Here is a 278,930-nt window from a genome sequence, read left to right as displayed (position 1 = left end):
CTCTTCTGTCAGACGGAAACACGCCCCGCACAGCTTCAAAACAGATGCGAGATATACATTTTTATTCGATACGATTCCTTGTGCAGCCATTAGCCATTAGCATTAGATACATAAGTAGCACTTTTTAATTTATATAAGTGCCTTAATTATGAACACAAACACAAATCCTAATCTGTAACTGGAAAAGAAAAACACTTAGCCATCCGACCAAGGGCAGTCGGGCAATTAATCATGCATGCAGATTTTCACTTAATTTAGTAATGCTACAATATAAATAAAAAGTCCAAAGTTCAAAGGATAGGGTTAAACTTTTATTGTGTTGAGAAAACGCTGGAAGCAACTATTGCAATCATTCCCTCTAAAAGCCACACAAAGAGGGATCAATTTGGAGCTTACAGAAAGTCAATAGCCACGCAGTCCTGACATAACCAGTCACTGTGCAAGTCTGGGCTTGTGCCTGTTTTCACCTATGTTCTCGTTTTCCTCACTTTAAATTCATTACCAGTTTCTTTAATTTGAAGTATATTACCCACTGCCCTACTTTTCACACTTTTCACACGACAAAGCACTACAAAGCAGGGTAGTAAAATATTGACTTTCTAGTACAACCAGTCTGGCAAGGTAGTGTTTCAGCTGACTTGAACAAAGAAATAAGGAGAGAGAGAGAGGGAGAGAGAGAGAGAGAGAGAGAGAGAGAGAGAATGAAAAATATGCATTATGCATATGCCTTCCATAAAGCCTTAAAGGACTATTGCTGATAGCTATTATTATGTGTGGGTGCTGTATGTGTTTATGTGTGGCAGTGAGTATAAGAACAAACCATTCAATACCACACATGAATTCAATACATTCTACAGTTTATTAAACCATGAGGCGTTACAAGTGGCATAGAATAACTTCACAATCTCATGTTTATCAATATCTGTATTGGTTCCCATATGGTCATAAAGAATATGATTTTATAGCAGTGAGCAAGCAGGATGTTCAACCAGGATAGAAAAAAACGTGATCACGCAAAAGCACATTTAGAGCTTTCCGATATGAGAGGATGCTCCAGGGTGAGCAGCGGGAATCTCCATTTCGCATTTCGCAGATACAGAAAGCACTGGTGAGCTGTTACTGTGGGGAAATAAAGCTAGGCTGGGCCCTCAAAAATCCTACAGCAGCTTTTCTATTGGCCAACAAAGCTGGGCAAATCTTGGCAGAAAGAGAGGAGAAGGGTCTACTGCTTGCAAGGGGGAGCAGTGGGAGGGTTTGCACTAAGGTACTTGGAGAGCAGGGCGGGGTAATCAGTCATGACTCCGGTGGCCCCCAGAGCAAATGCTCCCTCCATGTCTCTCTCCTCGTTACAAACAAAGAGGTGCACCTGGAGGAAACGGAGGAAAGAGCGTGAGGGAGGGACCGGGAGGTGCAGCATACATACACAGAACGGGCCAGGTGACTGACCGGAGTAGATTTGACATGCAGTTCCATCCTCCAACACCAAGGGGGCGATAGAGGACCTTATGAAACCACTAATTAAGCAAACAGTACACTGCGGTATCTTAAACACAGCGCAAGCTTTCGTTCTGACACATCACTACAACGCCAGATTTAACTAATCACAGGCCGTGTCTGAATCAGCGCATTCGCCTACTATTGAGTATGCAAGTTGCATACAAGTTGTACACTCAATAGCTGGCAAGTGTGGTGATTCGGACATGGCCCTGGTCTTCAAAGTCACAAACTGTGATTGGTTGAATCAGGCCTTTTAGTGCACCCACACCGGCCCATTTCAGATAACAGCTCTGATGAAACAAATCAAGCACTGCAGTAGCTGCAGACAGCATTTCAGTAATGAAAATGTGGGTAAGGCTGAAGTTAAACCAGGGATATACCTGGATGAAGGGGAATAGACTTCACTCACCCCTGTCCACTGTACATGGGAACACGCACAGCAGCCTCTAAATATGACTGTTTCATTGGTAAAGAAGTGAAATAAGTACAGACGTTTTCAGCAGTCATCATCTTAAGCACATAACAGGCGTTTCGCACATTTGTTTGGCCAGGCCCCTATGAAACATCTGCACTTATCAGGGCTTTTACACCAATAAAGCAGTCAGTTTAAATAATACAGAGAGCTCTGCCAGTTTATCTGACCATTTAATTGCATTTTTGGTGGAAAGCGGCATCCAGTCTCCTTCTGATCACTTGATTCTGATCAGACAAGTGTCAATAAAGTCAGTCTACATCACACACACAAACTGACTGCAGTACATTAGTGGGAGCCATTTTATATGTCTTTGTATAATTGAGTTGAGTTTAGCCACAAGAAGGCATTGCACATTTTTTTGCCATGATTTTTGGGCAATGTACAGTACCAGATATAAGGTAAAGGGTGATAGGTGATGTGTAAGGACATAGGTGGCAGGAGCACACAGTTTTTACCCTAATTAGGTTTATCACAAAATATAAAATAAATTGTATTTCTTTATAATCAACTGTACTTCACCTAATTACAATGGCTAATTGCTTTTTCATTGTAAATATCCTACATATTAAGCAGCAATAAACGAGAACTTCACCCAAAAAGGATTCATCAATCCGACCGGACAATAAATAATTTGGATATGCGTCAAGAATACTCATTCCACCTATCACTGTGTAATCCAGAACATTTGGTTTAAGTTTGAAAGTGACTATATATTAACACTGAAAGGCTGAAAAATAATAGTGTGTACCATGATGATATTTCGGAACACTCATACCAAAACCCGCAAAATTATTATAGCGATTATTATGATGAAAATTATCATTACCTGAATGCCTCGGTCAGTCAAGTGTTTAAACAGACCTTTCCTCATAGTTACTCTGAAACAAGAAAAGATGATTTACATTTGTTTAATTGTAGGTTTCACTACAATGAAATAAAAATTTTCTACAGAACGTTTAATTAAAAACAAATGTTACATTTTATACTGTAAACAACAAGAAGACATATGAAATACTACTCACTTATCAAGGATAAAAAGAATCATCTTGTTCCTCAGTAGAGTAGATGGGGGTATAAACGTTCTAAAAAACATGGTGACAGGGGTTACATAAATACAAAGATTTCTGATGCATTTAATAACCGAACAGGCACATCGTTATTGGAGCACATCTTATTGCACATACTGCATGCATACAAGCAAACCAAATCACAAATCACCCTGATAATGAAACAGAGCTGTCTGAGCTTTACTAAATATATCTCCGTCCGCTCACCTGTGTGAATCGGACATGATGTTTCTTCTATGCCAAACGCTGCAGTCCTGCATGCATGCTGTCTGTCTCATGCATGCACAGACACTCTGCAGTCTCACGCCTGCACAGACGTGCTGCAGTCTCATGCATGCACAGACGCTCTGCAGTCTCATGCATGCACAGATGCTCTGCAGTCTCACGCATGCACAGACACGCTCCCTGTCTCACGCATGCACAGACACGCTCCCTGTCTCACGCATGCACAGACGTGCTGCAGTCTCACGCATGCACAGACACTCTGCAGTCTCATGCATGCACAGACGCTCTGCAGTCTCACGCATGCACAGACACGCTCCCTGTCTCACGCATGCACAGACGTGCTGCAGTCTCACGCATGCACAGACACTCTGCAGTCTCACGCATGGATGCTCTCACCCATGCACACATGTGCAGATGTGCTGGAAGCAGGCTTGGCCTACCGGTTGATGATGGGGATGTAGTAAAACTGGAGGAAGCTCTCTCTGAGGGGCACGAAAGGCAGCAGGCCAGTATAGTAGAGCAGGAGCAGCTGCAGGCCCCGGGACTTTGAGAACATGTAGGGCATGGAAGGGTTCTGAAGGACAGAGAGACAGATGGACGGACAAAGTGTTGGATGGACAGGATGCAGAGCCCCGGTAAAGAGCAGAGTACAAGGAGGTGCTGGACACAATTTTACACACACACACATGCACGCACGTACGCACACGCACACGAGCGCAAGCGCGCGCGCGCACGCACGCACACACCTCACACACACATGCACGCACGCACGCGCGCACGCACTCACACACACACCTCACACACGAACGCACGCACGCACGCGCGCACGCACACACTCTCACACACACTCACGCACGCACGCACGCACGTGCACACACGCATGCACACACACACACGCACACACGCATGCACACACACGCACACATACACACATGCACAGAAATGCACACACACACGCACACACGCATACGCACACACTCTCACACGCACACACACACACCTCTCTCCGGCATTTCTTCATGATGTCAGACTGGACGCTGGCCCAAACAGTGATGTCATCTCTGCCGTACTGCTTCACAAGTGCAGACACCTGTGGGTGAGACAGGCAGCGGGTCAACAGCCGTGCGCCAGAGCTTCAGAAGCCCCGCCTACTTCAGAAGCCCCGCCTATTTACCCCAGCACCTCAGGCTTTACCTTTTTGATGAGCGGGCAGTTGTCCTCTTTGATCTCGATGTTGATCGGCACCCTGGGGAACTTCTTGAAAACGTCCTCCAGCAAGGCGAACTTCCGGTCCTGTCCGGTGCTGTAGTGGCCTGGATGGGAGGAAGAGGAGGGCTCATCAACACAGTGAAGGGCCACGTTTTACCCCAAAACAGGAAGAAAGGCCTGCACACTCCAACCTCACATCTCCTATAAACATATATATACACATCTTTAGTCATTTAAGAGCTTTTGACCAATGTTGAGTCAGGTAAAGGTGTGACAACCGTAGCGAACCCATATATAACACAACCCCTTCGGCCATTTTATCACCACTTGGCCCCAGAAGGGTACGGACACACGTTTCACCTTCCCTGTATCCCCTGTATAGGGTGATGGAGACCGTTACATACCTTCATAGAATGTGACCTCCAGTCTTTCTTTATAGAGCGGTAATTCCTGAAAGCACATAATAGCACATTAGCAGAGGCTAACGGTCACTTATAAAATTGTATTGACGATGCTACCCACCATTCAAAATGGTGGTAGTGATAGCAGTAATAACAGCTGATCATGAACCGGCACTGTGGATGTGACCCCTGACCTCTAGGTTTACGGATGAGATTGTGACGTCGTGTCCAGTCTGTCGCAAAAGGTTCTCATCATGTGACACGATCACATGACCGTCCCGGGTCAAGTGACAGTCGAGCTCGAGCATATCTGTGCCTTCCTCTATGGCACTGAAAAACAGAGGAAAAAATAAATAAAGAACAAAATAAATAAAATAAACATTTCTTCTGAGGTGGGACGATAGGCAGATAGTGTCAGGAGATGTTACCCACTGTGTAAAAGCCTCCATTGTGCTTTCTATCTTCTCCCCAGATCCTGAAAAACAGGAAACAAACCTGAAATGTTCTGCTCGTTAAAATTATGAATCACTCACCCAGGTGAACTGTCCGTCACCAAAGCTCTCAATTAAACATCACTATCACGTCTAACCACTGCCCTAACCACAAACCCTTAAAACAGCGGTAACCAACCCTGTTCCTGGAGCTCTACCGTCCTGCAGGTTTTTATTTCAACCCTAATTCTGCACGCCAGGCTGTATTAATTAGAAGCTCAATGAGATCTCAATCCGTTAGATGAGGTGTGTTTTGTTAGGGTTGGAGTGAAAACCAACAGGACGGTAGATCTCCAGGAACAGGGTTGGTAATCATTTTCCCATGAAGTTCCGCTGTTATTGTGATATTCCAGTGTCCCGTCCCACCCCCTCCCCGTGAGAGATGTGCCTGCCAGTGTTTATCTTACCCCCTCTGTGAGAGATGTGTCGGCAGTAGAAGGCTGTGCATTTTCTCTTGTGCAAGATGTGCGGGTTCTTCAGCAGGTAGACGGAGGTAAGCGCATAGCCACCCAGGGCAGGGAGGACGTAGTACAGCAAACTAGCCATGAACCCTACAACGTGAGACCAGCCTCAGTTTGAACTAAAATACGAAACAAGATATATACATGTATATAGTGCTGCGTAACCAAGCAGCCCAATCTAATTCAGTACTGTACTGAGCAACCCTCATTCATTGAGTATTAATACAATTAACTAATGACCAAAAAAACAGCTGTAATTATCCACTAAAAATTAAACAGTAAGCAGTGCACTGCACTAATAGCGAGAACAACTGTTATTACAATTCTAGGTTCTTGTACTTAAACCATAAAGGTCAGAGAAAAGCAGTTTTTAAAAAGCCTTCGAATCTCCTCCAGCTTCTGTCAGATTTGAATCGGTCGTTCTCTCCCACAGTCAGTTCGCTCGTCCGTTTCTGTGCATTCTTTTCTCCGCCACTCCCAGCTCCTCCTCCCGAGTCTCCTCTTTCCCTCCCCCTTTCGCTTGTCACCTGTCAGAGAGCCTTCTGGGAAACCGACGCAGAGACGGTTCGCAAAGTTCAAGAGGGGGGGGGGGAGAAATACCTGTCGGCCGACAGGTCTGCAAATGAGTCAATAGGCGCTCAGAAAAAAAGACGGTAACCAGGCAGCGAAGCGTTTAACCGTCCCAGAAGCCCCCAGGCGCTCCAGCCGCTCTTCTGTCGTCGGTGTTTGACGGGTACTGTCCCTCCCACTGAGAGCTGCAGCGCACAACCAGCTCAACCCGTGTGTGAAACGGCTCGGGCCTCAATACAGCGCCGCCCTCCAACGGCTTAGCTCACTGGACACAGCGCTGTCTCACACACTGCCTACTGTCCGACTGATGGATTACACACACACACACAACACCCCCACACCACACACACACACAGCACTACAATGCAACGACGCGCACAATGCACATTGCCACACCACACATAACACACATAGCACACACACACACACTCATACACACACGCACACAAGCAAACACACGCGCACACACACATGCTCACACGCTCTCTCATATATACACATGCACACACACACACCACTCACACACACACACATGCACACACACACACAGACACGCACATTCAGACACACCTCTCGAGTGTGTGTGAAAGCAGCCGTTATCATCGACGCTGATCCGAACAACGGCTCCTTTTTTCACGGAAACATGCCGTATCAACAGCTAATCAAACAGCGTATTGTGTAATCAGTAAATAATATTTTTGAAATGCAGTCACAACCAGCCACCCGTGGTAAAACGTGACGCAGTTCGGCCGCACATTGCAAAAAATAATAGTGCGGAAATGACCTCTGGTGCAGCAAACGATTTCTTAATAATGAATGTGAACATTATGACAAAGACAACCCATTTTCTGCTGCAAAAACGGGTGAGGGACGTGATTTTCTAACCGACATATACTCAAATAAGTACGGCAGGACTAGACCTCACGCCTCCCTGCGGCCTGTGCACCTATGGTGTGAAGCTTCTGTGTATTTAACAAAGGCCTGGAGCTGAGGATCGCGTGCCTGCACACTCCGCAGCAGACCCCAGTCAGCAGAATCACACGGCATTGTCCAGCTCCGCAGAACTGCTGAGAGACAGAATGTGGAGAGAGGGAGGGAGGGGGAGAGAGGGAGAGTGAGAGAGAGAGAGAGAGAAAGGGAGGGAGGGAGGGAGAGAGGGGGAGAGAGAGAGAAAGGGGAGAGGGGGGAAAGGGAGAGAGGGAGGGACAGAGAGGGAGAGAGAGAGAGAGGGAGAGAGAAAGGAACAGAGACAGAGGGAGGGAGGGAGAGGGAGAGGGGGGGGAGAGAGAGAGAGAAAGGGGGAGGGAGGGAGGGAAAGAGAGAGAGAACAGGCGGCGTTCCCTGTTGACCCTACCGTATGCGGTCCCGGGTTGTTGCCGTCAAGACGCGTACGGTGCCAGCGCGTTCACGCGTACGCGGTGAGAGCCACTGCGACGCCAGGGGGACGGGCGCACCACACACCGCGCCCAGCGGGCTCCAGCGTGGGAGACCGGGGCAGAACATCGCTCTCTCTCCCTGGCCGGCTCGCACAACGACGCAGAAAATTGCGGAGAGGTGCGAAGCTCTGGCACTCGCATGGGGCCAGGCAGTTATTCAGGACCCTGTGGTCGTCCAGCCTCCAGCGGATGGTGCCAGAAGTCCAGTGGAAGAAAATGAGCCGACAGCTCTGCTTGTGTGGCCACCGTGTGACCCGGCCCATGCAAAACCAAACCTGCTCATTTAAAAAACAAATCAGTGACAAAGATGGAAGATTTGAATATGGCATGGTTGCATCAGACTGACTCAACTGTTGCCAATCCAAAAAACATTCTTATACATATTAAAACTAATTAACTAAATTAATTCTAACGTTGACATTCGATGGAATTATTATTATTGGACAGGTTTACCTAGCTGTGATCTATTAATATACTGTTCAGTCCATTTTGAAATAAACCATGAAATATACTGTTAGGTATAATCAACATTAAGCAATGCATGATAACCCCACTCGTGAAATTTAGCCTATCCCTGGAGGGCTGGTGTGTATGCAGGTTTGTGTTTCCACCAATTACCCAAGCTAACGAGATGGCCCCAACACTGGCCCTCGTTGCCCAACTGTTCTACAATGAGAAATGCACCTGGACCATTAACATCATCTCAGGCTACATGTAGAGGCTACAATCAGCAGCAACAGCTTGTTGATTCATAATGAATAAGATTTCCAAGATTATAATACCGTTTGGCAGGTTAGCATACAAATACAGGGATAAGCCAGATGAGCCACATACACTACTACAAGGCCAAAAGTGTTTGGACACCCAAACATCACACCCATATGTTCTTGTCGAACATCTCATTTCAAAATCATGGGCATTAATACGGAGTTGGTCCCCCCTTTGCTGATATAACAGCCTCCACTCTTCTGGGAAGGCTTTCCACTGGACTTTGGAACACGGCTGCAGGGATTCGCTTCCATTCAGCCACAAGAGAGCATTAGTGAGGTCGGGCACTGATGTTGGGCGTAAGGCCTGGCTCACAGTTTGTGTTCCAATTCATCCCAGAAGTGCTCGATGGGGTTGAGGTCAAGGCTCTGTGCAGGCCAGTCAAGTTCTTCCGCACCAAACTCAGAAAAACCATTTCTTTATGGACCTCGCTTTGTGCACAGGGGCACTGTCATGCTGAAACAGGAAAGGGCCTTTTTCCCCAAATTGTTGCCAAATTGTTGGAAGTGCTCAATTCTCTAGAATGTCATTGTATGCCATAGCATTAAGACTTCCCTTGACTGGAACAAAGGGGCCTAGCCTAAACCATGAAAAACAGCCCGAAACCATTATTCCTCCTCCATCACCTTAAAGATGGCACTGTGCATTGGGGTAGGTGGCATTCTCCTGGCATTCACCAAACCCAGATTCGTCCATCACGACTGCCAGATAGTAAAGTGTGATAAATCACTGCAGAGAATGCGTTTCCACGGCTCCAGAGTCCAATGGCTGTGTGCCTTGCACCACTCCAGCCAACACTTGGCATTGCGCATGGTGATCGATCTTGGGCTTGTGTACGGTTGCTTGGAAACCCACTTTATGAAGCTCTTGATGAACAGTTCTTGTGCTGATGCTGCTTCCAGAGGCAGTCTGGAACTCTGCATGCATGGCTGTATGCTAGATTTTATGCACCTGTTAGCACTGGGTGTGGCCGAACCCACTAATTATTAGGTATCCACATACTTTAGGATATGCAGATAGTTGAGAGTCTTCAAATACAGCAAACAGGGCTGGTCTGCAAGGTTGAAGGTCAAATAAAAAAATAATGAACAGCACTTTCAAACTCAAAGCACCTGGTGATTTTTTCTGCGCCAAAACTGGGCAAAAAAATATGGAAGAGCAGGACACATAGGAAACAAATAATGACAATCTCAGTTTTGTTTCACAGTAACAGGAATTTTATTTAATATTTGTATATAATTCTGTTTCTTTGTTAAATGTTTAATTCATAATACCCCTATACTGTATACAGACCATTACCATTCATATCTCTTAAATTTGACAATATTCTCATTTCATAATATCTCTTAAAATAATTCATTATAATATTTAGGGAAAAAATAGATTTCAGAAAGAATGATCTTGGCTTTTTCCACACCCAAAAGTATCCAGAAATAAAAGAAGAACAAAAAAAACTAACATTAAGCTCCCTTTTCTGTAAAAAACAAACCAAAAAAAAACACCACCAATATAACAACAACAACAATAATAATAATAATAATAATAATAGCAACAAAACTGGGACAAGATTTACAATGACATTTTTCAGTTCCTAAGCATGTACCATCTGGCGTACAGCGCGGCCATCCGCAGACTGAAGATCATGGTCCCGTTCACTCAGAATGTGGTTCTCCTCTCGTGCTGTTAAACCGTGTCCACCGTTACACTTCCCTGTCAGAGGAACTCGCTCATCCATAGGCCTGCTGGAAGCAAAGCAGCTGGCACTAAACAAGCACCCCCCCCCCAGCTAACTGCCGAAAGCTCAGCCAGACCAAATCTCTCTCTCGGAACCCGAACCGGGGCCCGCTTTGACCGAATAGCTGCGGCCGCTAAAGAGCTAGAGGCGGGAAAAGCTACCCGCCGGGAGCCCGTCCGCTGCCGGGCGCCGCCATTTTAGGCGCGCTTTGAAAGCCGGCCGGACGCAAAACCGCGCCGCGTCAGTAAACGAGCGGTTTCCTCGGAAACGGAGAGGCGGGAGAGCGGCGTGCCGATTGGGCGGTTGTTACGGCCGCGCTGAAGCCCCCGGCCTGACGCGCGGGCGCGGGACGCTAAAGCTGACGGGGCGGGGCCATCGAGGCGAAGCCAGGGCAGCGACGGACAAGGTTTCGCCCGCCGGAAAACGGAAAACCCGCCCGGCCATTCAAACGGAGCGATCCGACTGGTAGGAGGTCGGGCGGTCGGTGGAGTGTTAGGAGCCCAGCGATTGGTCAGGGGGCAGGCTAACCGCGAGAGGCGAGGCGTTCTCCCCCGCGGGAACTGTGCGAGCCCTTTCGGAAACGACATCAAACGAGGAAACACAGCAGCGACGGACTCTGCCTCAGACGGAAGGTTCTCACGCGTTCCGCATCAGCACTGAAGGTAGAACAACACCATGGCTCTCTATTCATTTGCTTAGCAGAACTCAATATATATATAACATTTTTATTTCTCTATTTATTTATTTTTTGCTTAGCATAGTGCACTTTCCCCAGGTAACTGAGTGAGTAGATGCAGAACAGATTTGTGTGGGAGGAGAGAAGGATGGAAGGAGAGAAAGATGAAAGATGGAGAGATGAGACTGACGGGCACTGAGCAGGGAGAGGTACGTAGATACGGAGGAGAGAAACAGATATAGACAGTGAAATGGGCGTGGGGGGGGGGGGGGGTTTAAATCGCCTAAAACCTTTACAATAAATTTCCTCAATCTAAAAATCAGCATCATAATTTTTTTTTTTTTGCACAAATTGTTGTCAAAAAGACACACTCACAAACAGAAAAAAATGACAAAAAAAGTTTACAGTGAACCGATAAAAGCAAATTTAACCATAAGCGTGGCAACCATTATCATAACAAGCACAAATCGAAAATCTTGATTTTGTTCTGAACGAACTTAAGATGTATAAAGAATATTTACAGAAAAAAACACACAACTCCCAGAAAAGGAATAACAGAAGAAGACAAAGAAAGGCTAGGAAAAAAGTGAGGAAGGAAAGGAGGGAGAGAGAGAGAGAGAGAGAGAGAGCAGGGAATGTAAAATCAGAGAGGCAGAGAAGGGAGAGAGAGAAACTTAGTTCATTAGCAGCAGACATCTCATTGGGCTCAGCAATAAAACACAAAGCTCCTCTGCTGACAAGCGAAATCAAAAAGGACGAACGCTATTATTACAGCAGCACTGAACCAGCGCTGAACACGATGCACTCCCGCTCCGAGCCCCTCTCCTAAGCTGCTACTGCAAATCAACTGCCAACACGCACTTTCAAAATGTACAGCGCTAATTTATAAAGCCCGTAAAATATCAAGTTTGCGCTCTTCGAAGAATAAAAACAACCGTCGAAATGAAAGCGTTCAATAGCTGATGTAAATTCTTCAGTACTGACTCGTAATTGTTCGTAATTCGTGGTTTAACACACACCTCTTAAAGACACGCTCGCGCGGAACCGATAATGATTTATATACAGAGCGAAAAAAGCCCCTTCCCCTTGGCTCTCGCCCGCTCAAACAACGAGGGAAAGGGGGGGGGGGTTGTTAATACAGTAATATACACGTTTGTGTGGCAGACGCGACAGTACGTTAACACCTCGCTCGGCGCGAGGTAGCGACAGAGACGGAAATGAAGGAGAGCCAAGCCGGGCGGCTGCAGGAGGCGGGTGGGCCTGCCGTCCAAAAAGAAACGACCCCGCTCGTGAAGAAAGAGAGAAAGAGAGAGATAAAAAAGAAAAAAAAACCCATTCCAAGCAAGGACTAAAACCGGCTCTGATACCAATAGCGATCAGCTTACTGTGGAACTCTTAAAGCTGCGACACGGACAGAAACTCAGAGGAACGCGCAGGTTCCCCTCGTAAGAAACGAAAAGTAAACTGTTTTTTTTTTTTTTTTTGTTTGTTTTTTTTAAATGTACATTTCTCGATTTTTTGTATACTGTAAATTTACTGTACTTGTGTATATAGTTCGGAGTCTTCTTGTTCGGATAGTTTAGCGGCTTTATCGTCAGTCTTCATAGCTGGAAAACATTTAAAAATGAAAAAGTAAATAGTTAAAACTTTACCATCACAAAACTGTTTTGCAAAAGGTGAGTGAGGTGATGTTGAGGTTGTGTGAGGCAGGTCGTGTTGAGGTTGTGTGAGGCAGGTCGTGTTGAGGTTGTGTGAGGCAGATGGTGTTGAGGTTGTGTGAGCAGGTTGTGTTGAGGTTGCGTGAGGCTGGTGGTGTTGAGGTTGTGTGAGCAGGTTGTGTTGAGGTAGCGTGAGGCTGGTGTTGTTGAGGTTGTGTGAGCAGGTTGTGTTGAGGTTGCGTGAGGCTGGTGGTGTTGAGGTTGTGTGAGCAGGTTGTGTTGAGGTTGCGTGAGGCTGGTGGTGTTGAGGTTCCCTCACCTCTCTCCCTGCAGGGGCCAGTGACTCAGGAGCCCTGGTAGTTGGCCTGGAATCGGGCCGTTTCCTCATAGATCAGCTCCTTTAGCTTCTCCTTGGGCAGGTCGTCCAGCTCCATGTCAAAGGTGAAGGGCTCCTCTGCAACTGGCTACACACACACCCACCCACGCACACATGCACACGCACACACACACACACACACACACACACACCCACGCACACATGCATGCACGCACACACACGCACACATGCATGCACACACACACACGCACACACAGACACACGCACACACACACAGACACACACACACACACACGCGCGCGCACACACACAAGCACACACTGGATTATTGCAGTGTACTGACAGACAGGAAGCTGAATAAGGCGCTTCCCCTGAGCGCTGACAGAAGGGCCTGAGAACAGCGCAGGTGAGCGTGCCCAGACAGGCGGGTTACTGCGTCGCCCGCTCCACCCCAGCCCCGTCCCGTCCCAGCCCCGCAGGTCAAACTGCCCCTCGCATGACTGCCTGAATGAGCCTGCATTCTGCTATAAAAAATTTTTTTTTAAAAAGACCCGGAGAGCAGTCAGCAGGAACGCTGGGATCACGCGAAGAGGAAGGGAGGGAGGGAGGGAGGGAGGGAGGAGCTCCAGGAGGAACGCTACTTCCTGGCTCTCCGCGAGGCCGACATCTCCACACCTCAGGGCGTGTGCGGCCCCCACTCTTTACCCCGCACGGGAGCCGAAGCACAGGGCTGCATTTCAGCTGGCCGAAAAATTAAAAAATAAAAACCAAATGGCATCAAAGGCGCCATTAAAAGGCCTTGTGAGCACGAACACAGGGCAGCGTCCTGCACGGACTCGCACGAGCGCCACGTCTGATTAGCGCTTCGCAGACACGCAGGGGCCTGCTCACGCGCTACCTGCGCAGGTACGAGAGCTACCTGCACAGGTACGAGCGCTACTGCACAGACGCTACCTGCGCAGGTACGAGAGCTACCTGCACAGGTACGAGCGCTACCTGCACAGGTACGAGAGCTACCTGCACAGGTACGAGCGCTACCTGCACAGGTACGAGAGCTACCTGCACAGGTACGAGCGCTACCTGCACAGGTACGAGAGCTACCTGCACAGGTACGAGGCACGCAGTGGCACCTGCACAGTCGAGCGTACTGCACAGGTCGAGCTACCTGCACAGGTACGAGGCTACCTGCACAGGTACGAGCGCTACCTGCACAGGTACGAGCGCTACCTGCACAGGTACGAGCTACCTGAAGGTCGGAGCTACCGCACAGGTACGAGCACTGCCAGTATGAGCCTACCTGCACAGGTACGAGAGCTACCTGCACAGGTATGAGTGCAACCTCCGAACAGCAGGAGTCGAGCCAGAGGCGAAGCTCCATGCTGGGTTCTTATTTCAGCGTTTATTACAGTTTATCAGAGTTAGCTATAAGCTAATCCATACCTGTAGCTATAAGCTAATCCATACCTGTAGCTATAAGCTAACACATACCTGTAATCTTTGTGTTAGCTATAAGATAATACATACCTGTAGTCTTTGTGTTAGCTATAAGCTAATCCATACCTGTAGCTATAAGCTAACCCATACCTTTAGTCTTTGTGTTAGCTATAAACTAATCCATACCTGTAGTCTTTGTGTTAGCTATAAACTAATCTATACCTGTAGTCTTTGTGTTAGCTATAAACTAATCCATACCTGTAGTCTTTGTGTTAGCTATAAACTAATCCATAACTGTAGCCATTGTGTTAGCTAAAAGCTAGTCCTTACCTGCAGCCTTTGTGTAGCTGTAAGCTACTTCATACCTGTAGTTTACATTCAATCTCTTGTCTTAATTGAGCAAAAAATAAAATTATATATATATATATATATATATAGAAATAGGGCACTACAGTAAGGGACATGCCTACAGTTACTGGTGAGAGTGCAATAGAGAGAATGAGTGAGATGGAGAAAGAGGGAGAGAGAGAGGGGGGTACTGTATAAAGACATAGGAGCACGTACCTCATCAGTGGGGTCATAGTACTGCTCCAGGTAAGTATGTGCCAGAGCCTCCTCCACTGTGATGCGCTTGATGGGGTTAAAGGTCAGCATGCGGTCCAGTAGATCCAAAGCTGTGAGGAAGAACAATTACACCGCAGCGAGTTAGTATTCTACGGCAAAATACCAAATTATACGACAAAACACTAACAAACTAGTGGCTAAATTCTACAGCAAAACACTAACAAACTAGTGGCTAAATTATACAGCAAAACGAGAACAAACACATGGCTAAATTCTACAGCAAAACGAGAACAAACACATGGCTAAATTCTACAGCAAAACGAGAACAAACACATGGCTAAATTCTACAACAAAAACAAACTGGCAGCCATTTTCATGTTCTGCCCAATCAATCACCATGTGAGTAAAGTAACTTGCGACACTTAGGGGCAGCCGCCGTAACTGAACCACACAAATACTCAACATAGTAGAGGCCATGAATGAATAGCACAGTTCAATCATACAAGAATATAACTGATTTTTATATGGTGTACATTTTCACTTTTCTACAGCAACAGCAAGTGTGTTGGTTCGACTGGTCTAGATTGTGAAGTCAGAAACACATTCATTTCCGTTGCGGGCAATCGAGGTGTATACTGCGTCAGTGGAAGTACTGTAAACCCTGGATGATATGGAGGGAAACGTATATATGCTCCAAAATCCACTGGAAAGCCTTCCCAGAAGAACGGAGGCTGTTTCAGCAGCAAAGGGGGAGGTCCAACTCCATATTAATGCCCATAGTTTTTAATGAGATGTTCAACAAGTACACAAGGGTGTGATGTTCAAGAGTCCACATACTTTTGGAAATGTAGTGTATCAAGAACACACATCTAAAAATCCCTTTGGGACCAAGCAGCTCACCTAAGTCTCAAGAAGCTAAATCATGACCTGGTTATCTTTTTTTGCAATCTACTGTAACTACCGTTAATGCTGACAGATGGCAAGCAAGCTTTGTGATGCGTTACGATTCAACAACGCCGGGATCACTTATGACTGTACGTCTCCGGTTTCTGCTGGTTTTGAGACAGAAGATGTTTATCGTCAGACATGAGGCGTGGAGTTGATTTTTCACAGGATGTGGCTGTGAAGCCACCGCAGCACAGATACCCGATCTGAATCGCATTTTTCCATACGCAAGTAAATATACCGCGTGAAGTACGCATATAAAGCAGTGTGAAACTAAAACACAGTTACATCCTGCAAATTAAAATGTTTCATTTTTGTTGTGTCACAAATGTAGATGGTTTCACAAATCCGTAAATGGGGATTCACAAATATGTAAACAGTTTCACCAATATGTAAATGATTTCACAAATATGCAGAATGCGAGTCGCAATTATGTAGACTGAAGTTGCAAATATGTTGAATGGAACACGTCATCCTGAGTATGGTTGTCCAACTGGTTGGAAGAATGTCCCCACCAAAGCGTTAGCATGAGCCCATTAGCACAACTGCGACTTGGATTTTACATCTTTGCTGCTCCATTCTACATACTTGTGACTCACATTTGACATATCTGTGAATCCACTCGACGTATTTGTTAAACAATTTACATATTTGTGAAACCCCATTTACAGATTTGTGAAACAATTTACATATTTGTGACTTTTGCCAGAAAAATACCTCCATATTTAAGGACTTAATTTCAACTTACATGTCAAACACACAGATACTACAATTGCATTTTACTGTCCGTTCTCATCATCATTATAGAACGTTCTGTGCACAACATGAGTTATCAGTGGGCTGCTTATCACGAGCACCACCATTGTTTACGCGCCATCCCACAATGCACCGCACCATTTCAATGCCTCATCGTCTGCGGTTGGGATGTTAGGACGTGCTAATAAAACAGCTGTGTGTTGCTGTGGTAACTGGACAGAGGTGTGGACACTGAGTCATTCAAATATTGAGACGTGATTAAGGATATAAAAAAGTGAGCCATTATGCAGAGAATAAAGAGAGAGAACAGAGCGTGTCCTGTGCTTTTGTAGGGCTCTTACTGGCCGTGTTTGTTTCAGGACACATTGCGTCTGATTGCCTGATGTGCGATCTACAGCGGAACCGAGGAGAGAAGCCAGCAAGCGCTGACATTTCCGATATGAGGTTTTTACAGCGCACTGCATATAGGCAGCCAACTCTTATCTTTGCGTTACCAATGCATTTGTGAATGTCTATACATGCAGTTACACTGTGTATGACTGCCTCTGTCTGTAGTTACACTGTGTGTGTGTGTGTATGTGTGTGTGTGTGGGTATATATGTGTCTGTGTGTGGGTGTATGTGTGCGTTTGGGTGTGCATATACTGATGTCAAACCAGTACGTACACTCTGATGTCAGTAGACACACACACACAACAACACACACACACACACAACAACACACACACACACACACACACACACACACACACACACACACACACACACACACAGTAGCAGAGCACACACCCTTGTTGTCGGCCTTGGGGAACAGCTTGCTCCAGGGGATCTTGGGCTTCTGCGGCAGGGACTGCAGGTAGTTCCTGGCCTTCAGGTTGATGATGCAGTTCAGGTCTTCCTGAGAGGGGGAGCCCAGGATGCCTGCGGGGAGCAAAGCCATTCCCGCGTCACACAGTGATGACATCATCAGGAGGAGCCGGCAAGCAGCGATATAGGCGGCGGCGGCGCTAGGCCTGCGGCTAACGCTCACCCAGGATGAGGTTGAGCTGGTCCAGGTAGTGCTTCCCAGGGAAGATGGGCCTGTTGGACAGCATCTCCGCCAGAATACAGCCCACTGACCAGATATCGATAGACTTGGTGTAGCCCTGGGACGAAGAGGGTTAGGGTTAGGAGAGGGTCGATTCAGTCCCCACACAAACCATAAGGCATCCATCCATACACGGCTATTCACAGATTTGTAACTGGAAATTTTCCTGGATAATAATTTTACTTATTAATTTTTTTTTTTTACAAAATATATAATTACATGCTTTTGCATCCAAACGTACTCCCAAAATCTCCTATGGAGAAAAAAACACTAATTTTTCTCTCACTATTATTTAAATAACATTCCCTGAGTGTTTCACACGCAGTAAAGAAAGGCCTCTCCACGGAAGCCAGGAGCCGCGTGAGAGAGAGAGGCCATCTGCACACTTCTCTCAGGTCTCCCTCTACTGGAACACCGCAGGACCCACAGGCTTCCTCAGAGCGGATTGGCTACACGTTTTCAGTGTCCGGGCTGCACCAGCCAATGAAAGAGGAGCTTTACGCCCATTCGACAACATGCAGAACCCAGCACAAAATGCAGTTTTTTTTCTCTGATTTCGATACCTCGTGTGTTTTAAATGGAGTTTCCCCAGTTCTGCCAGTTTCAGGATGAATAATTATTTGGCAATAATCCTCAATAATTTATCAGATGATGTGATCTGAAAATGGTGGAGGTACCGCGCAGTGCACGTCATAGACACTAGAAGGCCAGATCTGAGAGCATCGCTGCTGTACATAATATACAGGGCAACACTGAAGCCCTGTTCACACCAGTGTCCAGTACGTACCTGAACAATCACAAACTAAATCACATATTCTTCTCTAATTATTGGTGAAAACAGAGGCATCTTAATAAATGTCAGTAATGTACAGTATTTCCTTCTGTTGTCTAAAATCTATCAGTAATTCAAAGGATTGTGTGATCCTGACATATAAATATCCTAATGCAGACAGGTTAAATATCCCCATATATACAGGGTAAATATCCCCATATATACAGGCTGACTATCTGCACATATACAGGTTAAATATCCCCATATATACAGGTTAAATATCCCCATATATACAGGGTAAATATCCCCATATATACAGGTTAAATATCCCCATATATACAGGTTAAATATCCCCATATGTACAGGCTGACTATCTGCACATATACAGGTTAAATATCCCCATATGTACAGGCTGACTATCTGCACATATACAGGTTAAATATCCCCATATATACAGGTTAAATATGCCCACATATACAGGTTAAATATCCCCATATGACAGGTTAAATATGCCCACATATACAGGTTAATTATCCCGGTCTGACGGGTACCTTGGAGTTGAGCATGATCTCAGGAGCGCGGTACCAGCGTGTGGCCACGTACTCCGTGAGAAAGCCTGTGTGGTCGTGCTCTGGGTCCGCTATCCGCGCCAAGCCAAAATCACAGATCTGAGGAGGAAAGAACCAGAGTCAATGCAAAAACTCAAACACCCCCCAGAATCCTCACACACACCACTGCCCTAACCCAAAAACTCAAACACCCACAATCCTGACACACAGAGCTAGGATGAGGTCTCATGGCACACCAGTGACTCCCACTGATTGATCAGGCATGCACCATATGCCTGTTAAGGTGCATATAAATCAATTTCCTTCGACTCGGGGCAAGCCTGATTTGTAGACTGCGGCGTGTATAAGACATGCCCACGGACATTGTGCGGTTAACATGTGTTAACATTAATATGCTAACATGTGCATACTAACGGCGCATGCTAACAGGTGCATGCTAGCCTGCGCATGCTAACGTGTTCATGCTAGCCTGCGCATGTTAACATGTGCATGCTAGCCTGCGCATGCTAACATGTGCATGCTAACTGGCACCCTTCCCAACCAACAGTGGAGTAAATATGATATGGCTGCTCCAAATTGGGAGAAAAGGGGAAAAAGTATTTTTAAAATTCAGAATACATACATTTTTCATTCAAATAACACTGCAGATTGCGCAATAAGATTTGTCAGCATGCCTGAAAAACGTCGGCAGCTGAAAATTAAGATCTTAAGATCCAGACAACTCATCTTCCATGCCCCACAGAGAGAGCCGTTTTAAAAGTAGCGTGGGTTCACTAAATTAAAACAACTTTTTGGTCTTGCCAATTTAAACAAATTATTCTCAAAGGACTCCAAAGCGATTCGGAAATTACAACTGATGGCCGAATCTGCAGCACTGAAGAGCAAAGGACTCCCAAAAGTCTGTTGCATGGAATCTTGCATCAATGTGTCAAGTGTACAGAAGCCAACAATAAAGCCAGTCATTCGGTGAAACCCGGCCTTCACAGCGGTCAGTTAGTGTGCAATGGAAATCACACAGGAAATAGCCATTTCTTTTCCATATTTGCAAAACCAAGCCAAACTGCATTCAAATATACCTTCACAATTTCAGCACTTATGCAGGAGGGGGGCATTACTGTGCCATTAAGACCAGGACACACCAGTAGGACTCCTGTTGGAACCCATCTCTTAAATGACATTATTTTAAATTGTGTATTTTTCCTGTTTTGAGGCAATGTATTTCTACCTTGTGTTATCTGACCGGTGGCTTTGGAAGGTACTGGGAATTGTACCTCATTGTATCTGGTCTCTCTCTTCACCAATCAAAACTGCAGAAGCAGTCAGCATAACCCCGTCTGCTCAGAAACAGCACTACCCGCCTAGCCTTTAACATCCTACATTACCCATAAAACCCGTAAATGCAACGCCATTGTTATGAACAGCGGTGGCCGACCCGGGCACCAGAGAGTCGCGAGGCCTTCCGACTCTCGTTTAACCCTAAAATCGGCAACGGGTTCGAACCCCCGAAACCGCATGAGTCGCCCCTATCTGCGTGATCAGTCGCTACCGGGACCGATTCAGTTTTGAGCGGGGCCGGAAGTCGGCTGACCCCGCGGCTCTCCGGACGGTGGCGTTGCCGCGGCGACGGGGGCTCACTTTGAGGTCGCAGGTGGTGTTGATGAGCAGGTTGGAGGGCTTGAGGTCTCTGTGCAGCACGTTGGCAGAGTGGATGTACTTGAGGCCTCTCAGGATCTGGTACAGGAAGTAGCAGATGTGGTCGTTGCTCAGCTGCTGAGTCTTCAGCAGCTTGTACAGATCCGTCTCCATCAGGTCCTGCACGATGTAGCTGGGGGGAGGGGGGTGCAGTCAAGGTCACAGAGGGCATTGCGGTGCATGAAAGGCGCGTCATAGGGACCCTATGCGGGGTCATGCTACGGCTAAAGGCTACCGCCACAAACAGACTAAGTGTAAAACCACGAGTGATGAGAAGACCGTATTAGCCGATATCCAGGATGCTAATGCGAGCGGTGGAAAAAGACTGCTGAACTGAAGAAATACAATACGCTGCTGGTCAATACTCACTGCAGCCTGCTGTGTAGGGCTCTACTGCAGAGAAAGGGCCTTAAACTCCTAGCAATGGTCTCTAGTGACGCACACCCGTCAGATGTGTCTGTTCTCACTAATATACACACGTACACACACACACACACACAAGCAAACACACACGCAGACAGGCATGCATGCACGCAGCACGCACGCACACACACACACTCCTGGAGTACCTTACACCCCATTATACCCCTGCAGCCTGGCCTGGTGCAGAGAGGGAGCCGCACTCCACTTCAGTACGCACTAAACGCAGCTGAGCACAAGCACCATTTGAAAGACGGAAAGCCGATACTCACGTTAATGACCACAAAAAGCTCACATTACAAACCGAAACCGAATCGCTCGCGATACAATAGTGCCACAGGCATCAAGCGCTGGAACGCATCTGTACCGTCCTGTCCGTGTTCAGAACAGTTCTCGACAACCCAACCCAAAAAACACGTTTACCAATACGCTCAGCCCTTTTTACATCCAACAGCAAGCAAAACCTTTAACAGCGGACCTGTCCACGGTCACCAAAAGCCACACGAACGCTCAAGTTAAGGGTGCGGTCAGCGCTGTACCGCTAAGACGGGGTCACCCAGCGCGGACGCAAGCTTTAGTTCCAGCCCGGCGCGAAACCACTGACACTCCCCAGCACAGACACCCAATTCAACAAATGATCCAATCACGTCCTCCACGGAGACCTTGATCAGTCAAAATACATGTTGCCCTGGGCCAGAACAAAAACCTGCCCCCCACGCCGGGCCTTCTTGGGCGATGCCGGACACCCCTCGCACTAGACCTTCGCAATCGGAGTCGCTCCGAGCAACAGCTATTTTTCTGAGCGGCCAGAGCCCCCCACGAGCCCCCACTCCACCCCCGGTGTAAAAAGGATACACGTCCCTCATGTTGTCGATGTGCCGGGCTCTCAGGATGTCGTTGATGCCGATGATGTTCTCGTGGCGGAACCGCAGAAGGATCTTGATCTCGCGCAGCGTGCGCTGGCAGTACGTCTGGTGCTCAAACGGGCTGATCTTCTTGATGGCCACTCGCACCTTGTTCACGTGATCGAAGGCCGAGCTGGAGCCGGAGGGGCGGGGCAGATAAGGTCACGACTGAGCATGCAACGCTGACAACACTTTATTACATACAATTCAAACTGACAGATTTTTTTAAAAGAAAATAACAATATAATAATAGCAAGCGATAATAATTTAAAACCAGACATAACTGCTGTGCGTATTGGTCTATGAAGATAGACATTTTGACTAATATTCCTGAAACGTCAGTCACCTTCTGAGATAATTACATATCCCTTCTCAATCTTGTGACATATGTTGACAGGTTAGTGAGATTCACCTTGTGGTATGGGTTAAGTGTTCTCCGTACAGTTTAAAACACTACAGACGTGTGTGGATTGGACAGAACGGCATCAGTCTCAGTAACCAATCATTTTTATTTTTTATTTAAGTGATGTCGTCCACGTTACTGGACACTGTACATGTCACAGACTAGATCATTTCATTGAGACTAAACTGGCATAGATAGTTAAAATGCTGAGTTTACAGCGATGTGGCTGACCGACGGTTCAAGCACATCAGTGCACGTCAAGCACATCTAGCCGGCGGATAATGTGGAGCGATGCTGTAGGACGCTATTTTGTCCATTACGCACAGGTTACCGCGGCAGTAGAGGTTTGTTAGAGATGGTCTCTTAGCACACAGCCAACACAAGCCCTGCGGCGTACCTAGTCACTGCAACAGAAGACAATAACCTGCTCTAGGTAAGCTAGAATAAACTATCCAATAACTACAAACCATGACGTTAGCAAGCTAGCCACCAAACACACATTATAACTGGCTAAGGACATAACCTGTGTTAGTTTTTCATAACTGCAGAGGACAGTACAGCTGTTGTCTCGACTCATCTACTGTAGAACAGCTAGCCAACTCGATAGGCCGGCTAGCAAGCTAGCCTGCCTAATTCGGAAACAGAAGGACCACGCCTAAAGCTAGCTTCCCAACTAGCTAGTGAGCCAACCGCTTTAGCCTCGCTAATATAGTATGCCAACATTGCTAGCAATTTAGTCTTACTTTGTCGTTGCAGTTGCTAACATAAGATTGTTAACAAGTCATAAATTACGAAATCCACAACACGAGAACGGAGTGAAACCAAAACAAGACCACGCAGCTTGCCTACTTAGAGGGTATAGCCAACTGCCTTGCAACTGTGCTGTACATGTATGTATAAATTCATCAAGTAGATACTTTCCTGTCCCACGAACAAGTTATCTATTGCTGGATTTCAGTTAAATCGCTAAAGTCGTATCATCTTCTCTTAGAAATAGGACATCGTTACCTAGTACCGAAGTTATCAGAAAGCTGGCTGACATTCATCATAGTCATAGTGTTAATCAGATTTACTCTTACCACACCATTCCGTAGGCCCCCTCCCCGATATACAAAAGTTCGGTGTAGCGCGGACCGACGTCAAAATTTTGCCCCTTCACCGACTCCAGGCCGGGCTTGGATCCCGCCGCTTCGGTGGCTCCTCCGGGCGCCGCGGCGTTGCCAGGCTCCGTGGCGCCGCTATTTGAGCCTGCGGCTCCGGCGGCTGCTGCGCTGCTGCTGGAATCTGCCATGGCTGTGTCGTGTAAAACGGCTGCTTCGGTCACTTTTCGGGGAGGGGGCCTGACGCTCACCTAAAATAGTTGGAAATCAATTTTTCTTACAGAAATGTTTTCTTTTATTCGGCTTCTCTGGCTGAAAAATTCACTGGGACACAGCAAGGCCGCTGCGCTGTGTAAATGTAAACCAAACGGATTCACTGTGTGAACGCGCCTCTGTCGCGCTCTCGCCGCAATACCAAGCGCGCGCGCCCGTCAACATCCAGAGCGCGGCCCTTACGCTCGGTATTATCTTTAGTGAGACTCAATTCTGCGTTACATTCGCGTAGATCCACTCCTTCGTTTTTGATGTACTGAGAGATGTGATTGGAGGACCTGCGCAGAACTGACTTCCAAAAGAATTACTGCAATGTGGCCTTTGTCAAAATATGGGTGGAGGCTTGACAACTCACGTCATAATAGCAGTTTCCCAGCAATGTCGAGTACGGAAATAATAATAATTGCAGATGACAGTAATTCGCATGTAAACATGAGTCCTGCAAGTACCCCTTTCATCGACAAAACTATGTTCTCATGTACTCAGGCCATGGCACCGTCACAGTGCCCACGTTCCCGATACCAGGTATTTCCTCATTACATGCAGATTATGTGCACACGAGTTTGTGCCCATGCACGCCAGAAGTACACGTAGAAGGCAAGTCTCGGCAGCTGAACTACAGTCTGGAATGTGATGTGCACAGGCAACAGCACAAAACAAAAGGCAACCTTGCGTTCAGTTGTTCACAGATTATTGATCATTCCAATTGCATGAGGCATGTTGGATTGCCTCTGTTGCACTGTACCAGACCTGGGCACTTGGGATATGTATGTTTTTTAATGTATTTGAAATACTTTTAACTCTTTAGCTGCAGGTAAAACACAAAAACGCTTCTGCAAATCCCTGAAACCTTTCAATGAAGCAATGTTACTAGCCAAAATATACAATTACATGATAGAAGATTTTTTTTTCTGAATATTGGTGAAAATAAATATATAAAGTTGGTAGTAATATGTAGGATGTCTCCTAGTGTCTTAAAATCTTAGTAAGTATTTTACCCAGGTTATTGCACTCAAAAACTATTAGTAAATGTATCAGTAAACATATCTCAGCTTCAAATTATTTAATATTGTTTATGTACTGACCTGTGACGCCCTTAGTTTTGATAATAGTCTTAGATTGTGCTATTGTTTATTTTGTTCCTTTTTGCTTCCTTTCCAGCTCACAGTCATGCATTTTCAACCTTGAGTATAGCAGCTTGTTTTATTGCTGCCCAAAATGGCGTAAATATAACCAGTGTTGTGAAGGGTCTGCTGACAGGGCTCTTATCAGTTGGCAGGACAGAGCAAGGTGCAGTGGTTCGTTATCTGGTTAGTTGCCTTGGTGCACAGTGCCTGTTGTAATGATCCGATGTGTTGCTAGGGGCCTCAGACAGCATCAGAGGATGTAAGACACAAAGTGCTCTCATACGGTGGTGAACTAAGGCAATTACGCTTTGGAGTATTGATGGGGATCATCAGTCTGAGTGGGTGGAGAGGTCAGCATCGAGGTCAGCGCCTACAGTAAGAATTAGACAAGAGGCAGACACAGTGTATGGAGGTGTTTGAAAGGGACTGTATTAAGAGATTCCCTCTTACAGCGTACAGAATCAGAATAGAATTACGTACTGTAGACAGTATTCTCCACCCAACCGTATCCAAGCAACTAAACTGCAGAAACAAGAACATGTTTAGAAATCAATCTATGTGTACAGGAGCTTTGTGCTGTCGCACTGAACTGAAAATGAAACGGTTTGCTGTTATTTTTTCTGCTGCAAAAATTACATTAATGTGTAGTGGATGATGCTATTTTTGAGGAAGAAAAAAACGCTAACTAAATGTTAAAATGCAGTAAATGTAAGGTGCTATGATTGTGAAGCCATTATGATGCTAAAATAACAGTCTTAGCTATGGGAAGCGTATTCAGACGCTGCAAAAAATATGCCGCTGGACACAGGAAAACTGTCTGCGGGAATCAAGCTATTTCTACCCACTCAAGTCAATCAGGTAGGTCTTTGCTTGATGAACACGTGGTGTCATGTCAGATTTCACTTGAATAACCTCAATAACAGGCTAAAGTAGCCTAACGTATTAATACAAATATAATGTACTTTAACAGTGCTTCATGTTAACTGAATTTGTAACTAACTATAACTTAATCTTTCCCCTACCATTCCACATTTCTACGCTCAGTTTCAAGTTAATTTAAATATAAAATTGAATAAAGTGCGGAGCATTTGACTGTCATGTCATGCACACTCCCAAACGAGTGCAGGGTGGCGCTTGTGTGACGCCTAGAACTGCGCTATTGCGTCTGTCTGCTGTACTTCCTAGTTACAGCCAGTTGTGGGAGTGTATGTATTGATTGGGGATGGTAAAAGTGCGGAACTGGGTTGGGCCGATTCGGATAGCTTTAACTCTGTTAGGATTCCGACACTCCGTCTATACTGTCGGAACCAGGTAACGTTACACTCAAAATTATTTTTTACGCAATGCATTCTTTCATATTGTATAGTTTGCTCGATAGCAAGCTAGCTAACGTTAGCCATTCACAGTCTACCATGCTAACTGACATTAGCTATCTTACTAAACGTGATTCAGATGTGGACGTTACCAGAGAAGTTAACGACATAATTATAGACCCACACGTTACAACTTTATCCAACGTTAGATACTAGCGATGGCGATTATTATGTTTCTTTAAAAAGGCAATCAACATCGCTGGCTAACGAGTTAAGTTCATCTAACAAATACTTCCTTTTGAATGTAATACCTTGGACAGCGAAATATAGCCTAATCAGCTGGAGTTCGCTGCATTTTTAAAACATTTGACTTGCTATGACTTATTTTACAGCAGTCATGTTGCATGGCATGCTCTTCCAGTGTCGATGGAAATTAGGAACACGATAACCTAAGGCAAGGCAAGTTCTGGGGTCCAGTTTCTGACCAAGACCTCATACGAGAGTAGCCTAGTTAATGTTATGTTTCAGGACTGGGAAGCGGTGAGTCTGCAAGATACCGCATGGGTAGAGGATGTACGAAATGATTTATTCGGTAACTTTTTCCTCTTTTACTCTTTTTCTGTTAGTCATCATTTTTCATGCCCGCTGACCCAGTGCACCTCTGCCACAAGAACCAGTGAAATCGTCGGGCGCGCTCACAGCCACTGCACGTCGATATCCAGCCTGTGCACCATGCCTTCTGTCGCGCATGTCAAAGCCCGATGCCCGCTGTATCCCGGCTCGGACACCCGCAGGTTCCCTGTTCCGGACGACAAGGTGAAGTGGGAGACGACATGGACGGACTATAAACCCGTGAACTACACAGCTCCCTCTGTGCTGAAGAACCCGCCCTGGGCAGACCCAGACATAGGGTGAGTTAGATAGCGGGAGACTTCTCACACAGTGAAACGCACGATGCCTTATCCCGGTGGAGCGCGTGTCTGATGACTGAACCCCCTCTTCTTTCACACAGATCCTTTTCCCCAAAGTTTAACGCTCTAGACGGGTCTGTGGACAGGACAAGTCACGTGGGAACATACAAAGTCGAGCAGGGAAGGCCGCTGTAAGTCTGTACCAAACTCTTAATTCTAAATCACTGTTGAAAGTTGAATATAGGTGCGTTTTTAACACTGAAATGGGTAAAGGTAGTGGGAGTTGAACATCTTTATTCCATTATTTTTAGGAATCCTTGCGGCCGCACTGGTTTGGCTGGAAGAGGCTTACTTGGCCGGTGGGGTCCAAATCATGCAGCAGACCCTATTGTGACCAGGTAATTTTGGACAAAGTAAAATCTACTGTAGAGTAGCGTTAGCGTGTGCACATGCTTGCTGTAGCAGGCAGTCTCTGCAGGGAAGCCCTACTGTAGAGTAGCGTTAGCGTGTGTGCATGCTTGCTGTAGCAGGCAGTCTCTGCAGGGAAGCCCTACTGTACAGTAGCGTTAGCGTGTGCGCATGCTTGCTGTAGCAGGCAGTCTCTGCAGGGAAGCCCTACTGTACAGTAGCGTTAGCGTGTGCGCATGCTTGCTGTAGCAGGCAGTCTCTGCAGGGAAGCCCTACTGTACAGTAGCGTTAGCGTGTGCGCATGCTTGCTGTAGCAGGCAGTCTCTGCAGGGAAGCCCTACTGTAGAGTAGCGTTAGCGTGTGTGCATGCTTGCTGTAGCAGGCAGTCTCTGCAGGAGCCTACTGTAGAGTAGGTTAGTGTGGCATGCTTGCTGTAGCAATCCTGTTGAAAGTTGAATATAGGTGCGTTTACATGAAATGGGTACAAAGGCAGTCTTGAGGAAGCCTATGAACAGTCTGTTACTTCCATGCTTCTTAGGAATCCTGCGGGACTGTTTGGGTGGAAGAGGCTTAGCGGTGGGTCACAAATCATGCAGCAGCCCATTTGCAGGTAATGACGTAATCTACTGTAGAGTAGCGTTAGCGTGTGCACATGCTTGCTGTAGCAGGCAGTCTCTGCAGGGAAGCTGTACTGTAGAGTAGCGTTAGCGTGTGCACATGCTTGCTGTAGCAGGCAGTCTCTGCAGGGAAGCTGTACTGTAGAGTAGCGTTAGCATGTGCACATGCTTGCTGTAGCAGGCAGTCTCTGCAGGGAAGCCCTACTGTACAGTAGCGTTAGCGTGTGCGCATGCTAGCTGTAGCAGGCAGTCTCTGCAGGGAAGCTGTACTGTACAGTAGCGTTAGCGTGTGCGCATGCTAGCTGTAGCAGGCAGTCTCTGCAGGGAAGCTGTACTGTACAGTAGCGTTAGCATGTGCACATGCTTGCTGTAGCAGGCTGTCTCCATTCAGCTGTGATGAGTATGGCTCTGTGTGGAGTCAGTCTCCTCCTCTGTTTTTGAAGGTGGAAACGAGATTCGGCTGGTCAGCGCGTCTTAAACGCACACTCCAAGCTCCCGGTCCTCCAGTTCATCTCCATCAAGAGGAAGGACTGTGGGGAGTGGGCAATACCAGGGGTCAGTCTCTTTCTGTTCCTCTCTCCCTCTCTGTCTCCCTTCTCTCTCTGTTCCTCTCTCCCTCTCTGTCTCTCCTTCTCTCTCTGTTCCTCTCTCCCTCTCTGTCTCCCTTCTCTCTCTGTTCCTCTCTGTCTCTCCTTCTCTCTCTCTGTTCCTCTCTCCCTCTCTGTCCCTCTTTATCTCTTTCTTTTTCTCTCCCTCCTTCTCTCTCTGTCCCTCTCTCTCACTCTTTCTGTCCTTCTCTCACTCTCTCTCTCTCTGTTCGAATCTCGGCTTGGGGCCTTTCTGTTTGGAGTGTGCATGTTCTCCCCATGTACGCGTGGGTTTCCTCCGGGTACTCCGGATCCCTCCCATAGTCCAAAGATATGCAGGTAGGCTAATTAGAGACCTTAAATTTCCCATAGGCATGAGTGTGAGAGTGAATGGTGAGTGAATGGTATGTGTGCCCTGCGATAGATTGGCTGCCTGTCCAGGGTGTATTCCTGCCTCTTGCCCAATGCACGCTGGGATAGGCTCCTGCACCCACCGCAACCCTGCCCTGGATAAGCGGGTGTAGATGGTGGATGGGTAGATGGATGACTATTATCACATGACCCTTAATGCAACACCATGTGGCCAGTGAACACTATATTTGTTCAGTGGTCAGAAATGAGCTCCTTAGCACCCCCATTTTGTTCGATTGGGCGAATCTGATGTCTGCTGATTGGCACGCAAAGCTTCTTGGTGTTACCTGAATCCGTTTGTTTGTGAAAAGACACGCCCACCCCCCTTTGGCTCGTCAGTGTCGTCAGACAGAATGGGGTGAAGGTACAACCCTGTCTCTGTTGGCGGAGGTAGTAATACTTGATTCCAGATAGAACCAAAAGCTTTTTAAAAATCAATAAATGAAAAAGCTCTCTCTGTTTCTCCCTCCCTCCATCTCCACCCCCCTCTCAAATTCAAATTCAAATTGCTTTATTGGCAGGAAATACATAGGTACATATTGCCAAAGCATCATAAATCAATTCAAAATACATATTTACAGTGGAATACTAATAATGAACATTCTATTAAAAAAATTAAAAAATAAAAATAAAGAAATAAAAATAATAATAAAATAATTATAATTATCTATTTATTTATTTATTTATGTACGATGGTCACTCAGTGTCCCTCAGGTTATGGCAAGCTGAGACATATTGAGCTGCAATTGGGGCTGTTGGTCCTTGTCCTAATAGGACTGCACATTTTTCATTCTTTGTTAAAGAATGGAAGTTTTGTATAATTTCTGAAAAATTTTGGTAATATAATTCTCTAATATTTGTATATTTTGTACAATTTAGGAGGAAGTGCATCTCTGTCTCAACCTCTCCTGTCTTACAGTGACCACATATTCGTTTTTCTTTTGCTAACCATGAATTTCTGTGTCTGCCTTTTTCAATTTCAAGGGTGTGGTCACTGAGTCTGTATTTGGTCAGGATCCGTCTCTGCTTTGTATCTCTGACAGAGAAGAGATACTCTGCTGGAGTATAGTCTTTTTATAGTCCCCCTCTCTCTCTCTCACTCTATATCGCTCCCTCTCTCTCTCTCCCTCCCTCCATCTCCATCCCTCTCTCTCTCTCCCTCTCTCACTCTATCTCTCTCCCTCCCTCCCTCCATTTCCATCCCTCTCTCTCTCCCTCTCTCACTCTATCTCTCTCTCTCCCTCCCTCTCTCCCTCTCTCTCTCTCTCTCTCTCTGTCTTTTTCTTGCTCTCATTGTGCATTATTGCACTCTGCCCTGTAAGTGATGGTAATATAAAGTCATGATGATGATGATGATGATGTGTGTGTGTGTGAGTGCTGCTGTGCCCAAGGGTGTATTGGCAGGACAGTTCTGTACATTCTGTACCACAATATAGTTTGCACCATAAAACATGTGTTTATCCTTTAGTGTGCTCAGTGGCAATCAGTGCCCCTTTTTTTGTTAACTGAGTGGCTGCAATATGATAGTTGTCTCACACCACACTGTTCTCTCTCTGTCTGTTTCCCTGTCTGCTCTCTCTCTCCCTCTCTCTCTCTCTACCCCTCTCTACCCCCCTCTCTCTCCCACCCTCTCTCTCTGTCTGTCGCCCTTTCTGCTCTCTCCTTCTCTTCCCCCTCCCCCTACTCTCTCTCACTCTCCCCCTCTCTCTCTCCCCCTTTGCTCACCCTCTCTCTTTCTCTCTCTCCCCCCTCCTCCTTTCTCTCTTTCTCTCTCACTCTCCCTCTGTCTCTCCCCCCCTCTCTCTCTCAAATTCAAATTCAAATTCAAAATGCTTTATTGGCATGAAATACACTTGTACTTATTGCCAAAGCGTACACATAGAAACAGGAACAGGAAACATGAAATACGAACAACATTGTGGAAACGACAACAATGCAATCAACAGTGTGGCAATGGCCACAACGAGTAGGCTATACAATAATAACAATAATAAAATCATAACAATAATAATAATAACTCTCTCTCCTTTCCCCCCTCTCCTCCCCCCCTCTCTCAGGGTATGGTGGACCCAGGGGAGGTGGTGACCCTCACCCTGCAGCGGGAGTTCTCAGAGGAGGCGCTGGACTCCCTAAAAGCCTCCCCCAAGGAGAAGGAGAAACTTCAGGAGCGCATCACCCGGCTCTTCAGCTCGCCAGGCCTGCAGGTCTCTGTGCTCGACTCGTCATGTCTGTCTGTGGGCGAGGCTTGGCTGCATTCATGCATGTCCTGTAAGGCTGTCGAAAGTGCCATGAAATTGAGTTTGAATATTAGCTTTTGTAATTAGTTAGAGTTAGAATATATATTCGAATATCATTTGCATATAATTCACAAAAATAAGCTTCTTATTGTTGGGCGCAATATGCATGTGACGCTCTCTCTAAACTGGCCTGCACGTTATTTTCCGTGGAAACGGTTGTGGCTCTACGTCAGGTCTTCACTTGACGTATGCACACGCAAGTTCATTTTATAAATGAGCCCCCTGCAGTTTCTATAGCCTAATGCGCAAATGATTAAAGCACTTTCTCGTGGATGTAATTTGCCACAACTCGTGATTTGTTAATCACAATAATGGGGGAATAATTGTTTATATGAAATCCCTGTTTATTTGTTAACACAAAAACTATTCAAATGGCTAATACTTGTAGCCTAAAACAACATAAATTACTTACTCTGTTTAGTTTGTTTAACTTCTTTCATCATCCAATTTTATCAAAATCTTCAGAACAGAAAGGAAACATAGCCTGCCATGGGAACATTATTTAGCCTAAAATTGTTAGCTGACCAGATTTGTTGAACGAACTGAAAAAAAGAGACAGGCTCGCAAGGCTAGCTGACCAGTGACGGTGTCCATGGAGCTGAAAGTATCACCGGAGGTTATTGGCAAGGAAAACCAGATGATTCACTTACTCTGGGTCCAGGGCAGAACGTTTGTTGACAGAGGAAGTTAGCACAGGAAATGAACTTTACGTGCCTGAACCTGGCATGAACATGATTCGCCGCATGAAATTAAAGCCTGCATATTCACGTTAATTACAAAACGCGGGATCCAAAACTAATATTCGAATGCTCAAATTTAGGTTCGAACTTTAAAAAAAAAAAAAAAGATTTTCGAATATTTTTCAAACTTCAGATATTTTTTGACAGCCCTAATGTCCTGTCTGTGTGTGGGCATGGCTTGGCTGTGTTCATGCGTGTTAAATTCTCTCTCTCTCTCTCTCCCAGGTGTACAAAGGTTATGTCGATGACCCCCGAAACACGGATAATTCCTGGATGGAAACAGTTGCCGTTAACTTCCACGACGAGACAGGTCGCTATCTGTTGCTAATAATGCTAACTTTAACATGACTGACCGTGCGGTTTATGTGGCTTCCAGCGTTACTGACGTGGCTGTGCCCGTTCTTGCTCAGGGGACAGCGTGAGTGAGCTTCCTCTGCAGGCGGGCGACGACGCGGGTCAGGTGACCTGGGTGGACGTCGGCTCGGCGGTCCCGCTGTACGCCAGCCACTCGCAGTTCCTGGAGACCGCCGCCCGGGAGAGACACGCCCACTGGTAGCCCGCCGCCCCGGGCGCGGAGGAAGAGCTGCGCGGTTTTCGAAATTCGGCGCGGCGTTCCGCCGTCGTTAATTAAAATAAACACGTCGTCAGGATCACGTGACGTCGCTGGTAATTACGTTTTCATCCGTAGGGGAGAGTAGGTACAAATGTAACAGTTTTTGGATTTTGCTAATTTTTAAAATATTTAGCCTAGCACTTTTTTACTTCAAATTTTACTTCAAACAGCTTTGACATGTCAGTAGTCATTACCCGTTTCAGTTACGTTTATAACTTGATCGAGTCGGATGTAATTTAAACCAATGCACAAGCAGTCCGATGTTACACTGTTACACTCATGCGACCTATTCGGTATAATTGTTACAGAGGGGAGGAATAATTGTAACAGTAAATGATAAGGCCCTATAATGCGCATATGGAAGTTTTCTCCACACATACTGATGTTAATCAAGGAAACACATTTCCACTGGTAATGTGAGACCAGCCACATCCTCAGAAACCGTACAGACTTTTCAAGGACAGATGACTGTTTAGAATGATGTATGATTTAATTATTGTATTAAAAAAAGCCTCGTATCCAAAAATTACTTCCGGAACGGATTTTTATCAAAATTTTTTAAAAAATATTTCCTGAGAAGACTGTCAAATTACTCTTTAGGCAATTGTAGAGGACTGAATTGTGTGTGTAGAAGCCTGAAATGGCTGCTGTAGCATCAGTGTACAAAAGGTCATTGACCGTGTTACATTTATGGTGCGTTATCTTTGTACCGACTCTCCCCTACACTCAGGAGCAGGCTGTACTCATTCGATCCTGAAGAGCCAGCAGGGGTAGCACACTTTCTTTAAACCCCCAGGGGCCAAACTACACCAGTCTGTCTGGCAGAAAAAAAAAATCTGCAGGTTATGAACACGTGTTCATGCCACCCTGATCTGATTGGCTGGTCGTGAGCGTGTGCCGTGTGAACATGTTCTCTTTTTGACTGATCTGCCTTGATTGACACACAACCAACCTTCTGCTTTACTGGCCGCATTCTTCACTTCCTGTCTCCTGCTGTGTACAATAAGGCCTTCAGCTTTAAATGGGCAACACTTTACACTGAGCTGCAGCTATACCTGTGTGGTTAAATTGTAACTAATTTGGTAGCAAGAGTTGCCTTACGGTATTCTTGATTACACGGGTGAAACGAGGCCAGCCCTGCTACATGTCTGCTGCTAAAGTGAAGTAATTCCGTATCATGAAGAAATGTTGTGAAATTAACAGGCAGGCAAGGTTTATTTTTTTTGTGTGTATAATGAAGATATGGCTTATGAGTGTAAATACAATATTTAAAAATATTTACCAGTGCAGTTAATAATACCGCTAACTGTTGTTTTGCGGTACCTATGTTGGAGTTACTCAGTAATAACCTCTCATTACCAAATTAGTTACAGTTTAACTACACAGGTATAGCTGCAGATCAATGTAAAGTGTTAACAAAAAGTGAATAGTAGACACACCCTGCAGGTACTGCTTAGCAGCTCAACAAGATCTCTAGCTGTTGGATGAGGTGCGCTTTGTTAGGGTTGGAATTAAAACCTACAGGATGGTAGATCTCCAGGAACTGGGTTGGTTACCACTGACGTAAAAGAGATTGCCTGCATTCCTAAGCAAACATCTACAGTCGGTTGACTGAAGTCCTGCGTAAAATACTTTATCTGAGGCGTCTTGAACCCTTTGGACGCCAGTGAGATTCTTGCAGATTTCTGACAGTTTTAAAAGCAGGGTCCATTTTCACCTGTGTTGAGAACGAAAGCCTTCTTTCATGCTATTTGTACTGATTTGGGATCTGCTGGCGTGTCCTGCACCTGAAGGGTTAAAGTTGTGTAGATGCGCGTGTGACCCCTGGCGTGTTTGAAGCTCGTTATTTGTGTTAAATGAGATGGATCAGGGAAGCAGAGTGATTCGATTAGTCTTGCCGGTCTCTGAATGCCGCAGCTGCAGCGTCTGTTCGTCTCTCTCAGTCCTGCCTCTGCAAATGGCCGCCGTCAGGAGCTGAGCTGGGCATCCCTGCTGCATAGCAACAGACCTGCACACTGCACACATGGCCTGCACCTGTACAGGCATTGAGCTAGAATACCACAGGCTCACTACAACATACACACTAGCACACGCTAGGCACTTAACATCACAGATACACACAGGCTTACTGAACATCACTGCTACACGCAGGCTCACTTAACATCACAGCTACACACAGCCTCACTGAACATCACTGCTACACACAGGCTTACTGAACATCACTGCTACACGCAGGCTCACTTAACATCACGCCCCTACTGACACGCACGGCTCACTTAACATCCACCCACTACACAGCAGGCTCACTTAACATCACCACTACACGCAGGCTTACTGAACATCACAGCTACACGCAGGCTCACTTAACATCACAGCTACACACATGCTCACTGAACATCACCACTGCACGCAGACTCACTGAACATCACAGCTATGCGCAGGCTTACTGAACATCACCACTACACGCAGGCTCACTGAACATCACTGCTACACACAGCCTCACTGAACATCACTGCTACACACAGGCTCACTGAACATCACTGCTACACGCAGGCTCACTTAACATCACTGCTACACACAGCCTCACTGAACATCACTGCTACACACAGCCTCACTGAACATCACCACTACACGCAGCCTCACTGAACATCACCACTACACACAGCCTCACTGAACATTACAGCTACACTTTGGGTCACTGAACATCACCACTACATACAGTTAATATCACACATTCTCACAGTCATCTGTCTACATACGAGCAGTCATTTTATGTACATATAATCATATGCACAGCCATTCCATCCAAATGCATACACAGTACTCGCATGTATGCAGATGTTATTAAGTGTAATGACAGGTAGCTGTGTAATGCATCTGATGATAGATGCTAGCGTTACCTGCCTGTGTTTGTGCTGAGGACCACAGAGGCCTGTAGGGCAGGCACATCTGAAAGACACCCTGATGTCATCAATGCGAGACAGGCAGGCTCACATCAGTGGCCTCCTGTACCCTGAAGGGTCACACTTCCTTCTGATGGATGCTCTCAGTACTTCTGTGGACCAGCTTCTGTGTATTGTGATCAAAATATAGACTTGCACTGAGAATACCGCAGTAATTGTACTTTATTTCCCCTTTCTCCATATAATTATTTGGGGGCTGCCGAGTGGCTCATTCGGTTAAGGCACCACGCTTGAGCCGCAAGATCCTGGATTGAATCCAGCCCAGATGACGACCCGTAGCTCCACAGGGCGACGCACAGTTAGCGATTGTGTCGCCCAGGGTACGGGAGGGTTCAGCCGGATAGGGACCCGCGCTTCGTCACTCTCTAGCGACCCCCGCTGGTCAAGTCGGGCGCCCTCGGACTGCGTGTTAAAAGCCACGTATGAAAGGTCTTCCTCTGACTCTACTCTATGCGAGATCATCTGTCTGCAGCATGAAATGGGCTCTTTCACCATGTTTTGGGGGAGGACCCCGGATGTCTACCGCCACCCGAATAGGCAGTGGGGTTTGAGCGTGAACACGACTGCTGATTTGCAGGTAGTTGCGCATTCCATATTATGGCGGGACCTGGACCTGCTCAGCCTCATGTTATTTAAAAAATAGAGTGATGAACAAATAACTAAATAAAAATTCATTATTTGGGTCATTTTTAATTGATTATTTTTTCACATTTTGTTCATATATATATTTTAACTAATTATTTTTGGATAACGCACGAAGGGTTAAGTAGCAGTATATACCATTTGAAGAGTATATCTGAACTCCCATAAGGAAGTTCCCTTATTGTTTACAAAAACAGTGTAGATTATTAATTCATAAGAATATTATTAATGATAATGATTAATTTATTATTGTTATTGTTGTTATTTTTGCACTCTTTCTCTGTACAACCCAAACGGCTTTAAAGTGTTTGAATGTGTCTGTATCGCTGTCATACTGTCCTGCAGCTACAATGCCGTGGTGTCTTTTCTCCAGCGCAGCCAAATAAACGCGTGTAATCTCACACTCAACCTGCCTCACTGTGTGTTTTGGCTCTGTACTCCAGCGCATTGAATATGAGGTTAAAGTGCAGACTGTCAGCTTTAATGTGAGGGTATTGTGTTGTACTGTGTTGTCTGAGCCTATATTGTCTGTACTGTGTTGTTGGATGGCATTGTGTGACTGCTTTTTTTATTCCACCAAAATTATCGACCTGCCTGCCTACCTGCCTCCCTGCATACCTACCAACCTGCTCACCCACATTTCTTTGGTGAAGAATAATGACAGATAACATATTATAACCAAACCAGTTCGTAAGATTAACCTATAAATAAGTGTTGCTATAATAGATAAATCTGCAAACCAGGGGTATGCGGTTAGGGTAGGCAGGTTAGACTACCTACCTTGTAGAAATCAGTACAGAACAGAAAAAAGTATTGAATTGGTGCCACTGGAAATGATTAAAGTGCGCTTGATTGCCTGTTCTCCTGTGGCTTCCCAGCACATGTTAATGCGTAGTGTAAAGGTATGTGGGGAGCGCACTGGGCCAGACACGCCCCTAAATGCAAGGTTCTGTGCTTTTCCATCCACCTGTACACACCTGTTAATATTCTCTGTGCACTGAGTCCCTCACCTGTACACACCTGTTAATATTCTCTGTGCACTGAGCCTCTCACCTGTACACACCTGTTAATATTCTCTGTGCGCTTGAGTGAATTAATGTGACACAGTGATGGAACCAATGACCACGTTGCCTACCCTGACCATGCATCCCTGCTGTAAGCAGTTTTGGTTAGCAAGTGCTGTTACGGATTATGGACGACTGTTCTTTTGACTCAAGCTCAACCTCTAGTGGGAAAATGTTGTTACTACACCCATTAAATAATAAATAGAGACTCTGAAGACACACTGTGTAGGCCAAATGCAGTACCTTTTGTGAGAGGAGCGTAAAAACATATTTTCTTTGTCTTGCTCAATGAAATTGAGTTTGTAGGCCCTAGTTTGTGACTGTGGGGACACAGTCTGTGCCTGTGGGACCCAGTTTGTGAGTGTGGGGCCCAGTTTGTGACTGTGGGGCCAAGTTTATGACTGTGGGGCCCAGTTTGTGACTATAGGGCCCAGCTTGTCACTGTGGGGCCCAGTTTGTGACTGTGGGGCCCGGTTTGCACCTGTGGGGCCCAGTTTGTGTCTGAGGGACCCAGTTTGCACCTGTGGGGCCCAATTTGCACCTGTGGGACCCAGTTTGTGAGTGCGGGGCCCAGTTTGTGTCTGTGGGACCCAGTTTGTGAGTGTGGGGCTCAGTTTGCACCTGTAGGGCCCAGTGTGTGACTGTGGGGCCCAGTTTATGTCTGAGGGACCCAATTTGCGCCTGTGGAGACCAGTGTGTGAATGTGGGGCCCAGTTTGTGTCTGAGGGACCCAATTTGCACCTGTGGGGCCCAGTTTGCACCTGTGGAGACCAGTGTGTGAATGTGGGGCCCAGTTTGTGAGTGTGGGGCCCATTTTGCGCCTGTGGGACCCAGTGTGTGAGTGTGGGGCCCAGTTTGCACCCGTGGGTGGCTCAGCCATCACTGACTGAAGCAGTCTGGAGCAGGCAGAACATTCACAGGAGGGGTGGATCAGCATCACCCCGTTTGAAGGAAGAAAAGAAAGAGACGGGCTCAAACGGAGAGAAGAGCGTGTTTCAGTCAGGGAAAGAGGGATAAACGGGATGACGGAGAAGAAAAAGCAGAGCCAGAGAGAGAGGGAGAGAGAGAGAAAGCGGACGGAGGTGGATGGGGGGTGAGAGGATTGCTGGGGATAGGTCTTAAAAGTACCAACCTTGCAGGAGAGCACTGGGGAAGCTAAGAGAACAGATAAGCTGGCAAAGTGACACTTCATCCCCACAGAGTGGAAGAAAAGCACACAGGCCAGAACTGACAAGGAAATAAACAAAAGGAATATTACAGAAAAGGGGGATGAGATGCTCTGGGAATGCATGGGGTGGGGGGGGGTGGGGGATGGGGGTTTGACGGTTAAAGTGCAGAATAAAAAACAGCTGTTACCAGAATCCCTGTTTCTCTTAATTGGACAGAAAAGTCTGCTGTTCCTCCCCAGCTGCTGGCTGAGCTGGAATGAAGGCCAGCTTGTTTACTGTGGCCTCAGAGCCAGGCCAGGGGAATCATGACATCACCTTCACCTAGCAGACATTGTCATCTGGAGTGACTTAGTGAGAAGTGGAGAACATCAGCATTCCCCCGGTTACCCTCAGAACCGTTCCTACTCCATAAGTACAGGCGTACTTTCTGTCGTGAAAACAAACGCATTCGCTTCTCGTGTGTTCCGCCATTATGAGTGTCCTTCTCACCACAGTTTCAGAGCAGGGTGAGCACACATTGTGCTCTTTGTTGGCTGGAAACACATGAATAATGTACAGAATCATTAGTAGGCATAACTCATGAATAATGTACAGAATCATTAGTAGGCATAACTCATGAATAATGTACAGAATCATTAATGAGGCACAACTCATGAATAATGTACAGAATCATTAATGAGGCACACTGTAACTCTATTGGTGAATGGATTTGTTTCTAGTTTTTAGTGACGCTAAACCAGCATAGCGGCGCTTCATGGCCATTAGAGTTTTTAAGGGGTCTGTGTTTGGAAATATTATAGGAATTAAAAGCAGAAGCAAACACAAACTCAAACACAAACACACTCTCTCTCTCTCACACACACACACACACAGACATGGACACACAGACACGCACACTCAGACACATAAACACACAGGCACACACAAGCAATGATGCATGAAATGAAATGTAACTTTGTCTTGATTGTTTTACTTTGATGACTTTTTTTCAAAATTGTCACATTCATTGTAGTGGTTGTGGTTGATGTTGTTTTTAAAGTCACTCATAATGAAGTAGAGATATATGACTGCAATCAGGGATATTTATTCATTTATTAATTAAGGAGAGTGGACAATCCACCCTGCTTTAGTATTTAAAAAAAAAAATTCATACAGGTACAAAGCAGATAGATGGATGGATGGATGGATGGATAGATAGATAGATAGATAGATACGGTGACGGGATTGTCACTCAGAAGGTGCCTTGGCAAGGAATCAAACCAAATTCTTTGAAGACACCGCCACCGCTCGCACCGTGCGATCACATCTGTCGGCGAGCATCTGTGTTTGTGGGGTATAAATAGACACTGAAGATTAAAGTGCTCAGGAATTCTTTGAAAAAAAAAATTATACACATTACGTAATGAATTAGTGGGAAAGCTGAGAAATGGTCCAGGCAGGAGGCAGGAGAGCGACTCGTAAAGCGCAGCTGAACACAGCCGCACAGGGTGGTGCGAGAGAGAGAGAGAGAGAGAGAGGGAGTGACAGAGAGAGGGAGAGAGATAGAGAGAGAGAGGGGAGGGAGTGAGAGAGAGAGAGAGGGGGGAGAGAGGGGAGAGATAGAAAGAGAGAGAGGAGAGAGAGTGGGGGAGAGAGAGAGGAGAGATTGGGGAGAGAGGGAGGGAAAGAGGAGAGAGAGAGGGGGAGAGAGGGAGAGGTTAATCGGAAGTAAACGCTCTGCTGGACAAATGGAGGATCAGAAGTAATTATTTCACTCATCTGACCTCTTCTGTCTCTGTGCTGTATGTTGGGTCAACAGATTATTCATACACTTATGTAATTCAAACACATGTATCAATACACACTAAGGTATAAGCAAGCATGTACATCCCTATTTGTGTTTTCATATATATATATATATATATATATATATATATATATATATACACATATGCACACATTTTATCTATATGCACAGTGTACAATTTTAGATACATACTGATGTTTATTTGTTAGTGCATATATATGTGTGTGTGTGTGTGTGCCTTTGTGTCCTTGTAAACACACGAACACAAAGCATTTAATAAACAAGATATATATTTTATATAGATTATATTTATATTTTATGCCTGCCAGTTTAAAAAAAATGTATTTCATCTATCTAATTTCCAATTCAATTTCATTTCCAATTTCATTGAATTAAGTTTATTTCAAACCTGTTATAAATTATTCAATAGGGGGAGCTTCAAAAGTTAAAATTCCTGAAGTGAAAATGCATGAAAAATCTGCTGTGAAAGCTCCTCAGTCCAGCTCATCCCTACTGAGGGATTTAAACGTGGGTTTGTTTGGGTGTCAGGGGCCCGGGGTGAGTTTACTGCTCGGTCAGAGTTATTAGGGTGAACATCTATTTTGGAAATGGCCGTTATAAACCCCGGGTTGTTCCGGCTGTCAGAGGGCTGCGAGCACATCTGTACGCGTGATTTCAGGTCCTAAACCGTCAAAGCTTGCACCGACGGGTCGCAAAGCTGATCCCTTTCTGGGTACAAAGGACAGAGTGTGGCACAGTGGGTAAGGAACTGGGCTTGTAACCGAAAGGTCGCAGGTTCGATTCCTGGGTAGGACACTGCCGTTGTACCCTTGAGCAAGGTACTTAACCGGAATTGCTTCAGTATATATCCAGCTGTATAAATGGATACAATGTAAAGTGCTATGTAAAAAGTTGTGTAAGTCGCTCTGGATAAGAGCGTCTGCTAAATGCCTGTAATGTAATGTAATGTGCAAATATTCAGACGAGGTCAGCGAGCAAGGTTGCTGGGCACACACCTCCATGGAACAGACAGACAGCACTGCTACCCTTACAAAATTTCACCTGGACTTAATAAGAGCATTTTAATGTGTTTATGTGTGTGTGTGTGTGTGTGTGCGTGTGTGTGTGAGGGAGTGGGTATACACACACATCCATATAGCACATAATATGAGAAATATGACTTTTTTTCTTTTTGAACAAAATACTACAGAATTAATAAATCTGATTCTTACGGTTGATCAGTCACTCTAGTGAATATACAGTATGTATTATTGCTGACCATTTAAAATATATGTATATATAATCTTGAAAAAACTATTCTGTACACTCATGAAGAGTCAAACTCCTAACTTCCTGTCCAGTAAGCATGTGTGGCCTAGTTATTCACAAGCAGGTGTCTAAAAGCGTTTCTCAACATCACTAAAAAAAATTTTATTTAAGAAATCAAACTTGATCAAGTTTTGTTGTCTAATTTTGTTGACTTCACCCTAATATTTCATAAGATTGATGTTGGTCAGGTATTGTGCATGTGCAAACCTTTAATTAATGTTCAGGTTTCTCCACACTGCCTAGCCAGTTAGTTCATTTTGATTAAGAAATGCTTTACTTAAGTAGTCGTGGGCAAATTGGGCGATATCCTAATGCTGGCTGTGAATGCGTTTAGCAAACAGCTTTAGTGGCCTTTGACTGTGGGATTCAGTGAATCAGAGACCAGCTTTTATGGCCTTTGACTGTGGGATTCAGTGAATCAGAGACCAGCTTTAGTGGCCTTTGACTGTGGGATTTAATGAATCAGACCAGTTTTAGTGGCCCCTTTGACTGTGGGATTCAGTGAATCAGAGACCAGCTTTAGTGAACCCTTTGATTGAGGGATTCAGTGAATCAGAGACCAGCTTTAGTGGCTTTTGACTGTGGGATTCAGTGAATCAGAGACCAGCTTTAATGGCCTTTGACTGTGGGATTCAGTGAATCAGAGACCAGCCTCTTCCTTAGGAGGTGTTAAGCAGATTAACAAAGTTTAGTGGAAATTATGACTGAGTGCAAAAGCCAAGTGATCGCCTTTGTTTTGATAGCAGGCGTTAAAAAAATATAAAAATACTAAAAACAACCTCACACTCACCGCCCTCCCTCCCCCCCCACCCCATCCCCATCTCCCAGATTTAGGTAGTTTACAATGTCATTTAAATTAGCTAATCTAAATTAGTAAGTAACGGAAATCGTGTAACAGTTGCCAAATTTATAACAAATGTGCAAATGTCCATGAACATTTCTCCCCCTTTCTTTATTTCTGTCTGTCTCTCCCTCCCTCTCTCCCCCCCTCCCTCTCTCTCTCTCTCCCTCTCTTTCTCCCCTTGTCTTCCGAGTATTTCGGTTCTGAGAGTTTTCCCTCTTTAATCCCAAAATGAGAGATATTCCGCAAGGAGGATTTTTTTTTATCCTCCATCTGCTCCTTTGAAACTCTCATGCTGGGGATTTCAGGGAATTGCACTAATCGCCGTGGAGATACGGATCAGCGGCCATGTTGTTTGTTTTGAGCCTTTTACATGTTTTTTTTTAATTCCATTCATAAATCGCTGTGTGTTTGTGTTTATTCTCTCGTCTGTCAGATCCCCATGTCCGTAAATCCCCCCGCCCCGCCCTCGTTCTCCTCCTCGCGTATCTTCCGAGCCGCGATCTCCCTTCTCTCGTTCCGAGATGATCTTCACACCATCTCTCCTTCAGCCCCGCCCCCATCCCTCTTCTTCCTCAGCATTCAACTTCTCCAGTGACCTGCTAACCGGCTGTATCCTTGACTGCGTGCTTACTAGTTAATGCTCGTATGCAAATGACTGTAACGAGCTAATGGCCTTACCATTAAAGATCTGTGACTAGCTCAGAGTAGCGTTGTCTGGCAGTCGAGTTGCGTTCAATCCGCCTGCATTCGAATGTCCTGAGCAAACCTAACCTATGCTGTGATGCAAGGCTCATTGTAAGCGCTTTGGATAAGTGTATATATATCCTTACCATTTACCACATATGAGTATTTACACATTGCATTCCATATCTATAAAAACATTGGTCAGTGTTCTTGGGTCTGTATTGTTTTAATAATCAGAAATACCCGTATCACCAATTTCAAGTATAGGTCAGTCATAAAATAATCATTTTTGTATTATACAAGTCAAACGTAGATATTTCAGAACAATATACAAATATATAACAGTCTGGGTTTATGCTGCAGGCAGTCTTCCCTCTTTCTTTCCACTGTTCTGGCATCCCTTCTTTCGACGTGGTCTTCCTCTCTTCTTCTGTCACTGGCTCGACATCATTTTGACAAACTCTGTAAAATAGAGGAGAAACAGAGGGATTAACTCTGCGATATGTAAGATGAAAGAGAAGCAAAGGGATGAACTCTGCAGTCTGTGATATAGAGGAGAAACAAAAGGATTTACTGCAGTCTGTAAGATGAAGGAGAAAAAAAGGGATGAATTCTGCAGTCTGTAAGATAGAGGAGAAACAGAGGGATTAACTCTGCGATATGTAAGATGAAAGAGAAGCAAAGGGATGAACTCTGCAGTCTGCAATATAGAGGAGAAACAAAAGGATTTACTGCAGTCTGTAAGATGAAGGAAAAAAGGGATGAACTCTGCAGTCTGTAAATGAGGAAAAAGTGATGACTCTGCTTGAGATGAGAAGACAGAGGGATAAACTCTGCAGTCTGTAAGATAGAGGAGAAACAGAGGGATCAATGCTGCACTTCGCAAGATGAAGGAGAAGCAAAGGAATGAACTACACATTCTGTAAAATAGAGGAGAAACACAGGGATGAACTCTTCAGTGGAAAAAGGAGGAGTGAGGTGGCTTGTGGCTCAGGTGTCCTGGCGGCTGGGGTGTCTCTGGGCCCCCCCCTGGGGGGGGGGGTCTGGAAACGCGGCGATGGTGTCCTGTAATTAAGAGATGGCCGTGTGTCAGGGGGTGACCTCAGCCTGGTTCCTCAGGGTCAGCACAGTCACAGGGCCCTCAGTGTAACAGTATCCCCCCTAGAGGGAAACAATCGCTTCTTTAGCAGGGCACGCCAGACCCCTGTTTCTGCCTCTCGTGCTGTACAGCGGGAGAGAGATAGAGAGACAGAGAGAGAGAAAGAGAGAGAGAGAGAGAGAGAGAGAGAGAGAGAGAGAGAGAGAGAGAGAGAGAGAGAGAGAGAGAGAGAGAGAGAGAGAGAGCCACAGAGAGAGAGAGAGAGAGAGAGTCATACCCCAGTCAGCTCAGCCCTTGAAACCTGAGTCTAGGGTTACAGGAAACTCAGTAAATGTTCATAAGTTCGAATATCCGAGTAGGTTCGAATGTCCCCTTCAGTCCACGAAGGGTCCCGTGAGGGTAAGGGGGTCCCGCTGGGAGAAGGGGGTGCCGTGGGGGAGAAGGGGGTGCCCTGGGGATAGGCGGGCGTCTCCAGCCTCACCTTCGAAATCCACCGTGCCGTCGCCGTTGTTGTCGGCATCCCGGATGACGTCGTCGATCTCGCCGCGGTTCATCTGCTCGCCGAGCAGCTTGCTCATGGCGCTCCGCAGCTCCTCCGTGGTGATGGCGCCGTCGCCGTCCACATCGAACTGACCGGGGCGGGGGGGCGGGGGGAGGGGGGGGGGGGGGGTGGGGGGCAAGGCGGAACAGGCGAGGAAGACAGACCACTTTCAGAGACGCTGAGACTTCTGGGAAGAAGGTGTGTGTTTCTGTGAGATCTACAGAGAACCTCCAGATTAAAAAAAGATTAACTTTAGCTTTTGAAAACTTGGATTTAATTCCTTTTCTTCACATCTGTCTTCCAGCGCCTGCATTTGCTGTTGTCCTGTACTTGTATTCCACACTTTGAATTTACACCTTTATTATTATTATTATTATTATTATTATTATTATTATACTTTTTAAAAAGTGTCAGTTTACTAATGCGCTGTACATGTGTATATAGCCAAAGCTCTCACATCAGTCCTTTGATTGGCTGAGAGCTAATGGTGGTTTCCATGGCGCTCACCTCCTTGAAGGCGTCTTTCAGCTCTTTGAGTCCGATCATGCCAGCGGTCTCGGCCAGGAGCTTGGGCGTCATCAGCTCCACAAAGTCCTCAAAGTCCACCCTGCCCCCCACTGCAGAGAAGACAGAACAGACTAAAGATCCCCCAGGAGAGACGACAAAACACCCACAGAAGCCAAAGACCAAGATCCCCCACTGCAGAGAGGACAGAATAGACCAAAGATCACCCCACTGCAGAGAGGACAGAATAGACCAAAGATCACCCCACTGCAGAGAGGACGAAACAGACTAAAGTCCACCACACTGCAGAGAGGACGGAATAGACTAAAGTTCACCCCACTGCAGAGAGGACAAAACAGACTAAAGTCCACTCTGCCCTCCACTATGGAAAGGATGGAACAGACTAAATTCTACTCTGCCCCCACTGTGGAAAGGATGGAATAGACTAAATTCCACTCTTCCCCCCACTGCAGAGAGGACGAAACAGACTAAAGTCCACTCTGCCCCCTGCATGGACAACACTAAGCCACTGGAAAGGAGGAGAACAGACTAAAGTCCACTCTGCCCCCCCGCTGCAGAGAGGACGAAACAGACTAAAGTCCACACTTCCCTCCAATGCAGAGAGGAAGGATGTTCACCCCACTGCTGACTCTCCATTTGCGGACCTCCATGGGGGCTGAATTCCCTCCCAGGGGGGAAAATTTTACAGAATGATCAGAAACTGATGACAAACTGCAGTATAAATATGCTACACAACTACACTGAACCTCCAATTTTATTGGCGTTCTTGCAAATGATATTCAGGTACTTCTGTAAAGGGGAAACATCTGATTTCCTTCCTCTGATAATAGGCTTAACACTCTGACCCAAAATCCCGCCGGCTAAGCCCGTCATCAGTCCGCGTGCCTCGCTGCCAGTGTCTGTTGGCTTTCGCCCAGAACCGTTTATCCAGATCTCCACACGGTCGCTGGGCAGCAGCGAGTGTTCTTCAAAGGCAGCGTTCCTTTGCAAGCCAGCAAACTCTGGTAATAATAATGAATAATAAGTGATTTTATATTACATCTTGTTCCCTCCTTTACCAGGTATTAAGCGCGGCACCTGGTCCTTTGCAGACGGTGTTTAGCGCAGATGGCCGGATTCTCCGCTGCGAGTAATGCAGGTCCAGACCGTGACCGCGGCGAGAGGGATTAATTTCGGCTTTGATTTTAGCCGTGTCGTCCGGGATAAAATACTTGCGCAAGAAACAGATTGCATTTCAGTGCCTTGGGCATGTGGCGGGATTATTTGTTGGTGTAAGGATATGAGAGGCCAAGGGGATGCAGTCGGCCAGGGTTTTTATGGCGGAGGCAGAAGAAAAAGGTGATCAACTTTCTGGCCGGCAGAAAAGCGTTTCTGCAACTAGCGCAGCGTGTCCTGGCACAACCACGTAGACCAACTCGGCACGACCGGACAGTGAAATCTTTTAACACGTTGTTGTTTGGAGGGAGTGGCAAACGTGCCTTGCAGCAGTGTGTGTTCTAAGGACAACACTGCAACAGCACCGACAGGTCGTGAAACGCGGTAAAGAGGTTATACATGTGTAAGATACATGTGAAAAACTGAGCATCATGCAGTTTCAACCAAAACTCACACCAGCCAAACCGCACTTTGGGGTCACAGAAAATGTACATGCTTGCAGTTTATACTGACGGAGGTTTGGGGGTGAAAGAAGCTTGCGGTTCACATTGATGAAGGTTTGGGAGTGACGGTAAGACGCTCACAGTTCACATTGATGAAGGTTTGGGTGTGACGGTAAGACGCTAACGGCTCGCGCTGATGAAGGTTTGGGGTCAGACACTCACGGTTCACGCTGATGAAGGTTTGGGGTCAGACACTCACGGTTCACGCTGATGAAGGTTTGGAGGTGACGGTCGGACACTCACGGTTCATGTTGATGTTCTGACCCAGCTCGATCAGCTCCATCTCAGTGGGCATGTACCCCATGGTTCTCATCAGATTGCCCAGGTCCTTGCAGCTGATCAGCCCATCCTTGTCCTTATCGAATTCCTGAAAAGCCTCTCGCAACTCTACGGGACGGGCCAGTTAAGGAGAGGTCAGTACCACCCATTCCAAAAAACAATTACATTTCCAATGTTACAAATGTTTTAAAAGTTTGGAAAGAAAATGCATCTATATTACATTCTGTTTCATAATATGTCCTGAAAACATACATATGTATAGTTGTTAGTCATTGATAAGTGTATGTGACACATAGAAATCGTTCAGCCCTATATGTAATACAATATATTTACCATAGATTTTGTAATAGTAAGCAGTGACTGACCAAGAGGATTTGCAGCGGGTAGCCTACATAATGTGCAATTGAGATGCAATGTAAAAACACGAAGAGATCGATGAGAAACAGGCAAAAGACGCTGATCCTCTGATGTTAATCCGTGAATCGTAAAAAGTGATCGCCGCTCATAAATATAACAGCTGCATGCGAGTTCGCAGAAAGAACAGATGTCGAATTCGGTGAACAACAGATCGGAGTGAATTACCTTCTATTTCGTCAGGTGCCAGCGATCGCACCTGCAAAACAGTTTACAGAAAATCATTTCGCTGTGTATGTTTAACTCCACGGAGTACTTTAGAGTATTTAAACTCGACATTTGTTTAATTTTTTTTGTTAGCGATTTTCCCTTTCATACTATCATACTATTTCATATACTATTATCTTACATTCATAATTCTTTTACTCCGTCCAACCACATTTTTCTCCTGTTTTTTAAACGCTCTCTCACAGCTGTTCTAATCCCGACCTGCACTACATTTCAGTCGAATTACATAAAAAGATAATTAAATAAACCTGTCGTTAGGGGTCAAAACACAAAAAGAGATTAGGCTACGCGCTGTGTCGAAATGAAAACAGAATATTTGCACCGCCTGGCTGGCAGCTACCTGCAGCACCTGGAGTAGTGGAGTGACGTCACCTATGTGAACACGCAATAAAGAGAATCGTGCTGCCCTCCAATATGATTTCTTTCACAATTTCCACTAATTAGCTTTGTACACACGTGTATACAGTATGCACAATATAGATTTTTTTTTTTGGGGGGGGGAGATCTTGTAATCTAAAATATTGCAAATGACTGTACATTTTCAACTAGTATTCACTCTGCAGTTTCGATTGTTTAAATCCTCCTTCTCTGCAAAATGTACTGCAGAGCTGTAATGCTGTTTATATTCTGCCCTGATATAGACAGACATTCAGAGTGAGATGATACACTGTAGAGAAGTTCGGTCTGGGACTTTAACGTCCACCCTACAGACCAGCACTGACAGCCAGAGGAGTGGTCTGTGATCCTGCTCCTGGAGAGTAGTATGGTTTGCTATTTCTTTTCTTTTTCATCTCAAATTAAAAACTATTTCAGATCCCAGCGACCAGGTGCAGGGAGTTAACTGTGAAGACCAACACACCGGCTGTAATTGCTCAATCACATGCGGAGTGACAAGGAAAACCAGCAGACCCTGAGACTCCAGGACCAGGTCAGTAGCTGCCTGGTCCAGTACACTACGGTACGACACAGACACAGACATAGACACTAACAGGAGCAGCACAGACACGGACAGGAACAGCACAGACACTGACAGCAGCAGCACAGACAGATAGGAGGAGCACAGACACAGAAATGAGCAGCACGGACACAGACCGGAGCAGTACAGACCAGTGAAGCACAGACAGGCAGGACAAGCACAGACAAAGGCACTTACTCTATTCTTGCCCCCTCTGAGAAAGATGCAAGCTGCTCCAAAGCTCATGGCTGGCAATAGGAAAAAAGGGCTGTGTGTGTGTGTTTGTGTTTGTGTGTGCGCGCGTGTGTGTGTGTGTATGTCGGCTTGTTCTGTGTCCCCCTGTTGTACCTTGGCTGTGTGTCTTTCACTGGAGTCTGATTATATTAGGCCCCTCCCTCTGAGAACAAAAAAATAGAATAGTTTAGGTTTCATCCTGCTCTCACCTCTGTGGTGAATATCTTTGTCCAACATGCTGTACAGTTCAGAATTTTGTTGTATACAAGAATTAAAACATATATTTAAACATTTTAAAGAAAATATTTTTACATTTATAATATGTTGTAACATCACTTGTTTTTTATCACTGTACTTAGGGTAATTATTGTAATCTGTTTTAAATGGTGCATTTGTACTCATTTTAATTATTTATTTTAGTTAGTTGTTATTTATATATTTATATTCCCTTTGAAGTTGTTGTACAATAATAAGACAGTTGTCAATAAGGCAATCATAATCATGGTAAGCAATAGTACTCATTATTCTTATTCTTAAATTGCCAGTCGGCACTACCACATTAGTCAATGTATGCTGTAATTATGATAACTGATTGCATTTAAATGATTGCAACAAGGTCCATAAGTAAGCAGTTTCTCTGTCACTCCTACCTTAACCCTGTGTTGCGGTGAATTAAAAAGTCCCCTCATGAAAAGTGTGAAGCCTTCTCTTCCTTCTTCCCAATGCTTTTCCCCTCTTTCTTGTGTTGCTCCAGTCTTGAATTCTTTTATTTTCTGCTTATATTTCCTTCTTGTTTGGAAAAGTAGTGACTGTCTTTCTTTTCTTTCTCTCTCTTTCTCTCTCTCTCTCTCTCTCTCACACTCTCTTTTTCTCTCTCTGTCTGTATGTTGAGAACTGTGGCTGAAAGGAGGAGGAAGGTATAGAAAAAGAGAGAGAGGGAGGAGTCAAAGGAGGGGTGTAAACAGAGATGGGATGTGCCCTAGAGGGCAGGGCAGCCTTGCAAGTACAGACGTCAGCTGACACTGTCCGACACTTACCGTTATAAACTGGCACGCATTTCCTATTGAAACAACGCTATATTGATCATTTAAGTTGACAGGTTCATACTGAATTTTGTTCAGTTTAATACACTAGCACAGAAAAAGCATTTTTCAAATGGTGATGAAAAGTATCATGATTCCTGTGTTTCTTCCTGACAGATGCTGTGTCACATTAGAAAGAGATCGATCACGTTTCAAACCTCAGCGTAGACTATTTAGCAGAATAATTATGATGGTTATGGGCAATGTAAGGCGCTGTCTGCACGTGGGTCAGTACACAGTGAATTGGGACGTGGATGAGCATTACGTGGATGAGCATTACGACAATACAGTGTTACACATCCACGTCTCTGCGTCCGCTTTGATGCGCTGGACTTCCCTGGACGGAAGGTGCCTGCTATATAACCCCCCCCCCCCTTCTCCTCTCACAGCTATGTGCATTTTTAATGACCCCTCCCCTCTTTACCCAGAGATCTCAAATCTGTTTGCGTAAGGGATTTAATGCACAGTTTTAGATCTGAAGGAATTAATATGGATTTCATGGTTAGTGTTTGTGTGGGGCGGTGGAGGACCAGATTGAGGTGGGGGGGGGGGGGGTGTAAAATAAAAGAAAATGTATGCAGAGTAAGAAAGAGAGCCAGAGAGAAGAGGTGGATTAAGGGGGGGAAATAAAAGTGTGTAGAGCAGGGAATGGGAATTGAAAAGAAGAGAGGAGGAAGAGGAGGACTGAAACAGAGGAAGGGCAGTAGAGGAGGTAAAGGATAAAGATGAAGGAAAGGAGAGGGGGATTGAAGGAAGGTGAGGAGAAGAGAAACAGATAAAGAGGTGCAGATGTGCCGACAGCAGAAAGGAAAGGGGATGGAGTCATTGCGCGGGGGGGAGAGAATGGAACAAGGTGGGGCGGGTGTAGCAGGCAGTGAAACGAGGCACAGGCGGGACGGGTGGAGGGGACAGTGAAACGATGCTCAGGCGGGACGGGTGGAGGGGACAGTGAAGTGAGCAGTGGGAGATGGAAACAGAGCAGAGGACCAGACAGATGTGAGAAGGATTACAGGGAGCACTGCACTGGGATGGGGCGCAGCATGCGTTGGCAAAGTACAACTTCATAATCTTCATCTTCATAATAAAAAGATTTATTTCTGCCCACTGAGTTTCATACTGCACAACAGCTGGTAGGAGAACAGAGAGAGAGAGGGAAGGAAAGATGACAGGGAGTCAGGGAGAAGAATGGGGAATGGACAGATGTGTTGGAAAAAAGAAAGATCATCTAGTGACAGAGAGAAAGGAGGCGATAGTGGTTAATTGTCTCAGTGATTTCCTCCCTCTGGATCCCAGCTGTGGTAAACTGATTGTTCTGGCACAAAATGGCTGCCATGCGTCACCCAGATGGGGGCTATGCACCTCTGGTGGGAGCAGTAAGTTTCCCCCTTCATTGTGAACCGCTCAGAGATTCTGAAAAGGGGTATGTAAATGTGATCCATTAACATTACTTTTAATTTCTACTTTGGGCCTTTACCCCCTCTTCCAGCCCAGTTTGGAATTCCCTCTTTGAGAACGGCCAGCAGGTGCCCTCCTCTGGCCCATTGGAACCCTTCCATCCCTGGGCCACACTAAGGCCACCCGTGCATTAGCCTGTCAGACTGCTGGCCACGGACAGCACTGGCACCGTCTAAATGCTACAACAGAGATAGATAAGAATAAGAATAAGAATGACTATTATTATTATTATTATTAGAATTATTACTATAGTATTATTATTATTATTACACACGCAGGGACGTGCGCACACAAAGACATACACATGCACGCACGCACATATGCACGCTCAGGCATGCACGCACACACGCAGGCACACAACACACACACACTCAGGCACAAAAAGCTGTATTTTGCCTTAAATAGCTTCTTGATTAATCAGAGATCTGTGTTACCACCATGGTTACCACGCATTTTGCACTACAGCGCCATCTGCTGGCCCAGCCCCACAGGTCCCCAATGTAAAATTGCCACTGCCTTCTTATAATTGATCTGTGCAAAGCTTAAAATGATCAGAATTACATAAGCAATGACCTTTTTTACAAACGTTTTTTGTACTTCTGTACATTTCTTCACAGAATGTAGACATGCTGCTGTCTCTGGACCAGTGGTATTCACCTCCCCTTGGAGAGACACAGGGGGCTGCTGGGTTTGTTTCCGCCCTAAAACCAGAAACTAATTCAGAAACAAGAGACCGGGCGAGTCAGCCATTTAACCATCTGCATTAGTTAATGAGCTGAGTGCTCACTGAGCGAATAATCCTGCTCTAGAACGTATGAATAGGACGCTTGGGCTTTCTGTCGTCTGTTATCTGTCGGTGCTTTGAACTGGCTTGATTGGCCACCTACAAATGGAGCCCCACCCACACCTGACTGTAATTTTTCAGAAGTTGCTGCCTATTGGCTTACTAACACAAAATGGAAGCTGGGTGAACTTTAGAGTCTGATTGATAAAGGTGATAGCACTGAGAGGTAAGACCCTGAAGGGAGGGGCTAAACTGGGCAGTTCAGACTGCAGCCTATCACAGCAGAGAGATTGTCCATTCACATAAAGGGTGGGTGGATATTTCATCACTGTCTTTGAAGTTTGGACTTTATTAGGCAGGTTGTACAGAGAGAGAGTGAGAGAGAGCCAAAGATCACAGCGAGTGTGTGTGTGTGTGTGTGTGTGTCCATTTCCTTTAAACTGTCTTAAATCCCAGCTGGGGCGATGATGTTGTACCTTTGAGCAGGATGCTTACCCTAAAGTGCTTCTGTAAATACGCAGCTATATAAATGGATTATATTCATACAAGCGTCTGTGGGCAAACTCGGCTGATCCCTCGGGGGGGGGGGGGGGGGGGTTGTTCCACTGTACATTTTGTTGTGCATTATGCATTATTTTTCCCTGTATTGTGTGTGTCAGTAAAAGCTCATAGGTGTGTGTTCATGCTGTTGGTTTTCACCCACACGAAGGGGAAAGACTTTTCACTGTATCACGACAAAATCATTTACCCACGTGGACAGGTCAGCTATTATTTCAGTAGATCAGTAATAAACTGTACGCTGCATCTTACATTTAGCACATCTTACAATATACAGTATTCACAAAACAAAAGCACTGGGCTTGTTAAATAGAAATGGCTTTTTAGTAAAACGAGTCAGACAAAAAAAAGAATTATGTTCTTTTATCTCTCCTGAATTCACATTTAAAAAACCTCAAATAAATCTACAGCTTTCTCAGTATTGCAGTTGTAATCATTGTACACCAACTAGGGACACAGGGACACAGAGATATGTTTATTAACGGTGCATTTACATTCAATCACATATGCATGCATTCTTTCATTTACCTTCATAATGTGGCTTCCGTGATTATGTGCTTCATAAGCTATTAAAATAGGTTAAATTAGGTTTTTCATTTGACAGAGGCATCACATTGAGCACGGTCAGTTGATATTCTGAATAAAGACTCAGACGGGCAATTACACAGCGACAAGTTACACAGCCGGTCACATCACAGTATAAGTCAGAAGTTTGTTCCTAGAGAAAAATAAAACATTTCAGGCACAAAATGAGAGAAATTCACAAAACCGATGTTCAGTCACGGATGAACATCTTTCTTCTTCACAGTTTTAAGGAAGCACTGGGACTTCAACGTGATTTTATATCAAGTTGAAAGCAACAAATCCTGAATATCTATAAGGATATTTTTTGTGTTCTGAGTGTTAAGTATCACCATTGGCAACATATCCAACTCCAACTTTGTCCTTTAGTTTTAAACGCTTCAGCTCCAGGCTAGAAAATGCCCTTTAGTTCGGTCTTTAATTTGGTTTAAAGAACACATCGTATAGCATGGAACCGTAAGGATTTACAGGCAGTAAAACCGGTGCACAGTGGGAGTTGTAGTTCTATTGCTCTGGAGAGAAAATGTAGTCCAGGGCCTGTCTCTCTGCAGCAGCCACATTGGGGTGCCAGAGGTCGACGCTGAAGATCACTCTCGGGCCGTCCTCTGCTGCACCTGCATAAGCAAGCAAATGGCAGGAGATTTGGTCAGCTTAGTAAACAATTGAACTACAATTTTCTCTCTAAAATTCTCCTCTTCATCTGTACATATATATCTTATTCTTTGAGTTGGGTTATCTTGGGCTTCATACTTCTCCTGCACTGTCCCTTTAACGTATTGTATGTTTTACTTTTTTAAAATCTTATGTGCAAATAAATTTAAAAAATAAATTTGAAACACAAAGTGAAATTTGAGCACCTAGACATGATGTAGCAGCCCAAGGATAGTGGGTCGCCGTGGAAAAGTAATTGTCTGCCCATTGTGTTCGATCTGAATGTACATTACAAGACACCAATTTAGCACAGCAACTTAACAGTGCAAGATGAATAACATTAGGGCACCTTTATGAGTTCTATGGGTTACAGTGATCTAAACCAAACTAACAATATTCTTACCCTAAAGGCAGTGTAAAGTACTAATGTAGGTTACCGATCCCAGCCCAAAACCATAACACAGCCACTGTTGCTAAATGCGGTACCCTAAGTGTAGTGAAATGTAGTACATTCATCTGCTACACAGTGAAAGGTCCAGTGTTCATTCAACTCGATAACAGATGGTCCCATATTCCAGAGTGGGACCAAATGCTATCTGATAAAAGTTGAATTAACACTGTTAGTGTTGAATTAACACTGAATATTTAACTGCGATTTCTCACAGAACACCCATCCAGGCCTCACCACACAAAAGTTTTCTTATCGCGAAAGGCAAGGCTCGGTCACCAGAACACATTCCTGACCTCTTGAAGGCACAAACCCCACCTGCTCCCATTGGTCCTGAACAAAAGACCTCCCCACTGTCCCAGCCACACATTTCAAAATAAGAGCAGACAAGGCATTCACAGCTAGGGCTCAGATTTGATGCAGTACTGTAATGGGATGTAATGATGTTTTTTTTTTTTTAAATCCATATTTCAATGGTGTGAAGCGCTTATGTGTCATGCAAGAAACACACTTCAAACATTATATAAAAGCACACTTGGTTTTTTGATGAAGATGAAGATGGTGAGGATGATTATGCTGATGATGATGATGACAATTATTATTATTCTTATTAGTGTACTGACCATGGTGTGAGACAGTGTGTAATGATGATGATGATGATTATTATTATTGTTATTATTATTAGTGTACTGACCATTGTGTGAGACAGTGTGGAGGAAAGAATCGTCCACCAGGAGGCAGTGTCCTTCTGACCAGCACTGGGGCTCCCCTCCCACCACCAGCTCACACTGCGGGGGGGTCTGCAGTCCTGGGGCACAGAGAGGGGGAAGGAGTGCAGTTATTAGAGAAATACAGCAGTGAGCATGTGCAGTGAAATATTAAATACAGCAGTGAGCTTGTGCAGTGAAATATTAAATACAGCAGTGAGCATGTGCAGTGAAATATTAAATATGGAAGTGAGCATGTGCAGTGTTAAATACAGCAGTACGCATGTGCAGTGAAATATTAAATACAGCAGTGAGCATGTGCAGTGAAATATTAAATACGGAAGTGAGCATGTGCAGTGTTAAATACAGCAGTACGCATGTGCAGTGAAATATTAAATACAGCAGTGAGCATGTGCAGTGAAATATTAAATACGGAAGTGAGCATGTGCAGTGAAATATTAAATACGGAAGTGAGCATGTGCAGTGTTAAATACAGCAGTACGCATGTGCAGTGAAATATTAAATACGGAAGTGAGCATGTGCAGTGAAATATTAAATACGGAAGTGAGCATGTGCAGTGTTAAATACAGCAGTATGCATGTGCAGTGAAATATTAAATACGGAAGTGAGCATGTGCAGTGAAATATTAAATACAGCAGTGAGCATTTCAGGCAGGACAGAGCTATCAGCCATCTAAAAGAGGCAAGCAGCCTATATTGCATATGAAATGCCTGCACGCAAATGCACATTTAAACAGACGTATTGTTCACTCTGCAGACCCCGTGCAGACCCTCACCTAAGTGGCAGCGCAGCCTGGTGTTGGTGGGGCCGTACCCCCCGCCCAGCGCCGTCCCGGGGCCCAGGAGCCAGAACCCGGCGGCCCCCAGGGAGTTGCTGCTGATGAAGGTGCGGAGGGAGAGGAGGGTGCGGTAGGTGCAGGGGCAGGCCCGGCAGTTTCCCGCCACGCACACCCCCGCGTTGTACAGCGGGAACACCGCCTGGCCCTGGGGGGGGACGGAACACAGGATATGACATCACACTCCTGCGACAAGGTTATGATAAATCATTACATCAAATGTCTGCGACGAGGGTAGGACCAAACATTACCTCATATGTATGTGATAAGGTTTTGATTAATCATTACCTCACACATATGTGATAAGATTGCATCATGAAACATGTAGAAATGTGCACTTCTTTCCCAGGCCACAGTTTGGAAAGGCAGTTTGCAATGTTTGGCTCATCCTCTGAGTGCAACGTCCCCGCACCAAATTCGAGGAGGGTCACATGACAGGTCGTGCACAGGCTGGAGTCCGTGGTATAAATTGCAGTCAATTCAGGAAAATGAATTGAGAATTCTCATCCAGTTCCTGAATGGACTGAATTGAGATGGCATTGATTTTTACTACCCTCAGCTGGTCGCTTGCTTGCATTCTGCAATTCCACCAATCAGGCTGCTGTACCTGCTGATGCAGGATTCTGATTGGCCAGAGAAGTCATTAGTAAGCAGTGAGGCTCTTCCTCCTTCCCTGTCTCCTGGGCAACACTGTATTTGGTTTACTGGCTGTAAGACTGAGGCTCCTGTAACCTCCTTAGCATCTCTGTGACACACGCATGCCTTCTGCGAGCTGAAGAAATGCACCTTGGGTCCCTGGCAGGTCCATCCCAGCTTGGGATCTATGCCCCTCTGGTACACCGCCTGGAACTCAGCCAGAATTATGGGATAGCTGGCCTCCAAGACTTCAATGTCGTGGCGATGGGCATCGCGTGGGAAGAAAGGAGTGCTGGGAACGTCGGGGAGGAAGAACAGATGGGGCTTCTGGATAGAGGAGCGATCGCTTAGTCTGGCCTGAGGAGAGAGAGACAGAGAGAGGGGGGAGAGGGAGAGTGAGAGAGGGAGAGGGGCGATAGAGGAGGGGGGAGAGAGGGGAGAGAGGGGAGAGGAGAGGGGGAGAGAGAGGGGGAAGAGGGGGAACAGAGAGAGGACAGAGGGAGAGGGGGGAGAGAAGGAGTGGTGGAGAGAGGGAGGAGAGAAGGGGAGAGTAGAGAAGAGAGGGAGAGAGACTTTACCTTTTGATGTTCCTTCATTAAACAAAAAAACTTGCAAAAACCAGCCCTTTATAAATCAAATAAATAACTCAGACAACCCCTTCATGTCCCTCTCCTCAAACCCCAAAATTACAGTGGGCTGCTGGGTGGCGCATTCGGTTAAGGCACCACACCCTGGTGCATGGATGAGCCTCGCAGCCTCTCAGATCGAATCTGGGCGGTGCCAGTGCTGACTGCGGCCGGTAGCTCCGCAGAGCCACGTGCCATTGGCCTGCATCGCCCAGGGCACGGGAGGGCTCAGCCCAATAGGGACCCGCGTTTCATCGCTCTCTCTCGAACCCGCAGCCTCACCTGGTCCCTCAGACCTTTGTGAATCCGCCCCATCCCGGCCCAGCTGTAGCGCTTGGCGTACTCTTGCAAGGCGCTATATAACTTCCTGCTGGCCGGAGAGGCCTGGGCGGGGAACAGAGTGTGGCCCAGCACGGGGGTGAGGTAGCCGCGGCGACGCCCCGCGTCCTCCTCCTCCTCCTCCGTCTCCATGGCGATGCAGGGGGTTCCGCCGTTGCCGATGGCGGCCGTGGCAGCACCGGTCCCGGAGTCCGTGCTGCCGCCGCTGCTGCCGTAGCTGCCGGACCGGGACATCCGACCGGCCCGCGTGCAGCCGGACTTGAGCTTGCCCGGGTGCACCCGACCCGTCACGGGGGGGTCCGACCCCACCCGGTAGCAGTACCAGAGGAACAGAACCAGCAGGGCCCACAGAATCCCGCTCAGGGGCTGCGTCCCCAGCTCCGGGCAGGGGGGGAGAGGCAGGAAGTCCAGCGCCCACTGCATCCTGGGAAGAGAAGGCTGGGGTGGACTACAGAGTGACACAAGCACAGAAGAGGGACAGGTGAAGGAAATGAAGCAGACTTGTGCTAAATGTCATCATTCAGCTTCCATCTGCGCTTACCTCACCGCACACAAACATGACAACATTCAAGTCCGTCACAACTGGCTAAGTGTTCTAGGCCCACTAATTGGTTAAAATGGCTTTCGGTTGTCACGTTAAATTACAGTGTACTGCTTTGCTCCTGCATGCAAGCCTACGCAACAGAGATGGATATCTGGATATACTGCATTCGCATTGTATTTTTTTCCTACGTCCTACCACTTTTCCAGGGAAAACCTACTCAAGAATCAATCATCTCTACAGTTGTTTTTAGAGTAAATTTTCATATTTGGACGCAAATAACCATAACGGTAAACCATAAACATAGCGTGGTACAGTCATGAAGACTTTTGTTAATTTTAATTTTAATCTAATTTGTTGAACATGTAAAACAGCTGCCTGTATTTATCGTTTACCAGCATCACAGGATATCACTTACGAAACCTCGTGTGAATTAAACGTGCATGAAAGATGTGCATGGAATGTGTTGGTGAGAGTGAGGTAAACAGATGCAGGAATGTGTAAATGTACGAATGAATACACAAAAACGGTCGCAAATGCAGGTATATCCTGTCGCAGTTATCATTGCGGGTGTTACTAAGTGTTGCTTCCGTCTTTAATGTAATGAATGCTCCGACGATGAGACTTACCACTCACTGGCTCTCTTTCTCTCTTGTCGTTTGCGCCTCTGCGACTCACGTATCTTTTCCGCATACGATATTTCCGGAGTGTCCCGAAAAAAGCAGAATCGCCCCCTCCTTTTTCACGGAAAAACCCGAAGCGTCTTTTGACCATGGGAGATGTTCTTGTGGTTATTTCAAAATCTTCATCTTCTGTTCTCTTTACGATCTTTTCTTCCCTCTAGTGGGAAATCACCCCTCTCGCGAATAGCTCCACGCGGAATCATGTTTCATCCACACATCGGTGAAACAGCGCCTGGTGCTGAAGCAAAACCAGTCCGCTTTCTCAGCACAGTGCATGCAGTTCCCCTGTTCAGTCCCTGGGTGACGATAGCGAGCTTTGGCGCGTTGCGCCCATAGCGAGCGCATAGAGACCAGCGAAGGCAGGAGGGGGGAGGAGGTGCAGCCGTAGACGGGTACGTTCCACCCACCTGCTCATACGCCTAGGGGCCTGGAAACAGAGCAGAACCGAATTGATGACATAGAGAGGAGCACGAAATAAGACGGAGGGACGCATTTTCCAATGTCGGGTGGGCAGATAGTGCGGTTGGTCGGAAGGATATTCAATCAGAAACTGCAAAATATTTAATGGCATTGCACAAAGGGAGAGGACGACTGTAAAGGAATTTTATTTAGCAACGTTTCAAGAGCTCCGCTTGAATTTTGATATGAAATAACCAATGAAAACGGAAGCCAGGTGGTTATAAATATCAAGATTTCCAGCCCGAAAACATTTCTTCGAAGGAACACGTTATAAGGAGTGCTGGAGAGACCGGAGAAAGGGGAAGTCTGTTGCGTACAGGTACGCAGTTTCACTGTTAGAGCATTTCACAACGTGCGCTATTATTATTATTCTCTGCCTCGCAGAATATTGCTTCTGTCTTTAACGAGGCTACATGTAACGGCTAAATGTAAGGCTACACAATGTAAAATGCAAGGCAACGCTCTGTTAAATTACTCGTCTTGGGGGTGTGAGGGGAGTCGAGCCAAGGGAACAACTGATTTGGAACACAGACGGTGTTACAGCGGAGAGTCCTGTAGATGCACGAATTAATGATCACCTGAACGAAAGAAAGGGAAATCAGTGTTCTGGTGCGTTACAAAAGGGAAAACAAACTATCGGTATCTTATACTCGTCATATTACACATCATATTATGTTGCTGTCATTATTTCTGTTGTTATGTATATCTTGCATAGCAACGCAATATCCATAAATAAGATATCTTATTTTAATGGCTGAAAACATTTTGGAAATCTTTGAAATGCAAAGACACTGTAATCCGCGCTTTAACGCATAACATTTTCTGTGGCACAAATGTAACTCTTGAAAGGTTGTTTTTGTCTTTCAGGTAGGAAGGTCTTCTCATTTTTTTCATCATAGGTTTTTATTTTTGTATGCTTTTCAGGTTCCATGCTTCTTGGACCTATCTAACTGCTGCTTTATAAATAATAATAATAATAATGATAATAATAATAATAATAATAATTCCACGGCTCCCTTCCCTTTTCCTTTACTGTTTGACGGTGCTGAGCTCTCTCTTTTCCTCTCATTTATTCTCTCTCAGATAGTTAAACTCTCAGAATAAACCATGCTGCCCCTAATGCTCACTGCCACGCTGTGTGTCACCTTCCTGCACCTGTCTACAGGTACAAAAGTGTGTGTGTGTGCGTGTGTGTGTGTGTGTGTGTGTGTGTGTGTGTGCATGTGTGTGTGGGTGTGTGTGTCTGCATGCACACATAACTATGTATTGATTGTACCCCTGTGTGTGAAGTGTTCTCCTGACCCACTCTCCCTCTTAGGACTGCCCTCTGCTTCAGATGAACTGGGTGACCATGGTGATGGAGTTCCTGTGACCTCTGACCCTCCCCAGCAGCAGCCCTCACAATCCCAGACCTCTGTCCCACAGTCCCTCCGGGAGCTCCTCCACGCTGCTCTCCTCAGCAAGGAGTATCTCGGCCACACCCCTCTCCCTGCTGGTATGATGCAGTGTGTGGTAGACCCTCTCTGGCCACACCCCTCTCTCTGCTGGTATGATGCAGTGTGTGGTAGACCCTCTCTGGCCACGCCCCTCTCTCTGCTGGTGTGATTATGTGTGTGGTAGACCCTCTGTGGCCACACCCCTCTCACTGCTGGTATGATGCAGTGTTTGGTAGACCCTCTCTGGCCACGCCCCTCTCCCTGCTGGTATGATGCAGTATGTGGTAGACCCTCTCTGGCTATACCTCTCGCTCTGCTGGTATGATGCAGTATGTGGTAGACCCTCTGTGGCCACACCCCTCTCCCTGCTGGTATGATGCAGTGTGTGGTAGACCCTCTCTGGCCACGCCCCTCTCCCTGCTGGTATGATGCAGTATGTGGTAGACCCTCTCTGGCTATACCTCTCGCTCTGCTGGTATGATGCTGTGTGTGGTAAACCCTCTGTGGCCACGCCCCTCTCCCTGCTGGTATGATGTGTGTGGTAGACCCTCTCTGGCCACGCCCCTCTCTCTGCTGGTATGATGTGTGTGGTAAACCCTCTGTGGCCACACCCCTCTCTCTGCTGGTATGATGATGTGTGTGGTAGACCCTCTCTGGCCACGCCCCTCTCTCTGCTGGTATGATGATGTGTGTGGTAGACCCTCTCTGGCCACGCCCCTCTCCCTGCTGGTATGATGCAGTGTGTGGTAGACCCTCTCTGGCTATACCTCTCTCCCTGCTGGTATGATGCAGTGTGTGGTAGACCCTCTCTGGTCACACCCCTCTCCCTGCTGGTATGATGCAGTGTGTGGTAGACCCTCTCTGGCCACGCCCCTCTCTCTGCTGGTATGATGCAGTGTGTGGTAGACCCTCTCTGGCCACGCCCCTCTCTCTGCTGGTATGATGTGTGTGGTAGACCCTCTCTGGCCACGCCCCTCTCTCTGCTGGTATGATGTGTGTGGTAGACCCTCTCTGGCTATACCTCTCTCTCTGCTGGTATGATGTGTGTGGTAGACCCTCTCTGGCCACGCCCCTCTCTCTGCTGGTATGATGTGTGTGGTAGACCCTCTCTGGCCACACCCCTCTCTCTGCTGGTATGATGTGTGTGGTAGACCCTCTCTGGCCACACCCCTCTCTCTGCTGGTATGATGTGTGTGGTAGACCCTCTCTGGCCACACCCCTCTCTCTGCTGGTATGATGTGTGTGGTAGACCCTCTGTGGCCACACCCCTTTCCCTGCTGGTATGATGCAGTGTGTGGTAGACCCTCTCTGGCCACACCCCTCTCCCTGCTGGTATGATGTGTGTGGTAGACCCTCTCTGGCCACGCCCCTCTCCCTGCTGGTATGATGTGTGTGGTAGACCCTCTCTGGCCACGCCCCTCTCCCTGCTGGTATGATGCAGTGTGTGGTAGACCCTCTGTGGCCACACCCCTCTCTCTGCTGGTATGATGATGTGTGTGGTAGACCCTCTCTGGCCACGCCCCTTTCCCTGCTGGTATGATGCAGTGTGTGGTAGACCCTCTCTGGCTATACCTCTCGCTCTGCTGGTATGATGTGTGTGGTAGACCCTCTCTGGCCACGCCCCTCTCCCTGCTGGTATGATGTGTGTGGTAGACCCTCTCTGGCTATACCTCTCGCTCTGCTGGTATGATGTGTGTGGTAGACCCTCTCTGGCCACGCCCCTCTCCCTGCTGGTATGATGTGTGTGGTAGACCCTCTCTGGCTATACCTCTCGCTCTGCTGGTATGATGTGTGTGGTAGACCCTCTCTGGCCACGCCCCTCTCCCTGCTGGTATGATGTGTGTGGTAGACCCTCTCTACATGTGTATACTGACGCTGCTGGATGGCTAAAGACACCAGTCCCCTGTCGGGGCGGCAGGGGTGACATCATCGCCTACTATCACAGACATTCACATGCAAACTCATGAATCTGAATTCCACTGCACCCACACAGTCCATTATAACCCTCTCTCTCTCTCTCTCTCTCTCCCTCCTGCTCCTCTCTCCTTTTCTCTCTCTCTCCCTCTCGCTCCCTCCCTCTCTCCCTCTCTCTCTCTTTTTCTCTCTCTCTCCCTCTTATTATCTCTTTCTCTCTCATTCTCTCTCTCTCTCTCTCTCTCTCCCTCCCTCCTGCTCCTCTCTCCTTCTCTCTCTCTCTCCCTCCCGCTCCCTTTCTCTCTCTCCCTCTCTGAGCTGAGCTGAGAGGACGTGTGGAGGGCTCTCCTCTACCTTTCTGCCTTTTTGGTGCTTTTTTAAAATTCCATTTTCTTTTTTATTCTTCTGTTCACAGTAGGCTGGTTTAGTTATTGAGTATTGTTTACATAATTGATTATACTGGTGTTAGGGTGGTGGGAGTTTAGGGTTTTGGGGGTTTAGGGTTTTTTTAGGGTGGTGGGATTTTAGGGTTTTGGGGGTTTAGGGGTTTTTTTAGGGTGTTGGGATTTTAGGGGTTTTTTAGGGTGGGAAGGGAGGGGCAGGGCGTGATTGGATCTCAGTCAGAGGGGGCAGCGCGGACCCTCCGGCACGGGTTGAGGTGTGTGCCGGACACCTGAGGACGGGTTGTTAGCAGTCTGGGAACAGGTGGGCTATGAGCAGATTTACTCAGCGTCTAGAAAGAACAAGGCGGTAGTAGTTTTTCTAAAAAAAGGAAAACCTAGTTACTAGGATTATAGAGAGCGGCATCTGGGTGGAAGGACCTTTTGTGCCAAGAACAGCTCATTTAAAATTATCCCGTGGGGCTGCAGAAGTAGTGCGTTGAAGCACGTACTTTCTTTTAAAAGGCAGGGTTTCATGTTTTTGATCAACGCTGAACAGACCCTTGACATAACGTTTCGTTGTCGACGTGGGGAGAGTCGGTACATCGCAGCATGCGGTTGCTTTGAGTGTGCGAGTGTGGGGGGTTATCGGCCACAAAAGGTTTGCTTTCCCGCACACAAACCCAGCCGCAGGGAGGGGATAATGGTGGAGATACGCGCGAAGCGAGGCTCGGTGTGGAGAAAGGGAACGAGGGGGGCGCTACGGCGGCTGATAAGGGCGGAGTGTGTGTGCCCCAAATGATGGTCAGGTCAGGGAGGAGTTTTTTGCTCAGTTGAGACAGGAGTTGCTACAAATCCCTCAAGACAGCTTTTTAATTGTGGGGGGAGGTTGGAACTGCACGGTAGATTTTAGCCTATATAGGAATGGAGAAGAGCCCCATTTACGTGTAGGGTCAGTTACAGTTTCAGGCAATTATTTTTTTATTGTTTTGGTTAACGTGTTTGTCTATTAGGGTGTGTAAGGTGTAAATGTAATCGGTTGTGCGGTGTTTTGGTAAAAAGCCAAAACTTTTACTCGAAACATTGTGCTCGTTAAAGAAGTGTTGAAGTCTTGTATTTATGATGCTACATAGAATCTTCCCCAGATTACTGCTCGCACAAATGCCTCTGTAATTGTTTGGGTTGAATTTGTCTCCACTTTCAATTCAATTCAATTCAATTCAATTCAATTCAATTCAATTCGCTTTATTGGCATGACAAATTTGAACATTTGTATTGCTAAAGCTTGTAAGGTACAGCAATGTATATATAAAAAATAAAAATAAATTAAAAAAATAATAATAAAATAAAAACAATAGAATTAACAATAAACAGTAACAATAACTAGCAGTAAAAAGTTGCAATAAAAAAACTTTCTCTCTCTCTTTCGCTCTCTCTCCCTCATTATCTCTTTCTCTCTCTCTCCCTCCCTCTCATTATCTCTCTCTCTCATTCTCTCTCTTTCTCTCTCCCTCTCATTCTCTCTCTCTCTCTCCCTCTCATTATCTCTCTCCCTCGCTCTCTCGCTGCTCACAGGAGCGACGGGCAGTCCCACGCGAGCGGCCCCGTCCGTCCGTGCCGATGACCCGCCGTCCGCCGCCATGTCGCCCGGGGTGCTCACCACGGCTGAGACCTCGTCTGCGACGGCGCCCCAAGCCGCCCGGGCCAGCGCAGGAAGCGCGGTGACATCACTTCCTGCGGAAGAGGAAACGACGACGACTCTGATCACCACCACGACGATCACCACGGTGCAGGCGCCTGGTAAAACCACGTCTGCAGCTCTGTAAAATACTGAGATACACCGTATGACCAAAAGTATCTGGACACCCCTTGGTCTGGGGCTGTGGAAAGCCAACGACGAGCCAGGCTTAATCTCCCAATCAGTGCCTGACCTCACTAATACTCTTCTGGCTGAATGGAAGCAAATCCCTGCAGCAATGCTTCAACATCTAGCCTCCTTCCCAGAAGAGTGGAGGCTGTTATAGCAGCCAATGGTGGACCAAGTCTATATTAATGCCCATAATTTTGGACGACAGGTTTCCACATGATTTTGCCCATGTAGTGTAAGAGTCCATTTTCTCATCTTCTAAGGAAGAAGTTAAATATGAAGCACAGTGCTTGCTTTAAATTTTAATATGAGCATTCCTCATGCAAATGGCAGTCCTCTCATTCGTTTAAGTTCTTCGTAATGTAAAGTACATTTTAACTGAAGCAGCATTAACTATTCATAGGGAACTTCTCTGTGAAATTGGAACCGTTACTTTTAACGGTTTAACTTATTGCTCTCAGTGAGCTTGCACCTCCGACCCCGAGATCCAGCCGTCCAGTAGAACGTGCTCTCCTCCTTCTCACAGTGCAGTGCAACGCCAGTCTCTACGGGACGGAGGGAGTAGTGGAGTCTCCAGACCCTCCCCCCTCTTCCTCATCCCTCCTTCCTCCTCTGGAATGCACGTACAGCATCACCGTCTACCCTGGTTACGGGGTCGAGATTCAGGTAAGCCGACCGAGCGAATCAGGGCCGTGGGGGGGGGCAGTTTGTGTTGACAGTCCTGCTCGTGATTGTCCCATCCAACCCCCCTCCCCCCCTTCCTTCAGGTGAAGAGGGTGAACCTATCCAAAGGCGAGATTCTGGCCATCCGGGAACTGGAGGGGACGGGATCGGTGCTCCTGGCCAACGAGACGCTGATGAGCGAGGGTCAGGTGATACGGAGCTCGACCAATCGGGTCCAGATTCACTACCGCAGCCTGTGGCCCACCGGCCCCGGCGTCTTCAGCCTGCGCTACCGAGGTACCCCTGGCTAATTAGACTGGGGAACGGGGGGAATGGGGCAGGAACTGTGGTTCTGTAACCTAAAGGTCGCAGGTTCGATTCCCGGGTAAGACGCTGCCGTTGTACCCTTGAGCAAAGGTACTTAACCTGCATTGCTTCAGTATATATCCAGCTGTATAAATGGATGCGATGTAAAATGCTATATCAAATGTTGTGTAAGTCCCTCTGGATAAGAGCGTCTGCTAAATGCCTGTAATGTAATGTAGACTGCGTGGGCTGTTCAGCTCTTGAGAAATAAATGTGGTAATTTTATTAAAAATACTTCTGTGACGACACGTGGAGAGTCACTCTGCATGGGCAGCTGTGATTCTTCCCCTGGTTCTGGGGACCGGTTGGTGTGCTGTGTTTTGTGTTTTGTACAGCCTGTATTCAGTCAACCTCTGTCCTTAACTTTTACTAACGTGTAGTACACTCTCTTTTTTTCTTTCTTTCTCGCTCTCTCTCTCTCGCACACACGCACACACACACACGCACACTCACGCACACACACGCACACGCACACACACACACGCATGCACACACACGTACTCACGCACACACACACGCACGCACACACACACACACGCATGCACGCACAGCTTTCCTGCTCTCCTGCACTTTCCCTCCCTCGCCTGCGGGGGGCAGCGTGACGGTGACCGGCCTGCACCCCGGAGGGCGTGCACACTTCCACTGTGACCCCGGGTTCCAGGTCAGGGGTCATGAGGCGGCCACCTGCCTCAACTCCACGCGACCTCGCTGGAGCTCCTCTGGACCGCAGTGCGTCGGTCAGTCGCTCTTTACCGCTAAATACCGCTGGTGTACCGGTTTCCTTCCGCCAGATTTCATTCCTCTTTTTGCTGCTTGTCACCATGCAGTCGGGTCTCATTCTGCTCCTCCTCCGTGCGTCTGCAGCCATTCTCTGAAAATCTGTCTTATTTCCTGCTGTTTGCCTCCACTGAATTACAAATTAGATGATTAAAGACAGGAGTTATAATTCATATAAACCCTCTATCTGATAATCATACCGCAGCTCAGTAATCTGAAACCATTTTAAATGGTTATCCGAAGCTGTGTTCACTGAAATCTGAGAAGGCATCCACGGTCAATATTTGAATTCAGAAAGTACCGGAACAACACAAGGTGAAGAAGGCGGTAGGTCTGCTTCGTGGAGCGGACCTAACGTCGGTCTCTCCTGTGCCATAGCAGCGTCATGCGGGGGCTGGATCAGGAACGCCACCGTCGGCTGGATCCTCTCTCCTCCGCAGCCTCCCGCCGGTAACCATAGCAGCGGCGGGGTCGGGGGCGGGGGCGGGGGCAACCTGAGCTGCACGTGGGTGTTGGAGGCGAGGCGGGGACGCCGGCTCCACCTGCACTTCCAGAGGCTCAGCATGGACGAGGACTACGGCAGGTACGGCGCAGTGAGGTCGTCGCGCGTCGCCGCGGTGCCCGCGTGTGTTGCCGCGGCGCCCACCGTGCGTCGCCGTGACACCGGCGCACTTCGCCATAGCACCAGCATGCGTGGCCGGGGCATGCTCAACCAGATCAGGGAAAAAATACACATTTAAAATATTTTTAACCCTTTAGGGGCTGCAAAACTGTACTGTAAGAACTCCTGCTGCTCCCAGAAAGTTTATAGTGAAAAGTGTCTAGCCAAAATATGCAGACAATCACGCAACAGAACGATTTTGGTTTGAATTCTGGCGAACGTAGACGTTAAAACTGTCTGAAATCTGCTGGCATTGTTTAGCACGGGGCTATTTTGGTAACCCCTCCCCCTTTCCCCAGATTGATGGTGCGCAGCGGGAACAGCTCCGCCTCCCTCCTGGTCTTCGACTCGGACCTGGACGACGTGCCGGATCGGGGGGTCCTGAGCATGGGCTCGTCTCTGTACGTGGACCTGACCGCCGATTCCGCCGCCATCCCGCTGGTCCTGGCGCTGCGCTACGAGGGTGAGGAGGGGGGCCGCCGCCTTTCCTTCTCGTCTCTGCCTTTTCACTTCTTTCTCTCTCCGTGGCACTGGGGCACGTACCGTATTTAATTCGCTGGTATTGGTCTGGTATCTGTTAAGGCACTGTTCTAGTACATGGATACGCTCTGTGGTCTGGTATCTGTTAAGGCACTGTTCTAGTGCATGGATGGGCTCTGTGGTCTGGTATCTGTTAAGGCAATGTTCTAGTGCATGGATACGCTCTGTGGTCTGGTATCTGTTAAGGCACTGTTCTAGTGCACGGATGGGCTCTATGGTCTGGTATCTGTTAAGGCACTGTTCTAGTGCATGGATACGCTCTATGGTCTGGTATCTGTTAAGGCACTGTTCTAGTGCATGGATGGGCTCTGTGGTCTGTATGTAAGGCACTATCTCGTGCATGGATGGCTCTATGTCTGGTATCTGTTAAGGCACTGTTCTAGTGCATGGATACGTTCTGTGGTCTGGTATCTGTTAAGGCACTGTTCTAGTGCATGGATGGGCTCTATGGTCTGGTATCTGTTAAGGCACTGTTTTAGTGCATGGATGGGCCCCATGGTCTGGTATCTGTTAAGGCACTGTTTTAGTGCACGGATGGGCCCCATGGTCTGGTATTTGCTAAGGCACTGTTTTAGTACATGGATATGCTCTGTGGTCTGGTATCTGTTAAGGCACTGTTTTAGTGCACAGATGGGCCCCATGGTCTGATATCTGTTAAGGCACTGTTTTAGTGCACGGATGGGCCCCATGGTCTGATATCTGTTAAGGCACTGTTTAGTGAGGATGCCATAGTCTGGTATTTGCTAAGGCACTGTTTTAGTACATGGATACGCTCTGTGGTCTGGTATCTGTTAAGGCACTGTTCTAGTACATGGATACGCTCTGTGGTCTGGTATCTGTTAAGGCCCTGTCCTAGTGCATGGATGGGCTCTATGGTCTGGTATCTGTTAAGGCACTGTTCTAGTACATGGATATGCTCTGTGGTCTGGTATCTGTTAAGGCACTGTCCTAGTGCATGGATGGGCTCTGTGGTCTGGTATCTGTTAAGGCACTGTTCTAGTACATGGATATGCTCTGTGGTCTGGTATCTGTTAAGGCACTGTTCTAGTGCATGAATGGGCTCTATGGTCTGGTATCTGTTAAGGCACTGTTCTAGTGCATGGATGGGCTCTATGGTCTGGTATCTGTTAAGGTACTGTTCTAGTGCATGGATGGGCCCCACATTCTGGAATTTGTTAAGGCACTGTAATTATTTTTAAGTGCAACTAGTTAATAGTCAGTGAGTAGAACGTTCAGTGTTAAATCTCATTTGACTGTAATTGAGCACATTTGATCCTGGTAGATTTACACTGTACTCATCATACGTTTTCTGTGTGTCTGTCACTCTCAGCTTTTGATGGGGACCACTGTTACGAGCCCTATCTGGCACATGGCAACTACAGCAGCAGCGACCTCACTTCCTCCCTGGGAACGGTCGTCTCCTTCTCCTGCTCCCCCGGCTTCGTCATGGAGCAGGGGTCAGGGGTCATCGAGTGCGTCGACCCCAGCGACCCGCACTGGAACGAGAGCGAGCCGGTGTGCCGAGGTACCGACGCCGCGAAAGCACCGTAAACATGCGAAAACGTCTTGAGCAGCGATGGCGGGAAATCTGGGCGAGACGCGCTTCGTACGCCGTTCTCGTCTGCTCCCGCCTTCCTACCTTCCCTGTGTCCATCCCTCTCTCTTCCTGCCCCCCCCCTCTCTCTCTCTTTCTCAGCGCTCTGCGGAGGGGAACTGACTGAGCCTTCGGGAACGGTGCTGTCGCCCGATTGGCCGCTGAGCTACTCCAAGGGCCAGGACTGCGTCTGGTTGGTCCACGTCGGTGAGGACAAGCGCATCGAGCTGGATGTGCAGATGTGAGTGCTGGAGAATCTTTATGAACCTGCGCCGTTCAGCTTCTGTCTGGAACTAATGGAATATATTCACAAACTAATCAGTGCCCTGTGACTAAATGTATTGCAGCGTTCAGTCAGTATGTTTTTGCAGAAATACCCACTCTTGTTCTTCTGTGAATTTTCTCATGAAATGTTTTGTTCATGAAATCTGTTCTTGATTATTTCTGGTTTCTTTTATTTCACATTTTGTTTATTGGCCTCTGATTATCTCTCTCCCTTTTTCAAAGTTTGAACATTCGCCAAAATGACATGCTCACCATATTCGATGGCCATGACCTGATGTCACGCGTGATTGGCCAGTACTTGGGGTCCAGGGAGCGCTTCCAGGTCGTGTCAGGAGAGTCGGAGGTCATGATTCAATTCCAGAGCGACCCCGACGACGGCTCCTTCTTCCAAACCAAAGGATTCAGGATTCATAGTGTGACATTCATACTGTGGTGACAGTTCAGTACTGTGTGAGCATTTAGCATTGGTCGTGTGAGCATAGTACTCGTGTGTTCAGTACTGTGGTGAGCAGTTCATACTATGGTGAGCAGTTCAGTACTGCGGTGAACAGTTCACTACTATAGTGAGCCGTTCAGTACTGTGGTGAACAGTTCAGTACTATGGTGAGCAGTTCACTACTATGGTGAGCAGTTCAGTACTGTGGTGAACAGTTCAGTACTATAGTGAGCCGTCGTATGTGGAACAGTTGCTACTTAGTGAGCTTCAGTACTGTGTGAGCAGTTCATGGGTGACAGTTCCTACATGTGAGCTCATTGTGGTGAACAGTTCAGTACTATGGTGCAGTTACTAGTGACATTCAGTACTGTGGTGAACAGTCCAGTGCTGCGGTGAGCAGTTCAATACTATGGTGAGCAGTTCAGTACTGTGGTGAACAGTTCAGTGCTGTGGTGAGCAGTTCAGTACTACAGTGTGTAGTCACACAAGAGAGATGCAGAAAATGTTACAATCCGTTCATGATATATTTAGTGTTTATTGTGTTTTATTTACTCGTTTTATGTATAAAGTGCTTTGTATAAGTAAGAAAAGCACTCCACAAATATTATTATAATTATTATATAAGTTCTGATGGAATGTTTCATAGCACTTTCACCAGCAGAACAGCTTTTGAGGTCACAGGCTGAAAGGCGGATATTACTGATGTTCTCATCTTCTCACCAGAGGTGGAGCGCAATGACACATGCCCTGCCGTTCCTCCAATCGAGTTTGGCTGGAAGAGCTCGTCCCACCCCTCGCTGGTGAGGGGCAGCGTGCTGACCTATCAGTGTCAGCCTGGGTATGACATGGTCGGCCCTGACATCATCGCCTGCCAATGGGATCTCTCCTGGAGCAGTAGCCCTCCCACCTGTCAGAAATGTGAGCTTTCTGGGCACGCAGGATTCAGAACTGCGTGCATTCGCCACTCCCTGTAACCCTTCTCAAATATCTGTGAGCCTGTTAGCCTGCAGTGTGTTTGTGTGTTTACTTTGCTGTATGATATCAGAGATACACAATCACTTTGTCCTTTATTAGGGGTGATATAGCTCAGGAGGTAAGACTGATTGTCTGGCAGTCGGAGGGTTGCCGGTTCAAACCCCGCCCTGGGCGTGTCGAAGTGTCCTTGAGCAAGATACCTAACCCCTAACCCCTAACTGCTCTGGCGAATGAGAGGCATCAATTGTAAAGCGCTTTGGATAAAAGCGCTATATGAATGCAGTCCATTTTATTAATTATTTGTAATGGAAGAGGACAGGGTCAATTTTGAATGAAAACACAGGACATGAACAAGCTATTTGAGTCAAGAATCAGCCCACACTAACTGTAGACTCACACGTCATTCCATCACACAATAGCATTGGCTTAAGTGCTGAAGTGCGATTATCTGGTGCAAACGCGCGGGAATAAGGATGTGATGTCACAGTAAGGATGTGATGTCACAGTTTGACACCGTGCAGCAGCAGTGTCCCCTTCACTGTCCGCCCGATTGAAATCCCGCAGTCCGGTGAGTCCGGAGAGTTGTTTTGTTCTTCGTGGAAGCTGTGCCGTGATTGGTCGAGCTTCAGCTGCTCTGCCTGACTGAGCTCCCTGCCGCTCTCCCCCCTTCCCCCTCTCCGCCAGCTCCGGAACCTCGGCAGTGTCCCGACCCGGGGGACGTGCCGAACGGGGTGCGCTCCGTCCGCCCCGAGCCCGGCTTCGCCGCGGGGACGGTGGTGCGCTTCTCCTGTAACCTGGGTTACGAGCTGGAGGGCCCCGCCCACATCTCCTGCCTGGGTGGCGAGGCAGGAGAGCCGAAATGGAGTGAAAAAAGTCCAAAGTGTGTCTGTGAGTCCCCCCCCCCCTCACCCCCACTCCCCCACCCCACCCCCACACAGGCCTGAACACCATGTCACACACCCTTTTCCTCTGTTTCAGTCACTGTGTTAATGGCTGTTTAGCTACCTAGCTTCTGGGCGGCTCATTCACTTAAAGCACTGTGCTGCGGTGTGTGGATGAGCCCCATGGACTCGGGTTGAATCCGGACTGTGTCAGTGCGATTGAGTCACCCAGGGTACGGTAGGGTTCACTCGGTTAGAGGTCGACATTTCATCGCTCTCTAGCGACCCCCTCTGGTCTATCCGGCTCCTGTGGACTGCATGCCAAAGCCACATATGAAGGGTCTTCCTCAGACTCAACACTGTTCAAGCTTGGCTATTGGCCGTGGTGTGAAAAGAAGCAGCTGGCAACACCACGTGTTTCAGAGGAGAACCGTGGATGCCTACACTCTCCCAAATCAGCAGTGGGGATCACACATGAACAAAATGGCTAATTGGCTGTTCCAAATTAGGGTGGGAAATGGCCATGTTTAGCCATGGGCATCAAAATGATAAAATGCATTTAGTTACTATACTGTATTAAGGCACCCCCCCCCCCGTGTCTCTCCGTAGTGAAGTACGAGCCTTGTCCGAACCCAGGCGTCCCTCACAACGGCTATCAGACGCTCAACAAGCGCAGCTACCGGCCGGGGGAGTCCCTCCACTTCTTCTGCTTTGAGGGCTACGAGCTGATCGGGGAGGTCTCCATCAACTGCCTCCCCGGACACCCCTCCCAGTGGAACAGTCCGCCTCCGTTCTGCAGAGGTGAGCCGGGGGGGTTCCCCAGAGGTGGTATGTCCCAATGCGGGCTGAACTGAGGTTAAAACTCTTGAAAGAATGGATGTTTCTTTAAATGATCTCTGTCTGTTTTAACGCGGATCTCTCTCTCTCTTTCCCTGTCTTTCTCCCATTAGCTGTAGCTTATGAAGAACTGTTGGATGGCCCCAAGCAGGAATGTAATAATAAATATGTCCTCATTATTTTGTTCTTATTTACGTATGTATTTGTGAACGTGCGTGTGTTTCAGTGCATAATTGCATAATCATTGTCTGCTTTAAATTATTTTTCAAGGTTATCTGCTTGCTGTTTACTTCCTTGAATGTGCATAAATGTGCATATTTCTATATAAAAGACACCTATGGATATATATATATAATGACATAATTAATTATGTTTTACTGTAGTCTTCAGGTCGACGGTCCCGTCGCACCAGATTAAGAAGAAGAACAGCGCGTTCGCGATCGTCCTGCCGGTCATTCTGCTGATCTGTCTGATCGGGGGGGTCTACATGTACTATGCCATGTGAGTGAAGCGGGGTACCGGTGCCCCGTCCCGCCAGAACGAGCGCAGAACGAGAACTGTGCCACTTTCGTGTTACACATCTACCTCCTGTGCCACTCATGTTACATGTACCTCCATCCAGCACTTCAATAGTACTTTGTATCATTATCTTCTATGCTGATCTTGATGTTGCAGCTTGTCATGCCTCCTAGTTTGACTTAGCATAACTTAGGTCAGAGAGTAATGTTTACTGTGTGAACTGGGCTTAATGTGCTCATGGCTATGAATAACTGTTACATAATGAGTATTGCACCTTATTGGACCTGTGGTTTGTAGTTGTTCCAATGACCTTCGCTCTGCACTCACTGTACATCGCTTTGGATAAAAGTGACGTACAGTAAGCCAAAGAGATGTAATGTAATGTAATGGGTCTCTGCCCGGGCCCATCTGGTCCAGTCTGGGTGGGGGGTGGTGGGGGCGGGGGGAAGATTCGCGGCTCCGTGTCCTGACCCTTCCTGTCCTTGCGCCTTTCCCGCCAGAGCGTGCAGGCAGCCCGGGAGGCCGCGCTTCCGGAAGCCTCTGTCCCACAGGCACGCCTACAGCCCCATCTCCGTGAAGACCGACTTCAGCAACTCCGTCTACGAGGCGGCGGTGAGCCCGCGTCTATGCCTGTTACCGTGGTAACGACGGTTCTGCTGCGTTACTGCAGCGTCCAGCATAAGGCCCTGACCCTCCTTTGAAGGTTCCGGGGGGGAGAAAGGCAGTTTCCTTTTAGCAATCCGTTACCCCCACTTAACAATGGGATGTGTGTTATTTATTATGTTTGTCTTCTAATGTGTTTTATAATGAAATTTGCCATTTTAAAATAAATTAAAAATTGAATTGAGTCTAGATTTGAATCCTGAATTGAGTCTTGAATTGAATCTCGCTCTCTGCCCTTTTGTTCCCCAGGACACGAGAGAGTATGAAGTATCGATCTGAGAGCCGAATGACTCCTGAGAGAGAATGGAAGGAATGAGGAAGAACGACTGGGAGAGAGGCACTTTCTTTTTCCCACCAGTTGCTTTCTTTCCCCTCATACTCGCTGCTCCATCTCACTCCATCCTTTTTTATCCTCTTTGCTCCCTTTTCTCCGTCTGTCTGTTCCTGTAAAACTGCTCTGTCTGTCGGTCTGTTTATCTGTCGGTCTGTCTGTCTGTTGGTCTGTCAGTCTGTCTACGTTTGACTGCTTCAGTTAGTTTTGTCTGTAGCTGGCTGTCAGTGATTAAAGCGAGGTTTGGTGATGAAGCTGCTATCTTCAGCGTAGCATCAGGACTGAGGGGCTGCTGGGTGGCTCATCAGGTTAAGGCACCTCGCTGCAGTTCGGGTAAGACCCCCATGTTCCGGTATCGTATCTGAGCCAGGCCAGTGCCAAATGTGGGCGGCAGGCTGGCAGGGCCATGTGCAGTCGGCTCTGGCATTGCCCAGAGACGGCAGGGTTTCAGCTGGCCAAGGTGAACACATTACATCGCTCATCAGCGACCCCTGCGGGCAGTTTGGGCCCCCAGACATCTGCCTGATAAGCTAAACTTGAAGTGTCTTCCTCCAGCTCGTGTCTATGTGAGCGCGTCTTGCAGTTTGGATGAGAAGCTAACAGCTGCAGTCACATGCTGCAGCAGAGAGTGCATGCTAGCGAGGTACTAGTGAGGGACTAGCCCACGGTGCTAGCGAGGTGCTAGCGAGGTGCCAGCTCGAGGTGCTAGCCCATAGTGCTAGCGAGGTGTTAGCCTGAGGTGCTAGCGAGGTGTTAGCCTGAGGTGCTAGCGAGGTGCCAGCTCGAGGTGCTAGCCCATAGTGCTAGCGAGGTGTTAGCCTGAGGTGCTAGTGAGGTGTTAGCCTGAGGTGCTAGCGAGGTGCCAGCTCGAGGTGCTAGCGGAGTCTATGGCAGTGAGCACTAATGTAGATGCAGATGGGCAATCCAAATTAGGAAGAAAAACTGAAGGGGGGGGGAAGCATTAAAAAAACAACTAATACGTCAGAACTGGGGCCTTTTGGGAACAGAAAGTTAAAAGAAACGGGTGAAACAAAGAAATGAAAAAGTTTGCACTAATAAAAGACGGAATATTATTTTAGACCATGGGTTATCGGGGTGGGGATATATTTCTGGGTTTTTGTCTTGTGGTGTTCTTGCTGTGTAATCTCTGGACTGCTTAACGGGCCCCTTGTTTAATCCAATTATCCATGACTGAAGAATATCTGAACATTATGAGTAATTATGTAATTATACTGTAATTATACCCAGATGCACTGCTTCTCTCTGCAGGTTGAATACAACAGCATGTCCTTGGGTCAGATTGAACTGATGTTTTTGCAGAGTAAGGTTGAAATGATGAGGTACTGGGGTGGACTGCAAGTGCGACACTGTAACAATCATTACTTAGGTCCTTTGAGACTTGGCAGCCAATACGACAATTATGTTTAGATTCAGTGCTAAAGTGTTATTTAATTTCGTTAAGTGTAGTATAATGGTTAAGGAGCTGGTCTTGTAATCTAAAGGTTACAGGTTCGATTCCCAGGTAGGACACTGCCGTCGTACCCTTGAGGGAGGTACTAAACCTGCATTCAGTATATATCCAGTATAGAGGGATGCAGTGTAAATGCTGTGTAAAGTTGGATAAGAGCATCGGCTCAGTTTTGTCTGTAATGTGTTAATTGTGGTCCTAAAACCACTTATAATCACATAATCTCACTTTCTCTTTCTGTCACCTTTTTTGTTTGGTATAGTTGATTCACTACTTAACCAGTTTTAATAAACTAAAAATGCTTTTTAGTTGAACCTGAGCCCTCATATTCTGTTTAACAAGGCGTAGAGAAGGTCTTACAGGAATAAGGTGTTAAAACAACAAGGGAAGTGAAATCTGGAGACATTGTTAAAAATGAGACTGACTGACAGACAGGAAGACAGACTGACACACACATTCATGCATCGAAAGAATCAAATGTAAATATTTTGTTTACATATCAAAGACAATGTATATATTCATACACTAATTACGTGCCAAAATACAAAGTATGATGTCACTTCCTGTAGCACTTTTGTCACCATGCGATGTCACTGTAGTTCCTGCATCAACTGTAAAATAGAATGTCAATGTTGCATTTTGTTTAGGCCTATGCCTAGAACAGGCTATGCGGGGACCATTTTATAGCCAAGCAGTCAAGGAACCTGGCTAATGCCAGCTAATGCCAGCTGATATCTTTAAAAAAAAGTGTTGTCCAAAGCCAGTGTTATTTGTCTTAAGTATTTTATGCCTGGATTGGCAACTGCTTCTCAGTCACACACTGGAAAGCCTCAGGAATTGCTAATCAATGCCTACTGGCTCGCTCGAGAACGCTCCTGAGATACCCAAGCAGTCTGCTTGCCCACTGGACCACACTGGCTTCCTGTTCAGAGAATCTTTAGGCATTAGAACACTATTCACTCATTTTTAGGGATTACTGAATGCGAGGAAACCCACCAGTATTCTTAACCTAGTCCACTGCACCAATGCGGGACACAGTATCCCAACTAGGGTGGAGTTTACCCCATTTAAAATGTGCTGTGTTCAGTGAAAGTGCAAATAAGCCCCGAGCCTATCATCTGAGTTACAGTCACAAGCTGGTTTTCAAGAGACTGAGTTACGGAAACAACGGCATCTTCTTACATTTTGTTTCATTTTGTGTTACGTTCATTGTGTTGTTGCATGTTATTGACCGAGTTTGTGTTATTTATATTTTGAATGTCCTCTCATTGTCTTGTGTAATTTGATAATATATTTAATGCACTACTTTCAGCTTTAGGCCTGATATGTGCACGTTTATCTGTTGTGGTTGTCTGTGATGAACCCAGGAAAAACTGGACTAATGGTTTTTAAATAAACAAAAAAAAATTATAATAATTACTACGCTTAGCAATGATTATTATTCTGTGAATGCTATTGGTGTTGCAGTTCATGCACTGTGTTTTACTTGTAAATCTGGCTGCTTTCTGTGTTGCAGTATTGACCAAACATGTATTACTTTAATCGTGCAGATATTTAATGCGCTTCCTGTTCTCACTGAGCTGTGCTTGTTCAACTGTGCCAAACCGGGGAATGGGAGAACTCTTAATAATTTATTACAAATATAATGTCAATGGTTCTGTCCTTTCTTAACCAATTTTGTTTTATTTATTTATTTATTTATTTGCTGCAATTTAAGGAAAATAAAAGATATTTGTCAAATGGCAGAAAGTTTCTCATTTATTTCATTAATTTAGTTTATTTTGTTTGCACACAGCATGTAATGTCACCCGTGCATTATATTTATTTATGCTTGGTGCATCGGTGTTATAAATTCCTTCCCTCTCTCTGGCCAGAGGGTTCTTTTATACAGCAGCTGAATGTAAACACCACGACTCCATTGCTCGCACTGTCTGCTGGCTCGTAACGTCCTCTGGGGCCACTTCTCCTTGCATTCGGTCCATCCTAACTGAGCTGAACTTGTGTGCAGTAATGTGCATTGTGCCGTAAGATGCATTATGTGATATCTGGCCCGGATCTCTGTAGAGCTGCTTTGTGGCGATGCCCTTTATAAAAAGCGATATACAAAGGAAATTGAATTGAATTACTTGTAATTTACTTGTATGTTTTTGTATCTACTTATAATATTTTATTTTCTCTTTTGAACAGAGCATTGGAGGTTTATACATTTTATAAACCTAATTAATTTTATACAGTTATGGTGATGAAAAATGAAAAGGTGTGCATGGGTAGATGGGGTGAGTGGGTGGTTTAAAAAAAACTTACTTCTGTACTATTGCTGGGGTAGAAGAACCTTCGGCCTCGTGCAACGTGGCGTGGTGTGAATAACAAAAATAAGAGAAGGCAGGTGACTTCCTTAATTGCTTGTCATGGGCGGAGAAAAAAAACTGTAGTTTAAAATTTTTGTTTTCCAGCAACACCGCGGTTTGGCCTACGTCAGACAGCGACTTTAAGTTTGCACCAATCATAGTTGAGTCCGTTGTGGAAGAAAACGAAAACAGAGGAACGATGGATTCAGCTGACCAATCAAACTGAGCATGTTAAGTACTTTGTGCGTGTAATAATACACACTGGGGTGATAGACGTGCGTCTTATCCAATCAGTTTCAAGGAACGTCTTTGAGGAAACGGCCATTGTAGGTGGTAAGACAAGGAAGAAGAAAGGTCTTAAAGAGCAGTGGAAGGCAGGGGCGATGGTCCTGCAATAGTCATTTTACATTTATTTACGTTTCCTATCTGCTGCTTTAGCCTTTGAATTCGTTCCAGTATTATCGGATAGCTGAGGAAACTGAGATACGTAACTGATTAAGAGGTGAGTTGATTGTTACTGAATCGCTAGCTAGCTTTCCAGCTAAGTGGGTGACCAGCTGGCGAATTGAACTGACTTCTGTGGCTGGTAAACACATTAGCTAGCTTGGTAGCTAGCTACAGTATAAATGTACATCGTGCATAGCCAGGTAGTTGCCTAAAGTACAGTCTGACGTACTTCATCTGGTTGCTTGCGTGTTTGGCTGATATCATGGTAGTATCAAGAAAGCTACAAAGTTAGCTAGCTACCTTCTTAGCACGTCTTGTAGCCAGCTTTATTGCCTCCCCGTCGCTTGGTACAAACGACGTGCTCAGAAGCAAGACCAATACTTGGCCTAGATAGTGAGCTGATCGTTAGATGGCTTTTTATCACGTCTTTTGTAGTCAGCCTTGTTGCCTTACCCTTTTGGTTAGGGCAGATTTCGTATATATTTGAAATGGCTAAATGTACAGACAGCTGCTAGTTGTAGTTACGAACGAAGCTGAATGAATTTTAGTGAATTTCAGCTTTCATCCTCTGTTCCACCATCCATTTCAGTGGATGAGCTGAATTTAAGTGAACAGCATTGCACAAGTTTGTGCAATATTAGATCCCATAAAATGAGTCAGTGGCAGAGCAATGTTGAGTTGCAAAATAAATTATGTAGTTTTGTGATTCACAGTAGCACACCCAGCGTATGTTTTTGCCTGTGTTACTGCTCAACACTGTGTTGTGTGTGCGCCTGCACGCGTGCGTCTTTGAAAGCTTTGACATCACTTCCCCCTGATGTCCCTGCAGCCCCTTTCATCGCTGCACACCTGATGTCTGCCCAAGCCTCCGCAGGAAGTGTGGCGTCGGAAGCACTTCCTGTTTCGCCGTCCCCCGGGGGTGAGCGAGAGGAGAAGGGGGGACGGGGTTTGGCGGGGAGTAAGTATGTCAAGTTGAACGTGGGGGGGTCGCTCCACTACACCACCGTCCAGACGCTCTGCAAGGAGGACAGCCTGCTCAGGAGCATGTGCAATGGAGGTGTGGAGGTTGCCATAGACTCAGAGGGTAAGATCCTAGTAGTGTGTGTGTGTATGTGCACGTCTGTGCCTATGTGTGTGCGTTCGCATGCCTATGTCTGTCTATCTGTGTGTGCATGTATAGAAGGGCTGGAGATCCACAGTGACCAGGCATAGCCTAAGTGCTCCTCTCATGTTTCTGTGGGGTGCCAGTATTTCGGCTGCAGGGAACCCCTGAAAAGGCATGAGTGTGTTTAGGTAGTTGCCCAGGAATGTGGGGAGGTGGACAGATACTACAGTGCTGGGGTCCCCAACCCTTGTCCTGGAGAACCGCGGGGTCTGCTTGTTTTTTGTCTTCATGCTTAAAATCAACAACCAGTCCAGACCCAAGAACCCAGGTGAGGTCACTGTGATCAGCTGTTTTCATTGGTCAGTGAAATCCAGAGTGAAAGCGAAAGCCAGCAGACCCTGCGGCTCTGCGGGACCCGCAGAAGTGCGTTTGCGTGTGCGGGTGAGGTTGTGTCCAGTCGGTCAGACCGCACGTGGTTCACGGTCCTTTCTCTGTTTTCAGGCTGGGTGGTGCTGGACCGGTGCGGGAGGCATTTTGGGTTGGTTCTGAACTTCCTGCGCGACGGGTCCGTGCCGCTTCCAGACTCCCAAAGGGAGCTGGAGGAGGTTCTGAAGGAGGCCCAGTACTACCGGGTCCAGGGCCTGGTTCAGCACTGCCTCAACACGCTCCAGGTCAGCAACCCTGGGCGTCTGTGTCCAGATTCTAGTGCGCCTTCATCCTCTGTTCCACCAACTGAGGGAGCAAGACTAAATGTTCAAAAACAGTTCTGAAAGATGTTTTCCAGTGTAGTTTATTGAAACAGTAATGTGGCATTTTTCATCAAACTTAAAATAGTCATTGCAGTTTACACAGGCTCATCCGGTTAAGGCACCACACCGTGGTGTCTGGATGAGCCGCACGGCCTCGGATCGAACCCGGGCTGTGCCACTGGCCGGTAGCTCCACAGGGCGACGCCCCCCGGTCGATCAGGCGCCCATAGATTTCAGTCAGCTTCAGGCCCCTTGGTTCACACAATGTCCACTGCTTTTGTTGCTGGTGATTGGCCATTCCAAATTGGGGTGGGAATTGTATATGCACAGCCCCATTGTAAAATAAATAGACAAATACGTAAATAGATTTGTCATTTTCTGCATCTGATGGATGGACAGGAATTGTCAGCTGTCGCTTTCCATTCCTGCTCACTTAGCCTGTGGTTTCTTTGCTTACTTTAATTGCCTGCAGTGGGTTTTCCGGAAATGTCCGCCGGACCGTGTCCGTTATTAACTGTCTTTGTGTCCCCGGGCTTCCAGAAGCGCACTGACGGGTTCGAGGGGGCCTGCCGAATACCCATGATCACCTCGGCCAAGGAGGAGCAGAGGATGATCGCCTCGTGCCGAAAGGTGGGTCTCCGGGGCGACGAGCGTGGGCGTGGTAATGATCAGTGATGTCATCGTACCGGAATTTTGCTAATCAATACCCATACAAGTGAGGTGCCACGATTCTCAATATCTAATTCGATTAGCCGGTAAAAAAACAAATAATCCCGTGTGTTTCAGCATACACTCTTATAGTAAAAAGCTATGTATGAACATTAACAAAAAAATCTAGAACAGAGGCATGTAGCCTTTATTCCTGTAAACAGCATTGTGCTTGCATTCAGTAATGTTTAGGCAGTATAGTGTGTGCAGATAAGCTATACGTTTCTCGCAAAAAATGTAATTTGTTGACTTAGTTTGTGGTTTTTTTTTTTTTTTTTACTTCACTGCTGTGATGTAATGTAATGTATGCTAATGTAGCCTAATTACTAGGGTGTTGTTAGCCTTTATTGATGGCAGTATGAGACTAGTATGATGTAGCTAGCACAGACCAAAGGCACTAACTCATAAAAACATTTTTTTAACAAAAATCTACCATCTGACTAGCTTCAAGGTAGGTCTTGTCCAGTCATTTCTCCGGGTCCCCTGGAGCAGTAACAGCTTAGCTTAGCTTACGAACCAGACAAACGCTAAATGGGAAGTGTTTATGTAAAGCTTCATGGAACCGTTAGCACTTGAGAATGGTGTGCATTCATAGCTGTGCACAGAGGACAGGAACTCCTCGGAGTGAGAGAGGAACATGGCGCTAACTGCTGGGCGGGTCTCTCTTTCAGCCTGTGGTGAAACTGCAGAACAACAGAGGGAACAACAAATACTCTTACACCAGGTACTACTTCCTGTTTACTACAACGCCGTGCTGTTTCTGGGTTACTATGACACCGTGCTGTTTCTGGGTTACTACGACACCGTGCTGTTTCTGGGTTACTAAAACACCGCGTCGTTTCTGCGTTACTAAAACACCGTGCTGTTTCTGGGTTACTAAAACACTGTGCTGTTTCTGGGTTACTACGACACCGTGCTGTTTCTGGGTTACTAAAACACTGTGCTGTTTCTGGGTTACTACGACACCGTGCTGTTTCTGGGTTACTAAAACACTGTGCTGTTTCTGGGTTACTACGACACCGTGCTGTTTCTGGGTTACTACAACACCGTGCTGTTTCTGGGTTACTACGACACCGTGCTGTTTCTGGGTTACTACGACACCGTGCTGTTTCTGGGTTACTACGACACCGTGCTGTTTCTGCGTTACTACGACACCGTGCTGTTTCTGGGTTACTACGACACCGTGCTGTTTCTGGGTTACTACGACACCGTGCTGTTTCTGGGTTACTACGACACCGTGCTGTTTCTGGGTTACTACGACACCGTGCTGTTTCTGGGTTACTACGACACCGTGCTGTTTCTGGGTTACTAAAACACCGTGCTGTTTCTCGGTTACTACGACACCGTGCTGTTTCTGGGTTACTAAAACACCGTGCTGTTTCTGGGTTACTACGACACCGTGCTGTTTCTGGGTTACTACGACACCGTGCTGTTTCTGGGTTACTACGACACCGTGCTGTTTCTGGGTTACTACGACACCGTGCTGTTTCTGGGTTACTAAAACACCGTGCTGTTTCTGGGTTACTACGACACCGTGCTGTTTCTGGGTTACTAAAACACCGTGCTGTTTCTGGGTTACTACGACACCGTGCTGTTTCTGCGTTACTACGACACCGTGCTGTTTCTGGGTTACTAAAACACCGTGCTGTTTCTGGGTTACTACGACATCGTGCTGTTTCTGGGTTACTACAACACCGTGCTGTTTCTGGGTTACTAAAACACCGTGCTGTTTCTGGGTTACTACGACACCGTGCTGTTTCTGGGTTACTACGACACCGTGCTGTTTCTGGGTTACTAAAACACCGTGCTGTTTCTGGGTTACTACAACACCGTGCTGTTTCTGGGTTACTACGACACCGTGCTGTTTCTGCGTTACTACGACACCGTGCTGTTTCTGCGTTACTACGACACCGTGCTGTTTCTGGGTTACTACGACACCGTGCTGTTTCTGGGTTACTACGACACCGTGCTGTTTCTGGGTTACTACGACACCGTGCTGTTTCTGGGTTACTACGACACCGTGCTGTTTCTGGGTTACTACGACACCGTGCTGTTTCTGGGTTACTACGACACCGTGCTGTTTCTGGGTTACTACGACACCGTGCTGTTTCTGGGTTACTAAAACACCGTGCTGTTTCTGGGTTACTACGACACCGTGCTGTTTCTGCATTACTATGACACCGTGCTGTTTCTGGGTTACTACAACACCGTGCTGTTTCTGGGTTACTACGACACCGTGCTGTTTCTGGGTTACTACGACACCGTGCTGTTTCTGCATTACTATGACACCGTGCTGTTTCTGGGTTACTAAAACACCGTGCTGTTTCTGGGTTACTAAAACACCGTGCTGTTTCTGGGTTACTGCAACACCGTGCTGTTTCTGGGTTACTGCAACACCGTGCTGTTTCTGGGTTACTACGACACCGTGCTGTTTCTGGGTTACTAAAACACTGTGCCGTTTCTGGGTTACTACAGGCATAAGTACACTTGCACCCAGATCTGCTTCTGGTCTGCTAGGTATGAAAGAAATCCCTCTCTCTCATGAATGTTTACAGTAGGGACCCTTCAATGATTGCTTAACACGAGTGTGTTTTCTGTGCAGGTACCGTCATAATGGCAGCCATTAATGTGTCGGCGTAAAAATACAAACCGACGATTATTTGTGGTTCAGGAAGATCCCTGACGGTTTAGGCGGCCTTAGGCACGCGCTAACGCGCCAGTGAGTCTCCGAGCCTTAAGGAACGCGACGGTGCCGCCCCACACCGCCCCCTCTCCCCTCTCGCCGCAGCAACTCCGACGACAACCTGCTGAAGAACATCGAGCTGTTCGACAAGCTGGGCCTGCGCTTCAACGGCCGGGTGCTCTTCGTCAAGGACGTGCTGGGGGACGAGATCTGCTGCTGGTCCTTCTACGGCGAGGGCCGCAAGATCGCCGAGGTCTGCTGCACCTCCATCGTCTACGCCACCGAGAAGAAGCAGACCAAGGTGAGCGGGCGTCGCACGCCGCGCCGCGATGCCGCACGGCAGCGCCCCCCCTCTGGCGTCGGGTCGCTTTGACGGATCGCCTCCCTCCGTTTGCATGCGTTTTAAGGGGCCTGTTGTGAGTGAGGAGAGCGTACAGCCTTCACGATGTGGTCCTGTTACTGCAGTATCTCTTGAGAGATTGAGAAATGAAATGACCGATTTTCACGTAAGTGTTCTTCCAGCAGTCTGGTGGCTCCCTTCGTGAATTCCCCCCCCCCCCCACCGGGGGACGCCGTCTTCCACACGTAGACCCAACGCTGCGCGTTCGGCTGGTTCTGTTTCTCCTGAACCTCACAAACGGCAGGGAACGGGCTTGACTTCAATTCAACATGCAGATAAAATCCAGTTCGACTGGCCTGTAGAGCAAGCAAACGCAAAAACAGCTGGCTGTTTTCGAAGGGCAGCAGGATGTGTGTCATGCCCACAGGGAAAGGCCCATGACTGCATGTTTACTATTTACTCAAATGAAGTCGTCTTGCAGCAAAGGCATTCTGCTGATGAGTCAGGCTGTTGAGTTGCCAGGCAACCTGGGCCTGTGTGCATAAAACCTCTTAGAGTAGGACTGCTGACCTAGGATCAGCTTTGCATTTTGGCTCGTAATGGATGTGGACGGGGCGGCACTGACCCTAGATCAGCAGTGCTTTGTGAATACGGGCCCCGGTCTCATATGGTCTTACTCACACTGACGGGCTCCGTCACTCACTCACTCTCTCTCTCTCTCTCTGTGCCCCACCCACGCCCACCCCTACAGGTGGAGTTCCCAGAGGCCCGCATTTTCGAAGAGACACTCAACATCCTCATCTACGAAAACGGGCGTGGCTCGGGACCGGGGGGCGTGGCCCTCTTGGAATCGGGCGTGGGCTCCTCGGGGGGCGCCGGCCAATCGGAGGAGGAGGGCGCCGGGGCAGGGGGCGGGGACCGCCGGGTAAGGCGGATTCACGTGCGGCGGCACATCATGCACGACGAGAGAGGACACGGGCAGCAGACCGTGTACAAGGACTGAGACCGGGGGGGAGGGGCGTCCCTGTGGGGGTGGGAGGTGCGGGTTCGAGGGCGGAGCCTGAGGAGGGGCAGGGATGACGAGAGATTCCAAACATACGGAGGGAGTGAGATGGGGGGGAGCGGTGGAGGAGCACTGCTGGATGAAAGGAGAGAGGATGGGTAGAAAAGCTGAAGGGGGCAGTAGTGATATAGTGGTAAAGCTGAAGGGTCTGTTGAATGAGAGGAGGTGGTCCCGCGGGTAAAAGATAAGGAGAGGTTTTTCTCCAGCTGACTGGACACTTGGGTACGTTAACACTGCACTGAGGGAGAGAGAGTACCTTAAATGGGGCTGTAGATTTGAACAAGCCCCCATTTCAAGTATGTTTTGACAGTTCACTTTTCAGCATAATTATTATTGTGTGCGTGTACACGTTTGTGTGTGTGTGTGTGTGTGTGTTCCGTGTGGAATTCTTATTTTTATTTGTTTATTTATTGTACTTTTAATTTATTTGTGAACTTATCCATTTTTTTAATGAGCATGAGAAAAGTGTTGCGTGCGTGTGTTGGGAGACTGTTCTTGTATGTTTACCTTGCTATACAGTGATTGGGTGTGTTGGGAGACTGTTCTTGTATGTTTACCTTGCTATACAGTGATTGGGTGTGTTGGGAGACTGTTCTTGTATGTTTACCTTGCTATACAGTGATTGGGTGTGTTGGGAGACTGTTCTCGTATGTTCACCTTGCTATACAGTGATTGGGTGTGTTGGGAGACTGTTCTCGTATGTTCACCTTGCTATACAGCGATTGCGTGCGTTTTGTATAAGGATGCATGGGCTAGTACAGCCGAATGACACTTTTACTGACGGGTACATTCACAGACTGTGACACACAGACTGGAGACCGACACTCTCATACTGGCACTCGTTTACTGACACGACAGGTTTGCATGGATATTTCTTTTCTGCGCAGGCTTATTCCGGTTCGGTACACACACACTTTTCACTCAAGGGCCGCTGTGGATTTCGTCCCAGCCTCCCCCCCCCCCCCCCCAACCATTCAGTTGAGGGGACTTTTTAGGGGGGGTGCTTGCCAAGGAGATTTCACACTGATTCACGGATGACCACAGTACCTTTCAGTACTGCTCTGCACAGTGACCGCTGCATTGACTGACCGACTGACTCGTTAATTGATTTTTCTGGCTTTTGTGCTTATAATGTTCATAAAAACAAAACGGAGAGGAAAAAAAAAAAAAACGCCCTAAACCTGCCAACAGTGAACTGCACCGATTATGTGTTATGTGTAAAAATCCTTGTATTTAAGGTTTTGGTTATTTTTGGGTCCACAAACATTCTCAATAAAAAAAAATTTGTTTTTAACCTTGCATCCCTTTGAGAAGTGTGTTGGGTGTATGTGTGTGTACGTGTGTCTGTGTGTGTGTGTCTCTGTGTCTGTGTGTGTGTACGTGTGTCTGTGTGTGTGTGTATGTGTGTGTCTGTGTGTGTCTGTTGTCCTGCACTGTCTGTTTCAGAGGCAGTATATTTGCACTTCATCAGGATAAATTATCTAGAGATTGACAAATGTGCATTTGTGTAAAGTAGTGAAACAAATCTCAGAATGTTAATTATTTTCATGTTGTTATGGGGAAGAGAGAACTGTTTTATAATGGCCTTTGTCTCAGGATTTCAAATAATTTTATGGTGAAGGGGTAAACCCCAAAAACACCATCCATGTTTGGCAACGTTCTTCTTGAAGAATAATGGTGGAAATAAAATATTAAGGCGGTAAAAACTCACACTTCTCTCCCCTGGCTGTTACTCGTCCATTTTGTTTTCTATACGAATTTGAAAATAACAATTGATTATTGATCTTTTCTATTCAGGGTTGTGTCATGGAGACAACTGACCCATCAATCACCTATTAAATCTAGTCCGGTGCATATATACGTTATATACAAATTTGTTGTTATCTTTGGTGAATCTGTCTTGAAGCTTGGATCGAAACATGGCCCTGTAAGTTTTACACACTTTTTGTGTTTTTTCAAATATGCTACTGGAGACATTTTTAAAAATGACCGTTTGACAGTGTAAACTGCTGAATGGAAGAAAGGACTATATGGCAATAAGGTAGTTTTATAAGTTTTTTTCCTGAAATAAATGCAGTGGAAATGCCAGTTCGTGGAGGCTGCCATGTTTGACTATGAGGCTTTTTTGCCACCAGAGCATGTGCATTGAGTACCTAAACGTGAAGAGATGAATAAGAATGAAAAAAATCTTATTCCGTGAGGCTCAGGGGAAAAAATGGTCCCGAGAGAGTAATTAGTGCAGTGTGAATATATTTCAGAATTTGAAAGTTCTGTCCAAAATAGTATAATTTGGCCAGAGTAAATTGATAGTTTTGACTGCACTTGAATGGGGAAATTTGCTTATGGGCACCGGAGGCTTAATAAAGTGCAATACCGCCAGTAGTCACTGGAGGTTGCAATCTCTGGTCCCCTGACAGGAAAGCAGCCCTTCAACCAAAGAGCTCTGCTTCATAAGCTTGTGAAGCCCCGGAAGTACGTCTGTACTACGCATGTTGACGGAAAAACATCAGAGCTCCCATTGAAGTGAATGGGGAATATCAGACTTTTGAAGCCAAAATAACACTTCCCCGATGTTATTATGAAATTCGATTAACGATCGTTACACTTCATATGAAAAGCGGATTGTGAAAATGTGTAATTTATAACAAAAATATGTTAATTTTAATACATTTTCCCCCAAAACTTTTGGAGCAAAACAACAATCGTTTCACAAACTACTATACATAATGAAATTTATGATTACAAATTGACCGATGAGCTTTTCTTGGTGGGGTAAATCACCTTGGGTCTCCACCGTTTCCACATTGAATTCAATGCGATTCAATGAGCAGCCAGCTATTTACCTTCAACAGGCGCAGTAGCTCTGTCTCTGTTAGGTTTCACCGCCTAGCCCCGCCTACCTCCTGCAGTTCCTCTGTGCGCTCTACAGTACGCACCCGCATGTGCGCGCCAAAACAAGTAGTCCGCATTTTTAGTGACGTTATCGCAAATTAGTCAGGACACTTTAGCTAGTTAGCTCATTTAAAAATGATAGGTGAGGATCCGATACGGGACTTCGTTTCAAAGGAGCTCCGTGATTGTTCAGATCTCAGGTAACGTTCAGCTCTTCATTATCTTGGCGAAACAGTTAGCTAACTAACGTTGCCTGGTGGGGATATGTGATGGGCAATTTAGCTAAAAACTAGCCAGTTTGCTGACAAACATTCCCCAGTGTTTGTTTTCCGACGTGTAAACTAAACTAACATGCTAGGCTGACTCACTCGGCTAACGTTAGCTATCTTAACTAACGTTGTCGTAAAATGTCTTCTTACGGTGAAAGTCCCTGGCTTGTTTACATTTTGGTTTATAATCTGGATCTTGGGTGTATATGCCTACTACGAAGGGTGCTGAACGTACCCAGAGTTTCTTTTCGTCAACGGACTTCACAAGACCGAAGGTGGTTATCAACTTGCTAAGTGAATACGCGCCTTGTACTTCCCGCGTAGCTTAGTGGGGAGTGCCATTGTCTTTCCTTCGAGCCTGTGTTTTGTAGTTGTTCCAATGACCATGATGTGCACTTTTGTAGGTCGCTTTGGATCAAAGCGTCTGCTAAATAAATGTAATGTCATCTAGCTTTGTGCGCGTTCCCGTAGAACTGGCGGTGTCTTCAAAAATGAACCAATGCCAGTGCAGCATGGACCTAACTTCTGCAGCGTATTTTCCTCCTGGGGCAAAAAGACTCGTATAATGCACGGATATGAAGAACATAAAACAATCATACTATCGTAAAAGTAACGCCGTTGATGCCAAAAAAAGCCAGGGGTCAGCGTTTGCAAAAAATGCTAATATTGTACATTTGTTGGTTAATGGCTTATTTACCTCACCACTTTTAACGAATAAATATGCACTCTCACCAACAGTACTGCAGTTTATTTATAATATGAAAACTGCTCATTCTAGACCTACTAAATCTTGAACTTGATACGGTATATATATATATATATATATATATATATATATATATATATATATATATATATATATAATGTGTATAGCCTGAAGCAGTCAAACCGAAGTTAATTCATAAACTCGAGAATTATGGGACTCAGGTGAAGTAGATATGGATGCGTAGGATTCAAGAAGCTTGTATACGTAATGTATGTAAATATCCTCAGAGAACGGCAGCTGATTGATTACTAATTAAATAATCTCCGGCCTGCGAAAACACCCCGAGCTTTACGATCTCCTACGGCAAGCTGGAAATGCGGCATGATGCATTGTGGAATTTTTCTATAGGTTTGGGGCTCCTAAGCAAATTCTTGTTGACTGAGATGGTGCTGTACTCTTATCATGCATTTTCAGTGATTCCTCAATAATAACACCCTTGCCTGTGCAGTCATTTTCTTTAACCCAAAAGAATGGGTTAATGAAATTTCATGATATCGTATGATAGGCCTACTATTTTAATAACAAGTTTTAGACTGGAGGGAGCTTTGACAAAGTTTTGTAAGGACACTAATATAAGAGAGTGCACTTGGTTCACCTTTGAACTGTTATTCACCATCCATGTGGAATGGATGGGGACCAATCTGATGTTTTCTTAAAGTCGGTACCGTTTTTGATACTTTCCCAGGTCAAATCTGAGTACAGAATGGTAATTTGGGCGACAGTGTAGCATAATGGGTACGGAGCTGGTCCTAAAAGGTTGCAGGTTGGATTCCCGGGTAGCACACAGCCGTTGTACCCTTGGGCAAGGTCCTTCACCTGCATTGCTTCAGTGTATGTATGAATGGATGCAATGTAAACGCTATGTAAAAAGTTAGTAAGTCGCTCTGGACAAGAGCGTCTGCTGAATGCCTGTAATGTAACTTGAGAATGCAGTAGGCTGAAAGAACAGTGATGTATGATAGCATTTAAAGCAGGCTGCGCGTTGCTTGTGCCGTTGCTGCTGATATTGACGTGCTGCTGGCTGGGTGGGCTCCTAGCACGCTGACTCAGAGCATACTCAGAGGAAGGCTCCTGAAGCAGGTGGGCCGGGCGGCTTTGAGCGCGGAGGAGAGCCGGCTGATGAAGCGCATTGTGGAGGAGGAGCTCCTAAATATGCAGGTAAGGGCCTGGAGACATACTGCGCGCAAGTCATATATTGCTTTTTTTAAAAAAATAATTCATGTGCATTCATACTCATTTGTTTATAAATAGTGTGTTTGAGGACCCGGTTGCAGGTGTCTCTCCACCAGCGAGTTGTTTTTTGAGGACCCAGTTGCAGGTGTCTCTCCACCAGCGAGTTGTTTTTGAGGACCCAGTTGCAGGTGTCTCTCCACCAGCGAGTTGTTTTTTGAGGACCCAGTTGCAGGTGTCTCTCCACCAGCGAGTTGCTTTTTGAGGGCCCGGTTGCTGGTGTCTCTCGACCAGCACATTGTTTTTTGAGGACCCAGTTGCAGGTGTCTCTCCACCAGCGAGTTGCTTTTTGAGGACCCGGTTGCTGGTGTTTCTCCACCAGCAAGTTGTTTTTTGAGGACCTGGTTGCAGGTGTCTCTCCACCAGCGAGTTGTTTTTTGAGGACCTGGTTGCAGGTGTCTCTCCACCAGCGAGTTGTTTTTTGAGGACCCGGTTGCAGGTGTCTCTCCACCAGCGAGTTGTTTTTTGAGGACCTGGTTGCAGGTGTCTCTCCACCAGCGAGTTGTTTTTTGAGGACCCGGTTGCAGGTGTCTCTCCACCAGCGAGTTGTTTTTTGAGGACCCGGTTGCAGGTGTCTCTCCACCAGCGAGTTGACGGCAAAGGCGTTTATGGCTCCTTGTAACTCTCCTCCCGCAGGACAGCGACGACGAACCTCTCATCAGGAAGATCTCACCCCCGTCCTCCAACGGCAATAAACGGAAGAGAGGGGTGGAAGACGAAGATGAGGAGAATGAAGGGAGGAGCCTGGATGAGTTGGCAAGGAGGAAGAAGTCCCGTCTCCAGACGAGCCCTCCAGGTATGTCCGTCTCTGCGATTACTCTAATCCAGTGCTTCTCAAACTCGGTCCTGGGGGTCCCTGTGTATGCTGGTTTTCGTTCCAACCACAGTTGCAATCCCTGAATTTTTACAAGCTGTAAATTTTTCATAATTGGCTGCATTTCATGCTTTAGAGGGATTATTTACTCTCTTAACCCACATTATGCCAGAAATTGCTGTGCATGCCACGAAGAATACAATTCCCGTGTTCATATTGTGCTATATTGAGCTATATTGCTCTGGATAAGATTGTCAGTCAAATACCAAAATGTAAATGGCCTGTATCCCTTTTCATGTGTTTTAATTCCCCGACAGTGCTGTTCGGTTTTGTCTCCCTCTCTCTTCACACAAGCTCCTAATTCCTGGGTTTTCCCGCAGATTCGCCAGATTCCGGGATTGAAAGAGTGGGACAGGAGGACAACCTGAAGGAGGGGGACGTCGGAGAAGAGGACAGGAGCGAGGGTCGGGAGGACCTGGAGAGCGGGGAAGACGAAAAGAGAACATCCCAGAAGATGGCGGCAAAACACAGAGGGAGAGGCCAAGGTCCGAGCGGGAGGAAGAGGTCGAAGGTCATGTCTGAGGGCGAGGAGGAGCCGGAGAGCCACCCAAAGGCCGGGGTACGAGATAAGGAGGGATCACACATGGACAGCGAGGAAGATGAGGGCCGTAAAGAGATGAAGAAGAAAAAAAACGGTTCTAGGGGTGGACAGAAGAAAGCAGCACAATCGGACAGCGAGGAAGATGAGGACAGGGTAAAGATGAAGAAGCAAACGGCACCTTCTAGAAGGAGACCGAAGAAGGAAGCAGCTGAGTCCGACAGCGAGGAAGATGAGGACAGGGTAGAGATGAAGAAGCAAACTCCAGCTTCTAGACGGGGACAGAAGAAGAAAGCAGCTGAGTCCGACAGCGAGGAAGATGAGGACAGGGTAGAGTCGAAGAAGCAAACAGCCGCTTCTAGAGGGAGACTGAAGAAGAAATCAGCTGAGTCCGACAGCGAGGAAGATGAGGACAAGGTAGAGAAGAAGAAGCAAACGCCAGCTTCTAGCCGGGGACAGAAGAAGAAAACAGCTGAGTCCGACAGCGAGGAAGATGACGACAAGGTAGAGACGAAGAAGCAAACAGCCGCTTCTGGAGGGAGTCTGAAGAAGAAATCAGCTGAGTCCGACAGCGAGGAAGATGAGGACAAGGTAGAGAAGAAGAAGCAAACGCCAGCTTCTAGCCGGGGACAGAAGAAGAAAACAGCTGAGTCCGACAGCGAGGAAGATGAGGACAAGGTAGAGAAGAAGAAGCAAACGCCAGCTTCTAGCCGGGGACAGAAGAAGAAAACAGCTGAGTCCGACAGCGAGGAAGATGAGGACAGGGTAGAGACGAAGAAGCAAACTCCAGCTTCTAGACGGGGACAGAAGAAGAAAACAGCTGAGTCCGACAGCGAGGAAGATGAGGACAGGGTCGAGATGAAGAAGCAAACTCCAGCTTCTAGACGGGGACAGAAGAAGAAAACAGCTGAGTCCGACAGCGAGGAAGATGAGGACAGGGTAGAGACGAAGAAGCAAACAGCCGCTTCTAGAGGGAGACTGAAGAAGAAATCAGCTGAGTCCGACAGCGAGGAAGATGAGGACAAGGTAGAAATGAAGAAGAAAACGCCAGCTTCTAGACGGGGACAGAGGAAGAAAACAGCTGAGTCCGACAGCGAGGAAGATGAGGACAGGGTAGAGATGAAGAAGCAAACACCAGCTTCTAGAAGGAGACCAAAGAAGAAAGCAGCGGAGTCGGACAGCGAGGAAGATGGGGACAGGGTAGAGATGAAGAAGCAAACGCCAGCTTCTAGACGGGGACAGAAGAAGAAAGCAGCTGAGTCCGACAGCGAGGAAGATGAGGACAGGGTAGAGACGAAAGGGAGGAAGTCCTGGGCTGAAGAGCCAGAGAGCAACTCGGAGAGTGAAGAGGAGCACAGAGCTGAGAGGATGGGGACAAATCCGGATGAGGGACGGCCAGCCGAGAGAGGAAGAGCGGGGGCAAGGGAAACCGGCAGCTCCGAGAGCGACGGAGGGATGAGGGGACCAAAACAAGAGCGAGGCCGACCTGGGAGCCAGGGAGGAGAGGGAGAGAAAAGAACGGGGGGAGAGAATGGGGGTAGGCGAGAAGCGGCAGACTCGTCCTCGGAAGAGGAGAAGAGCGAGGGAGAAGGTGAGGGAGAACCCTAACCCCGCCTTCACACAGTGAGCGACTTGGTTGATGGGTTGCTCAAGTGTACAAGGCTGAGGGAGGGGCAGGAGCTTCTCGCTGTATCCTCTTATTGGTCTCCTGCAGCTGCATTATTGAAGAGAAATAACGGCATCATCAAAGCTGTATATTTTCCATATAGCCATAAATATCTCCTTTAGTTTCTATAGTTATGTCAGGACACTGATAAATATTTGTTACTGCTATCTCGCTCACCATATATATCTCTTTCTCTCTCACAAGTTAACCACCTAGCTAGCAACCTCCATCCCTCTCACTAGCTAGCTAGTGATCTCTCCATATCTCTCTCACTAGCTACTGTAGCTAGCAAGTTGAAACTTCTGTCCAAGCGTCATTTTTTTAGAAACGTATAACACCGGGTGTTATTGTACCATAATTAGTTGTTCCTCCATTTTCCTCACTGTGTGGAACAATTATTCACAAAATGGTATATTGGTTGAAGAAATAGGAAGCCTGAAACCGATTGGCTGCTGATGGGTAATGCCTGTGAAAAGATATACCGTGGCAAACATTTTCCGGGGCAAATTGTGGTTGCTCAGTTGCCCAGTTGCTCAAGCAAGTTACTCGCTGTCTGAACATGGGGTAATGTTGGTCTATGTGCATGGGGGGAGGGCGGGGCAGGAGGGCTTATGTTGAGTGACCGAACACTCCACGTTGAACTAACCATTCAGGACAGGCAGTAAAATTGGGCTTTTCTCTGGAAAATGTGTCCTTTAGAGACGATGAAGGAAAAGAAGAAGAGTGAAGCTGGGAGCGACTCGGACTCGTCATCTCTCCCATCCCTTGAGGACGAGGAGGAACGTAAGACCAAGTCAGTGCAAGAGAAGAAGATTAAGGGGAAAACGAAAGAAGGAAAGAGCGCTCCGAAAGACGGCAAGGTGAGACCCAGTCTGAACCAGAGTACAAGTTTCCTTCGAGATGGCAGTTTTGCTGTTTGCTCCGCTTCAGAAGCAGGCGAAATTGAATTTTTATTAATCACCACGTACACACTTAGAGATGGAGTGTGATCGATATCATAATTAGGGGCCATGCACCACAGGTACATAGGCACCTATTGTGTTTGTTTTTATCACTATTATTATCATTTTCTGCCATGGGAATCTATGGCAGCCCCTAGAACTATTTTGTGGATTTTTGTGAAATTGTGGAAATGTGGATTTAAACCTCTGGCTGCAACTTTCGAACCGTTTGGCCTAGAGTTGTGATTCTTTTTTCTCTAGATTCCTTAAGTCCTTAGTGCACACACTGCTCTATTGTAGTTTCTGTCATTTTGAATGTTATGAAAAGCACATTTTAAACATCTCCTCGTAGACCATTGAACGGATTACCATGTAATTTGGCACGTATCATCTTCAGGGCAGGCTGACCAAAGTTGTTAAAAGGTAGTTGCTCGGTCAAACAATATGGCTGCTGAAAAGAAACAAATTTGATGGCTAAGGCGGCAAACAGAACGTGAGCCATATCTGTAATGCTGTGATGTATTGATGCCACACTTGGTACCCCTCTATTCCAGGGGGTGCTATACCAGAAAAATCTCTAAATGGCATTTTGTTTTTCAGCCATCTTGGATTTAATCGAAAACACAATCCTCCTTGAATTGTGGCCAAATCTAGCTGTACATTTTGTTATTAGCTCTTTGTAGCATTGTCTTTAAGTGTCTTTGAAAGATAGATGCTTGGTCAAAACTTTTGTTGGCAAATTCACCATAATGGATAAGTGGCCCTACCTCAGTAAAACTTTGGTCTAGTGGCACCAAAATTTGTACACAAGGCCTTCGGGCCAGAGACTGGGTTTAATTAAATTTGGCCACTTGGGGGTGCCATACCAGCAAAAATGGCCTTACAATTACTCTGCAACGAATGCAGACTTTGCATCCGAGCTTGCTGTGGACCATTGCGGCTAAGAAACCCGTCAAAACTACCTATTTTGTTGCCCATTTTGTTATTCAGCCATCTTGGACTATTTTGAAAACATATTTAAATCTCTCCTCATTGAGATTTTCCTCAATCTAGCTTCAATTTCTGGCATTACGTCTTTGGATCATTTTCTTCTAATCAGTGGATCTTGAAATTATGCGGGTGTAAGAGCCTGGAAGGCAAAAGTGTATGGAAGGTGCCACTGTATCCTGTGAGCTGAATCAGACATTTTGTCCGTCATAGTGCTCGACCCACTGCATTGCTGCTTGCAGCTATATGTCTTTAATAGTTTTATGATACATAATGAAAATCTGTGCCATTGAGTTATTTTACTTGGTGAGATTTTAAATTGGGTCAGTTTGTATCCTGGAAGCAATGAAGTTATTATTCTGCCCACTCTAGGAAGATTTGGTATCAGTCTTTTGGAGACCATTTTGTTTACATAAGAAATGTGGCAGTCTGCATTCTAACCAGTCAGCAGTGTGGTACTTCGGTGAGTGGGCAATCAGGGCGTGCCCTTTCAGTTAATAGCCATTTCAGTATGGTAGTTCGGAAGACCTCTAGCTGTCGTGTTTAGAACAGACATGCTTGACATCAAAGGGAAGTTTGTCTCTTTTTGTTTGTAAAGTATTTGTCTTCATCTTGTGGTAACAAACACTGAACGTAGGAGGGCAACGAAACGTATTTATACCAGGGCTGCAGTCTGACTGGCTACTGATTTCTAAGTCTGATTTCTCCTGGTAAGAGAGACCTGCTGTTCTCTGATTTTTAGTTCGCGCGCAAAACACTGATGCTGGCAACCTAAGATTTTTAAATTAAGCCGCGACTTACAACCAAAAAAACCGCACCGGTGCAATCGTCAATATCCGGGTGTGATCACTGAAAGGTCGCTGCCTTAGTGCTTGACCTTGGGTCAGACTGGTTATGGCTCAGCCAGCAGGCACGAGTGTGTGCAGCTTAAACTGCAGTGATGGCCGTGCTTTACTTTCGGGCTGTAGGAGGAAGAGAACAAGGCGGTGTCCCGGTTGAAGCATTACATCGCCCTCTGTGGCGTGAGGCGGAACTACAAGAAGCTGCTGGAAGGCTGTCGCTCCGTGAAGTCCAAGGTCGCGGTGCTGAAGAAGGAGCTGGAGGACCTGGGAGTCACAGGTCTGTGGGGGGGGTGGGGGGGGGGGGGTTTGACAGAGGAGCCTGGTGTGTGTACACGTGCGCGCGAGTGTGTGTGTGTTGGTAAGCTGCTGTCTCTCTCCCCAGGTCAGCCCTCCATAGAGAAGTGTAAGAAGGCCAGGCTGAAGAGGGAGGAGGCTCAGGAGCTGGCAGAGCTGGATGTGTCCAACATCATCAGCACACAAGGTACCGGCCCCTACTGAATATGGCCTCTACTGCGGCCCCTAAACAAGTCTGTCCCACTAAATGAGTCTATCCCACTAAACGAGTCTATCCCGCTATGGCCCCTAAACGAGTCTATCCCCCTAAACGAGTCCATCCCACTAAATGAGTCTATCCCACTAAATGAGTCTATCCCCCTAAACGAGTCTATCCCACTAAATGAGTCTATCCCACTAAATGAGTCTATCCCACTAAACGGTCTATCCCTAACAGTCTATCCCCCTAAACGAGTCTATCCCCCTAAACGAGTCTATCCCACTAAACGAGTCTATCCACTAAATGAGTCTATCCCCCTAAACGAGTCTATCCCACTAAATGAGTCTATCCCACTAAATGAGTCTATCCCACTAAATGAGTCTATCCCCCTAAATGAGTCTACCCCACTGAACAAGCTTATCCCGCTAAAGCCAGTCAGTCCTTAATGGGTGCAGTACGGGGTGGGCTCCTCCCACATCTACATGTGTAGGCTTGATTGGCCAGTCATAAGAGGAAGCCCCTCCCATTGCTGCAGCTTTTTCCATAAAGCCGAGAGAGCACGCACTGGCCCATAGGGTGCCAGACGGGCTCCAGACGGGCTCCAGACGGGCTCCAGACGGGCTCCAGACGGGCTCCAGACGGGCTCCAGACGGGCTCCAGACTGGTGCAGACCAGCTCTGTCCATTAGCAGGGCTGCTCTGTCAGTATTTTAGATCAGGGCTTCCCAAACCATTCCCACTCTGCATGCTGGCTTTGGTTCCTACCATTATGACAAGCTCTGTTGTAACTGCCTGCTGACTGCTCTCAGTTAGACACTAATTGTTCTTAATTAGCCTTCGTACATACACTGAAGGACGATTTACTGGCACTCGAAAGCAGGACCACATTTCCGCCATTTTGTCCTCCCTTCGCTGGCTCGCAGTTGGGTTTATAGCTGATTTTAAGGTTTCATTGTTTGTTTTTAAAGCACTAAATGGGTTGGCACCTCTTTACATCTCTGACCTTTGCCCCTGTTCTGCTTCCAGGTCACTTAGATCTTCTGAACAGATGCTTTTGACAGTCCCATGGGTTTCGGTTAAAGCTAACTGTTGCTGCTCCAAAGCTATGGAATAGTCCTGCCTCTTTACATTATTTTAGGTTTAGGGTTTGGTTTAGGCCCTCTCTATTGACACTTTTAAATCTCGGCTGAAAGGCCTTTGTTTCTCCTTGACTTTTAAACCCAGTTGAGATCCTCTTCATGCGAGGGTACTGTCTTTTTGTTATCTTTTGTGTCTATTTACACAAATCTTATCTTTTGTGTCTTTTGTGTTTATTTATTGAAGATGTACAGCACTTTGGACAACATCAGTTGCCTTTTAAATGCGCTTTATGAATAAAGTTGATCTTAAGGACACATTATGCCAGAAATAGCTACTATTGCCCTAAAAATAAATGTCCCAAATTCACATCCCAGCAATGTCAGATGGTCAGACTAACTTATGGTGTCATTCACTGTGCTGTATGTACTATATGGCAAATAATTCCAGTAGAAACTGGTTCCATTTTAAATTTATTCAGTTACAAACTGACAAGTGAGATCAGTTGGATCCTATTAGCTCAGAGTGTGGAGACTTGAAACCATCTGTGTAAAATGGTGTTTACTGACTGATACAAGATATGTTTTTTAAAATATATACATATCTGTTTTAAATTTATTTCTTTGGATCTCACTTCAGGACGTCCTAAGCGAAGAGGAGCGTCGGTGTGGCCGCCCCCTAGACCGGTCTCCCCCCCTCCCTCTTCATACAAGCACAAAGTGTCGTCCGAATCGGACAGCGACGAAGACGATTCGCGGAACGGGAGTGGCGGGACAAGGCCTGACTGGAGCAAGCTGAAGGGCATCATTAGCGACGACGCAGACAGCGACTGAGCTGCAGCACAGTCTGAGCGCAGTCGCAGCGACTGAGCCGCAGCACAGTCTGAGCACAGTCGCAGCGACTCAGCCGCAGAGCAGCCTGAGCACAGTCACAGCGACTGAACGGATCTATGATGGCACGTTGACCGTTTTTACATGTTAATATTCAAATGTTCAGTATTTGCAACCGTTTTTATACTGTTTTATGACTGGCTCTTAAGCAGCCACACTGTTGATTCATTTAATAAAGAACTGATTTGTGCATGAGTATTGTATTTGGCGTCACTGTTCTTAAAGCATTCTTAGACCATCTCCGTTGTCTTCATTTGAAAGATCGAGGCCTGTAGGCTGCTGCTGCGGGTTGCTCCTGCGGTTTACCTGCAACGTTAACTCTGGGCGGGGCCTGATGTTTGGATCCCCCCCCCCCCCCGCGCTGGAGTAACAATCCTCCTGCGTTAAGCCAGTTTGAGAATTTGTAAAATCTTTATTTAAAAAATGCAGCCCATTTACAAATGGGCAAAGCCCGCGTAGGTGTCGACGTCACTGGATTTAAATTTGCCTCGAATTCGTCTGTTCTTCCAGTGGGTTCTTTAACATTCTGTGGATTTTGTGGTCTTGTTTTTTATTTAAGTGGGCCTGAGTGATATACATAATCTCGCTGTGTGGCCCAGATATTGGTGGCCTGTGGCTCTAAAGTTTGACGGCACACTGTAATTTGAATTCTGCAGGACAGCGATTGCTTTAGCGGCTATGTGAGACTCGAGCAGAAGTTCAGTCCATCGCCTCCTGCTGGTTGCTTGAGTGACATGGTGTGCTATGTTTGAGTAAACTTACATAAATTACTTACACAAATCATTATGACCACACACACTTTCATCTCTACAAATTTATTGTAATCCTCTTAAAGAATTTATACAACTGCATCCATACATCCGGTTGGGACCCACTTTAAGTGATAAATTCCCATTATGACAACATTAACAAGAGCAAGAAGAGGCAATACAGATATAAAAATAACCTTTAAATTGATGCTTACATAATGATGAATTACCACAATATAAATCTGCTGGATGTGTCTTCCATCAGAAATATTCTAATTCCCTTCTATGAATCACAGTATTAGATTAGGAAGTAAAGGCTGTGACAAGAGGCACTTTAGAGGGTGGCTTCAAGTGAAAATTCAATTCAAGGGTTATGTTTTCAAAATTTTATTCACTAATTTATTTAGAACAACCCGGCATGCCCTAAGATTGTTGAGTATGAGGATGCAAGTTCTGTGTTCAGGTCCCACAAGGCTACACTGTATTTACTGTAATTATTGTACTGATAAAATCAACCTATTGGAAAGGAACGGCAGGCACACAATGCTACGCCAATCATCTGAAAAGTACACATATATACATGTTCAGTATTCACTTAATGTTATGTACATTATATGCATACATTCACATACATGGAATTATTTATATATATATATATATATATATATATATATATATGATGTTACATAAAAATCTATACCTCTTTTATTTAGAATCTCATTTTCATTAAAACTTCAGGGGTGCACTATTTGTGTAACAGCTTGGAAAGAATATTAGGGAAAGTCTTGAAACGATTCAGAAGTACAATTCTGTTTTTACAAGAACTCTGTACTGTTTTAAAAAGAGACGATCCGCTGCAGTTTCAGTACCGTACAGTTTTAAAACTAACCAATCGACTGCAGTTTTAGTACTGTACTGTTTTGAAACTGACCAATCCGCTGCAGTTTCACTGTCCCCAGCCAGAGAGGACAAAGACGGACAGGAAGACGGGAAGTAGGGACAGCAGGAAGTGTAAGAGGGGGCGGGCAGCGCTGCCCGGGAGGGACAGCGAGACGAAGCCAGGCGTGGGACCATTGACCCGTGAGGTGATCCAGGACTCGTACTGGGAGACCCTGGTGTAAACCCCGGGGGTGTTGGGACGGGCACAGCCATCTCCAAAGCTCACAATGCCAGACTGAACCCACACAGAGGCCTGCTTGTTCACCATTGGGCCACCGGAGTCTCCCTATGAAAAAAGACAGACTTTCAACAGAGCTGCTTCAGGCACAGTTTTAAGAGAGCAACATCCTTACAGTTCCTTAAAGCAACATCCTTACAGTTCCTTAAAACAACATCCTTACAGTTCCTTAAACCAACATCCTTACAGTTCCTTAAACCAACATCTTTACAGTTCCTTAAACCAACATCCTTACAGTTCCTTAAAACAACATCCTTACAGTTCCTTAAACCAACATCCTTACAGTTCCTTAAACCAACATCCTTACAGTTCCTTAAAACAACATCCTTACAGTTCCTTAAACCAACATCCTTACAGTTCCTTAAACCAACATCCTTACAGTTCCTTAAACCAACATCCTTACAGTTCCTTAAACCAAAACCCTTACAGTTCCTTAAACCAACATCCTTACAGTTCCTTAAACCAAAACCCTTACAGTTCCTTAAACCGACATCCTTACAGTTCCTTAAACCAAAACCCTTACAGTTCCGTAAAGTAACATCCTTACACGTTGTGTACAAATAGATTCAATTGACGCTGAGTTAATGCGGGTATGCATAAATGTACACACTCCGCAACGTAAGCGGAGAAAGAGAGCTGAACCACAGGGCTCATTTCCAAACAGGCTGACTCTGGTCAGGGCTAGTTTGGCGGAATTCCGGAGAGGGGATTATTGACGTTTTACCTGGCAGGAGTCTTTTCCTCCCTGCGCCAGGCCTGCGCAGATCATGTTGTTTGTGATGGAATAGGCTGCATAATCTGCGGCGCACTGGCTGTTCGACACCACCAGCACGTCCACCTCCTGAAGAGTATTGGCCAGACTCCCTGAGGAGAAACAGGATCAACCCTTAGTGCCGTGTGTGAGAGAGAGCTCTTCCCTGATGACACAGCACGTTTCCAGGACATCGGGGAACGTTCTGGTTACGTTGTCGTTCGGTTGTGAGGTTACGCTGTGATGACAATGTTTCCCCAAACATTTCGAAGGCATACAGCCAAGTGAAAAGAAAGAACTCCTTTCAGCTCTATGGTTAAGCATATTACAAAATGGTGAGGACTAGACGAGGGTTCGTCATGTCCTGCTGTGTACTCTGTGCCATTTATTTGATAAATCTAACTTTTTGACATATAACGCATAATAAATTTAGCTTTGTCCTTATTCAGCCAATGTGCAGATTCCTGGTGGGAATGAGGGCACCCCATTATTGAGGAGATTGTGGGACCCCCTTTTCACAGCAAACACCTGAAGGAATTGCTTCTTGTACGAGTACTAATTAAATTATAACATGCATGGTTACATACTGCATAAACGTGCTGGGAAAATTTTACTCCAGATTTCATAATGTTTCAGGAATGCTCTGAGAACCAAACTTTGTTTGCTGGGTAGATTCTGCTTTTGGAAGGAAGAGAATGTGGTCGTTAATAACAAAAGTCATCATTGTTTTATGGCAAAATCCTAAAGAAGCTTTTCATGCTACTTAAACCTTGGTTTGGTTAGATCCTGTTAGTCACTGAAGTTGCTCACTGGCTGTGAGGTCACATTGCAGGAAGTGCTGTGAGAGAGAATGAGGTCACCCTGAGTTGAGGCTACATGAGAAAAATAGACCTCACAATGAGGTGATAAAGAACCAGAGGGCGCTGTTCCGTTTACAACCTTGCTAATGGGGCTGAGCGCAGTACAGTTCATGCTCAGAAATCAATCACCAAAATGTTCTGCAACTGTAAAGGGTTCATTGGTGACTTTATAGCGCATTCCTGTGCTCTTAAGCACACACCAGACTCAAAAGAACACAGAATTTAGCAGCATTTAGCAACTCAGTTAAAAATAAAAAGCAAGCCTCCACACCTCATCTCTTAACTGCTGTCCTTCTCCTCAGGAACTCAGGGGATGTATGTGGGCCAGAATATTCTGGAACATTCTGAGCTCACCTCTTTTATGCTGCTCTAGTCTGTCCCTGGCCCTGTTCAGGCTGTTACACTCTCTGACTGTTACGCTCTCTGGCTGCTGTTATGCTCTCTGGCTGCTGTTACGCTCTCTGACTGTTACGCACCCTGGCTGCTGTTACACCCTCTGGCTGCTGTTATGCTCTCTGGCTGCTGTTACACCCTCTGGCTGCTGTTACGCTCTCTGACTGTTACGCTCTCTGGCTGCTGTTACGCTCTCTGGCTGCTGTTACGCTCTCTGACTGTTACACTCTCTGGCTGCTGTTACGCTCTCTGACTGTTACACTCTCTGGCTGCTGTTACGCTCTCTGGCTGCTGTTACGCTCTCTGGCTGCTGTTACACTCTCTGGCTGCTGTTACGCTCTCTGGCTGCTGTTACGCTCTCTGACTGTTACACTCTCTGGCTGCTGTTACGCTCTCTGACTGTTACACTCTCTGGCTGCTGTTACGCTCTCTGACTGTTACACTCTCTGGCTGCTGTTATGCTCTCTGGCTGCTGTTACACTCTCTGGCTGCTGTTATGCTCTCTAGCTGCTGTTACGCTCTCTGGCTGATGTTACACGCTCTCTGGCTGATGTTACACTCTCTGACTGTTACGCTCTCTGGCTGCTGTTACACTCTCTGGCTGCTGTTACACTCTCTGGTTGCTGTTACACTCTCTGGCTGCTGTTACGGTCTCTGGCTGATGTTACACTCTCTGGCTGCTGTTACACTCTCTGGCTGATGTTACGCTCTCTGACTGTTACACTCTCTGGCTGCTGTTACGCTCTCTGGCTGTTACACTCTCCGGCTGCTGTTACACTCTCTGGCTGCTGTTACGCTCTCTGGCTGATGTTACACTCTCTGGTTGCTGTTACACTCTCTGGCTGCTGTTACGGTCTCTGGCTGATGTTACACTCTCTGGCTGCTGTTACGCTCTCTGGCTGCTGTTACGCTCTCTGGCTGATGTTACACTCTCTGGCTGCTGTTACGCTCTCTGGTTGCTGTTACACTCTCTGGCTGCTGTTACGGTCTCTGGTTGCTGTTACGCTCTCTGACTGTTACGCTCTCTGGCTGCTGTTATGCTCTCTAGCTGCTGTTACGCTCTCTGGCTGCTGTTACGCTCTCTGGCTGATGTTACGCTCTCTGACTGTTACACTCTCTGGCTGCTGTTACGCTCTCTGGCTGATGTTACACTCTCTGGCTGATGTTACACTCTCTGACTGTTACACTCTCTGGCTGATGTTACACTCTCTGGCTGATGTTACGCTCTCTGGCTGATGTTACGCTCTCTGGCTGATGTTACACTCTCTGGCTGATGTTACGCTCTCTGGCTGATGTTACGCTCTCTGGCTGCTGTTACACTCTCTGGCTGCTGTCATTGAGTTTTAATGAAACTCTGGTTTTCTGATGACAAAGAGAATCCCTACACTATGTCATAAAATGTAAATTGAATGGAGGGCTTTTTAATGGAACTTCACCTTTGCTGGACATTTGTTAATTTGTGTGTAGGATGTAAAGGAGCAGAGGTGCAATGAACTGGTTAAAATCCTGTTTGTCTGTCATACACGATATTGTGTTCAGAAAGGATGGCCAGTTTCTTCACATCAGATATAAATTCTTTCCCAGACTACTGCTCTCTGATTGATAGTGTGGAAATCAAACCTTAGTGCCAGATCTCAGGGAAACACCCAGCTAAACCAAAGAGTTTTAATGGGCACATTTTAGAGCACTTAAGTTAGAGCATGCTCTTGTAGTACATTTGGAGTGTACAAAAGTCTCTTGCCATTAGAAGTGTTTGGCTCAAGGTTTTTGCTTGCTCATATATTACGATACTAATACATCTCCCTCTCTAAATTCAATTCAGCGTGCTTTATTGGTGACACAATTGTAGTCCCTTTCACTGGAATGTATTTTTAAATTTTAGCCATTGTTAATATTTATTTATGCAGGGTAGGTTGACTGAGCATGCATGTTGTTTTACAGGAGCACCCTGACAATGCCCCCAAGTAGCCTAACCCACATATCTTTAGATGTGGGAGGAAACCGGAGTACCCCACGCGGACACGGGGAGAGCGTGTGAACTCCACACAGAAAGGCCCCGGCCGGAGCTTCTTGCTGTGAGGTGACAGTGCTATCCACTGCACCACAATGCCGCACATAACAGCTTACTTCAATTGGTGTGCAATGCCAAATAAGTTTTTGATTGATGGGGATTGAACTGAATAAGAGGCTAATACTCCAAATCCAGAGACACAGCAGCCTACAGGTAGTTAGTTACAGATCCTACAGGATAGTTACTGACTCTACAGGATAATTACTTACAGGGTTTACTGGATGAACTAGTTCTGTCTGTGATGGCTTTAGCCAATCACTAACGAGCCTACGCCGGTGAACGTGCTTACCGCCTTCGGATAATGTGCCAAACCCAGTGATCCAGGTGTCAACGCCGGCACCGACGATGCTGCTGTCTGCTGCCAGACAGACAGGCTGGATGTAGTCAGTGAAGCTGACGGCGGAACTGAGCTGCAGCAGGGCGATGTCGTTGTCATTGGTCACTTGGCTGTAGCTGGGATGAGTGGTGATGCTTACGACAGATCTGAACACTTCGTTTGGGTTATCTCCATTCTGGAACTGCCGACCCAGATAAACACCCCAGTCAGCAGTATTTGAGTCGCTGAGGAGACGGAGATGAAAGAAAGAGATACTGAGACGGAGGGAAAGTGTACACAGCTGATGGGATAACTGATAACCCTCACTTAAACACTAAAAACCACACCGAGTTTCTTTGACTAATAAAGGTATACTATGAAGGATTTTGCGGCCCATGTAGACTCTTTGTTTGTAAACCCCACTCACACCTCCTTAGTCCTCAAACCCGCCCTCACCTCTGTTGAGGACACACCCTCGAGCACTACAAGCAGAATGTGAAGCAAAGAGGTGGTCGGAGATATTGAAAATAGCATTTTTAGCAAGATGAATGATTCCATATAGATGGTAACAGCAATTAGGCAGCGCTCTAACAGTCTTTACACTGAGTGCACCTCTTAATCGTACGGTAGCTACGCTGTAGTGCTGTTGAAACTATTTTGTGTTTTTGCTCATTCAGTATTTAGCTATTTTCCGGACATTTTGTTAGAATTGGGATGTAAACACAGAATCTTGTGTGCATTAAGTAACATTAGCAGGTCATCAAGTCTATCATAGCTAGCTAATACACTTGTAGTTATCCGCAGCCAATTTAAATCATTGCTGCTTTATATTCTCAAATGCAACACAATATGTATATGTTCATGGCTATGGATAACTGGATAATTTATGTGAATTGTAGCTATCTTATCTGACCTGCATTTTATAGTTGTTCCAACAACCTTCATAATGAGGTTATTGTGCGTCAATTTGGAAAAAAGGCTCTGCCTTAAAATTCAATTTAATCTAATATTACATTGTTATATGTCTGAGGTATAGAGTTATAAATAATACATGGAAAGTTTAGCAAATATTAATTTAGCGTCATTTTCTATAATTAAATGGAAGTACTACAACTTACAAATAGAATGTTTGGTAAGCCATTGATTGCAAACTTTGTTACCTCTGTTAGTGAAGTTGGCTACAAGCTATTTCTCAGTTCCCCTGATTGAAATAAATGCAAGTGAATTACCAAGCTAGCTGAGTTGTAACTATAAACAGTAACAGCGGTTCCCATAGGGGGAAGGACATTTTGATGGGAGAACAGAACTCGATACAAGCTACTCAACCCCAGGCATCTAGCTGCCTAATGATTGTAACTCTGTAAAAGTTACATTACTTACAGGTCCAATCGAAAACAGGCCAGCTAGCTCCATGTCCCTTTTCATCCCCTCTAGTTTTTGGACGAGCCCTGTTGGCTCGTCTTTTCGCTTTGCTGTATCTAGGCCTCTTAGTGTCTTCCATTGCAGCAGCCAACTAGCAACAAACACTTAGCTGGAATCTGATCCCAAACCACAGGCCCTGCAGCTATGCCCACCCCTCCCCAAATACTGACCGGTAATTTTTTTTCCCCCAGAAAGCCATGACTGACATGACATCATACCACTGAAATTAGCCATAATTCCTTACCTATTGAAGCAGTGAGCGGCAGACAGCACCCATTGGTTGTTGATGAGAGACCCTCCACACGCATGACTCCCCTGCAGATGCAGACTGGCCTGCCAAGGCCAGCTTCCCGGTGGGGCGTTCTCACCCCCCACAATCCTGGTGTTCAGGGTCGCATTTCCACACACTGGAAATGCAAACAGACTGCTGAACACTGGCATTGTTGATACACGTCATGAGATGTGCTTTTATTTGTTAACGAATTTGCAAATGGTCCTTGATATTAACAGAAAATCTAATTCGGAAGAAGGCGACATCGAGCACTGGTAAAATGCATATGTCAAATCAGATAACAAAGGCATTTTACTATTCTATTAAATAAGGATTTGAATAATGTTTGTGAGCATAATGCACTACATGGCCAAAAGTATGTGGCATTAATATGGAGTTGGTCCACCCTCTGCTGCTATAATAACCTCCACTCTTCTGGGAATGCTTTATACTAGATGTTGGAGCACTGCTCCAGGGATTTGCCTCCGTTCAGCCAGAAGAGCATTAGTGAGGTTGGGCACTGATTGGGAAATAAGGCCTGGCTCACAGTTGGCTTTCCAACTGATACCAAATGTGTTAGATGGCATTGTGGTCAGGGCTCAGTGCAGGCCAGTCAAGTTCTTCCACACTGTTCCCGATGAAACCATTTTTATATGGACCTCGCTGTGTGCCCAGCGGCATTGTCATGCTGAAACAGGAAAGGGCCTTCCCTAAACTGTTGGGGAAGCACAGAATCATCTAGAATGTCGTTGCATGCTGTAGCATTAAGATTTGCCTTCAATGGAATTAAGGGGCATAGCCCAAACCGTGGATGACAGCCCCAGACCATGGGGTGTCCAGATACTTTTGGTCATATAGTGTACGCTGAGCAGGCTGATTACACAGAGCTGCAAATGATCTTATGATCTGCTGTGATCTTATTGATGAAATGCAGACAGAGTGAAATGGGAAATTAGCTTCCAAATAATAATAAAAAAGTAAACAATACATGATTAATTGCTGACAGACTTACCACTCTGTGAGTGTGATCCTGAAAGAGAGGAGAGAAGGAAAATTAATCTTTGCTTTTAATGGTGGAAGTAGGAACCTTTCTGCATTTTTGGTTTACAGTTTTTAGACTGAATCAATTCAATGGTATTTCATTTATTGAAAATAATACGTCCATTCCCATGGTCTGTGGTGCTCTTTTCTAGCTACTGCACCTAGTGTAACTAACAGGAATCACTGCTCATTCATTATCAGTTTATCAGTGCTGTATCTACTGTAACTAAGGAGTATCACTGTCATTCATTATTAGTTTATCAGTGCTTTATCTACTGTAACTATCAAGTATCTGCTGTAAATAAGTATCACTGTCATTCATTATCAGTTTATCAGTGCTGTATCTACTGCAACTAATGAGTATCTGCTGTAACTAAGGAGTATCGCTGCTCATTCATTATCAGTTTATCAGTGCTGTATCTACTGTAACTAATGAGTATCTACTATAACTAAGGAGTATCACTGCTCATTCATTATCAGTGTATCAGTGCTGTATCTACTGTAACTAATGAGTATCTACTATAACTAAGGAGTATCACTGCTCATTTATTATCAGTTTATCAGCGCTGTATCTACTGCAACTAACGAGTATCTGCTGTAACTAAGGAGTATCACTGTTATTCATTATCAGTTTATCAGTGCTGTATCTACTGTAACTAGGGAGTATCACTGCTCATTCATTATCAGTTTATCAGTGCTGTATCTACTGCAACTAATGAGTATCTGCTGTAAATAAGTATCACTGTCATTCATTATCAGTTTATCAGTGCTTTATCTACTGTAACTAATGAGTATCTGCTGTAACTAGGGAGTATCACTGCTCATTCATGATCAGTGTGTCAGTGCTGTATCTACTGTAACTAATGAGTATCTACTATAACTAAGGAGTATCACTGTCATTCATTATCAGTTTATCAGTGCTGTATCTACTGTAACTATCGAGTATCTGCTGTAAATAAGTATCATTGTCATTCATTATCAGTTTGTCAGTGCTTTATCTGCTGTAACTAAGGAGTATCACTGCTCATTCATTATCAGTTTATCAGTTCTGGCACAGGTGGAGGATCAGGTCTTTCCAGTCTTTTCAGAGGTCAGAAAGTTTTTCATTTTTTTTTAAATTTCAGTCTGGTATGTTGCCATGTACACACTGGAATGTCGGTGTCAGGTGAAGAGCATTGTTTCTACTGTGTATTCACCTGTGAGGATCAGCCTGCTTTGCATTGCTTTAATGCAGTTGTCCCACCTCATTATCTTCTGCGGTAACCAACGGGAACAAGAGTCTGCCCTCCCTCCTTCCAACTCTGTGGCCCCCGCTCGAACTTTCCGTCAGTTTGCTTTCATGCAGTTTTAACATGGCATTCAAAGGCTACCTGTCAGTTTACAGTGTACCGCCCACTGCTACGAAACCGACTGGACTGGCTGCTTGGCAGCTAACAAGTTTAGCTAAGTTCAGTTTACTGTGCTTTCTTCTAAATCATTTTGAACTTTGTATTACACTCAGTAACCTTCCATGACTCATGTCTTGAATGTTGCCTAAATGTCATTATAACCACAATTAATTATTGCTTCTCTATTACCACCAGATTGGGAAAAAAAAAATTAATTAAATAAAACTATGCCAATGTGCAGAATTTAAACCTGAGCTGGAATTACGGGAAGTCAAATTTCATTTTCCACAATGTTTAAAATGATGGATAAAGGACAATCAAACATGTAATCATTCATTTTAAACTCATAATATGAATAGTTTTTGTCATATAATAGCTGTAAACTGTTTTTAATGTAATATCCATGCTGTGATTATGTATGCAGTGTACTGTATCTCTAGGAAGTATTTTATTGTTTGTAATGTAGGCGTTTGTAATGTTGTTTGTAATGTAGGTGTTTGTAATGTTGTTTGTAATGTGGGTGATTGCAATGTTGTTTGTAATGTAGGTGTTTGTAATGTTGTTTGTAATGTAGGTGTTTGTAATGTTGTTTGTAATGTAGGTGTTTGTAATGTTGTTTGTAATGTATGCGCTTGTAATGTTGTTTGTAATGTAGGTGTTTGTAATGTTGTTTGTAATGTGGGTGATTGTAATGTTGTTTATAATGTAGGTGTGTGTAATGTTGTTTGTAATCTAGGTATTTGTAATGTTGTTTGTAATGTAGGTGTTTGTAATGTTGTTTGTAATGTGGGTGATTGTAATGTTGTTTGTAATGTAGGTGTTTGTAATGTTGTTTGTAATGTAGGTGTTTGTAATGTTGTTTGTAATGTATGCGCTTGTAATGTTGTTTGTAATGTAGATGTTTGTAATGTTGTTTGTAATGTGGGTGATTGTAATGTTGTTTGTAATGTAGGTGTTTGTAATGTTGTTTGTAATGTGGGTGATTGTAATGTTGTTTGTAATGTAGGTGTTTGTAATGTTGTTTGTAGGGGTAATTTTTTTCACCTGCCCAGGGACCGGAGATGAAAATTAGCTGTACAGCTATATCTCTGTATGGTGCATCAGATTTCAAGCTTGAAGTCAATGTTTTATTATACATGGTCCATGTTAAATAAACTTCTAAAATAAATAAAATAAAATAAATGTATTCACATACAAATAAATTTTAGTTTCATTTATAGAACATGAAAGCCTGATTCATTTGAACAAAAATGCTGTCACCAGCTTCTGAATCCTTACATCAATAGAAGTCTAGAGACCAGTGTAATACCACAGTGTCTAAACCATAGCCAGCTGTTTGGACTAATATTGAATATATTATCATATTCATTTTTTAAATAAGAAATCAAATATTCTCTTAAATATGCATCCGGTTGTGATTTTACCAAGGTGAACATTTTTGGAAACACGGACAGTTATGTCATACAATGTGTTCGCATGCATTTTCATAAATGAGTTCTTTTTTGAAAAAATGATAGAAACACAAAAAAGAGCTAAGGATGTAGATGAAGTACAAGATGCTGGGAATATTTTCCTGCATTGACAGCTCAAACCCCTCTGCTAAATCCTGGTCGGGAGCAGATTTAGGTAAGCCTCGACTCTACTATCCGAAATAGCGGCACACTACTGTCCTATAGGCGGCACTAAAAGGACACTGCATCTGCAATCAATGACGGATTGATGAGCAGGCGCTAAGCCCGTGTTTGTCTCAAACTCGTGTCACCCTGCAATCACGTAATGTAAAGTTAATACTGCTGGACCGGCCCTTACTGTATGTAGTCTGATCGGTATGACCGAGCTGGTTGAAAAGAGAATTAATTTGTCCACCAGAGAGGACTGCTTAATGCCACCAATAAACCCTATGAAAATTGTAGTAAAAGAGGAAGAATAACACTTTTGAGAGTTGCATTTCACAACCAGTGACTAAGCCAGTGTACATTTGGTTGTTGGTTTGTGCTTCTGTGCATTGTTCATCATCTGTATTTGCTTTATGTCTTTTTGTCTGTATGGATTCTTTGAATAAGTTAAAGATTAAAAATTGTGATTGTGAGTTTAAAAAACAATAAATATCAATAATATACTGCACGAAAACCTTGTTTCATTTTAATATTTCACAGATAAAGATGATTAAATGTGATCAAGGTGCAGAAGTTAATGGCAACCATATACTGTTTATAATGTTTGGAATCCAGATAAAAAATAACATATATTTTGCATGAATTTCATTCCTGTGTTGCCTTAAAATCCCAATAATTTCCTGGGTATATTTGACTAACAGTTTTACAGGTACTAATAGGTAAAGAGAACACAAGGTTAAGTTATTTGTACTTTGTTGCAACCTCCATGAAAACACTGATGGAAGACACACTTTTGGTCATGGAAATAGTGTCCCGGTTGAACTAGTTCTTCTAGCAGAAGCAAGGTGAAGGTGAAGAAAATGTTGACAAGGTACATTCCATTCTTAACACCTTGTTTCCCTCCTGTGAGCAGTTCTTCGTATGCAGGTTCATGGAAGTGGTGCCTTTACAGCATGTACATCAGAAATACTACCAGCATTCCGTTCTACCTTTCACTAGCCAGAAGAAAGTACAACTCCTTCGCTGACACACTACTCAACTCCGTTTAATTTCTCCCAGTTCCAGTACACCCACCCTTAAAATGCTTCAATCAAGAAGCCTTCACATTTTTAACACCTACTGTACCGTAGAGGGTTCCATAAAGAACTCAAAAGGATTGATTCCTATTTGAAGACAAGCCAAAGCACCCTTTATTGTGAGAGCGTAGAGCTAGACAAAACCGAAAAAGTAAGAAAATTCAAATATGAGCATTACAGCCCTTTTTCTTGACATCTGTAAAGACATTTTTTTTCCAATACGCTCCACTGCTGTTTTAAATTGTACATAGCTTTGGATGGCTTTCTACAGCATTTGCTGAGATCTCTTCAGGTCAGAGAGTTTGACTGGCGGACAAATTTCACATGATTTCACCCTTTCTTCAAAATTTTATTTTAAACTTTGATGAAAGAAATACACATGTAATAACAGAGCAGTTTTGTTGTTCCTAATTCTAGATTAAATAACCGCACACAGTACGTGCTACTGTATTTCTGACCGGCATCTGTCAACTGTGTTCTGCTTGTAGAAATCCTTCAAAATGACATTTTCAGGAAAACACAGCCAACAAGGTTGTACATACCTGTTGCCGTGAGAACTACCACTGCCAGAACACAGACACATTTCCATGAAGCCATTGTGATCAAATGGTAGTTTTGCCCTTTGTAGTTCCTTAAATATCTTCAGGCAAATAAATCACCTGTCATATATTCTAACTGCGTCCCTTCTCTCAGCAGTTCCTGTGTGTCCTCTCCTGATGGTGTCGTTTAGAAAAACACTCTCCAGTGAAACTAATTGGGTAATTCATTTCATTTCCACCTCCCCATCCTTTGCTCCTCCCTTGTATGTTGAAACATAGAAAATGATTGTGTCACATGAGAGAAGGAGGTTCTCTGAAAGCCTGTAAGCTAGCATACTCACCCTACCTGTTCGGGATGAGTAGCATGGTGGGTGGGGTGGGGGGGGAGAGAGAATGAGAATGAGAATAAAATGTTACCATACAACAAATCACATTGAATTCAATTGAGAGAGAAAGAGAGAGAGAGAGAGAGAGAGAGAGAAGAGGCTTTATCTCACGTCGATTTGAATATGGTCTGAAATAGTTTCCATGACTTTATCTCAACGACAGAGAATGTTTTGGTTAAAGGAGTGTCTGCAAAGGTAATGTCAACTGAAGTTGGCCTTACAGCTATGCTGTTGACCTAAAGGATACGTTCCACCTCTCTGGCTTATGGCTGTAACATGAGTCAATGTTTGATCAGGTGGGCATTTGGATAGTGTGCAAAATCTGGTATCTCACAAAAGACATTGTTCTGAATTTGAATTAACTCAGCTTCCCTGGACTAAACAATTATATTTACGCTGTAAATATCATATTGCTCAAATATCAACCACAATTCTCTACACATGGCCCATACACTTATAAGAAGTATGTATGTGGTAGGAGGGACTGTAAATATCTTTCTTCAAAGTATAATACTTCTACTATTAATACTACCACTATGACTACTTAGTAAGATTACTACCACAGGTGGAAAGTCCAGGGGTCAGAAAGTAAAAGTCCTGCCATGTGTTTCTTCCACCCATGAGCACAGCCAGCTGATTCCACTAATTAGTTCCACCTCCTGGCAGGTGACTGGAATGAAATACTGGGGAGGACTTTTACTCCCTGAACCTGGATTTTCCACCTCTGATTACTATGCTGCTGGTACCACTGGCACCATGTGAGGGGTGTCAAAATATCAGACGACCCCACAATAATTATATTGGGGCAGCACTAACCTACTTCAATATTCAGGACAATGCTCAGTGAGACATACAGTATACAGTGTCAGACAAACAGCAAGCGACATACATAATGAGCATAAATCTGAAACACATTGCCAAAATATGACAGTAAACATGACACTATTTCTTTAGCATATCAGACAGACGGTGTTTAATAATCATACATTAAAAAAAGATAATTCACAACACAGTGCTTGTGTGGAGTTACGTAGAAATACAACCAAATACCATGAAAAAGAAGGAATGGAAGAAGGGACAATACTTACTTATCCAAATACTATACATTAAGGTAGGTTTTCTTTTGTTACCTCCTTAAGAAATGTTGCAACCTAACCAAAATAGTAAAGCCCCCTCTGACCCCACAAACACGTCATGCCCCACATCAAAATAGCAACAAATGGGACTGGTTCATGGATATTCAAATCGGGACCTGGTTTTATTTTCCCCCAGGTAACCAACTGGACAATTAGTGCTGCTGATTGACCAGGCTGTATTCACAACTGACCCCCAAGGAAAGGGAGGGTGGACAACCAGCCGAGCTGAACAGGAACCAAATAGAAGTTGCTATTGATTACTGAGTGATCGGCCCTGCTCACGGAAACCATGTCCCCCATAGAGCACATAAGATCATACAGTACAAGTCAGAGTTGGATTTGAACTACCAATTGTCTTACAGTCCCTTGTTTTCTTTGATGAGGGATGGTCCCTAAATTAAACTGGGTAGGAAATAAATGATGAAATGCATTTAGTCAGGAAGATGTTTCTGATGTGAGGTGTTAAACAGACCGTTGATTATAATGCAACTTTTTAAACACTTCTTGGTGTGGAATGTGTGTATTTAGCAGGTCTATAGCAAGCTCTACAAAAAGTCTTATACAATTGTCACCTTATCTGGTAAAATTAGGAGTCGACCTTCTCAACATGGCGTATTATTTTAGTTGTATTTACTTTTCAGGAAACACTCCTTTGACGGCCTTGACCTTCTTTCCGGTTTCCGGCCGGCTCCCGCCCCGTGTAGCCATCTTGAATTTCTGAACAAAAAAACAGGGTGAGACAGAAAGAGACAGATAAAAACAGAGAAATTCTCTGTATATTGTATAACATAAGCGTGATGAAAAAAGACGGATGTAAGGAAAAAATATGAAACAACGTGACGCGAGCGAGGGAGCACATCGGCCGCGCCTCGCTTTAAGACTGAGAACTGCTAGCTTGTCAGCTAGCTGCAGATAGGGAGAGATAGCTAGTTAGCTTTAGCCAGAAGGCTACAGTGACTAGAAGAATTCATTTGTAGAAGGGGGCGAGAAGAAGAAAAGCCGTGGAAATGGATCGTATAGATTGAGTATAGTCGTACCGAAAAAGGACAGGAGACGGAGGATCGTAAAGAGAGACGGGGAAAACGATTTATTGGAATCGTAGCGAGCGGGATCGCTGTGAGCCGCGGTAAGTCAGTGGCAATCTTTTCAGGGTAGCTAGCTTGCTAGCCGATTGTGGCAAACGGCATAGCATATTCAGCTAGCAAGCTAAATACTTATACAGCCGATTAAGCCGCTAGCTAACAGCCGATACTGAATAAATACAGCTAGCCAGGCGGCTAAACTAATTCACTAGCTGCAAATTAATAGTTTGCCCAGTGTAACGTTCAGTTAGCTAGCCACATGTTTTAGGTTGCTAGCTAGAAAATCATTTAACTGTTTACCGTTTCAACCACCAATTCAATTGTTTTAGCTAGACTAGCTTGTTTCTGACTGCTAACTTTGTTATTTAAACTAACGCAGTTAGCTGAGATGAAGAGACAGTTAGCTAGTGTTGGCAGTTCGCTAGAGCAGCTGCTGGTTGGCTAACGAAGTCTGCTGGTCTATGACGGCTAGTTTAGGTTGTGGTTCTTGAATATGTAGCCATCTAATGTTAATTTACTGTTACTGTTAGACAATTTAGTTTACAGGCTAAATGGCTACCGAGCTATACCACTATTATGTAACGGCAGACACCAGGCATTTGCAGCTAGACGCATATACGAGATATCTGGCGAGCTTGTCATCGTCAGTTACACATCGTCCCACATTTGCAGAGTGGATTGACCAGATTTTCTTTAGACTAGCTAAATTTAGCCAACGTTTCACCCCCTCTCAATTTAATTGCTAACGAACCAAGACTAAGCGGCGTTTGCGGTACTGTTGCATTAAATGTTTTTTCCCCGGGGGCGTTTATTAATTTGTCTGTCATTCTGTCTACATAAGTTAAATGGATTTAGTTTATTTTGCTGTATGGTGTAGCGTTTAATTAGTTAGCTAATCTAACGTTTTGAGGGCTGGTAGTGCTGCGATAGCTGGCTAACGGCAGCGCGCTGTGTTCTGGTTTTATGACCGAGGCACTCGCGAATTGAGCTTTGTTAGCTAGCTTTGTCCTGAACTGAAACGGCTAGTCTAAGTCTGTACACGTAGTTCAGTCTGAATATCTTGTGGAAATCGTATTGCTTATACCGGCTTAAGTCTGTGTAAGGCCATATTCCAGTCAACGTGGGCTGGGCAGCCGCATTCAACACCATTGTTTGCAGCTAGATAACGTTAGCTCAGCGTCTTTAACGTTACCTTTCAACCGTCGCTATTTTACATATTCGTTCAGCCGTTATTTCCAGCATCTGCGATATCTGACCAGCTCCCTGTGCTTATTAATATAGTTTCCTATGGCTAATATGTATTTGGATCCATGTTGTTTAGGCGTATCATGACAACAATTGTCTCTGTAACACAAGACAATGGTCGATCTTTATTTACGTTTTGTAATTGATCTCTCTTCATAATAAAACCAACATATCTTACAGATCTTGCTGTTACTGTATATCCGTCTGACGTTTTATTTTTCAGTCTGTGTTTTATTGTTGGTGGAGACCGTTGGCTGGCGTCCATCAGCTGTACGTCTGCCTTTGAACCTTACATAATAAAGGCGGTGTTCTGTGTCTTGTTGAACGTCTGCCGTTCATTTTTTGCATCTAAATAATTTTCCCGTGGCTAACAGGAAGATATGTAGTAATGAGAGAGACTCCCATTGCGGAGCTGTTGAATCTGTTTTTCCGGCCGACGGTCCTACAGAACGGACTCTGGGTATTTCCGCCTGACTTCTTTCTGAGTAGGCATCTTATGCAGAAAAGACAACATTTCAGTTTACTTTGCGGGTAACGTTCCTAATGCATTTTCAGTGCACGCTGCAGTCGATACTGGGCATTTAAGTTTGGTTTTGCATACCCTATGCAGGGTTTCTCCTGGTTCAGTATCAGACAATAACACAATCGAACAAAGCTGATGCCTTAATCAAAATCACTGTGTGCTCTACCTTCTTGCCCACGCACCACATCTATCTCTATTTGAACATAACAAGAGGCACAGCAGTTTGGCAGACTTATGTAAGTCCACAGTATATCAGTGAATACATTTAGTACAGGTAGAAATGTATTGTGATGTGGGTATCAATTTATTTTTACATTTTTTATGCCATATCCTCATAATATCACTTACTGTGATGCTACAGTAATTGAGTAAGGAATGCCTGTCATTTGATAAAGACAGGGCTCCAGAGTGTGGTCAGTTGGTCACATTTTGCGACCAGTTCAATTTGCAGCGCGGTCAACTTTTTAAATGGATCGCATCAGAGCAAGTTGCTGAATTTCTGGTCAGATAAACATTTTTCACTCTTCACTCAATCCTAAAAGTTTCAATCTGATGCAGATGTTTGAGGTCATTGATTCAGGAAAATATTGCACGTGGGTAAGATGCAGCATCCCTTGTCTTTGCAAAGTGAAGCGGTTTCTTGTTCTTGATTCAGTGTTCTTGTCTATCAGAGTCATCTCATGACGTTATGCATTGTTAACAGAGCTTACTAGCTATGTTAGCCGTGTCTACCCTTCACCTTGGTTTGTTGTTTTATGGTGCTACTCACTGTTAATATATCACAACAAAACTATCATTTTTTTTAAAAAAATGTGGAATTTCCAATCTCACCTGAATTTGGATTGTCCAAATCATGAACTATGTACAAGCAAGCTCATAGACGTCCCCTGCCGCCAGCTTTGGAGAATGAAGACCAACCGCGGCTCTCCAGCCAGCTGCTTCTTTTCACACCGCGGCCACGCTCGCGCACAGAGCCGGGTCGGAGGGGACCTATTCATACGCGAGCTCAGAGAGTGCTGGCCACGGGCCCCCGGACAGCCAGCAGGAGTCCCCCGACCAATGAACAATGCTACACACCCCCCTACCGACCGTGTCCCTCCCGCATCCCTGAGCGATGCCTAGCCAATTATGGGTCGCCCCTGTGGGGCCGCCGGCCACTGGCATGGGACGGATTCGATCTGAGACACAGCGCTCGCACAAAAGCAGCACTTTTACCCGAGTACCCAGCGGCCCAATGGAAGGCTGTCTCGGCAACTGAATGGATGTTCAAGTCCGCGTTTTCCTGCTAGCCTTCTAGAAGCTACCCATTTCATCATATTGGGAGCTACAGTCCAGTCACTCAAAAACAGAAGGTCTGGCTGTGTCTTACTGTGAGCTACCTGACAGCGCAGGCGCACAGAGATAACAGGGTGGGTTGAAGGGGGAAAAAAAAGTCCAAACCAAAAGGAAAATTATATACAAGCAGAACCAAATTTGTCAGGGGGGCCTTCAAAAAAATTTTTACCCTACGGGTGGCTGACCAAAAAAGTTTGGGAGCCACTGTCCGAGGGTAAGCTCTGCATACAGTACCTGAGGAAGTTCTGTATTTAAAAACTGCATTCAGCTCGCTAGCCAGCTAATTAGCCAGCTAGCTAACTGTAGCCTTTCGGGGCTTACACCTTTATTACCCCATAGGGGTGACATAGCTCAGGAGGTAAGAGCGGTTGTCTGGCAGTCAGAGGGTTGCCGGTTCGATCCCTACCCTGGGCGTGTCGAAGTGTCCCTGAGCAAGACACCTAACCCCTAACTGCCCTGGTGAATGAGAGGCATCAATTGTAAAGCGCTTTGGATAAAAGCACAATATAAATGCAGTCCATTTACCATAACAGCAGGTTAAATGAAGCACAGGCGGAGTAGCTCTCTTCTTCGTGGCCTTTGCCTTGTCTCAGAGGATGTTAGCGCTTTTCGCACCGCTGTGGCACTGGAGCAGTGGCACCTTTACATGGTGAAATGATCCGCGATGTGCAACGCTTTTTGAAATCGGCTTTATTATCAGACACGACTGTGGACTGTATAATGATAATACCATGCACTAGTACCCGGGCGACACTTCGAATATTCATAGTCAAGCTAAGTGCAGGATTCCCGTTCCCTGGGGAGTGGGTACTGGCTTGTAGTCTGACAGTTGGTCGGCCAGATCACCCAAGTTCCCCCCCCCCCCCATTATTTTTAAGCTATTTTTCATTTAAATGAAGCTGACCATCCATACTAAAGAGTGTCGCTGTGTATTCATCAAGCAAAGCAGAATGTAGGCTGTGTGTTGTGAGACTACATTCCAGTTTTTTTCTGTCTCGCTCGATAAGAGAGGTCCTGGAAGAAGGGCGCGCAGGTAAATAATAACAGGGGAGGAGTGTCGCCCTACGGCCGTAGGGCCCTTCTGATGCCAAAAAGCAGCGCAGGCACCCAAATTGGGAAGAACCGATTGTCACGCGCGCATGCACGGCATGCTTGACCTGTGAGTCATGAAAAGCATTCGCCCGTCGCGCCAGGGTCTTGTCCCGAAACGCCGCATTGCTTTGATGCCGGAGTGACGAAATCACGCCCAGCCGGCGCGGCAACATTTTTGAATGTCGTCATGGCTACTAAAGCTGTCAAAAGTGCCATGAAATTGAGTTTGAGTATTAGCTTTCGTAATTAGTTAGAGTTCGAATATCATTTGCCTATAATTCACAAAAATAAGCCGCTTATTGTCAGGCGCAATATGCACCTGACGCTTCCTCTAAACTGGCCTGCGCGTTATTTTCCACAAGCGGGCAGTAGAATAGAGGACATCGGTGAAATTTCCTACTAGGTTACTACATCTGGGGCCTCATTTATAAAACGGATTTTAGATCAACTGTGTGGCGCGTACGTAGAAAATCACGTCAAAGTAGTGATTTATAAAATTTCAACATGACTCGATTTGACCGTGGAAACGGTTGTGGCTCTACGTCAGGTCTTCACTTTGCGTATGCACGCAAGTTCGTTTTGTAAATGAGCCCCCTGCAGTTTCTATAGCCTCATGCGCAAATGAATAAAGCACTTTTTCGTGGATATAATTTGCCTCAACTCAGCATTTATCCCTGTTCATTTCTTAACACAAAAACTATTCAAATGGCTAACTGTAGCCTAAAACAACATAAATGACTTACTCTGTTTAGTTTGTTTAACTTCTTTCATCATCCAATTTTATCAAAATCTTCAGAACAGAAAGGAAACATAGCCTGCCATGGGAACATTATTTAGCCTAAACTGTTAGCTGACCAGATCTGTTGAACGAAGTGAAAAAATAGTGGCTCGCGAGGCTAGCTGATCAGTAACGTTAGGTGTCAGCTGAAAGTATCACGGAGGTTATTGGCAAGGAAAACCAGACGATCCACTTGCTCTGGATCCAGGGCAGAATGTTTTTTGTTGACAGAGAAAGTAACGTTAGCACAGGAAATGAACGTTGCGTGCATGAACGTGATTCGCCGCATGACATTTAGCCTGTATATTCATGTTAATTACAAAACACGGGATCCAAAACTAATATTCAAATGCTCAACTTTAGGTTTAAAAAAAAAAAAAAAAGATTTTTGAATAGTTTTCGAACTTCAAATATTTTTTGACAGCCCTAATGGCTACCGTGGCATTCTCTACGCAGGAGAAACACTGTCTATTGGGGTGACGCTTTCAATGCAATTATAAACCACACCTGCGTATGAGGAATGGCCAGCATTGTTAAGAGTGTCAGTGAACTGTATACAGATGGTTTAGTTGTGCTTGTGCTGGGCCATATTTAATCTTCGACTTGCTTTCTTTTACAAAATTCGTTTCGCAGGGTTGAAACTTTTGTGAAATATGCGACACAGTGCGTGTTTTTCTTCACTGGTGATTCCCAACCGACAGCCATTCAATACTGGGACAGTAGTGCTTTGAACTTTGCGCATCTAATGTCCTGTATCTGAAAAGGTTCTCGAACTTGTACATCTCACACAGGAGTTGTGGGTTTTGTGTGTACGGGTTTTATGTGGCTGGTTATGCCTCTGCTAATATGCTATGTCCCGCATGTGTGCTAGGCTCCCCCCCCACAGTTTTACACTGAAGAGCTTTCAGGGCACCCTATAGGACAAGCAGCCTGCGGTTGTTATCACACTCGTGCTTTTCACAAAGGGGTGCATTTTTCATGTCCCAGACGCCGCCGCATTCAGTAAGGATGCCGAAGCTTCGTGTAATTGTGACGGTCTTGCATACTTTACTGGTTTTAGGCACTCCCTCATGGACTAGGCCGAAACAGCTTTGCGAACAAGCATTACATCATTTCCTGTTGCTGTCCATTGAACTACAGGTCCAAAATGCACCAGTGACATCAGTGCATCCTGGTTATTAATGTCCATAATTTAATTAACTCACACATTTTGTATCTTAAGTGAATGACTGAAGTTGGACCAAATAAGACCTTTTGGCTGCTATATTATTTTGTAACTCAGTTTTTAATAATTAATTTAATGAGAATCTGCATGTAAGTCTAGTACATACTTTATAAACATCTGTAACCGTGTAACTTGTTTTTATACGTTTTCCTTATCTGAAATTCTTGTTCAGTATCCTGTGACAGCACAGTAACCCCCCAGTCTCTGTGCCGCATACAGCACAGTCACCCCCCCAGTCTGTGCCTCAGACAGCACAGTCACCCCCCCAGTCTCTGTGCCTCAGACAGCACAGTCACCCCCCCAGTCTCTGTGCTCAGACAGCACAGTCACCCCCAGTCTCGTGTCTCAGACAGCACAGTCACCCCCAGTCTCTGTGTCTCAGACAGCACAGTCACCCCCAGTCTCTGTGCCTCAGACAGCACAGTCACCCCCAGTCTCTGTGCCTCAGACAGCACAGTCACCCCCCCAGTCTCTGTGCCTCAGACAGCACAGTCACCCCCCCAGTCTCTGTGTCTCAGACAGCACAGTCACCCCCCCAGTCTCTGTGTCTCAGACAGCACAGTCACCCCCCAGTCTCTGTGCCTCAGACAGCACAGTCACCCCATCTGTGCCTCAGACAGCACAGTCACCCCATCTGTGTGCCTCAACAGCACAGTCACCCCAGTCTCTGTGCCTCAGACAGCACAGTCACCCCCAGTCTCTGTGCCTCAGAGCCAGTCACCCCCAGTCTGTCTCAGACAGCCAGTCTCCCCAGTCTCTGTGCCTCAGACAGCACAGTCACACCCCCAGCCTCTGTGCCTCAGACAGCACAGTACACCCCCACCTCTGTGCCTCAGACAGCACAGCACTACCCCAGCATCTGCCTCAGACAGCACATCATCCATCTGTGTGCTCAGACTGCACAGTCACCCAGTCTCTGGCTCAATGCAATCATCGAACTCTACGACATCATCTCGTGATGAGTGCACAGATGGAACCTTTTTTTTTTTTTTTTTTTTAAGTCTGCTGTTGTCCTCTGTCCCTGCCTATGCATAGCTGAGTCTTCCTCAGCGCTCACAAAGCTGTACACTTCATCTTATTCATGTTCTTCGGTTTGATTGGCGGTTACAGTTTGCTATATATAGCTGCGATGCCTACGGGCTGGCCTGGCTTACAGACGGTCGGATTACGGATTCCAAATCCGATTGGTCACGGCACATCAAAGCCATCTCAGGCCACTCGTTGGTATTGCAGGGACTTGGAGGAAAGTGGGAGATGTGCCCTCCAGCTGGGCAAATATGGACGACAAAGCAGAAATTTTCAGAATCCAGCCTATTGGTTTTCTGCTGTTAGTGGAACTTCTGCTGAGGAGCTCTGCACATAGCTGGGTCCAGCGGGCTCGTGCGAATTAGCGTGCAGGACCCTGAATCGCAGGGAAGTGCTTGCTTCCCGGTGTCTAATCTCAGAGGCCATAAATCTAGCAACCCAATCATAAATCTTTTTTTCTGAAGCTAAAAATGTATTCAGTCATTCTAATTACAGGGTGTGGTTTGTCTGTTGTTGTCTTTTTTTAGTATGCAACTTCCCAAAACTGCCTTTACAGATTCTTTCGGAAAACTTGGCAGATGTTGTGTGACCACTTGTTTGGTCAGGTCGAGGCTTAAGATATAATACAAAATGGGGGGTGGGGGCACGAGTCCAGGTCCAAATGCACTTCAGAACAAGAGGCCAGTGCAGGGATGTTGTGTTGCGACCATCAGCAACAAAATACAGTCCCAGTGAGTGAAGGTGCGGTGTCCGTTTCTGTTTGCAAAGCAGTTCCGCACGGGATGGGCCTCACCCGAAACTGCGCGATGCTGGCTATTTCCAGGAATGAGGTTTATAGATGCGGTGCGATAGACGCCTGAATGTAGGTGTGAATGTAAATTTGAATGTAGATGTGAATGTAGATGCCAGGAGATTGGGAATGCAGTTCGGAAAAATCCAACGTAAGAAGTCCTTCTGTGTAATATAAATGCAAGAAACACGGTATAACTTAACTTTATTATTATTAATAAAGAAATGAAGCGACGGCTATGTTACTGTGGGTTTTACACTCAAACAATGTTGTTATTTGTTGTGTGGAGATTTTTTGGATTGCGATGTGTACTCCCTACCACTAGGGAGGCGCCCTCACGTATGAGCTGGGTATGTTAACCCTAGTCTGTACGGTAGATGAAGAGCAAGCAGTAGGGAAGCCATTGAGTTCCATTGAGTTTGATTCTTTTGGGGATAAAATAAGACATTTGAGCGTGAATATTAACGTTTATTTTTGAAATAAAAAAATAATACATTGTGTCTTTATTGCAGCCGTCTTCCTTTCTACACGGGTTGTGTTTGACCAAAGATAAATCTCGCATTTATTTAATCTGGCTCGGTGAAGTCGTTGCAATGCTGTTTGACCGGACAGGGCACTGCCACTTCACCCTTGGGGCTATTTGAAAAGATCTCTTTTTTGTGAGCCTTATTTAAACAAAAGCATTATGAACGAGTTGACACGAGTGGTATGCAAATAGCCTACGCATACACGGCAAAAAGTTCAAAATGCGCGAAAATTCTATTGCATCCATTTTAGGTACATATCTATTTTTAGGTACACCTTTCGTTAGGACGTGAAATTGGCACGCACTTTAATCCGTTTGCCGTGCATGCATTCTCTCCTAACACTTAAGTCAACACCTGATTATGAAAGTGCACTGTACATGGATATGAAAAGCCATTTCAAATTTTCATGTTAACATTTTTTTTCTTCAGCTGCATATATATGCATGTGTTGATCCCTGACCCCCCCCCCCGTGTCTGTGCGCATGGACCCGTTTGACCTTTGACCCCCCCCCCCCCCCCGCAGGCGCTGGCCATGCCATCGACCGCGCGGGCGGGGAGCCTGAAGGACCCTGAGGTGGCGGAGCTCTTCTACCGGGACGACCCCGAGAAGCTGTTCGCCGACCTGCGCGAGATCGGCCATGGCAGCTTCGGAGCCGTCTACTTCGTAAGAGCCCCCCCAACCCCTTCCGCAATCAACGAGAGCAAGAAACGGAATGAGGGACGAATAGAGCGAGAGAATGGCCGGAGGGAGAGATGGGCGGAGATGCTCGGCCTCCTAGGCAGAGAAACGCCCGCGGACAGTCCCACGTTTCTCTCGCTAGGCCAGTTGTGCATGCGAAAGCGTGTCATTGGGTCCATGATAACGTGCTATTAACTGGCTCGCTGTCCACGCGAGACCAGTCTAAGTTAGGTAGGCCTCTCTTTAGCACAGGTACTGTTGTCCGAATGTTTGCGCAAACTATACGAGCCTTTTAAGCGTCCTTAAGTCTGTACCTGTGGTCATGTGTACACTTTTTAGGTTTTTATGCTCTTGTTAAATTATTTTCAATTCAGCTGTCATTAGAGGTTACCGTGCCTACAAACGTAATCAAGCAGCTGGTTGTTTTTTTCACAATCTTTGGTCATTTGTTTTGCCATTTTTAAGCAAGTTAGCAGTTAGCGCTTTAAAGTTCGTATAGGGTTTGATGTAGGGGAGGTGGTGGTTGTCCAGGGGTTCCAGGCTTCCTTTGACCCACCCCCCCCCCCCCTCTGTGTCTGCCCCCCCCTCCCCCAGGCCCGAGATGTCCGCTCCAACGAGGTGGTGGCCATTAAGAAGATGTCCTACAGCGGCAAGCAGTCGAACGAAGTGAGTGTCCCGGTTCAGCGCGCAGCCCTCGGCCCGGGCCGTGCCCGGCGGAGCCACCGTGTGGCGCTGTGGCGCTCGGCGCCTCCCGCTCTGACCCTTTCTCCCGTCTCCCTGCAGAAGTGGCAGGACATCATCAAAGAGGTGAAGTTCCTGCAGAAGCTGCGTCACCCCAACACCGTGGAGTACCGAGGATGCTACCTGAGGGAGCACACCGCCTGGGTATGTGTGCTGGCACGGGAGGGGCGCGCGTGTGTGTGTGTGTGTGCGTGTGTGTGTGTGTGTGTGTGTGTGTGTGTGTGTGTGTGTGTGTGTGTGCGCAGGTGTGTGTGTGTATGTGTGTGTGCGCACATGTTCAGGTATGTGTCCTGGCACGGGGGTCTGTGCGTGCGTGTGTGCGTGTTCAGGTATGTGTACTGGCACAGGTGTGTGTGTGTGCATGTTCAGGTTTGTGTGCTGACACAGGTGTGCGGGTGTGTGTCTGTCAGTGTATGCGCACATGTTCAGGTACGTGTGCTGGCACGGGGGTGTGTGCGTGCGTGCGTGTTCAGGTACGTGTGCTGGCACAGGGGTGTGTGCGTGCGTGCGAGCGTGTTCAGGTACGTGTGGTGGCACGGGGGTGTGTGCGTGCGTGCGTGCGTGCGTGTTCAGGTACGTGTGCTGGCACGGGGGTGTGTGCGTGCGTGCGAGCGAGAAGGCGCGCGTTTTCAGGTGTGCCAGATCCTGCCTTCAGGGTACGCGCGGTTATGTGTGCATACATGCATGTAGGGGTACATATATATGTGAGTGTGTATGTGACCCAAAACAAGCTTGAGATGCATATCTTACACGCATACAAAATCATTATCTCATCTAAATTGAGTTGCCAGAATCGCATTCCTGAAGATCAAATCTACCATTTCTCCTAAATTTCAAAATTCTAATTGTTACGTATATGTGAAATTTTGTTAAATATTGGGACTAGTTGGTACTCCACAGTCTGACAAATGAAAGAAATATCTTTGGCTCGTCGTAAATGTTGACTCAGACAAAACGCAAACAAAAGGTTTGAGTGTTCAAATATGTTGGTCATTGATATGGTTTTTAAGATGGAGATCATACTTTATTGGTCTCTGTGTAATGTAATACTGATATTGTAGTGTTATAAAATATCCTTGTTTTTATTGATAGAAACAGCTGTACTTTCTTCTGTTGTCTGAAATTAGTCTTTTTTTTCTTCTTCTATGGTAGATGCCTCTGTGCCTAGATGCTCCACGTGATATGATATAGTTGTTTTGGATTTGTTCCTCTTCCTGAAACAGTCTTAGACTAGTACTGTACATGTTGTGCTTTGCTATATATGGCACATGGGATTTCCCCATGTTGGATATCTTGTTGTTTATTTCTCAATGACAACACTGCTGTGTGTTGCCTTCATTATTCCGTCAAGCTAGGCTAACGCTGGTGTTTGTCAGTAAATTGTGTTTGTTGGTGTCGTCCGAAAGCTGATTCTACACAGCTAATGTTTATCGTTGCCAAGGCAACTGGTCTTTTTGAAAAATAATCATTTGATTTTTATGATTGGTGGCTGCATACTATAACTACCTAACCAATCTCTTAAACAGGCTGACTACAGGTGTGTGAGGCTCAGTACAGGTGTGTGAGGGGCTCAGTACAGGTGTGTGAGGCTCAGTACAGGTGTGTGAGGGCTCAGTACAGGTGTGTGAGGGGCTCAGTACAGGTGTGTGAGGGGCTCAGTACAGGTGTGTGAGACTCAGTACAGGTGTGTGGGGCTCAGTACAGGTGTGTGAGGGGCTCAGTACAGGTGTGTGAGACTCAGTACAGGTGTGTGAGATTCAGTTCAGGTGTGAGCAAAACTGAGGGTTTTACTAATCTCTCTCTTTCTCACTCTGCCTCTCTCCTTCGATTTCTGTTTCTCCCTCAATTTCTTCCCACCCACCCTTTCTCTCTCTCTCTCTCCCTCTCTTTTTCTCCCAGTTGGTGATGGAGTATTGCTTGGGTTCTGCATCAGACCTCTTAGAAGGTGAGTAAATAGAATTTTGCAGTGATGACGCCTTTTTGTAGGCCAGCCAGGACATTTCTTCAGCCATGGGTTCCCTTGTAGATTTCCAGTGCTTTTTTTCCCCACAGGGACTTCGTTTTCTGCCTAAAATAAGGTATCAATGGGTGTAATTTATCTTGTTAAACAAACCGTGAAACTCTTAGGCTCGCGTTGACCACAGACCTTATTTCCGGCAGAAAACTAAATGCCCATGGGGGGAAAAAAGCATTGGAAATCTGAACGAGGGAACCCATGGCTCAAAAATGTGAACTTACTTCCAGGTATTAGGACTACAAGCTGTAACACTGTATTAGGGGGTGTTCACGGGCGGCTTTTTAAAAAACAAAACAAACAAGTTTAAACGTTTTTCATTTGTATCAACGGGTTTAAGGTTTGCAAATCTTGACACAGAATTTTAACTCCGCCCAGTTCACAAGAAGCCGCTGCAGGAAGTGGAGATAGCCGCCATCACCCACGGCGCGCTGCAGGGGCTGGCGTACCTCCACTCGCACAACATGATCCACAGGTGAGCGTCGCGCGACCCGCCCCCGCCCGCCTGCCTCTGCTCCAGAGCCAAAATGGCGGCGTTACCTCCTCTTTCTCTCTCTGTCCGCCTCAGGGACGTCAAGGCGGGGAACATCCTGCTGACCGAGCCCGGACAGGTGAAGCTGGGGGACTTTGGCTCCGCCTCCATCGTCGCCCCCGCCAACTCCTTCGTGGGCACGCCCTACTGGTGAGCGCTGAATTGCAGTCCATTTACTGAACCGAGTTAAAATGTAATTGGCCTTGGCCCTGACCCTCGACCTTTGACCCTTTGCAGGATGGCCCCGGAAGTGATTCTTGCCATGGACGAGGGCCAGTATGATGGCAAGGTGGACGTCTGGTCCCTCGGTATTACCTGCATAGAGCTGGGTGGGTATGGGCCGTGTGATGACACTAGGTTAACCTGTGGGAGTGTGGTGTGGTTCGCACACGCTCATTTAGACTGTACAAGGATTGATGCGAAGGATGGAGGACTTTAAGCTCATGTAGACCGTGCAAGGTCAGATGGGAAGGATGGAGGGTTGGCTGGGATATATAGCCAAAAGTATTAAGTGTACATGCAAGTTATACTTGTCTTATACAATACATTTATTAGACCACACTTTGAGTATTGTGTACAGTTCTGGGGACCGTACTACAAGAAGGATATAGAGGCTCTGTAAAAAAGGTTCAAAGAAGGGCAACCAAATTGATTCCTCTTATGGAAGATTAAAGTTATGAGGAAAGACTTAAGATGCTTAATCTCTTCAAGCTTAGTAAAAAGAGACATAGGCTTGATTTGATTGAGGCTGTTCAATTTTTAACGGGGATTGACTAAGTGAACTACAAGAGATTCTTCAGGTCGAATACTATTAGTAGAACTAGGGGACGATTTAAGCTCATGTAGACTGTGCAAGGCCTGATGGGAAGGATGGAGAACTTTATGCTCATGTAGACTGTGCAAGGCCTGATGGGAAGGATGGAGGACTTTAAGCTCATGTAGACTGTGCAAGGCCTGATGGGAAGGATGGAGGACTTTAAGCTCATGTAGACTGTGCAAGGCCTGATGGGAAGGATGGAGGACTTTAAGCTCATGTAGACTGTTATCTGTCCCCCCAGCGGAGAGGAAGCCTCCTCTGTTCAACATGAATGCTATGAGTGCCTTATACCACATCGCCCAGAATGAGAGCCCCATCCTGCAGTCCAGCCACTGGTGAGAGCCCTGCGTCACCCATCTCACCCTCCTCTTCCTCCTCAACACGCCCATATCACCCTCCTCTTCCTCCTCCACACGCCCATATCACCCTCCTCTTCCTCCTCAACACGCCCATATCACCCTACTCTTCCTCCTCCACACACCCCATATCACCCTCCTCTTCCTCCTGTCTCCCCTCCCCCGCACGCCCGAGCCCTCTTCTTCTTCCTCCACACGCCCATAACCCTCCTCTTTCTCCTCCACACGCCCATATCACCCTCCTCTTCCTCCTCAACACGCCCATATCACCCTCCTCTTCCTCCTCCACACGCCCATATCACCCTCCTCTTCCTCCTCAACACGCCCATATCACCCTCCTCGTCCTGCTCCATATGCCCATTACCCTCCTCTTCCTCCTGTCTACACCACACGCCCCGAACCCTTCTCTTCCTCCTCCACACGCCCATATCACCCTCCTCTTCTTCCTGTCTCCCCTCCCCCACACGCCCGAACCCTCTTCTTCCTCCTCCACACGCCCATATCACCCTCCTCTTCTTCCTGTCTCCCCTCCCCCACACGCCCGAACCCTCTTCTTCCTCCGGTCTACACCACACACCCGTAACCCTCCTCTTCTTCCTGTCTCCCCTCCCCCGCGCGCCCGAGCCCTCCTCTTCTTCCTCCACATGCCCATAACCCTCCTCTTCCTCCCCCAGGTCGGATTACTTCAGGAACTTCGTGGACTCCTGCCTGCAGAAGATCCCGCAGGACCGGCCCACGTCCGACGTGCTGCTCAAGGTAAAAATCCGCGACCGCCCCGCCGAAAACGTGGCTCGGCTGGGTTGGCCCCTTGGCGGTAATTAACACGCGCGTGTCCCTCCCCCCTCCTCAGCACCGCTTCTTGTGCAGAGAGCGCCCCCTGTCTGTGGTGCTGGACCTGATCGCGCGCACCAAGGACGCGGTCAGGGAGCTGGACAACCTGCAGTACCGCAAGATGAAGAAGATCCTGTTCCAGGAGACGCACAACGGCCCCGCCCCCGAGGGCGGGGAGGAGGAGGAGGTGCTGCTCTCTCATTGGTTCCTCTCCCTTTTCGGGATTCTGTCCGTTTTTTCCCCCCGTGTGCTGCTTTCCCGTTGCCGTAGCATTGAGTTGGTCAGAGTTCGGTGATAACCATTTAGCACTGGGTCAGTGTTGTGTTGTGTTGTATAGGACCTAGGGGGACCTCAACTCCATGTTTTTGTGTGTACGTGTGTTCGTGTGTGTGTGTTCGTGTGCGGGTCGTGTGTACGGTTGTAGTGTGTGTGTGTCGGCGTGTTACGTGTGTACGTGTGTGAGTTCATGCGTCCTGTACGTGGTGTGTGTGTGTGTGTGTGTTTGTGTGCGTGTGCGTGTGTACGTGTGTACGTGTGTGTACGTGTACGTGTGTTTGTGTGTGTGTGTGTGTGTGTGTGCGTGTGCACGTGTGTGTGTACGTGCACGTGTGTGCAGGAGGCGGAGCAGTACATGCTGCGGACGGGCACGGTGAACAGCATGGAGAGCTCCCACTCGGTCCCCTCCATGTCCATCAGCGCCAGCTCCCAGAGCAGCTCCGTCAACAGCCTGGCCGACGGCTCCGACGACAGCGGCGAGATGGCCATGATGCAGGAGGGCGAGCACACCGTCACCTCCAACAGCTCCATCATCCACAGACCCCCGGTCAGTACATGCACCGTCACCTCCAACAGCTCCATCATCCACAGACCCCCGGTCAGTACACACACCGTCACCTCCAACAGCTCCATCATCCACAGACCCCCGGTCAGTACATGCACCGTCACCTCCAACAGCTCCATCATCCACAGACCCCCGGTCAGTACTCACACCGTCACCTCCAACAGCTCCATCATTCACAGACCCCCGGTCAGTACACACACCGTCACCACCAACAGCTCCACATCATCCACAGACTGCCAGTCAGTATTCACACAGCTCCATCATCCACAGACCCCCGGTCAGTAAATGTGTCAGTACTGCTGAAGGTGGCGCTGGGGCTGCAGCTGTAATGGGCGTCTCTGTTTCAGGGCCATGATAACATCTACGATGACCCGTACCAGCCGGAGATCGACGCTCAGCAGCAGGCCTCGTCCGCCGCCCGCCGCAGGGCCTACTACCGCAACCGCGACCACTTCGCCACCATCCGCACCGCCTCCCTGGTAACCGCCCCGCCGCCGGCCTCACCGCACACAGCACACTGGTCCCACTGTGTGGGGTACCCCTGATACTGGCTGTGTGGGGTACTCCTGGTCCTGCCTTGTGGGGTACCCCTGGGCCTGGCTGTTTGGGGGTAACCCTGATCCTAGCTGTGTGGTGTACCCCTGATCCTAGCTGTGTGGGGTACCCCAGATCCTGGTTGTGTGCGGTACCCCTGATCTTGGCTGTGTGGGGTACCCGTGATTCTGGCTGTGTGGTACCCTTGTTCTCGCTGTGTGGGGTACCCCTGATCCTGGCTGTGTGGTACCCTTGTTCTCGCTGTGTGGGACCCCTGATACGCTTCCTGCCCCCCCAGGTGACGCGGAGTACCAGCGACACGGCGGGCGTCTGCCTCGGGAGCGATGTCGGGTACAAGCGCATGCGCCGGCAGCACCAGAAGCAGCTGTGGGGCGCTGTGGGAGACAAGCTGAAGGGCGGATGGGGTAGCACCCTGTCTGGACATGAGTGGAGGCCCAGAGGACCAGCTTCACCGGCGAGGGAGACAAACTGGGCAAGAAACACCAGGCCATCCTGGAGAAGGAGGTAAGTGGTCCCAGCTGGGAGTGCTGGGTTTGTGTGAGTCTGCTGGTACTGCTGAGTTATTGTGAGCCTGTGCTGGGTTAGTGTGAGTCTGTGCTGGAAGTGTTGGGTTAGTGTGAGTCTGTGCTGGTAGTGCTGGGTTAGTGGGTCTGGGCAGGCTGGCGAGTGGGAGCGCTGCGCTGGAATCAGAGTCTGGGGGCTAGGTGAAGCTGTGCGGGAGACTGGAGAGGTCTGGAGGGTAGTGGTGGGTAGTGTAGTTGTGCTGGTAGGGAGTTGTCTGGGTGAGTGAGGCTGTGCTGGGAGTGTTGGGTTAGTGTGAGTCTGCTGGTAGTGCTGGGTTAGTGTCAGTCTGTGCTGGTTTACTGTGAGGCTGTGCTGGGTTAGTGTGAGTCTGTGCAGGTAGTGCTGGGTTAGTGTGAGTCTGTGCTGGTAGTGCTGGGTTAGTGTGAGTCTGTGTTGGGTTAGTGTGAGTTTGTGCTGGGTGAGTGATAGTCTGCTGGGTGAGTGTGAGTCTGTGCTGGATTAGTGTGAGTTTGTGCTGGGTGAGTGATAGTCTGCTGGGTGAGTGTGAGTCTGTGCTGGGTTAGTGTTAGTCTGTGCTGGGTTAGTGTGAGTTTGTGCTGGGTGAGTGATAGTCTGCTGGGTTAGTGTGAGTTTGTGCTGGGTGAGTGATAGTCTGCTGGGTGAGTGTGAGTCTGTGCTGGGTTAGTGTGAGTCTGTGCTGGGTGAGTGGTAGTCTGCTGGGTTAGTGTGAGTCTGTGCTGGGTGAGTGTGAGTCTGTGCTGGGTTAGTGTGAGTTTGTGCTGGGTGAGTGATAGTCTGCTGGGTTAGTGTGAGTTTGTGCTGGGTTGGTGTGAGTTTGTGCTGGGTTATTGGGAGCTGAGGTGATGGTGTCTCCATGCTCACAGACGAAGGCGGCGCTGGCCGAGGAGAAGAAGTTCCAGCAGCACATCCTGGGCCAACAGAAGAAGGAGCTCTCCAGCCTGCTGGAGTCACAGAAGCGCCAGTACCGCCAGCGCAAAGAGCAGCTCAAGGAGGTGAGAGTGAGCGAGCACTGAGCACGCTCTGCATCTGACCACGGCCTGCAACTGAGCACAGGCTAAGTGAGCACGCTCATCAACTGAGCATGCTCTGCAGCTGACCACGGCCTGCAACTGAGCACAGGCTAAGTGAGCACGCTCATCAACTGAGCATGCTCTGCAGCTGACCACGGCCTATAGCAGAAGCTCAGTAACCCCGCCCCTGACCCCTCCCCCTTTCCAGGAGCTGAATGAGAACCATGCAGTAACCCCGCCCCTGACCCCTCCCCCTTTCCAGGAGTTGAATGAGAACCACTCAGTAACGCCACCCCTGACCCCTCCCCTGTGCAGGAGCTGAATGAGAACCATGCAGTAACCCCACCCTGACTCCTCCCCTGTGCAGGAGTGAATGAGAACCATGCAGTAACCCCACCCCTGACCCCTCCCCCTGTGCAGCAGTGAATGAGAACCATGCAGTAACCCTGCCCCTGACCCCTCCCCCTGTGCAGGAGCTGAATGAGAACCATGCAGTAACCCCGCCCCTGACTCCTCCCCCTGTGCAGGACTGAAGAGAAACCCATGCAGTAACCCGCCCCTGACCCCAGCCCCTTCAAAGGGGTGAATGAGAGCACTACGCTCAGTACACGCCGCACTAGACCCCTCGACCCTTCAGGCTGAATGAGAACCAGCTAAGTTAACACCTCGCCTCCTGACCCGCTCCACCCGTGCACGGGCTAATGAGAAACCCATGCAACTGAGATCCGCGCTGACCCCTCCCACCTGTGCAGGAGCTGAATGAGACCATGCAGTGACCCGCCCACTGACCCTCCCCCTTCTCTGCAGTTGAGTATAGAGAAGCTCAGTAACCCCGCCCCTGACCCCTCCCCCTGTGTAGGAGTGAATGAGAACTATGCAGTAACCCCTCCCCCTGTAGCAGAAGCGGAATATTAACCGCTCAGTAACCCCGCCCCTGACCCCTCCCCCTGTGCAGGAGTGAATGAGAACCATGCAGTAACCCCGCCCTGACTCCCCCCCTGTCAGGAGCTGAATGAAACCTGCAGTAACCCCGCCCCTGACCCCTCCCCCTGTGCAGGAGCTGAATGAGAACCATGCAGTAACCCCGACCCCTGACCCCCCCCTTGCAGGGAGCTGAATAGACCGCTCTGTAACCCCGCCCCTGACCCTACCCCTCGCAGGAGCTGAATGAGAACCATGCTCAGTAACCCCACTCCTGACCCCTCCCCTGTAGCAGGACCCTCGTAACCCCACCCTGACCCCTCCCCTGTGCAGGAGCTGAATAACCATACCCGCCCCTGACTCCTCCCCCTGTGCAGGAGCTCAGTAACCCCACCCCTGACCCCTCCCCCTGTGCAGGAGCTGAATGAGAACCAGTCCACGCCGAAGCGGGAGAAGCAGGAGTGGCTGGTGCGGCAGAAGGAGTGTCTGCAGCAGCTGCAGGCGGAGGAGGAGGCGGGGCTCCTGCGCAGGCAGAGGCAGTACTACGAGCTGCAGTGCCGGCAGTACAAGAGGAAGATGCTGCTGGCGCGGCACAACCTGGAGCAGGACCTGCTGAGAGAGGTGCCCGCTGTCCGTCTGATCCTCTGCCTCTCAGCCTCTCTGTCTGCCTCTTTACCTCCATCTCTGCCTCTTTACCTCCATCTCTGCCTCTCTGCCTCGCTATCTGACTCTTTACCTCCCTCTCAGCCTCTCTATCTGCCTCTTTACCTCCTCTCGTCCATCCTCTGCCTCTCTAAGCCTCTCTATCTGACTCTTTACTCATCTCGCATCCTCTTGCCTCTCCCATCCTGCCTCTCACTCTCTATCTGCCTCTTTACCTCCATCTCTGCCTCTCTATCTGCCTCTTTACCTCCATCTCTGCCTCTCTATCTGACTCTTTACCTCCATCTCTGCCTCTCTGCCTCTCTATCTGCCTCTTTACCTCCATCTCTGCCTCTCTGCCTCTCTATCTGACTCTTTACCTCCATCTCTGCCTCTCTATCTGCCTCTTTACCTCCATCTCTGCCTCTCTATCTGACTCTTTACCTCCATCTCTGCCTCTCTGCCTCTGTCTGCCTCTTTACCTCCATCTCTGCCTCTCTATCTGCCTCTTTGCCTCCATCTCTGCCTCTCTATCTGCCTCTTTACCTCATCTCTACCTCTCTGCCTCTCTATCTGCCTCTTTACCTCCATCTCTGCCTCTCTATCTGCCTCTTTACCTCCATCTCTGCCTCTCTATCTGCCTCTTTACCTCCATCTCTGCCTCTCTATCTGCCTCTTTACCTCCATCTCTGCCTCTCTGCCTCTCTATCTGCCTCTTTACCTCCATCTCTGCCTCTCTATCTGCCTCTTTACCTCCATCTCTGCCTCTCTATCTGCCTCTTTACCTCCATCTCTCCCTCTTTCAGCCTCTCTAACTTCATCTCTCCCTCTCTCTGCATCTCTTCCTCCATCTCTCGCCCTCTCTCTGCCTTTCTACCTCCATCTCTCCCTCTCTATCTCCCTGTCTCCCTTTTTACCTCCCTCTCTTCCTTTCTAACTCCATCTCTACCTCCATCTCTCCCTCTCTATCTCCATCTCTACCTCCCTGTCTCCCTTTTTACCTCCCTCTCTTCCTTTCTAACTCCATCTCTACCTCCATCTCTCCCTCTCTAACTCCATCTCTACCTCCATCTCTCCCTCTCTATCTCCCTGTCTCCCTTTTTACCTCCCTCTCTTCCTTTCTAACTCCATCTCTACCTCCATCTCTCCCTCTCTATCTCCATCTCTACCTCCCTGTCTCCCTTTTTACCTCCCTCTCTTCCTTTCTAACTCCATCTCTACCTCCATCTCTCCCTCTCTAACTCCATCTCTACCTCCATCTCTCCCTCTCTATCTCCCTGTCTCCCTTTCTACCTCCCTCTCTTCCTTTCTACCTCCATCTCTACCTCCCTGTCTCCCTTTCTACCTCCATCTCTCCCTCTCTTCCTTTCTACCTCCATCTCTCCCTCTCTACCTCCGTCTGCTTTTCTACCTCCATCCCTCCCTCTCTCTCCCCGTCTTTCTCTCTGTCCTTCCGTCTCTGTCATCTCCCCGTCCCTCTCTCTCTCTCTCCATTTCTCTGTCCTCTCCCCCTGTCCCTCTCTATCTCTGTTTCTCTTTCTGTCCTTTTCTTCCCTTGTACCTTTCTCTCCCCATCCCTCTCTCTCTCTCTCTCTCCCTTCATTTATCTTCCACTAACCGCTCATCTCTGCCCCCCTCTCCTCCCCCTCCCCTCCCCTCTCCCAGGACCTGAATAAGAAGCAGACGCAGAAGGACCTGGAGTGCGCCATGCTGCTGCGGCACCACGAGTCCACCCAGGAGCTGGAGTTCCGGCAGCTGGCCTCGGTGCAGCGCACGCGGGCCGACCTGATCCGCACGCAGCACCAGACCGAGCTCACCAACCAGCTGGAGTACAACAAGCGCCGCGAGCAGGAGCTGCGGCAGAAGCACGCCGTGGAGGTGCGGCAGCAGCCCAAGAGCCTGAAGGTGAGGGGGTGGGGTGGGGCTGAGGGGGGGCTGATGGGGGAGGGGCCTCATGGAGGGGGAGGGGCCTTGGGGGTGGGGTGGGAGGGGCCTCGTGGAGGGGGGGCCTTGGGGGGGGGTGGGGAGGGCGTCGGGCTGGGCGGGGCTTCCAGAAAGGGGGGAGGGGCCTCGGTGGAGGGGAGGATCCTCGGGGTGGGGCTGGAAGAGCAACACAACGCCCACTGCACTCATACGCCGATATGCACTTATAGCTAGCCACCGCTACAGCATTTTCAGGAACACAGGAGCACGCAGCTGAAACCCTCTACGGAAAGCAACCTCGCAGAAATCTCATCTACAATCAGTAGGCAGTGTTGTGCTTCGCTTCGGGGGCTTGTTCCGCTCTTACAGCTCGTTTCCAGCCCAAACCACTGCAAAGAGAGCCAACTTTAAAAAACAATTTTTGTCAGTGACATTTCCTTCTGACGTCTACAACAGCGATCACGTTCATTTTGCCTTTTTGTATAGCTATTTCCGTGGATAATATCACATTTATAATTATTATTTTCTGTTAAAAACATTTAATTCATGTTCAGGGAGACGGCCAACTACTTGCAAGTCAGATGACACGCGTATCCGTTTATGATACGATCGCATTTCAGGCTGGAAAGTAACCCATTAAACCAGAGAAATTGCTGAGCCGTCTTAGAATTTTTATCGCCACAGAATGTAGCAAGGCTGGCAGCGTCGGCATAGCAACGGACGCTGCGACGAAACTGAGTACGTCACAATGGTTTTAGAATGTCAATACCTCAGCCGGATCATTTTTTAAGCCCGGATCAAATTTGGCGTGACAGCGCCAGCATTAATCTCTCTCTCTCCCGGCTAGTCTGTGTACATGAGTGAACTCTGTACGTAGTGAACTCCAGACACATTCCTCACCAACACCAGTCTGAAGGCCACAGCTCTGATGCATTCATCAGTTTCTTATTGCGTACGGTATATTCGTACAGCTTTTCATGATGGCTGACCGTGTAAGCAAGATTTAGCGACATAGCTCAGGAGGTAAGACCGATTGTCTGGCAGTCGGAGGGTTGCCGGTTCAAACCCCACCCTGGGTGTGTCGAAGTGTCCTTGAGCAAGACACCTAACCCCTAACTGCTCTGGCGAATGAGAGGCATCAATTGTAAAGCGCTTTGGGTAAAAGCGCTATATAAATGCAGTCCATTTACCATTTGCCATTTCTGCTACGCCAGTTCTCGTCATATCCAAGTACTGTGAAAACACACCGTCTTCCCAAAAAGTGTGTGGACACCTGAACATCACGCCCGTATGTGCTTGTTGAACATCTCATTCCGAAACCATGGCCGTTAATGTGGAGTTGCCCCCCCCCCCCCGCTGGTATAACACCCTCTGCTCTTCTTGGAAGGCTTTTCAGTAGATTTTGGAACATGGCCGTCGGGATTCGCTTCCATTCAGCCACAAGAGGGCGTTAGTGAGGTCGGGCGCTGACGTTGGGCGCAAGGCCTGGCTCGGCGTTTGATGGGTTTGAGGTCAGGAGGCCCCTTGTGCGGGCCTGCCCAAATTCTTCCCCGCCGAACTCGGCGAACCATTGCTTTGTGGACCTCGCTTTGCGCATGGCGGCACTGTCATGCTGAAACAGAGAAGGGCCGTCCACAAGCTGTTGACACAAAGCTGCCGCTAATTCTCTAGAATGTCACTGTGTGCTGTAGCATTAAGACGTCCCTAGACTGGAACAAAGGGGACCTAGCCCTAACCATGAAAAACCAGCCCAAGGCAGTTATTCCTCCTCCGTCAGACTTTACATTTGACACGGTTCGGGCCAGCAACAGTTGGTAATATGCATTCCGCCAAGCCCAGATTCATCTCTCAGGCTGCCGGATATTGAAGCGTTGCTCATCGCTCCAGAGAACGCGTTTCCGCTGCTCCGGAGTCCAATGGCTGTGTGCTTTACACCACCCCCCTCGGACGCTTGCCATTGCGCGTGGTGATCTTGGGTTTGTGAGCTGCTGCTCGACCGTGGAGACCTGTTTCACGAAGCTCTTTTGACGAGCTGTTCTTTGTGCTGACGTAGTTTCCGGAGGTAGTTTGGAACCCTGTAGTGAGCGTCGCGAACGAGGGCAGATGATTTTTACGCGCTACACGCTTCAGCACTCGGCCGGTCCCGCTCTGTGAGCCTGTGCGGCCCACCGCTTCGCGGCTGAGCTGTTGTTGCTCCTATACATTTCCACTTCCACAATAACAGCACTTACAGTTGACTGGGGCAGCTCTAGCAGGGCAGTAATCTGACAAACTAACTTGCTGGAAAGGTGGCATCCTGCGACGTTGTACCACGTTGAAAGTCACTGAGCTCTTCGGTACGACCTATTCTAACTGCCAGTGTTTCTCTATGGAGATTGCGTGGCTGTATGCTTGATTTAATGCGCCTGTTAGCAACGGGCGTGGCTGAAATAGCTGAAACCACTACTTAGAAATGGTACCCACATACTTTTGGCAATGTGAAGTACTTGTAATCCAATTCAGTTCTAGGAAAATAATACTGTGTATTCTTTATTTGACACATGTTATGAGACCGGTATTTCCTGTCTGGTGGAACGGTGTGTTTGTGTTCAGCAGTAACAAGGTGATTGGCTGAGACAATTGCATGGAGGCTGTGATTGGTCCACAGAAGACGAAGCCACGTGAATGTCCGTTTGATAGTATCGCACTGCGCCCAGCTACACTCCCTTATAAAACAAAGAGTAACACGGTTTTTGCATCTAGGAATGATGACGTGATTCACTCTCGTCAGCAGTGACAGTGTTTACCACTAGGGGGCACTCTGGGCCCTTAAGAATCCCGTTATCCATACATGGGCAACGGAAAACAATGCGGTTGAAACCTGCTCTTTATAAGCGGATTATTTGTAATGTGGAAGGCTCTCCTATTCATGTGCAATGTTTTGGTTTGCTTGTACAGAACAGGGAAGTTAGTACCACACTGCCTGGCAGTTCTCTGCACGCGTGCACACACACAGTCACACACTCACTCGCATTCACACACACACACACACACACACTCACTCGCATTCACACACACACACTCACACACGCACTCACAAACACACACACTCACTCACACGCACATACACACCCACACACACTCACTCACTCACACAGACACTCTCACACACACACACACTCACTCACACTCACTCACTCACACGTACATACACACCCACACACACTCACTCACACAGACACTCTCACACACACTCACTCACTCGCATTCACATGCTCATACACACACACACACTCACTCGCATTCTCACACACACACACACACACACACACACACACACTCACTCACTCACTCACTCATTCACACACATCACTCACACACACTCACAACACACACACACACATCACTCACACAGACACTCTCACACACTTACACACACACACACACACCCTCTCGTACACACTTAAACAGACACACACACACTCACACACACACACTCACATACACACACAACACACACTCACACACACACACACACACACACACACACACACTCACTCACTCACTCACTCATTCACACACACTCACTCACACACACTCACAAACACACACACACACATTCACTCACACAGACACTCTCACACACACTTACACACACACACACACCCTCTCGTACACACTTAAACAGACACACACACACTCACATACACACACACATACACACACACTCTCTCTCACACACACACTCACTCACACACATACACACGCACGCAAACTCACACACACGCAAACTCACAGAAACACACACACACACACTCTCTCACACACACACACTCTCACACACACACACACATGCCCACAGTTGAACCCCAGCCCCCGTTGCTAAGGGACGCCGCTGTGTTTTGCTGTGGCTTCAGTCCAAAGAGCTGCAGATCAAGCGGCAGTTCCAGGACACGTGCAAGATCCAGACGCGGCAGTACAAGGCCCTGCGGAACCACCTGCTGGAGACCACGCCCAAGGCGGACCACAAGGCCGTGCTCAAGCGGCTGAAGGAGGAGCAGACGCGCAAGCTGGCCACGCTGGCCGAGCAGTACGACCACTCCATCAACGACATGCTGTCCACACAGGCTGTGAGTAAGGCAAGGAGAGACCCTCTGTCTGCTTTCTCACGCACCGTGGAGGGGCGGGGGGGACCAGAGGGGGGCCCGGGGGGGGGCCCCGAGCCCTCGCTTTCGAGTCGCCGCTCGGATGTCAGTTGGGAGAGCGGCACGAAATGGCCGACGCGTGGACCCATAATCCACGGCTGCTTCCTGGACTGGCCTCTTTAAATGCTGTGAAAGCTCTGTAACTGACTTATATCATCTGACTTGGGTCCAATTCACTATTTTTAAAAGGATTTCCTTCATATCGCTAGTGCCCACTCTCTCAGTCCACACTACAGTGTTAGTGCCCACTCTCTCAGTCCACACTACAGTGTTAGTGCCCACTCTCTCAGTCCACACTACAGTGTTAGTGCTCACTCTCTCAGTCCACACTACAGTGTTAGTGCTCACTCTCTCAGTCCACACTACAGTGTTAGTGTTCACTCTCTCAGTCCACACTACAGTGTTAGTGCTCACTCTCTCAGTCCACACTACAGTGTTAGTGCCCACTCTCTCAGTCCACACTACAGTGTTAGTGCCCACTCTCTCAGTCCACACTACAGTGTTAGTGCTCACTCTCTCAGTGTTCGTCACACCTACAGTGTTAGTGTTCACTCTCTCAGTCCACACTACAGTGTTAGTGTGTCCACTCTCTCAGTCCACACTACAGTGTTAGTGCCCACTCTCTCAGTCCACACTACAGTGTTAGTGCCCACTCTCTCAGTCCACACTACAGTGTTAGTGCCCACTCTCTCAGTCCACACTACAGTGTTAGTGCTCACTCTCTCAGTCCACACTACAGTGTTAGTGCTCACTCTCTCAGTCCACACTAGTGTTAGTGTTCACTCTCTCAGTCCACACTACAGTGTTAGTGTCCACTCTCTCAGTCCACACTACAGTGTTAGTGCTCACTCTCTCAGTCCACACTACAGTGTTAGTGCTCACTCTCTCAGTCCACACTACAGTGTTAGTGCCACTCTCTCAGTCCACACTACAGTGTTAGTGACTCTCACGTCTCTCAGTCCACACTACAGTGTTAGTGTCACTCTCTCAGTCCACACTACAGTGTTAGTGTCACTCTCTCAGTCCACACAGTGTTAGTGCTCACTCTCTCAGTCCACACTACAGTGTTAGTGCCCCTCTCTCAGTCCACACTACAGTGTTAGTGCCCACTCTCTCAGTCCACACTACAGTGTTAGTGCTCACTCTCTCAGTCCACACTACAGTGTTAGTGCCCACTCTCTCAGTCCACGCTACAGTGTTAGTGTTCATTCTCTCAGTCCACGCTACAGTGTTAGTGCTCACTCTCTCAGTCCACACTACAGTGTTAGTGCTCACTCTCTCAGTCCACACTACAGTGTTAGTGCTCACTCTCTCAGTCCACACTACAGTGTTAGTGTTCACTCTCAGTCCACACTACAGTGTGTGCTCACTCTCTCAGTCCACACTACAGTGTTAGTGTTCACTCTCAGTCCACGCTACAGTGTTAGTGCTCACTCTCTCAGTCCACACTACAGTGTTAGTGCTCACTCTCTCAGTCCACACTACAGTGTTAGTGCTCACTCTCTCAGTCCACACTACAGTGTTAGTGTTCACTCTCAGTCCACACTACAGTGTGTGCTCACTCTCTCAGTCCACACTACAGTGTTAGTGTTCACTCTCAGTCCACACTACAGTGTTAGTGCTCACTCTCTCAGTCCACACTACAGTGTTAGTGCTCACTCTCTCAGTCCACACTACAGTGTTAGTGTTCACTCTCTCAGTCCACACTACAGTGTTAGTGCCCACTCTCTCAGTCCACACTACAGTGTTAATGTTCACTCTCTCAGTCCACACTACAGTGTTAGTGCCCAGATTAACTGGCACCTATTAGCATGTAGTCTGATACAAAGAGAGAGATGGGAGCATAGTTCTGCAGATCACCCCCTTTAACACCCACCCGAATCCTCTGCACCTGTACTGATCTCCCCTCTGTCCCCGCCCCCCTCCAGCTGCGATTGGACGAGACGCAGGAGGCGGAGTACCAGGTGCTGCGCATGCAGCTGCAGCAGGAGCTGGAGCTGCTGAACGCCTACCAGAGCAAGATCAAGATCCACACCGACTCGCAGCACGAGCGCGAGGCCAAGGACCTGGAGCAGAGGGTGTCCATCCGCCGGGCCCTGCTGGAGCAGAGGGTCAGAGGGGCGGGCATGGGGGGCGGGGGGCGGGACACGGGGGGCAGTGGGCTGGGCATGGGGTTCAGAGGGTCAGAGGGGGCTAGGGTGGCGGGCGGGGCACTGCTGGAGCGGAGGGTCAGAGGGGGCAGGGGCAGTGGGTGGGACACAGGGGGTAGTGGGCGGGGCACATGGGTAGTGGGTAGGGCACAGGGGAGCAGTGGGTGGGACACGGGGGGCAGTGGGCAGGGCAGAAGAACAGGGGTGGCGCACACAGGCACAGATGGGGTGTCGTTTCCAGAGAAGTGGAATACAGAATTAGGGGCAGTAATAATAAAACAGGCTCTGGACAGCTGTGACGTCGCCTTCCTGGTAGAGCTGTGATGCTCATTCATGCCCACGGGCAGCCAGGAAGTGCAGACAGAAAGGGTCCGCCAATCACCACTGCTGTTGTTCTGGTGGTTGTGAGCCACAGGCTCTGTGATTGGCAGAGCAGCTCTCAGAGTTTTAGCAGTAAGGTGACGTCATAACTGCCTCGGCCCTTTCTCATCTGCCCCGATGTGCGTGTCCCGTAGCTAACGCGCATGTGGCCGCTCTCTCTCTCCCTCCATCCCTCCCTCCCTCTCTCTCCTCCCTTCTCTTTTTCCTTCTCTCTCCCTCCCCCTCTCTCTGTTTCCCTCTCTCTCCCTCCCCCTTTCTCCCTCTCTCACCCCCCTCTCTCTCCCTCCCCCTCTCTGTTTCCCTCTCTCTCCCTCCCCCTTTCTCCCTCTCTCACCCCCTCTCTCTCCCTCCCCTCTCTGTTTCCCTCTCTCTCCTCCTCCCTTTCTCCCTCTCTCACCCCCCTCTCTCTGTTTCCCTCTCTCTCCCTCCCCCTCTCTGCCTCTCTCACCCCCCTCTCTCTCCTCCCCCTCTCTGTTTCCCTCTCCCTCTCTCACCCCCCTCTCTCTCCCTCTCTCCCCCCCCTCTTCCCCTCCCCCCTCAGATCGAGGAGGAGATGCTCTCCCTGCAGAACGAGCGCTCGGAGCGGATCCGCACGCTGCTGGAGCGCCAGGCGCGGGAGATCGAGGCCTTCGACTCGGAGAGCATGCGGCTGGGCTTCAGCAACATGGCGCTGACGGGCATCCCCGCGGAGGCCTTCAACCAGGGCTACCCCAACCCGCCGGCCGCCGTCGTCGGGGGCTGGCCCTCGCGCCCCGTGCCCCGCTCGGGCAGCCACTGGACCCACGGCGTGCACCCGCACAACTCGGGGGCGCCGCCCTCCTGGCGGAGCCAGAACAGCTGCGCCGGCGGCGGCGGGGGCGGGGGCGGGGGCGGGGCCTTCGGCCGGGCCGAGTCCATCAGCTCCGCCCACGGCCTGGGCCGCGAGAGCGGCATGCACTCCCACTCTTCCTCCTCCTCCTCCGCCTCCTCCTCTGCGTCGTCCGCCGCCGCCGCCCACCACCACCACCACCACCACCACTACCTGCCCCAGCACCACCACCACCAGAGCACGCCGCAGCTGTACCGCGAGCCGCACCGCGAGCGGGACCGCGACTGGGGCGGGGCCCACCCGGGCCACGCCCACCACCTCTCCGCCCACAGCTCCTCCCAGTCGCTGGCGCTGCTGCCCCCGCCCCCGCCTCCGCCCCCCATCACCCTGTCCTCGTCCCCGCCCTCCTCCTCCTCCTCGTCCTCCTCCCAGGGGGGCTACGGCGGGGGGCCCGGGCTGGTGGTGAGGGGCCCCAGCCTGATGGCGCTCAGGAACAGCCCCCAGCCCCTCCGGAGGACCGCGTCCGGGGGCGGGCCGGGCGGGGCGGGGGGCGGCGACGGCGGCCTCAGCAGGAGCACCTCCGTCACCTCCCACATTTCCAATGGCTCTCACCTCTCCTACTCGTAATGAGGGCGGGGCCGGGGGCGGGGCTCGCACCTCTCCTACTCGTAATGGGGGCGGGGCCAGGGATGGGGCTTGCATCTCTCATGCTTTTAATGAGGGCGGGGCTGGGGGCGAGGCTCACACCTCTCCTACTCTTAATGGGGCTGGGGGCGGGGCTTGCACCTCTCCTACTCTTAATGAGGGCGGGGCTTGTATCTCCTACTCTTAATGAGGGCTGGACCAGGGGCAGGGCTTGCACCTCTCCTACTCTTAATGAGGGCAGGGCTGGGGGCAGGGCTTACACCTCTCCTACTCTTAATGAGGGCGGGGCTGGGGGCGGGGCTTACACCTCTCCTACTCTTAATGAGGGCGAGGCATGCACCTCTCCTACTCTTAGGGGGCGGGCTTGCACCTCTCCTACTCTTAATGAGGGGGGCCAGGCGGGCTTCACCTCTCCTACTCTTAATGGGTGGGCGGGGCGGGCTTGCATCTCCCCTACTCTTAATGGGGGCGGGGTTTGCATCTCCCCTACTCTTGATAGGGGAGGGGGGCACGGGTGCGTTTGATATGAGGACGGGAGTTGACAGAGATGAGGACGGACAGGTGTTAGTGTTAGAGATGTACGGAAGGCTAAAAGCGCAGAGAGAGGGAGAGAGTTGTCTTTTTAGGAGGCTCTCTGGATGGAGGGATTAGTCCTCGCAGGGGAAAGAGAGACTGAAGAGAGCAGGATGTGAAGAAGGGGCGAACAGAAGGAGAAAGCGGGAGCAACCATGAAAGTGAAATGTAATAATGTAAATAATGCAACAAAAAAAATTGAAACGCCTAAAATAATGTATCATTATTAATGATAATAATGGTTAATTCATGTATTGAGAAAATGTGTGAGGAAAGAAAAAAAAGAGGCAAGATGTAAGTGACAGAATAAAAGCGACATTTTCTTGCGGAATGTGAAATAATGGTGAAAAAAAAAACTTGTCAAACACTACACTGCCATCTAGTGGTCGAGCCCACATACTACAGCTCCATCCGCAGCCTTTGAAGTGTTGTTGGCCCAACAGTGAATGTGTGCTGGGGGGGCGGGGGGGGGCGGTGTGTACACACAGCTGGGGGAGCGAAATGGTCCGTTCCCAGCCGCACCCGTTCGCCCCCTCTGAGCGGGGCCTGGGTGCGGGGGGCCAGCTCCCCTTCCCGCACCCCGCTGCGAGCAGACCGAGTGTGTATATTTAAAGTGTGTACGTACGGGAGTCGCATTTCAGTGCATGAAGTTAATGTACAGCCAGCATCTGTGTACATAACAGTACACGCGCACACACACACACACACATGCGCGCGTACGCACATGTACACACACACAGATATGCGCGCAGCAGGAACACACACACACATCCATACAAACCCGAAAAAGTGACAGTAAAGGTCAGTCGCCATTTCACACTTATGATCACTATTATATATGTGTATATAAAAACACTAACTAAACGCTATTTTATATAGTAATAATAATAATAATTTTGATGTTAATTATAATTGAAACCCAAACAGATTTTAAAAAAGGAAGCTTTTTTTTGGATATTATTATTATTATTATTACTACTACTACTATTATTACTACTACTGCAATTGTTGTTGTAATATTTATGTTGTACACTAATTGTTTTTACATTTTCTTTTTTTTTCTTTTTTTCCTTTTTTAAAGTTATTGCCAATATTGACCACTAAATGGGGAGTGTGCGCGGTATTACTGTGACAGAGTGTTGTAAAATGGGTTTATTAGGACTACAAAGCCCAGCATTCCCTGTCAAGTCTCAGGATAGGTATTATAATGGGCAGTGCATTGTCAGGGTTGTAGAATCTTAGAGCCAGTATTAATTGTGTACAGGACAGTTTAAATTTTAGCTGTATATATAAATGAATATATTTATAGAGTACAGTACAGTGTGTCTCGCAACACGCACTCCAATCCAGCACGTTTTGTGCCATATCCAACCGTAGTCATTCCTGTAATGGCATAGTTGTGAAAACTAAATAATAAAAAAGCAAAAAAAAAAATTAAAGAAATGTCAAAATGTGGGAATTATGGTTAATTTTATATTTCCCATGACCATGTCAACGTTTGTGTTTTTCATAACTGCTTCGATGGTTAAAGTATTGCGTTTTCCAGTACAACTTGCCAAACGTCCATTTCATCTATAAAGGACTGTCGAATGTGATCGGAAAGCAAAATCAAGCCTAAAATCTGTTAAGCTTTTCAGTGCACCAGGGTTCAGCTGTTTATAAAGGACCAAACTGCCTTGATGTGTTACTCCACAGGAACACACACACACACACACGTATGTGTCCTTGGATGGTTGTTGGGAGTATCATATGAATGGTAGATGTGTGTTTACAGTGAAACATGCTGGATTGCTACTGGAGTGGGGACACAGAAATGGGGACGGTCTCAGGCGACGCCCGTTTCCATCCTGTCACATGAATAATGCTGTCTGTGCGGATGAGGAGAGATTGATAGTCGCGAGGGTTTTGCTGAAAGTGGAATGGTTTTTTTGTTTCTTTTTTTTTTCTTTTTTTTTTTTTTTACAAACCTGTTGTACAGATAGTTTCAACTGTTTCGGTGCGTAAAAGGAGGGGAGGGGTTGTTACAGAAAATAACTGTACAAAAAAAACATAATTAACAAAGTAATTTTAAAAAAATAAAAATAAATGTTAAAAGTTTGGATTGTTTTCTCATTATTCAAATTTAGCTCATCGACCATTTTATACAAGTTATTTACATGCTTTTCACTTGATTTTTCAGTACTGGAATTTGGGTGAAGTGGAAGTTAAAGGCTTTGAACTGGAGTTGCCGATAGTGCTGAGCGATTAACCATGCCGAAGTTTATTTGAATTCGGTGGGTAAAGGTGTTTTTCTCCAAGCAGCGTGTGCTAGTTTTTTCAAAGTTGTTTATAGAAGGATGCTACAACTACGGTGGCCATAATCAATTGCGCCTACAGACACGCAAGTGACGTGACCGTTCAAAAACAGAACCCAGTACTCACACGACAAGACCGATATTGGAGCTGGACTAAAAGGGTATATGTACTGTGCGACTGTAACCAACAACACACATACAATCTATATACATTACATAATTCTAACAAGCTGGTAGTTTTTACTCAGCAGACTGCTATATCTGCCTTCAAATTGGTCTAATGAGTTGTCAGCGCGAATAGTTAACTTGCCAACGTGTTCAAGTTTTTTTTAAGAAAATCTAGTGTTCAACATTTCAAGAAAAAATATTGCTTAAGAATTTCAATTGTCATTATTTCATGGTACATTCATATTTTTAAAAAAAAGTTTTTAAACGAAATTGGCCTCGACTTTGTTTACTATTCTGCCTTTACCCCCAATTAGACTATTTCAGTTGTAGCATCTGGGCTTCAAGTTTCTGAGATTCCATCATTCAAATGAACTGGAACAATCTCCCACTGTTTCCTACCCTCTGCACCTGTTGATGACAGCATACAAATGTAAAATGTAAAATATATGTAAAATATATTTTGCTTCAAAAGAAAAAAAAAGGAAATTAAGCAGGTGCAATCCCCATTGTCAATTCTGGAGAGCTTAGACGGTCACCTTGCTCTATACGTAAATGATGTGACGTCACGCCGCAACTTGTTTTCACAGCGCGGTCCCTGGAGCCGGCTGTGCAGCTTTTAACATGCAGAATGTGTGCGGCCGATTGACCAGGGGGGTCGCTAGTGAGCCATGATGGGCTACGTTCCAGTACGTTACATTAATTCAGCAGACGCTTGTATCATATGTCTACGCTCTGTATTTCATCCAGTGCTGGAGATTTATGCACCCGCGTTATACAAACAGTGCTTAACCTGCTACGGTCATTCCGGTCAACTGAATACTTAATTTCATTCAAAATCGAGCTAGCAAATAACTCGCTCAATTCTGCAAAACGAACAATTTTCTATGCTTTTCAAAGTGAGCTAATGGTCATAACGGTCATGTAATGTGATACGTGAGCTGGTCATAATGGTCATGTGACGTAAAGGTTTAAGCAGCAATGGGGGTATAAATATCTGCAACGCTTTAATTTGAATTTGGACATATGCACCCAAATTTATTTATAACTTGCCAATGGCAAAGCTAATGTTAGCAAAACAAATTATTGTTCCAAGCCTGTTGGTGTTTGCATGTAACTTTTGTGTAAATTCATAACAATATCAAAATCTGCTAATAACTTGTGTATAGATACCACCCTTTAAAGCAGATACATTCTGGCAGAACTTTCATTAACCCTCTTTATTTTTAATTCTGACAAAGATGTTGTCTGACAAATGGCACAATTGTCCAATGTTATAGTAACACAAACCGATAGTAACAAATTGTCTACCCTACTCATTTGGTCCCACACCAATGAAAATGTAGCTTATAATGCATAGCTAGCTAAATCTGACATGAAGAAATGCATAATATAGGCAATAATATTTTAATATTATTGTAGGCAATATTTACTTTTTTATTTCATGCATCGATAACGTTGAACTTGTCATGCAGTGCGGGAACTATTATTATTAGTTGCATCAATGTTTATTGACAGCTGGCGACGTTTCTCACTTTTACATTACATGCGTTAGGCTAGTTTTGCACATTTTTGTAACATTGCATATTACAAACTTACGGCCTCTAGACGCTATGGTTGAGCTGAACACCAAAAAAATATTGAAACCTGTTGCGTTAGTTTAGGATGAATTAGCATTAGTAACAGTAGGTCGAAACTTTGCGATAGGTCAATGTCCTTTTGCTAAAGTGGTTTTGAATCAGCAACGCGGAATTTTAAAAGTTACCTCATTATTCAGCTATCATTTTAGTTCCTGGCGGAGAGTTCTGACGTCATAAAGCAAAAGGAAAGGACGTCAGAGAAGTGGGGAACCTCCATATCTATATAACCACGAACAGGGCAGATTGCACACGTCTAAATACTTGGAAATGCTAAACTGGCATGGTTTCTGAGTGGAGTTGAGAGACGTGTCCTCTTCAGCGAAGATGGAGTACGGAGTGGATGATGAATCCCACGTGGACTACGCTATACTCAACAAACTTCGACTGGATGGCAGGTTCTGTGATGTGGTCATCCGCGTGGAGGGCTTTACTATGAAAGCCCACAAGATTGTCCTGTGCGCTTGTAGTTCCTACTTCCGGTGAGTAACGATTGACGGCACCGATGATTATGCGCTGTAATATTATGCGCTTTTGTTGTTGTATATATATGGGGTCATATTTGGTGAGAACAGGAAACAAAATATTTCATTTCTGAAAACAGACGCAATATTTTCTTTGCATGTGTGAGGAGTTGCATTTTAGTCTTTCAAAGCCCATCTCGTAAGGTTTGCAATTCAGGTAAAATGCCTGAAAAGCTGTTATGCATAATCCACTGGTCGCTTTACTCTCATGGATAAACACGCTTATATTTTGGATTTTTTTCTCGAAAAATCTGCTGTTATCTGCTGTGTTTGGTTTTGCTTTATGATTCATACGACCCTTTTCATGAGATTTGTAAAAATTGTTCTTGGTGTGTTAGAACCCTTGCTGCAATTAACGTAAGCATAAAATCTTGGACAACTGGCATTTTTGTAATACATGGATTCGATCTGAACGTGAGGTGGTCATGGAATATATCACAACGATTTGACAATGACTGTTCAATAGTGACTATCAGGGTGCCATCTGCTGCTGGTCTTGTTTTAGTCTCTTTTGATGGAGGCAGCCTATCATACCCACCATGAAGGACATTGAAAGAAGACCAGTTAAAATCTGCAGCTATAGTGAATGGGGTGCATTCTACATTGCATTTGTTGTATTTGCAGAAAGTCACTTTGAACTCAGTTGTCTGCAAGTGACACCCCTATAGTGCCCTGTTCACAGGCAACTTCAACAACTCGCAAAAGAGGGTGTACAGCATCCCCGGGGTGCTGCCGGAGATGATGAAGATCATCGTGGAGTACGCCTACACGCACTCCGTGGTGGTTACCAAGGACAACGTGGAGCGCCTGCTGCCGGCGGCGGACCAGCTGTGCGTCCTGGGCGTCGTGCAGGCCTGCGCGGACTTCCTGGAGGCCCAGCTGTGCACGCACAACTGCATCGGCATCTGGAGGTTCACCAACATATACTTCTGCCCCGAGCTTCGGCGCACGGCGTACCGCTTCATCCTGCAGAACTTCGAGGAGGTCGGGCAGACCTCCCCGGAGTTCCTGGAGCTCACGCTGCCCGAGCTCTGCGACATCGTCGAGAAGGACGACCTCACCGTCAAGCAGGAGGACAGAGTGTTCGACGCCGTCCTGCGCTGGACGGCGCACCTGCCCACCAAGCGCAAATCCCACCTCCCTCGGTTGCTCCCGAAGGTAGCCTGTTCGTACCCCAGCGAGGGACAAGCAGGCAAATTCGCCAAAATGTAGTTTTTGAATATAACCTGTGCACCTTGGAGAGCTGCAAATCAGTAGCCAGTTCAGACCCAAGACTCCAGGTGTGATGAGTTAAACTGTGCCGCTCCCTTCACTAAACAGTTAGTTCTGAGTATCAATGACACCAGCACAGCATGCGGCTCTCCAAAGTGAATGGCTTTAGATACACATAAATGTCTTCTTATTTATTTTTCACGTTACGTTCGTGGATATAAAATTCCAGCACCTCAGTAGCATCTCAAAGAGTCAAAACAGATTCGTGTTCAGTGTTCTGCTTCCCCAGCTAAGACCCGCTTGCAGCTCACACAGAGGTCTGCTGTCCTGGCTTGTGTTCCTCTGACCAGGTCCGGATGGCCCTGATGAACGCAGACTACTTCATGAACAACATGAAGACCAACGCGTTGGTGAAGGACAATGAGGAGTGCAAGCCCATCATCATAAACACCCTGAGGGCAATGTGCAGCCTTCGAAAGACAAACTTTGTGGGCACCAGCTGCTATAGCAACCTGTGCCGCCCGCGCCTGCCCTACGCGGTCCTGCTGGCCATCGGGGGCTGGAGCGGGAACAGGCCCACCAGCGTGGTGGAGTCCTACGACACGCAGGCCAACTGCTGGGTGACGGTGGCGCAGACGGAGAGCCCCCGGGCCTACCACGGCACCGTCTACCTGGACGGCTTCGTCTACTGCGTGGGCGGCTACGACGCCGTGGAGTTCTTCAGCGCCGTGTGCAAGTTCGACCCCGTGGCACGCGGCTGGCACAAGGTGGCGCCCATGCACTCGCGCCGCTGCTACGTGAGCGTGACCGTCCTGCGCGGCTGCATCTACGCCATGGGCGGCTTCGACGGCTACACCCGCCTCAGCTCCGCCGAGCGCTACGAACCCGCCACCAACCAGTGGAGCCTGATCCCGCCCATGAACGAGCAGAGGAGCGACGCCAGCGCCGCCACGCTGGACGGGAAGGTCAGCGACCCCTGAGCCCCACGGACCGGCCTCGCTGAACACTGACACTGGCACACTGACACTAATGCTGACTCTGACACTGACACTGAACACTGACACTGGCACACTGACACTAATGCTGACTCTGACACTGACACTGAACACTGACACTGGCACACTGACACTAATGCTAACTCTGACACTGACACTGAACACTGACACTAACACTGACACTAGCACTGACACACTGACACTAACACTAGCACTGACACAGACACAGGCACACTGACACTAGCACTGACACACTAACACTGACACACTGACACTAAAACTACCACGATACTAGCACTGACACACTAACACTGACACTAGCACTGACACACTAACACTAACACTGACACAGACACAGGCACACTGACACTAGCACTGACACACTAACACTGACACACTGACACTAAAACTACCACGATACTAGCACTGACACTAGCACTGACACTGACATGCTGACACTAAAACTACCACAATACTAGCACTGACACTAGCACTGACACTGACACTGATACTGACTCTGACACAGTAACATTGACACTGACACTGTCACTAACGCTGACACTTGACACTGACACTAATACTAGTAAAACTAGCACTGACAACACTGACACTAACATTAACACTGCCACTAACACTGACACTTGACACTGACACTAATACTAACACTGACACTAAAACGAGCACTAACACTGACACTAGCACTAAAATTGACTCTGACACAGTAACATTGACACTGTCACTAACACTGACAGTAAAACTAGCACTGACAACACTGATACTAACATTAACACTGCCACTAACACTGACATTTGACACTGTCACTGTCACTAAAACTAGCACTGACACTAACACTGACACTGTCACTAAAACTAATACTGACACCGACACTGACATTAACAATGACACTGACACTAAAACTAGCACTGACACTGACACCAGCACTGACACTGACACTGACACTGACACTAAAACTAGCACTGACTCTTGACACTGACACTAACACTAACACTGACACACTGGCACAAACACTGACACTAAAACTACCTCTGACACTAGCACTGACAGTATCAATGTCACTAACACCAACACTACACTGGCACCTCTGTCAGAACCACTCCAGGGAAGTGCTACAGCTAATTGTGCATTGCCCGCAAAGAACCTGAAAACCACAGCTAGTGCTTGGTAGCCACCAAGATTTGATTTGGCCTGCAGTACCTGTATATGCCACCAGGGAGGCACCTATATTTTCAGCGGACAATCCTGTAACAGGCTCTGCTTTCTTCCTCGTGCAGGTGTACATCTGTGGGGGCTTCAACGGGGAGAACTGCCTGTGCACGGCGGAGTACTACAGCCCCCACACCAACCAGTGGACCCTGATCACCCCGATGAAGAGTCGGCACAGCGGGCTGGGCGTGGTGGCGTACAAAGAGGAGATTTACGTGGTGAGTGTCCCCCCTCACGCCTCACAGACGGCTAACACCACACCAGCCCTCAGGCTTGGCCACGGACACTTCCTGTTGGCCGTTTGAAGGTTAAAACGCTGAATAGTGTCTCTCCTCCTTGTTGGATGGAACAGTGTCTCCTCCTTGTTGGATGGAACAGTGTCTCCTCCTTGTTGGATGGAACAGTATCACTCCTCCTTGTTGGATGGAACAGTGTCTCCTCCTTGTTGGATGGAACAGTATCACTTCTCCTTGTTGGATGGAACAGGATCACTCCTCCTTCTTAAATGGAACAGTGTCTCTCCTCCTTGTTGGATGGAACAGTGTCACTCCTCCTTGTTGGATGGAACAGTGTCACTCCTCCTTGTTGGATGGAACAGTGTCACTCCTCCTTGTTGGATGGAACAATGTCTCTCCTCCTTGTTGGACGGAACCATACGATTTGCGGGTTTTATTGGTGTCTGGAGAAACAATAGTGCGAGAGTAATAAAATTACCTCCCTCTCTGTCCTTCTACTGCTCATGTGACCTGTGACCTTTGACCTCTGACTCCTCCCAGGTGGGCGGTTTCGACGGGGTCAGCCGGCTCCGGAGCGTGGAGGCCTACGACCCGCTGGCCGACAGCTGGCGCCAGATGCCTGACATGATCATCGCCCGCAGCAACTTCGGCATCGAGGTGATGGACGACCGGCTCTTCGTGGTGGGCGGCTTCAATGGCTTCAGCACCACCTTCTACGCCGAGTACTTCGACCAGAATACCAACGAGTGGGGCAGCATCCAGGACATGGGGGTCTTCCGGAGCGCGCTCAGCTGCTGCACCGTCGCCGACCTGGCCAACGTCGCCGAGTACGCCGCCCCCCGCAGCCCGGGGAGCCCCACCGCCGAGCTCTCCACCATCAAAGAGCTCACTCTGTGAGCTCCCCGAACCTCACCGACTGGGCCCAGGGCTCAGCCCCCCGAACCTCACCGACTGGGCCCGAGGCTCAGCCCCCCGAACCTCACCGACTGGGCCCGGGGCTCAGCCCCCCGAACCTCACCGACTGGGCCCAGGGCTCAGCCCCCCGAACCTCACCGACTGGGCCCAGGGCTCAGCCCCCCGAACCTCACCGACTGGGCCCGTGGCTCAGCCCCCCGAACCTCACCGACTGGACCCGTGGCTCAGCTCCCTGAACCTCACCGACTGGGCCCAGGCTCAGCCCCCCGAACCTCACCGACTGGGCCCGTGGCTCAGCCCCCCGAACCTCACCGACTGGGTCAGCCCAGGATACCTCATACACTCATAGGGCCATCTTCTGCTGCGGCAGCCAAAACTATCTTACAAAATAAGAGCTTGATAATGTGATGCCAGAAAAGCATTAAATTCTTGGTCAACATCAACATGTCAGCCTATTGCCAAATTTTTGTGTTCAGTATTTTGGTTGTATTTCTAATACGGTGTTATGGTAGAACCTCAAAAGATGTGAATGATTTAGGAATATAAGTCTATGTGGATGGGGTTATATGATTTGAACACACTGAAAATGATAATTAACTATACTAACTATGCTTTTTTTTTTTTTGCTTGATTCTTTATTTTTAAGAGTTATTATAAGTAAAAAAAAAAACAAATACTTTAGGTTTTTGCACTGCCTTTACTGCATATAACTATGATCAGTTATATGCAGTAAAGCATATAACTGACCATAGTTATATAGGCAAAACAAATTCACCTTGTCTGACACACTGCAAATTGTAGCTTTAATTTTATAGTTATAATATCTGAAAAAGACTGGAAGTAAACACATTTTCTCTTGTGGCTTAATGAACACTTTTAAATGTGGAAAAAGCACTACAAACACTTCAGACACCCTGCTAAACAAAGCATGTGACCACTGCCATACCATTCAGCTGTTTTCTGCTGACCCAGCAGCATTCAGCACCTTGGACAGTGGCAGCCCACCTGCAGGCAAGCAGTGACTCTCAGTCTAACTGTGTCTTTACCAGCACTGATTATAAAGGCATCGCCTACTGTGGGCCAGCAGGGCTATACTTCACGTGGTGCCTGGTTACTCTTTTCACCTTTAATATCAGCAACCAATCCAGACTCGGGAAACCAGGTCAGGTTAGTTGACTGTGTAATCAGCTGCTCTCACTGGTCAGTTACATGCTGAGCAACATCGAAAAGCAGCCAACACAGTGGCTCTCCAGGTCCAGGGAAGCAGACACCTGTGCTATTGAGACTGGCGTCTCTGGAAGTACAACCCAGCCTTTGGGAAGAGTCTGTGTAACCATGTTTTTTTCCCCCCTTTTTTAACAATATGGCTGAATTGTTTGTTCTTTCATTGGGTTCTGAAGTTTAAACGTGAACTGGTATTTTTCTTTCCTCCAAAAGCCATGGTAACAGAAAAAAATGTGCATTTTGAAAATCAAAATAGCAAGTACAAATAGCCATATTTGTGTATCCTTGTTCTTTTAGTTTGTTAGATGGTACCACTGAACACCACTGGCGTTTTCATTTATCCTAGCAGGAAATTAAATAAAAAAATAATTTAAAAAAAATCTCCTGTCGCCTATACGGTAGACACAGCTAAAAGCTGACATTTTTGACCGGGGTCTTTTTAAAAATGATTTCTTGCTGGAACAATGTATCAGACAACTTGGTATCTCTCATTTAATTGCCGTGAACCCAAATGTTTCTGCTTGCCTACACCGAAAACCGCCGTGGGTGAAACAATTGGGACGTTGCCCCGACGGAGTTTATTCATAACACGCACAATAAATAAACCCTGCAATAGAAGTCACTGAATCCGCGCTGTGCAATAACTTCCGAATAAACTCCCACTGGTTTTATAAGTGCTATTTAAAGGGGAGGTTTCGTTCGCTTGCGTGTTTGACCGCACCGGATGTCGCTGTAGTTCACCTCGCGATTGACGGGCACAGAGAAATTCGTGCAGAGCCACAGGACAGTAAACCCATAGCTGAAACAACTAAAACGATTTACTGACAAGGAGCTTACAGTCTACCACTACGCCTCAATTTATTATTTTTCTCTTGATACATTTTACTCGTGAATGTGTTCAGTTGGCAAAATATGTCAAAGAGTAGTTTGTGCTACAACCAGCTAGTTAAATATGTTCATCATCCTTCTGCATGATATATGGGCTATTGCCTAGCTGACACTACCATTTCCAGTGGAAATACACAATCATAGGCTGGTATTACTGCTCCATGGTGTCTCCTAGTGGTTTATTTTGATTACTGGCTGGTTGCCAGAAAACATCACAGGTTCAAAATTTTGGTGTAATTTGATTGGCTGTGCCAGCTGGGGTAGGTCCCTTTGCTCCGCTCTCCTCCCCTGGGCCCTCTTACAGGTCAGCACAAGGGCGCTTCCAAATCAGCGCACTTGCCTAATATTGAGTATACAAGTCGATTATACTGGATGGGATAGTTACGTTACGTTGGCAAAATGTTCTCTAAATGTAGTGTACTTAAAATCCCAGGACAATATGCTCATTTCTGGGGGTTTCGCTGAGTACATTTGGAAGCATACTTTTCAGGAATCAAACAACCATTTTCATCCCATAAATGACACAGTGTAATTTTAAAAATGGAATACAGCTTTGCTGATGCTCTCCTTCAACATGATGTTATGTTATGGAACTTTTTCTACATTACATCTATAACTAATAATTTAAATGATCATTTCAGTAACAAATTTTAATCAGGTACTAAAATCACTCATGGTCTTGACTGTTGCATGTATTTAACGATTATAGAAATTGAATACAAAACATGTTCATACACATTCGCTTGCCTTAGAGTCAGTCACACACCAAATGACTGAAAATGTTTACAGGTTTAGTGGAAAACAGCTCTTGATTAGACATTAAACTGATTTGGAATTTATTCTCGACAGCTAGAATGGAAGGTTTGTGTACAACTGGAAGTGCCTGGAATTATGTTGGAACAAATGGCACCAAATAACAGATTCACCAAAATATACTCCTGAGCATTCTTATTGATAATGATCTGCTATCTTCACTGTGAATTAAACTACATTCATTGCATTCCATAGGCTACTGCTGTTGTGTCATGTTGATAGGTTAGATCAGGGCTGCCCAGCTGTAAAAAAGCACACCTCATTCAACAGTGAGAGATATCATTTAGCTGCTAATTATTAGGGTCAGATTTGCCAAATTTGTGTCATATTTGGGTTGTTTAAATGAAAACCTACATGACAGTGGATCTCCAGGAACAGGGTTAGGCTGCCCTGTTTAAAACCAACCAGACCATTTCAAAGAAATGGTTCTTTGAATATCCGAAATGTAGGACCTACAGTTTGCATTTTTATCGTGTGGACAATATTTCATTGTGTGACTGGTGGAACCACAGCCAAGAGCACTTTGAAACAGCAGTGCGGTTAATACTGCGTCCTAGTACAGCAGGTGTCATGTTATTTCATCATGAACGACGAGCAGACAATAATATTAATATTCAGATAAGCATCTTCTTTAATACGGGTTCGTTTATACATGTGAAATATTCTATCTATGCGAATGTAGCCTACCGCAGTTTGAGTGGATGCCAATACCTGCATCATATTGTTTTCCCCGCTTGGTGTAAGACGGCGTTTCATTTAGATAATTTCCGTCGGCTCAAACGTGAGGGGGAGGGGGGCAGTCCGAGAGCACGACACTGGCAGAACCTTTACACGGGGAGCCCAGCGGAGAGACGGGAGGGGGTTTTCATGCCAAAATACCTTCCCTTTAAAACAAGGGGACATAGCGGAGAGGAGAATAGAGGGGGGAGAAAATAAAATATAAAAAAGAAAAGGAAGGAAGACCGAGAGGGAGGGAGGGCGAGAGATATAGAAAAAAAGAAAGATGACATATTTTCAATTGAACACCCGAGGCGGAGCGACGGGTCGCGGCCGAATGGGAGCGCTCTAACTGGGTCTGAGGACTGAACGCTACTCCGAGGCTTCAACAAACACCCACATCGGCCTGACGGGAAAATAATTAAAATTAGACAGCGCATTTGAATGGATATTTTAAAGAATGTTAACTAATTTATGTTATTGCTTCTAAAAATAATTTATACTGTTAAGATTAATCGCATTTGGTCGTTTGAGATTAGCTGTAACATCAATTGTTTTCGTAATTGCTAACAAGATAGCATTAGCTAATTCATGGAGATTTTAATTAATTAGTAAATGCATCTTTGATATAAAAGGCTCGTAAGCTACCGTTGACAGGATTCCATGGGTTTTAACAAAAAAGTAAACAACGATGCATTATACACTGCCAGACCGTATCAATGACTACCTAGTTAACCTAGCTACCTAATTGTTATTTGCTAGCTGTCTAGTTAAACCGACTGCAAGATATGATTTAGCTCACCAAGCTGCCTGGTGGCTAGATGGCTAAATAAAGAAAGCATAAATATATCTGCAGATTTTTTGCGTTTTTATTAAGCAGTTGTTAAAAGTTTTATTTAAGCTGTGATCAGGGTGTAATTGCAGGTTTGTTAATTAAATAGTTTGGCAGCAATATTGCTCGCTAGATAGTTCGGGAAATATGAACCAGAAAGCTGTAGGGATGATCTTGTACTCCCTGCGTAAACGTGAATACTGCTCGTTTCAAGAAAACATCGAAATTTTAAGCATTCACATTTTACACAATTAATTGCTATTTGCATCAATAGTTACATATGCCATTTCAGTGAGGTTAATTTTAGATAAACTCATACAGCCTGAGGCGCAAGAGAATACTCAAGACATTGACATTAAGGGAACTACCCAAATTGTTGTCACAAGGATTAACTTGTTTTCTAATAGTGTTTAATTTTTGTTGTTATAACAAATATTGTCTTTGAATTTCAAAATGGATGCTGCTTGGAGTAATTTTCTGTTTCAGGTAAGCTGAACTGTCATGTTTTGCCACTTGTCTGTGTGCACTGCTTGTGTTCCAAATTTTTGGTGTGTGTAATGAATGGATAAGTTTGCAGAAATCTACAAGCAATGACCCCCCTACTTCCCTCCCTCGGATGATTTGCAAACATTTTTTTCTAATATGGAAACATTATAGGCATTGTGAGCTCAAATTTCTTCACTTCCTTTGATTAATTTGAACAAGTGATATACTATGACTCAGACAGTAAAGAGCATCACATAGGTAGTACTGGCAAATATTCATCACATCATATAGCCCAGAGCCTTGTCAAAATAGAAAAGTAAAAATCACAGCAGGTGAAAAATGACTGCTAGTTGGGCTAATTGTATTTTCACGCAATTCAGTGACGTGGTTACAGTGCATGTTACACTAACATCTTGACCTTTTAGAAGGTCAGGATGTTAGCCTTGGAAGATGAGTCTAAGTCTCATTGCATTACATTCATTTAGCGGACGGTTTTTGTATCCAGAGCAACTTTCTTCATCGCCACCATTCCTGTGATTTGTGTTCAAGTGTGTAAAAGAAGTAATGCCACGTGATCTATGCCCGTTACTCTTACAAATGTTAAAGATGGGCACCCTCGTGGATGCCAGTCTGGACTACATCATTTTACAAACGTGCACACATCTGACTATAATTAACAATTTGTCTGTTTTGTTGAATTTTTCATCCTACTAACATCACCAAGAAACATGAAATTGCTAACAAGCAGATTAGGTTGCTAATATCAGGCTAACCCAAAATATGTGGTTCGATGTCAGATTGTTGTTTGATGCCTGATTCTGGCCTCTTGGTTTCCATAATTAGCTTAGAGTCTCAAGCGTATGTCCAATATCAAATAAACTGTTCACAGCAGAAAATGTATATTTTAACTTCTAACTGAAAGTATTTTTCTTTTTTCCCCTCATTGTTTTCCAGACTCCGCCTACTCAAAATCAAGCAGAGACGGCCCTCCAATCAGATCTCCTCCCAGAGCTTACAGGTTCTGCTGAGAACCCACCCACAGAACACATAGCCCCGCCCCCCTCTACTGTAGATACAGCTGCTCTGAATGAAGAACCTGTACCGGGTAAGGGGGCAGGGCAGGGTGAAAGGGGCAGTGTTACTGAGCTGTACACGCGTCCGTGCACTCTGTTAGCTGATCTCTCTCTCTCTCTGCCTCTCCCTTGCCCTCTCTCTCCTTTTCTCTCTCTCTCTCTCCCTCTCTCTCTCTCTCTCTCTCAGTGAAACCCGTCTCTCGGCCGGCCCGCGCTGCCCACATCTGCCCTCTCTGCAACAAGCAGTTCAAGAACAGCTACAACCTGCGGCGACACCAGTCGGTGCACACGGGCATCCGCATGAAGGACCGGGCGGCACGGGAGAGGGAGGAGGGCGTGAAGGAAGGAAGGGCGGAGAGACAGACCGTTCCTCTCTCCTTGCTCCATCTCTCTGTCCCTCCCCCGCTTCCCCCTCCACAGGAATCCGTTCCTCACCCCCCCTCGCTTGGCGGCCAGGAGAGTCAGTCGGTCGCGGTGTCCATCGCCACCGCTACCGTCACCATGGCTATTCCCCCTCCTCTCCCAACCGCTGTCGTGGTTGCTGGGGCGATGGTCCAGGTTGGTATATGCTTGTGGGACAGTGAAGTGGTTAACGAGCTGGGCTTGTAACTCAAAGGCTGTGGGTTTGATTCTGACCTGGGGCATTGAAGGTCCAGCTGTACACATGGAGTGCATGCAAACAACATATGGCAATGTAAGTGACTCTGGATAAGAGCATCTACTAAAATGGCTAAATGCGTGTTCACACCTCACATAAAAAATTAAGGATTTTTAGCTGAGCAGCTTAGTGATGGTGCGCATGGTGGTTTAGAGGCAGCGGTCTGCATGTGGAGTCATCAGTGATGCCTCTCTGTATCTCAGAGGCCTGCGAACCTTAACCCGAACCCAAACCCGGTGCGCAAGAACCACGCCTGCGAAGCCTGTGGGAAGGCCTTCCGGGACGTGTACCACCTGAACCGGCACCGCCTGTCCCATTCGGACGAGAAGCCCTACTCCTGCCCCATCTGTCAGCAGCGCTTCAAGAGGAAGGACAGGATGAGCTACCACGTGCGCTCGCACCAGGGCGGGGTGGAGAAGCCCTACGTCTGCCCGCACTGCGCTAAGGGCTTCTCCAGGTGAGAGGAGCCCCGGTCAGGAGGCTGGGATTTCAGTAGCAGAGTAACTCCACGGGGGTCACATTTACCCAACGGGAGTCACATTTACCCAAGGGGTCTCACATTCACCCAACGGGTCTCACATTTACCCAACAGGGGTCACATTTACCCAATGGGAGTCACATTTACCCAACGGGTCTCACATTTACCCAACGGGGGTCACATTTACCCAACGGGAGTCACATTTACCCAACGGGGGTCACATTTACCCAACGGGGGTCACATTTACCCAACGGGAGTCACATTTACCCAACGGGGGTCACATTTACCCAACGGGGGTCACATTTACCCAACGGGTCACAGTTACCCAACGGGGTCACATTACCCAACGGGGTCACATTTACCCAACGGGGGTCACATTTACCCAACGGGGGTCACAGTTACCCAACGGGGGTCACAGTTACCCAACGGGGGTCACATTTACCCAACGGGGGTCACATTTACCCAACGGGGTCACATTTACCCAACGGGGTCACATTTACCCAACGAGGGTCACAGTTACCCAACGGGGGTCACATTTACCCAACGGGGGTCACAGTTACCCAACGGGGGTCACATTTACCCAACGGGGTCACATTTACCCAACGGGGTCATTTACCCAACGGGGTCGCGTTTACCCAACGGGGGTCACAGTTACCCAACGGGGGTCACATTTACCCAACGGAGGTAACATTTACTCAACAGGGGTCGCTTTTACCCAACGGGGGTCACATTTACCCAACGGGGGTCGCGTTTACCCAACGGGGGTCACAGTTACCCAGCGATGGTCGCATTTACCCAACGGGGGTCACATTTACCCAAGGGGTCATTACCCAACGGGTCACATTTACCCAACGGGGTCGCTTACCCAACGGGGTCACATTACCCAACGGGTCACAGTTTACCCAACGGGGTCACATTTACCCAACGGGGTCACAGTTACCCAACGGGGCACATTTACCCAACGGGGTCACAGTTACCCAACGGGGTCACATTTTACCCAACGGGGTCACATTTACCAACGGGTCACAGTTACCCACGGGGTCACATTTACCCAACGGGTCACGTTTACCCAACGGGGGTCATATTTAATCAACGGGTGTCACATTTACCCAACGGGGATCACAGTTACTCAACGGGGGTCACAGTTACTCAGCGGGGGTCGCATTTATCCAACGGGGTCACATTTACCCAAGAGCGTTCACATTCACATACATTCAACGAACTCGCTGTTCAAACAACCTCTCTTTCAGGCCCGATCATCTCAACAGCCACGTCCGGCAGGTCCACTCCACGGAGAGACCTTTCAAGTGCGAGGTAATGCATTGGTTTGAGTCTCTGCACCTGTTCCTCTGTATCCCTGGCCATCCTCTACTTGCATATTCACCCATTTCTCTGTCCCACTGTCCCTTTGTCCATCCGTCTCTCCCTCTCTTTCTATTCATCTCTCCTTCACTCTCTGTTTGCATGCATTTCTCTGTTACTGGAAGGAGGTTAATATTGTCAACCATCCCCAAACATAGAGCAAATTCTCAATTTCCATCCAAACTGACGATATCTTAATGGTGAAATGTCTGTTCCCTGTGCTGTTTGAAGCCATTTTTTGTTTTGAGTTTTATTAGATCTGAATGATATCATTGGTGTGAATACACCATCAAAATGCATTGCTTTTCACATCTATTCTGAAAAGCATCATTTTTAATAGTTTTCTGGTCTATGCCGTGCTGACTCTCGAACCCCGTGCAGACTTGCGAGTCGGCGTTCGCCACACGGGATCGTCTGCGCGCCCACATGATCCGGCACGAGGAGAAGGTGCCCTGCCACATCTGCGGCAAGCTGCTGTCCGCCGCCTACATCACTGATCACATGAGGGTTCACAACCAATCGCAGCACCACGCCTGCCACCTGTGCAATCGCAGTGAGTACACTTACTGGAGTCTGTTCAGGTTTCTTCTGTTATTTTAAATGCGCAGTTGAGCTTGTGTTTCTTCCATTGGGTCACAGATCAGTTGAGCATGGAGTATGGTGAAATCCATGGTGAAGTCATAACAGTGCTTAGTGAGTGGCTCTCTTAGTTATTTACGCTTGGATGCTTCTTTTTGAACAATTTGGCATCTCCAGTCCCACCCGAATTTGGATCACCAATTTGTGAAGTAGGTATGAGCGCGCGCTCATGTACGGCCCCTGCTGCTGGCTGAGGAGAGCGAAGACGACTCGCGGTTCTCCGCGGAAACACGCGGTGTCAGCTAGCTGCTTCTTTTCGCACCACAGCCGCGAGCCATGCAGAGTGGGGGCAGAGGAGACCCAATCATACCCAAGCTCAGAGAGTGGCTAACAGGCATCTCTCCAGCAAGGAACACTGTTATCCCATCTACCTTTGTGTCCTGTCATCCAACCAATATGTAGCTTCATTTGTTTCCATAAGTAATGAAATGTACCTTTTTCCACAGTATGTCCATTAGCGTCTCCCTGCCTGTCTCTGCAGGCTTTACCACGCTCACCTACCTGCGCGTCCATGCTCAGAAGCACCACAGCCAGGAATGGAAGGACAGCGGGGGCCAGAGAGGGGGTTTTGGAGGGACGGGGGCCGGAGGGGTCCTGCTGTGCCAGCTGTGCGGGGTGCACTGCAAAACTCCCACCCAGCTGCAAGGACACATGGGCACGCACACGACCCCCCAGAGCACCCCCAGCCCCATCAGCAGCACCACCACCGCCACCTCGGCCTCCAGCGCCAGCTCCGTGTCCCTCACCAACATGGTGTCCAGTGCCGTCACCCTCACCAACATGGCGTCCAGCGCCGTCTCCCTTGCCAACATGGCGTCCAGTGCCAGCGTGTGCGGGAGCCCCGGGGAGGGGCTGCTGGTTTCGGACTGCTCCGGGATAGCCCCCCAGTCTCACAGCTAGCAGAGGGAAAAGGAGGGACAGGGGAGAAGTGGAGGGAGGGGTGAGCAGGGAATCTGATCAGGGGAAAGTGAGTAACCTATTTCTGAAGTTTTTCCTTTCCGAAATGAAATGTATTGTAATACAATGGACTTTGCATGGATTTATTTGAATTTAAAACAACATATTCAACAGTAGTGTATCTTGCTAAATACATAGCAATATCTGAAAGCGGCATATATCATGAAATATTGCAATAGCTTGATATTTTATTTCAGTTAATTTTCAGTTTACTTAAATAAATTTTAATTTAAGCATATTCCAGTTGTCTGTGGGCCGGCAGTGTGTTTATGTGAATGAATCTTCTCATTTCTGCGGTGTGGTGAACATTAGGCTCAGTCATTGTACATAAACCATGCTGACGAGCTCACTCTCTCTCTCTTTTCAGCTGTTGTCCAGCGGTCTGTCTACTCCGTCATCTGCAGGGCGTGGGGCTCCGTGATTGGATAATTGGCACAGTGCTGACCCCGCCTCCCCGGGCCAACTTTTATTTTTTTTTAATTAAAGAAAACTAAAGAGTGGAAAAGATGCTGAAATGGGGAAGGGTGGAATTTATGTGAATGCGTCCAGTCAACAAAAGGAAACCCTGGTTGAATGCGTGGACGTGGAACTCTCGTGAAATAACACATGACCATAGTATTAGGATGTCTTCTTGAAAGGGACAGGTTCCTTGTGGAGAGATACCTCTGTTGTTTGCTTAGCGAGCAGCCCACCGAGCAAGTATTTTGGTATTTTTGTATTTTATAATAATCAGTTTCAAATATCACAAATATGCCACCTGTCGTTTGAGTGTTTGGATGCCAAATGAATCTACCTGCTGTCCCTTCGAATAAAATTTCTTATCACACCTGTGAAAATCGGCAGTTTCAACAGAATCCCTCTTACACAAAATGCATCCAGTAGATGTACTGGAATTAGGGGAAATGATTTCCGCGAATTCGTCTAAGACTACATACAAGTTCTGATAAGAACTTTATCACCATATTAAACTGTTTAAAACACCTCTCCATCAGGAACCTGTTGACTTGGGCAGCAACACATCTTAATGCCTTACTGATCTGTTACATTGTACTATTCCCCCTGAACTATGGTGTGGGTTAATTGAGAACAATAATGGAATATATATATATTTATATTTGTACATTTCTCAGTCCTATCTGTGAATATATAGATTGAAAACTGTATTGTTTGATGCTTCCTATGATTATTGATGTTAATTTGTCATTTTGACTAAGTTTAATTGAGCTGAAAAAGTAAACCATGTAATATTTGTGAATAGGTGTATTATCTTGACTATGTGTTACCACCTCGTTTAATGACATGTGCTTGTGTTGCTGTAATATGCTGTGTTATTTCCTGTACATACGAACAGTTCATCAATAATAATTTCATTTACTTACACCGGGACGTGTGTGCAAGTCTGTTTTCGTGGTATTAAATATAAAGAGTCTACCTTGTAGTGGGCGTAGAGAATTGATTCAAGACCTTCCGTGCATCTGGACTATAAAAATGTTTCGCCCAACTTGTGTGTGGGGGATATGGAGATGACGAATGTATTTGTTCTTTAACAGAAGATCACATTTGCAACCGAATTTGATATTCGATGTGTCATATTCTTTGTAAGTGGAATTATTTGAAGTATGTCCGAATCGGACCTCAGGAAATGCAGTGCTTCATAGGAACGCTCGGACCCGGCGAACAATACACTGTGAACCGTGTTTCTACCCCCATTGTTTACACCGGTGGTCCACCCCTCCCCCACTCTCTCTCTATTCTCTCTTTTTCTCTCCATCCCCCAACTCCTCCTCTCACATCCTTTCTCATACTATCTCTTCCTTTTTCCAAACAGCTGATTTGCGAGGGCGAGAAAGACGCCATCAGATAAAGCAACTGGAATTAAAAAGATGCGTCGAGCAACGGAATATTTCACCTAGGTGCATTTTATCTGGAGTATGTTCGTTTAGGTAACCAGCTGTTCTTGTACATAATCTTTGTTCAACATTTTATCGGACGTAGCCATCTGCATCGCTTGCTTCAGTTTATTGCGGTGTAAACACGTCCGAGGCCGCGTAACTCTGTTTATCTTTACATTTTAGAGGCACTGCTCGCTTGCTGCTTTGTCTAAGCGAGGAGATATTGTAAAATATAGGTCAGATGAAATGGTAACAGTTGCAGCTTAGCCATCTGAGCTCGCTGGGTCTTAAAATGGCAACAGTAACAACCTATCAGTTAGCAAGCTAAAACAATCACTCGTATTTTATGCAGTTTTCGGCTAGCTTGCAACGTTTAATTTACCCGAAGTTAGTTATGCCTTAGGTGGCTAGACAGATTTGCGGTAACAAATAGTTTGGTGCGGTATGTAGCTCAAGCTGGTATATTGCTTTGGAAGCAGTTAACCTTGCTAGTAGACTATAGCTAGCGGCAAACACAAGCTAGACGCCGGGAAAATAAAACAATGCAATGGACAGTTTAAGCACGGAGGATACGCTCGGCAATGCTTCGTGCCCAATTGCAGATGCTCACTGGAGTAGTTGTGTTTAGTTGACTAATTACAGTTTTAAATTGCGTTTTTATTTTAATGTATTTATTTAGATACATAGCTAATACTTTAAACACTTAAATGAGTTGCGGTATTTGCTTCTATATTCGTATACAGCTAGCCGACCAATCTGCTAGCTACTAGCTAGCTAGATTTTAGGTAACGTTATTGGTCTAACAAGCTGGGTCTCCTAGAAGACGGTGACTAGATGGAACTATTTTACTTTTTGTGGTGATTTATGTTTTTATGGACGTCTTATTTTATAGGCATGTTATTTTAGCTACCTCAACAAGTGAGATTGATGCATTCCTAACGTTAACGTAGCGTTAGCGGTGTAATATTGGGACTGTCTATTGTTTACATTCGTTGCGATGGGCATTAACTGCTAAATATTTAGCTCGGTAATGTACAAAAACGTTAGTTAACTTGGCTAGCTGGCTATATAGCTAGCTGGCTATACCGCTCAACCATTTGAAATACCTGTGAAATGGCATTCCACAGTGCGAGCAGGCAGTCTGTGTGCGGTAACGTGTTTCCCGGAGCTGAGATAGGCCACAAGTATTTCGGTGTTAACACTTCAGCTGGAGCTACCTCCACCGGCCTCGGTGCCACCCCGAACTCGAGTGGTCCTACAGCACCGGCAGGAACCCCCCGCCACCCGTCTGCCCTTGGCGGAAGCACCGGTGGGGGAGCTGCGGTTCCACAGCCCCATAGCAACCCGGCCAGCGAGGTACCCAGTCCCGCGGAAATGGAACCTGATCGGCCAATTGGCTATGGAGCTTTTGGTGTGGTTTGGTGAGTCTTTATTTACTGTAATGACGCTTTTATGTCTGAGTTTGTTAAATGGATTTGAACTAGGGCAACGAAGCTCTATCTTCTTTGCCATATGCCGGTGTGTGACGTTAACTGTGGCTAGTTAATGCTGCGCACTCTTTTCCTTAGTTAAGGGATTGTTGGCCAACGTTGAACTTATAATTTTCCGACAACCTGTGTATTTTGGTTCTTGGCCAGCGATATGTGCACACATCTCTTTTCAACCTCCTAAGAAATAGCCCGGCGTTTCTGCAGACACTGACACGCGCGTTTAATGTCATGAAGGCCAAACATCTAATGTTAGCTTCACCATGTGCTGTGTGTGCGTAAGGTAGGAATCTGCTGGCTACGTAGCTTGTCCGGTTATGTGACTGTCCGTACAGTTTGGCGGTGTATGTGCAGCCTAGCGAACACGCGCTGATTTCTTTGCCAGGTCTGTGACGGATCCCAGAGATGGAAGGAAGGTCGCTCTGAAGAAGATGCCCAATGTCTTCCAGAACCTGGTCTCCTGCAAGAGGGTCTTCAGAGAACTTCGGATGCTGTGCTTCTTCAAACATGACAATGTGAGAGAAAGTGTTCGTTCTTTGAAGGGTATTTGCACCCGTTCCTTATGCCCCCTGATACTGACCTAATGAAAACATGGTAACATTCAAATGTTGTCTATAATTTTTCACCCTGTTTCTTTAAGCTGTACATTTACACATGTACAGTGTTGCCACTTAGTCTTACGAAGAGTTAATATCTTTCCAGTTTTCCTGGTAAATCCTGCATTTTAAAAAATTCCGTTAGATATCACCTGTTTTCCGTCTGTTTGATCAGCTGGGCGGAGGTGTGTTGGTGTGCCTCTTTCAATGAACGGGGTTCTAGTTCAGGGTGCTGGCGGTGAGAGGTTTGGGGTTGGGAATTTAAAGAAGCGGTAAAATAGGAAGAGGAAGTGGTGAACACCGTTGTATCGGTGAAGCGAGCTGGTGAGCGTGTAAATGCGCCCTGCTTGTTTCGTCGCTTGTGGTTCAGAGGTGATTGGTGAGTGACGGACGCCCTGCAGGCCCTCGGGGGACGGGGGCGGGTGAGTTCTGTGGGTACAGGCCCCCCCCCCCTTCCGCATCGCTGAGGTCTCCCCTGTGTTTTGGCCCTGTAGGTGCTCTCGGCCCTGGACATCCTGCAGCCACCTCAGATCGACTGCTTCGAGGAGATGTATCCTTACCGCCATCGCCCGCGGGCGCGCTCTCCGCAGCCCGTCTTCAGCGAGCCTCGTCCCCGTTCGCTGGCACGTGCCCCTCCGTCTAACTTTGAATCCGTCCGGGAAGTCGTACGCTGTTATGTGCTGGATCTCCAGTGCCACGTTTCCTTTGATTCCCCGTTCGAGTTCCAGATTCCTTGTTTTGCGTATTTGGCTGGGGGTAGTCGCCTACTTTACGATCTACCTATGTGATAAGTTCTCACGTTTGGAAGTGCTGCTCTGTTTTCATCTCCTGAAACTGACAGAGGTCCTTCTGAAGATGGTCCATTCTGGCTGTGTTGGCCCTGCTTTATGTGCAGTGTATTCTCGAATGCTGCGTTCATTATTTTAGGTATATACACATGTTTTAAAAATATTCCTCAATGTCAGCGTCTGCTGTGATGGAGTGTTTTTGCTGGGCCCCTTATTGCGCAGGTCCTCTCAGAGTTGTGTGCCGTTTACTACAGGTGATGCACGTCATTAGCTTAGCTTACGTTCCTGAAGCCGTCTGCCTGCTTGTCCTGCTTCCCGGCTGCCGCTCCTGTTGCCATGGTCGCCCGGAGCCCGAAGACCAGCTGGTTGAAAGGGCGGGGCCGCGGGGGGGGCAGGTTTCTGACATTTCGGCTCGTTGCGCTGATGGCTGTGGGCTGTGTCCCGCTTTTTTGAGCCGCCGCCATTTTGTTTCCGCCGTTTCCTTTAACCCGGGTCTCGCAGATACGTGATCACCGAACTGATGCAGAGCGACCTCCACAAAGTGATCGTGTCTCCTCAGCCCCTCACCACCGACCACATCAAGGTTTTCCTGTACCAGATACTCAGAGGTAAGAGGGAGGGGACGAGGCTGGATCGCTGTGTGCCAGATGCTAACAGCTGGTTTAATGCCGAATGACACAGTCCACTCACTGTGTCGCAAGTGCTAACTGGACCAAATGTGTGGTAACTTAATATTTCAGTGAGTGGCTTTTAATTATCAATTTGGAAACGCTTAACATGATTTATAGCTACACTGTGAATTTAATAGACCGCGGTCTGCTGTAAAAATTAGATGTCAGAGTGAGTAAGAATTGAAAGATGAATTGCAGATTCCCCCCCCCCCCCCGGGACATTTGAAAAGCCACTAAATATGGAGCTGAAGAAAATTGCGTGGGCTGTGTTGTTTTAAGGGTTCGCTGATGTGGTGGCCAGCGTAGATAATAAAGTGCACTGTGAAAGCAAGTATGTGTAACGTGTATTATCACTCACAGGGCTGAAGTACCTGCATTCTGCTGGAATTCTGCACAGAGACATTAAACCTGGAAACCTCCTCGTCAACAGCAACTGCCTGCTGAAGGTACTGTCCCCTCCCACTGCCCCGCCCATCTCCGTACTGTCCCCTCCCACTGCCCCGCCCATCTCCGTACTGTCCCCTCCCACTGCCCCGCCCATCTCCGTACTGTCCCCTCCCACTGCCCCGCCCATCTCCGTACTGTCCTCCACTGCCGCCTCCCGCTCCTCTGCCCCACTGCCCTCGCCCATCTCCTACTGTCCCTCCACTGCCCCGCCCATCTCCATACTGTCCCCTCCCACTGCCCCGCCCATCTCCATATTGTCCCCTCCCACTGCCCCGCCCATCTCCATACTGTTCCCTCCCACTGCCCCGCCCATCTCCATACTGTACCCTCCCACTGCCCCACCCTCCCACTGCCCCGCCCATCTCTGTACTGTACCCTCCTACTGCCCTGCCCATCTCCATCAGTCAGTTGTGTTGTTTGGATTGTTCAGTTTGGAGATGAGCCACATCAGCTGGTTTTCTTTGGTGTTTTAATGCATATGCCAAGTTATCGGTGAGATGATATTTGTTCTGTATGACTAGGGTAAAATTGACAAGGTAATATTCAAATACTTATAGCAGAAAAGTATCTATGTGTTGCCCTTGTTTTGAGACTTGGGATTGCAACATGGCGCTCAGTGTGGATTTGGATTAGATTCTTTATTTATTTTACTTTATTATCATTTTTTTGAGTTGATCCTAGCATTGATGTTCTGATGCTTGTAGCCATGTATCTCTAAACCCAGTCCTGCATGACTGCAGCGTCTGCTTGTTTTCAGTGTGTTTCAGCTGAAGTACTGAATTGGTCCCTGATTGGTTAAGAAGTCCCCACACTTACTTCCCACAGTCAAAACTGGCTGCTGTTTGCAAGGGAGCCGCTGACACTGTGGCCCCCAGGCCCAGCGTTTGAGTTTCCTCATTTAGTCCCATGTATCGCCAATGGTAGCGTAGGGTCCAGCAGTGCTTCTTTAACTGGACTATTGTGTAAGCGTTTCTCAGATACTTCTTAAGAGAGGTTGTTTGTTAGGCACCTTTTGGAATTGTCTTGTTGGTGAAAAAGCGAGACCGTTTCAGGTTTTCCCATCGTTTTAAGAAGGAAGCTAAACCCTGAGCGTGTGGAGCTCTCTGCTGTGGCGTCTGAAGGCCTGGTAGCGTGGCCTAGACCTTGGGAGGCGTGGCTTTTATTCAGCCCGTGCCACGGAAACGCTACAGAGCCCTCGGGCGCTGAGAGGAATTGCTTGGGAATGGCTATTTTTATCCCCCATTTTACTCCTTTCCCAGTGTGAGATGGCGAACTGTGTATGTAGGCCAGTATTGTCCCTGCAAGCTCTTCTGACAAATCGGGACCAGTGTTCGTATGTGGGATCAGTGTTTCCCTCTGTTTGCTGACCCTGATCCATTATCAGCCTCCTCTTTGAGCTGCTTTATGATCCCGGGCCCAGGAGAGGGCAGGCAGGCAGGCTGCTGGCACCCACTCGACCAGAGGGGGCGCTGTTGGACAATATTTCAGGAAACGCCACACAGGTCGTCATGCTCCGCCCAAGGCCGTTACTCTGGCCAATCGCACCCCGCCACGCCCGGGCCGCTGGCACGGGGACGGTCTGGATTCCGTTTCTCGGCGCGGAGCCCGTCTTTCTGCCGCTGCATCGGCAACCTCTCCTTTTGCGCGTTTCAGAAGAAACTTACGGACGTGGAAGGAAGCTCATATTGCAAGACCAGGTCTGCAGACAGAGGTTTTACAGACGGCTTCCAGGCCCTCGTACGGCCGACGTCCCTCCCGCTGTTATTGCTCAACGACGCGAGCCGCGCTGGCGAAGGTCACCCCGAGCCAGACTTCGGTTAGCGCTGTCGCGCAGCGCGCCGCGCGGTGACGGGCCGCAGCCGCGCGTGCCGGACCCGGGCGGCGCCCGTGGAGTCCGCTCGGGGGGCCGGTTTCTCCCGGGAACGCTGCGGAGACCGCCAGAGCGTACGCGCTTGGCGGGGCTGTCGAAGAGAAACCGTCTAAAATTAAAACAAACTGGGTCAGGTCCTTAAAAAGGTCGACGGGGACGGGAAAGCGATGGCTGGTGGAGGCCCGGAGTCGAGACAGCCTCATACTGGAGAGATTAATTAAAATGGCAGAGGTGGAGGTTTGTTCCCCCCCCCCCTACTAATTACGTAGGAAAGCGCGTGGGGCGGATTCCATTTCTGGCAGGAAAAGGTGTAGCATGACAGCGCCGTGCTAGATTCTGCGTCGGCTCAAATGTAAAAGCGGGGCTCGGTGCGTACGTATTAAACGCCATGGGTGTTTCCATGGTAACGCTCTACCGTTCCGCACAGCCGAGCGGCATAGGCCTTCTTTGGGGTTTTTGCCTTGGTGTGCCCCTTGAAGGGTTAATTATTTGGGCTCTCTGTTGTTTTTGTGATTTTTTTTTTTCCCATCGTTCCGCCGTTGCCATGGAGAATTTTAGACGTCTCACCCCGACGTCTCTTTCTATATACGGCCTGGCCTTGTCAGGTACGATGCTACGAGCCTGACCAGGCGGGAGAGATCCAGCCTATCGCGGGGGCCGAACTTCTCTAATGCAGCCGCTTCTGACCAGTCATGATCTCGCGCAGGTCGGGCTCCAACTGGAGATGGCCATTCAAGCCAACTCAACCAATGAGCTTACATTATAATGCCGGGTATAACTTCCTACAACCAATCAGGATGCAGGACTAATCTCACCGCCTGTAGCTTTATGTCTGGGTTGGTTTGGTGTTGGGGGCGGGGCTAATGTCAGTATTGCTGCCTCTGCCGCACTGTGAGACTAAAGGGCGCCTCCTGTTGGTAAACGCTGTGGTGGGTTATGGGTAACACTGCGGTGGAGGGTTATGGGTAACGCTGTGCGCTTCTCTGTCTCTTTCAGATCTGCGATTTCGGGCTGGCGCGGGTGGAGGAGCCGGACCCGTCCCGGCACATGACCCAGGAGGTGGTGACGCAGTACTACCGGGCCCCCGAGGTCCTGATGGGGAGCCGGCACTACGGGTCGGCCATCGACGTCTGGTCCGTGGGCTGCATCTTCGCCGAGCTGCTGGGCCGAAGGATTCTGTTCCAGGCCCAAAGCCCCATCCAGCAGGTACGTACCCTCCCCCCCCACCCCCCCTCGTTGCCCCCCCCCCGTCAGGTCGGCTGCCATCGCCGCCCCTCCATGGCATCCTGCACCAGCCGGCCGGTCTGCATGGTGTTCCCAAAGCAGGATCATTGGAACCTGGTCAGAGAAACGTAGACAGGACAGCAGGCCCCTGTGTGAGCATCAAGCAGGTCTTAGCTGGGGAAGCTGAACTCAGAACATTAATCTACTATGACTGAGGTGCTGGACTGGGAGAGGCGGGGCTGGGAGTAGTGGGGCTGGGAGGGGCTGGACCAGGCTGGGGAATGTCTTTCTGTTTTGGGATAGGAGTTTCTATTTCCCTTCAAACGGCACACGGTGACACTTCAGTTTCTAAAGCCAGTTTTTACTCTTACCATCTGCTGTACAGTCACTGAAACTGAGGGGGTGTTGTGGTTGTAGCTGTTTTTTTTTAGTGCACTGTTAGCTTTTTCTTTTGGCTGTCTCGCCGATACAGTCAGCACCATGCTATTCGTCAGCCAGTTGCTGGTGGTTTTTGGGTTGAGTTGGTACCGTGGTGGCGTTTGAGAGGGTTAATGAGTGCTCTGTCCCCCTTTATCCCCCCCCCTCCTGCAGCTGGACCTGATCACCGACCTGCTGGGGACCCCGTCTCTCTCCGCCATGGCGTCGGCCTGTGAGGGAGCCCGAGCGCACATCCTGAGGGGCCCCCACAAACCGGTAACGCAGCGCGCACCCCGCGTCTCCCCCTTCTCCCCGCGTCTCCCCCTTCTCCCCGCTTCTCCCCCTTCTCCCCGCTCTCCCCCTTCTCCCCGCGTCTCCCCCTTCTCCCCGCGTCTCCCCCTTCTCCCCGCGTCTCCCCCTTCTCCCCGCGTCTCCCCTTCTCCCGCGTCTCCCCTTCTCCCCCTCTCCCCTTCCCCGCTTCTCCCCTTCTCCCCGCGTCTCCCCTTCTCCCGCGTGTCCCCCTTCTCCCCGCGTTCCCCCTTCACCCCGCGTCTCCCCTTCTCCCCGCTCTCCCCTCACCCCGCGTCTCCCCCTTCTCCCCGCGTCTCCCCTTCTCCCCGTCTCCCCCTTCTCCCCGCGTCTCCCCCTTCTCCCCGCGTCTCCCCCTTCTCCCCGCGTGTCCCCCTTCTCCCCGCGTCTCCCCTTCTCCCCGCGTCTCCCCCTTCTCCCCGCGTCTCCCCCTTCTCCCCGTGCCGTCTGTCCGCTCGTTTAGCCTGGGCCCCGCGGCGTGATGTCGCGGTTAGGGAACCGGGTGGGTGACTCGGAGGCTGCAGGTTCAAATCCCAGGCGGGGCGCTGCCGGTTGTGCGCCGGGGGAAGGCGCTAGACGCGAGCGGCAGGAGTGAACGCGCGGCTTTATTAACGTGTGTGGAGAGAGTGTGAGGGGCCCGGGGTCGACAGTGTCTAAAGTTACTGATTTAAGGACGCTTGTCTGTGCCCCCCAGCCCTCGCTGTCTGTTCTGTACATGCTGTCGGACGGGGCCACGCACGAGGCCGTCCACCTGCTGTGTCGCATGCTGGTCTTCGATCCGGTGAGTATGAAGAACGGGACGCTACCGAACCCTCTTAGCCGCGAACGGCAGCATGTGGCGGCGGCAACGCCTGCATGTCAGAGTAACAGTGTGTGTGTGTTTGTGTTTGAGTAGCAGTGTGAGTAACAGTGTGGGTGTGTTTGTGTTTGAGTAGCAGTGTGAGTAACGTTGTGGGTGTTTGTGTTCGAGTAACACTGTGGGTGTTTGTGTTTGAGTAACGGTGTATGGATGTTTGTGTAGGTGTAGCAGTGTGAGTAACGTTGTGGGTGTTTGTGTTGGAGTAGCAGTGTGAGTAATGCTGTGCGTGTTTGTGTTGGAGTAGCAGTGTGAGTAATGCTGTGCGTGTTTGTGTTGGAGTAGCAGTGTGAGTAACGCTGTGGGTGTTTGTGTTGGTGTAACATTGTGGGTAACGCTGTGGGTGTTTGTGTAGGAGTAGCAGTGTGAGTAATGCTGTGGGTGTTTGTGTTGGAGTGACGGTGTGAGTAACGCTGTGGGTGTTTGTGTTGGTGTGAGTAACGCTGTGGGTGTTTGTGTTGGTGTCAGTAACGCTGTGGGTGTTTGTGTTGGTGTGAGTAACGCTGTGGGTGTTTGTGTTGGAGTAACGGTGTGAGTAACGCTGTGGGTGTTTGTGTTGGTGTGAGTAACGGTGTGCGTGTTGTGTGTGGAGTAACGGTGTGAGTAACGCTGTGGGTGTTTGTGTTGGTGTGAGTAACGCTGTGGGTGTTTGTGTTGGAGTAACGGTGTGAGTAACGCTGTGGGTGTTTGTTTTGGAGTAACGGTGTGAGTAACGCTGTGGGTGTTGGTGTGAGTAACGCTGTGAGTAACAGTGTTTGTGTTGGAGTAACGGTGTGAGTAATGCTGTGCGTGTTGGTGTGAGTAACGCTGTGGGTGTTTGTGTTGGAGTAATGGTGTGAGTAACGCTGTGGGTGTTTGTGTGAGTAACGCTGTGGGTGTTTGTGTTGGTGTGAGTAACGCTGTGCGTGTTTGTGTTGGTGTGAGTAACGCTGTGCGTGTTTGTGTTGGTGTGAGTAACGCTGTGCGTGTTTGTGTGAGTAACGCTGTCGGTGTTTGTGTTGGAGTAACGGGGTGAGTAACGCTGTGGGTGTTGGTGTGAGTAACGCTGTGGGTGTTTGTGTTGGTGTGAGTAACGCTGTGGGTGTTTGTGTTGGTGTGAGTAACGCTGTGCGTGTTTGTGTCAGGCGAAGCGGATCTCCGGGAGCGACGCGCTCTCGCACCCGTACCTGGACGAGGGGAGGCTGCGCTACCACACCTGCATGTGCCAGTGCTGCTACTCGGTCTCCAGCGGCAGGGTGTACACCCGAGACTTCGAGCCGCCCGCCGAGCGGCCCTTCAGCCACAGCTACGAGCAGAGCCTGCTGTCCGTGTGGCAGGGCAAAGGTGTGTGTGCGTGTGTGTGCGCGCGAGCTTGTACATGCGTGTGTGTGTGTGTGTGTGTGTGAGAGCTTGTGTGTGTGTGTGTGTGTGTGCGTGCGTGAGGTGTGAGTGTGTGCGTGCGTGTGTGCGCGTGTGAGTGTGTGCGAGTGTGTGTGAGTGTGTGTGTGTGTGCGTGCGTGTGTGTGTGCGTGCGTGTGTGTGCGCGTGCGTGCGTGCGTGCGTGTGTGTGTGCGAGTGTGTGTGTGTGTGTGTGTGTGCGTGTGCGTGCGTGCGTGCGACGTGTGTGTGTGCGTGTGAGCGCGTGTGTGTGTGTGTGTGTGTGCGTGTGCGCGTGTGCGTGCGTGTGTGCTCCCTCCTTTCTCCTTGACTCGGTCTCTCTGTTTCTGTCTGTCTTGCTTTCTCTTTTCTAGCCCCCTTCCTACATTTCTATATCTGTCTCTATATCTCTACTGCTGTATCTCTCTCTTTATCTCTCGCCCTTCTCCATCTCTCCCCCCTCTTTCTCTCTCCCCTCGTTCTGCATCTGCCTCCTCCTCTTTCTCTTGGTTTCTCTTTCGGTCTCTTTCTTTGTCTCTCTCACCTCCCTTACCCCTCCCCCCTCCCTCCCTTCTTTCTTTAGGGCTGGGCAATGTCTATAGAAATATCATGATAGATTATTTGATACTGAAAAGTCATGATATGCCGTACTATCGCCCCCAGCCCCCCCAGAACGCTATCCGGCATCCTTCGGGAATCGGTGTTGCCAAAAAGTCCAGAAATTCCAGATCATACAGCGCACCCAAACATTTCCCAGGGGCCATATTAGTACAGTGTTCTTGTTGTTTAAAGTACTTAAACTTAACTTAAAATATTAATTTATTATATTATTGCCCTAGGGCCCCACCTGCTGGCCAAGTGACTTGTCAGCACCTTTTATTGTCAAAGAAAAAATAGACATTTTGTGAAAAGCCTTCACGGATATACAACACGATGAAAGTACAACATCATGCATTTGGTGCAGTGTTCGTTGCATATTTAATTACTGAGCTTCTGATCAGCGTGATGTTGGAACTTCTGCACTCGTCGTATTTTACGTTGGTTTTTTAATTTCTTTTTTAATTACATATGAATTATTCCCTCACCCTCACCTCTGAGTGTGTAGGAGAATTTTGCAGTGGACCGATTGCGTAGGTCACCGTGGGTTGGGGGAAAAAAATGGGGAAAATGCACACACAACTAAATAAATAATAACTCAGCCCAATTTCTGAGAAGTAGAACATTCCTGTAAGCAGAATTCCAGACAGTTGAGGTTTTACAGTAATTTACTGTAATTTAAATTGCCCTACACCCATTTCCTTTTGTGTGCCAATTAAATTTTCATTTAACGATGGAAATGGTTTTCAAGTACTAGAACATAAAAACACTTTCATTAGTCATTCAGCCCCATCCTAGTCTCGGCTATTTAATTATTTCTGTGCCCTGTTTTAGTTTGATTAATTTTGCCTTGTTTATATTTATTTTTAAATGTAATGTGTAATAGCCTTTCCTGGTGCTATTATTTTTTATGTTGCCATTATTTTTTATGTTGAGGTGAGTTTTAAGATTAGCCAGCGGTGTTCAAAATAAAAATGCACGTCAACACTACAACACAGCCCACATCATTAATTAGTTTTTATAAGTGGCCTGTTTTCTAAATAAAAAATTATTTTAAATCATTTTTTATTGGCAAACCCATGTTATGATATATGGCTTATAGCTTATTACACCAGAACCTCCTAATGTTTTTCTCGGCTCTGTCAAAGCAGAGTCATGTTACAAAGTCTATGATGTGTGTTTATTATCAGCAGGCTATAGGTATTGCAATAAATGCTCTACCATTTTAATGTTTTTTCTGAAGCCTGTAAGGCCTGAACTTAGCGAAGCAGACATCGTCTGTAAATCGCGATATCCAGCTCCCACCGTGATACCTGTCAATCATTGTCATTGATATTCTGATCACATTGGCCAGCCCCCCCCCCCCCCCGTATCTCTCTCTGTTAGTACTGTAAGGTGCATGTGCCAGGTTATGCTGTTGCTGGCGGTAATGCTGATCTCCCCTCCCTCTCTGTTAGTACTGTAAGGTTGTGCTGTTGCTGGCGGTAATGCTGATCCCCCCTCCCTCTCTGTTAGTACTGTAAGGTTGTGCTGTTGCTGGTAGTAATGCTGATCTCCCCTCTCTCTCTGTTAGTACTGTACGATTGTGCTGTTGCTGGCGGTAATGCTGATCTGCCCTCTCTCTCTGTTAGTACTGTACGGTTGTGCTGTTGCTGGCGGTAATGCTGATCTGCCCTCCCTCTCTGTTAGTACTGTACGGTTGTGCTGTTGCTGGCGGTAATGCTGATCTCCCCTCCCTCTCTGTTAGTACTGTACGGTTGTGCTGTTGCTGGCGGTAATGCTGATCTCCCCTCCCTCTCAGAGCTCATTCACCGCTTCATCACAGAGCACCAGCAGGGCAAGCGTGTGCCGCTCTGCATCAACCCACAGAGCGCCGCCTTCAAGACCTTCATCCGGTGAGGGCCGGGGGGTGTCGGCGGGGCCTGGCTGTGCTTGGGGGGGGCAAGGCTCTATTTGGGCAGGGGGAAGGTGGTGCTTGGGCGGGGCAAGGCTGCACACTTGGGCAGAGGGGGGCGGGGGGGAGGGCGGGTGTGGCGAGACTGCATTTTGGAGGGCCGGGGCTGCATTGGAGGGGTGAGCTGCGTTTGGGGGGGGGGGCAAGGCCGTCTTTTGACGGGGCCAAGTTGTGTTCAAAGTATTGATGAAGGAGAAACTTTTTTTTTTTAAAACCTTGTTAACCCTGTGTTAACCGGCTGCTGTGCTCTCTCTCAGGTCCACTGCTTGGCATTCCTCCAAAGTGTCTCGGAAAGAGGAGAGATGAAATTTGGGGGGGGGGGGGCGTCGTTGGAATGGAACGCCAGGCTCAAAACGGGAGGTGCCGAAGAGGCCGAGCCTTGAAGTGGATTAAAGTCAACACGAGGATCACCTTGTAAAACAGGAAATGATGCGACGGAAATGACACGCTAACCTCACGATCAGTGGGGGAGGTACAAGGGCACAAAAAAAATATTGAACATGCTGCTGAAATTTAAGCTCCAAATGTTAGGGAGAATAACTTAAATAATTTAAAGAAAAAATAACTACTGATAAATATGGTCTTTTATACTAATATTTCACTCAAGCCAGCTGGGATAGGACTTAACCTCACTGACCCGTACTGAGTGTGGCACTGCAGTTTACTGTTCCGGATCGTACTATACACCAGTATAGTACCAGCCCTAAGTACCGCTGTGTACTATTCCAAAATTGTATTAAGCAGTGTACTCAGCTACATAATACATTGCACTATAATATAGAGCAGTATATTGCACCATATATAAGTATATTGCACTGTGCTGTAGAGTCTCACGGTGGCAGTTTAGTACAGGAGAGGTCATTGCAATTGGTCCCCACCGGCCCCGCGCTGCTCAGCTGTCCGCGCTGTTCTCACTGCGCTAAGCCAATGCTGCAAACTCATCAGGTCTTTATTCAGGCACCGATCTTATCTGAAGACCTGCTCTGTCCGTGTCCAGGAAGAGAACTATGTAACGGGGGGGAATCCAACCTTGGGTCTAATAGGGTTTTGAAGGGAAAGAGAGCCAGAGCAGCAGTGTTTTCACTGACCCGTGTGTGGCCGTTTCTAACGCCGCTGGAGAGGACCGCGTATTGACTAGTCGGCGCGAAGCGTTTAAGAGCCGGGCTTCCGTCGACACTGCCTCAGCGTTGACCAGGATGTCGCGAGCCAGAACCGCGCTTTTATTCACCAGCTCGCGCTTTCGATCCCGTTTCCCTATTTTTGCCGATATCGAAACGGGGAGAGAAGGCGAGTCGCGCTGGATGTGTGTGGGTACCTACCGGCTCGTCGCGGGAGTGCCTGACGCTGGCTCGAAAGTTAACGCAGTTACGCTAACCGAATGGGTTTTGCCAGTAGTACTGAAAGACCGTTTCTGCCAGCGTAATTTAACACCCAATAAACACTTCTGCTCTAGTAGGCTGGGCACGTGGCGAAAAGTAGTTTTTACCTGGGACTGGACATTTTACTGTCATTTCCCAGCTCTGTTTACTGTACAAAGCGCCTCTGGCTCCCAGAAAAAGCACAGGTCATCGGTAGGCTACCTCAAATGGGTCAGTGGGAACAGGGCTGCGGAGGCTTCTTGAATCATGGACAAAGCGGTCTACTGTACAATAAGTTGGGTCCCCTTACTGTATCTCAGTACAGTAATTTGATTTGGGAAATTACACTTCTGTGCGGCGGTTGGTTCCATTGAATTGGGGTGTATCGTGAGGTCCCATCGTCCTGGATTGGCGTTCGGCTGATTTTTAGTTCAAGGACTTAATTATAATTGGATTCCGACCATACTTTCAATATTTTGAAACGTAATTTCACTTCAGTAGAGGTCCTGTAATACAAGACCTGATGTGTTTCATTGCATTTGATGTTTTACCGAGCTAACGTGTGTTGAGCTGGGGTTGTCCAGGTGTGCGCAGTCGCGCTCACGTGTGTTTGCAGACGCTGTGTACCGGGGCGGGGAGGGGGAACGTACAGTGCTCGACCGCTGTGAATTATTTCATTACCTCAAAACGCAAGGGATCAAAAAATAAGACTGGCCTGTGTGTAAGCCGTACGATTATGTACTGTACTGTGACGACACCATTCTAGTCTACTGAACTACACTGTACTGTAACCTTTATTACATTCTTTTACTGGTATTCACTCTTCCCTCGGCCTTCACTCTTCCCTCCCATCGATCTCTGCATTCTGCAGAGAGAGAGAGAGAGAGAGAAATGGGAGAATGAAAGGGACAGTGATTGGTGGGGTATTCTGGGAAATGCTGCTGTTTTGATTTATCATTGGGATTTGAGAGTTGAGGTTGCCCATTTCAGAATTAGGACTAGGCTTTGGCTTGTGGGTACCTGAATAATGTTGTATCTGTTTATAAAGAAGACAAAGTTATCAATGTAGGACTTGAAGTGATCGGCTAGATATGCTGAAGCCTAGACTGTAATTAGATGGTGGGAAAATGGGTGCGAGACAGGTCGCCATGGACAGAAGCGATGCACTGCGTTCACCACCAGAGGGTGCTATGGGTAACGTTTACACGTAGTTGCTGCAAGTGCTTGAGCGGCAAGCTCAAGAATGTTTCGCAAACGTATCTGCATGTTTATTTATGGAGCAAACACATTCAACTGCAGTGCAATGGAAGTTCTGACCTATGAACCCTTGGGTGAATAGTGATCCAGTTTGAATTATTTTAGATTTTGTTTCCTGTTTTTTATTTTTTATTTTTTAGATTTTGTGTCTGTGGGTCGTGATCAGTTTTTCTTTTTTGTTGTATCGTTTTGATATTCTGTGTTTGTAAGTAAGAGTCTGAGCTCGACTGACGGATGAGTGTGGTTTTGTAGGCTTGTCATTTACTCTTAGTGCGCGTGCTGGGGTGAGTGTGAAAGGGTACTTTACGAGGAGGATCGGGAGAGATGTACAAACTGAAGTCACGGAGTGGACGAAAATGTAGAAAATCTTAGATGTGATGGGCATTTCTTTCTTATTAAAAATGTAATATTTGTGTTGTTATAATGAACATGATTCCGATAATGAATAATAATGTTTTAATTGTCTTTGATATTTTGTGTTGCTATTCAAAAAATAAGTTTTGGCTTTTGTTTTTTCCAACAAATACTTGAATTTCTTAAAAAGATGGGAGTGAAGTGGTAAATAAATGATTAGACACTGGACTTAAACAAGGTCTGATTGTGTTCCTTTATTGGCTCTATTAATCAGGCTCGTTTTTGCAAATGCTCTGTTTATGTTGATGAGCTTTTGGTTCAAAGTCAGCGAATGTATGAACACGGCCCCTTGATGGAAGCAGATTTGGCGAAGTCCTTGTCTTTATAAATCGCTTGTTTCTGGTGGAGTGGACAACATACAGACAATTAAACTCGTACTATTTACACATCCTTCAGCGAGCCTGTTATAGTTCTCTTTGTAGTACCGCCAGATAGCTACCCCCTGTTTGATAATCATTTTAATATGTATTGTGACCAATTATAAATTTGCGGGCTCCCATCAGGTCATTTTCTTATTATTTTCATTGGCTAGCATCGCTGTCTGTCAACGTAGTGACCAACGAAAAGGACACGGGATGTTATGAGTTTCGTGTTCAGCCAATCCTCTGTCGGTTACTAGGAGCGGCAGTGCACATTTAAACGGTAAATAAATCCTATTTGCTCCAAGCAGAAACGAACCAGACCGGACGGTGATGCACGCATATGTTTGTCTCACAGGATCAATTAGGGCGCGTTCATTGATTTTCCCTGCTTGCCTCTGAGCCTTGTCTAAATGATAACGTCATTTAATTATCAGCCAACTAGTTATATTTTTAAATGCATTGTTATAAATTGGAATAATATCTAAATTGCCTTTCTGACTACCTGCTGTTATCAGAAGGGCACTGCCACTCTTTATCATAAATGTAGTAGTTGTAGCTAGCTAACCTAGTTTTTTTTCCACTGAGCTAGCAAGTTAAGTGGATGAATAAATGCATGTGGCTAGCAAATTCACCTGGATCGAGCAAGGAGGCGTTGTTAGATTATTTATAGCTACCCTAAGCATGCATCTGACACAAGGAGAATAAAAAAATCTGCTGCTCAAGAGAAGTGGTTATGCCCCCATCCCACAAAAACAACTAGCCTACTCAAAATAAGTTCACTTGCTAACTAACATACAGTTGTGCCCAGTAGGCAACAATGATTTAAAAGATTAAGTTAAAAGTTAATGTCAATTGTAATAGGCTACGTGTGCAAACAATGCCCAGAGTTTGAAAGTCAAATGTCGACATCATTCGATTGGCTTCCACAATGTATCACTCGTTTTTTTATTCTGCATGTTGAAAATGTGATGACTTAGGTAGCGAACCCCCTCAGTGTTCTACCTCCCCTACTCGTTTAGCCACTTGCACGGTAGCAAGCTAGCTAGCCGGGGCAGTGCACGAAAGAGCGGAGAGGAGAAACAAAGGCTGGTCAATATTGCGCGCTAGCTAACGTGGTAGGTCTGGTTATATTTTGTTGTTGTGTCAATTCGGCCATTTAAAAAGGAAATAAACAAAAGACCCACCAAGGGATCATGCAAATATTTGCAAATATTTAAAATACAGCCGGCGAGCTACAGCAGTACTGTAGTAGGCTACGTCTAGAATACTGAACCCAGATAGTTAATCGATAACGGAATGCAACAGACACCGTCTGAAAAAGGTCGAGGACGGACCAGCCTCAATGCAAAATTTACAGCTAAAAATTAAACACCAAAAGAGCGGCTACAACATTTGGAATATATCTAGCTAGCTATTTTGCAAAGAAGGCGGAAGGACTCAGACGGTGAGAGACATATGCGGTGGACCAATGGAAAAAACATCACTCCGTTTCTTTCCAAAAACGTTTCTGACAATTCTTTCTCCCCCCTTTTGCAGGAATTCCAAACAACGGCAATGACCATGTGGACAACCCCACGGATATCTCCCGGGCTGCAAATCGCCTCGCCTTGATACGAGCTGTGATGCGCCGCGGAACGGACGCCGCAGAATCCAGATTTATATTCTGACTTCACCGGTGCTGCTCGCCGCATATCTAATCTCCGTATCTTCTAAATTAACCTCCTCTTCCCACCACACCACCATTTTCATTATTCAGGTATTTCTTCCACTCTGGAGGTGTAGGCCTGTTTACTAATGATCGCTAACGTTGTTTAAGATTTCATTATGAAACATCATTATGGTACAGAATGGCATAACGGAGACGGACGGGCCTGATCCTATAGCCTAATCGTGCGCTGGACCGGCTGTTCACTAATGTTAGCTGTCTGCCGCGCATCGTTTTTTATTTCCTGAATTGCCTACTTGTGAAGTGCAAAGATGTACACTCGTTAACTGCAGTTTGCTGTGGCTTTTGTTATGAAAATGTTATATTTGTTATAATTTACGCAACAGGCTCACGTTGAACAATTAAGGAATATTAAGTTGGCAACAGCTGAAACGGGAACGATAGTGAACTTGCTATCTATTCTAAATATCTAATTTCGCGTGCTTAATAGATGGATAACCTTGGGTAAATGAGCTTAGATTTTTTTATAGACTTGCTATTTTCAGGAACATTTTCTCAAGAGGGCCAACATAGCGGCAGTGTTCGTAACATAGTTATTTGCTTGCTTGTAGCAATAGACACCCATTGTGGGTTAAAATGTAGCTAGATAGATTATTGTAGCTTGCTCGCAACGTTACACCAATAATGCACTGATATTTCCATCGGTGTCTTTGCTAGTTAGCTAGCGCATTGCGCATTTGACATAGCAGGGTCTCTATGTTGGAGCACGAACTCGGTGCTGAATTGGAGGTAATGCTACATCTGTTATATAGGTAGCAATGCGTCTGTCAATTACAGAACTGGACGAGGAGCAATGCTACAGGGCTACCTAGCGGGGGTAACATTAGGGAGATATGCTGAGCTAGCCATTGCTTGCTACATTAAAATCGAATCGATAACCTGTTTTTGCTGTTGCTTGTATAAAGCAAAAAAGTAAGTCACGTGCTGTCTAAATGTATACGGTGGGGTTGGGATGGACAGCGGCAATATGCTGTACATGTTGCGTAAACCGTAATACTCACACGCGCACTTTCTGAGACAGCGTTAGCAGGACCAGGTCCGGTAAATATATAAAAAATAACACGTGCTTGTCAAACGACCTGTTTGGCTGTCGTTGTGATGTCAGCCTATATAGTACGAGGGAACATGATGATTTAATCTCCAACCAGCGCAAACGGAACTATTTTCTCTCTCTCTATTTTATGTATTCTTTTGTTGTCTGTCCGCTTCATCCTCCGTCTTTCCCATATCAGTTACTCTGTCACCCCACCCTGTCTGTTGTTCTCTCTGCCCCCCACCTCCAGCCATCCCCTTAATCCCTGTAAATCTCATTGTTGCTAATATGTCAGATCTATTTTGGTTAGACCCCCCCCCCCCATCCTTTTTACATTTTTGTGCATTAAAAGGTGAGCTTGGGACCTTAACTTATAAATGGAACCTTGCTTTTCTCTTATTTATTTAACAATTATTTACCCAGGAAAACCCTTTGAAAAAGCTTTTTTCAACAAATATTATTTCAACGTCCGTTCTGTTGTTTTTAATGCTTTATTTTAACGATCGATGTTTGAACGAGCAAGGCTTCCTAAACCACACAATGGGTGGAGTTACCTACCATGTGCTGTCAGTGTAGTACAGAGAAAGTCTCGGATCGAAGTCCATGATTGACAGCTTACAGTAGCCACGCCGCGACTGGTGAGCTGAAAATTTAAACTAATCATTGATCTCAAACCGTTTTAATTAATTTTCAGTGATTAACAAGCATGCAAACGATCTGACTAATCAATTGGAAAGTGACACACAGCTTCTTCGCATTGTGTTAGGGAGGTGAAATGATAAGTGTGATTTAGAAAAATCAGTAATATCTACGCATTGTAGATATTTGCCATTAATACGAGTGTGGAGAAAGAAGTGCATGTATCCGCAAATAATGTTGATTAAAAATGTGCACAATTTTGTACTGAATGAATGAAAATAAATGTAGGCTATAAATCCTATAGGCTACTCTCTAAAACTGCCTATTTGGGCAGAGCTGGCTATATATGATAGTATTGAGCAGCCTATTTTGTGGATTAATTGTATTGATACTCAAGGAAAATCAGTTTCCGCCACTGCTTAGTGATGAAAACTGATTTTTCTAAATCGCATTTATCATTTCATCTCCCTAACACAATGCGAAGAAGCTGTGTGTCCCTTTCCAATTGATTAGTCAGATCGTTTGCATGCTTGATAATCACTGAAAATGAATTAAAACAGTTTGAGATCGATGATTAGTTTCAAGGGAAGTTTTGCGCCCCACCAATTTTCAGCTCACCAGTCGCGCTTCCATCGCTGCGTTGTATCTGCATATCCTGTTGCGCCAGCGCAGTTGAAAATTTATTTTGGATTTATATTTCACGTCTGGCTGTTATTTATTCAGATTGCTATTCTCTGAAGATAAGCATTTTCAGTTTTTATCAGAGGTATGTTGAAGAATGCCACGCAGAACATTTTGTCTAACTTTTGTCTTTCTTTTTTTTTTCTTCCACATGTTCCATCCCTCCATATCTACTTGTTGGGCCTTTTTCATTTTCTTTTTGTAGACTGAGAGGAAACGTCTGAGATTAATAAGGATTAGTTCTCAGGGCACAGGTTGGGAGGAGTTGCTTGGGAAGACGTCATTTAAGAGACTAGTGTTTAAAATACTTTTTAAAAAAAGTAAAATGTTTCAGTCCAGCAACTAAAATGCATGTTCTCAGAACGATTCATCAAAACCATTGACAAATTTTTTATATGACCATAGAATGAACCCATGACTCGAGCATTCCAGTGGAACTCAAAAGGCAAGCATTTACAGGAAGTGTAAATTTCCACCGCATTTACTGTTGGCTGGAGTCAGAACATTATAAAGTCCAATGGGTTTTAGAATGTAGCCATTTTGTTTTTTAATGTCAATTCTTGCATTAAGACTCCCATGTCTTAAATAGCATTTTTTTTTTTAAGTCACAGAGTCACTGTGATGCAGTGTAGTGTAGTTTGTACATTGATGTCATTATATTACCGTTGCTGAGAGGGGGCGAACAGGAGGTTAGGTCCTCGAGTCTGTGGAGCTGAGCTTCAAACGTCGCTATCGAGACGCTCTGAGGGGCCATGTTGGCTCTACTAGTCGCCGGGTCCGTCTTTTTCCCGGGCCTGTTCCTGCTGTCGAAGAACTGCCTCAGGCACATCCCGGCCCTGCGGTGGAGCGAAGGAGACGCGGTTATCGTCTCTGCCAGGTAAGGGGTGGTGGGGGGGGAGGTGTGTTCATTGACACAGGCCGAACAGGGACGCCGGCATGTCGGGACGGAGAAGTCCCAGGCCAGGGAGGGAGATGCAAATGCAGTTTGTGCAGCCGTGCTGCGGTGAGGAGGAGGAAGCTGAGCTCGGGGGCTGATGTATGCAAATTCACTCAAATTGCAAACTAAATTCCCACACCCGTGCTGCTCTGCTCTGTACGTGTGTTTCCTGTCCGTGTGGTCTCTCTGTGAAATTCTTTTAGTCCTGTTTTTTTTGTTGACTTGGCTATATTTGAATAACAACATTTGCCTGTTCCCCCCTTCAGACTGGTCTCTTCCATCCAAGCCGTGATGGCGTCTTCAGCCGGTTACATCATCGCGACGTCATGCGACGACATCGTGGAGGACCAGTAAGTAAAGGCGCACTCCTGCGAAGGCTGACGTGACTCGTGCCCCCCCCTTGTGGCCGCCGTCGACGCTCAGGAGGAGGGGAAATCGAGTCGCGGTTGAGCCCGGCATGTTGGAGGACGGTGTGCGTCCTACACACCCCGTTCTGGTGTCCTGCAAACCGGGAGGACGGAGAGATGAACACAGTGGATTTGGAGAGTTGTTGATAAGTTTGTTTTAAATGCGCCGTCGTCCGTGAGGATGGCAACAGCCACAGTTTAGCCCTTTGAGAGACTGGGGGTCTTTTATCTGGGCGGGGCTGTTGTCCTGGTTACTAACTCAAGCACTAAGCTGGTTGAAGTTGACGTTGGCCTTATGAACAGAGAGCAAAAACCCTTGGCCAGAGGAACTGAAGGTCCTGGGTCTTTACCTGACTTTCCTGCTGTTTATCTTCTGCACACCAGATTATTTGTGCCTGTGGAGCTTTATTCTGCTATGCACGTAACACATTCTTTTGTAAACAAAATTCTGATTTGTGTGAATTTGGTTCTGATGGTATGAAGAGGGCTCAAGTTGCAAAGGCATTTGATTTGTGTGAATGTTGGGCTTTCGGAGCAAAGCAGGGAGAACTAGGGAGGAGCGTTGGATGTCCTTTACATCTGTTTACTGAGCGGGTGGAACTGGGTTCTTTTTGGGCCACAGTTTTAATTTTTACTTCCTACAGTACCCATCTTCTGACCGTATAGCTCACGTTTACAGGGTATGTTTTAGAGTTTTAGTTCTTTGTATAAACTTTACAAGACATACAAGTTGGGATTTTAAAATTGTTTATGAAATTATAGTTTGTCGTAATGCAATACACTAGGAAAAGAAACTTTAGGACTTGGACAGTAATTGCGCAGGTTCACGACTGCATTGAATCCATCCCTGTTAATGTTCTGTTGATCTGTGTGTGGATGCTTATGACATCATATCCTATGTGTGGGCGACATCATAGCCTGTCTCTGGCTCTCCATCAGGCACTGGCTGACCAGCTCCTACATCCTCTTCGCTGTGCCCTACTTTGTATATGACATCTACGCCATGTTCATGTGCTACTGGTACAAGCTGTGGGTCAAAGGTCACGAGGCCGACGTCAGCCCCAAGGCCCTGGGCACAGCGCTCTCCAGCTACCTGCGCCGGGAGTTCCTCATGGTCCTGCACCACGTCGTCATGGTCACCGTCTGCTTCCCTGTCTCCGTGGTAACTTTAACCTTTATACTGTCTTATCACACACTCCATCACTATCACACACTCAATCACACACCCCCAGCACACTCTCCATCACGCACACCCCATCAGAAACTTCATCACACACCCCTCCACACACCCCATCACACTCTCCATCAGAGACCGTTGAGGGGGGGCCCTCACTGGTCCATGCCCACTGTGCCATGTCACGGCCTTCACCATCTGCCTCCACATCTCCATGGAAACTGCCGCTGTTCGTGACAATTTGGGAAACAAGCATCAGCATGAGTTTAATATTCTTTAGAAAGGCAGGGGATTGATTTGAAAGAGAGGAAGGGGAGAAAGGTAAGATGTGTGTGTGTGTGTATGTGTGCGTTTGTATGCACATGCATGTTTGTGTGTGTGTGTGTGTGTGTGTGTGTGTGTGCTTGTGTGAGTGTGTGTGTGCTTGTGTGAGTGTGCGTGTATGCATGTGAGTTTAATGTGGGGGAAAGTCAGCGAGCCTCCTTGTGTGAAAAGTGTAGAGTGTTCATCTCTGTGGGGTGTGCGGTCACTGTGTACACACTGTCCTAACACAACTGTGGGGTGTGCAGTCACTGTGTACACGCTGTCCTAACGTTGCTGTGGGGTGTGCAGTCACTGTGTACACACTGTCCTAACTTTGCTGTGGGGTGTGCAGTCACTGTGTACATGCTGTCCTAACACCACTGTGGGGTGTGCAGTCACTGTGTACACACTGTCCTAACACCACTGTGGGGTGTGCAGTCACTGTGTACACACTGTCCTAACACCACTGTGGGGTGTGCAGTCACTGTGTATGTGCTGTCCTAACGATGCTGTGGGGTGTGTACACGCTGTCCTAATGATGCTGTGGGGTGTGCAGTCACTGTGTATATGCTGTCCTAACACCACTGTGGGATGTGCAGTCACTGTGTATATGCTGTCCTAACACCACTGTGGGGTGTGCAGTCACTATGTGTATGTTGTCCTAACATCACTGTGGGGTGTGTAGTCACTGTACGCACTGTCCTAACACCACTGTGGGGTGTGCAGTCACTGTGTACGCGCTGTCCTAACACCACTGTGGGGTGTGCAGTCACTGTGTATATGCTGTCCTAACACCACTGTGGGGTGTGCAGTCACTGTGTATATGCTGTCCTAACACCACTGTGGGGTGTGCAGTCACTGTGTATATGCTGTCTTAACACCACTGCAGGGGTGTGCAGTCACTGTGTACGGGCTGTCCTAACACCGCTGTTTCCTCTCAGTTTTGGCGGCAGGGAAAATGGGATTATTTCCAGGGAGTCATGTTCCTGGCTGAGCTCAGCACTCCGTCCGTCTGTCTGGGAAAGATCCTCATTCAGGTAATGTCCTCTGTCACTCTGCTCTGGTCTTAATGCCAGGCTGAGCACCAGTGCCTTTTTATGCAACAGTTAACAGGAACTCAGCCTTAATCCAATGCTGAAGCAGCCTTCGTTGTGTCAATAACCAGCCGTCATCCGGGATTTAGTGCTTTGTTAGACAGCCAGACAACCTCTTAAGCTACATTCAGCAATATTCAATATACACAAAGACGACAGCAGAGTATATTTGACATTGATTTTTGAAGTGTCTGTTGAAAAGTCACTCTTTGCTTTCCTTCCACCTTACGGCCATTGATCACTAGAGGCCGATGTAATTTTAGAAAATCGAACGAGCTTGATGGGCTTAGTGGTCTAGTTACAGGACAGTTCTGACAAAATGTTTCGCCGAGGATTGCGGACCTTTATGAGATTACATCACAATATGTAATCGCTGTCGATGGCGTGGATGTAGGGTTTTAGTCTATGACATTTAGCTCCTAAATTGCTGAATGCAAATGGTTGGAATCATTTTTGTAGCCAAATCTGCACCAGAATATCTGATACTGAGCTGTTTTTATGATGGGAATAAATTGACTGCTGTGCTGTAGTCTGCTACTTTGTGACTGAGTAATCTGACAGTCACAGAGGAGTCATCAGCGCTTCAGGTGGTTTTAAAGATTACATGGTAATTTAAACATTGATGGAGTGTGCTATTTTACAGCCCATCTGTATAAACATAAAGATAACAATAAGAGAAGATGCTAATAGTCTAATGATTACAATGTTAATGTTTTCACTTTGTGTAAAAACATCAGGGTGCACAGTTGATGTCACTTGCCTTGGTGAGGAGAGTCATTGGGTAGGTAGCTTGTTCAGGCCATATTGAATCAAGATGAACACAGCGCTGGTGCTTTATTGAGATTAAGGAACAGCACTGGTGCTTTATTGAGATTAAGGAACAGCGCTGGTGCTATATTGAGATTAAGGAACAGCGCTGGTGCTATATTGAGATTAAGGAACAGCGCTGGTGCTTTATTGAGATTAAGGAACAGCACTGGTGCTTTATTGAGATTAAGGAACAGCGCTGGTGCTATATTGAGATTAAGGAACAGCGCTGGTGCTATATTGAGATTAAGGAACAGCGCTGGTGCTATATTGAGATTAAGGAACAGCGCTGGTGCTATTTTGAGATTAACGAACAGCGCTGGTGCTTTATTGATATTAAGGAACAGCGCTGGTGCTTTATTCAGATTAACAAACAGCGCTGGTGCTATATTGAGATTAACGAACAGCGCTGGTGCTTTATTGAGATTAAGGAACAGCGCTGGTGCTTTATTCAGATTAACGAACAGCGCTGGTGCTTTATTCAGATTAACGAACAGCGCTGGTGCTATATTGAGATTAACGAACAGTGCTGGTACTTTATTAAGTGTAACGGCGAATGGATCAGTTTGGCGACAGCAGCAGCAGCAGTGGTGGTCTTCCCCGGAGATGGAGTAGAGAGGGCCCTAATCTAGCTCAGGACTGGGGACGACTCGTTCCTCCTCCTGGAGCTGGAGTAAAGAGGGCCCCAGTGGGACTCAGGACTGGGGACGACTCGTTCCACCTGCTGGGGACCAGTTATGAAAATGAGGGCGTTCTCTCCTCTCTCTGGGGCTCAGGGACGGACATGCAAGGGCTTGTGGGAAGGGTTTGCATGCAGCAGCAGAACTGAGCTAAGAACTCTGGAGTAATACTGTGCTCTCTTTTCTCCCCTCTCTCTCTCTCTCTCTCTCTCTCCTCCAGTACAAACAGCAGCACACTCTCCTACACAAGGTGAACGGCGGTCTCATGCTGGTCACCTTTTTTATCTTTCGAGTCCTGCTCTTCCCTTATCTCTACTACGCGTACAGCAGGTAGGGTCTGTCTGTCTGTCTGTCTGTTTACAATGGGTACAGTGCATCTGTCTGTCTGTCTGTCTGCCTACAGCAGGTAGGGTCTGTCTGCCTGTCTACCTGTTTACAGCAGGTACAGTGCATCTGTCTGTCTGTCTGTCTGTCTGCCTGTTCACAGCAGGTACAGCGCATCTGTCTGTCTGTCTACAGCAGGTAGGGTCTGTCTGCCTGCCTACAGCAGGTATAGCACATTTATCTGACTGTCTGTCTGTCTGTCTGTCTGTTTGCCTGCATACAGCAGGTATAGCACATCTATCTGTCTGTCTGTCTGCCTACAGCAGGTATAGCACATCTATCTGTCTGTCTGTCTGTCTGTCTGATTGCCTGCATACAGCAGGTATAGCACATCTATCTGTCTGTCTGTCTGTCTGCCTGCCTGCCTACAGCATTTATAGCACACCTATCTGTCTGTCTGTCTGCCTACAGCAGGTATAGCACATCTATCTGTCTGTCTGCCTGTCTACTGTAGGTGCAGTGTGTCCATCTGTCTGCCTGTCCCACTGTCTGTCTGTCTGTCTGTCTGTCTGTTTACAGTATGTACAGTGTGTCCATCTGTCTGCCTGTCCAACTGTCTGTCTGTCTGTCTGTCTGCCTACAGTAGGTACAGTGTGTCCGCACTTCTGTCTGTCTGCCTGCCTGGACCTGCCTGTCTCTTAACTTGTGCTCATTGATACCGGCCTGTCTGTCTGTTTATTTATAAACTACTTTTCTGTCCTGAACCAACCCTGTTTAACATTTCAGTGCTGTCAGCCAATCATCAATCAGCAGTGTTACAGCCCTCTCGTGACCTCATGACTCCTCTGGTCTTTGCCCATATTTGCTCTTCCTGCTCTAAGGTTAATGCCCCGTTCCCTCGAAGGTTAACCCTGGTAAAATAACATTTTTGAAATGTGGATTAGTAGTAGTAGTAGTCCCCCACCAGGGTGTCAGATCACCCTGATTCTTTAATTAGTCCCACAGGAAAAGTGTGGCAGCAGCTAGATTCTGTGGAATGACTGTATTCCACGTCCTCATGAGTCATGAGAATATTCACTGGAGTAGCGAAGAACATATATGTCATTTGTCCACCAGATGGCGCCGACGGCTGCCACTATTCCCTTAGAAAGAAGGTGACCAGCGGTGGTGCTATAGCTTTGCCCTGCGCACCTGATCAAAAGTATCAAAAGCAGGTCTGAAATCACGAGGGCAGTAACTAACAGAAAATCCGCTATCATTTCTCCGTTTCCTCATAATGCGATTGCTCTGCTCAACCAATTTTTCAGTTAAGTGAATTTCAATTGAATTACTGAAATGACTGTATTGACCCCCAACTCTGTTTGACAGTTATAAGTGTATTAAAAGGCCTTTTCATTCCTGAATGGCCTTATCATCAAAGTTTGTAATCTATTATAATTAAGTAAAGTGTTTATTTTAGGTGGCCTGGGTCCAATTAGATATAGTTGGTTGCCAATTTAATTAAATTTCTGCCAAGATGGACTTTTCACAGTTGTTTTTACGTAGTGCTGTTTAATATGAGCAGAGTCCACAGGGTAAAACACTGTAAGAATTTAGCCACGGTCACAGCGAGGAAAACAAGTTTATCTGACTCCATTAACCTGTAATGTGTATCGATACAAGTTTGCGTATATGTGTATTGACTGGGGTGTGCTGAAATAGTGGGTAGCAAGACTGGTACCCCGGAGAGCAAGACTATCTACTGCTGCCAGGCATTCATCTAATTGTTCACTGCAGTTAAGATCTTCTATCCAAGAATGTAAAGGTGCTACTCATCCGAGAATCTTGCAAGTAATGTTTCTGAGCCGTGAAGAAGCCTCTGTAGCCTGAAAAATGTGTTTGTCCGGGTACCGAATCTAACCTGTCCCAGGGAGCCCTAACTAAGGTTCTCCATCTGGTTAGTCTAAATATCCCGGACATTGACCCCTCTACTATTTATCCGAAATAACACTAGGGCCCATCTGGACACTCAGACTCAGGCGGCTATCCCAGAGCAGCTGCACTTCCGGGTAGTGAACTTATTAATATGCCCAGGGGGTAACCCGAATACGGTGTTACCCCAGGACCGCATGCAAGGCCAGTGCACTCAGTGGTGCCAGGAGAACTGTCAAACAGATTCTTCTCTGATGTTCCTTTGGACTTCCCTTAAATGCAGTCCTGAGCAAGCCTTCCCCATTACACACTTCCCTTTGTATGCCCAAATAATATAATGCTTTCTTTCAGTCCATAATGTGGGTAATGGTCAACCAGGTTCCCGTCTGGCCCAAAAGGTGCCTGTGGGTGCTTTTACAACATGAACACAGACACTGTCCTGGCCATCTGTGTATCCTCGTTCCTGCAGGCCACAAGTTGGTGGGATGACGTCAGTCTGCAGGCTGTGAGACCGTTGTCTTTTGAGCTGTGTTTACAGTCTTCTGATCTTTACGACTCCAAATGATTAAAGTTCAGAGACGGTTAAAATTGCAACAGTGCAACCTTAACAGTAGCCAAGTAAACTTCCCTTCATAGGTTAATTCTTATCTGATCACCTCCAATATATATTGTACACACCAGGTGAAAACAGCCAACATCAAATAAAATTAATTCTGTTATATGGGATTATGAAGTTCCAGTCACTGGAATTTTCAGTTGGCTTGACTTGATGTTGATGTTAAGTAGATGTTAAGTTGGCTAAGTGTAGATGTTAATGCTGTACATGTCAGAGTATGTAGCCAGTGCTAAATGGCTAAGTGTAGATGTAAATGCTGTACATGTTTGAGTATGTAGCCAGCGCTAAATGGCTAAGTGTAGATGTAAATGCTGTACATGTTTGAGTATGTAGCCAGCGCTAAATGGCTAAGTGTAGATGTAAAAGCTGTACATGTTTGAGTATGTAGCCAGCGCTAATTGGCTAAGTGTAGGTGTAAAAGCTGTACATGTTTGAGTATGTAGCCAGCGCTAATTGGCTAAGTGTAGGTGTAAAAGCTGGACATGTTTGAGTATGTAGCCAGCGCTAAATGGCTAAGTGTAGATGTAAAAGCTGTACATGTTTGAGTATGTAGCCAGCGCTAATTGGCTAAGTGTAGGTGTAAAAGCTGTACATGTTTGAGTATGTAGCCAGCGCTAATTGGCTAAGTGTAGGTGTAAAAGCTGGACATGTTTGAGTATGTAGCCAGAGCTAAATGGCTAAGTGTAGATGTAAATGCTGTACATGTTTGAGTATGTAGCCAGCCCTAAATGGCTAAGTGTAGATGTAAATGCTGTATATGTTTGAGTATGTAGCCAGCGCTAAATGGCTAAGTGTAGGTGTAAAAGCTGTACATGTTTGAGTATGTAGCCAGTGCTAAATGGCTAAGTGTAGATGTAAATGCTGTACATGTTTGAGTATGTAGCCAGCGCTAAATGGCTGAGTGTAGGTGTAAAAGCTGTACATGTTTGAGTATGTAGCCAGCGCTAAATGGCTAAGTGTAGATGTAAGAGCTGTACATGTTTTAGTGTTTCGTGGTGGTATCTAGCGGTCCGTCTCTCTGCCCTGTCCCAGGTATGCCTCTATCCCGCTCTACATGGTTCCCCTGTCCGTTCCCTGGCAGTGTAACCTGGGGGCCGCCCTGCTCATGGCCCCTCAGCTCTACTGGTTCTGCCTGATTTGCCGAGGGGCTTTCCGCCTGTTCACCGGCTCCTCCCGCTACCGCCGCCCGCCCCCCAGCCCCTGCGCCGACTCAGACCGCAAGGACCCCCTGCCCCCCCCGGCCAACGGCTACAGCGCCCCGGAAGCGAAGAGAGAGACCAACAGCCTCTGAGGAGGGCTGGGGGGAACTCCGGGAGCGGTGGGGGGGGAGCAGGGGCGGGGATCTTGAAACCAAGGAGCGTCGGTTGGGAAGCCGTCAACTGAAACTCTGGGGCTTGTACTTTAGTGTATTTTAACATAAAAAAAGACAAAAACTGGGGCCTGCACAGAAAGGGATGGAGTAGGGCTTAGAGAAGCAGCCACACAGCAGGTAAGAGAGATGTTTGGGGGGGGTGGGGGTGGGAGAGACGGCCGCCACTCGCTGTCCATCCCCCTCCCCATCAGTCACTGCTAGTCCTCAGTCGCCATCGCAGGAGCGCTTCCGGCGGGAAGGGGACGGAATGGCGCGGTCGCAACGAGCCACGGAGGACTCGCTCGCCCCGAGGATGAACCCGGCTTTCAGAGTGAAGGAGGGAGAGAGAGAGGGAAGGAGAGAGTGAGTGAGAGGGAGGGTGAGAGAGACAGACAGAGAGAGAGAGAGAGGTAGAGGGGAGGGAGAGAGAGAGAGAAGTAGAGGGGAGAGAGAGAGACAGAGAGAGAGAGAGGGAGGGTGAAAGAGGGAGAGAGGTAGAGGGAGGGAGGAGTCTAGCCTGGCGCCAGAGGTGGGGGCTCTGCAGTAGTGGTGACATTGGCGGGAGATGCCAAACACACAGCAGGCGGGTGGTGTGTGAAATGCTATCTGAGCGTTCTGATCTTTCAGGTGCAGGAATGTATCATACTGTATATCTTAGTAAATAGTTGTAGATAACCAGCTCAGCTTATCAAAGAATGAAAGCCCCAGTATTTCAGCTGCAGTAATTCATGCTTATTATCTCCTGCTTACCCGCCGTTACCCAAACAACGCTGTTAACTCCCTGACGGCCATGTGCTTCGGGAGGGAGAGGTCTCTGATTCCGGAACATTCTGCCTCGTCTGTCCTCTTTCTCTCTCGCACTGCTTTTCCCAGCGCCCATTTTTTTATTTATTCTTTTATTTATCATTTATTTATTTTTATTTATTTGCAAGGAAGGAGAACTTTCTTTAATGTGACAAGTGTACATAGTAATTGAACTTTTTGGTCTCATCTGTTACTTGTTTTTAAACTTTTTAGGATTTTATTGAATGTTAAATTTTGTTAGTATGTATATTTATATATATATATTTATGCATACACTACATGGCCAAAAGCATGTGAGCACCTGATATTCAACATCTCATCCAAAATTATGGGCATTAAAGAGGAGTTGGTCCACCCTTTGCTGCTATAACAACTTCCACTCTTCTGGGAAGGCTTTATACTAGATGTTGGAGCATTGCTGCAGGGATTTGCTTCCATTCAGCCAGAATAGAGTTAATGAGGTTGGGGACTGATTGGGCGATTAGGCCTGGCTCACAGTCAGCATTACATTTGCCCCTAAAGGTGTTGGATGAGTTGAGGTCAGGGGTCTGTGCTGGCCAGGCAAGTCGTTCCACACCGTTCTAGACAAAACCATTTCTATATGGACCTCGCTGTGTGCCCGGGGGCATTGTGTAGCTGAAACAGGAATGGGCCTTCCCCAAACTGTTGGGGGAGAACAGAATCGTCTAGAATGTGATTGTATGCTGTAGCATTAAGATTTGCCTTCACTGGAACTAAGGGGCATAGCCCAAACCACGAAAAACAGCCCCAGACCAAGGAATGTCCAGATACTTTACGGTCATACAGGGTATATATACTGTGAGGAAGAACTTGACTGGCCTGCACAGAACCTTGCCGGAGTATAAATGCAAAACCTGCGACAAAGTTTAAATCAGGCTTGATGCTCTTCTGGCTGACTGGAAGCAGATCCCTGCAGCTATGCTCCAACATCTCGTATAAAGCCTTCCCAGAAGAGTGGAGGTTGTTATAGCTGCAAAAGGTGGACCAACTCCATGTTAACGCCCATAATTTTAGATGAGATGTTGGATGTCAGGTGTCCACATACTTTTGGCTGTGTAGTGTATGCACTGACAAATTAATATAGTTATTTGTGTGTTTTTAGTTTTTTTATTTATATTTGTTTAAGGACTGTGATTTTAGTACGGGTATTTTATTTATATTCCACTTAAGGATGGTGTTCTTTATCGAGCTCCATTTCTGTGTCGTTCGGGAACACACGCAGCAGATTGGGACAGAAAGTAGGATGAAGGTTCGGAGGAGGTGCGGTGATGTGTTTTTCATTCCAACTGACTCTCTGCCCAGGAATGCTGCAGCCGTAACCACGATAACAGCGTCTCGCGGAAGGACTGGACGCTGCTGATCCGCTGGGCGCTAAGGTGTACAGGACCAATGGACGTGACCCCCCTTGGGAGCGCTATAAAATAATACAGTATTATGTAGCATAGAGAAGGTCACAGGATATAGGTAGCGTAAATGCACAGACTTGTGTTTTAACATGGGCACCACGATAAGTGGACACTGCACTGAGAGAGATTAACCTGCGAGATGGTTGACGAAAGCATTAGTAATATGCTGCGAGAAGGGATTCATGGAGTGCGACCCTGTGCTACATACGCGGTAGCCGCTAGATTGGCTCTGAACTTCTGAAGTCCGGCGTGTCTGTTTGAAGAGCACGAGAGTCATATTTCTGTTGAACTTTCAAAAGTGCTGTTAACTGCAAATGCTATCACAATGGATCTCAAAAGAGCCAGTGGCTGAAAATAGTAAACACTCGTTACTACTCATGTATACAGTAATCCGTTAAACTGGTGGAAATTCTGATTACATCGGCTTTGATCTGAAGGTGGAAGAGACCGCTACACTTCTGAAATCAAGTAAATGTAATATCAAACCTTGTATCAATAAGTACTGTTTGGACTGTGAATTGCGATGGAAAAAGCTTTAAAGCTAAAAAATGTACTATTCCCCAATAATCTTGCAGTTTGCTACAGTACATGTGGTTTTCACTGAAAGTATTTAATCTGACGTATCTTCGAGAATCTGTATCTTTATTTATTTATGATTTTTCTTATTTATTTGGGAGGTGTTGAATGTACATATTTATACATATAAATTATATCTATACAATATTCACTGTATCTGCCTCTGTTCCTGTTCTTTTCCCCATGAAGGCTGCACTGTAACCAGTTCTCCCCAGTTCTCCCCAGACGGTAATAGGCCTACATTCTGATGTTCTCTCTTTTGGGTTGTGAGCTCCTCTCTGTGTAGAGACTGGGCAGGCTGAAATACGGACTGGTACGGACGGGTTAGTGGACAGGAGTCGACTAACATACAGTATCAACGGAAGGATTGATTAGCACGCTGATTGGTCAGATTCACACCGCTGCCATCAGTTCAGACTAAAGACCAAAGTACAAATGCTTTGTCACACGGTCCGGATAAGAGTGATCTATAGATTGATATGTTATTGTGTGGTTCTGTCAGAAAAAAAATCGCAGAGATGTATCATTATTTCCCTATATACTGAAATCTGAAAAATATTGCCCCCAGAGAGTGACCACATTGGAAACTAGACCGTAATAGTTCAAAAACAATTTAGAATACAAAATTCAAACACCAGATTTATTCGCTTGGGTGGGGAAGGAATACGTGTAAAAACCGAACTGATTCTGAGACAAAATTATTTTAGATACAATGATCTTTGGGATATTTTACTGGAGTAATGTACCTGGCGAAGTTCTTAAAGTGAATACCGTGATCTTATAAATACGATCTTGCAACTTCACATTCCAGTTTAGTGAATTCTTTTTAGACAGCATGACTTAATTTGAATTTGACAAATAACTGTTTTGAGAAAAAATGTGAAACCAGGTTTGATTATTTCTCCTTGAATGCAAGTCCTACATTCTTATATTAACAGTTTTATTAAATATTTAAATAGTTTGTGGTACCAATATCAAAATAGAGGTCGCATATTGCACATTCTAAATGACACAAAGTAGGCTAATTTTTCCTCGCCGATTTTGGGCAGTCCATATTCAGAATGGCTACCAATAAACAATGAAAAGCAAGTCAGCCATTGAATTTCGGGATGTACGCTAGCATCGATTTCCAAAATCACACACAATTTAGCCTAGATATATGGAAAATTAGACGCCCACGTTTGCACCCATTCTGGCATCAGATTCAACTGTCAGGTAACTGCGTAGTCCGCGACTTCAGACATTCCCCGCATTGCAGCAACGAACAAACAAACGTTGACACGACTCCGGATATTTTGTGCTCGGATTCATTCTAGTCATAATCGTATTTATACGGTTCGGGCAGAGTAAGCGAATTCAATCTAGCTACTGGATCAGATTTCCAATCGGTAAATGACGCGTGTTTTCCGGTACCTCTTCCGGGATCACGCCCACGTATTTCCATACCTTAAAGACAGAAAGTGAAGTTCGTATTTAAAGAAATTTACGCACGGAAGGATCTTCGGGGAACAAATAAAAAAATAATGGTAAGACAGCCACTTTGTATTCTTTTAATGTACAATCTTGGACATCAGTCCAACCGTTAAAACGGGGATTGTTTGATGGCAGGCTAATCATGAAGTTTAGCAATGACGTTAACAAACACAGGTTATGTCGAAATAACCCCTAGTTTGTTAAAAAAGAAAATAAAAAACCTAGTTTGTTGGTGACTGTTTTTGAAAGGAAGACTTTGCACGAAACCAATTGTTCAGTTACACTTCCTGGTTCCTGTTTTTAACAAAGCTAAATTGCTCAAATGTCCGTTTTCACTGGCGTTTTGTGTAAGGTTTTTTGTTGTCAAATGTTGTGTATCTTATGAATTTTGTATTTTCATCTGAAAAAAGGACTGTCTCCAGATCGACGTATGAACTTGTTTTCACGCCCTCAACGGTTGTTCACAAACGTCAAAACTCATGTCATTGTTTATTATGTGATGATAGATTGATATTGAAAAGGTGGTGGGGTTGCGAGTTTAATGCTTAGCAACCGTGAACAGTGCATGGACCGCGACTTGTCCCACATCTCTGAATCTCTCTCTATATCGTTTTCTCTCGCGATACCGCTGCTTCCGTTTCATGTCCCATAGTTTATGTTCTCATATTGCATCCTCTTATTATAGCAACTTGCTTCAGTGTATCGCCCCTCCTCAGCATGACTGGTACAAAACCGAAGGGCTGATTCAGTCCCTATTGTTTTTAGTTTATTTGAGGGCCAAGCATCAAGGACCCCACTAGCTACACCGTTGCGGATATACAGCAATTAAAAAAACAAAAACAAAAAACAAAAAAACTGACATTCTATGTTATCCACTGGTTTCAATTGATATTTTGCCTGTTCCCATTCCGCAAATAAATTAATAAATGAAATAGAAACTAAATAATTTTGCTTAGAAAGATACATATGTAGAATTTTAATGAAAATATACTTGCACACACACACAAGACAGAAATAAAGACAGGTCCATGCACATAATGAAAAATATGAGCCTGAGAGAGCATGCTTTTTTTTCCAGATTGTTCTTTTTCTAAATATATAAAAACAAAATATCACGGCTTTAGTCAGCCAATAAACGTGATTAAATCAATGTGCTACTCCTTAACATGGTTATTGGAATCATCCTAACCCCCCCCCCCCCCCCCCACGGTGCCCCTGCTTCCAGCAACACGCCGATCAGAGTGGTTAACATTTGGTCAACTGATGGCCCTATAGCAGTCAACTGATTTTCCAAAAATTAAATGATAAGTTCTGCTTTGTTTGACTTGAGGACCTGAAACTAATGTCGGGAGACAAATGACAAATCTTAAGAAAACTATGAAAAAATAAATATGCATAAAAAAAGATCAACACAATAAATGAAGGACTTGCGTGTGAAAGCATTGGCAGTTGGACGTTTGCGGCTGTGGGCGCTGGGCCCCCTTAATTACTGCTTGCAGCTCATTGTTATTGTTATACGCAGTTTCCTATGAGATGGTACGTTGCCAGAGACTTCAAACTTGGCAGCAAGGTTCATAATTACGGAGGGTACCCACACGTGTAACATTTCCCCAATAGGCCGCATTTTCTAGCGCTACAATTAAAGGCCAAATTTTCACCCGTTTCAAATGCCTTAACTCCCACTCCTTTTGTCCAGTTCATACAAAACATTCTACTCATGATCTCTGCCCGTACAGCCCTGGACCTGTCAGCTTAAAGTCTGCCATATTGTATTTATTGCAAATTTGTATGATATACGAAACGTTTTTTTTTTTTTTCTGCGACGATTTGAACAGTGCTTTCAGAATATGTTCAGGGTACTGGAGCACCCCGCTAGGTGCAGCTGGACTGTGCTGCCCATTATTCTAGGAGCTAATGGAAGTTGCAAAGACTCTGGGGATGTCCCCCAGCAGTTACTAAATGAATGACAGAAACAGGATTAAAATGCAAAAGTTCCAAGGTTTATTACAATTGAACAAATGTGAAATGAATATAAGAGCAATGTAAAATTCAGCCGTCGGTATGCTTGGTTGCTGACCCCTGTGACTTACCGAAGGCTGGACCTGTGGCTTGGGGAACAACAGACTTGGCTTAAAACAGAGAGGAATATGGCAGTGGACAACACGCACCGTGTTGTTTAAAATATGTATCACTTTACGCAGCGATGTCACTACAAGCTTTAAGTAGAGGACATTCACACCGTGAATGGTCAAACTTGTGAGGCTCAGACACTTACAAGCTATCACTAGGGCAATAAAAGGTATTAGCATAAATGTGCCACAACCCTTTCCGCTTACCACCATGTACAGCTCTGTACAAACAGACAAAAGGAAAAAAAAGAGAAGAAAAGCAACTGGTCTGTCCACAGAGGCAACACCCAGTCCTGCTGCCCCAATACCAGGCAATATGGCTGACCGACTAGAAGACGAGCCCAACTAATGACTCCGATGAAGGGACAAACTCGGCATGCAGTAAGAGCGCCACAGGGAATCGGCAGGGCTTCCTGAACAAAGGTTCATTGGTCACCTTGTTAAAAGCCCAATATAAAACATTCAATTTTAATATCCTCAAAATGTACATCCCTATCACTTTCAATGGCAATAAAAATGACCAAAGTTTGTTTAATATTATTAAAAGTATGTACCTGATATGCTGGGTTCAACACACACCAACGCAGACAGCAAACAATACACACGCACGCACGCACGCACACACACACTTACATACACACGTACACACACGCTCGCAGACCCACACGCACACACACACTCACACAGACACACATACACACGTACACACACGCTCGCAGACCCACACGCACACACACACTCACACACGCACACACACTCACACACGCACACACGCACACAGACACACATACACACACACTCACACACGCACACACGCACACAGACACACATACACACAGCAGTCTTACTGTTCACCTGTTCCCTCCTTCTGGTCGAAACTGAACCGCTTACTGATAACTCCTATCTGGCTTAATTAATTCTCTGGAGGTAAAATGGTGCTGGCCAGCAGCAGGTGCCATCTGCTACACTACATTCACTTTGTGACTACAAGCCTACTCCTTCCGCAGGAAAGTATGGCAGCCATGAACTAATGAAGTGGAGATTAGGCATGGCGTCGAACAAAAGCTGCGTTTCCCTTTGTTGCGTAACGGCCATTGCATACCATCCGATTTCAACTGCTTCTGAAATCCTGCGCGTTGTATTTTTCATCCTGTTCCGAGCTAACAGTGATTTTACTAAATACTTTTTGACTTGGATATGACATTAATTTCAAAGCCTCACCATTGCACATCAGGCAGCCTATATACAGCAGCATAGTCTTTATTCAGCTATATAAACACCCAGAATGCCATGCTGTGTATGCTGTGGCCAACCTCATGTTTAATTTACAGTGACGAGGCTTGGGACTCCCAATCGCTGCTTGCGGCTATACTTATATATTCTCATTGTATCGCACGCTGTCATTTTCTCTTTCCCATATTGGTGTCTGCTTTTCAAGTTATATGTAGAATCTTTGATTCAGAGATTGGCTTGTCTTGTGTAGGCTGTGTTTTAGCGGTATGGTGCTTGTGCAATAGGGCATTTCATGCTGTCGTTTTTGATCAATTGCTACCCTCTGTTTGCTCTGAGGGGTTTGGTCCGGGGGTTTGGTTGTCATGTGTGTCAGGATTGTGGTCTGACCGCTTGTGTGCAGTGCGTTGAAGTGCTCGCATTGTATTGGAGCTGCGTAGCCAACTCTGGGTGGGGTTCAAAGGAATTAACAGTGCATTGCACAAGCCTCTGTTATCTTTCTATGTGTTTTACTGGTGTTTGTGCAGTGGTTGGAGGAGAATCAGAGGAACCCTGGCCAATGGCGTCAGTGGGTTCTGCCGCCCACTCAGCAGGGAAGTAAGGCCCATGTAGGAGATGTGGGTGCAGGGCATTGGTGTTCTCACTGTGTCACATGACTCCAATCACTGTGTCACATGACTCCAGTCACATCAGTGCACAGAGAATATGAACAGGTGTGTACACGTGAGAGACTCACTTCAGTGCACAGAGAATATTAACAGGTGTGCACAGGTGAGACACTGACTTCAGAGCAGAGAATATTAACAGGTGTATACAGGTGAGTGACTCAGTGCACAGAGAATATTAACAGGTGTGTACAGATGAGGGACGGAGTGTAGCACAGTGGGTAAGGAACTGGGCTTGTAACCGAAAGGTTGCAGGTTCGATTCCCGGGTAGGACACTGCCGTTGTACCCTTGAGCAAGGTACTTAACCTGCATTGCTTCAGTATATATCCAGCTGTATAAATGGATACAATTGTAAAATGCTATGTAAAAAAATGCTATGTAAGTCGCTCTGGATAAGAGCGTCTGCTAAATGCCTGTAATGTAATGTAATGACTCAATGCAGAGAGAATATGAACAGGTGCGTACAGGTGGATGGTAAAGCACAGAACGTCTCTGCGTTTAGGGACGTGTCTGGCCCAGTGCCTTCCACACATACCTCACCAGGGTGTACTGCTCTATATAAGACCAAAAACCTTTGCGCCATGCAGAAAATGTGCTTGAAATGTGGTTTAATAACTAGACTTGTTTTTTCAAAGACAGCAGTAGAGATGTGCAGAGACTAGGTTGTGTCTATTCAACCAGCTAAAATATCTGTACCTATTTCAGTATGACATGAAATATGTTAAAAAAAAAAAAACATGTTTTTTCCTTGCATTGGGTAGAGCTAAGGAAGCAAGGAAAGGACACAAGGGGGTAAAATAAGCGATCGGAAAGAGTCCGCAGTCAACGCTTCAGGCGAGAATACTTACAGACTGCGCGGCCAGGGAGACGCGCATTATGAGCTTTTACTTGATTAATGCCGCTTGGCGGGTGTCTCATGACCCAGAGACGCTCCGTGGCGAGCGGAGGACGATTCTGCGGTGCGCTCAAACCGGTCAGTCGACCAACGCTCGCGCGATTAACCAGCGAGCAGCCTGGAGCACTCACGACAGGCAGCATTCCATTCGAAGGGAGCGAAGGGAGCGAAGCTCGCAGCCGAAGGGAGAAGAGGAAGTGATGCGTTAACGGCAGAAATCGCCACGGGAACGCAGCAACTCCAGGGATAGGCTGTGACCTGCGAAGGAGAGGATCTGTAATGGAACGGCTTGCATCCAAGCAGGGCTGTCCGGGAACAATTCGCTCAACTGAGGACAAAAATAAAATGCAGCCTAGCCCCCAGAAAATAGTTTGGTCTTCCCCTACAATTAGTGGCAACCAAGGAGCACGTCTTAGTAGGGAATATTTGTAGGAACCTAGTAGGAATTTGTGTAAATGATATATTTACGAGCATTAAAAGGTATGAATACAGTTAAAAGGAAGTCAAGCTCTACGAATTATGAGTTTTATAGTGAAAATTGTGTAATTAATGGTGTCCAGGTGCTCTATTAATCACCCAGATGTATCTGGAAGTGAACATGCTCCGTCTCTGGAGCGGTGGGGTGGAGGCAGTCGGCCCGGTCGCCACCGGCTGACCTGGCAACCCCGTGCTCCTGCTGCTTATGGGAAAGGAAGGGTAGGTTTAAACACAGCAGTATGGTGGTGAAATAGGAGAAAGAAACTCCACAGTAAGACTCAATAATCCATGGAGAAAGACCAAAGGTGATCCATGGAAACGAAGCCACCCCCCTCCCCCTACCCGGCACAAGGCTGCAGCTGATGACTAATCAAAATCCAGACACATGACTGCTGGTCATCACACCAACGCTGCCCTTGCCCTAACCGTGAATTAAATGGTGCATTTCCTGTCAGGAGTCCCAGTGCCCAGCAGGCACACAGTGTCCACATGGTGCTGGCGCTTCTGTTCAAAAACAAAAAGCTTTATTCATAAAACTCCTGTGCATTTGACCCTGCAGGCTCTAGAGTAATGCTCCGCTGTTTCTCTTTTTCATCTCTCTCTCTCTCTCTCTCTCTTTCTCTCTCTCTCTCTCTTTCTCCACACAGATGTCTGTAAGAAAGGGAGGAAGCAAGGGCCCGGAGGGAGGAGACGAGGGGATGGGCGCGTCGATAATTCGGATCCCTCCCCACCACTACATCCACGTCCTGGACCAGAACACCAACATCGCGCGGGTGGAGATCGGGCCCCGGACCTACATCCGCCAGGACAACGAGAGGTCGGCCATGATGGTTGCGTAACCGCGCCCGCAGTCGCCCGCGATTGCGGTCCAACCCGAAAGCGAATGTAACGCGCTCTCCGTTTAACCTCGTCCGCCACATCAGGGGTCTACCGGCTCGCTGTAAAACACAGCAGGAGCTCAGAGACAGATCCTCGATTCGTTATGCGCCGAGCAGTCTGCCCAGTGTGTGTGCAATGGGAAATAGAAAATGCAGTTATACCTGTTGAGAGCCATTATTGTCACAGGTCCAAAAATGTGGAAAAATTAAAGGAAGAGGTGTCGCACGTTCCCGATTGCTGCTGGTTTGTTTTGTGGCTCTTAGGATAATGGCTACAAAAAAAATGAGGCTACTGTAATGTAAGCATATGATTGTGATCGTTTGTAAGAAAGACACAACCATGACAAGATGGCGCAGATCAATTATCCTGCTTGCGCTATGTCTGTAAGCACATCACACTGGGTTAACCTTTGTATCTGGCTGGGCGCTGGCCCATAGGTATCAAGATCTTTAGTCAGCATGACATTGGCTTTCCAACAATACAAAAACATGATTACATTGTATTATGGAGAGCGTAAGGTTCACTTATTGCTGATTCAGAAGGATGTTTTGCAACTGAGCGCTGTCTCTTTATCACACCCACTGACTCCCTGTCGGCACCGTAAACAGTCTGTCTTCCTTTTGGGCGTCTGATAAGAGGTGGACTTCTGCGAACTGCCCTACACAATAAAGGAATCCAATTCTTTAAACTGGGATATTTTCGCAACAAATTTGTTGAAGGTCCAAACATCAGAGTTTGGAATAAGCCCTATTCCTGATGCGTTTGCATCTTGGAGGTGTTCTTATAGTAGAACTTGCTCTTAAATATTACGTCATAAAAACTTATTCACAGGCCTGTTTCATTGTTGAAATATGGCATGATATGCATGCAGCCGCCTGCCCCTACCCCGGCTAAGCTGCGCTGCTATTGGTCCAGAGGGCTGCGCAGATGGACTGCAGGCCCCTGCCCGGCCAGCTGCAGCGCACTCCATTAGGGGCATTTTTCTGGGAATCTTCCGGCTGCACGAGTGTGACTGTGGGCGGTGTCTCCCTCAATTGTTTCCCCAGGGTGCTGTTTGAACCGGTGCGCATGATAGTGGTTCCGCCCCGACACTACTGCGTAGTGAAGAACCCGGTTGCCCGCGACGACGAAGGCCAAGTCCAGTTCGACCAGCTGGGACAGGCCAAGCTGCGGCATGCTGACCTGGAGATCCGTCTGGCGCAGGACCCCTTCCCCCTCCACCCAGGAGAGGAGATAGAGCAGGTCTGTGGCCTGGTCTGACCCACTCTACCTGTCTGTGGCCTGGTCTGACCCACTCTACCTGTCTGTGACCTTGTCTCCCCCGCTCTACCTGCCTGTGGCCCAGTCTGAGCCGCTCTACCTGTCTGTGGCCTTGTCTCCCCCGCTCTACCTGCCTGTGGCCCTGTCTGTGGCCTTGTCTCCCCCGCTCTACCTGCCTGTGGCCCTGTCTGAGCCGCTCTACCTGTCTGTGGCCTTGTCTCCCCCGCTCTACCTGCCTGTGGCCCTGTCTGTGGCCCTATCTCACCTGCTCTACCTGTCTGTGGCCTTGTCTGAGCCGCTCTACCTGCTTGTGGCCTTGTCTCACCGCTCTACCTGTTGTGGCCCTTGTCTGACCCGCTCTACCTGTCTGTGGCCTTGTCTCCCCGCTCTACCTGCTTGTGGCCTTGTCTCCCCCGCTCTACCTGTCTGTGGCCCTGTCTGAGCCGCTCTACCTGCTTGTGGCCTTGTCTCCCCCGCTCTACCTGCCTGTGGCCCTGTCTGTGGCCCTATCTCACCTGCTCTACCTGTCTGTGGCCTTGTCTGAGCCGCTCTACCTGCCTGTGGCCTTGTCTCCCCCGCTCTACCTGTCTGTGGCCCTGTCTCCCCCGCTCTACCTGTCTGTGGCCCTGTTTGAGCCGCTCTTCCTGTCTGTGGCCCTAAGGCAACAGTGGCAAGGAAAAACTCCCTGGTAACAGACTCAAGGGGGGGGAGCCCGTTCTCCTGTGGTTGGCTCAGGGTGTAGGTTTAAATGGCCCACACAGTCAGTGAGTCTATGTTCACTTTGTCTCTCTCTATCATTTTATCCCTCTCTCTCCCTCTCTCTCCCTCTCTCTCCCTCTCTCTCCCTTTCTCTCTCTCTCTCTCAGGATATCACAGTCCTGCAGGTTGTGTACCCAGACACAGCGCTCCGGCTGCAGGCCCTCCTGGACTTTGAGGAGGAGGAGGGAGGGGAGAAAAGAGTGGCGGGAGACGAATGGCTGTTTGAGGGACCAGGTGTGTCAGTCTGTCGCCACGGTTACGCGCTGTGCTGTCCCTGTGCTGTGCTGTGCTGTGCTGGTTTGGTGTGCAGGAAATTGAACATAAAGTCAAGAAATGCAAAACATGCAGAAAGAGGACAGGACTTTTCCCCTTTATGCAACTTGGTGATGTTTCTGACAATTTATGGAAAAACAAGAGGATCTGAAGGAAAACTGCAAATACTGTTTTGTTTATTGTTTTTTGCTGCTGTTTGTGTCCACAGGGACCTACATCCCCAAGAAGGAGGTGGTGGTGCTGGAGACGGTGAGGGCCACCGTTATCCAGGAAAACCAGGCCATTCGCCTGAGAGCACGCAAGGAGGGCGTGGACAGAAGCGGGGTGCACAGGGTCACAGGTGTTTTTCCCCATACCCCTCTTACCTGTCTGAACCCCAAAACTCTCCTTGTGTACTGCAAAATTCCCTCTCTCCCTCTGTGTACCCCATAACTCCCTCTCTCCCTGTGTATATAATCCAAAACTCCCTCTCTCCCTGTGTATACCCCAGAACTCCCTCTCTCCGTGTAGGTACCCCATAACTCCCTCTCTCCCTGTGTGTACCCCAAAACTCACTCTCTCCCTGTGTGTACCCCAAAATTCTCTCTCTCCCTGTGTATGTAATCGAGAACTCCCTCTCTCCCTGTGTGTACCTCAATTCCTCTCTCCCTGTGTGTAATCCATAACTCTCTCTTTCTCCCCTACTCTTCTGCATCCTTCATGCTGTTTTCTCCCTCCCTCTCTTTCTGTTGCTCCCATCAGGAGAGGAGTGGCAGGTGAGCAAGGTGGGAGCGTACCTGCCGGGCGTCTATGAGGAGGTGGTGGACATCGTCAACGCTTTCATCCTCACCGACAAGGTTAGCTTCTCCCTCCCCCCTTTGCGTTCCTCCTTTGCATTACAAAAGCATTCCTCCGGGTGACCAAAGCTCCACAAAGAAAGGATGTAACAAAACGGTCGCTGCCAATCAGCATGGTGGAATTGGTTTTAAATCTACTACGTATCCGATACCTGGCCATGTGACTTGTGTTCGGCCGCCCAATCCGACCAGTTCTTTAAATTATTTTTTTATCCCCTCTCTCAAGTGTTTTTTTCGTTACTCCCCATGGGATACGGTGTTGGCTTCCACACTTTTGCCAGGAGAGAAGTAAGAAAGACGTAGCTGGTCTCAAGACACGGGTCCAAATTGTCTGTTTGTAAAATTGTGCGCATAGTTGCCCCAAAATGTGGTCTGAGCAGCATGGCCTGATGTCTAAGCACAGCTCGTGTAGGACTGTCCTTGTTTACGGGGATGCGGGGCACCTGACCTCAGCTACGGTGATGCTGCTCGTCCCTCCTCGTGTTCGGTGATGCCGAGCGCGGTTCAGGTTCAGCTTTCTCAGGCAGAGTGGTTTTTCTCCCCGTGCCCGAGCTGACTCCGCCTCTGCCTCCTCCCAGAAAGCGCTGCACATGCGCGCCCTGCGCCCGTTCCGCGACCAGGGCGGGCGGGACCGGCGCACCGGGGAGGAGTGGCTGGTGACGCTGGACGACCGCGAGGTGCACATCCCCTCGGTGTCCGAGGAGGTGGTGGGCGTGGTGGACGTGACGGTGCTGAACCCGCGCCAGTACTGCGTGATCCTGGACCCGGTCGGGCCCAACGGCAAGCCTCAGCTGGGCCAGAAACGGGTCGTCAAGGTGAGGCTGGCGCGCGGCGTCGCGATTCCCCTCACGGCCTCCAGCCACCGCCAATCAGCACTTCAACCAGCCATACGTCTGCAACCATGACTTTGCTGTGGGCACATTTTCGAGCTAGAAAGGCTCTTCAAAAAAGAGCGGAGGAACTAATTCCAAAAGCAGGAACTGAAAGACTTAGCTGGGTACGGGAAATGTTTGAAGACTGTTACAGATCTGGAGAAGGATGTGTGAAGTAATAACTGACAGGGTGCCTGTGTTAGTGTTAACTGCCAGGGCCCAGGTCTGACAGCACTCCGCAAAGCAGAGTTTAGTTTCTATGTCACAGAGCTATAGGTCATGGATTGCTGATAGGTGTAAAACAGTAATCAGTTAGTGTGTGTAGATGTTCAATAAAGCCGGAGACTACCTGACTGATGAGCTTTTGTTTTTAATTTTAAAGATGCACTTTTATTTTGCCTATGTATCATTTTCTAAAATGGACCTCTGTGTATGTGTGTTTGCGTGTTTGCGTGTGTGTGTTTATGTATGTGTTTGCATGTGTATGTATGTGTGCTTGCGTGTTTGCTTGTGTTTGCCTGTTTTTCAGGGGGAGAAGTCGTTCTTCCTGCAGCCCGGGGAGACCCTGGAGCAGGGCATCCAGGACGTGTACGTGCTGTCGGAGGAGGAGGGGCTGGTGCTGCGGGCCATCGAGGCCTTCCTGGACAATGACGGGGTGAGCAAGAAACGGAAAGCAGGACGCGGAAGGGAGGGTGAGGTTGAGAGGGAAAAGAAGAGGAAGACCAGGGCGGAGGGAATTGCTGTGAAAAGTGGAAAGGTGCGTGGTCGAGGAAGAGGAAGAGGGCAGAAGAGAGTAAGATGGGTGGGGCGGCGAGGGGGGGGGGGGCAGATGCTGACTTCTGTTCGCTTTTGCTTTCACAACCCCATTAGACCCCAGAAAGCAGGTCCCGTAGCTTCACTGCGTAATCGCTTGTAGTAATGACCGATGCAGTGTAACGACAGGAACCAGCAGACAATGTCTGTAGTTCTAACAGCAGGGCTAAATGCCCCTTTTGTGTTTTACTCTGTCGGGGTAGAAAAAAGAGGGCAGTGGGGGCAGTTTTTAGAAATGGAGAATGTGTATGAGCGATAGAATTGAGGTTATTTTGAACAAAATGTTTTTGGAAAGTATTACCTTGTTTATTAAATCCTTCCAAAGCCCTGTGCGTAGCCCCTCCTGCAGCTTTTCACTAACCGACTTTCCTCTTTCCGTCTTTTCTTTTCCTCCTTTTAACCTTCCATCCATCCTCCTTTCCTCGCTCTCCCTCTATTCCTCTCTCTGCTGCTCTTCCACCCATTGGCTCAGTACATGAACGAGCTGCCCCGCCCAGCCCCGCTGCCCCGCCCACCCCCGCTGCCCCGCCCAGCCCCGCTGCCGCGCCCCCCCCAGTGCCTCTCTGCCGTCATAACCCTTGTGTCCCTCCTGTTCACGCTCGCCCTCTCTCTCCCTCTCTCCCCCCGTCAGCCCGAAGAAGAGGAGGAGGGGGAGGGGGAGGGGGGTTCAGGAGGGGGGCGTGTCCCCCGTCGCCCGGGCGACCGCTGGATGCTGCGCGGGCCCATCGAGTACGTCCCTCCGGCCACCGTGGAGGTGTTGCTACGGCGAGAGGCCATCCCGTTGGATGAGAACGAGGGGATCTACGTGCGGGACATCAAGACCGGGAAGGTGAGGTGGACTTTCGCAGGGGGAAAAAAAATAAGCAGGCAGTGCAGCACAATGGCTGGAAAACTGGGCTTGCAGCGCTGTGGCTGGGGGTTCGATTCCCGGCTGGTACTCTGCTCTTGTGTCCTCGGTCCAAGTTCACTTGCTTCAGGAAAATATTCATCTGTACAAATTGATAAAATGTGAGAATGTACGCTGTGTTAGTTGCTCTCAGTAAGAGCGTCTGTGAAATGTATAAAACGTAATGTAAAACAAGGGGAATTAATAGTCACACCCTCCGGCACCCTCACCCCTGTCTAAATGCCGATTTGGACTTAAGGCCTTTTGTTCAAATTTATGTCAATCCATGTTTTCTTGTTTTTGTATTTCAGTCCTTTTTTCAGCGTGTTCTCAGTCATGCTCATTTTATACATCGCCCTCTGTTTTTTGTTGTTGTTGTTGTTGTTGTTTTTTATAGCGTACCATGTGTAATGATGATGGTATGTTATCATGCACCTGTCCAGTAGCGAGAGCTTCCCACACCACATGATTGCACGCACCCGTTCAGCAGCATAAAATGCGTTCGAACTCATTCAGGTGGATGGCCCTGACGAAGGCACTTGCTGCCTGAACGTTGGTTCGCTGTAAAATAATACACCCTCACGCTCTTTTTTTTGACGTTAATGACCGACCAATTAGGCCCCTGTTTAGCCCTGAATTTGTGAAGCCTGCTTCCTGTCTCCCTGATTGGTTGCCTCGTAACTTCCTTGACCAGGTCCGAGCCGTGATTGGCCACACCTACATGCTGACCCAGGACGAGGAGCTGTGGGAGAAGGACCTGCCGCCGAACGTGGAGCTGCTGTTGCCGTCGTCCCGGGACGCGCTGTCGGACCGCGGGCAGAGGGGCCCCTCGCTGCCGGACGCCAGGCCCCGAGACAAAACGAGAGTGGTGACCTACAGAGTCCCCCATAATGCCGCGGTTCAGGTCTACGACTACCGCGAGAAGAAGGCCAGGTAGCTCTGCCTGCCCCTCTCCTCTCCCCGTCAGATCTGACTGGTCTCTCTCATTCTCTCTCACTGTACATCCTCACAGAAGTTGTAAATGCTCATTCATTTGTACCTTTTCTTAGCTGTGCAGTGTACTGGGCTAGAAACTGGTCTTGTGAATGTAAATGCTGTGTGAACAGTTGTGTAAGTCGCTCTGGATAAGTGCGTCTGCTAAATGCCTGTAATGTAAATGTAGCCCCTCATAGGTGTATTTTAAACAAGACCAGGTCAAGACCTAGTATATGGCTGGCCTAACAGACGTGATCCGGCCGACCAATGGTGTAACTTCATCACTCACTCAGTCACTCATTCAGTCACAGACATTCACATTTGTAGGGCTGTCCCCGCTGTTGCGGTCCAGCCAAAAAGGAATGGGAAGATTCATTCCTTGCTTTTTACACCTTGGATTTAAATTCTGGAAGTCTGGGAGATTCTGTCTTTTATCTTCAGGATGAAAGCTAGTGTTGTATATTTTCTGTGCCTCTTTACTACATGCACAATAACATGATCATGATGTCATAAGTATTCTATCTTCGGTCTCTCCTGTTGTAGTCATAGTGCAGTAGAGAGATGGGGCTGTAACGGTGCTCTCTCGGTTCTCTGGCTCTGTCAGGGTGGTGTTTGGGCCGGAGATGGTGATGCTGGGCCCGGATGAGCAGTTCACCATCCTCTCGCTGTCGGGAGACAAGCCCAAACGGGCCAACGTCATCAAGGCCATCTGTCTTCTGCTGGGGCCCGACTTCTGCACTGACATCATCACCATAGAGACGGCCGACCATGCCCGGCTGCAGCTGCAGCTTTCTTACAACTGGTACTCTTTGTCTGTCACTGGGTCTTATCTCTGTGGCAGTTACTGATATCTGCCTCTCTGTCTCTGTTTGCCCTGCACCCTCCCAGTTGACTGTGTATTCTATGAATAGCATCCACTGCTGCCTCAGAGGGTAGAATTGTGCGTGAGTTTACTCACCATTTGTTTGAGCACGGGCTTGTTGCAGAGGGTAATTAGAGTTCATTTCCATGGCTACGCCATACTGTGTGCATGTGAAACACCGCCAATCTGTTTGTAATGAATGTATACATAAGCTCCACCCATGTGATTTTTCAAGCAAGCCCGTCCACTTCTGCCACCCTAACAAGTAGCATGGCTAATCCACGCCCAAAAAGAGCACTATCCTGTTGGGTTAGACGGAAAACAGTTGTAAGTTCAGTTATGAACAGGGAGTGACATCACGGGCAACCGTCTGTGTCTCAGGCACTTTGACATCACGCCGCAGGCCGATGCCACGCAGGCGGCCACCCTCTTTGCCGTGCCCGACTTCGTGGGCGACGCCTGCAAGGCCATTGCCTCCAAGATCCGCGGAGCCGTGGCGTCCGTGCAGTTTGACGACTTTCACAAGGTGCGCATCGCCCCCGTACCTCGCACGCCCCCCTGTCTGCCCCCGTCCCGCACCCTGTCACCCGCACACCCCCTGTCGCCCTACCACACCCCCCTGTTCACCACCCCATACCCACACAGCCCCCTGTTCACCCCCCATACCCCACACCCCTGTTCCCCCATACCTCACACACCCCCCTGTTCACCCCCCATACCTCACACACCCCCCTGTTCACCCCCCATACCTCACACACCCCCTGTCTGTCCCCCCGTACCCCACACCCCCCTGTTCACCCCTCATACCTTGCACACCCCCCTGTCTGCCCCCCCATACCCCACACCCCCCTGTTCACCACCCATACCTCACACACCCCCTGTTGCACCCCCTACCTCACACACCCCTGTACCTTGATTACCCCCATACCTCACAGACCCTGTTGCCCATACTCACACCCCTGTCACCCCATACCTTCACACCCTGTCTGTGACCCATACTCACACAGCCCTGTTCACCCGTACCTCAACACCCTGTCTGTACCCATTCCTCACACACCCTGTTCACCCCCCACTCACACACCCTGTCTGGCCCCAACCTCACAACCCCCTGTTCACCCCCATACCTCAACCACCCCCTGTCTGTGCCCATACCTCACACACCCCCCTATTCCCCCATACTCCAGCCGCCTTCGTGCCCCCATACCTCCAATTATTATTTCACAAGCCCTTTCCTTTACTTAATCTGACATGTTGGTAGTCATGAGCTACAGCTGCAGACTTCCCATCATCCTCTGTGGAATTATTTAATTGTGCTCTGATACAGGAGCAAGCGAGTGTTGCTGTGTACAGGTATTTAGAACATTAAGCCAGACTAGCTGATTAAGGTTTAAGGTTAAGGTTATCTTTATTGTCCCACTTGGGGAAATTTGTTTTGCAGCCAGGGTTCACATAAAGACAGAATACAAAAGGACAACATCACGACAACATCAACACAATTAAAACACTGAGCTAGTGAAGGGAAATGGAAATCCATACCAAGTGCAAATGTGCAGGGGTAGTGCCAGTAATGCGGCCTGGGTGGTATCTGCCATTGGATGGGAGCCGAAGTCTGCTGAAGCGTGGTGGTGCTCCAGGACCCGAGCTGTCCGCCCAGAACCCTGTGAAATTACCCATCCCCCCCCCCCCCCGCAGAACTCCAACCGGATCATCTGCTCGGCGGTGTTCGGGTTCGACGAGAAGCTGGCAGTGCGGTCCAGCATGCGCTTCGGCCAGAACGGGCTGGTCATCAGCAGCGTGGACATCCAGTCCGTGGAGCCGGTGGACCAGAGGACCCGAGACGCCTTGCAGAAGAGCGTCCAGCTCGCCATTGAGATCACCACCAACTCCCAGGAGGCTACCGCCCGGTCAGTGCCCTCCGTCTCTGTTCCTTTGTCTGCCTCTCTCGCTTATTTTATCTTTCCTTTTATCTTTCTGTCACCCAGTTCAGTAGCTAATGAAGTAAAGATTTTGCCAAGTTCACAAGCCTGTTGAAAGTTAGGTACTTTCCATGATGGTTCGTGATAGCTGCTATTAGCTAAATATTTTTGTACGTGTAAACTGTTGAACAAGGCTACCCTCTAACGTTATCCCAGACGGTTACACCAAGCCCCAACACTGCAGACGACTGTTGTCCCAGAGGTCCTATTGTAAAACGTCCACGGAGTACCAAATCGAGGCTATGGTACACCCAAGGCTTTCTGACACCGTGCAGACCGTGGATTTTTCTAGGTCACAATCTACCGTGGCTACTTATTGCATTTTTCAAATTACCTTCCTGTCACTCTAGTCTAATTATATAATAGGCTCCTGTTGAGGCAGCCTTTGCTCCGATACTGGACCCTCTGGTTGTATAGACAACAACTCATACTGGATGCTGCTGGCAAGCAGTTGTGGCTAATATGATCTATCTGACAGGTAACGTTAACTTACCAAGCAGGCCTAGAAAATCTACCTAACTTCACCGACCACACAACGTTAGCGAACATTTCCCTCTTCCAAGAGCTAGCTGCCAAATGAGGTAACATTATCAATAATAGCTACCAAGCTACTTAGGTGGCTAAGTTCATTGAAAGTACAATTGGCTGGTAAAAATAGTTCAGATATGGTGCTGGATTTTGCTGGATTTCCATCAAAGCAGCTCTTTCAATAATTGAATGTTCCCTGATGGAAAAAAATAACAACAAAAAAAAACAGTTACCAGCTGCAGCTTTAACTGGATGAGCGCACAAGCATCCCCCATTAAGATAATTACACATAATGAACATACGTCTGGTGTAGTGAGGGCTATTAAACGGGGTTGAGCCAAACCGATGCATCAAATTTGACATGACTTGTTGTTTAGTGCTGTTTATTTCCTTTGGTTTGACTGCAGTGAGTGTGTCTGTGGCAGTCTGTCTGACCCCTCTGGTCTAATCCACCTCTCTCTCTCTCTCCCTGCCTCCCTCCCTCTCTTTCTCTCTCTCTCTCTCCCTCTCGCAGGCACGAAGCGGAGCGTCTGGAGCAGGAGGCCAAGGGCCGGCTGGAGAGGCAGAGGATCACGGACCAGGCGGAGGCCGAGCGAGCCCGGAAAGAGCTGCTGGAGCTGGAGGCGCTCAGGTGAGCGCACTGCCTCGCTAATGCTAACGGCTCACTAATGCCAGCGGCTGGTTAATGCTAACAGCTCGCTAATGCTAACGGCTCGCTAACGCCAATGGCTCGTTGGCCAAGTGAGCCCTAAGTTAACTACATTTCATTTTCCGAATCCAGCAGTTTTAACCGCTAACACATCTCGTTTAAAGTTTGAATTCTGAGCACAAGTGCATCAATAGTTAGAACACCTCACTTATCCAACATGTAGCATATATTTATATTAATTTAATTTGGTAATTATTTATCAAAGATGTCAGTTACCAGAGTGGAAATGTAGAACGCCAGACCTAGAAACAGGACCCAGATGCCCACTTCCAACTGACTGTTAGAAACTGACTGCTCACTAAAAGAAAGGCGCACATTTTATCTCCTGAAGAGAAGGGGGGTACACTCCCTGTTCTCCTGGCCCGTGCAAACTTAATTAATGATCAGGGAGGATCCAAGGAGTACTTTTTTCCCTTTTAGTTATATTATTACTGGTTCAGGTCAATAATAAAATACAACTCATCTTTTTAAAATTATAGGTACATTTTTACCCTCTCTTCTTGAGAGCATTATGGTGACATTATATATTAGGATTTTAAGATCTTTTTAGGAGGGACAGCTTTGGTCCTTACAGGAATGATTGTGAGCTACTACGTAGAGACACTAGATCAAGCAACAGTTAAACCAAGTTTCAAAGTCAGCAGTGCTCTATTTTGGTATGTATAATCCGTTTGAAGTTTGGCCAAATGGTTCATTAGAGGTTCCCAACGGGCTAAAGGGAGCGGCATCATGGGTAAACATTTCTGCTACCGCTGTAACAGGGCCAGCCAGTGCTCATGTGTCAGTGTTAATGTCTCTCTCTCCGTCTCTCTCTCTCTCTCTCTGTATCTCTCTCTCCCCCCCTTTCTCTCTCTCTCCCTCCCCTCTCCCCTCTCAGTGCGGCGGTGGAGAGCACAGGTGCGGCGAAAGCGGAGGCCCAGTCGAAGGCAGAGGCGGCTCGCATACAGGGAGAGGCGGCCGTGAACGAGGCCAAGCTGAAGGCCGAGGCCCAGAAGATAGAGGCCGTGCGTACCCTTCCCTGTTCAGCGCACTCCTGAACCCCTGAATCCATGAACCCCTGAATCCCTGAACCCCTGAATCCATGAACCCCTGAATCCATGAACCCCTGAATCCCTGAATCCATGAACCCCCTTCCTACACCAGTCACATCAGTCACTGTTCAGCGTACTCCTGAACCCCTGTCCTACACCAATCACTGTTCAGCATGCCCCTGAATCCCTGTTACACATAGCTACTGTATCTCACTCACTATTAATCTCTCATTTTCATTTTTCTTTCTCTGGTACATTTCCACTCTCATTATCAAACAGTGACCAGAAAAGAAGATGTGCAAAATACCGATAACAGCATTTACCTCAAAATCCTCTCTGCCCCTGTAGACAGCAGTGTCCTACAGACAGGCAGTATCCCAAAACTGCCTCTTTTTCCCTCCTCAATGCTTAGATTTCAGTCCTGCTTATATCAAATGAATGGGAGTATAGGGCGTGACCTTTGACCCGTGTGTGTCCCCAGGAGGCGGAGCTTGACCGCCTGTCAAAGGCGCGAGAGCAGGAGCTCTTCTATAAGAAGGAGATGAACCGCCTGGACGTGGAGAAGCAGGAGAAGCTGGCGGACATAGAGAACCAGCGCTTTAAAGCGCTGGTGGACAGTCTGGGAAGTGACACTCTCAAGGAGATGGCCCGGGCAGGACCTGAGCTACAGGTAACCCCTCTCTCAGCATGGCGGCCCCCTCACCTGTCTGACCTGTTCACCTGTCTGACCTCCTCACCTCTTCACCCATCTGACCGGTTCACCTGTCTGACCTGTTCACCAATCTGGCTTGTTCACCGGTGCACCTCTCTGACCTGTTCACCCACCAGACCTGTTCACCTCTTTGACCTGTTCACCTGTTGACCTGTCTGACCTGTTGACCTGTCTGACCTGTTGACCTGTCTGACCTGTTCACCTGTTTGCCCACCAGACCTGTTGACCTGTCTGACCTGTTCACCTGTCTACTTGTGTCGCCCCTCCTGTCTGTGTACTGCACTTCATTGGCTGGGTGTTAAAATGCAGGACACAAGCTTGTGATTGGAGGGCGAGCTGCCATGAACCCATGATGGGTGGAGCTACAACAAGCTCTGACAAAAAAAAGCAAACACTGACAGCTTTGGATCAATCAAAATGTGTTTTCACACATATTGATTGTACTGTTGCCAGCAAAAGTTGACGGGTGGTTCAAATCTTTGAGTGATGTGTGAGGAGATTTTGTATCGACTGATCGATGTAGCGCCTGTCATCCCTTTTAAGAATCTCGGTCGTTAACTGTTAAGCGGGTGCCGATAAGCTCAGCCGTCACCAAACCCTCTCCTGGGAGATGCACGGCAGCCATTTTGTGCCAGGACGCCCGGCACACCTCAGCTGGTGTGAAGAGGGCCTGAAGGAGTTTGGGAAATAGTACTGCCGTGTGATTGGCTTGTTTGGAAAGACCAATGAGGAATTTAATAAGAACGACTGGGAACCTCTGTGTTTAGCGATAAGCGCCCCAGGATCTTTGAGTCCCACAGTGAGTCCGGTATAAAGTCTCATCGGACAGACAAAATTCTGCTTTCTGAACTGTGACATAGTTTTATTTTTCTGGGGAAAGTGTGCCCCCTACTGGAACACCACGCAGAAATGCTGAAACATGCTCATACCTAAATTCAGTCAACACTTTGTCCTAACCTTTGCTGTGTTTCTGTCTGTACTGAACTGACCAGCACTGTGTTTCTGTCTGTACTGTACTGACCAGCTCTGTGTTTCTGTCTGTACTGTACTGACCAGTGCTGTGTTTCTGTCTGTACTGTACTGACCAGAGCTGTGTTTCTGTCTGTACTGTACTGACCAGCGCTGTGTTTCTGTCTGTACTGACCAGGCTGTGTTTCTGTCTGTACTGTACTGACCAGTGCTGTGTTTCTGTCTGTACTGTACTGACCAGTGCTGTGTTTCTGTCTGTACTATACTGACCAGTGCTGTGTTTCTGTCTGTACTATACTGACCAGTGCTGTGTTTCTGTCTGTACTGTACTGACCAGCACTGTGTTTCTGTCTGTACTGTACTGACCAGCACTGTGTTTCTGTCTGTACTATACTGACCACATCTCTCTCTGGCTTTCAGGTGAAGCTGCTTCAGGCCCTGGGGCTTAAGTCCACTCTGATCACCGATGGCTCATCGCCCATCAACCTCTTCAGTACTGCCAGCGGCCTACTGGGGGCGCTGCAGGGCAAGGGGGAGTGAGCGGGAAGGATATTCTTTGCACCCCGGAAAAGGGTAGAGGTGGAGAGCGAGGTGACAGTTTAAAAAGGAGCAACGGTGGAGGGTAAAGTGGTGAGAGAAAATGAAAGGAATTATTATGCTTTAAATACTCAAGTGCTTTGAAGTAGGGCTTTCTTAAAGACAGGTGCACTCTCACCCAAGGTTAAAGGGTAAAAGGTAATAACGGTCATTTTCATGGTTTCAGTATTGTCAAATACTCTCTCAAAATACTGAAACTGGAGACATTTCTGTCCAACTCTCAGTACTTCTTGACATTTTCCTACCATTTCCATTTAGCGTCTAGTCGGGAAAGCCATTCATTTAAGCTGCGCGCTGAACTTATTAAATACAGCTCAGAAAGCCATATTTTCATTTTCAGAGAATGCAACCTATTATCATGAAAAACGTGGCCAGTGTAATTCTTATTAAATTTACTTCAGAGCAGAGAAAATGGTTCATTTTGATGGGGCCTATTTTCAATATTTTAGTGCTTGCGCCAAACTACTTTACACTTATCGGAAAAAAGCAACCGTTGTAAAGTTATTACAGTAAAAAGTACAAAGGCCAGGTTCTTCGCAATGGTGAATTATGCTGACCAAAGCAACTGTATGTCTCTCTGACTTCTTTTAATACTTTAATACTACAACAAAGGAGTTCTATAACTTGCGGTATATCCACATCTGCTAGATAGATGGACAATACTTTTTAGTAGGATAAATTGATTGAGAGTTGAACAGAACTATTATCACTGTTGTTAACCTTTAAGAGGCCAGGAACATGCAGCAGAATGTGCAAATGGTCCCCCCAAAGTAGACTTACTGTATAGAGGAATAACTTACATATTCACTTTGCTGCTTAAAAAGTACAATAAAATAAAAAAAATTCTGGTATGTTTGAGACACACATAATCCTCACTGCAACAAAAGAACAGTTTTCAGTAATAAACTTTTTTTTTTGGGGGGGGGGAGGCAGACATCAAGGGGACAAATTCAACCTGCGTATTACGGCGTATATTCTTGTTTTTTGCACTGAAAATGTTTACACGGATAGTCAGAGTCTCGCAATTGACGTACCATGTTTTCCAACACGTTTTCCATGCTTAGATGCTGTTTTTGGACAAAAGCAGCTGATCTGGTGCCTTCCAGAACTTTTTTTTTGTTTTTGTTTGTTTGTGCAGTTTATACTCATGTTAACACTCCATCCTTGAATGTGGGAAATGTCTGTTGCCATCGAGTTGCCTCATTGAAGTCAGATTCACCTGTACCCAGTCACATAAGTACGAAGTATATTTTCCTAAAATACGAAATTATATCACTTGAAGACAGCGTTTGCACCTTAAATACATTACAAGGTTTCTTTGGTGAGATTTGGACACGAGATGAATGTAAAGGGTTAGAACAGGGGTGCAATTGTGCTTTACAAGTATTTACTCCTAAATACTAACTGTCGCATCTGAAACTATGCATCCAATAAACTTACTTTTAAGGGAAATGCGGTTTGTGTCTTCTTTGTGAGTAAATCTGAAAGCTTTAATTCATGAACAAATGACAACATTAAATCAATCAGTCCAGTCATATTTATACGTCATGTAGGATGGTTTTTCAGAAGTGTGCCACTTATCAGACCCCCAAAGGATAACGGACTGTTTACTGAGCTAACAGGGGAGTCAGCAGGGTTTGATAAAAAGTGCAGTGGCAGTTACGCTGATCCTGGATCTGCGTTATGTAAACCTAAAGTTGGTGTGTTTAATAGATACAGAGGGCACTGACCTAAAGAAGAACATTCAAAAGGGAACAGTTACGAGTCGGCAGCCAATTACAAAGGTTAACCCGGTGTGGTTAAGTAGAGCACAAACTGTAGTTTGGTAGGAACAGGTGCGGGGTACTAGGGTCCCTGCAATGACTGTGCCAGGTATTTTAGGGCGTGGCAAAGCAGGACTGGGCCAGAATGGAGTCCCGAGACTCCAGCCAGCACTAGACCCAGAGAGCTTACTGACTCCACCGTAATCCCTCCACATGCTATCTTCCTCAGTCTCAAATATGCATCTCAAAATGCTGTTGTACTTATGATTGAGTGCGTGAACAGTGTATATTACCTTTATAGTTCTTATGTATACATTATGTATTATGTATGCATACAGTATATTATAAGAAAAGTAGTGGTTTCAGTGCTCAATTAAACTGGAAGGTTATGAATTTAAATCCAGGTCTAAACGTGCATCGGTTTTGGCATGCTACATAAGAGCAGTGATGTAACCGGGGGCAGTCACTTTCCTGGGGTTAAACCTGAACTTATCTGGAAGGTGGTTGGAGAGTGACATGCACTTCCCGTGGTGAACTGAGCGGGATGTTGGCGAGGATTCTATTTGGTTGCAATTTTGTGTAATGCCCTGACTACTCCCCTTTCTCCTCTATGTAAACTCCCAGTGCAAACAGCAGGAGAAGGGCTCGTCTGTCGGCCTCACGCACATTTAAAATGCAAAGCCGTATTCAAACGGTCGCGCGTCATGTTTGCATTCGTTTCCCTGTTCCCTCAGCTTCCACCTGCTCCTGGATCTCAGCCCTCACCTCCGTGTCAAAGGGAAGGATGAGGGGCTGTTTGACTGCCGAAAGACTGATGACCTGATGCCTGTCAGTATGGAATGGCACATGCTGCCACTCTCTTAGCCCCTCCCCTCAGAAACCTCTCGCCTCTTTCTGATTGGCTGGGATAACAAGCCCATTTATCCCATCGTTCTCGGAATGAGCCGGAATCTCGTTCGGCCTGCGACATCCTGAGGGTGGCAGGGTCCGGTCTTCTGTGATCTCTCTAACCGTGTTATACGACAAAACACAATGTATAAAGCATTCACAGAGCGCAATGTCCAGTGATCAGCTTGAGTTAATAAACATTGGACTACAGATGTAGTGCGTAGATTTTATCTAATTTTTATTTTCAACACTGAAGCTACAACAGAATTAAACTACTTACTGATTCATTTCCATTCATGAAGATGCTTTGGATTGTCTTTATTTTAAAGGGGATTTGTCGTCCTTTGATCACATTAATTTGATGCGATAAATACTGTACCCCACTTACCCATGTGCTTTTATCTTAGACCTCTTTATTCCATCTGGTGCCTCTTAGCAGTAAGGCACCTGAAAAAAGCACATTGCTTATCTGGCTGTTGCATTAGCTATGTTCGTTCCAAATGTTAAATCCAACTTAGAAACTTACAATCTCTTTAACAAACTGCAGTAAGAGTCCATTGCCAGATCTCATCTTGCCGTAATGCATGGTGACGTAATGCATGGTGTCTACTAGATTTTCTCCTTGGTGGTCCTTTACAGCAGCTGATCTGCATCATACCTGACTGACACGGCGAAATATGCGATCCCCACCTGTAAGCCTTTTAGCGGCGCTGGGGCTGACTTAAAACTCAGATTTAGGCATTCCTGTTTGAGAAGAGTTGGAGCCGGTCAACATTTCTTTTCCATGGCGATTTTAGATTTTAAGTGGAACTTCGTTTAAAAGCGGTTACGTTGAAATCATCGACCACAATGAAACAATCATGAATCCTGACTCTAGGTGGCACAAAATATCGGCAAAAAACTTTAAAATGAACTACCATTATGATGCATTCCCGTATGAACCAAATTAAACGGTTATTAAAAACTACGACAACACGCGGTGTATTTAGGTAAATGCATAATAAGCAATTACAGAAATTACTTGCTCGCAAAAGCAATGCAATATCGCAATATGACAGACTAACGTTACGTCAATCCGGATTGGATTCGAGGCTGAAGCGCACGGACCCGGACGCACAGGAAGACGTAAATCAAAAGATTCAGTTTCGTCTTCGTCTACAGTTCTTAGCTGTATACTATAATAAGTAATGCGGGGTTTTAATCGCGGGGAGAAACTGCGCGTATTGTTTGTGTTTCGTGGTTAGTGAACATAAATTCATGGTAGCGTTAACCTACTTACCACTAGTATTAAGGTTTTTCTTACTTGGCTAACAATAGTAGCTAACGTTACCGTTAGCTTTGTAGTTATCCAATGTTACGAAACACGGTGTAAAGGCATGGGGATATAGTTTGAGAGTTAAGTAGTGGACGAGGGAGCCCACTGCTTCATGTTTATTATTATTATACTTTTATTTATTTATTTTTTTGGAGAAAACTCAAATAGAAGTTATTTTTTAAATTACAAATAACATCTTCTGCTTATTGGCTAGCTCTTGCACAGAGCGGCCTAACACTCCATAAATAGAAAATGATTCGGAGCCACGTCCACTATGACGATAGGTTTGCTGCTCATGCAGATGAGCATGCTAAGCTTGTTGTAGGCCTACTTTCGGTATCAGAAATCTGAAATAATTATGAAACTGTTTTTAACGGATCAACGGCTGCAAAAAAAGAAACTCAAGGTATGTGGACGTCAGATTACATATTTTTCTGATTTGATTTATTTTTGGGAACAGACGTTAGTTAACAAACAGCGTAGTAGCCTAGAGACTAGAACAGAGTTTTTCAACGTGGACGAGATCCCTCCTAGGGTGCGTCGAAATTTAAAGTTATGTTAAAAAATGAAAAAGTTAATAAATTAATAAATCATACTGTGAATAAAAACGGATTTAAATTTATAATTAAGCATTTGTTAGTTTAACTGATTTCAATTCATAACGGGGCATTTTAAGCTCATACTGGAAGTACTGCAACTTGTCGGAACTCGGCCATCTGCGTGTTCGACCCATATGCATTATTATATAAATAATGGAAAAATATGGGATATGGCTAGGCTCGAACTAATTGTAAATTTAACAAGTGAGAATTACCTAAATGTTTGATTTCTAAAAGTGTAATTTGTTGAGTGAAATATTTATTATTTACATATTTTACATGTTCATATCACAATTTACAACCAATTCATAGTGCGGATTTTATCAATTAAAAACATGTTGGCTGTAAGGTGTTACAAACTGCGCATGTCATTTTGGGGTGCCTTGGAAATGGAAGTTATTTACAGCGGTGCCTTGGGTCTGAAAAGTTTGGGGACCACTGGATTAGACTACCCGAAGTTAGCAAATGTTATCTAATTAGCCTTAGCGATGCTAGTTTAGTCCTTGGCGAAAACTTTTTGTGCAGGCTTCTCTGACCGATTAAGTCCTGGAGTTACATGAAGTTTTTTATGTAGAATATCCATTCAAAATTGAATTTAGTCTGGGGCTAGGCTTCATATATGTCTGCAACTGGACCAAAGTGAGCAAGCTAAGTTAGTGTTAGCTCTTCTTGCTAAGAGCTGAGCCATTTTCTGAAATCGCCTGATTACAAATCAGAATTAAATTATGAACCAGCTAAAACAATGTTGGTTAGAGGGTTTGTCTGGTCAACGTTTTGGCTTTCTGGGTCCAATACAGTGCACATACATCTGTTCCCCTCTACAGTCTACTTCATACCCCTGGCACTTGTGAAATATTGAGGCGCCTGTGAAATATTTTGGCACCGTGCAGTCTGCCACAGTCTCTCTGAATCAGCGCTGAGGCTAAGTAGCGCTGTCAGGGCTCTTTGTACCTTTGCTCTGCTGGTGTGCTGACGTGCGGTAGCGCTAAAGATTAGCCCTGTTAACCTTTGACCTGTCCTTGTCGCTGAGAAGGCTCACGCCATGCCGGGCAGGCACGAGCCGTGCCCGCTGGTGAGAGAGAACGCCATGGCGACGAGGAGGGCATCGCCGTGGAAACAAGGTGGGCCCAGCCATGGAGTTGAGGAGGGCGCCGCCATGGAGACGAGGAGGGTGTCACCGTGGGGAGGAGAGAGGGGGAGGGCTGGGGCCTCAGTGGGCATGTCCTAAAAGGTAAACTCTACCGACAGGGAAAGTTTAAACATTATTCTGCCCTTCTGTTCAACAGCTGAAAAGTTGACAATTGAAAAAGAAGTTAATTTAACGGCTAGTCAATGCTGTTGCCTGCATCCAGAGCTCTAATGGGAATGTGTTCACACAGTGTCCTGGGCTTGATGGTTATCCTGCTGACCTTTTTCACTGTGTGGGTGAATTGTTCCGGCATTTTCCGTGCCTGTGTCACATTCACTCTGAAAAGCATCTTAACAGGTCCTGGCCTCTGTGCAGTAGGTGAGGATTTGGTAGCTGGTGCTGACAGGAAAGTGTCTCTCCCCAAAACTCCCACAGACCCATGCTGTGCCTGCTGGGACCCAAGAGAGAGACCACACATGCACGCACACACACACAACAACCACACGCACGCACGCACGCACGCACGCACGCGCAGCCATGAATCCTGTGCTTGTTTATCCATCTAGGCGGCAGGTCTGTGGGTTTTGACCCGATACTGCAGTGTCAGCTGATTGGCTGGAGTTTCGGGTCCCTGTGCTGAGCCCCGCCCCCGTCATCCCCACAATCTCCTGGCACGGGAGAGGCCCAGAGTCAGGGAGGCCGGCTGAGGACAGCCCTGCAGGGAGGGCCAGGTACGATGAGCCAACCCACGCCCCGCGTTCCCACTGCGGTTTCTCACACACACACAAATACAGTCACGCATGCACACACGCACACTCACGTGTGCACACACACACACACACATACAGTCACGCATGCACACACACACACACACGCATACACTCACGCATGCACACACGCACACTCACGTGTGCACACACACACACACACACACATACACTCACGCATGCACACACACACACACACGCATACACTCACGCACGCACACACACACACACACACAAATACACTCACGCATGCACACACACACACACACACACAAATAAATACAGTCACGCATGCACACACACACACATAAATACACTCACGCATACACACACATGCGCACACGCGCGCACACAAATACACTCTCACACACACACGCACACATACACGCAGTGCGCATATGTACATGCACGTATACACACATATATACACGTACACGCACATGCGCATACACACACACACTGCGTTTCCCCAGCCCCTACAGCAGTGTGAATATTATATGAATGACATCTCTTCCCTGTTTCAAAATGTACTTGTTTGTTGTTTGCAAGTAAAAAACGCTTGAATCCTTTGTTTATTAATAAAATGGAGCTCTGCACTCTAGGATTGCTGGCTCAAGTCTAAATAAATCTAACATTTTCTGCACTTCCAAGTTTATTCCCTCCCCTTAAAAGCACTTTAGGGAGAATTTGAGTGGGGAGTCTGACTCAGCCTGTATATAAATCACCCTGTGCAGCTGGGGGTTTGAGGCCCCTCCATGGTGCATTCTGTGCTGTAGTCCCCTCGCTGTATGGGTCCCTCCCTGCTCTGCCAGTCTGAATTACATGGAAAAAGACGTGAATAAATACATTAAAATGCATTTGAAAAAAAATCAGACCGCTCTGGACAGGGAAGACTCCATGTTGGTGGGGAAGCCGAGGAAGGCTTTTTGTTTGTGTGCTGTTGAAATAGCCTGGAGTGCAACAGCAGTGAAGTGGGTTTTAAAGGGATTTAATGACTGCAGGTCTCTTCAGACCTGATCAGCCCCCTCTAGTGGCCAGTATGGGTGGCGCAGTGCAGCACTCTGAATGGGAACAGACCAGCACTACCAGATCCCGTTCACAGCCTTAATCCCTTCTGTGTTAATCCCCCTTTGCACTGTGTTAATCCCTTCTGTGTTAATCCCCCTTTGCACTGTGTTAATCCCTTCTGTGTTAATCCCCCCTCTGCTCTGTGCTAATCGCCCTCTGCCCTGTGCTAATCCCCCTCTGCACTGTGTTAATCCCCCTCTGCCCTGTGTTAATCCCCCTCTGCTCTGTGCTAATCGCCCTCTGCTCTGTGCTAACCCCCCTCTGCACTGTGTTAATCCCCTCTGCGCTGTGTTAATCCCTTCTGTGCTAATCCCCCTCTGCTCTGTGTTAATCCCCCTCTGCCCTGTGCTAATCCCCCTCTGCTCTGTGCTAATCCCCCTCTGCTCTGTGTTAATCCCCCTCTGCTCTGTGTTAATCCCCCCTCTGCTCTGTGTTAATCCCCCTCTGCCCTGTGTTAATCCCCCTCTGCCCTGTGCTAATCCCCCTCTGCTCTGTGTTAATCCCCCCTCTGCCCTGTGCTAATCCCCCTCTGCCCTGTGCTAATCGCCCTCTGCCCTGTGCTAACCCCCCTCTGCCCTGTGCTAATCCCCCTCTGCTCTGTGTTAATCCCCCCTCTGCTCTGTGTTAATCCCCCTCTGCCCTGTGTAATCCTCCTCTCTGCTCTGTGTAATATACTTGTGTAATCCACCTCTGCTCTGTGTTAATCCCTTCTGTGTTAAACCCCCTCCTGTGTAGCCTGGTGCTCTGTGTAAGTCCTTTTGTTAATCCCTCTGCTTTGTGTATCACCCTATGCAGTGTTTAACCTCTGTGTTAATCTCCCTCTGCCCTGTCTAGTCCTCCCTCTGTCTGTGTTAATCCCTTCTGTGTAATCCCCTCTGCCTGTGTAATCCCCTCTGCCTGTTAATCCCCTCTGCTCTGTGTTAATCCCCCTTTGCACTGTGTTAATCCCTTCTGTGTTAATCCACCCTCTGCTCTGTGTTAATCCCCTCTGCACTGTGTTAATCCCTTCTGTGCTAATCCCCCTCTGCTCTGTGCTAATCCCCCTCTGCTCTGTGTTAATCCCCCTCTGCTCTGTGTTAATCCCCCTCTGCTCTGTGTTAATCCCCCTCTGCTCTGTGTTAATCCCTTTTTGTGTAATCCCCCTCTGCTCTGTGTTAATCCCCCTCTGCTCTGTGTAATCAATCCCCTCTGCTCTGTGTTAACCCCCTCTGCTCTGTGTTACCTTCGTGTATCCCCCTCTGCCTGTGTATCCTCTGTTTTAATCCCCCTCTGCTCTGTGTTAATCCCCTCTGCACTGTGCTAATCCCCCTCTGCTCTGTGTTAATCCCCCTCTGCTCTGTGTTAATCCCCCTCTGCTCTGTGTTAATCCCCTCTCTCTGTGTTAATCCCCCTCTGCCCTGTGCTAATCCTCCCTCTGCTCTGTGTTAATCCCTTCTGTGTTAATCCCCCCTCTGCTCTGTGTTAATCCCCCTCTGCTCTGTGTTAATCCCTTCTGTGTTAATCCCCCTCTGCCCTGTGCTAATCCTCCCTCTGCTCTGTGTTAATCCCCCTCTGCTCTGTGTTAATCCACCCTCTGCCCTGTGTTAATCCCTCTGCTCTGTGTTAATCCCCCTGCCCTGTGTTAATCCCTTCTGTGTAATCCCTCTGCTCTGTGTAATCCCCTTGCCTGTGTAATCCCCCTCTGCTCTGTGTTAATCCCCCTCTGCCCTGTGTTAATCCCCTCTGTGTTAATCCCCCTCTGCCCTGTGTTAATCCCCCTCTGCACTGTGTCAATCTCCTATATTCAAATTTGTCTATTTTCTTGACCAAGTTGTTCACATTGTATATGATATTATCTCATATACTTATTTAATTATTATTGAAATAAATTCTTAATGGTATTAAAACATACTTCGAAGACTTAAATCAGAAAACATCTGTTCCTAGAAAATGTTTTATTGTTAAACCCATGTGAAAGTGTTAACATTTTGGCCATGACTATAACTAGTTTTAACAAAATAATGAAATTCCGATGTAAAATTAACATTTTTTCAACAAAATAGCATACCTCTTATCAAAGTAAATGTAAACATTTTTGCCTGCTTTTAAACAAAACAACAGCTACTTATTTTTTAAAAACGTACAGCTTATTCAGAAGTAAAATGAAACAAAAAATATTTGTAGCCAGTTATTTCTCATGTCCTTCGGATTTATAGGCAGTTGACCAGCACTGAGGGCTATTATGGTAATGACTGTGATATATTCATGATGATTAAATAACTGTTAGTGTTATTTTTTAACGGAGATATATAGTTATATTGATCAGAATCCCGTCTCTCCTCAGAACGCCATTCATCAGTTACAGTAGCGGGGTACAGGGCTGATCTACCTGCAGCAGCAGCGTGGGGTGTACTGCGGGGGGCCTGTGTGTCAAGCAGCCCTGGGGGTCTGATTTCTCCCGCTTTATTTTGGGGGGATGGGGGAAGAGCAAGATTGAGCCGCGCGCGCTGCTTTTCCCTCCATTGGTGTTTCCGTGCGCTTCAGACCCCGCGCTGGCACTGGGCCCCGTTCCCCCGCGGCGCTGCGGGTCTGCACCCCCCCTCCCCTTCCCCCCCGCTGCAACCAGCCGTCCATCTCTAACCTGCACTCGACTCCGTCAGTCTGTGCTTAATGTGCGCTCACTGACCTTTCCCTGACAGCTACAACTCACTCACCTCCCACTCCGAATGTGTAAGTCAGTACGTCTCTCTCTCTCTCTCTCTCTCTCTCAGGTGCAGTGCGCTGTAGCCATCTGTCTGTTCTAAGAAGAAAGGAGAGGTAAAGCTAGTCCTCATCCGTATTCCTCTCTAAACCCTGTGTGCACATAAACCTAGCCATAAACCTCACCCAGTCTGTGTGAACATCGCACTAAACCCTGTCTGTGTGAGCATCGCACTAAACCCTGTCTGTGTGAAAATTGCACTAAACCCTGTTGCCCTAAACCCCTCCTGTGTGAATATCACGCTTTTGTTTACAGTCTCTTTGGAAGCCCACCCCACTGAGCTGCCCAGTACTGAGTGCAGTTAGTCTGAAATGAACTCCCGTACGGTACAGGGCCATTTTGAGAGGCGATGTGTCAGAAAGCATCATCAAACACTGCAGCTCATCAGCAGAGAGGCCAAGCCGATCCTGGGCTGGACTGCAGCTACTGCCTCTGTGTTAGCATTAGCATTAGCATAGGACAGATGTACCATCCAAACCCTGCGGCAGACTTGCACTGCCAGCCCAAGGGCCCAGGACTGGACCGCTGATCTAGGATCAGTTTTGCCTTTCAGCTCGTAGTGGGTTAGGTCAGGACATGGACAGTAGGGCACTGATCCAGAATCGCCTCCTCTGACTGCCGATCAATAAAGGGCCTGTCTGACCCAGATCTGTTCAGGTGGTCATGTGACCTGCAGAAGGTGGAGTTCACAGCCAAGTTGTTCTCCTTTATGCAGGTGAGCCCGGGTCGGGCTGGAATGTTTCACACAGGGAGAATGTATGAAGGGGGGGGGAGGAGGTGTAAAGTTAACACCCCACAATGTGATGATTTCTGAATGATGACCAACTTCCTCCTGTTTTTCATTCACAGGTTAATTGTCAGCGCAGTGAAATGGATTACCAAGTGTGTGTGTGTGTGTGTGTGTGTCTGCACGCGCGTGCGTGCGTGCGTGCGTGCGTGCGTGTGTGTGACCGAGTGTGGGGCTGTTTCAGCCAGGGCAACACTCGAGCCTCGTGTAGGACTTTGTCAGTGTGTCTGCTTCTCCAGCTCTTCCCTGTTCCGGTGTGTGCAGAATTGTTCTCTGTTGCTGTCATTTCTGCTTTTTATTATAAAATAGTTCACCAGTTATTAAAAACTTTGTGTTATTAAAAACGGATACCTTTTGTGTTTCTTTGAGAGGTCTGTGTGTGTGTCAGTATCTGTGTGTGCGCGTGTGTACAGTATCTGTGTGTGCACTTGTGTGTATGTACGTGTGTGTGTATGTACAGTATGTGTGCGTGTGTGTGTGTAGGTACAGTATGCGTGTGTGTGTGTGTGTATGTACAGTATGTGTGCGTGTCTGTGTGTGTGTAGGTACAGTATGCGTGTGCGTGTGCACTGTTGTCTGCTCTGGAAAATGGCAAGATTTTGTAAATGTGAGGACTGTAAACGGTGTGCCCACGCGTTTGTTGTGGAAATGTACTGAACAAAATTGTCTGATGTTGAATCTGTAAGACTGCCAGTTTGGGATAATTGTAGCTGGACAGGTTTTGTTTAAAAAAACAAAAATTCCAGACATTTTCCACATTAGCTGGTTTTAATTATCCTCTTAAATTTATTGTTCTACTTTTCATGTGGGTGTATGGCTTTTGTTGAAAATGTACCATTTTTTCTACTTGAGACAAAATGTAAATTACCAAGAATGTTCTAGTTAAATCCCATCGACACGACGTGCGAGAAGGACCGCTATGCAGGACACGTATGTGCTGCTCCCACTGTCCACCAAACGGCGCCAGAACATCGCGCTGCACGGCGCGAATTCCCTTTGTCAACCCGGGCTGTCGGTAGACCGCATTGCTCACGGACAGACAGGGAAGCTCCTGTACGGCGTGTCGGTGGTTCTTTGGTGCATTTTCTGCTCAGATTGTGTCTACTCCGTATTGTCCCATTTATGTGTGTGTACCTTACAGTGTGGTACTCCTGTACTTCATTATAAGACGGTCCACTGAGTTGGCACGCCCTGCAGCCTGGAGGTTCGAGAATGAACACTGATAAGGGAGTTATTTGTATGTACTTATCTGCTGTCGAATAGATAATTTTACCAGGAATATAGATATGCGAGCTTCGAACTGATTATGCGGGACTGCTGATTAATGGAAATAAAATTAATTAATAAGAGTCGTGTGCCCGTGCACGTAATAAACTGCATCAGCACAAGTCGCTCGGTAGTAATCGGGAAACTAAAGGGAACCCTCCCCAAAAAAACATCCCTCCGCAGCTACGTCGCCTATCCTCTCAGGCTCCGCTTTAGGCTAGTTTATTTCTTACATGTACACTACACCCCCTCCCTCCGGCCACCCCTCCACCGCCTCTCCCTCCCTCCCTTCCTCCCTCTCTCTCCCATCTCCCATCTCCACCCGGGTCCAGTTAGAATCACACCCTTCGCGCAGCGCGCTAGAAGATGCCAGAGCCAAGGTAGCTGACTGGAATGCGCTTCCCTGCGACTGTGTCCTGGTCGAATGTTTTTCATCAAGGTTTACAGAATTTAAATCCATAAAACCAAAAAAACCGACGGTTTCTCGGTCACTTTCAGCGTAACGTTTTTTTGTATAAAAAAAAAATCGATCAGCAAATAATCTATCAGAGGAACATTTTTCCTGGAAAAGAAATTACTTGTTTTAAATATATATATATATATGGTGAAAATAAATGGTATGGCAATCCAGATTCTGGTGATATTTAACTCAGTATAAGGTAGGTAATTATTCCTGTGTGCATTTTAATGGAATGTGAATATTTTTTGTTAAAACACGCATGTTTGAAATGTGGGTGTGTGAGTGTGTGTGTGTGTGTATGCTTTTGTGCGTAAGCATGACTGGACTGTCAGAATAACCTGTGAATCTGTACGTATTTGTTAACAGAGGTGTGTCTTCTTCGTGGTTTACTGATCCTCAGTGTAATTCTTTTTTGAAAGGAAGCGTTAGATTAATTTTCGAATTCAAACGCCAGTTTCGCAGCTATTAAAATGACATCTACACGCTTTATGACCATACACTTTGGCCACAAGGCGTTATTAAGTTAAGACATTGATGGATGTACACCACCCTCCTCCCTTTTCACTTGTCTCCGTTTCTCTATATTTCTCTCTTGACAACCCCCCCCCACATACACACACACCCACACACACACACACACACTGAGCTCTGTTATATTACACGTGTAAACACACACTGAGCTTTGTGTTCTATTATTCACACACGCACACATGCGCACACACACACAAATACTCACACACACCCATACACACACACACTGAGCTCTGTGTTGTTATATTACACACATGTAAACACACACACACTGAGCTTTGTGTTCTGTTATTCACACACACACGCACACACACACACCAAGCATTGTGTTGTTATATTACACACACACGGGGCTTTGTGTTATATTACACACACACACCCCACTTTGTGTTGTGACATGACACAGACACTGCATTTTGTGTTACATTACACACACAAACACTATGCTTTGTGTTACACACACAGACACTGTGCTCTATGTTACATTACACAAAGCGTAATTTTAAGATTATTTTAAGATTTCTTTCCTTCTGTTTAGGGGCGACATCTCGGGTCATTTGGTTTAATTCGCTCAAGCATCAGCTGGAATCAATTAGCTTTGATCTCTCTCTCTCTCTCTCTCTCTCTCTCTCTCTCTCTCTCTCTCGCTCTGCCTCTCACTGTTGACAAGAGCAGTGATTTTGAATTGCAAGCTTTATTGGAAGCTTTAACTTGAAGCTTACGGATTTAACAGAGTTCCTGTAGTCGTCCTGGAAAACCTTGAAAACCTGGAAATTTATTGACTAGTTTTCCAGTCATGGAAAACACCAGGAAAATGAGAAAATGTACAAAATGTCCTGGAAATATTTGTGAGGTCCTGGAAAATTGTAGGCTAGGCTATAAGTCAAGCTATTACATGGTATATTTAGAGCTGAGATTGCATATTTTTCTGTATTTTTCTCTGCTTTTCTCATTTTTATTAGCTGCTGAGATTACACGGCAGCACAAAGTTTTGAATGGTTATGGTACTTGCACATTGCCCCTGCCCCCCCCCCCCCCGGTCCACCACCGGCTTTGGGCTACCATTGTCCATGTTTCATGTCTGTAAGTCTAAGTCATGGAAATTGTCCTGGAAAAGTCCGGGAAAATAATTTCCTAAAATGAGTGGGAACCCTGCTCTCTGCTCCTGTAAGCTGAAACGGGACAATTCACTAAAATGGGAAATTCACGATACACAACAAACGCCCCCTTGCTTAATAATTCATGTTCGTGTATTGGATATGAAGCACAAAAAGCACCTTTCCTCTCAAATTTCAGTGACCGCGCTCTTCCTCCTCCAGGTGTCAAATTAAGAAGAAGAAGAAGAAGAAGCACAGACTGACTGCCATGGCTGTGAACACCAATACCGCGCAGCCCCCTCTGTCCCCCAGCGCTGTCCCTGCTGTCCTGGAGGAGGAACTGCGGGCTCAGTCAGCGAGCCTGGAGCCCGGCCCCGCCCCTGTCACCCTGCAGCCCGTGAGGGAGGAGCAAAGCCCCGCTCCTGGCACACCCTCCCAGGAGCATGTCCAGGCTCAGGAGGACCTGATGATCATGGTGAACGAGGAGGCGAACAAAAGTAAGAACGCACCACTATGAAAAAGGAGTTCATCTCTGAAACTCGACCTTTGAACTTCGGTTCAGTAAATGACATCACAGGCATTTAGCAGACGCTCCTATCCAGAGCAACTTACGCAACTCTCACATAGCATTTACATTGATTCCACCTGCGAATCGAACCTGTGACTTCTAGGTTACAAGACCAGCTCCTCACCCATTGTGCACTGCGACCTGTATATCTTCTGGATCTGCTGTCCTATATTCTTTATTAGCATTTGAAAGTGAGAATATATGTTAGCTTGTTTTTTTTTGTGTGCACTAGGCTGGTTAGTGCGGAGCGTATTTCACTGTGATTTAGGCGTGTCTGCCTGTCTCGGTTTGGTGGGGCGTCCGCTTCAGCCTGGCGCCCGCGGATGACACGGCGTCGTTTGTCTTCTCGTCTCCGTTCCCTAGGCAACGGCGTGTACCCGGGACCCGCGGATTCGCCGCCGCCCTCGTCCCGTTCCTCGCCTCCGCGGCAGCAGCAGCAGCAGCCCAAATCCTACGCCTACCCCAACGGCAGGATCCGGGGGAGCAGCCGGTCCGGGTCGCTGGCCTCCATGATGGCCTCGCCCCGCCCCTCCCTGTCGCGGCAGCCCAGCACCATCACCGAGGGGTTGGGCGACGGCAGCAAGGCGCACGACTACCTGTTCCTGGCCATCCTGTCCTGCTTCTGCCCCATGTGGCCCTTCAACATCGTAGCCTTGGCTTACTCCGTTATGGTGAGTGAGTGCGTGTGTTTGTAGCCTTGGCTTACTCCGTTATGGTGAGTGAGTGTGTGTTTGTAGCCTTGGCTTACTCTGTTATGGTGAGTGAGTGTGTGTGCGTGTGTTTGTAGCCTTGGCTTACTCTGTTATGGTGTGTGTGCGTGTGTTTGTAGCCTTGGCTTACTCTGTTATGGTGAGTGAGTGCGTTTGTAGCCTTGGCTTACTCTGTTATGGTGACTGAGTGTGTGTGTTTGTAGCCTTGGCTTACTCTGTTATGGTGAGTGAGTGTGTGTGTGTGTGTGTGTTTGTAGCCATGGCTTACTCCGTTATGGTGACTGAGTGTGTGTGTTTGTAGCCTTGGCTTACTCCGTTATGGTGAGTGAGTGCGTGTTTGTAGCCTTGGCTTACTCCGTTATGGTGAGTGAGTGCGTTTGTAGCCTTGGCTTACTCCGTTATGGTGAGTGAGTGTGTGTGTTTGTAGCCTTGGCTTACTCTGTTATGGTGAGTGAGTGTGTGTGTTTGTAGCCTTGGCTTACTCTGTTATGGTGAGTGAGTGTGTGTGTGTGTTTGTAGCCTTGGCTTACTCTGTTATGGTGAGTGAGTGTGTGTGTTGTAGCCTTGGCTTACTCCGTTATGGTGAGTGAGTGCGTGTGTTTGTAGCCTTGGCTTACTCCGTTATGGTGAGTGAGTGAGTGTGTGTGTGTGTGTTTGTAGCCTTGGCTTACTCCGTTATGGTGAGTGAGTGTGTGTTGTAGCCTTGGCTTACTCTGTTATGGTGAGTGAGTGTGTGTGTGTGTTTGTAGCCTTGGCTTACTCCGTTATGGTGTGAGTGTGTGTGTTTGTAGCCTTGGCTTACTCTGTTATGGTGAGCAACATAGCCAGTTCTGTTATCTTCTCCCTCTCTTCTCCATCTTTCATCTCGTCCTGTCTCCTTCCTCCTCTTACTCCTCCTTCTCTCTCTCTCTTTTTCCTCGCTCTCCTTTTCTCATCTGCTCTCTACCTTCTTCTCCCTCTTCTCTCCTCCTCTCCTCCTCCTCTTTCCTCCCTCTCTTCTCTCCTCTGTTCTCTCTCCCTTTCTGCCTCTTCTTCCTCCTCCTCTGTGCCTCTCTCCTTTTCTTCTCCCTCCTCTCTCCCTCTTTCTCTCTCCTCCCCCTTCCTCCTCTCTCCTCCTCCTCCCTCTCTCTCCTCCTCCTCCCTCCTCTCTCCCCTCCTCCTCCCCTCCTCCCTCCTCTCCTCCTCCTCCTCCCTCCCTCCTCTCCTCCTCCTCTCTCTCTCCCCCTCCTCTCTCTCTCCCTCCTCCCTCCCTCTCTCCCCTCTCTCCTGCAGTCCCGTAACAGCCTGCAGCTGGGCAATGTAGACGGGGCTCGTCGTCTGGGCCGAGTGGCCAAGGTGCTGTCCATCTTCTCGCTGGTGGGCGGGGTCATCATCATCATCACCCTCCTCGTCGTCAACTGGGGGCGTGAGTGTCTTTCAGACCTGTTTCAGTTGGTTCTGGACCCTGCATGACCACACCTTTACCTGTTTGGGTTGGTTCTGGACCATAAATGGCCATCCCTGTACCTGTCTGGGTTGGTACTGGACCCTGTGTGGCCACGCCTTTACCTGTTTGGTTTGATTCTGGACCTTGCATGACCACTACCTGTTTGGCTCTCTGGGTACCGTTCCAGTGCCTGCAGACAGCTATGGCACCAGAAAGAGGTGCCGCTACCAACCAGTAACTCACAGATTTGGTATGAAGAGCACAACCTTTTGATTGGTTGAAGTAAGACAATGTTGGACAACTGGTTGTAGACCCCCCCATTTCCTTTGTGTCTTGACTTAATTCCCATTAGACAGTAGGTTCGGTTATAAGTGGTCTGTGTTCTGCTATACTTCTGTTTCACAGTTAAAGGAAAGTTCTTGTTCTTTTTTACAGTTATATTGAAGTCTTGACCTGGACTTATGGAGAAACCGCCAATCACACCATTTCCACCATTTTCCCTTGAGATTTCCATACTGTTCCCATGCTATGCTGTTCTACTCTTCAAATAAGAAAACCTGCAAATCCAAGTGTGGATGGTCTACTGGCCCATAAGAAGAGCACCACAAGAGGACCTTTGACTGCTTGAAGATCAGACTAATACAAGATATTCCATTCAGGACCCCATAATTCAGGACCCCGCCATTCCGGACCCCAAAATTCAGGACCCCATAATGCAGGACCCCATAATTCAGGACCCCATAATTCAGGACCCCGCCATTCCGGACCCCAAAATTCAGGACCCCATAATGCAGGACCCCAAAATTCAGGACCCCATAATGCAGGACTCCGCCATTCCGGACCCCGCCATTCAGACAGTGCATGTCAATTACGGATGAGCACGATCTTCTCAGCACAGCTACTGGCTCTCCTGTCACCACCCGACCCAAGGCCTGCAAGACTCATCCATTTTCACACTCCAAATGCATGGCTTAGCACAAAAACATAACAAAAAAACTACTCCTGAACGTGCCAAAATTTGCGTGGAACACATTTAGAGGTGTGGACAGAGAGAGAGAGAGAGAGAGAGAGCGGGACGCACGCATCACACACACCTGCGAGTGTGAGCTGAGAAAAGGAGGAAGGGGGGGAGGGAGGGAGGGGGGGGGGAGGGGATGACTTTGTTAAGGGCACGCGGGATTAAGCCTGATGTGGGGTGCTGGACTCAGCGGATGTTTGAGTGCAATCCGACCCCGCTGGGGAGCCTGGAACCTTGCACTCTCCAGGGGAGGGGAGGGGAGGGGGGGGGGGGTATTTTTGGAATAGAGTCAGAGGCTGTCTACAGAGACTGTGTTGGGAGGTGCTCCCAAGATTCTGCTGACGAAGACGTGGGTCTGTGGGTTATCTTTCTGCGGTAGCGGGTACTCTTACAAGACCAGGGGAGGGAAAAGGTCCTGAGAGAGAGAGGGAGAGGCAGAGTGGGTGAGAGAGAGAGAGAGAGAGAGAGAGTGGGTGAGAGAGGAGAACGGAGAGGGAGAGGGAGGGAGAGGGTGAAGAGGAGGGAGAAGTGGAGGAGAGAGAGGAGTGGTAGAGAGCTGAAAGAGGAGAGAGAATGGAAGAGGGGAGGAAAAGAGGGAGAGGGGCAAGGAGAGTGAGGAAGGGGAGATAGAGAGAGGGTGGGAGGAAAGAGTGGGTGAGAGAGAGGGTGGAAGGGAGTGGGTGAGAGAGGGAGAGAGGAAGGAAGTGGGTGAGAGAGAGGGAGTGAGGGAGGGAGGGAGGGGGTGGGTGAGAGAGAGAGGGAGGGAGAGTGAGAGAGGGAAGAGAGATTGAGGAATGGTGAGAGAGAGGGAGAGGTAGCGGGTGAGAGAGAGAGGGAGGGAGAGTGAGAGAGGGGAGCGAGAGGGAGGGAGGGAAGGAGAGGCAGATGGGGGTGCCCTCGCTGGAGCCCAGAGACAGATTGTGTCCGATTTATTATTCACATGCCAGAATCTCGCACACCTGTATCCAGAGTTAATCGTGTGGAATGTATTATTAACTAAGGAATACAGATTTATCAATGACGTATCAAATGTGCACACTTTAATGTAGTGTATGATTGTAAAAGCCTTTAGAAATATGCACACCACTGTATGATGTTAGTGTCGGCATCTTCGAGTGAACAAAAGAAACCAAAACGAAAATTTGCAACTTATTACAGCACTTATCCTACGTTCTGAAGCCAGGGCTCTGTAGTTAAAAAGAACTGTTTCAGATTGCTTCAGCGTTTCATAGTCCACTACTGTATTTGAAGATGCAATGGTCAGTGAGTTCAGTTACGAGTTGTATTGTCCTTTATGAGAGCTGTATTTTCGTAAAGCCTTTTGCACAGGCTGTGGTGTTTTTGGGAAGTTTTTATGAAGCAGGCTAAGTGTTCACTGACATGTTAGTAAACGTGTAGCCTACGCAGGGATCGATTCTTTGCACGCAGCGCAGAGCGCTGAGCTGATTGGGTAGTTCTGTGGGAACTGAGTGGGTATATGGGGATCATAATCATACTTTAAAGATTCCACAATGTCCTCAAAATCCCATCGACGAAACGTCTGGTGAACGGTGTTTGGAGGACTAAATAACAGCAAATATCAGCACCGGCAGCTGTTGTTTTATTTTCACCACACTTTAGGATGCTTAGCTGTTTATTCTTTTCGCAGTGACCTATGTCCGTTTTTATAAAAACAAAGAGCTTTCGAAGTACCGGACTTTGTGCCAAATTTGGAGCACCAGCTTGTATGGATGGTTTAACGATCGGCAGAGCCTGTCTAAATCTTGCCCCCCAACCCACCCTCCCCCTCTCGCTGGTAACTCTGCTAGTCCTTGTAGGCTGAGCCCCTTACCAGCATTTTTCAGAAACGACTTCGGAAGCCTGCCTCTCCTGACAGCGTCCATTACAGCGGGACTTTCGTGCGCTTAACGGTCGCGTGGTTCGCCCGTGAGGATAGGTGAACCGCGGCTGGATGTTGGGTGGGCAGAGCAGAGAGGGCGGAGCGCCGTGCCGAAACGCCGCTCCGGCTCGGCTTGAGGGGAAACGGACTGCCGCATGCCTTCTCTTTATGAACATCTGCTAAACTATATTCCCGTGAATGAATGACCGCTTGCTAAGACTTTTTCATACTATAGTATATAACCTGCTTGCATTACCTGTTATATCACAGAAATGTACGTACATATATACACGTGCATTATTATTATTATTACTGTTAGCCCCTCTGCACATATAGGGAAATAGTATCCAATTGAAGCAATTTACGGACCTGGTAAATGGTAAATGGACTGCATTTATATAGCGCTTTTATCCAAAGCGCTTTACAATTGATGCCTCTCATTCGCCAGAGCAGTTAGGGGTTAGGGGTTCGGTGTCTTGCTCAAGGACACTTCGACATGCCCAAGGCGGGGTTTGAACCGGCAACCCTCCGACTGCCAGACAATTGGTCTTACCTCCTGAGCTATGTCGCCCCTGATTAATCAGCTATAATTCGCTCAAACGTTTCTCGTTTTTTGATAATTTTAACAGTGGAATAATGCTGTACACATAAACAAATGTAGCACACGTTTATTATCTCATAGATGGAATTCATTATTATTTTCTTGTTGTAATTATTCATAGAACGTGTATGATACCAGTGGCATGTTTACACTCAATTAATGTTAATATGTGTATATCCTCTATACTCTAGCTATCTTATGTTGCATATGATTGTGAGGAATTTGATGTTGAAATATATTATAGAATGCAATACCGTTCTGTGGCATGACCTTCCATTGCCAGCTGCAAGTTCTTTTAATTCTTATGTTTCTTTAAATCTATTTTTATTTTTCTCTATTGATTTGTTAAATCCCTTATACTGTATTAGTAGCTCACTAATGGAAATTGATGTTTTGATTCCCTGCACCCATTTAATATTGTCGTCTGTATTTAAATTCTGTTTCGGTTATTTCCTCCATCATATTTCAAATTATGATTGACAGGTGTTACTGTGGCAGCGCTATGGTTCTGCTATAATAGAGAAAAGAAGGCTTTTTAAACGCTGAATTTCGAAGAAATGCCTGCTATCTTCCCAAAAAGAGGTGATGCTTTTCAGGCATAATTGTTGCATTTATTTTGGGTATCTTTACTGACTATGTACGTGCCTGTGCATGACTTGATAGATTGTTTCAGTAAACAAAACTAAATCTATCTAAAGCTAAAAATATTCTGACGTCTGCCTATAAATTGTGAACATTTTCAAGAATTGCCAATAAATACTTATATAATGGGTTCTGGAGTGGCTAATATTGATGTTTTGTTGCGTGTCTGCACATGTGCACGTGTGTGTGGGGGGGGGGGGGGGGGGGTCTCGTATGCTGATTTGCACTTGCGTTATAAAGCTTTTTCTCATGCTGGTCTGCTTACTTTTTGTCTGACTGGAGGTTTAAACGGTATATCCACTAGGGGGCAGATCAGGGCTTCTCTTCAAGCGGTTCCACCATCCTTCCTGGCTTCCTGGCGTCAGTCATGTCACTAGGCATGAATGTATACTGCCCCCGTGTTCTGCGCGGGTATTGCAGGTTACGGACCGGTTACGGGGTTAATTTTTGAGGCCGCGCAAAAAGAGAACGCTCATAACGACCACGGGATACGCGTGAGGGCAATCTTGCATACGTGTTTGCGTGATTAACATCACGTATGTTTCGAGCTTAAAATGTCTCTGTTGCCAGGGAAACAGTAGACAAGAAATGAGAGGGAAACTTAGGACCCTGAGCTGAGGGCTGCCTTCGCTGTGTAGTGAAAAAATCCATTTCATTAGAATTTTTCAACCACATGAATAATTGAAACATTCTGGTACCAGAGAGAGAGAGATAGAGAGAGAGTGGGAGAGAAAGAGCAAGAGAGAGACTGCAGAGAAGCAGAAATAGAGCCTCTGTTTGTGTGTGTGCGTGCGTGCGTGTGTGCGTGCGTGCGTGTGAAAATCGGAAAGGAGCGATAGAGGGTGGGGAGGGAACTAGAATAGAATGCAAGGGAGATAGAGAGGGTGTGAGAGCAAGAGTGGGGAGTGGGGAGTGGGGGGGGAAGGAATATCTTGTGTCGTGATAATGGATTGAAGTGGTTAGTGAGTTAAAGGAAGGAAGATGGAAATGTGAGTGCTGTCGGAGGAACCGTATGCACTCCAAGAGCGGCTGAAATGGTTCCTGATTATTTCTTTTGCTGTTGCTCGGCCTGCGCTGGATAGTATACGCCTCATACCCAGCAGAACGACATTTTGATCTCTCTCCATCCTACAAGTCATTGTGTATGAAGGGCTACCCGGGCTTTTATTTTTTTGCAGCTGCTGTTGTTGTTGTTGTTGTTTTTAAGAGCTGAGTGGTATCTGGGGCACGGCTGGCCGCAGCTGAGACTGACAGAGCTCATCAGAGTTTAATTAATAATAGGAGATGGATTCGGCTGAGCTGAGCTGAGCGGAGGGGAGTTCATTTCCTCTGCTGGGTTGTTCTAATGGGCTCGGAGATGCATTACACTGCTGCGGGGGGAAAGGGTCTGGGCGTCTGAGGTGGTGGTGGGGGGGGGGGGGGGGGGGGGGTGGGCTGTGGTTCTAATTGAGTATGGGATTTAGAGAACTGGCTGTGGGGGGGGGCAATTGCGGTTCTAATTGAGTACAGAAGTGAGATGGCAGGTGAGGGGGGGGCAATTGCGGTTCTAATTGAGTACAGAAGTGAGATGGCAGGTGGGGGGGGGGGGCAATTGCGGTTCTAATTGAGTACAGAAGAAACAGAGCAGGTGGGGGGTGGGGCTCATGGTTCTAATTTAGTACAAGAGCGAGAGAACTGGTGCGCTCATGATGATCATGATGATCATGATTATTATAATAAATAATAATAATAATAATAATAATAATAATAATGGTAAGATATTCCTCCAGCCTGCGCCCCATTGGCTGTGACTCCTACAGTACAGACTGACCCCTACAGTACAGTATTGACCCCTGCAGTACAGACCGACCCCTGCAGTGCAGAACTAACTCCTACAGTACAGACCAACCCCTACAGTACAGCACTGATCCCTACAGTACAGCACTAACTCCTACAGTACAGACCAAACCCTACAGTACATCACTGACCCCTACAGTACAGACTGACCCCTGCAGCACAGCACTAACTCCTACAGTACAGACCAAACCCTACAATACAGCACTGACCCCTGCAGTACAGCACTAACTCCTACAGTACAGACCAAACCCTACAATACAGCACTGACCCCTGCAGTACAGCACTAACTCCTACAGTACAGACCAAACCCTACAGTACAGCACAGACTGACCCCTGCAGTACAGCACTGACCCCTAGAGTGCAGCACTGACCCCTACAGTACAGCACTAACTCCTACAGTACAGACCAAACCCTACAGTACATCACTGACCCCTACAGTACAGACTGACCCCTGCAGCACAGCACTAACTCCTACAGTACAGACCAAACCCTACAATACAGCACTGACCCCTGCAGTACAGCACTAACTCCTACAGTACAGACCAAACCCTACAATACAGCACTGACCCCTGCAGTACAGCACTAACTCCTACAGTACAGACCAAACCCTACAGTACAGCACAGACTGACCCCTGCAGTACAGCACTGACCCCTAGAGTGCAGCACTGACCCCTACAGTACAGCACTAACTCCTACAGTACAGACCAAACCCTACAGTACAGCACAGACTGACCCCTGCAGTACAGCACTAACTCCTACAGTACAGACCAAACCCTACAGTACAGCACAGACTGACCCCTACAGTACAGCACTGACCCCTGCAGTACAGCACTGACCCCAACAGTACAGCACTGACCCCTACAGTACAGCACTGACCCCTGCAGTACAGCACTAACACCTACAGTACAGACTGACCCCTGCAGTACAGACCGACCCCTGCAGTACAGCACTAACTCCTACAGTACAGACCAAACCCCACAGTACAGCACAGACTGACCCCTGCAATAAAGCACTAACACTTACAGTACAGACTGACCCCTGCAGTACAGACCGACCCCTGCAGTACAGCACTGACCCCTGCAGTACGGCACTGACCCCTGCAGTACAGACCGACCCCTGCAGTACAGCACTGACCCCAACAGTACAGCACTGACCCCTGCAGTACGGCACTGACCCCTGCAGTAGAGCGCTGATCCGTACAGTACAGACTAGTGCTAGCCTGCTCACTCTGGGAATGGGATGGGCCATCCGGAAATGCTGCTGAGCTCCTGTGAATGTGATACATGGACCCAGATGGACTTCCATATGACAGGAAGTCCATCTAGGATTGAGAAACAACCACCCCAACTCAACCTGGGGAGAACACAGGGGGGAAATAAAAGAGTAGAGCTCCTGAAGCCACTGGCAGAGCTGTTGTTATTGCTGTCATACCGAACAGAAGCGCAGTATTTGATGTATGAGCATTATCTGTGGCAAAGCCAGGCCAGTCTGACGAGGCCGAGATGTGACAGGCTGACGCTGCCACTCTCAGGGCTGAGGAAACGGCGAGAGTCTCAGCTGAGAAACGTGCTATGGCAACAGAGACCTCGCGCGGAGGGGGGTCGTGTGCGTGACTCAACACCCACGCTCATTGTAACAGACAAAATGTAGCGCTGGCTGGCGAAGGTGTTACTCAGACACATTCTCAGAAATGGCTGGCTGTGACAAACTCTGAAGACCAGGTGTGATGGGGTATTCCTCTGTCTAGGCCTTTCCCTGTTTATTGTGGCTCGTTGGTCTAGGGGTATGATTCTCGCTTAGGGTGCGAGAGGTCCCGGGTTCAAATCCCGGACGAGCCCTAGTGTGACTGTGACTTCTTTCCAAGTGGTCCACTGTTTTGGGCGGCAGTGTAGCACAGTGAGTAAGGAACTGGGCTTGTAACCAAAAGGTCACACTGCCGTTGTACCCTTGAGCAAGGTACTTAACCTGAATTGCTTCAGTACATATCCAGCTGTATAAATGGATACAATGTAAAATGCTGTGTAAAAGTTGTGTAAGTCGCTCTGGATAACAGCGTCTGCTAAATGCCTGTAATGTAATATCTTGAATGTGCTTGACCTTGTCAATGGGACTCATACATCTTTCTTATGTATTTATATATAAATCAGGGCCTGGCTGGTTGTATTGATAAGTCAGTAAATCTGTCCGGAGCCACAACAGATAAGTGATTTGTTCTCGCCCCACAGAGCTGTTTGACAAGAAACGGACCATTTCTTTCTCCTTGTGGTACAGGGGACAGATGCACACCAAAGTACTAGTTTCTTGTCGTTTTACAGTAAAAAAGAAAAAAAAGAAAAGAAAGAAAGCTAAACCTGTTCGCTCTTCACTAGTAAATCTTTCATGTGCCTCTCGTTTTTCTAAACTTAGTATCCTGCAAGTATTTTAGAGTTTGTGGTGTATCGGTCGCGCCCCATGGCATTCTTCCTTCACTTCAGCTAATACACCGTCTCAATTCAGTCACCCTGCCCAACAAAATGGCCGCCGTCTTTATGTGTTTATAGTTCTGCCCCGCTTTCCCACAAAAGGAGTCAGGCTCCGCTTGCCTGGACCTCTCCTAATTATCCCAACTCATAAAATGCATTATTCAGACCCCTCTGAACCCAAAGATGGGGCGACGCAGAATTATAATCGTCCAGTGTAATTTACTCAGGGAAGAAGCGGAACTCTCTGTTCTAATCAAACCGTTTAATTGAATCAGGGTTGTCAAGGATGGCCTTTCCAATGTGATCGTGATCTGAGCATTGCAAAATAAACGCAGATGAGTCCATGTATTAATTTCCCCAGAGTACGAAATGACACACATCAAGTGAAATGACCGTAGCTGCAGATTCCTTTCCTGGACCGGTTGACTGCTTGCATGAAAATAAGTGCTCATTGTTCTGGGAATGATGTAATAGCATATGGTATATACTCAAACTAGCGCATGCTGTATATTCAGAATTTTTTTAAAACAATGTCACTGACTGTACCAGATACCCTCAGATTTATTTGCCTTCAAATCTAACATCCTCAGCCGCAAGTGCTCAAAATCGCACAGCAGGATCATGATCAAAGGGTTATAATCCACTCGGCTTGCTTTACGTCGATGGGCGTCAGGGCACGGAAGGCCCAAAGAGCAGGCCTGATTTTGGGACTTGCTTTTCTGCCAAAGTAATGGCTTGAGTGTGGTGCTTCGATTCAATTTCAGTAAAAGGCTTCAAGAGACGGTATCAGTGGATGTGCGCTGGCCGTATCTGGGGGGTAATCTCATGCTGCCCGTAACTCCCGCCTCACTGCCTCTTTTCCCCAGGCCTGGAAGCCTCTGCGGGGGCCACAGCATAACCAAGCTAACAGCCGGCCTCTCCCAAGACTGGCCGGCCTCCAGAACAACCGTCTTATCGGCCTGCTAATCCGATTGAGCGACCCAACGATACAGCTGCAGGCGGAAGTGTAGCGCAGTGGGTAAGGAACCGGGCTCGTAACCGAAAGGTCATGGGACACTGCCGTGGTACCCTTGAGCAAGGTGCTTAACCTGCATTGCTTCAGTATATATCCAGCTGTATAAATGGATACTATGTAAAATGCTATGTAAAAGTTGTGTAAAGCGCTCAGGATAAGAGCATCTGCTAAATGCCTGTAATGTAATGTAATGTAGCTGCTCTTGGATTTAAAAAAAAAAAAAAACAGGCTATTAAAGAGAATGTTAGAGAGGATGTGGGTTGGGCAGGAAGGGTCGTTTTCATTTAATACTATTCTTGTCTTCTCCTCTTCCCTTCCGTCTGTTCTCTCTTGCCTATCAAGCTTTAAATGAGCTCTATTGATGGGACAGATGGGCAAATTATTCTGGCGGAAAGGTTTTGGTGAAATTGTTAGGTCAGCGCAGCAGGAGTGCAATCAACTGTCAACTGTCTGGACTTCAGTCAACAAGGCTTAGCCACACAAAATGGTCACAACTGTTTTATTTGCACTTATAATATATGTTCCCTGCACTTGGACCGGTACTTCTCTCTAGGGGTTTCGTCATACTTGTTCCTAGTTATGGTTATACACTTTGTTGTACGTCGCTCTGGATAAGAGCGTCTGCCAAATGCCTGTAATGTAATGTAATGTAATATATGATGTCCAGTCTTAACTGTAATTCTACTGCAGTGTGTATTTGGCACAGAGACTGTAAAAAATAGCAGATTTGGCATAGCCCACAATCTCCTCTCCACCACAGTAAGTGGCGGCAATACACATTTAAGTTGCTTTATGAGCACCATTAAACACCACCGAAGAAGAAGAACTACGCAAGAGCTGGGCTATTCAACTAGCAGACCAGGGGTCAACTGCAGCTCTCCATTGTCTGGTGCCTTTAGTCATTGAGAGAGAACAGAGAGAATTTATTCACAATTATAAACATAAATATTAGTTTTACAGACCTGTCAGTACTTCTTTCCCCCGAGAGATGTTACATTACATGTGCCATGGGAAGTACTTACCACTGAATAACTTGTAATGTAATGTTTTCATGAATTATCATGTACGTATGTAATATACACCAGACCTGGGTCAAATATGTATTTGTTTCAGATTCAAATACTGTTCTACGCTTTACTGATCTTGTCTGGTGTGTTGGAACCAATGAAATACTTTCAAAAAGTGCAAACCCCACCTTCTGGTCATATTGGCAGGCTCAATTACACCAGGCAAGATCAATAGAGCACAGAAAAGCATTTGAATCCAAAACAAATACATATTTGACCCAGGTCTGATATACACATGTACAACCTCTGGAGCATAGCATAGCTGTACAAACTACTTTGAAGTTAGTTAGATATTTTCTTGCTTTAAACTACAAACCTGTGAATGCTCCAATGCTAGCCATCAAAAAACCAGCAGGTGTCAGTAACTTCTATATATATCAAAAATATCCTAAATTCCACTTAAAACTGGGCCAATTGCAAAGATTCTCTAAAATTTAAATAGCATAAAAACCCCAGAGAATACATCTGTTTACAACCTTACGCAGTCAAAATTATATTTTAAAAATAAATATATAATAAATAAAGAACCAAAGCAAGTAAATAATAATTACCATTAAACACTTCTTATTCTGTTTAAATTGTGAATAAAAAGATAAAAAATTATCTATCTATTTATCTATCTATCTCCGATTAGAAAATGTTGAACATATTTTATTGCACTGCACCAAGTTTGAGGTAGAGAGGGAAAGATTGCGTAATAGGGTAAGAGAGGCTGGACGGGGATGGAATCTGGGAGGGATATTGGGCACAGGGGGGAAGGGGTAAGGGACGTTAGGAGGGCACTTTTTGGTTTTCTAAAATAACAGTGTTGACTGATAGGATTTAAGACACAGGGTTTTCTGATGTGACGCTGCTCACTCCGGCACGGTAGTTGGCGGTATGCACCTTTAAAGCTGGTTTAAATCCGCTAACAAATCCCACAGAAAAAGAAAAAGAAGGGGTGCATTTTAAGAAATTAAAGATTAAACTGTATTAATTTAATCGTCGCCGAAAATGAGTAAACTAGACGTTTTAAACGCATACCTGACGGAGCGTTTAATGGTGGCTGTGCGCGAGATAATAACTGCTGTGGGAGAGACTGTGTTAGAATTCAAGGAGGAAACCGCCCGGACAAGCAGAGAAAACGAGCATCTGAGACAGAGGCTTCGGGAGGATGGTGTCGGAGGCAGTGGACCGATGTCTGGTCAGTACAGAATACGGAAACTTTTTTGTTTGTGTAAAGCAATGTATTGCACCAGAGTCATCACAAGCCGTGAATACATTAACTATAGGCAACTTAAACCAGTTTCAGTTGATTCTCCCGCGCTGTCTCTCTCTAGGAGCAGCGCACCCTCCCTCTCCACACACTGAGCAGGAGTGGAGCTCCGGACTGATGAATGAGCTCGCGGGGAATGAAGAGGAGCGGTCGGGCGGTGAGAAGCAGAGGTCCAAACATAAGAACGAAGAGCTTGGTGGGCAACCGTTTGATCGGGCGACCTGCGGTAAGCCGGAGTGCGTTCAGCTGGGCGTCCACGCGTTAGCCTGCGGAGTGGCCGGATCCCCATTCAAACCTCACAGTGTCAAACAGGACCTTGATCAGAACTCGGTCCAGCCCACAGCTCACCTTAATTTACAAGCCGTCGGCAAGGCAGAAACGGACTTGCCACCCCCTCCTACGTCTGATCGTGTTAAAGACGAGCCCGAGGCAATGCAGTGTACAGCAGAACTGTCTGCTGAATCATTGGAATCGCTAAACCCGACCGGAACCGGGAGCAGTCACGGAATTTGTATGGAGAGTCCAGTGTCAGCAACTGCGGTTGAGAAGTGTGAAGGAACGCCGAGAGTGTTGAAAGGGAAAATGAAGCATCTCTGCTCCCAGTGTGGGAAGGCCTTCAGTCAGGCGTCTGGCCTCAGAGTCCACCTGCAGTTTCATTCAGGAAGGAAACCCCACAGTTGCACCCATTGTGAGAAGACTTTTTTCTACCGTGGGCACTTAAAAGAGCACGAGCGCATCCACACCGGAGAGAGACCGTACAAATGCTCGTTTTGCGGAAAGTGCTTTAGGCTGTGTGGGCACTTAAATCAGCACGAGCGGATCCACACCGGAGAGCGACCGTTCTCTTGCACGCAGTGTGGGAAAAATTTCATACAGAGAGGAAACTTGAATGTGCACCTTAGAATTCACTCAGGAGAGGCTACGTAGGCTACAGGTGTAAAGTATGTAGGAATCTTTATGCTAAAATCTCGCAGCTTAAAAATCACCTACACAATCACATAAAATTGTGAAAACGTGGGTTTTCCTGGGGCTATTTGTTATGTGCCATTTGAACTTCTAAAATCTTATTTAAACTTTAATTAATTTATTTATTTTTTACATTTGGCATCTGACGTTCCTGAATTTGCAGCTGGCTCGGGAGGGTGAAGACGAGGATAATAAAGAAATTTCGACGGAATAAAATGGGCTTAATGTCATAGATTTTATTATTATTTTTGGTTCTCAATGTATATATGTATTTTAAAAATATATTTTAGAAAATAGGATTTTGATTGCACAGTCTTTAAAGATGGTGCTGATGCTGGCCAGTTATATTTAAAGGTATGTTTCAAAAGCTGTTTTTTGTGCTCGACAGTGATATAACTGTGGATACAGTGCACAGAAAAATATGTGTATAAACACATTTTGTTCATTTTTTTCTTTCTAATTTCTTATATTGTGCACGTTCCAGTTCTAGATCGAAGCACACCTGTGTTTCGGTGGAGATGGGTGAGGAGAAGTGTAGGTCCAGGTGCACAATTCATGATTTGCATGATTTTGGTCCTGCTTGGTGTGGATGTGCTGTATATTCTGTATACCGGATGCCGATTGCAGACGGAAGTGTTTCGGAGCACGTGGCAAGATGTACAACACAAAATGATTCTCCTGTTTTCATATGAGGGTGTGTGCATATGTAGATTATTTAAGACTGAATTCAAGGGCTTTCTTACATGTCTGTAGGTGCTGTTTTCTCCGGCAACTATATACCAGGGTGAATAACCGCAATGTCATGTCTGGTCTGCACATTCATGTGAGTACACACCTGTTGGCGCCTTCATCTCCAAGCCTTTTCTGTCATAGTAGATCTGTTAAGGTCTGTATTAGCCGTTCCGTTCTAAAATGTCTTTGGGACATTTCTGGGTGTGATGCTCTTTTCTGTGTGGGGAGGGGTGGGTGTGGCTAAAGAGCCTGTGTGGGATCAGGTCTCAGCAGAGCGTTCGTAGCTCGCTGGCTACTGTAATGGTGGAGTTGAGTAAGCACAAATACAAAAACATAAAGTGACAAGCGGACAGGACTTGTTATAAAAACCAAGTCAACCATGAAATTGCTTTTCCTCAATGGCGGCAGCTCAAGTTCACAATGAGAAGCAATATGGAATTGACCTGTTTTCTGTTGGACCTGGAAGTAATGTTACCTCTAGCTATCCAGCTAGCCACCTTAGTTAGCTAGATGGCTGAAGTCGGGTACTCAGGGTGAGTGGGCGGTGTTGAAAACAGAGATTTGATTGTAAACACAGGATCACTGCAAAGATTTTAAAAAAATCCTGCATGGTATTCCTTTAAGTCAGTGGTTCTCCTTACTCTTCCAAGAGTATCCATCTGCAGCCTGCAAGACTACGAACCACTTTCACTACAAGACGCACCTTCTACAAGGCACTCAATATATTGGTCAGTTTTAATGCCAATCAAAGCACTATTTAGTGGGAGTTATCTTGAAGGTGTTTCACATTGTGCAGTTTTGTGTCCGCCCGAGGGCATTCTTGAAAATATTAGACTTAATTACGTGACCATTACTGGATTGATAGGCCTGTGTGAAATAGGGGAGTTTCACATCAGCTGCGTTCACAATCACTGCATGAAAGGAGATTGACAAGCGTAATGAGAAATGCATTAGGCTTTAACCGGTAGACTTTATCCAATGATAGCAAATTGAATTGCTAAAACATGATTTAGGCTGATGCCTGACAGAGTAATAAATAGGCTAAATAAATATAGGGTCTTTATGGCTGAGCTTTGGTAGCCTAGTTAGCATGCCTACAGAAGGCTGAGGCTTAAAAGATATGAGCATGATTGATCACTGTTAATCTAGACAGGCTCATGCCACTGAGGAGCACTTTGGGCTATGTTTTCCCGCCAAAAGCTTGTTTCACCGCACAAAGAAAATCTGTAGACTACATAACTGAAAATGGTTGATCATTTGGCCTAAATATCCGGAGAAAAACAAACTGGTTTTACTTATATTGTTGGCAGGCGTGTCAATGTATAAATCTGTCATTGTGATAATGTAGCCGGATAATTTAGCCCTTTTCTGTACCAACTGAATGTGCATAATTGTTTGTTTGTTTTTTTTTGTCAGCCTACATTTTATGTATGAAATGTGGCTACTTGTGATGGTTAAATGCATTTATTTTCATTCATGTTCATATCCTGGTATTTGTTTATTTGGAGTCTGTCTCAGATGTTTATTCCCTTCTACAGATTGTGTTAAAGTGGGTTACTTTTCTCATCCATAAGGAAGACACAGCCTTGTCAGTAGCCTAATTGCACATTAAAATCACAGGCTTTTGCGAGAATGCTCTTAGACTGTACATGTGATAATATTATTGGCGATGTAACATTAAAACATTTGGCTGATACACTGGGCAACATTGCTGCAGAAATGCAACAGAGAGAGACAAAGGGTGATAACAGACTGTGGGCAATAACCACTACTAATTACCAATAATATGTTCCTGCAATGTTTTTCAGTTATGCTGCCCGTGAATATAGGCCAAAAACTTTGCCATCAGCCTTCCACTGTTGTGGCTAGGTCATGGATGCTCACATCTGGAACTTGAATCCAAATCTGGCACCTGGGTAATTAACTGAACAATTAGTACTACTGATTGGCCAGACTGAATTCACACCTGAACCCCAAGTAAAGGGGAGGTGGGAAACCAGCAGTTCCTGGACCTCGAGAGCTGTGATTTGAGTAACGGGGCTGGTTTATGGCATGTATCCTGAACGTATGGCCCAACTTTCCCTTTTCTATTTGTTTTGCACAGCAAATTCATCATTACATTACATTACAGGCATTTAGCAGACGCTCTTATCCAGAGCGACTTACACAACTTTTACATATGATTTTACATTGTATCCATTTATACAACTTCTCTTTCATCCACAGCCAGCACATTTGTCACAGTTTTGAAATGATGCACTGCAGCACCTAACCATTTCTGCTGCACTGTTATTGACGTGTTATCACACTAGCACCGCGCAAAACAATTTCTAGATTAAGGGATTTCAAATATTGTGGCTGTGTAGTCTGTGGTGAGTCATGAGTGTCAAGTACTGTTTAACAATGGATATACTGTAGGTAAACGAATGAATGTGTGAGTGTACAATTTGATGTCAATAGTGACTGTGTACTTTAACTGCAAAACAAACATTCTCTTCTGGGTCATGCCTGTTAGGTTGTCAAATTTACGAAGAGAAGCTTAGGAGGGTAGTTTGACAGCGTAGATGTAAATGACTGTCAGAAGGGATAAACATAGCAAAACCAGCTTCAGAGAACAGTATGTAATTTTATAATATCACTGGTTGAGAGAAAAGGCTTTGATGAAGTTACTGAGGAGCCTGGGAAGAGCAAATCTACGAAAGGCAAAATGAAACCAGGGTGAGCGTTAAAAACAATTAAATTTTGGTGGTTGTATACATGAAGATAATAATACAACCTGTCTGGAAGTCCAAAATGACAGACCTTCAGTTGTACAAAATCGCCATTTTGAATGGTATTACCTGGTGAACAAGGTTTGTACTGAACCTCGCAAAGCAGAGGTCATTCTGTAATTCTGCCTTCGGAAAAGGTAAACCCTGTGTCGTCATTCACAGGTCACATGACACGGGGAAATGCTCACGTCATCAGTCGCACAGAGAAGGGTCAGAGCGATTCATTGTCTAAAACTCTTGTTGGCATTAATTGCTGAAAAATGACAAAATTACAAATTTTGAACGCGTATCTGACGGAGCGCTTAATGGTGGCTGTGCGAGAGATACTGGAGGTGGTGGGTGACACGGTGTCGGAATATCAGGAGGAAACAGCGCGAATACACCGGGAGAACGAGGGTCTGAGGAGGAAGCTGCGGGAAGTCGTGATCGAGGCAGAGACGGGCTGGACGGGTGAGTTCCGAACTCCCACCTGTCGTGCACATTCTTATGGGGTTCCCCACCTTGCACGACATTGCTTTCCTGTAGCCCAGTTTAATAACGGTTACGTTACTTAAGAACAAGGGACTTGCACAACAAATAGTTAATTAGCCAAATGGTTAGCAAAACAGCTAACTGCTAAACCTTAAATGCTAGCTAGTTAGCCACACTAATGTTGGATACATTCAATGACCAAAGCCAAAAATTAAAGAACAGAGAACTACATAATCATTAAAAAAGTCCGAATTAGTGATTAGAGCTAACCATTCTATGCATGCATTCATTACTCCGCGTATTCTGGTCAATCTCGCCATGACCCTGACCGTCACTCCGTAGCCTCACACAGGGTCAATCTGTTTCGTCAGACTAGCAAACGGAGAGACGCTGATATAATGTACATGTACATGTAGCCGACTAATATTGCACCAGTACATTTAGCTCCACTAACTATCCGCTGTAATGTAAATTCTCAGGAGCAAACACGACAAAATCCTTATAGTTGGATAATAGATGCTAGCTTGGTTTCATCATGGTGTGAGCTGTCACGGCCACATAGCCTATGGAATTGAATACTTGTCTAGTGTTTCTATTTAACCTTTATCTCGCGAGGTTAAAGTTTCCGTAACTTCAGAGACTAGTCATCAAATCGTGCAAGTAACAACCCGATAATTATAAACATGATCATACCTACAGATTGTTGATTGTATACATTGTTGATTGGCCTTATTCTTAGTCCCAGTGCACTAGCTGTTGTTCATAGGCACTGACCTGGATAGATTGAACATGTACAGAGCACCACGGAGCCGGCCTCTTAAGAAAGTTAGGAAGCATAAGTGCTTTTAGTCTTTATATTTTTTTCATATGTGGGGTCTTTGACTATAAACTCACAATAACTGCACCCTGTGAATTGTGTGGATTGTTGTACATTTTTGTGTCACATTTACAATTTTGCTGACATTGCATGTAGTATTTTATAGCCTATTAAATATATTAATGCATTTTCTTTAAACTGCTCACCAAGATCAGGAGGTATGCTTTATTAATAATTAGTACACTGCAAATTAGTTTGTTAATATGGCCCAAAGCGTAATCACACATACTCACAAACAAGCAACGTGTGACTGCATGTCTAGAAGACTCAAGAAGAGACCACTGGTCTGGTTGACGCTGTATCAGAGGGTACAAACTGATGCACAACGTTTTCCTGGTAACCTTTTTTGGTAAAAAGTGTTTATTGGTTGCATAAATATTGGTAGCAATCTTGATTTCAGGCGATTCTTTTAACTCTATAATTTTAAGACCCCAATTTTGACCTGCTTTGGCGCTAATGACAGTTAAGGCACCAGGATTCAGAATAACAATCAGAAGTTCCTCAAAGTTCTGAACCACACAGTTTTAACATTTAACTGGACACTGCGGAATAGCATTTCTCTGTGTTTGAAACGATGGACCAACTCCTCATATTCACGTATTGTAGATTGTATTCTTTGAAAGTGGTAATGGTTATTTACTTTTTTCAGTTAAGTGAATTAAATCTCCAAACTTTTGGGGTCTCATTCTACTGAAAGATGGAATTGTATTGTAACACCTGGCTTGTCCACTAGATGTGCTGTTTGGAGTTTTTTGTCTAGATAGAGAGGATGAATGCGTTTTGCTACTCCTTCAGGCAAGTAAACACTTTTTGCCAGGGAGCAGCTGGGCTGGATGGCTGTACTGGCTGATGCAAGAACTGAAAGCTTAATGGATTTGTGCTGCCATGACAGTGATTTTATAGTACACTGCAGTGGCTGATCACCAGAAGATCGAATGGCTTCGAAGGGGCTGTTCGATGATCTGTTCTGATACGCTATTATAAGGAGCAGTCGCATGTTTCAGTTTCAGAAGAAGTGTTCTTCATGCTACTTGAGTGCAGACCTCTTTCTCATTCTCTCTTTTCTCTCCCTCTCGCCAGGAACAGGACATGCTCTCTCTCTCTCCATCCCTCCCTCCCTCTCTCCGGGAGCGGCGCTCCCTCTCTCCCTCTCGGCGGCCGAGGGGAGGTCCCCCGCGGAGGAGCAGCACGGCGAGCAGGAGTGGAGCTCCGGCCTGAGGGAGGAGCTCGCCCTGAGCGAGGAGGAGGAGCAGCCGCCGCACGCGCGGCAGAGGAGCAGGCAGAAGGAGGAGGACGCCGGCGGGATGGACTTGTCCTGCGCGATGGAGGCGGAGCCAGAGGCGGAGCTGGAGCCGCAGTCCGAGTGCGTGACGCCGGGACTGAAGAAGCTGGCGCTGGAAATAGCCCTGTCGGTGGTCTCGCCGTCCGCCCTGAGCGTGAGCCAGGAGCTGAGCGCCATGCGCGCGGCCGACGCCGACGCTGCCCCCAGGACGAGGTCGCTAGGCGACGCGGGGCTCGGGTCGCCCGCCCGCCTCAGGCCCGCCCAGGTCAAAACGGAGCCCGAGGAGGGGCTCGACTTCAAGCCCGAGTGGCCCTCCGAGCCGGGCCCCGGGGCCAAAGCCAAGCGGCACGCGCCCGAGTCGCTGTCGGAGGCGAGCGCGGGCAAAGCTTCCGGGGTCAGCGGGGCTGGGCTGGGACACACGGACGGGTCCGAGATCAGGGGCGCTGGGGTGGGACATACGGACGACTCCGAGATTAGGGGCTCTGGGATGGGACATACGGACAACTTCGAGATTAGGGGCTCTGGGACGGGACACACGGACGCGTCCGAGATCAGGGGCGTTGGGGCGGGACATACGGAAGGCCCGGAACCGCAGGAGGCGGGGGCCGGGCTCGACGACACCCAGAGCGACGGCTACTTCATCGGCTACAGGGGGGAGAAGCAGCACCGCTGTTTCCAGTGCGGCAAGTTCTTCAGCCAGGTGTGCAACCTGAAGACCCACCTGCAGATCCACACGGGCGAGCGGCCGTACGCCTGCACCTGGTGCGGCAAGTCCTTCACCCAGTCGGCCGACCTGCGGCGGCACCAGCGGATCCACACGGGCGAGAAGCCGCACCGCTGCACCTGGTGCGAGAAGAGCTTCACCCAGATCGGCAACCTCAAGCGTCACCTGCGCATCCACACGGGGGAGCGGCCGTACTGCTGCGCCCTGTGCGGCAAGAGCTTCAACGACGGGGACACGCTCAAGAAGCACCGGCGGGTGCACACGGGGGAGCGGCCGTTCCGCTGCGCGCACTGCTCGAAGACCTTCACCGTGGCCAGCAGCCTGCAGAACCACCTCAGGAACCACCTGAAAGAGGGCCGACGCTAGGCTAGCGCTAGCGCTGAGGCTAGGACACTGCAGCTCGCCGGGAACCGTCTTCTTGGGCACGCGATGCTTAAGTAACCGTGTTATTTTTATGAAGTGTGTCCGGGAAGCTGAACGGCGCGGATAAGCCAAATGTGGAAATCGGGTGTCGATGAAGGACAGTACCCGTTTGTGACTGATTCCGTGGAGGTCATTGTTTTCATCATGGTTGTGGGGGGGGGGAAAAAGAGAATACATTTCCTGCTGAAAGTGGTTTTCTTAGTTTTGATTTGCCTTTGACCTTCCTCCCTTCCAGGCCTCGTTTTGCCAAGTCCTCCCCAGACCTGGCCTAATCTGAGAACTTAATCTGACTACACTTTTAGCAATTTAGTCACTTAGCAGATGCATTTACATAACGGTCACTTAGCAGATGCTCTTATCCACAGCGATATACTGAAGTGAAGGACATCAGTGTTACTCTCAGGAATGCAAAAATGGCGTATCACCCAGAAGGCACAGGGGCCCATTTATAATAAATAAGTGTACTCTTAAACTAACAAACAACAATATTATTGTAACTTTAAAAAGTACCATTAGACTGATAACATATCTTTACAGAGCTATAAACTAGAACATTATTAAATGGGGAATCCAAAGAAAAAGAAAGGTAATCTAGAGGGGGTCAGGGGAGCCATGGTGCAATCTGAAGAGATGAGTCTATAGACTACAGTGGGAAGATGGGCAGGGTTTCTGCTGTTCTGACTGCAGTGGGAAGATGGGCAGGGTTTCTGCTGCTCTGTCTGCAGTGAGAATATGGGTAGGATTTCTGCTGTCCTGACTGCAGTGGGAAGATGGGCAGGGTTTCTGCTGTTCTGACTTCAGTGGGAAGATGGGCAGGGTTTCTGCTGTTCTGACTGCAGTGGAAGATGGGCAGAGTTTTTGCTGTTCTGACTGCAGTAGGAAGCTCATTTTCACCACCGAGGGGTTAGAACAGAGAGGAGATGTGACCTGGAGGTGCAGAGTCTCTGAAGGAAGGAAGGAAGAATCTGCATGCTTGATAAACTGCCATGATGTTCTCAGAGGGGGAGAGTTTGTTGCTGAGTACCACTCTTCAAGTCCTGGTATATGAGGGTGGTGAGGTAGGTCCAGCAGTGATTTAGCAGGGAAGTAGAGATTCTGAGTTTTAGCCAAGTTGAGCTCAGGCAGATGGTTTGTCATACAAATTGAGATGTCTGATAGGCAGGCTGAGATCAAGACTAATGTATCAGAGCAGGGGAAGAGAGAGAGAGGGTTGTGCATCATCAGCATAGGAATCATAAGTCGCGCTATGGGAGGAGATGACAGAGCCAGGAGACATGGTATAGAGGGAAAAGAGGAGAGGGCCAAGGACTGAGCCCTGGGGGACGCCTGTAAAGAGCTCCTGCACCTCCCCCCCATGCAACCTGGCAGGAGCGACAGTCAAGGTAAGAAGCATACCAGCTGAGAGCTGTGCCTCAAATCCCCAGCGTATCCCCATCGTAACTGCAGCTCTCTAAAGCAGTGTGGGCCCTTAGACAGAATCCAAACCAAATGATACAATGTCTGCTTTTACACTTTAACATGGTCACCGTGGGATCCCCTATCTATTTATACACTAATTTTTTCCCCTGCTAATTTCCATGGGACATTAGTCCAGAGGTGACTCAGGTACTCTTTTTAATGGCTAATCCAGAGGACAGTGTCCCCTACGGTACAAGGACGTTGTTCCCCTGGCCCCCGAGGAAGAATGCCCCATACTGACCCATCAGCACCACTCCTGCAGCAGCCAAATTTCTGGAGGAGGTTTATTGTCCTGTAAGTTACCAAAGCCAGGACCACTCTGTTTCACCAATCAGAAGGGAGGAAACTGAAGGTAATATGGGTCCTGCCAGTAAGACGTGGTTCTCACCCTTTTCATTAACGCCATATTCAGAGTCCCAGTTTCTGCTGGTAGGAAATTACAGTTGAGTTTCTCATCCTCAGCCCGTATTAACCAGATATCTGCTCTGTCCATATTATTTAACATTGCTGTACCTTACTAATTGTTGACTTGATAGCATATTCTGCCAAATTAGAAATGGCCAGCAATGATAAGAACAGGAGGTTGTGTGTTTGTAGGGTTTTAATACTTGCAACATTTGACTTCCTCATTTAGTTCAAATTATGTATCGCCTAGACATCCAAAGTTTAAATACACAGTTATGAATTTTTTAATTGACTGTAATCCTGACATTACCCTTGGAGGTCAGATGTTTAGCACAGAGCTACTTCTGTTTATGAAACGGGTTTGCAGTGTTACCCAACATGTACTCCCTAATTAACATCAGCTGGAATGAAAATGGTGGTAAGTTAGCATTTATGTATTTGAGTGAAATAGGAGTGCGTATTCTTTTTTCTTTTAAAGGTGAATAAAGTTAATTGAGACGTTTGTGTGGCTTTCTGTCCACGTATATATATAAATTTACCTATTTGACATTTGTGCTTGGGACAGCAAGCTGGTTTATAGTTGAGTATCTATGGTATGCTTTTTTATTTCTAAAGAGGTTTGTTGATAACATTAGCCCAACGTGATCCCATCACGCCTGGTATGTTATACGTGAGTTGACTGGCAAAGGAACTCATGTTAAATGCTGTTTTTATTTGACTAATCGGCTACTTCTAGATCTACAGCATGCTGTACGAATTTTTATTTTATTGCCAGGAAAATTACCGGCCACGTTGAAGGATTTAATCACAGCCTTTCTACAGGAAGTAAAAAGTTGTCTTTGGCGTGGCATGTATCACTGATTTGTACTGATGTTTTATTCTGAACCAAATACTTAGTAACGATAATTATTTTCATCCTTCATGAAAATTGTAGAGAACGTGGATGGAGAAACTTGACAGCTCTGTCTCCAAGTAAATTATGGCATTTAAACCTAGCAATCTTCCTGTCAATGTAATCTAACAAAAAAAAACGTAGTGATTAGCAAACATGATGGTTTTTTCTTTGCAAACTGATAAATTTGACAAGAATGTTGCTTCTCTGAGGCAAGTGGCGGTGCTATGAACATGATGTTTCACTCGGTATATAGAGACTGACCCGGACGTCCGTTCCAGTTATCTCCCTCTCAACATCCATATCTTCAACATAGCAGGCCCCTACTCACCCACTGCCATAATGTTCATGGCCTAGACTCTCATCCAGATGTACACAGGGGCCAGAACGTAGTGCTCCACCCTCTGGCAAACATGGGAGAGACCGTACTGCTGCACTGTCTGTGGCAAACACAGGGGAGAGACCGTACTGCTGTACCCTCTGTGGCAAACATGGGAGAGACCGTACTGCTGCACTGTCTGTGGCAAACACGGGAGAGGCCGTACTGCTGCACCCTCTGTGGCAAACACAGGGAGAGACCATACTGCTACACTGTCTGTGGCAAACACGGGAGAGGCCGTACTGCTGCACCCTCTGTGGCAAACACAGGGAGAGACCGTACTGCTGCACTGTCTGTGGCAAACACAGGGAGAGACCGTACTGCTGCACCCTCTGTGGCAAACACAGGAGAGACCGTACTGCTGCACCCTCTGTGGCAAACACAGGAGAGACCGTACTGCTGCACTGTCTGTGGCAAACACAGGGAGAGACCGTACTGCTGCACTGTCTGTGGCAAACACAGGGAGAGACCGTACTGCTGCACCCTCTGTGGCAAACAGGAGAGACCGTACTGCTGCACTGTCTGTGGCAAACACAGGGAGAGACCGTACTGCTGCACCCTCTGTGGCAAACACAGGAGAGACCGTACTGCTGCATTGTCTGTGGCAAACACAGGGAGAGACCGTACTGCTGCACCCTCTGTGGCAAACACAGGGAGAGACCGTACTGCTGCATTGTCTGTGGCAAACACAGGAGAGAAGTCCCTTCTGGAAACAGCCATAGAGAGGCTACAGGAGGAGAATGAGACCTGTCTGAATACTGATCAGCTTGAAATTCAGTCACTTTTGTGCAGATTTTTAAATAGTCATAGGTTTTGATGTGAATTCCACATTTAATCTGTAATTGGAAAAATTGTTTAGTATTGATCCAAACACACAAGCAACTAAAGCACTTCAGAATTGACCTTCTGATTTGATATGAAGGATGCGTGGTGCATCCTGCAGCCAAAGAACACACACCTTTTCTAATCAGTACAAGTCATACTCAAGGATTGATTTTATTTTGATATCTTCATCACTCATGTTCTCTGTCATAAATATAGACATATTGACTAAGAGCTTGACAGATCATCATGCAGATGCTGTATTTGCTAATCAAATATATCTGATACCCCAAAATGAGCCACTAGATGGCAGTTTAACTTCAGTTTGTTACAAAGCCAGGAGTTCTGAGACCGTTTCGAGAGGGAACTTCCAGAATTTATTAGAATTAATTAACCATCTGTGGATGACTCACGGTTCCTTTGGGATTCTATCAAACCTTCTGTTAACCCAAAGGGGGGGATTTATTATTCATAAAACAAGACCGAATAAACATTTTCACAGAAGTTGCCTTATGGCCAGCCAGTTAAAAATAATGGTAATTGTGCAAACATTGCCGCTGTTGTAACCAAATCTCGATTTCCATCTAGTGGCCCTGAGCATATTAACCAAATTTTCTTCAAATATATTTATATACGATGGACAACAAAGCTTCAATAGGAGCTATTGCTGATTTCTCAGAAAAGGTCAATCCGACATGTCTCGGTGGCAAAAGCAGCCAGTCTGAACTCCCATAATCCTCGAGGAGCTGCTGTATCAAGCTCTCCAAAAAATCAATAAAAGAAGATCCCCAGGAGTGGATGGCCTTCCCCCCTGAAGTGTGCCTAAAGTTCTGGGGGTTATTCAGTCTACATTATGGAATATGTACAGCTGCTTTGGACATATGATTCAAACTACCTTTCTCCTTGTCTGGGTGGAAGCTCAATTATCAAAACTAATATATCACCAAGAATGAACTTTTCTCTATTGGTTACCTCGTTCTCCACCTCTTAGGTATTGACATAGATTCAATCGTATTATCACATGTTTTATATAGAACCACTGGCTATGACATGAATATGGAACAAAGACGTTAATTGTGAGGATTCTTCAATAATCTGGGAGAGGATATGGAAGATCAAATTATATGTTTCAATTTTACTTGATACCAAAGAGAAGACATCCCAATCTTGATTTTCTACACTATGTAATTTAATTCAGATTGATGCATTTATGCATATGGTTTGGGAGAGCGCAAAAGTTAATGCTTTCTGGGGAGTCTCTCAAAATTTTGAAAATTGAATGGGTACAGAATTAGACTGATTATTTCGATTAATTATGCTGAATTATTGCAATATGTTTCATTCTAAATTTAACTCCGTGGTGGCAGTTGTTTGTTCCTCAGCCTAACATGGTGGCAGTAAGATGGCTACCTTCAAAATCTTTATCGATACATCAGTAGTGCCAATGATTACCAGATCGCCTGACTATGGAATTGTCCATAGCAAGAATAAAGGAGACGAAATAGGCTAGTGTGCACATCCAATTGGGGCTCCGGTGTGCGCCATGCGACGACTAAAAGTAAGAAAGAAAAGATGTCCGCACACTGAAATATATGACTCCAAATAGGTAAATTTACTACTGCAAAGTTTCACCCAGCTGGGTCTTTGCCAAGCAAACCGGTGTAAGTAAATAAATACTATTTTTCTGAATTAGCCTGAAATATGTGCTCTATTTGTTCCATACTTGTTAATTAAGCATTTGAAATAGGCTTGGGATCCATGCGGTAATGGATATAAGGGCTGTTGGACGAGGAGGTGGTTTGGGATTGATAGGGTTGGATAGCTGTGCAGGGTTATCAGTGTGATCAGGGTGGGGTTGGATGGTTTGGGATGGATAGGGTTGGATAGCTGCGGAGAGTTATGAGTGGTGTTTTGTTTTTGCTGGGCACCTGTTCATGTTGGCGTGGAAGGTTATGAAAACATGAATGGTGTGGCTAAGACTGCTGGAAGGGGAGAGAGAGAGAGAGCGTCCATATACAGGTAACACTGGGCCGTAGGACGTTGATGATTCGATCATCAGGGATCTGACAAAATCAATATAGACAATAGTAAAGGGAGGAATTATTGCAATATGCACCAATACGTTAAGGATGAGGTTGGGAAATGGAATTGAAGGAGAGAGGAAGTTATATGGAGTAGACTACGGCTCAGTCATACAGAGCTAAATGTGTCATTGAGACTGATTGGGAGACATGAAACAGAGCTATGTGATGAGCGTTTGGTAGAGAAAACGGTCCCACGCGCTGATGTTTTGTGAATTGCATGATGTAAACAGGGAGACTGTTTGAGAGGTCAGGAAAACTGGGTGTGGATGGGGTATATGTTGAATGTTGTGATAGGAACGGGGAAGTAAGTGTGGGTAACGCTCTTTTTAGTTTTCTTAGAGTAACCGGTTTAGGCCATAGACTGTAGAAGGTTCAGGGAAATTAGTTTAATGTTGGTAGACTATGACCGTCCTCGTACTCCAACACAGTAGGTGGCGATGTATGCACTTCAAAGTTTACGCATTCCACCAACCAAACCCAAAGAATTAAAAGAACAATTCACCGCAGAAGAAGAGTATTCCTGTGGCATCACGTGAGGAGGTTATCAAAAGTACGAAACAGGGGCGTCAGAGGAGAGACGTGGCTTTGTTTTGCTCGGGTACCGTTACCTGGAGGTTGGTGTAGAAATGACTAAATTAGGGCTTTTGAACGCCTATCTTACCGAACGGTTAATGGTGGCTGTGCGAGAGATTTTGGAGGTGGTGGAGGGCACTGTGTCGGAGTACCAGGAAGAAGCGGCTCGAACGCACCGAGAAAACGAGAAGCTGAGACGGAGGCTGCAAGAAGTCGGTTTAGACACGGTCGCAGATTGGTCGGGTAAGGGATGTTAATGTTATTGGCTTATTTGTCAAATAAAACGAACGATGTGGATATGGCAAGTCGTTTTTTAATCATTTAATGCACATCAGCGTGATTATATGGAGGGGGGCTGGGGCCAAAACCTTTACATAAGCGTTTTTTTGGCTTTGCAAGTTACTCGGCTACTTGCGTTGTGTAATGTAATCTGAAGAAAAACACGTTTCCAACATACAAAAATGCCTAGTTACATATACAAAGCAATATAAGTCATTAAGATTAACTAAATCTAAAACTGTCATTAAAAGTAGTAATATCAAAATTAGGCTGAGTTACCACAAACAATATTGACTATCTTAGCTAACCTAAATTAAACATTATGTATTGCAAAGCAATGCTGCTACCCAATGTTTCCTTGGACCTGTGTTTTTTCATCTTACCATGTGAAGAGAATGTGGTCATTCAAAACATATGTGTCCCATCAAAGTGTCAAATGGCAATAATGGGAATAATCATGCTGAATAATTTCAGCTGTTTTACACAAATTATTTTTAAAATGACTACATAAATATGTGTGAATACAACAATTGTCTGCATGCAGTGCTTTGGGTATATGAGAAGCACATTTTGCATGAAATGTATGAATGAAATAGTTTTGTTTAGAAAATTCTGTTTCATTTATTTCATTATTTTACATTGTAGAAGAAATTATACTTCATTTGAATAGCAAGCCTATAGTACATTATTGGGGCAAACATGTCTGGATAGGTTTGTAAGATTCAATATTTATTTCACAGGCGTGTGTAAATGTGTAAATATTTCACATTTTTATGTCTAAGAATGGGTATATAGGTTTAGTTTGACATGATTTCAGACTAGCTTACAAAGAACGTGTACTAACCATGACAGAGACACGTTTGCTTATTGAAGCGTATATAAAACAAACGGCTCCTACCACTTACTGTATTTTGCGATGTTCACCGAGTGACTCAAATGTAATTAAGAGCTTGCGCGTGAAGGTCCTCTTTCACGTAAATTACTGCTAGTTATGAAAGCGTTTGTCATGTTTTTAAATGCGAGTGTTTTTAATGGGGTGTTGTAGACATAGTCAGCTATAATTGTATGTACGTCGGTAGAGAATAGGGCTTGCTGACTGAATGAATTTAGAAATGTGGCGTTTAAGCAGTTAAACGGTAGAAATGCCACAGTGGTCAGCTTTTTAAACTGTAAAATACAGAAAATAAGGTTTTTAAGGGCTGAGAGTCTGTGGTCATTGTAGTTATTTCTGTAGGGAACCGTGAAATGCGCCAAACTCTCGGTGCTGTATAGGTATGGGGCATGCCGCCCTGCCAAGGCGTTTTGCTATGGTTCCAATTAGCTCAAGGGCATAACTGGGGGTTACAACCCCCCAATATTACAAGGAGGAGTTTGTGGGACATTGGGTTTATCATAAACCGGTCAGTTTTGCAGTTTGCAGTTTTGAACAGTCAAGATTGATTGACTAGCCTAGTCAGTCAAGTTAGTTCTTTGTATTACATGCTATTATTAGATGATATGATGATCGCCGATCCCTCAATGTACCGTTGATCGCAACCGCCCTAGTATACAGATTCTGAAATGCGCTGGAATCAGGATTTTGCCCTTTCAGTTCATGCTTTCAGATGTTTGATGGCCCCGGTCAGCAGTGCTGATGGGCAGCGGTGCTTCCCCGATTCCGTTGTTGTAAAAAAATTTCTTACACTGAAAAGTCCCTGATTGAGTTCATGTTTGTTTACATTCTGGACACATGTGACTGCAAGTGAATTTATGGCTCTTACCCTGGCAGCACTTTCGACACAAGCAACGGCGGAAGTGGTGTCCTAAAATTTCTCCTTACCGCGAAGAGTGACTGACCCGCAAGCGTAGAGATGTGTTACCACGGCAGCCCAATTGTATTGAGAAATACCGTCTTTGTGGGAAAAGGCTGTATGCTGTCAATGCATTTTGATGAAACCAACCAGGCATAAAATAAAAAATAAGTATAAGTATAAGTTTGCCAATCACCTGCTGTTTATACTGCGAGTATAGCGCAAGCCATTTAAAACCGTAATAGATAATGCATTTCCTTATGAACAAACAAACAATAAATAAATATAAATAAATATAAATAAATAAAATTGTTTCAATATAGGCCCATTAGTCTGTCTTTGACAATTAAGTTTGCCCAAATGTATTGGAAAATAACACTCAAACGTAACATCCAGTGAGCACTAGTGACATACTACTAGTTAAGTATTTTAGTATCATTTTATGTAACCTACATGAGTATACTTCATGTACTAAGTGATGCAAAGCAGTTCTGTGCGCACTGGATGTTTAAGTTGCTTTTGAGTCAGACTAGTGGGCCTATATTTAAACTTCATGTGTAGCCTACAGATTGAGCGTGTGATTGACAAATGTTTTTATTTTAATCTAAATGCAGTGACGGCATACAATCTTTTTTTCCAGTGATATTTCTTGATGTAATTGGGCCACTGTGGTAACATATTACTACGCTTGCCACTCTTCACCATAAGGAGAAATTTTAGGACAGCACTTTCAGCATTGCTTGCGCCAAAAATGCTGCCAAGGAAACAGTGATGGATTCACATGCTGTCACATCTGTCCAGAATGTAGATGAGGTCCATTAATCAATTTAATAAATTAAGGTTTAAAAAAAACAAAAAACCCTTGTTTCTTAAGCCATTTTTTTGTTTTCCATGGTTTTCAACAACTGTGTCATGACTGCTCCATGACTTAAGCCAATATGTTCAATATATTACTTTCTAACCTGGGAGAAAATGGGCAGAATAGTATTAAACTGATCTCCATCAGTGCTGTGTCCACAGTTTCAGAATGGCTATTAAGTTATTTCTCTGTCTCTCTCGCCCACTCCTTTTCTCTCACTCCCTCCCTCTCTCTCCCTCTCCCACTCCCTTGCTCTCTCTCTCCTGCTCACTCTCTCACCCTCCCTCTCACCAGGAGATTTACACCCTGCTCTCTCTCTCTCCCTCCCTCCCTCTCTCTCTCCAGGAGCGGCTCTCCCTCTCTCCCTCTCGGCGGCCGAGGGGAGGTCCCCCGCGGAGGAGCAGCACGGCGAGCAGGAGTGGAGCTCCGCCCTGAGGGAGGAGTTCGCCCTGAGCGAGGAGGAGGAGCAGCAGCCGCCGCACGCGGGGTCATGTGACCCGGGACTCGCCGCGCCGGACTACGCCGCCGCCGCCGCCGGCGGCCCGCTCCCGTCCCCGCCCCGCGTGAAGAGCGACGAGGACGCCGGCCCCGGCGGACCCCCGGACCTCTTCAGGGTCCACATCGTGGGCCCGGCGGGGGCCTACTCCCCCCCCATCAAAACGGAGCCCAGCGAGGTCTACTGCGCCTCGGCCCAACTCCCCGCCCCCCTGCGCACCCCCCCGGAGGCGGGGAACCCCGCGGGCTCCGGCGAGGCCGACGCTCCGGTCGGCGAGGCGGGGGCCGACCCCCACCCCCTTCCGCCGCCGTCCCGAAACAGGCAGCCCGGCGGTGGCGGCGGGGGGCGGTCGGGCCGGGCCTGCCGGAAGACGTCCCACAGCTGCCCCCACTGCAGCAAGACCTTCCGGCACGTGTCCCGCCTCAAGATCCACCTGCGCATCCACACGGGCGAGAAGCCCTTCGGCTGCCCCCTGTGCGGCAAGTGCTTCAACAACGACGGCACGCTGAAGAACCACCAGCGCGTCCACACGCAGGTGCGGCTCTACAGCTGCGCCGAGTGCGGCATGAGCTTCAAGGACGCCTACACCTGCAAGAAGCACCAGCGCGTGCACACGGGCGAGAAGCCCTACCGCTGCGCCCACTGCGGCAAGCACTTCAACGAGGCGGGCAACCTGCAGACGCACGTCCGCACGCACACGGGCGAGAGGCCCTACTGCTGCACCCTCTGCGGGAAGCGCTTCCTGGAGTCGGGGAAGCTGAAGAAGCACTTCCGCATTCACACCAGGGCCGGCGCGCAGAGCTGAGATCGGTCGCGCTTTTCAATGCGTGAATATTCGCGGGACTGGGTGATTGATTTCAATGAGCGCGTGGAGCGTGGGTACAGCGCCACGGCGCGCTGATAACGTTACGCTAATGGCGATTGGTCAGAGACGGCTGCTAGTCCTGTCCTTGAGGTTACGGTCACATTTGCACCCGAGTCACGTGTTGCTTGCGATGGTGATGGCGAGGCTGTAATGGTGATTTTAGCTGATTGGGAGCCCTGTGGAAACGTGTCGTTGAACTGAAGGCTCGGTGCTTTCCTGTTTAATGACCACCTCAGCCGGGTGCGAGACCTTCTCAACTTTTCTGTCTTTTCTATCTCTTCGACGTAGGTGTGTATTCTTTTAATAATCACACAGCTCCACCCAAATCCGCTGACCATATTTTATAAGCCTTTATAAGAGGTTTAAAATTGAGTTTTATACTGAATCTGTTCTGTCCTGAATCGGATACTGAAGTGTTAGCAGGTGCAGGTGGGTGCCCTGGTGAAAAGCACCTGTGACAATTGTCATTGTGTCAGCTGACATTCAAACTGACGCGCTGGACTCAGAATAGCGTGCATGCGCACAGATACGCTGGGTCAACGAGAACACTGATTGAACTTTGCGGGTCAAAAAACTGATTGAGAACGATCCAGTATGAGGACACTGGCCCTGTAAGAGTGAGTCAGTTGTGAGCGTGCGGTATGATAAAGTAAAAGGCTGAGCCCCTGGTTTGATTCAGTGCGGACAGGGATGGCCGAATTCGGTCTGCCCCCGCCGGCTCTGTTCCTCGCCCTGCCTGGTGACCCCCCCCCCCCCCCCCCCGGGCCCTTGGTCCACATGGTTGGAGAGTTTTAATGCATACACTGACACGATGGATTCTGGAGACGTTTCGGCTACGTGCTTCGCCACTGCTTGGGCACGGAAAGGCAGAGATTATTCCAGAAGCTTGGTATGGCTACTACGTTTTGATTCCTGAGTCGCTCCCCTCCGGTACCATTTCGCTGGTAAGCAGCGTGTTCTTCTCTGACACCAGGGCTCCAGACTGCCCAGCTGGAGGGCAGATTTTTAAAATACTGTTCAGAATGTTATCGCTTTGCAGAGGTCTGCTGCTCTGTACAGGCAGCCGACTTCCCACAGGCCGCTGTCTCCAGCGTACACAAATCAGAAATCTCTCCACTGGCCACGCCCACCTTTAAGTGTGCACGTTGGGGAGGAGAGGACTCCATTGGTGATGGACATGGGCACAACAGTGTCACTGCTGAACTTAAAAACATGCACTAAATTTGGTGTTTCCCCTCAGGTTGAGAATTTATTTCCGGTGGTCGACTCCATGTGTGTGTTTTGGGGGTGTACCAAAAAATGGACTTCTGAGGATTGTTTGTACTGTTTATTAAATTGTACTGCAAGTAATAACAACAAGTTATTCAATTTTGCTGTTCGGGCACTTGATTTTTCTTGGTTTGTCAAAAAAAAAACCCAAAACAAAACAAAAAAAACCTTTCACAGCCCGTTTGTAAGGAGAATTCCTCTGGGTCAGGTCTGTTTATGGACAACCGAAGACAAGTGGCCAGATGTTCTCTCTTTAATTGGTTTCTAAGGTCTGTCTTGATCAGAAATGGAAGGAAAGCTTGCTTTCAATTATGTAGAGAGGCAGCACAAGAAAGAAATGAGATGTTGTACTGAACCCTCTGCATGGTTGAAAATTACATGCCCTGTTCATGGCTAAAAAGTCTTTCAGTTTACACTGGCATTACCAGTGCAGTTGCCACCTGGACACTGAAACGTGTAGATTTCTGCCCACTCGTCATTTTTGCTTGCCAGCAACATTATCATTTCAGCCTGAGTTTTTCATATCAGGGGGTTTATCCAAGATGGCGGCGAAAAGGAAGAAGAGGGAAAATTGTACAAATGCTGGAAAAGAAAAATCAGCTATCAACTCTATAAGTATGGCTGTCCATAAAACATAATTTGTTTCTGGAAAACAACAATGAACTCCTTGGTAGTATGAGAACAGTTTTTAACAATGATACCTGAAGTTATCATTTGCTAACCTTTAATGGTCCTGTCAGGACATTGTGCTTGAAGGAGCTCCATTTTATGTGCACCTTTCCTGGAGGGGGGGGGATTTTTGGACGAGGGTCTTCAGGTGAGTAACATTGATCCAAGGTAGGTTCCTGTGGTCCCAAGACATCAAGAAAATGTTACTCATGACGAACACCTTACAAAAAGAAATACAAAAGAATCACAAAAAAAATGCCTTACACAAAAAGTTACTCACACATACAAAGCACTATCCATAAGTAATTTGTTCAAACTTGCTAAATCTAGCCTGGCCATTCAACGTATTGATATTAGAACTAGTTACAAGAAACAATGTTGGCTATCTTAGCTCACACAAATTAAACAGGCTGTATTCCAGAGCCAATGTTTCCTAAATTATTTCGAGAACTTGGCCCTGTGATTTTTCATCTTACCATTTGAAGAGAATGTGGTCAGAATAACGTACAACAACAACAAAAAAAAAACGAATTATCAAACTTATCAACATATCTAAAAGTTATCCCAAAAGCAACAAGAAATCCTATTTTTTAAATAAAAATCACTATATAAATAGAACACACAGCCACAGTGACAAAATAATTTTAAAAAGGAAACCATTTCACATTTGAAAGTGTCCTTTTCAGGGGGTGGGCTAAATGATCAGATCTTTCCTATGGTCTACTCCCCATTTCTGTGGGTGTCCACCAGAACGCTGTCTCATCCTCGCATTTTTTCTCAAGTATATGCTACAGAAATATGCTTCTCTGAAAGTAATTGTAACGTCGCTGTTCTGGACGTCCCAATAAACTAGGAATTGATTTGGTCTATTGTTGTCCGGCAGGATGCACTTCGACTTCGACACCGAACGAATTATGAATGAATGCGAATGTATCTAAGAAATATTCCCGTTGCGAATTATTGGCTCAGTACCTTTTACGCACCGCAGTGGCAGAAGAGCGGAACTGCGTGTGATTTGGCAGGCCTTTGTCACAGAGTAGCATGTGTAAAACTATTCAAGATATAAAAATAATTCATAACATGATCTTCCCAACGCTGATATCATTGTACTGCACACGACGTACATAATGTAAATACACATTTAAAGCCGACATTGGCGACCAACATTTTAAAGTATCTTGGATAATCGTGGAAAAAACGAGTCTATTCATAATCTTGTGATTAATTTGAAATTAATATCCAGTAGGTCAATGTCATGACCCGAGGAGTAGGCATTACTTTCGATACAACTTCAGTAGTTCTACGCTGCGCTTCGAAAGCAGAAGTCCAGAAAATGAGTCTTAGGTAGTAGTATCTAAAGATCCTGGACGCGAGCACGTGAGAATGGTTTCCTGGTAAACCCCATTTCACACTTCATGGATTTAAACACGTGTGTGATTTACAAGAATAGTATTATGTCATAATATCAACTATTAACAATTTCTAATAGTTATTTCTGTAATTATTACCATAAAGGGGCTAACCACTCGGAACGCATCCCCTTCCTCCACATTCTTTGCAGAAGCGGAACGGTCATCAATGATAGAGAGCGGTTGATAAAATCAATACTCTCTATCCGCTTCGCGCTCAGAAAGGGATGCATTACCTCGTCATCGTGGGTAGCGAGACCAAACACTTTCGAAACGCATTTCTCAGTTAGAAACTATAGAAATGATCCCTGAAAGTATAGTCTTAACTTAGTACTGGTACTCGTCGGATTCCCCTTAAAGTAGCAACTGGTTTCATCTGTGGTTGTTCTAACCGATGAATTCCGACTCACCAAACTGTGTATAAATGCAGCGATGCGCCACACTATTTTGATTCGTGTGTTAGCCCACTTAACAGCTAAGCATGCAACTCTCCACCCTTAGTAAACATGCTACCTAATAGTAGATATTTTATCTAAGTTTTAATATGTTTTTATGTTTCACATGATTAATGAAATGAGCAAGTAAACCACGCAATGTGACAAGGCAAGCGAGATATTCTCTGATGCAACGGTAGCCACAGGCTATAGAGAACGATGACATTCATGTCATCAAAAGCATAGCCTCTCGGTCATTCAGCATCTTCGTGAACGATTTTACGTAACAGCGAATTTACACAGCATTGTTAAAAGACTTTTTAGCCGCAAAACATGTTTAGAAAGGGAAATTTGCTTCAAAATCCCACAATGCACCACTTTATATTTGCATATCTTCGCATATCCTATTTGATTGGTTACCACAGTTCCGTCTTTTTTTCGCGTGCTCAAGAGAATACAAACATTACATTACATTACATTACATTACATGCATTTGGCAGACGCTCTTATCCAGAGCGACGTACAACAAAGTGTATAATAAACATTTCAACTTTAACATCTATCCTTCCAGTATTTCTTCCCGGTTATTTCCCCACTCAGCAGCACGTAATCTCAGCAGACTGTACTCAGGACTACTAGAGTCACGCCGAAGTTGTCAACAGTGTTTTTAAATACGGGCATTTCGCTGTTCCGTCACAGGCAAAACGACACCTAATACCAATTTATGAGGAACTATGCCGGTTGCATACCGTAAGGTAATTACCTAAGATTTTTTTTACTTTAGGGATTATTTGCCCTTACTTACTAGGGAACCATACGCTGCACAAAACTTCTCAAAGGTTTTCCCAAGTTAAGGGTATTAAGTGCTTTGAACACGGGAACCCCCACGATAAACCATGGAGATTTTGGCGTTCTGCACCTGAGGCACCGCATTAACGGATTCAGAAAACACTTGGACAGTAAAAGAAGAAATCCAAATTGGTCAGCAGAGGGAAAATAATATTATTAGAAGAATTCTCCTGACAAAAGTAACCTGTTATATATGGTAGCTATAGCTAGCTAACGTTAACCTTGATTTTAAGTAGCTTTACGTTATTGTTCCTTTATGTTGACTAATAGTGTCATATTCATAGTAATTCCCTCTAACTTTGTATCATCTCGTTCGTTGGCACTGCTTGAACATTATGTCGCTGTGAATAAGACTCTTATTCGCGTCTGCTGAATGTAACTGTAATACGATGGTTGGAGGTGCTGTTGCTGTGTAAAAGTTTTTATGAAATTATCTCAACGAATTCAATTAGGGCTTACTCCTATTCACTATGTGTGTATCATTGGCACAGGAATAAATAAATGAATGTAACAGATCCACAAACAACTGTAGATGATCACCAATAGATGCAGCTGATCCACAAATAAATGTAGCTGATGAATTAATAAATGTAGCCGATCCACACATAAATGCAGCTGCTTCACATTGTGCAGTGTCTCTACCTTGAATTTATTTACGTATTTCTGAGACAGTCCTAGCAGTAGGATTTGCAAAAACAATCTACAGATTTTTTTCACGGAGTCTCTAGTTCAGCCAATCTGATTTTAGACATCCTAACGCCCACATTGCACCGACCAGTCAGCCTTGAAACGATCTTGTTAAGTCTATAAAAACATGTTCCCTGTTTGCTGTTGTTACATGACTCGTTTATAGACGAGAACCACGTGCGCATTACTACAGTCTACATCTGATTTCACCACCACTTAAGCATAGCCAGACTGCGGTTTAGCATGTTTGGGTTTGAGAATCTGTTGCCCTGGTAAACTAGTGTGGCTAAACCAAACTCCCTTCATGAAACTGAAAATCCTGAGTTTACACCAAAATGTCGACTAATCGGGTTAACTGAGTTAGCCACGTAGTCTATGAAAAACAGGGCCTGGCTTCGTGAAATAGCCTACCCCCGGGAGTGGTAAGTGTAGGATTTGAGATTGGTGGTGGTGTTTTTTTCTGAGGATACCTACACATGGAGACTGGTGTAGAAATGATTAAAACAGAGCTTTTATTTAAGGCATATCTTACTGAGCCGTACATGGCTGTGCGCGAGATTTTGGGGGTAGTGCATGGTCCATGACCATGAAATGCACTTTTTGTACGTCGCTTTGGATAAAAGCGTCGGCCAAATAAATGTAATGTAAATGTAATGTGCAAGGCACTGTGTCGGGGTGCCAGGAACAAGCGTCAGGAAGTCCGAGGGTCTGGGACGGAGACGGCGAGAGGTCAGTTTGGACACGGTGACAGATTGGCCAGGTAAGTGAAGTTAAGATTATTGATATGAACTAGCTCTATGCCAAATAAAATTGAAGGCGTGCTTCTTTGTAGCATTGCTTAATTTAGCCTAAACTAGTCGCTAACTCTACGTTATATGACAGTCTGTCTACTTGATATAGTTGTGTTTTAGATTAACTTTGCCTGTTAGTTTTGAATGTCAACAAAATGTCGACAAAGACGTTGTTGCATGAAGGCTAACTACCAAACATGTTTTATGTATTGAGGCTACAGCATGCTAAGACGTACAAAACAAAGTCATTTGTGACAAAAATGACAACACTTTGGACCACAAATCACCATTTACAACATTCTTGTAAATTCATGCAATTAGGGCATTTTCTTAAGGTAACACACTGTTTTGTCTTTGAAAATTTGTGTCCATAAAGTGTCAAAAGTGTTGCGAATCTGCGACAACTGATTTTGATGCAATCAAAGGGTTAGTTTTGCAATTAATACTTCATCCCTGTTATACAGCATGTGGCAAAAATCTTATTATAATTGGGCTGGGACACAATTATTCCAGTTTCAGACCTTGGCACACTGTGTTCCTCTTGTATATTCCTCTTGTGTCTTGGTTGTATATAGCATGGCTGCTTGCTTGTAACCGCACATATTTTATGTATAATTATGTGTGGGGTAAAAAGTATTTATTATTTTCATTAATATGAGGTGACAGTGAAATTGCAAGCAGGCAAACCTAAAACACACTATGCAGAGTAAGATTTAAAGTTTCTTTAACAGTTTTTTGGTGCCTTGTTGGTGTTGGGCATTTTACACTCCGTAGTTTTAAACATAAGATTGTTGTCAAATTGTACATAACTAAGCAAGACAACACAGGTTAGTATTACATGAACAACTTAAATCTTGAGTAGCTTTCCTGTAGAGCTGTGTATTTTTTTAATGAGATTAAGATATATTGGCCTAAATTCTATTGTGTAACTGCAATTATTTAATACAAATAATTTAAATACTGGACATTTTTTGTGAGCACTTGTGTGAGTTGTAGAGAGGACATGATTAGCACACGAGCAAGTTAGTGTACTTGTGCAGTGAAATACTGCTCTTCAGATTGCAAAATGTGTCCAGTGGAACCTCCACTGTAGTGCATGCTGCACGTATCTTTGTCTAGATTCAGTGAAGCTCCCTAGGCCAGTGTTTCTCTCCATTTTACCATGGCGGTACCATGGGACGGAGTGTGGCACAGTGGGTAAGGAACTGCGCTTGTAACCGAAAGGTCGCAGGTTCGATTCCCGGGTAAGGACACTGCCGTTGTACCCTTGAGCAAGGTACTTAACCTGCATTGCTTCAGTATATATCCAGCTGTATAAATGGATACAATGTAAAGTGCTATGTAAAAAGTTGTGTAAGTCGCTCTGGATAAGAGCGTCTGCTAAATGCCTGTAATGTAATGTAATGTAATGTAATGGCGGGAGAATGTGGCCCTTGCAGTGCATGTGTGTGATCAGTATGTGCAGCAGTCCTTGCTCGTGTCAGCAGCGACGGAGGTCTGTTGGAGTGCTTACAAGGTGGGGCAGTGCAGGAGCGCCCGTTTTCACCTTCTGGTCAAAACGCGGGAAACGTGCAGAACTGTGTTCCTGTGCCAACGTGTTGGCCTGTGTCCATTCTGTTTCTACTCATATCGTCACCCACCCGCCACCTAGAGTCGTTCAGTGAAACGTCATGAAGAGGGGATTCTAATGTGCACAAAGATTTGTCTCGCATGGTTTCAAAGGAAACTCTAGAAATGAATTTACCAAAAGTGTTATTTAGTCAACAGAGATAAATACATTTTTGATAACTGTAACTGGTAACTGTAACATGATTTCCAAGCGGGGCAAAAGTCACAATGGGTAGATCATAGAGAGGGTCGATTTTTTCAGGTAGTAGCTTGCTTTCAGGTAATTTATTATGCACTGGAATGTCTGATTGAGATCATTTTTTCACTCTTTGTAAGGTAAGAAGTTGCTTTTTTGGAAAACCCACACTTTTCACATTTGAAATTCTATTTACTTACTTAGAAACGCTCGTTTTTAAGTTTTTGACTTTTCTTAGCCTATGTGAAGAAAGAATGGATTGATTGCTTATGGCTCAGAGCTGACGGCTCAGTACCATCACTGTAGTGGTAGCAGTTGCTTGACATGTTGCGGACAGTTATTGGATTTTAAAATACCATCCTCATCAACTTGGGGTGTCAGTTTCAGCCCTCCTTTGGGGAAGAGGATCGCCTTGTTATTTCTCTTGTTATCTCTTGTGATTTTACCAGTCGAGACACGTTTTTTTTGCTTTAGTGCAGAGAGTCTAAGCTCGACCTTGAATCAGTGACAGATAAAGGCAATAATTGAATAGAATGCTATTTTTAGATGCTGGCGGGCTTGAAGGACTTCCAACGCATCCAATTTTGGCTATGGAAATTAATGCGCCGGTACTGATGTAAGGCCTGTTGTGATGTTTGTCATGTAGCCTATATACTGAATTATTTTGTGTTCCTGAAATGACACTTAAAGTGTGTCTTTCCAACCCAACAGTGCTGTGCCCTGAACCCTTACTGCCCACTCTCTGGAAAGATCTCCATAGGTGTTACCGTTTGTACCGCGATAATGTACAGTTGTGTGGCGTTTGAAATTCGCCAGTTGTCCCACCACCTGCTGTGCGGCTCAGCTGTCAGTGCGGTGTGTTTCGGCTGATAGATTGGGCTGCTCTTTATTCAGGGCGGCCATAATGCATTTATTAGAAGTTGGCCCGAATTAGAGCATGAATCAAATTATAATGCACTGGCGTATGTGCAGGTGCACTGCAGTCAGTTAAGACATGACATGCGCTCCAGAAAGTCGGATGAAGCCAGGGAATGATTCACAGTGCTCTCCAAAGCTGTTAGCGCTCTTGATAGAGTTGAGCTGCGTAAAATAAACAGCACAGGTACTGCATGCTCAAGTAAGTCACTCCCCCCCCAAAAGATTTGTTACAAATGTCCACACCCTTGTGTTCAGTACTTTGTGTACCTTACGTTCACAAGGATAACACTACTGAGTCATGGTCTGTATGCGATTGATTGGTGAACACATTTCGCGATCCTAGAGTTTACACTTGTGAACTGCCCCTTTCAATTCAAACAACAAATTGTTGATCAGGTTCAAGAGATGGGAGACAGAAATGGCTATGGTAAAACAGCTATCATTACTCTTGATCAGTCAAACCAATGTTAATTTCAAATTCTTTTCCCTTGCATTTTGACTTTTTTTTTTTAAGTATAAAAACTTCAATGTGACCACTGTTGCAGCATATACATAGTGTATGAATATGAGCATTTAATGTCACGTTGTTTACATAACATCACTTAATATGCTGTGGAAACTATTATATTAATTAAACATGGCCCTGGTAAAAAAATAATTGTATGCAAATAAACATTGACAAGGTTTTCGGTTCAGAATGCAACATTTGCCTGAAGAATAATGAGCAAAATAAAACAAAGAATTTTTGCATGAATTCACCATTCGTCTAGAACACGGATTTGCTCAGTTCACTGAACAAAGTCCTAATTGGCCCTAGCATTTATCTCTGCTAAAATAAAAATGCTCTTTGATGTCTACAGTCTTGGATTGGAAGGATCCCAAGAATCTCGGTTGGAAACGCCGCTCCGCAGATGTCGCTGCGTGTTCTTCAACGATGAAGACGCCATTAAAGACTTCTATCATTCTTTAATGAGAAAGTCCTTCGTCTGGAAGTTGACAGCGTGTGTCCTAGCCTTTCAGGCCAGTGATGTGTTACACTCGAGAGGTCTCCTTCCTTCACTGTTCCCCGCGCGGGAGGATATTAGCAAAACCCGCTAATTCTTACGTTGGTGGAGTAATGTGGTTGCGCAGGCTCTCCAGGTTGGCGGCATCGGCTGCCCGGCTGAGTGAGGCAGAGAGAGGCGGAGCCTCTTCCCCTGGCCCTATGCAGCCGCACCCCAGTGGGATCCCTTCTCATAAATAAACCAGAGAGGCGGAGCCTCTTCCCATGGCCCCATACAGTCACTCCCCAGTGGGATCAGTCCCCTGTGCAAGATTTGTCAAAATTGATGTTTGTCAGTCTCCTGT

General features: G+C 46.8%; 19 protein-coding genes, 3 long non-coding RNA genes and 2 other non-coding genes across 49 annotated transcripts in view; 16 read left to right on the top strand and 8 right to left on the bottom strand.

Annotated features, from left to right (window-relative positions):
• ypel3 (yippee-like 3) overlaps window positions 1-693 on the bottom strand; it is a 5,353-nt gene extending 4,660 nt beyond the window's left edge. For all 3 annotated transcript variants that reach the window (XR_010326874.1, XR_010326875.1, XM_064316213.1), the window contains exon 1: window positions 1-693. This exon is cut by the window's left edge and continues 540 nt beyond it. The gene's annotated coding sequence lies outside the window, so the exon portion shown is untranslated.
• A 147-nt stretch (window positions 694-840) lies between these two features.
• On the bottom strand, window positions 841-6,740 carry gdpd3a (glycerophosphodiester phosphodiesterase domain containing 3a). 9 transcript variants are annotated; one of them, XM_064316200.1, is made up of 11 exons: window positions 6,354-6,740; window positions 5,773-5,916; window positions 5,307-5,369; window positions 5,069-5,204; window positions 4,878-4,923; window positions 4,459-4,577; window positions 4,265-4,354; window positions 3,705-3,838; window positions 2,995-3,054; window positions 2,799-2,850; window positions 841-1,366 (listed from the first exon to the last, which is right to left on the bottom strand). In XM_064316200.1, exons 2-11 carry the CDS (start codon window positions 5,811-5,813, stop codon window positions 1,223-1,225), a joined length of 885 nt encoding a protein of 294 aa, XP_064172270.1. In that variant the 5' UTR covers window positions 5,814-5,916; window positions 6,354-6,740; the 3' UTR covers window positions 841-1,222. The 9 variants fall into 9 exon arrangements, with proteins under 9 accessions (XP_064172270.1, XP_064172264.1, XP_064172261.1 ...); XM_064316194.1 differs by having other exon boundaries at window positions 5,307-5,349; XM_064316191.1 differs by having other exon boundaries at window positions 5,307-5,349; window positions 5,773-5,945; window positions 6,427-6,740.
• A 3,054-nt stretch (window positions 6,741-9,794) lies between these two features.
• Window positions 9,795-24,082, bottom strand: mapk3 (mitogen-activated protein kinase 3). 2 transcript variants are annotated; one of them, XM_064316178.1, is made up of 9 exons: window positions 23,632-24,079; window positions 22,100-22,282; window positions 20,768-20,957; window positions 19,115-19,231; window positions 17,735-17,849; window positions 17,494-17,625; window positions 15,005-15,114; window positions 12,989-13,133; window positions 9,795-12,618 (listed from the first exon to the last, which is right to left on the bottom strand). In XM_064316178.1, exons 1-8 carry the CDS (start codon window positions 23,841-23,843, stop codon window positions 13,014-13,016), a joined length of 1,179 nt encoding a protein of 392 aa, XP_064172248.1. In that variant the 5' UTR covers window positions 23,844-24,079; the 3' UTR covers window positions 9,795-12,618; window positions 12,989-13,013. The 2 variants fall into 2 exon arrangements, 1 of the variants encoding a protein (XP_064172248.1); XR_010326870.1 differs by having other exon boundaries at window positions 12,565-12,831; window positions 12,905-13,133; window positions 23,632-24,082.
• Window positions 13,858-14,446, top strand: LOC135244029 (uncharacterized). The gene is made up of 4 exons (XR_010326881.1): window positions 13,858-13,933; window positions 13,969-14,115; window positions 14,200-14,241; window positions 14,333-14,446. It is a non-coding gene; the product is annotated as an uncharacterized LOC135244029 (long non-coding RNA).
• On the top strand, window positions 22,727-33,874 carry nudt9 (nudix (nucleoside diphosphate linked moiety X)-type motif 9). Of its 4 annotated transcripts, none has more exons than XM_064316185.1 (8): window positions 22,727-22,985; window positions 26,992-27,276; window positions 27,378-27,467; window positions 27,588-27,674; window positions 28,745-28,856; window positions 31,357-31,503; window positions 32,562-32,646; window positions 32,747-33,874. In XM_064316185.1, exons 2-8 carry the CDS (start codon window positions 27,098-27,100, stop codon window positions 32,890-32,892), a joined length of 846 nt encoding a protein of 281 aa, XP_064172255.1. In that variant the 5' UTR covers window positions 22,727-22,985; window positions 26,992-27,097; the 3' UTR covers window positions 32,893-33,874. The 4 variants fall into 4 exon arrangements, with proteins under 4 accessions (XP_064172255.1, XP_064172256.1, XP_064172254.1 ...); XM_064316186.1 differs by lacking the exon at window positions 22,727-22,985 and adding an exon at window positions 24,934-25,910; XM_064316184.1 differs by lacking the exon at window positions 22,727-22,985 and adding an exon at window positions 25,949-26,363.
• A 961-nt stretch (window positions 33,875-34,835) lies between these two features.
• On the bottom strand, window positions 34,836-35,367 carry LOC135244025 (uncharacterized). Its single transcript, XR_010326878.1, has 3 exons — window positions 35,246-35,367; window positions 35,040-35,207; window positions 34,836-34,964 (listed from the first exon to the last, which is right to left on the bottom strand). It is a non-coding gene; the product is annotated as an uncharacterized LOC135244025 (long non-coding RNA).
• An 8,270-nt stretch (window positions 35,368-43,637) lies between these two features.
• Window positions 43,638-50,245, bottom strand: cabp5b (calcium binding protein 5b). The gene is made up of 7 exons (XM_064315341.1): window positions 50,014-50,245; window positions 49,328-49,526; window positions 48,115-48,145; window positions 47,497-47,640; window positions 45,578-45,687; window positions 45,011-45,158; window positions 43,638-43,892 (listed from the first exon to the last, which is right to left on the bottom strand). The coding sequence occupies exons 2-7, from the start codon at window positions 49,373-49,375 to the stop codon at window positions 43,864-43,866; spliced, it is 510 nt and encodes a 169-aa protein (XP_064171411.1). The 5' UTR covers window positions 49,376-49,526; window positions 50,014-50,245; the 3' UTR covers window positions 43,638-43,863.
• On the top strand, window positions 46,968-57,418 carry LOC135243471 (uncharacterized). Of its 6 annotated transcripts, XR_010326643.1 has the most exons (5): window positions 46,968-47,134; window positions 47,522-47,666; window positions 48,988-49,102; window positions 56,419-56,536; window positions 57,289-57,418. It is a non-coding gene; the product is annotated as an uncharacterized LOC135243471 (long non-coding RNA). The 6 variants fall into 6 exon arrangements; XR_010326642.1 differs by lacking the exon at window positions 57,289-57,418 and having other exon boundaries at window positions 56,408-56,533; XR_010326646.1 differs by lacking the exons at window positions 56,419-56,536; window positions 57,289-57,418 and adding an exon at window positions 52,518-52,838.
• asphd1 (aspartate beta-hydroxylase domain containing 1) lies at window positions 53,698-59,547 on the bottom strand. The gene is made up of 6 exons (XM_064315340.1): window positions 59,258-59,547; window positions 58,031-58,535; window positions 57,273-57,479; window positions 56,427-56,634; window positions 55,618-55,731; window positions 53,698-54,438 (listed from the first exon to the last, which is right to left on the bottom strand). Exons 2-6 carry the CDS (start codon window positions 58,508-58,510, stop codon window positions 54,329-54,331), a joined length of 1,119 nt encoding a protein of 372 aa, XP_064171410.1. The 5' UTR covers window positions 58,511-58,535; window positions 59,258-59,547; the 3' UTR covers window positions 53,698-54,328.
• Window positions 59,548-59,675: 128 nt separating this feature from the next.
• On the top strand, window positions 59,676-78,103 carry LOC135243470 (seizure protein 6 homolog). Its single transcript, XM_064315342.1, has 20 exons — window positions 59,676-60,089; window positions 60,854-60,935; window positions 61,089-61,265; window positions 65,076-65,300; window positions 65,894-66,033; window positions 66,135-66,327; window positions 66,948-67,133; window positions 67,552-67,756; window positions 68,134-68,297; window positions 69,705-69,899; window positions 70,071-70,209; window positions 70,476-70,666; window positions 71,413-71,607; window positions 72,349-72,552; window positions 73,155-73,346; window positions 73,496-73,537; window positions 73,766-73,883; window positions 74,402-74,513; window positions 74,814-75,584; window positions 75,683-78,103. Exons 2-19 carry the CDS (start codon window positions 60,878-60,880, stop codon window positions 74,841-74,843), a joined length of 2,766 nt encoding a protein of 921 aa, XP_064171412.1. The 5' UTR covers window positions 59,676-60,089; window positions 60,854-60,877; the 3' UTR covers window positions 74,844-75,584; window positions 75,683-78,103.
• Window positions 78,104-78,999: 896 nt separating this feature from the next.
• Window positions 79,000-87,100, top strand: kctd13 (potassium channel tetramerization domain containing 13). The gene is made up of 7 exons (XM_064315905.1): window positions 79,000-79,213; window positions 79,988-80,242; window positions 80,765-80,934; window positions 81,553-81,642; window positions 82,392-82,444; window positions 84,509-84,704; window positions 85,495-87,100. Exons 2-7 carry the CDS (start codon window positions 80,011-80,013, stop codon window positions 85,744-85,746), a joined length of 993 nt encoding a protein of 330 aa, XP_064171975.1. The 5' UTR covers window positions 79,000-79,213; window positions 79,988-80,010; the 3' UTR covers window positions 85,747-87,100.
• Window positions 87,101-88,690: 1,590 nt separating this feature from the next.
• hirip3 (HIRA interacting protein 3) lies at window positions 88,691-99,465 on the top strand. 2 transcript variants are annotated; one of them, XM_064315904.1, is made up of 8 exons: window positions 88,691-88,898; window positions 90,771-90,891; window positions 91,600-91,759; window positions 92,158-93,966; window positions 94,741-94,901; window positions 96,938-97,088; window positions 97,194-97,292; window positions 99,020-99,465. In XM_064315904.1, the coding sequence occupies exons 1-8, from the start codon at window positions 88,834-88,836 to the stop codon at window positions 99,211-99,213; spliced, it is 2,760 nt and encodes a 919-aa protein (XP_064171974.1). In that variant the 5' UTR covers window positions 88,691-88,833; the 3' UTR covers window positions 99,214-99,465. The 2 variants fall into 2 exon arrangements, with proteins under 2 accessions (XP_064171974.1, XP_064171973.1); XM_064315903.1 differs by lacking the exon at window positions 88,691-88,898 and adding an exon at window positions 88,961-89,242.
• Window positions 99,466-100,069: 604 nt separating this feature from the next.
• Window positions 100,070-113,155, bottom strand: LOC135243834 (testisin-like). The gene is made up of 6 exons (XM_064315906.1): window positions 112,944-113,155; window positions 108,293-108,310; window positions 107,254-107,416; window positions 105,561-105,832; window positions 101,921-102,060; window positions 100,070-101,244 (listed from the first exon to the last, which is right to left on the bottom strand). Exons 1-6 carry the CDS (start codon window positions 112,996-112,998, stop codon window positions 100,966-100,968), a joined length of 927 nt encoding a protein of 308 aa, XP_064171976.1. The 5' UTR covers window positions 112,999-113,155; the 3' UTR covers window positions 100,070-100,965.
• Window positions 113,156-115,138: 1,983 nt separating this feature from the next.
• Window positions 115,139-144,689, top strand: LOC135243835 (serine/threonine-protein kinase TAO2-like). The gene is given in 21 exon segments (XM_064315907.1): window positions 115,139-115,588; window positions 124,609-124,749; window positions 125,359-125,430; window positions 125,548-125,649; window positions 127,405-127,450; window positions 127,898-127,994; window positions 128,088-128,201; window positions 128,289-128,380; window positions 129,110-129,203; window positions 129,899-129,980; window positions 130,075-130,242; window positions 130,672-130,878; window positions 131,244-131,375; window positions 131,729-131,876; window positions 131,879-131,955; window positions 132,861-132,989; window positions 134,346-134,549; window positions 136,236-136,475; window positions 140,390-140,602; window positions 142,606-142,788; window positions 143,750-144,689. Coding segments are annotated over 20 exon segments (3,426 nt in total). The 5' UTR covers window positions 115,139-115,588; window positions 124,609-124,617; the 3' UTR covers window positions 144,644-144,689.
• Window positions 144,690-149,463: 4,774 nt separating this feature from the next.
• LOC135243758 (kelch-like protein 10) lies at window positions 149,464-156,318 on the top strand. The gene is made up of 5 exons (XM_064315778.1): window positions 149,464-149,812; window positions 150,523-151,012; window positions 151,417-152,031; window positions 153,354-153,503; window positions 154,062-156,318. The coding sequence occupies exons 1-5, from the start codon at window positions 149,658-149,660 to the stop codon at window positions 154,416-154,418; spliced, it is 1,767 nt and encodes a 588-aa protein (XP_064171848.1). The 5' UTR covers window positions 149,464-149,657; the 3' UTR covers window positions 154,419-156,318.
• Window positions 156,319-158,163: 1,845 nt separating this feature from the next.
• LOC135243004 (myc-associated zinc finger protein) lies at window positions 158,164-165,943 on the top strand. 2 transcript variants are annotated; one of them, XM_064314412.1, is made up of 8 exons: window positions 158,164-159,396; window positions 160,351-160,501; window positions 160,657-161,027; window positions 161,331-161,584; window positions 162,856-162,919; window positions 163,349-163,520; window positions 164,053-164,573; window positions 164,931-165,943. In XM_064314412.1, the coding sequence occupies exons 1-7, from the start codon at window positions 159,364-159,366 to the stop codon at window positions 164,484-164,486; spliced, it is 1,479 nt and encodes a 492-aa protein (XP_064170482.1). In that variant the 5' UTR covers window positions 158,164-159,363; the 3' UTR covers window positions 164,487-164,573; window positions 164,931-165,943. The 2 variants fall into 2 exon arrangements, with proteins under 2 accessions (XP_064170482.1, XP_064170483.1); XM_064314413.1 differs by having other exon boundaries at window positions 158,168-159,396; window positions 164,088-164,573.
• A 372-nt stretch (window positions 165,944-166,315) lies between these two features.
• On the top strand, window positions 166,316-182,233 carry nlk1 (nemo-like kinase, type 1). The gene is made up of 11 exons (XM_064314414.1): window positions 166,316-167,876; window positions 168,328-168,457; window positions 169,033-169,088; window positions 169,828-169,934; window positions 170,358-170,443; window positions 173,311-173,520; window positions 174,130-174,231; window positions 174,959-175,045; window positions 176,245-176,443; window positions 178,875-178,968; window positions 179,285-182,233. The coding sequence occupies exons 1-11, from the start codon at window positions 167,569-167,571 to the stop codon at window positions 179,331-179,333; spliced, it is 1,428 nt and encodes a 475-aa protein (XP_064170484.1). The 5' UTR covers window positions 166,316-167,568; the 3' UTR covers window positions 179,334-182,233.
• Window positions 182,234-183,012: 779 nt separating this feature from the next.
• Window positions 183,013-198,694, top strand: LOC135242848 (ceramide synthase-like). Of its 3 annotated transcripts, none has more exons than XM_064314108.1 (8): window positions 183,013-183,533; window positions 183,955-184,093; window positions 186,703-187,374; window positions 187,701-187,784; window positions 188,781-189,003; window positions 190,260-190,355; window positions 192,120-192,229; window positions 195,783-198,694. In XM_064314108.1, the coding sequence occupies exons 3-8, from the start codon at window positions 187,250-187,252 to the stop codon at window positions 196,039-196,041; spliced, it is 897 nt and encodes a 298-aa protein (XP_064170178.1). In that variant the 5' UTR covers window positions 183,013-183,533; window positions 183,955-184,093; window positions 186,703-187,249; the 3' UTR covers window positions 196,042-198,694. The 3 variants fall into 3 exon arrangements, with proteins under 3 accessions (XP_064170178.1, XP_064170175.1, XP_064170177.1); XM_064314105.1 differs by having other exon boundaries at window positions 183,955-184,174; XM_064314107.1 differs by lacking the exon at window positions 183,013-183,533 and adding an exon at window positions 183,540-183,862 and having other exon boundaries at window positions 183,955-184,174.
• A 1,469-nt stretch (window positions 198,695-200,163) lies between these two features.
• Window positions 200,164-222,168, top strand: mvp (major vault protein). 2 transcript variants are annotated; one of them, XM_064314103.1, is made up of 17 exons: window positions 200,164-200,434; window positions 206,427-206,596; window positions 207,705-207,900; window positions 208,785-208,911; window positions 209,159-209,290; window positions 209,692-209,786; window positions 210,365-210,601; window positions 211,188-211,313; window positions 212,103-212,300; window positions 213,052-213,290; window positions 213,937-214,134; window positions 214,576-214,720; window positions 215,887-216,098; window positions 217,213-217,329; window positions 218,285-218,411; window positions 218,920-219,108; window positions 220,540-222,168. In XM_064314103.1, exons 1-17 carry the CDS (start codon window positions 200,432-200,434, stop codon window positions 220,657-220,659), a joined length of 2,631 nt encoding a protein of 876 aa, XP_064170173.1. In that variant the 5' UTR covers window positions 200,164-200,431; the 3' UTR covers window positions 220,660-222,168. The 2 variants fall into 2 exon arrangements, with proteins under 2 accessions (XP_064170173.1, XP_064170174.1); XM_064314104.1 differs by lacking the exon at window positions 200,164-200,434.
• Window positions 222,169-224,126: 1,958 nt separating this feature from the next.
• LOC135243452 (proline-rich transmembrane protein 2) lies at window positions 224,127-238,813 on the top strand. 2 transcript variants are annotated; one of them, XM_064315320.1, is made up of 8 exons: window positions 224,127-225,088; window positions 226,315-226,512; window positions 226,977-227,141; window positions 230,996-231,041; window positions 235,349-235,623; window positions 236,058-236,365; window positions 237,677-237,809; window positions 238,266-238,813. In XM_064315320.1, exons 5-8 carry the CDS (start codon window positions 235,395-235,397, stop codon window positions 238,280-238,282), a joined length of 687 nt encoding a protein of 228 aa, XP_064171390.1. In that variant the 5' UTR covers window positions 224,127-225,088; window positions 226,315-226,512; window positions 226,977-227,141; window positions 230,996-231,041; window positions 235,349-235,394; the 3' UTR covers window positions 238,283-238,813. The 2 variants fall into 2 exon arrangements, with proteins under 2 accessions (XP_064171390.1, XP_064171389.1); XM_064315319.1 differs by lacking the exons at window positions 224,127-225,088; window positions 226,315-226,512; window positions 226,977-227,141; window positions 230,996-231,041 and adding an exon at window positions 232,225-233,697.
• A 6,759-nt stretch (window positions 238,814-245,572) lies between these two features.
• Window positions 245,573-245,644, top strand: trnap-agg (transfer RNA proline (anticodon AGG)). The gene has a single exon. It is a non-coding gene; the product is annotated as a tRNA-Pro (tRNA).
• A 7,866-nt stretch (window positions 245,645-253,510) lies between these two features.
• LOC135244000 (zinc finger protein 70-like) lies at window positions 253,511-258,043 on the top strand. The gene is made up of 2 exons (XM_064316175.1): window positions 253,511-254,524; window positions 256,503-258,043. The coding sequence occupies exons 1-2, from the start codon at window positions 254,335-254,337 to the stop codon at window positions 257,792-257,794; spliced, it is 1,482 nt and encodes a 493-aa protein (XP_064172245.1). The 5' UTR covers window positions 253,511-254,334; the 3' UTR covers window positions 257,795-258,043.
• Window positions 258,044-263,673: 5,630 nt separating this feature from the next.
• On the top strand, window positions 263,674-270,125 carry LOC135244002 (zinc finger protein 358-like). Its single transcript, XM_064316177.1, has 2 exons — window positions 263,674-264,707; window positions 267,690-270,125. Exons 1-2 carry the CDS (start codon window positions 264,518-264,520, stop codon window positions 268,691-268,693), a joined length of 1,194 nt encoding a protein of 397 aa, XP_064172247.1. The 5' UTR covers window positions 263,674-264,517; the 3' UTR covers window positions 268,694-270,125.
• A 2,087-nt stretch (window positions 270,126-272,212) lies between these two features.
• On the bottom strand, window positions 272,213-272,424 carry LOC135244269 (small nucleolar RNA U3). Its single transcript, XR_010326932.1, has one exon. It is a non-coding gene; the product is annotated as a small nucleolar RNA U3 (small nucleolar RNA).
• Between the last annotated feature and the right edge of the window lie 6,506 nt (window positions 272,425-278,930).

Source organism: Anguilla rostrata, chromosome 17 (assembly GCF_018555375.3).
Source record: "Anguilla rostrata isolate EN2019 chromosome 17, ASM1855537v3, whole genome shotgun sequence".
NCBI lineage: Eukaryota > Metazoa > Chordata > Actinopteri > Anguilliformes > Anguillidae > Anguilla > Anguilla rostrata.
This window is presented reverse-complemented; position numbering and strand designations above follow the sequence as displayed.

Excerpts from the sequence above, each read along its gene's own strand:
- LOC135244000 (XM_064316175.1), top strand. The coding sequence starts at position 254,335 with ATGACAAAATTACAAATTTTGAACGCGTATCTGACGGAGCGCTTAATG. Across the intron at positions 254,525-256,502 it reads GGCAGAGACGGGCTGGACGG|GAACAGGACATGCTCTCTCT; the intron begins GTGAGTTCCGAA and ends CCCTCTCGCCAG.
- LOC135243470 (XM_064315342.1), top strand. The coding sequence starts at position 60,878 with ATGCTGCCCCTAATGCTCACTGCCACGCTGTGTGTCACCTTCCTGCAC. Across the intron at positions 68,298-69,704 it reads CCTGGCGCTGCGCTACGAGG|CTTTTGATGGGGACCACTGT; the intron begins GTGAGGAGGGGG and ends TGTCACTCTCAG. Across the intron at positions 73,347-73,495 it reads TCCGCCTCCGTTCTGCAGAG|CTGTAGCTTATGAAGAACTG; the intron begins GTGAGCCGGGGG and ends TTCTCCCATTAG.
- kctd13 (XM_064315905.1), top strand. The coding sequence starts at position 80,011 with ATGTCTGCCCAAGCCTCCGCAGGAAGTGTGGCGTCGGAAGCACTTCCT. Across the intron at positions 82,445-84,508 it reads AACAAATACTCTTACACCAG|CAACTCCGACGACAACCTGC; the intron begins GTACTACTTCCT and ends CTCTCGCCGCAG. Across the intron at positions 84,705-85,494 it reads CCGAGAAGAAGCAGACCAAG|GTGGAGTTCCCAGAGGCCCG; the intron begins GTGAGCGGGCGT and ends CCACCCCTACAG.
- hirip3 (XM_064315903.1), top strand. The coding sequence starts at position 89,106 with ATGTCTTCTTACGGTGAAAGTCCCTGGCTTGTTTACATTTTGGTTTAT. Across the intron at positions 93,967-94,740 it reads GGAGAAGAGCGAGGGAGAAG|AGACGATGAAGGAAAAGAAG; the intron begins GTGAGGGAGAAC and ends TGTGTCCTTTAG. Across the intron at positions 94,902-96,937 it reads GCGCTCCGAAAGACGGCAAG|GAGGAAGAGAACAAGGCGGT; the intron begins GTGAGACCCAGT and ends TTCGGGCTGTAG.
- asphd1 (XM_064315340.1), bottom strand. The coding sequence starts at position 58,510 with ATGCAGTGGGCGCTGGACTTCCTGCCTCTCCCCCCCTGCCCGGAGCTG. Across the intron at positions 55,732-56,426 it reads CAGGCTGCGCTGCCACTTAG|GACTGCAGACCCCCCCGCAG; the intron begins GTGAGGGTCTGC and ends TCTGTGCCCCAG. Across the intron at positions 54,439-55,617 it reads CCACACTGTCTCACACAATG|GTGCAGCAGAGGACGGCCCG; the intron begins GTCAGTACACTA and ends TTGCTTATGCAG.
- LOC135242848 (XM_064314108.1), top strand. The coding sequence starts at position 187,250 with ATGTTGGCTCTACTAGTCGCCGGGTCCGTCTTTTTCCCGGGCCTGTTC. Across the intron at positions 187,785-188,780 it reads GACGACATCGTGGAGGACCA|GCACTGGCTGACCAGCTCCT; the intron begins GTAAGTAAAGGC and ends GCTCTCCATCAG. Across the intron at positions 190,356-192,119 it reads TGGGAAAGATCCTCATTCAG|TACAAACAGCAGCACACTCT; the intron begins GTAATGTCCTCT and ends TCTCTCCTCCAG.
- mvp (XM_064314103.1), top strand. Across the intron at positions 208,912-209,158 it reads ATGGCTGTTTGAGGGACCAG|GGACCTACATCCCCAAGAAG; the intron begins GTGTGTCAGTCT and ends TTGTGTCCACAG. Across the intron at positions 214,721-215,886 it reads AGTTTGACGACTTTCACAAG|AACTCCAACCGGATCATCTG; the intron begins GTGCGCATCGCC and ends CCCCCCCCGCAG.
- gdpd3a (XM_064316194.1), bottom strand. The coding sequence starts at position 5,911 with ATGGCTAGTTTGCTGTACTACGTCCTCCCTGCCCTGGGTGGCTATGCG. Across the intron at positions 5,350-5,772 it reads ACACATCTCTCACAGAGGGG|GATCTGGGGAGAAGATAGAA; the intron begins GTAAGATAAACA and ends CCTGTTTTTCAG. Across the intron at positions 3,055-3,704 it reads TACATCCCCATCATCAACCG|AACGTTTATACCCCCATCTA; the intron begins GTAGGCCAAGCC and ends CATGTTTTTTAG.
- LOC135243834 (XM_064315906.1), bottom strand. The coding sequence starts at position 112,998 with ATGGCTTCATGGAAATGTGTCTGTGTTCTGGCAGTGGTAGTTCTCACG. Across the intron at positions 102,061-105,560 it reads TGGCACATTATCCGAAGGCG|GGAGTCTGGCCAATACTCTT; the intron begins GTAAGCACGTTC and ends GTTTCTCCTCAG. Across the intron at positions 101,245-101,920 it reads GAGGAAAAGACTCCTGCCAG|GGAGACTCCGGTGGCCCAAT; the intron begins GTAAAACGTCAA and ends CTTTTTTCATAG.
- mapk3 (XM_064316178.1), bottom strand. The coding sequence starts at position 23,843 with ATGGCAGATTCCAGCAGCAGCGCAGCAGCCGCCGGAGCCGCAGGCTCA. Across the intron at positions 22,283-23,631 it reads GGGGCCTACGGAATGGTGTG|CTCGGCCTTCGATCACGTGA; the intron begins GTAAGAGTAAAT and ends CTCCGGCTCCAG. Across the intron at positions 19,232-20,767 it reads ACACCACCTGCGACCTCAAA|ATCTGTGATTTTGGCTTGGC; the intron begins GTGAGCCCCCGT and ends TTTCCTCCTCAG.
- cabp5b (XM_064315341.1), bottom strand. The coding sequence starts at position 49,375 with ATGAGCTTTGGAGCAGCTTGCATCTTTCTCAGAGGGGGCAAGAATAGA. Across the intron at positions 48,146-49,327 it reads TCAGAGGGGGCAAGAATAGA|GTGCGATCGCTGGCACCTGA; the intron begins GTAAGTGCCTTT and ends ACTGTTTTGCAG. Across the intron at positions 45,688-47,496 it reads TCAGAACATCAACATGAACC|TGGGGGGCAGGGTGGACTTT; the intron begins GTGAGTGTCCGA and ends TCTTCTCTGCAG.
- LOC135244002 (XM_064316177.1), top strand. The coding sequence starts at position 264,518 with ATGACTAAATTAGGGCTTTTGAACGCCTATCTTACCGAACGGTTAATG. Across the intron at positions 264,708-267,689 it reads CACGGTCGCAGATTGGTCGG|ATTTACACCCTGCTCTCTCT; the intron begins GTAAGGGATGTT and ends TCTCACCAGGAG.
- nudt9 (XM_064316184.1), top strand. The coding sequence starts at position 26,275 with ATGGTAAAAGTGCGGAACTGGGTTGGGCCGATTCGGATAGCTTTAACT. Across the intron at positions 27,277-27,377 it reads TGGGCAGACCCAGACATAGG|ATCCTTTTCCCCAAAGTTTA; the intron begins GTGAGTTAGATA and ends TCTTTCACACAG. Across the intron at positions 31,504-32,561 it reads TCAGCTCGCCAGGCCTGCAG|GTGTACAAAGGTTATGTCGA; the intron begins GTCTCTGTGCTC and ends TCTCTCTCCCAG.
- LOC135243004 (XM_064314412.1), top strand. The coding sequence starts at position 159,364 with ATGGATGCTGCTTGGAGTAATTTTCTGTTTCAG. Across the intron at positions 159,397-160,350 it reads GGAGTAATTTTCTGTTTCAG|ACTCCGCCTACTCAAAATCA; the intron begins GTAAGCTGAACT and ends ATTGTTTTCCAG. Across the intron at positions 162,920-163,348 it reads AGAGACCTTTCAAGTGCGAG|ACTTGCGAGTCGGCGTTCGC; the intron begins GTAATGCATTGG and ends AACCCCGTGCAG.
- LOC135243452 (XM_064315320.1), top strand. The coding sequence starts at position 235,395 with ATGGCTGTGAACACCAATACCGCGCAGCCCCCTCTGTCCCCCAGCGCT. Across the intron at positions 235,624-236,057 it reads GAACGAGGAGGCGAACAAAA|GCAACGGCGTGTACCCGGGA; the intron begins GTAAGAACGCAC and ends TCCGTTCCCTAG. Across the intron at positions 236,366-237,676 it reads CCTTGGCTTACTCCGTTATG|TCCCGTAACAGCCTGCAGCT; the intron begins GTGAGTGAGTGC and ends TCTCTCCTGCAG.
- nlk1 (XM_064314414.1), top strand. The coding sequence starts at position 167,569 with ATGGCATTCCACAGTGCGAGCAGGCAGTCTGTGTGCGGTAACGTGTTT. Across the intron at positions 167,877-168,327 it reads GGAGCTTTTGGTGTGGTTTG|GTCTGTGACGGATCCCAGAG; the intron begins GTGAGTCTTTAT and ends TTTCTTTGCCAG. Across the intron at positions 173,521-174,129 it reads CCCAAAGCCCCATCCAGCAG|CTGGACCTGATCACCGACCT; the intron begins GTACGTACCCTC and ends CCCCTCCTGCAG.
- LOC135243758 (XM_064315778.1), top strand. The coding sequence starts at position 149,658 with ATGGAGTACGGAGTGGATGATGAATCCCACGTGGACTACGCTATACTC. Across the intron at positions 149,813-150,522 it reads GCTTGTAGTTCCTACTTCCG|TGCCCTGTTCACAGGCAACT; the intron begins GTGAGTAACGAT and ends ACACCCCTATAG. Across the intron at positions 151,013-151,416 it reads TCCCTCGGTTGCTCCCGAAG|GTCCGGATGGCCCTGATGAA; the intron begins GTAGCCTGTTCG and ends TCCTCTGACCAG.